The following is a 288358-nucleotide window of genomic DNA, read 5'->3' as shown; positions in this document are numbered from 1 at the left end:
GCAGCATCTGTGGAAAAGAGTATACAGTCGATATTACAGACCGAGACCCTTCATCAGGATTTCCGTAGAAAGCCTGGGTACATTTATCAAATAAAGACCGAGTAGTTGGGAGGCTATAATCAGATAAATTGCCCCAAAGCAGATCAGTGATTATTGGAGGGAGTGTGAACAGGGACATGTTTTCTATTCGGTCTATAGATATAATTACTCAATTCCCTGTGACCAGTATTCCTGGAATTTTCAAAACAATATGAAAAGTAATGTAACTGCTGCTTTAGATATCCGTATCTATTAGGTAATCTACTAGATGGAATTATTTATTGCTGGACTGAACCCGATCTCTGGCACTGATTCTGATTTATTTATCACATGTACATGGAAACATACAGTGAAGTATGGTGCAAACACGAGGAAATCTGCAGATGCTGGAAATTCAAACAACAACACACACAAAATGCTGGTAGAACACAGCAGGCTAGGCAGCATCTATAGGGAGAAGAACTGTCGACGTTTCGGGCCGAGACCCTTCGTCAGGACTCAGTGAAATATGGTGTTTGCATTTACAACCAACACACCTAAGAATGTGCTGGGGGATGCCCGTAAGTTCCAGCGCCAACATATATGCCCACAACGCTTGGCAGAACAACACAGAACACAACAATAAACAAAGCAACAACAGTAAACAAGCCCCTTTCCTTCCTTCCACCTATTTACACACACAGACAGTCCTCTGGGACAAGCCTCTGGGCACCTAGCCCCCAAGTTCCAGGCTTTGGTATTGTGAATCATCTCTACCAGTTAAGCCATTGTGCTACCCATTAAGAAACCTCAGATGCATTTCCACTGTTTCTAAATGCCTCTGTTCTTCAGAAATTTTTTGAGACAAGGAGTGAGAGTGTGGTCTTTCAGAAGAGAATCAATGCAATCTCGGAGCTGGACCTCAGTTTGTGTTACCCAACTATGCCGGGTATCATCTTCTGAAACGGGGCACAGCCATGAGGCCTCAATGATTTTGGGGACCATGTGGTAATAAAATATGAATGAGTCCATGGGGATCTTGCAGGAGGTGGCTGCAATTTACAGGCTGCATTGAGGACAATTTGGCACAGAATATAGGGAATTAGTGGACTGAGATATTGTTGCTGTAAATGGAAATGTGCCTCTCTCTCTCTGACAACAGGCAGAGATAGATAGGTTCTTGATTAGCCAGGGCATCAAAGGGTATGGTGTGAAGGCAGGGGAGTGGGGATGACTGGATGGCGGAGCAGACTCAAGGGGCCAAATGGACTACTTCTGCTCCTATAGACAATATAGACAATAGGTGCAGAAGTAGTACATTCGGCCCTTCGAGCCTGCACCGCCATTTTGAGATCATGGCTGATCATCTACCATCAATACCCAGTTCCTGCCTTGTCCCCATATCCCTTGATTCCCCTATCCATAAGATACCTATCTAGCTCCTTCTTGAAAGCATCCAGAGAATTGGCCTCCACTGCCTTCCGAGGCAGTGCATTCCAGACCCCCACAACTCTCTGGGAGAAGAAGTTTTTCCTTAACTCTGTCCTAAATGACCTACCCCTTATTCTCAAACCATGCCCTCTGGTACTGGACTCTCCCAGCATCTGGAACATATTTCCTGCCTCTATCTTGTCCAATCCCTTAATAATCTTATATGTTGCAATCAGATCCCCTCTCAATCTCCTTAATTCCAGCGTGTACAAGCCCTGTCTCTCTAACCTCTCTGCGTAAGACAATCCTGACATCCCAGGAATTAACCTTGTGAATCTACGCTGCACTTCCTCTACAGCCAGGATGTCCTTCCTTAACCCTGGAGACCAAAACTGTACACAATACTCCAGGTGTGGTCTCACCAGGGCTCTGTACAAATGCGAGAGGATTTCCTTGCTCTTGTACTCAATTCCCTTTGTAATAAAGGCCAACATTCCATTAGCCTTCTTCACTGCCTGCTGCACTTGCTCATTCACCTTCGGTGACTGATGAACAAGGACTCCTAGATCTCTTTGTATTTCTCCCTTACCTAACTTTACACCATTCAGATAATAATCTGCCTTCCTGTTCTTACTCCCAAAGTGGATAACCTCACACTTATTCACATTAAACGTCATCTGCCAAGTATCTGCCCACTCACCCAGCCTATCCAAGTCACCCTGAATTCTCCTAACATCCTCATCACATGTCACACTGCCACCCAGCTTAGTATCATCAGCAAACTTGCTGATGTTATTCTCAATGCCTTCATCTAAATCGTTGATGTAAATCGTAAACAGCTGTGGTCCCAATACTGAGCCCTGTGGCAGCCCACTAGTCACCACCTGCCATTCTGAGAAACACCCATTCACCGTTACCCTTTGCTTTCTATCTGCCAACCAGTTTTCTATCCATGTCAATGTCTTCCCCCCAATGCCATGAGCTTTGATTTTACCCACCAATCTCCTATGTGGGACCTTATCAAATGCCTTCTGAAAATCTAGGTACACTACATCCACTGGATTTCCCTTGTCTAACTTCCTGGTTACATCCTCGAAAAACTCCAATAGATTAGTCAAGCATGATTTACCCTTGGTAAATCCATGCTGGCTCGGCCCAATCCTATCACTGCTATCTAGATATGCCACTATTTCATCTTTAATAATGGACTCTAGCATCTTCCCCACTACTGATGTTAGGCTGACAGGTCGATAGTTCTCTGTTTTCTCCCTCCCTCCTTTCTTAAAAAGTAGGATAACATTAGCCATTCTCCAATCCTCAGGAACTGATCCTGAATCTAAGGAACATTGGAAAATGATTACCAATGCATCCGCAATTTCCAGGGCCACCTCCTTTAGTACCCTAGGGTGCAGGCCATCTGGACCTGGGGATTTGTCAGCCTTCAGTCCCATCAGTCTACTCATCACCATTTCCTTCCTAATGTCAATCTGTTTCATTTCCTCTGTTACCCTATGTCCTTGGCCCATCCATACATCTGGGAGATTGCTTGTGTCTTCCTTAGTGAAGACAGATCTAAAGTACTTATTAAATTCTTCTGCCATTTCTCTGTTTCCCATAACAATTTCACCCAATTCATTCTTCAAGGGCCCAACATTGTTCTTAACTATCTTCTTTCTCTTCACATACCTAAAAAAGCTTATGGTCTTGTGGTCTTATACAACAATAAACTAAATGATATATATACAAGGAGGCTTTTCACTGTACCTTGTTATTTGACAATAATAAACCAGTTAAAAATTTTCCCAGTTAGGAATATGGTGCCAATAAGTACTTCAATAATTACTAGACCAACACTCGAGTCCCAGACTACTGATCCTCAGTCAGGAGTTCAATCCCACCATGGAGATTTCAGGTTAAGTTAATTAAATTTAAGTAAATTTAAGTATGGAATTTAAGTATCTCCAGCAGTTGTCACTGTGACTGCTAGTAGGTTGTTGTATCCATCCATCACAAGGACCTCCACCATCGAGGCCATGCTCTCTTCTCACTGCTGTCATTGGGAAGTAGCTACAGGAGCCACAGGTCCCACACTACCAGTTTCAAGAACAGTTATTACCACTCAAGCATGTCTCCTGAACCAGAAGGGATAACTTCACTCACCTCAACAGTGAAATGATTCTATAACCCATGGTCTCCTCAACTCATGTTGTCACTGTTATTTCATTCTTCTTTTTCTATTTGCACAATTTGTCATTGCTCATGCATTAGTTGTTTGTCCATCTTTGTGTTTAGTTTTTCATTGATTCTTTTGTTTTTCTTTGTACCCACTGTGAATGCCTGCGAGAAAATGAATTTCAATATTGTATATGGTGACACCTATGTACACTGATAATATATTTACTTTGAATTTTGAATCCCACTTGGTTAAATGATGTACTTCAACAAAGTAAACCTACTGTCCCTACCCCACCCAGTTTAACCTGCTTGTGACTCCACATCATTGGTTTGTATAACCCTTGCTTGCCTTCTCAATTTAGGGGCATCTATAAATACCAACATTGCTACTGATGTCCACATTACGTGAACAAATAAATTAAATACCATCTTTCAGTGCGTGCCTCACTCCATTTTCCAAATTCTTGAGGAGCAAGTATTTGATTTGAAATGTATGATGAGTTGCCTACAAGGCATGATCAAATACAGACACATTCTGTAACTGTGCAGCCTTATCCGAACTCTGCCTCCATACTTGCTTCATCCGAACATAAATCTTCATTGTTTCATGACAGGAAATGAACTACGTTGAGACTAGAGCTCTGAATACAAAAGGTCTTCAGCAGAACAGGAAGGCATCCTGCAAGAATATGTATGAACTCAGGGTACATTCAGTTTATACAAGGCCATAAGACAAAGGAGCACTCTTAGTCCATTTGGCCCATTGCACATGCTCTGCCACTCCATCATGGCTAATATTATCCTTCTCAAGCCCATTCTCCTGTCTTTTCCCTGTAACCTTTGATGTCCTTACCAATCACAAAACTATCAACTTCCTCTTTAAATACATCCAATGACTTGGCCTCCACAGCCATCCGTGGCAATAAACTCCACAGAATTCTGGCTACAGGAATTTCTCCTCATAGAATTATACACTTTAAGAATACCAGGCAATTGAATACAATTGTTCTATTTATAATTACATAATGTAGTTCTATATTTTGGGTGTGGGCAAGTGATTCTAATCAATTACATATTTACAATGGGAGCAGATCTCAAATGTCAAGAGGCTAAAGTACCAGGACGTATCAGACATCAGCATGTCACACTGCAGTCAATGCTTAATCCCAAAATAAAATTGGCTTGCTGTATAAGTGAAAGTTATGTTGTGTTGAATTTAGCCAGTTCCATTGTTTTTAACTTGAAAGGCAAGTTTGTTGTTTTAATAATTTAGCACACACCGTCAAATCCTTCATGCACAGCCAGAGTCTCATTCTCAATGCTGTTCTCAAGATGGCAGCAATGATGACGGATCTGGGCCGTACCTTCCAAATATCTGGACCTGACTTGCACTACCTTACTTTCCCTTTTCTATTTTCTAATTATGATTTATAATTTAAATTTTTATTATATTTACTTTGATTTGTACTTCAGGGAGCGCGAAGCGCAGAAACAAATATCACTGTGATGATTGTACACTTTAGTATCAATTGTTTGGTGACAATAAAGTAAAGTAAATAAGTAAGTAAATCTGCCACCTCTTTGTGGAATATGTGCTCACTAACAAGCTTTGGAAAGGACTGTGATGTATCTTCTTGAGCTTCATTCTGAGCAGCTGCATAACAGAAGACTTCATGATCTTTGCACTATTTCCAGGGACACATACCAACAAACATCACCAAATTGGTGAAAGACACTTCCCCCCCACCCCCTTTTGGTCAGCACAAAACTTATTAGTCTTCCTGTATATTGCCAATTCTGTGGATGAAAACACCTTGTCAATGACAGAGATCACAGGAGAATGGCCAGACTGGTTCAAGCTGACAGGAGGGTGATAGTGATTCATATAACCACATGATACAACTGTGGTGTGCAGGAAAGCATCTCTGAATGTACAACATGTCAAACCTTGAAGTAGATGGGCTGCAACAGCAAAAGATGACAAACTTCCACTCACTAGCCACTTTATTATGTACATGAGGTAACTAATTCAGCGCACACTAAGTGTAGAATGCATTAACATGAATGTCACCACAGATGTTTTGTCATGAATCTATAGTTGACGCTATGAATGTAAAGAAAACCATGCCCTCTTTGCAATTCCTCTACATATATCGTCTTTATGAGTACCTTTCCAGTAGAAAAGACGTCGTCTGCTGTGCATCCTTCTTTTTGTTCAGTACGTACTGTATAGAGGTCAGATTAAATTTACATCAATGGCTCCCCAAACAAGTGAAAGATAAATGTCAGTCACTGTTACCACTCAGCTACCTGTTGAGTACGTTCTGTCCTAAAGTGACATGAACAGCAAGTGGCTCGGCATTATTCATCAAGAATTGCAACGCCTTGTGTTCATATGAAAGTTGAACTGTAAAAGTACTCCCAATCTTTCCTGTGAGCTCTTGCACAAAACCACTTGGGCTTATTTTAAATGCTTAGCTTCAAAAATTAATAGAAAGTAGTTGAATGTGTGGGGTGGGGTGGATGTTTAAGAGAATCAATTCATCAGATGTGGTCTTTGTAAGTAATATATTGAGCTAATGGTTCATAGAGTCAAAGACACTGTAGCGCAGAAAAGGGGACCTTCATCCCATCTGGTCCACGCCAAACTATTACTCTGCCCAGCCCCATAACCCTCCTAACCACGTACATTGCTTAGGTTCCCTAAGGTTGTTATAGACAGGGCTGGTAATGGGGACAAACTCTCGCTGCCTATTAAATCCTCCCAATGACGTGTGTCTCAAATAGCCTCTGACAACCAAGTCCAACTCCTAGCCTTAATGTGTGGCTTAGCTACTAAGCCCTGCAGAATCATTGCTACTGACAGAAGGGGCAAAGGTGGGTTGCTGGCACCTTAAAACCACTTGCTCTGGGCAGATGTTGCTCCTCAGCCGTAGTTGGCAGCTCATCTAGAAGAAGGAAAACTCAGCTGCCTTGCGCTATACCCACTCATGGGGAAGGCTTTGGGAGTAAGCCCCGAGGGATATATTCGGAGCTGGAGTCCCTAAGGTAGTCTGCACTGAGTTCAATGCTGACTGGCAACTCCTACGATGTTGCTAGTACAAAACTGTCTCTGCCATTCCTTTGGGTTCATCAGATGCGTGGACAGGGGGAGCTTGCTACATGGGCAACAACTTGCTCCCCATGCTATACTGCCCAGTCTTGCATATTTAGACGTTTAGGGCACAATATCGATGGACAACTCTGACCAACAGAGGCTTATCCAAATCTCTCTAAAATGCAATTGACCCCCACATCCATTACTTCTGCTGGCAACTTATTCTACACTTTCACCACCCTCAGAGTGAAGGTTCCCCTTAAATATTACACCTTTCTTCCTTAACCTATGAGGCCCAGGTTTAGTCTCACCCAAGCCTGCTTGATTACCTGATCTAGTTTTGTATACTTTTATCAAATCTCCCTTGATTCTCCTATTCTCCAGCAAACTAAAGACCAAACTAGATTACTGACCTAACTTGGTTACTGGGGTTCAACATGTTAACTTTATTGGGATGAACATTGGATGTTATGGATCCATTATTTGACCTGTACTTCTCTTAAGCAACCAATTTGGAATTATCCTATTATTCAGTAATACTGTATAGATATTTCTCAATATAGCTTCTCATTCACAGAGCAAGCAGGAAATAAGAAAACAGAAAATTAAAAATAACTGATTGACCATTAAGGGAAGACATGATAATAAATTTCTTCAGAAGGATGTGAAGGGCTGAAATTCTCTAAGCGGGGCTGTGGACTTGCAGGCTCCGAGTACATTCATGACCAGATCCATAGTTTCTGTACCCTGATTGACTAGAGAATAAGTTCTGGGTAATGGGATTGAGGGACAATTTCAGTGTTGGTTTTATTGATTCAGAAAACAGACTCTAGAAGCCAAAAAATTTCTGTTTTTTAGAATTATTTGCTCCAAGCATCTATGTTGTGTTTCTTCAAAGCAGTTATTTTCTTATTCCAATGAACATGTAAATATTGCATTTTTAAAGAACTGTTTCACATTTATATAAGACCATAAGGTATAGGAGCAGAATTAGGTCATTTGGCCCATCCAGCCTGCTCCACCATTTCATCATGGCTGGTCCAATTTTCCTCTCAGCCCCAAGCTCCTGCCTTCTCCCTGTATCCCTTCATGCCCTGGCTAATCAAGAACCCATCAACCTCAATATGAAGAGTTTTAATGACTAGTAAATGCCCACTTTGTGTTTTAATGCCAAGCTATATATCAGTGACCTGTAAATTGCAGGGTGACTCTGCAGAACTTAAGTAAAATGTCCCAAAATGCCTCTTTTTATATAGCACTACAGTTGCTATGGTCAGGATAACCAATAGAGCCAAAACAGGGGGATCTCCCAAGACAATGGAAGCCACTCTGAATCCACTGTTCTCAGGTTGGATCTGCTCTGTTGGAACACTGTATGACTGGGACAACCTAGAACAAGATAATGAGTTTATTTTTACCAGAAGTCTACTATTTAAGCGACAGCTTTTGCATATATAAGTAAGGAGTACATAAACTTTAGGTAGCTCATCCTGCACATCAGGTCTTGATGACTCCACTGGGATGGATCTACTACTTTAACCTGAGCCCTGAACAACTAGTTCAGTCTATTTTTGTTCATTTGTGGACAGGAGGTGCAGAGATTGGTTTTATGGCCAAAGTTGTGGATGAAACAAAGATTGGTAGGGGGCTGGTAGTGTTGGGGAAGCAGGGAGTCTGCAGAAGGACAACTTAAGAGAACGGGCAAAGAACTGACAGATAGAATATAATGTAGGGAAGAGTATAGTTATGCACTTTGGGAGCAGGAATAAAGACATATTTTCTAAATAGAGAGCACATCCAGATATCAGAGTGCAAGGGGATTTGGGACTCCTCATGCAGGATTCCCTAAAGGTCATCTTGCAGGATAAATTGGTAGTAGGAAAGGCAAATGCAATGTTAGCATTCATTTTAAGACTGGAATATAAAATCCAAATGTAATGTTGAGGCTTTTAAAAGGCATTGTTCAGACTGCACTTGGAGTATTTTCAGCAGTTTTGGGCCCATTATCTAAGGAAGGATGTGCTGGCACTGAATGGCCTAATTCTGCTCCTATATCTTATGGTCTTAAGTTCCCCACCTCAATACATTGAGATGGTTGGTGGAGACTGTACAAGTGGATGTCCTCTGTGGCTTCCACCCCATTCCTGTTACAGCCTGTTGAATAAACCATGATTTCTGCCAGGTTCAGCAAGATCAGAAGCTGAATATTAAAATGCTTAGCAGCAACCTCGTGCACTAACAATAGAAGTTTAAAAAGCAAACACGAGGAAATCTGCAGATGCTGGAAGTTCAAGCAACACACACAAAACGCTGGTGGAACACAGCAGGCCAGGCATCATCTATAGGGAGAAGCACTGTCAACGTTTCGGGCCGAGGCCCTTTGTCCTGACGAAGGGTCTCAGCCCGAAACGTCGACAGTGCTTCTCCCTATAGATGCTGCCTGGCCTGCTGTGTTCCACCAGCATTTAGTGTGTGTTAATAAAAGTTTAAATGTGGGGCTAATCTTAGAGGAGTTCCAGAAGAAGCATTCTACTGCACGAGATCTCATCTGGCATGCATTTGATGCAAAACTGCACAGGTCCTATTCACTTCAGGAAGCCTCTGGCCAGAATCACATGAAATTGAACCTGCATCCAGCAGTTCCAATGGCAGCTCATGAGAATGCAGAACGAGCTGCCAGCAGACGAGGTGGATGTGGGTTCGATTTCAACACTTGAGAGAAGTTTGATATGTGTTCATGAATGAGAGGGGTGTGGGAGCCTGTAGTTCAGGTACAGGCTGATAGGACTAGGCAGAATAATATCTTGGCACGGAATAGATGGGTGAAAGTGCCTGTTGCTGTGCTGTAGTGCTCTACGCCTCTGTGACTCCATTAATGCGCTGTCCTGTTTGCTTTCCTGCACCCATGCTGAACTCGTTGACTTCATTCACTTTGCCCCCAGGTTCCACCCTGCCCTCAAATTTACCCAGTCCACTTCCGATACACAAGAGATTCTCTGGATGCTGAAAACCCAGAGCAACACAAAAAAAATGCTGGAGGAACTCAGCAGATCAGGCAGTATCTGTGGAAATAGAGTACTTGGTGACACAGGACAAGAAAGTACAACGTCGGCACAGTTTCCTTCAGGGAAAATCCTGCCCGACGAACCTGTTGGAATTCTTTGAGAAGATTACATGTAGGATAGATAAAGGGGATGCAGTGGATGTTGTATATTTGGACTTTCAAAAGGCCTTTGACAAGGTGCCACACATGAGGCTGCTTAACAAGTTAAGAGCCCATGGTATTACAGGAAAGTTACTAACATGGTTAGAGCATTGGTTGATTGGTAGAAGGCAGAGAGTTGGAATAAAACGATCATTTTCTGGTTGGCTGCTAGTGACTAATGGTGTTCCGCAGGGGCTGATGTTGGGACCACTTCTTTTTATGCTGTATATAAATGATTTAGATGATGGAATAGATGGCTTTGATGCCAAATTTACAGATGATATGAAAATTGGTGGAGAGTCTGGTAGTGTTGAGGAAATAGGTAGGATGCAGAAGGACTTAGATTAGGAGAATCAGCAAGGAAGTGGAAAATGAAATACAATGTTGAAAAATGTATTATGTGTGGACTATTTTCTAAATGGGGAGTAAATCAAAAAATCTGAGAAGCAAAGGGACTTGGGATTCCTTGTGCAGAACACCCTAAAGATTAACTTGCAGGCCGAGTCAGTGGTGAGGAAGGCAAATGCCATGTTAGCATTCATTTCATGAGGTTTAGAATACAAGAGCAGGGATGTGATGCTGAGGCTTTATATGGCACTGGTGAGGCCTCACCTTGAATATTGTGAACAGTTTTGGGCCCCTCATCTTAGAAAAGATGTGCTGGGATTGGAGAGGATCCAAAGGAGTTTTACAAGGATGATTCCAGGAATGAAAGGGTTATCATACGAGGAACGTTTGATGGCTCTGGGTCTGTACTCTCTGGAATTCAGAAAGATGAGAGGGGATCTCATTGAAACCTTTAGAATGTTGAAAGGCCTAGACAGAGTAAATGTGAAAAGGATGTTTCCCATGGCGGGAGCACTCTAGAACAAGAGGGCACTGCTTCAAGATAGAGGGGTGCCCTTTCAAAACAGAGATGCGGGGAAATTTGTTGAATTTGTTGCCACATGCAGCTGTGGGGCCAGGTCATTGGGTGTAGTTAAGACAGAGATTGATAAGTTCTTGATTGGACATGGCATCAAAGGTTACGGGGAGAAGGCCGGAAACTGGGGCTGAGGAGGAGAAAAAGAAAAGGATCAGCCATAATTGAATGGCGGAGAAGACTCAATGGGCCAGAGGGCCTAATTCTGTTCCTATGTCTTATGGTGTTATGGTCTTATGGAAATGGATAGATGTTGCACAATCTGCTGAGTTCCTCCAGCATTTTGTGTGTGTTCCAGACCATGATATTCTTGATATCAGCCTACCTGTTGGAGTGACAGAGCTTTGGTTATCAATGGCTTTCAAGGCATCACTGATAACACTCTGTAAGTTGCCAGCAGGTGCATTTGATTCATTACTCATGAAAGGAAGGAATTTGACCACCACACTTGAAAGCCAATGACTGTGATATTAAAAGTGGTGTCTCTCAGTTTGATTTGCACTATTTGGACAACCTGAAATTATAAAAAGTATTAAATTCTTTCAAATAATTATGAATCAATTACTGGCTAAATTGTAAATCCTGACCTTGGGAGAAATTGGCTGTAGTCCTTAACCCTCACTCTTCACTGTTGAGCACACTAGCAGAATGGTGAAAGTTCCAGGTGTCAGGGTGTGAAGTGTGTGAAGTTACCATTACTAGGGAGAAGGTTCTTGGGAAACTGAAAGGACAAAAAGTAGATAAGTCACCTGGACCAGATGGTATACAATCCAGGATTCTGAAAGAGATGGCTGAAGAGATTGTGGAAGTATTAGTAATGATCTTTCAAGAATCGCTAGATTCTGGAAGACTGGAGAATTACAAATGTCACTCCGCTCTTCAAGGAGAGAAGCAGAAGAAAGGAAACTATAGGCCAGTTAGTCTGACCTCAGAGGCTGGGAAGATGTTGGAGTCCATTATTAAGGAGGAGGTCTCCTGGCAATTCTGCTCACCATATGTGTTTCACCTATCACTCCAGTTCAGGTTTTTACCTGGGCACCATGTTCCTGAATTCACCGTTTTGGTGTCTATAATTCCCTCCAAAAAAAAAAATCCATGTGAAATTTCCTAGGTTATCTTACAGAGAGCAAAATCAGAGCATGTGTAGCTGCCCGTCAACATCTGGAACACAAATTACCTGGAAGTCATCAATAGGGGCGAAATTCACCTCCACATAGTCCTAAACTGACGTGAAAGTCAAACCTAGTCCTGCCTTCACACGCTTGTCCTGGGGTAACGAGGCTTGCATCTGTGAAGCCAGCAATGCATTGGCGGGTGTAGGTGGCAGTCAACCTGATACACGTCCATTATCTGAACAACCCTAACTGGCTACTGCCTGTAATGATGAAAATAGGGGAGCGTTAGACAATGCAGTCAGTCTGAAATATGGATCCCCACTCAGAATCGCCTCGAGTTGTGATTGTGTAGAAGGTGGTTTCAATCAGAATGTATCCAGCAGGGAGGAACGCTTCTTAATTATCTTCTCCGCTGACCTTCCACCTGTGACCAGTAGGAAATTATTAATCCTGGATGATGCCTGATTTTAAAAGAGGAATGTGCACCAGGAACACTATCATACATCACCAAAGAATACTTTTCTGATACCTCTAGCCATGAGCTTTGAACCGTTTGCGAAGGTTGACTGGCCCATCTGGTGACAGGACTCCTTAGCCAAGTTTCAGAGTTAGGACTAGAGCTTTTCTTAATGTGGCATAAATAACTAGGAATCAGATTCAAACTAGGTTGTGCAAGAAATGGTTGAAATGCATTGTACTTTCTGGAGTAAGGTCAGAGAGAGGCTTCTTCCGGTATGACTCGAATCTGTCAAATGATTTCTAACACAAGAAAATCTGCAGATGCTGAAAATCCAGAGCAACACACACAAAACACTGGAGGAACTCAGCAGGCCAGGCAGCAATCATGGAAAAGAGTAAACAGTCAATATTTTGGACCTGATTAAAGGTGTCAGCCTGAAACATTGACTGATAAAAGATCTCGGCCCGAAACATCGACTGTTTACTATTTTCCATAGATGCTGCTTAGTCTGCTGAAATCCCCCACCATTTTGTGTTTGTTGCTTTGGATTTCTAATGCCTGCAAAATAATAAATGCATTTATTTATATTGTATTCATTGTTCTTTTAATATACTGTTGAAGCTAGGAATGTATCAATATTATGGTGGAGTAAAGGGAATTACTGAGGCATGAGATAGGAGTTGGCCAAAACTGATTGCAAAAGAACCCTGCAGGGATGACTGCAGAGCAGAAATGGTTGAAATTTCAGGAAGCTATTCAGAAAGCGCAGGATATATACATCCCAAAGAGGAGAAGTATTCTAAAAGCAAGATGACACACCGTGACTAACAAGAGAAGTCAAAGTCAATATAAAAGCCAAAGAGAGGGTATATAATAGAGCAAAAATTAATGGGAAGTTGGAAGATTGGAAAGCTTATAAAAACCAATACAAGGTAACTAAAAAAAAGTCATTAAGAAGGTAAAGGTGAAGTACAAAAATAAGCTAACCAATAAAGTTAAAGAGGATACCAAAAGTTTCTTCAGATATATAAAGTGTAAAAGAGAAGCAAGGGAGGATATCGGGCTACCTGGAAATTATGTTGGAGAGGTATTAATGGGGGTGAAGGGGCAACAAAATAGTGGACGGAGTCTTCACTATGGAAGACACTATCGGTATGGTGGAAGTTACAGATGTCAGGGGTCATGAAGTGCGTGAAGTTACCATAACTAGAGAGAAGGTTCTTGGGAAACTGAAAGGTCTGAAGGTGGATAAGTCACCTGGACCAGGTGCTATACAGCCCAGAATTCTGAAAGAGGAGGCTGAAGAGATTGTGGAAGCATTAGTAATAATCTTTCCAGAATCACTAGAATCTGGAATGGTTCCAAAAGACCAGAAAATTGCAAATGTCACTCCACTCTTCAAGAACGAAGAGAAGCAGTAGAAAAGAAACTATAGACCAGTTATCCTGGCCTCAGTGGGTGAGAAGATGTTGGAGTCGCTTATTAAGGATATGATCTCAGGGTACTTAGAGGCACATGATGAAATAGCCATAGTCAGCATGGATTCCTCAAGGAAAAATCTTGTCTGACAAATCTGTTGGAATTCTTTGAAGAAATAACAAGCAGGATAGACAAAGGAGAATCAGTTTGTGTTGTGTACTTGGATTTTCAAAAGGCCTTTGACAAGGTGCCACACATGAGGCTGCTTAACAAGCTATGGAGCTATGGAGTCTAAGTCTTTATGTATGTTTAAGGCAAAGGTTGATAGATTTTTGATTGGTCAGGGTATGAGGGGATGTTGGAGAAGGCAAGGGATTGGTGCTGAGAGGAAAATTGGATCAACCAGGTTGAAATGGCAGAGTAGATTTGATGGGCCAAATGGCCTAATTCTGCTCCTATATCTTTCAAAATGCACTGTTCAGGGGATCACTTTGATTCCATCATGTGACTTTTCCTTGAGATGGCAGCTATAATCAGTTTATAGATCGCAACATTCATGCTTGTTTTGTTCTCACTGAGTGACAGCAAAATGCTCTTTTAGATAGTTTGTACCACAGCGCTAACAGGTTAGATCAAGCTCCTTACACGTGGCATGCAATGTCAATGTACACCACTGAACTAACCATTAATGTAATCTGCACTGCTCCCACCCCTCAGAAAGAAATCACCCTCTTATATCATCCTCTTGGCTAATCAGACTCTCTTGTTTGCCAACAACAACACGCACAAAATGCTGGTAGAACACAGCAGGCCAGGCAGCATCTATAGGGAGAAGCGATGTCGATGTTTCGGGCCGAGACCCTTCGTCAGGACTAACCAAAAGGAAAGATAGTAAGAGATTTGAAAGTAGAGGGGGGAGGGGGAAATGCAAAATGATAGGAGTAGACCGGAGGAGGTGGGATGAAGCTAAGAGCTGGAAAGGTGATTGGCGAAAGTGATACAGAGCTGGAGAAGGGAAAGGATCATGGGACGGGAGGCCTCAGGAGAAAGAAAGGAACATTGACTTCTCTAACTTCCATTAATGCCCCTCCTCCCCTTCTTACCCCGTCCCTGACATACTTAGTTGTTTGCCTGTTCTCCATCTCCCTCTGGTGCTTCCCCCCCCCCCTTTCTTTCTCCTGAGGCCTCCCGTCCCATGATCCTTTCCCTTCTCCAGCTCTGTATCACTTTCACCAATCACCTTTCCAGCTCTTAGCTTCATCCCACCCCCTCCGGTCTACTCCTATCATTTCGCATTTCCCCCTCCCCCCTCTACTTTCAAATCCCTTACTATCTTTCCTTTCGGTTAGTCCTGACGAAGGGTCTTGGCCCGAAACGTCAACAGTGCTTCTCCCTATAGATGCTGCCTAGCCTGCTGTGTTCTACCAGCATTTTGTGTGTGTCATTGTTTGAATTTCCAGCATCTGCACATTTCCTTGTGCTTGCTCTTGTTTGCCAAGCTTTTCTGGCCATTATCATCAGTCATCTCATGTTCCTAAAACCTTCAGTCTTTGAGGACTGTGAATCAGCTATCTATGCTTCAAGCATCTGAAGATTTTCTCATACTGTATCTCTGTATCAAATTAACTTGGTTGCTCATCTTTATCCTTTTAAATATTTAAAATGCCATCCAATATTTTAAGAATTTGAAAAAATAGTTGGTTTGCTAACCTATTCTCTCAATTCACCAATATGGCTGGTGTTGTGAAATTTCTTGCTTAAAATAGGTGTGTTTTGAAGGGCAACAATACATTCTTGACGGCTGCTTAAAGATTTCACTATTGTTTCTTTGATGCCTGATGTATTGTCAGCCACTCCTTTTGATGGTGCAACATCAGAGTTTATAAACACACTCCCTTTCTCAACAGAGGTGATAATGATCCTCATTTTTCCTGTCTCATAAAACCTTGACATTTTCAGCAAGTCTTGTATTGCAATTGAAAAGAAAGTAACAGGAGTAAGAACAATAGAAATATGAATTAGTCGCAATTTTCAGACCCAATACCAAATACAATAATTTCTGATAACTTGCAATTTCAGTTTAATATAAACAGCCAGTTCAGAAATTACTCTCTCTCCCCGCCATTACAGACATTTACACCACACGCTACACCCGCAAAGCTAACAGCATTGTGAAGGACCCCACGCACCCTTCATACAAACTCTTTTCCCTCCTGCCATCTAGCAAAAGGTACTGAAGCATTCAGGCTCTCATGACCAGACTGCGCAACAGTTTCTTCCCCCAAGCCATCAGACTCCTCAATACCCAGAGCTTAGACTGACATTTACATCATTTATTATTATACTGTATTGAGATTTGTCCTCTACTGTGCCTATTGTCTTGTTAATTAATTATTGTACTGCCCTGCACTGTTTAGTGCACTTTATGTAGTCCTGTCTAGGTCTGTAGTCTAGTGCAGTTTTGTGTTGTTTCGTGTAGCACTAGGGTCCTGGAGAAATGTTGCTTCATTTTTACTGTGCACCGTACCAGCAGTTTATGGTTGAAATGACAATAAAAAGTGACTTGACTTGACTTGACTATCTGATATGAAGCTGGCAAAGTACAGGATTGGAAAATGCTGTCGAAGGTTGTAACCTCAGCCAGCTTCATCATGGACATTAGCCAACTCCCCCCCACTATCAAGGACGCCTTCAAAAGTGATGCTCGAGAAGTTGGCATCCATCATTAAGAACCCTCACCATCCAGGTAAATGCTCTCTTCTCATTTCTACCATCGAGGAGGGTGTAAAGAAGCCTGAAGACACACACACAATATTTTAGTAACAGCTTCTTGCCCTCTGCTCTCAGACTTCTGAACAGTACATGTACCCACAAACCAGTACCTCACTATTTTGCTCTCTTTTTTGCACCTCTTGCTTTTTCTTTGCATTTTTTATTGTAGCTTATATTTTTTATGTATTACACTGTACTGCTGCCACAAAACAACATATTTCATGACAAATGTCAGTGATAATAAATTTGAAGTTTCTGTTAAGGTGTGGCACTCAGACACAGCAGCCTCTCTGGCTCTGACCAAAGGAATAATGGTGTCCTTTAATGGTGCCATGTGCAGAAGTTCGCTGATGACACGGCCATAGTGGGGTGTGTCAGGAATGGACAGGAGGAGGAGTATAGGAAACTGATACAGGACTTTGTGATATGGTGCAACTCAAACTACCTGCGTCTCAATATCACCAAGACCAAGGAGATGGTGGTGGACTTTAGGAGATCTAGGCCTCATATGGAGCCAGTGATCATTAATGGAGAATGTGTGGAGCAGGTTAAGACCTACAAGTATCTGGGAGTACAGTTAGACGAGAAGCTTGACTGGACTGCCAACACAGATGCCTTGTGCAGGAAGGCACAGAGTCGAATGTACTTCCTAAGAAGGTTGGCGTCATTCAATGTCTGTAGTGAGATGCTGAAGATGTTCTATAGGTCAGTTGTGGAGAGCGCCCTCTTCTTTGTGGTGGCGTGTTGGGGAGGAAGCATTAAGAAGAGGGACGCCTCACGTCTTAATAAGCTGGTAAGGAAGGCGGGCTCTGTCGTGGGCAAAGTACTGGAGAGTTTAACATCGGTAGCTGAGCGAAGGGCGCTGAGTAGGCTACGGTCAATTATGGATAACTCTGAACATCCTCTACATAGCACCATCCAGAGACAGAGAAGCAGTTTCAGTGACAGGTTACTATCGATGCAATGCTCCTCAGACAGGATGAAGAGGTCAATACTCCCCAATGCCATTAGGCTTTACAATTCTACCGCCAGGACTTAAGAACTTTTTAAAAGCTATTATTAATGCTTTTTGAGATGGTGATTTAGATGCATATCATATTTTTTTTACTGAGTTAAGTATTGTATGTAATTAGTTTTGCTACAACAAGTGTATGGGACATTGGAAAAAAAGTTGAATTTCCCCCATGGGGATGAATAAAGTATCTATCTATCTATCTATCTATCTATCTTTATGTCTTTTTTTTACAATCACAAGACGCTGCTGCTTGTTAAGAACATCAGGTACTCTAGGTCTATCCAGTCAGCAAGTTACTTGATAGGGAGGAGCTCAACTTGGTGCAGACTGTGTTGCCACAGGGAAGCATTGGAGTTGGGGCTCAGAGGTGGTGCAGTCTAATGAAATGGAGGATGTGATTGTCTTGGATATTTTTCTTGTGATCGCAAGACCCTGCTGGATATTGGTAACGTAGACTTCTGCAAGTGCAGTTCACCAGTTCATTAGCGAGATCGGTGGTAGAGGAGCTGTGTGGCCTTGGTCAAAGCATGGATTAGGCACTACACAAGAATATAACGCAAAAGAGCAGAATTAGGCCATTCAGCCCATTGAGTCTGCTTCCCCCATTCCATCATGGCTGATCCCGGATCCCACTCAAACGCATACACCTGCTTTCTCATCATATCCCTTGATGTCCTGGCCAGTCAGGAAACTATCAATTTCCACTTTAAATATACCCATGTACTTGGCCTCCACTGCAGTCTGTGGCAGAGCATTCCACAGATTCACTACTCTCTGGCTAAAAGAATTCTCTTTATCTCTGTTCTAAAAGATCACCCCTTTATTTTGAGGCCATGCTCTTTAGTTCTGACACCCCCACAATAGGAAACATCCTTTCTACATCCACCCTATTTGGTCCTTTCAACATTCGGTAGGTTTCAATGAGATCTCCCCACATTCTTCTAAATTCTAGTGAGTATGGACCAAAAGCTGCCAAAAACCTCATATGTTGATTACTTCATTCCTGGAATCATCATTGTGAACCCCCTCTGGACTCTCTCCAATGTCAACACATCCTTTCTGAGATATGGGGCCCAAATCTGTTTACAATATTCCAAGTGCTGCTTAACCAGAGTCTTATTAAGCCTCAGCATTATTTCCTTGCTCTTATAATCAATTCCCCTTGAAATAAATGCCAACATTGTAGTTGCCATCTTTATCACAGACTCAACCTATAAATTAACCTTCTAGGAGCCTTGCATGAGGACTCCTAAGTCCCTCTGTGCCTCTGACGTTTGAACCTTCTCCCCATTTAGATAACAGTCCACACTATTGTTCCCTTCCCAACAGTATATTCCATCTGCCACTTTATTGCCCATCTTTCCAATTTATCTAAGTCCTTCTGCAAACCTATTACTTCCTCAATGCTATCTACTCCTCTACCTATCTTTGTATCATCCGCAAACTTTGCCACAAGGCCATCAAATGCATTATCCAAATCAATCACAAACGATGTGAAAAGTAGTAGTCCCAATACTGATCCCTGAGGAACACCATTAGTCACTGGCAGCCAACCAGGAAAGGCCCTCTTTATTACCTTTTGCTGCCTCCTGCCTGTCAGCCATTCCTCTATCCATGCCTGTATCCTCCCTGTAACACCATAGGATTTTATCTTGTTAATCAGCCTCATGTGTGTCACCTTATCAAACGCCGTCTTAAAATCCAAGTAAGTGACATCCACTGCCTCTCCTTTGTCCACCCTGCTTGTTACCACCTCAAAGAACAGATTTGTCAGACAAGAGTTCCCTATACAGAAGCCATGCTGACTTTCACCTTTTTTATCATTAGTCTCCAAGTACTTTGAAACTTCATCTTTAATAATAGACTGCAACACTTTCCCAACCACTGAGGTTAGGCTAACTGGCCTATAATTTCCTTTCTTATGCCTCCCTCCATTCTTAAAGTGTGGAATGATTTTTGCAATATTCCAGTCCTCCGGGACAATGCCAGAATCAAGTGATTCTTGAAAGATCATGACTAAAACATTTGTCATCTCTTCAGCCACCTTTCTCAGAACTCTGGGATGTAGAGCATCTGGTCCAGGGGACTTATCCACCTTAAGACCTTTGAGTTTGCCTAACACTTTCTCCTTTGTAATAACAATGACACTCACTCCTCCTTCCTGACATTCGTGAACATTTGACACACTGCTAGTTTGTTCTACAGTGAATACAGATGCAAAGTACCCATTAAGTTCATCTGCCATTTCTTTGTTCCAATTACTACCTCACCAGCAATATTTTTTAGTGGTCCAATATCAACTCTCACCTCCCTTTTACTCTTTATATAACTGAAAAACTTTTAGTATCCTGCTTTACATTATTGTCTAGTTTGCCCTCATATTTCATCTTTTCCCTTGCTGGATTTTGTAGGATTTTAATATCTTCCCAATCATCCAACTTCCAACTCTCATTTGCTACCTTAAATGCCTTTCCCTTGGCTTTTATGCAGTCATTATCTTCTCCTGTCGGCCATAGTTGCCCAGCTCTGCCATTTGAGAACAGCTTCTTCTGCGGGATATATCTACCCTGCGCCTTATGAACTATTCCCAGAAACTTCAGCCATCTCTGCTCTGCTGTCATCCCTGCCAGTATCCTCCTCCAATCCACCTGGCCAAGCTCCTCTCTCATGTCTCTGTAATTCCTTTTATTTTATTGTGATGCTGATACATGTGACCTATGGTTCTCTCTCAAACTGCAGGATGAATTTGATCATTATTATGATCACTGCCTCCTAAGAGTTCCTTTACATTAAGCTTCCTAATAAGTTCTGTGTTATTACACAACGCCCAATCTAAGATGGCCCTTCCCCAAGTAGGCTCAATCACAAGCTGCTCCAAAAAGCCGTCCTCTCGCCATTAAAGAAATTCCCTTTCTTGCAATCCAACACCAAGCTAATTTCCCCAATCCCCTTGCATATTGAAGTCCCCTATTACAATGATGACATCACCCTTATTGCATGCTTTCTCCAGTTCCCTTTGCAATCTCAACCCCACATCTTGGCTGCTATTTAGAGGCATATATGAGCTTCCCATGATGGGTTTTTCACCCTCGCGGTTTCTTAACTCCAGCCACAAAGTTTCAACATTCTCTGACCCTCTGTTAACTCTTTCTAAAGATGTAATTCCAACTCTACCAACACAGCCACTCCACTGCCTGTGTCTTCCTGCCTGTCCTTTCAATACAAAGTATATCCTTTGATGTTAAGCTCCCAACTATGGCCTTCGTACATTCACGATTCAGTGTTGCCCACAGCGTCATACTGACCAGTCTCTAATTGTACCACGAGTTTGTCCACTTTATTCCGAATGTTACATGCATTTAAATACAGCACTTTCAGTCCTGCTTTCTTTGTCCTTTTGCATTTTGCTTCTGTGATACAACTTAACTCTTTCCTCTGTCTGCATTTGTACCCAATCATCGGCTTGTCCTTCCTTACATTCATGTTACGTGCGTTATCTCATGCCACAGGGCCGCCTGTCGCAGCCACACAGGAGAGGAGACTGTGGAGGATGTGTGTGGCGTGGATCCAAGCTGGGGTGGGGCTGATCCCTCCTGTCGGTGGTGCCCTTCAGTGCTCGCTTGGTGAAAGAAGAATTGGATTGCGTGTGTTTTGGCTGCACCAACACATGATGATCAGACTGCTGCTTGCTTGTTGTTGTCGACAGCATCCCTTGCACCATCAATCTATAGGACATGATACTCAGGGACTTAAAGCTATACTACTCCATTCTCCCCTCCTACCCCTCTTCACAGTCCCCCACCCTGGTCTCATGACTACACCTCTCCCACACCTGAAACCACCGCAGTGGGCTTCACAGCTGAACAGGTGAGAAGACAGCTGAAACGTCTCCACCCAAGCAAGGCTGCAGGCTCGGTTGGTGTCAGCCCCCGGGTGCTCAAAGCCTGTGCCCCCCAGCTATGTGGAGTAACTTCACCATGTCTTCAACCTGAGACTGAGTCTCCAGAGGGTTCCTGTGCTGTGGAAGACGTGCTGCCTCGTTCCTGTACCGAAGACACCGCGCCCCAGTGGCTCCAATGACTACAGACCGGTGGCATTGACCTCCCACATCATGAAGACCCTGGAGAGACTTGTTCTAGAGCAGTTCCGGCCTATGGTTAGGCCACACTTAGACCCCCTCCAGTTCGCCTATCAGCCCCGACTAGGAGTTGAGGATGCCATCATCTACCTGCTGAACCGTGTCTATGCCCACCTGGACAAGCTGGCGAGCACTGTGAGGGTCATGTTTTTTGACTTCTCCAGTGCGTTCAGCACCATCCGCCCTGCTCTGCTGGGTGAGAAGCTGACAGTGATGCAGGTGGATGCTTCCCTGGTGTCATGGATTATTGATTACCTGACTGGCAGACCACAGTACGTGAGCTTGCAACACTGTGTGTCAGATAGAGTGGTCAGCAGCACTGGGGCTCCACAGGGGACTGTCCTGTCTCCCTTTCTCTTCACCCTCTACACCTCGGACTTCAACTACAACACAGAGTCTTGCCATCTTCAGAAGTTTTCTGATGACTCTGCCATAGTTGGATGCATCAGCAAGGGAGATGAGGCTGAGTACAGGGCTACGGTGGGAAACTTTGTCACATGGTGCGAGCAGAATCATCTGCAGCTTAATGTGAAAAAGACTAAGGAGCTGGTTGTGGACCTGAGGAGGGCTAAGGTACCGGTGACCCCTGTTTCCATCCAAGGGGTCAGTATGGACATGGTGGAGGATTACAAATACCTGGGGATACGAATTGACAATAAACTGGACTGGTCAAAGAATACTGAGGCTGTCTACAAGAAGGGTCAGAGCCGTCTCTACTTCCTGAGGGGACTGAGGTCCTTTAACATCTGCCAGACGATGCTGAGGATGTTCTACGAGTCTGTGGTGACCAGTGCTATCATGTTTGCTGTTGTGTGCTGGGGCAGCAGGCTAAGGGTAGCAGACACCAACAGAATCAACAAACTCATTCAACATCAACAAACCCAGTGATGCTGTGGGGGTGGAACTGGACTCTCTGACGGTGGTGTCTGAAAAGAGGATGCTGTCCAAGTTGCATGCCATCTTGGACAATGACTCCCATCCACTCAATAATGTACTGGTTAGGCACAGGAGTACATTCAGCCAGAGACTCATTCCACCGAGATATAACACTGAGCGACATAGGAAGTCATTCCTACCTGTGGCCATCAAACTTTACAACTCCTCCCTCAGAGTGTCAGACACCCTGAGCCAATAGGCTGGCCCTGAACTTATTTCCACTTGGCATGATTAACTTATTATTATTTAATTATTTATGGTTTTATATTGCTATATTTCTTCACTATTCTTGGTTGTTGCAGCTGTAATGAAACCCAATTTCCCTCGGGATCAATAAAGTATGTCTGTCTGTTTTTTAGTGTGACTGTATGTTCTCTGCTATCATAATTGGAAGGAAAAGCAAAGAGGTCCTGAAAAGAGAATTTAGAGAGCTAGGTAAAAGTCAAGAAGTTGGACCTCCTGGGTAGCAGTTTCTGGATCGCTACCTGTGCCACGCGCTGGTGAGGGTAGAAACAGGATGATTTGGCAAATTAATGTCTGGCTGAGAAGCTGGTGGAGGCAGAGCTTCAGGTTCTTGGATCATTGAGATCCCTCTGGGGGAGGGATGACCTGTTCAAAAGTGACGGGTTGCACCTGAATCCAACAGGGACCAATATTCTCACAGGCAGGTTTGTTTGAGCTTTTGGGGTTGAGTTTAAACTAACTTGGTAGCAGGGTGGGAACTGAAGTGAAGCAACTCAGGATAAGATGGATGCTTAAAAAAGCAGTTAGCATGCACTGTGACTATCAGGAAGGGCAGGCAGATGATAGGACATAATTGCGGCCAGCAGGGTGAGTATCAGTTTATTAGGTATGCAGAACCAAAAGGATAGCAAATACAATACTCAAAGTGTTATATTTCAGAGCGTGGCATATAAGAAATAAGGTGGATGATCTTGTTGCACTATTATCAGGTATGGTATTGTGGCCATCACTGAATTGTGGCTGAAGGAAGGTTGTAATTAGGAGCTGAATGTCCAAGGTTACATGTTGTATCAGAGCAATAGAAAGGTTAGCAGAGGGGTTGGTGTGGCTCTTCCGGTTAAGAATGACATCAAATCAGTAGAAAAATGTGACATAGGATCGAAAGATGTTGAACCTTGTGGGTTGAGTTACCAAACTGCAAGGGTAAAGGACCCTAATGGCAGTTATATACAGGCCTCCCAACAGTAGCTAGAATGTGGACCACAGATTTCATCAGGAAATAGAAAAGACGTGTCAAAAGGGCAAGGTTATGGCAGTTAGAAGTGGATCTCAAGAGAGTGAGTTTGTTGAATGCCTATGAGATGGATTTTTAGAGCAGTTTGTCTACCAAGGGATCAGCTATACTGGATGGGTGTTAAGTAATGAACCGGAGGTGATTAAGGAGCTTAAGGTGAAAGAGCCCTTAGGAGGCAGTGATTATAATATGATTTTAGTTCAACTTGAAATTTGATAGGAAGAAAATAAAGTCTGACGTAGCAGTATTTCAGTGGAATGGAAGGCAAAGGATAGCATTCTTTTCTAGAGGTCTAGAATTCAAGAGCAGAGATGTGACGCTGAGGCTTTATAAGGCACTGATGAGGCCTCATCTTGTGTACTGTGAGCAGTCCTAGGCTCCACATCTAGGAAAAGATGTGCTGGCATTGGGGAGGGCGTGGAGGAGGTTCACAAGAATGATTCTGGGAATGAAAGGGTTATCATACGAGGAATACTTGATGGTTCTGGGTCTGTACTCATTGTGGAGGCCAGGTCATTTTGTGTATTTAAAGCAGAGCTTGATAGGTTCTTGACTGGACACAACATTAAAGGTTACGGGGAGAAGGCCGGGGAGTGAGGCTGAAGATGAGAAAGAAGGAGCAGCCATGATTGAATGGTAGAGCAGACTCAATGGGCCAAATGGCCTAATTCTGCTCCTAGGTCTTATAGTCTAATTATATGCTCTATATGTGCTTTGTGCTGAGTGTGACTGTTAGACCTTGGCGACATAGGAACGCTGTGTCTTTTGGGTGTATTCATGTATGGTTAAATGACAATTCAACTTGAATTGTATTCTGATTCTGATTCTCTAAGATTATCTGTCTGAAATATTAATTCAGCTGTTTTCCTCTGGTCTGCTTGGTTTGCTTTCCTAAATTCTTCTTTTGGTTTCAGGTTTCAACAAAAGCTCTGATCTACATTTCACAGCTTTATCGTATCCATTTGCTTCTTTTCTCTCTCTATTCTTCTTTATTAATCTACTAACCAGATTAACAATGGGATCACCTGTGCAGTCCTGGGTCTATATATCAAAGATTCAATGACTGGTCTTTCCAGAGAGGCTGTTTGTGTTTCAGCACTTTCTGTTTTCAAGTAGGAGAAAGTTGACCGGATGGCCCCTCAAACATTTATTACCATCAATAGACATTCTGGTCTTGAGCTATTGCCCGTTTTCTTGTCTGTTCCCCATTAATATATGTCTCCCCATATGGACTAAAAGTCTGTGGGTCTCTACCTCGAATATGTTTGATAATGCAGTCTCAACAGCTGGCTGAGTTCAGAATCAACAAGGAATTCTTCCTTATCTCTGACTTAAATTTTACAAATCTATCTTTCTGACATTTTATGTCCCCACGTTCTGGATTCTTTGAACATAGAATAGCACAGCAGCATCTATGAAGAGGAATAAACAATCAAAGTTTTGGGCTGAAACCATTCATTAGAACTGCTGGTGAAGAGTCTTGGCCCAAAACGACAGTATATTCCTCTCTATAGGCATTAGCTGACCTGCTGAGTTCCATCAGTGTTTTGTATCTATTATTCTGGATTTCTGGCATCTACAGAATCTCTTGTGTTTTTACTATATTTTTTGAAGATGGTCCTGAATGACATGATCGAGCAACTGCATTCCATGCTGTTAAGGTAGCTGGTCCCCACTCACCTGGCAAAGTGCCACTCCAACAAGAAGCACATAATAATCTAGTGAAAGGTCATCTGCTTATTTCATCCTTCATCCATTATCCTAAACATTCTGTACTACCAATCTCAATTTCCCCTCCAAGTCATACACGGGTCATACATCAGTGTTTCTCTCTGAACACTACACCTATATCTCAAAACTTGCTTCCCAACAACACAGAAGAAAGTTGTTCACCAGAGAAATTTGAGAGGTTTGAGAGGGAGCCTCAACCTTAGCCAAGGCAAGAAACAATGGCCTCTCCCATGGCACCCAATTATCAAAAAGGAATTTAAAAAATGAAACACTCATCAGCAAGTGATTTTCATTTTAAAACTCACAAGAATGAAAAATAGGCATTTGAGTTACATAATCCAACACAAGTTAGAGTACGCTCTGACGCAGTCTCGACCTGCAACATTGACTATCGCTTTTGATGCCTGACCTGCTGAGTTTCACCAGCTATTTATCTTGTTCCAGGTCACGGTATCTGCAGTCTCTTACATAACTGGTTACGTTTGATTCTTTTTGTTCAACCTGCTTTTCCTTCACATGCAAGAATAATTTACATAATTGTTGAAATTCTTCACAAATTCTTCGTATTCCTGGTTGCTTTTTTTCTTAGAAGTTGGTGTGAACTGTACAGTTCTTTTGTAATTCTTGTTGTCATGTCCAGCACCTCAACAACTTTTCTAAAGTGAAATAAACTTTAACTGTAAATTTATCTTTCAGCTATAATATAATATAATATAATATAATATAATATAATATACCAAGAGCAAAGCAGATGCCTTCCACACCCAATTAGAATAGATTGAGGATGGGAATTGCATTGATAATGTTAAAACAAAAGGGAAGTACGTAATTCTCAGCCCAGCACCATTTTAAATGGCAAGCATTGTGTGCCATGAATTTATCGAGTCTAGCACCAGAGGGCTCAGAATAAAAAGAAATCCCTTTAGAACAGAGTATTTGGAGGATTTTAAGGATAAGGAGGATTTTATTTTAATCAGAGGGTGGTGAATTTGTGGAATTCATTGCCACAGATGATTGTGGAAGCCAAATCATTGGGTATATTTAAAGTGCATATTGATAGGTTCTTGATTAGCAAGGGCATCAAAGGTTACGGAGAGAAGGTAACTAAATGGGGTTGGGAGGGAACATGAATCAGCCATACTTGAATGGTAGAGCAGACTCAATAAGCCAAAAGGCTTAATTCTGCTGCTGTGTCTTATGGTCTTATGGTGAGATACGTACTTTATGAAAATGTTTCTTGCAGTACTCATAATGCAATATGTAGTAGATCCTTAAGAGATTTTAATTTAAAATCATACATCTGTATGAATGGCTGGTAATTGGATTGTAGATAGCTAAGGGAAGCAAAATAAATTAATGACGTTTAGGTTATCTCCAGAGCCCCAAAGGAAAGTTAAGATGAATTCCTTCCTTGGGCCACAATCCACCTCCCTTCTCAAACGAAATGACCTCCTTTGCAAGCACTTGGTGACTAAAGCCAAGCTCATTAGATCATTGGCTATATGCCACCTCAGATTTCATTCTGCCTACCAGCCATTTATTGATTGATATTAGTTTTAAGAAGGAATCCAACTTGCAGCGTGTTAAAGTGGGCTAGGGTTTGGCACCGGAGCTGTCACACAAGGCAATCCCTCTTTTCACCCTTCGTGTAGATGCCACAGCAGAGTATGTGGTTGTGACAAATGGTAATTGCTTCATTTTGCACTGATACCAAGTTAATACGGAGGAACTCCAGTGGCACTGCAAAGCAAACCTTATTAGCTTTCATTTTCGTCAATAGTTTTCTTTTAAAGGTATTATGATTTATTTCCAAATGCTTGCTGGGAGAAAGCAAAAGAGAAGAGTAATGTTATGGGTCTGATAGTATAACATATGTCCAGTTTCAGCATATAATGGTGAGAAATGGTGGAGCTTTCCATATCATCCAAACTGATGTTGTCTTTTGCACACTGGTTGAATGCCCTATTGGATGTTGTTATTCATTGATTCTAATATGGTTATTATTCTATTATGGATTTATCAAGTATGCCTAATAAATGTAAATGATGACATATATGTACTTTGATAATAAAAGTACTTGGAACTTTGATAAGTTGCATCATACACAACAGCTAAAACAATGGAGAGAGGAAGGAAGAAGGGGGGAAAGACCGGAAGAAGGGGGGAAGACCGGAAGTAGAGATGGGAAGAATGCAAGTAAATAAAGAAGATATTGGAAGGAAAGCAGTTAGGAATGAATGAACTTGAGAAGTAAAACAGGAAGGTAAGGAGTAAGATTTATCTTTTTTTTTGTGTGTCAAAGACATTTAATGCAAAAAAATATATGTTTGAAGGAACTCTCTATTGTTCCCGCAGGAATTGTAACTGCTAGGTTTACTACCAAAAGCATTGTAACGTTGTGCAAGAATTATATTTCCCTCTGCCTCTGCAGGTAGACTTGTTATCAATAGTGGAGTCTCATTCTGCATAGAATAACTACAGTGTTCACACAATGCACTTAATTCATCGTATGTGATGAACTTCAGAATGTATGGTAAGGTGCTACAAAAATTGAAGCTTATCTTCCATACGGTTACATCACAAAATATTAGGAAAGTTTCAAATATCATAAAAACAATGGCATTATTTTCACTATGCCTGTGAAAACATTCTTCTATGTTGCATATCAAATAGGGTATTCAGGAAAAAGAATAAATGCATAATCATCAAGTACTGCCATAACCTACTAACCCTGTTTAGTTCTTTTAGATCTTCCTCCTTTTTACCTGAAAGTGCCGACTCACTCTGGAAGATAGAACATAGAACGGTACAGCACAGTACAGGCTCTTCGGCCCAAGATGTTGTGCTGACCTTTTGTGACTGTCTCCAACTATTGTTGATGGATAATCACTGTGGTGCACTGATCTTACCTTCAATGGAAAGGTGTTATCACTCAGACCAATTCTTTTTTTGCTTAGTCTTAATACATTCAACAATGTTTTCCTGAAACAGAAGAGTACTCACTGACATTGTACTTTTAGATAGTTATTTCTTACCACTGAAAAAGTGGAGGTTTTCATCCCTCAAGCTATTCCAGGAAAAATGAGCATGCGGCACACAAAATGTTGGAGGAACTCAGCAGGTCAGGCGGCATCTGTGGAGAGGAATAAACAGTTGACATTTCAGGTGAGAAGGATCTTGGATGGAAAAATCAGCCATTTCCTCCTCCGTAGATGCTGCCAGAATTCTGTGTGTTGCTTTGGATTTCCAGCATCTGCAGGCCCTCTTGTGTTTGTAATCAGCATGTGTCTTGGCTTACACGTAGGCATCAAAGGGAAACGGTGTGTTGCTGGAGATGACATTCTTCAGTAATAAATAGCCTGCTCCGCTGGTTCTAGTATAGGTAGCAGCTGTTTTTCTCAATTCTCTGATTTGCAACCTCCCCCCTCCGCCAGCCAGAGTACTCTTACTCATAGCTCTACACAGATTCTCTGTCTCCTGTTTATCGTACAAACAGTAAATTCTTCATTTCACACCATTATAGTGTACATGGGTTTCATTTATGTTGCTGTCAGTCCAGGTGGCAGAGCTAACAGGGAAACACATTTTCGAAGGCAGATATTCGCAAACTACATTGATGTGGCCACTGAATGCATGTTCGTGGTCTTATGCTGCTGTAGTCCACCCACTTCAGGGTTTGACGTGCCACATGTTCAGAGATGTTCTTCTGTACACCGCTGTTGCAAAACATGGTTATTTTGAGTTATTGTCACACTGCTGTCGGCTCGCACCAGCCTGGTCATTCTCCTCCGACCTCTCTCGAAAACAAGGCGTTTTCGCCCACAGAGCTGCTGTTCACTGAATTTTTAAAATATTTTTCGCACCTTTCTCTGTAATCTCTCGAGACTATTATGCATGAAAACCCCAGGAGATCAGCAGATTCAGCAGTGATTAGAATGCCATGGACCTGATCCGAGACATCCCTGACCTCAGAACCTGGGAGCAACAACATTCGGGTGCTCCTATCGTGCCCACAGAATCTCATCTCTATTCCTTTAGCTATTGAATCTCCTATCACTACTGCACTTCTTTTCTCCCAAGACTCAGTGCCAGAGACCTTGTCGCTGTGGCTTCCCCTTGATAGAGCCACCTCCCACCCTAGGTATACTTATTATTGAGGAGAATGGCCACAGGGGTACTCTGCACTGACTGCCTGTTCCTTTCCTCTCTCCTGACAGTCACCCTGGGACCTACCACCTGCTATTTAGGGATGACTATCTCCCTGTAGCTCCCATCTGTCACCTCCTCATTCTTCCGTATGTGCCGAAGGTCATCGAGCTGCAGCTCCAGTTCCTTAACACGGCCTCTGAGGAATGGCAGCTCAGTGCATTTTGTGCATGTATGGTTAATCACGGAGATTAAATGGAGGTCTCCCAAATCTCACACTACTTATGTATGAACAGAAAGAAAAAAAACTCACTAGAAACTTGTAAACACGAGACAGCCGGCACTTGACCGAACCTACTCCAGAGAACCTACTCCCTCCCGATGAAGGGTTTCGGCCCAAAACATCGTCACTACCTCCTTCCATAGATGCTGTCTGGCCTGCTGAGTTCTGCCAGCATTTTGTGTTTTTTATTTATTTCCAGCATCTGCAGATTCACTTGTGTTGCCTACTCCAGAGATGGCGGTTTTGCTTACACTTCCTTTCTTTTCATTAGCCCCGTGCTGACTGCCGCCCACCAAAAGGTACCCGAGCTCTCTAAATCTAACACTGGGTCACCAACGGACGACCTCTAGCACTGGTGACTGGTCTGTCTGTATAACACCTGTGGCTGTACATATGTCAGTTCCAACAAAGGTTAAGTATTCATAAGTGCAGGTCTGCCACTAATGGTGTTCAGTATTCAAGTCAGAATAATACCAGGGCACAGTGCTTGTGGAGGCACGTCTGTTACTTTATAACTGAATATTGCTTGGGATGGAGGATAACCAGGAGAGATTTATTTATTCTTTTTGGAAAATAGGAGGCTGAGTTCATGGAAGGCTGTAAAACTGAGAGGCGTAGATAGAAGAGATTTGAGAGGCATATATAGAATAGAGAGTCTGAGTTTTTTTTCTGGTATATAAAATTATGATGGGTATAGATAGAGTGAATGCAAGCAGGCTTTTTCTACTGAGGCTAGGGGAGAAAAAAAACCAGAGGACATGGGTTAAAGGTGAAGGGGGAAAAGTTTAAAGGGAACATTAGTGAGGGGCTTCTTCACACAGAGAGTGGTGGGAGTGTGGAATGAGCTGCCAGATGAAGTTGTAAATGGGGGCTCACTTTTAACATTTAAGAAAAGCTTGGACAGGTACATGGATGAGAGGTGTATTAGGTCTTTATTCTTTGGAGCGTAGAAGGTTGAGGGGGGACTTGATAGAGGTATTTAAAATTATGAAGGAGATAGATAGAGTTGACGTGGATAGGCTTTTTCCATTGAGAGTAGGGGAGATTCAAACAAGAGGACATGAGTTGAGAGTTAGGGGGCAAAAGTTTAGGGGTAACACGAGGGGGAAATCCTTTACTTAGAGAGTGGTAGCTGTGTGGAATGAGCTTCCAGTAGAAGTGGTAGAGGCAGGTTCGGTATTGTCATTTAAAGTAAAATTGGATAGGTATATGGACAGGAAAGGAATGGAGGGTTATGGGCTGAGTGCAGGTCGGTGGGACTAGGTGAGAGTAAGTGTTCGGCACGGACTAGAAGGGCCAAAATGGCCTGTTTCCGTGCTGTAATTGTTATATGGATATGGGCCAGGTGCAGGTCAGTGGGACGAGGCAGAAAAATGGTTCGACACAGCCAAGAAGGGCCAAAAGGCCTGTTTCTGTGCTGTAATGTTCTATGGTTCTATGAGTTGCTGGGCAGCGTGGTGCATTGGGCCAGAAATGTCTCAAAACAAATAAATATAATTACAAGATTGATGTTTAATAGATATTTTGATAGGAAAGACATAGAAGGATATGAGCTTAATGTGAGCAAATAAAATTAGTGTAGATGGGCAGCATGATTGGCAAGGATGGTGGGGGCTGGAGGGCAGCTTCTGCGTGTATGATTCTACATTTCTATTATTTGATGAACTCCTGGGTACATCTCTGGTGATCAGGGCTGTCACTGTCAACAGGAGAAGAGTAGTAAATGTTTCAAGTCAGTTTTTTTTCATTACAGTTAGATAGATTTTTAGCTAGTAGAGGAATTAATGGTTATGGGGAAAAGTCAGGTAGATGGAGCTGAGTTTACGGACAGATCAGCCATGATCTTATTGAATGGCGGGGCAAGCTCGATGGGCCGGATGGCCTACTCCTGCTCCTATTTCTTATGTTCTCATTATATCTAGAAAATGCTGAACAGTGCAATGTTGGAAAGCATGAAAAAGGGAAAAACAAAGTAAAAGAAAAATGGAAGATAGAACAGTACCCCCCCCCCCCCCCACCACCACCACACACATGATCTTGGGCCTACCTATATAAACTTGCTCTGTGATCAATCTAACCCCTCAATCCTACATAGCCCATATCCCTCGATTTTTCTATCATCCATATGCCTACTTGCATCTGAAGTGTCCCTAATGCTTCAGCCTAACTTCCACTCCTTCTAGTGCATTCCACGTGCTTTCCATTCTCTTGTAAGAAAACTGATTCTGTCATCTCTTCTAAAGCTTTCTGCATTCTCCTTCAAAGGATGTCCTAAGGAGTCTCTGGCTGTCCACTCCACCTCTTATCATCTTGTGACTTCTATCAAGTCATCTCGTATCTTCCTTCAACCCAAAGAAAAAAGACCTGGATTGCTCAGCCTTTCCTCTTAAGACATTTTCTCTAATCCAGGTAGTATCTGGTAAATTTCCACAGCACTTTCTGTAAAACTTTCACATCCTTCCTATAATGAGGCAATCGGAACGGAACACAGAATTTCAAATGTGGTCTAATCAGAGTCTTATAGAGTGGCAACATTACCTCGTCACTCTTGAACTCATTCTCCTGACTAATGAAGGCCAATGCACCACACACCACCTTAACCACCTTATCAGCTTTGAGGGATCCTGGGATGTGGACCTCAAGACCCCTCTGTTCCTCCTAACTGCTAAGAATCTTATCACTAACCATTTACCCCTCCTTTAGGTTCGACCCTCCAAAGTGGATCACTTAGTACTTTTCCAGATTGATCTCCATCTTGTCAATGCCTGATTGTAACCTACATGAATCTTCCACACTAGTAACAACACCACCAACCTTCATGTTATCTGAAAACCTTCTAATGCACCCTTCCACATCCTCATCCAAAACATTTATAAGAATTACAGAGAGCAGAGGAATACCACTAGTCACTGACCTCAACGCACAACACACTCCGTATATTGCCACCCACTATTTCCAGTGGCTGACCAACTCCAAGTCCACCCTGACCCGTTTCCACGGATCCTCATTAGTTTCTGGATGAGCCTTCAATGGTAGACCTTGTGAAACGCATTACTAAGATCATGTACACCTCATCCACCACCCTACCTTCATCAATTTGTTTTGTCACTTCCTCACAATACTGTAGTCTATCAGGTTGATGACGCACAGCCTGCCTTGCTGACTGATCCTCATAGGGCTATGCTTCACCAAATGCTCATAAATCCTGTCCATAAGAATGTTCTCTATTAGTTTGCATATTACTGATGTAAGGCTCATTGGTCTATAATTCCCAGGATAATCCCTATTACCCTTTTTGAACAAAGATACACTTTCCATCCCCCAATCATCAGGTACTAGCCCTGTGGATTTTTCTGTGCCGATACATTTTAACTCTGGCCTCTTGTTACGTTCTACTCCGTTCCCCCATCCCCCAACCCATACGCATATCTTTTACATTCCACACATGACCACTGTTACATTCTACCCCGGCCACTGTTACATTCTACCCCGGCCACTGTTACATTCTACCCCCGGCCACTGTTACAACATCCTGGGCTCTGTTACTTTTCACCCCTTTTCCATTTACTTTTCCACATTGTGAACACTGAATGCAGTACACTCAATTTAAAAAAAAATATAAAAAAATCACTGCTTCACTTCTCTTGGATCCCTAATGATGGGCAAAGAAGGTGTTCCATCTCCTGAATATACAGTATACGGGAAACTGATTTACCTTGCATCTGGTCAACCCAGTAGGGCAATTTCCTAACACAACCACCTCACCTCCAAGCTTCTTGTTTCTCATGGGCTCATTCCAAGAAAAGATATAAGCATGTTAACAACTTTTTTTTTAAATAAAAAATATATTAGTAAAACACCAATGAGAAGGTGTGGACAACTTGAGCTTTGTGCTTTTTAATGTTCCTTGCTTTGTGTTTAATATTACATCTCCCAGGCAGGTCCCTGATCCCCCTTGGGGCATGATGGACAGAAAGATCCAGAGGATGGGTTGTTTTGGGCATCATATTATGCACTCTCTATTAATTGGCAAGCAAGACACTGATATACAGCTAGGAGTAAATAACCTAACGAGAGTCTCATTTACTGGCCAGATGTAGAAAATACAAACAAGTACACATGTTATGCTATGATTTCAATTGTTAAAATCAAGTAAATCAATATTAAAACATTTTTGCCATCTCTTTTTAGCATTCTGCATTATTTCTATGTAAATATTTTCCACTTATAACATTAACAGCGAGTACATAGAACATCGAAATCTACAGCACATTATAGGCCTTTTGGCTCACCACCTTGTGCTGACCATGTAACCTACTCTAAAAACTGCCTAGAATTTCCCTACCACATAGCTCTCTATTTTCCTAAGCTCCATGTACCTAACCAAGAGTCTCTTAAAAGACAGAATTGTATCTGTGCACCCACCACTCACTGTTTTGAGAGGGAGAAGCATAAATCACATGTATCAGTATCACAATAGAATGAAGAGAATTCCAGAAGCATGAGAGAGGAGCTTGCTCAGGTGGATTGGAGGAGGATACAGGCGGGGATGACGGCAGAGCAATAGTTCAGATGATGTAGGTAGATATGTCCCACAGAATAAGTTGTTCTCAAATGGCAGGGCTAGGCAACATGGCTGACAAGGGAAGTTAAGGACTGCATAAAAGTCAAGGAAAGGTCATATAACGTAGCAAAAGTGAATTGGAAGTTGGATGATTTAGAAGCTTTTAAATCCAACAAAAGGCAACTAAAAAAGCTATAAGGGAAAAGGGCAAACTAGCCCATAATATAAAGCAGGATATTAAAAGCCTTTTTCAGTTATATAAAGGGAGGTGAGAGTTGATATTGGACCACTGGAAAAATATGCTGGTGAGCTAGGAATGGGGACAAAGGAATGGCACATAAACTTAATGGGTACTTTGCATTAGTCCTCACTGTGGAAGACACTGACATTGTGCCTGAGGTCCATGAGTGTCAGGGAGCAGGAGTGAGTGCCATTGAAAAAGGAAAAGGTGCCAGTCAAACTGAATGGTCTTAAGGTGGATAAGTCACCTGGACCAGATGGACTACATCCCAGAGTCTTGAGAGAGGTTGCTGAAGAGATAACGGATGTATTGGTCATGATCTTTCAAGAATCACTTGATTCTGACATGGTCCCGGAGGACTGGAAGATTGCAATGTCACTCCACTCTTTAAGAAGGGAGGAAGGCAAAAGAAAGGAAATTATCAGACAGTTAGCCTATCCTCAGTAGATGGGAAATTGTTGGAGTCTATTATTAAAGATGAGGTTTCAGGGTACTTGGAGATTAATGATAAAATAAGTCAAAGTCAGCACGGTTTCTGTACAGGGAAATCTTGCCTGACAAATCTGTTAGAGTTCTTTGAGGAAATAACAAGCAGGGTGGACAAAGGAGAGGCAGTGGATGTCAATTACTTAGATTTTCAGAAGGCATTTTATAAGTTCCACACAGGTGGGTGCTTAACAAGATAAAATCCTATGGTATTACAGAAAATAAACTGGCATGGATAGAGGAGTGGCTGACAGGCAGGAGGCAGCAAGTGGGAATAAAGGTTTTCTGGTTGGCTGCCAGTGACTAGAGCTGTTCCTCAGTGGTTAGTATTGGGTCTGCTACATTTCACTTCATTTATCAATGATTTGGATGATGGAATTGATGGCTTTGTGGCAAAGTTTGTGGGTGATACAAAGATAGGTGGAGGGGTAGGTAGTGCTAAGGAAGCAATGTGATTGCAGCAAGATTTAGACAAATTGGAAGAATGGGAAAAAAGTGGCAAATGGAATACAGCATTGGGAAATGTATGATAATCCATTTTGATAAAAGGAACAATAGTACAGACTAAATAGGGAGAAAGTTCAAACATCAGAGGAGCGGAGGGATTTAGGAGTCCTTGCGCAAGACTCCCAGAAGGTTAATTTAAGGATTGAGACTGAGGTAAAGAAGGCACACACAATGTTGGCATTTATTTCAAGGGGAATAGAACATAAAAGCAAGGAGATTGTGGGAGGAGCCACAGGAGCAGTCAGCAGAGGGGCGTGTCCAGACAGGTATACATCGTTTACCACAGAGATAATGCTGAGACCACCAGTGAGTATAATGATAAGACACTAGTCAGGCAGCACTTGGAGTATTGTCAACAGTTTTGGGCCCCATATCTGAGAAAGGATGTGTTGTTGTTGGAGAGAGTCCAGAGGAGGTTCATGAAGATGAATCCAGGAAAGAAGGGGTTAACAAATGAGGAACATATAGCAGCTTGGGCCTGTTCTCACTGGAATTTAGAAGAATGTGTGGGGATTTCATTGAATCTGTGGAATGCTCTATCACAGTCTGCAGTGGAGGCCAAGTCTGTGGGTATATTTAAGGTGGGAAGTTGTTAGTTTCCTGATCGGTCAAGGCATCAAAGGTTATGGTGAGAAGACAGGCGTATGAGGTTGTGTGGGATCTGGCATCAGCCATGATGGAATGGCGGAGCTGACTTGATGGACAGGATGGCCTAATTCTGCTCCTATGTTTTGTGGTCTTATGGCTAAGAAGAATGCCACTAGACTGGTATTCAGAGTGGTTGTGGAAAGGAATGAATTATTGGTGATATATTCAGCAAAGACATTTAAAAATTATAAACAAAGCACTGAGCTCAGCTTCTCATTTTATTATTGATTGGTGAAAGGTTAAAGTAAAAAGCGAAGCTAAGGCTACGTCCACACTACACCTGATAAATCCGTAACCAAAGCTTTTTCTCTTCGTTTTAACCCTTCATCCACACTAAAATGGCGTTTTTGTCCTCCGAAACCGGAGCTTTTCAGAAACGCTTTCCAAAGCGTGTATTTTTGAAAACACCGGATTGGCCGGATCAGTGTGGACGGAGTAACTGGAGACTTCTGAAAACACTGTCAGATGGCAACGCTCTATTTCATTGTTTTCTTGAACGCAACCTAACAATTTCAGAACAGACAGCAACAAAACTGACGCCAGAAGAGTTAGAAATGTAGTCACCACATACTGTGACCCATAACTTACTGAATAAATAAGTATACTCACTTTGCCCTGTTTTCTGTCCTTGCTCGTATGAAGGTGGTTTACCTATTTATGCAAGTACTTCTCTGACAATAGATGTGTAACAGCCTAATGCAACATTGTATGGAAATACAAGAAAACACTGATGCAGGCATGTTTTATACATTTAACAAGGTGCTTTATTAATGCAACAGAGTCAATTTTTCAATGTTCATCGTCAGCAGGGTCAATCTGTCCGTGAACTCCCTGTCGGTTGCCTCCGTAAGCTCCAGTATTTGTTTTTTTGAACTTTTAAGTTCTCTTGTGCAACAACCAACAGCTGTCCGTTGTTTTAAGTTTTTCTAGTCTGTAACTACACAAACGCGCACTTTTACAGCGAGATTCGACACCAAACATGTCACTTGTTTTCATGCGGAGTAGGAGGAGATTCGCCAAAATCTCTGTTTCAATGTAGATAGAGATACTTTTAAAAACGCACAGTGTGGATGCCTATCGTTTTTTACGTGAAACTGGCATTTTCAAAATTATCCAGTCTAGTGTGGATGTAGCCTTAGACCTACTCTCTTGGGCTCCTATCTTTTTTCTACTGTCGAGTTGTAAATCACAACAATAGTGACAAGGTATTTTTATCAAAGGAGTCCAGGCTGACTACCTACCTGTTGAAACACGAGATCTTCGAGTTAAAAAAAAGTGCAGTGATAAACGGTTAAGTAAAAAATATAGTACAGCAAATGTCTCTTAGGAAGGGGAAGAGAGAAATGGTTGAGTTAAAAAAAGGCAGAAAATGGACAAATTCATGGGTTCATAAACAGTGAGTATCAGGTGATCATAATTATAAATCAATAAAAAAGCAGAAATGGCTGACTACATCAGAAAAATAGACGTGTTTGATTGCACAACAGATAACATGATATTGTATACTAAGCAGATTATGCAGTATTCTAAAAAAATGAATAGTCAATGAGAAACAAGTACCAATTTTGAGATGTGCATTGGATTTAAAGGCAAACAGTTTGCTTCAAAGCTTAACTGCTCCAACCTAACCAGCTAAGATTAGCTTTGCTGATATCATGGAAGTAATGCAGGAGTGGTTAGAACTGAAACTATTATTGATTGCAGAATACTTCAGGTTTCATAAGCAGAAGCAAAAGGAAGGGGGGGGGGTCTATTTCAGCTTACGTGGCTGAATTGAAGAAGTTGTCTGAACATTGTCAGTTTGGTAATGGCCTTAATGATGCACTGAGAAATCATTTAGTTTGTGGAATCTTACAAGAAATCATTCAAAATAGCTAAATGAAGCATAAGTTACATTTAAGCAGATGAAATAGCAGTATCAATGGAAACAGCAGACAGAGATGCAGTTTTGTGCAATCAAAAATGAAAGTGACCATGAACAAAATTGAGTTACCACTGTGGCAGAGGCTACACCTGTCCAATGCAGGTTTAAAAGTGAAACTTGCAGAAAATGTAACAAAGTAGAGCATATACAAAGCGCATGGCGGGCAGACAAAAATAAATGGACAGCACAGGGGATAGAAAAGGTGAAAAGGTCAAGTTGCAGTTTCAAAACAAGCACTAATCTGCATGTAGTCTGTGAGCCAGGGCCCCATATTTGGGCCACTGGTACCATCTGGGGGGAATAATTCTTATAGTGAGTTTTGGCAAGGAATACACCCCTCGTGCTAGAAAATATGTGATAGCATTGCAGTGGTGGTAGCATTTAGTGTGTTAGCCTCATACATGAATGGTCAACCCATTTGCAGAGAAGCAGGACCTCATTAGCATCTCTACGGCAAAGGCAGCCCCCAAGGACATTGCCTTCGACCTGACGAAGGCATATGAGATTGGTGAGCAATGCTATGCAACCTTCAGGGATGACAGACTAGAGGAAGACCCACCAGCAAAGAAAATCCATGACCCAATGAAAAGCAACAAGCTGAAAACATCCAGTTATACGTATAAGAAGAGAGAAGTGAAATCAAATGGGAGGGCAATCATCTTGAAAGCAGACAAGTCTTTGTTTGGACACATCAAAGTGATGGCACAGGGGTGCAGTCTATGTTTGGAGGATATCCTTTCTCATCCCCTTGAACCATTGCCCTGGGCCCTGTCCACACCAGAAGGATTGCTGAGAAAGACAAATAAAGCTACTTTAGCCACAACCTTGCAGAAAAACGTAGCAGTAGAAGAGCAACTCCCAGGAAACTCTGCTACAGTGGTCGATGTACTCTTGGTCCAAAGAGTGAAAGGTGATCAAGTTACTTTCAGAGATGTTGCCACAACAATTCTGGGTATGGCTCTGAGGGAAGGCAGGCAGAGTAGCAGAATAGATGTTGTGTTCGACACATACAAGGAGAACTCTATCAAGAACAGTGAAAGATCTCTATGGGGTGAAGAGACTGGTCATGAGTTGCAAGGTATCACAGGCACACAGATGGTGAGGCAGTGGAGGAGCTTTCTGACCAAAGTCAGTAACAAAAATAGTCTCATTAGCTTCATAGTCCATGAATGGAGGAAGGCGGAGTACAGAGCAAAGCTACAGGAGAAGATTCTGTAAGCAACTATGAATGACAAATGTTACATCTCAAGACAGTGAGGAGGTGTCAGCTGTTCAGTGTCAACGAGAAGAAGCAGATGGCTGCCTACTTCTCCATGCTGCCCAGAGAGGGATACCAATCTGTAATGATCTGCTCAGAAAACACAGATGTCTTTATCATGCCTTTAGCATTTTGTGACAAGATTGAAACCCCATTGTTCCAGAAGTGTGGCACTAGAACCCATACAAGGCTTGTAGACATCAGGAAGGTTGCTGCCACTGCTGGCATAGAGGTTTGTAGGGCTCTCATCGGGTTGCACGCATATACAGGATGTGAAACTGTAAGTGCTTTTACAGGCAAAGGGAAGACAAGTGCCCTAAAACTTCTGACCAGCAACAGGGAAACTCAGGACACATTCTTAGAGTTGGGTAAGAAATGGGACTTCTCCCCAGAACTGATGGACAAATTGGAGGCATTTACACGTCTCCTGTATGCCCCAAAAGCATCGACCACCAAGGTCAATGAACTCAGGTATCACCTTTTCTGTGCCAAAAAAAGGTGAAATTGAAAGTCATCAACTCACACCATGCAAGGACTGCTTAACAAAACATGCACAGCAAGCCAACTACCAGACTGGTATATGGAGAAGATGTTATCAACACTACTGGCTCACGGACTAATGCTGATGAAGAAAAATCTGATAATGATGAAAGTGACACAGGACTGAATAGACTTGAGGAGAGATCAGATCATAAAGGCAGCAATAGAAAGATTAATAAGATAATACTCTAGTGAACTAAACGCACCTTCCCAAGATCAAGATGCGCAAACAGGAAAGAAGAAAAGAAAGAGGAGGATGATATAAGAGCTATGGAAATGGAAGAGAAGAAACAAGGCCTAATTTCTCAAGAAATTAGCAAATTCAGGAATTCTCACAAGGAACTAGAAGAAAAAAAGGTGAGAAAAAGAAAGAGAAGAGATAGAGAGAGAGACTGTTGAAAAGGAGAATATGGATCCCTTCTGTGGAGAAGTCGGCATCTTGGACCTCCAGAAGTGGTCAACAGCAGGGGTGATTGATAAGTTCATGACCTAAGGTGGAAGGAGATGCATGCACGTGCAGTTCAGCTCTTTGAGTGATTATGTTTGAAGTTTGAAGTTAATAACTTATCTCCTTCTACCTTGTGTGATCGAGCTTGTGTTCACTTTCCTGAATTTTCTCAGAGACAGCAAAGCTCTAGATCTCTCAATCAATCTCCAAACTGTAAATCGCAAGCTCTAACCAGTTCCAGAAATACATTTGAGATGAAAAACAGATTTAAAAGAAGTGAAATAAGCAGCATCATGGGCTATCTGGGAGATGTCGACTGAGGGAGTGTTGTACTGTGGCGCCACCTCGACCGGATATCTACGTACTATATAATACAACTACTATGTGTACACAGGCTGTTGAAAATCTAGTCAAGAAGAAAAGAAAAGCTTACGAAAGGTTCAAAAAACTAGGTAATGATAGAGATCTGGAAAATTATAAGGCTAGCAGGAGGAGATTAAGAATGAAATTAGGAGAGCCAGAAGGAGCCATGAGAAGGCCTTGGTGAGCAGGGTTAAGGAAAACCCCAAGGCATTTACAAATATGTGAAGAATAAGAGGATAAGACATGGGAGAATAGGACCAATCAAATGTGACAGTGGAAAAGTGTGTATAGAACTGGAAGAGATAGCAGAGGTACTTAATGAATACTTTGCTTCAGTATTCACTACGGAAAAGGATCTTGTCGATTGTAGGGAAGACTGAAAAGCTGCATCAAGTTGGCTAAGTCACCGGAACTGGACGAGATATGCCCCAGGCTACTGTGGGAAGCAAGGGAGGAGATTGCTGAGCCTCTGGTGATGATCTTTGCATCATTAATGGGGATGGGAGAGGTTCGGGAGGATTGGAGGGTTGCAGATGTTTTTCCCTTATTCAAGAAAAGGAGTAGGGATAGCTCTGGAAATTATAGTCCTGTGAGTCTTACTTCAGCGGTTGGTAAATTGATGGAGAAGATCCTGAGAGACAGGATTTATGAACATTTGGAGAGGCATAATATGATTAGGTGTAGTCAGCATGGCTTTGTCAAGGGCAGGTCATGCCTTACGAGCTTGATTAAATTTACTGAGGATGTGAGTAAACACATTGATGAAGGAAGAGCAGTAGACATAGTGTATATGGATTTCAGCAAGGCATTTGATAAGGTATCCCATGAAAGGCTTATTGAGAAAGTAAGGAGGCATGGGATCCAAGGGGACATTGCTTTGTGGATTCAGAACTGGCTCATTCACAGAAGGCAAAGAGTGGTTGTAGACAGGTCATATTCTGCATGGAGGTCGGTGACCAGTGGTGTGCCTCAGGGATCTGTTCTGGGACCCCTTCTCTTCATGATTTTAATAAATGACATGGATGAGGAAGTGGATGGATGGGTTAGTAAATTTGCTGATAACACAAAGGTTTGGAGTGTTGTGGACAGTGTGGAGAGCTGTCAGATGTTACAGCAGAACATTGATAGGATGCAAAACTGGGCTGAGAAGCGGCTGATGGAGTTCAACCCAGATAAGTGTGAGGTGGTTCATTTTGTTAGGTGAAATATGATGGCAGAATATAGTATTAATGATAAGACTCTTGGCAGTGTGGAGGATCAGAGGGATCTTGGGGTCCATGTCCAGCAGACACTGGAAGTTGCTGCGCAAGTTGACTGTGTGGTTAAGAAGGCATACGGTGCATTGACCTTCATCAATTGAGGGATTGAGTTCAAAAGCCAAAACGTAATGTTACAGCTGTATAGGACCCTGGTTAGACCCCATTTGGAGTACTGTGCTCAGTTATGGTCACCTCACTACAGGAAGGATGTGGAAACTATAGAAAGGGTGCAGAGGAGATTTACAAAGGTGTTGCCTGGATTGGGGAGCATGCCTTACGAGAATAGGTTGAATGAACTTGGCCTTTTCTCCTTGGAGCGAAGGAGGATGAGAGGTGACCTGATAGAGGTGTACAAGATAATGAGAGGCATTGATCATGTCAATAGTCAGAGGCTTTTTCCTAGGGCTGAAACGGCTAACATGAGAGGGCTCAGTTTTAAGGTGCTTGGAAGTAGGTACAGAGGAGATGTCAGGGGTAAGTGCTTTACGCAGAGTAGTGAGTGTGTGGAATGGGCTGCAGGCGGCGGTGGTGGGGGCAGATACAATTGGGTCTTTTAAGAGCCTCCTGGATAGGTACATGGAGCTTTGAAAAATAGTGAGCTATGAGTAACCCTAGGTAATTTCTTACGTAAGTACATGTGCTATACGTTTTCTATGTTTCTATGTTTTTTTTTGTCAAGCCTTGATATCTTCTCTAACCCAGTTTACTCGATTTCTCCTCATATGGTAATCCCAGAAAACCTGAAACTAGTCCAGTGAATCCATTCTGCACTCCTTCTGCAATAATACATCCTTTCTTAGTGTAGAGGCAGGCTGGTGAGCATTCCAATGATCTAGATTCAATCTTAACCTCAATGTGGGGTCTATATATTTATTTATCATTTATTCTGAGACACAGTGCAGAAAGGCTCTTCTGGTCCTTTGAGTCGCACCGCCCCGCAACCTCTGACAACCCCAATTTAACCCTATCCTAGTCACGGGGACAATTTCACTGACCAGCTTCCTACTCAGTATGTGTTTGGACTGAGGAAATAAATAGGAGTGCTTGGAGAATGGCTACGCATTCCAGGGGGAGGATGTACATATACTACTTACAGAGGACACCTGGACTGAACCCTGACCTCCCGGTGCCCCGAATGTTGCACAGACTGTGGTGCAGATGTTCACCCTTTGAATGCATTGGTTTCTTCCAGGTGCTCTAGGCCTCTCTCTTATCCCAAAGGCATGCTCCTATGTCAATTGGCCATTGAGAATTACCCCTTGATTGGCACAAGAATAAAAAGGGGTTGTTAAACATGAGAGTGAGAGAATAGATTACAGGGAAATAACTAGAGAGGCTGGTGGGACTGCACTGAGGTCAAGCAAAGAACTGATGGGCTGATTAGACTCTCCTATGTTGGATCATTCCAAGATGACAATCACCTAGGATTACATTTCTTCCCCATTCTGATGTTTGGTCTGAACAACAACTAAACATCTTGACCATGTCTGCACACTTCCATGCATTGAGTTGCTGCCACATTATTGCCACATTAGCTGCATTAATGAACAGGTGTGCAGGTGTACCTAATAAAGTGGCCACTGAGTGTATATAGTATGCCCCCTTTTAACCCTGGCCATTTGTAACCATCCAAGGTAAAAAATACATCAGAGCTCTCTGTCAAACTCTTTATATTACTTCTGATTAATATTTCCAAACCCCTGGAGCAGAGGTTCAAAAACCCTTTTTATGCCATGGACTCCTCCCATTAACTGAGGGATCCATGGACTCCAGGTTGGGAACCTCAGCCCTAGAAGAAAATGCAGCCCAGAAAAAGATTCAAGACAGTTTATGAATCAATTTATTCGTAATTCTCAAATCTTTGTTTACACCCATCCAGTTGGAATAATTAAGTTATTTTGAATTCAGAAGGTGAATTTCTCAATGGTGTGTTTCCCTAAACCTGGAAGTGGGCATGTTAAAATGGCCACCATTAATGTTAATTCCCCACCTGTAGCTCCCAAACCATTGGGAGTAAAGTTTCTTCTGACTTCTTTCTTTTGATCTTTACAAATTAACTTCTCACGGATTTCATGGTTTACAAGAAGTATCTTTATTTATAGAATCATCCAATAGTTTAGAAAACACTTGATAAAATATGCAAAGTACAATTGACTTAACATTAGTAGATACACATTGTAAAAATATACGGGTATTTATATATTTATAGAAATTTTATAATATATCCATCCTTTTAACCTCAAACTTAATTAGCTCCTTTTATTTATATATAATCTTTATTTATATATATATATAATCTTTACTTTTATATAATTCTTTATTCTTTATAATTGTTGAACGTTGTCTTTTGTTGCATGCCATGCTCTGACCGACACGTTACAGCAACTTCCTAATACATGTAAACTTCTATGCTGGATAAAGTTGATCCTCCTTTCTCCTTAGTAGTTAAGTGTAAAGAGGGTTTCTTATTTTTCTTTGTTACTGTGTATGTAATCAAAATGGCTTCTTTGTTTTGTTAAAAGTAGGAATGCTTCTTTGTTGCGAGAGAGTGCTGGAAGCTTGTTTGGGTTAAAATTTACTGATAACGAGAATTATATTCCTTTGTAAACCAATTGGGATTAATGTTGTTTTTTCTTCTGAGTCTGTAAGCTATTGTTGGCGGGCTTTTGAGGAGATCGGCGCGAGGGCATGAGAGAGAGAGGACGTGATGCTGTAAACTGGGTGAGGAATGGACCCCAAGCAGGGGTCCAATGCCAGGAGGTACCCCGAGGAGAGGAGACGAAGATAGATGTGCTTGGTTGACCACTTCGGGTGGTCCTGAGCTGCGAGTCGAGGAGTTCGGAGGGGATCGAATGGTGGCCAGAAGACTTCAGTAATTGGGCTCTAATGGTTGTGCACGAAGTGGTTTGGACTTTGATAAGTTTGGTGCCTTTTCTTTATTTTTTTTCCTTTCATATATACTGTATCGTTATTAATCTCTTAGTTATAGTAACCTTTATAAAGTGTAATCATTTAATCGCATATGGTGTACTGTCTGTTTTTGGGTGAGGCGGGGACATCACACAGCATCCACACCAGCTGATTACCTGGTTTGGCGGGGCCGAAGGCTGCTCCCCCTAGACGAGAACGAGCTGAGCGAGCCTGAGGCGACCCAGGGGGTTACATAAGTTTACCAGACAATTTGGCACAGTAATTCAGCAATAATATATCTACAAGAGCAAGAGCTACTAACTGATGCCAAACAAATGAATTTGTACTTTTTTCTCACAGTTTGATAGTTCCACACTCTCCCTAGATACAGTAACCTTACCAACATGACATTCTAGCCCAGTCTCCATATATAGTCAGGGTTTGCCACCATAGAGGTCATTAATCAAGCCTCATCTTCCCCATTATCCGCTTAGTGGGATAAAACATGCCCAGATTTATGAAGTGATACTCATAATCATGCACAATAATCCTTTTGCAGATAAAATATTTGCTAAGTTGATCTTGCTAAATGATCTTTGGTGTGGTAAGATAAATAACCTTGTCGTCTTAGAGGAATTAACTAAATATTTGAGTAGCCAATTTGATGTACAATATTAGATGTTTCTATGTTATATTTCCTGATTACTTTCTTTCTATAGGTAATTACTAATACTACTGTCAATGCTATCAGAAAAGCTACACCCAGAAGTGCCCCCAGAACAATCACAGCCACTCTCCATCCAGGATTTTCTGTCTGAGGTTTGGACTGCACTGTGGGAACAGTCTGTGGTTGGATAGGAGCCTCAGTAATAGTGATTGTTGTACCTGAAACAGAAAAAAGATGCAACTGTTATTAAGAATGGTTGTCTATCATCCTGCCAAGAGTACATTATAGGTAGTTCCCCTTTCACTAATTTACTGCCAATATAACACGGAACCAGCAAGGTAAGATTGATTTGCTTTCTCTACATACAGATTCCAAATGTTTGCCAAATGATTTTGTTGGGATCTGCTCAACAGTGTGTGGAGGCAGTGTTAACACTATCCCCAAATACAATCTCAGATTACCCTTCAAACAAGAGAATATCTGCAGATGCTGGAAATCCAAGCAACACACACTAAATACTGGAGGAACTCAGCAGGCCAGGCAGCATCTAGGAAAAGTGTACTGTTGACGTTTCGGGCCAAACTCCAAAGGACTTTGAAGCGTTTCGGCCTGAAACATGGAGTGTACTCTTCCTAGATGCCACCTGGCCTGCTGGGTTCCTCCAGCATTTTATGTGTGTTGCTCAGATTAAATCTGTTTGAGTTATGAAGTAGAGATAAGCAACTGCAGATGCTCAAACCTGGAGCAACATACAATCTGCAAGGTGTCAACCTAAAATATTGACCATTCCCTTCCCCCACATATAGATACTGCTCATCCCACTGAGATCCCTCAGCAGATTGTTTATTTCTTGTCATTGAGTAAGAGCATAAGACGCTAATACATAGAAGGCCATTTGACGTATCAAGCCTGCTCTGCCATTTATTATCCCTCTCAACCCCATTCTCCTGCCTTCTTGTTGTAACCTTTGATGGATGCCCTTAGTAAACAAAAACCTATCAACCATCGCTTTATAAATACCCAAATGAATGCTCATAGTCACTGATGAATGCATCTGTGGGAGAAAATCCATTTTTAGCAGGAGTACAAAATAGGCAGCAATGGTTCCTATTAAATCAATATACATTACCATTCAAGATTTAAATAACAAATACGCAAGTCTAGAAAAGGAATTTTTTCTAACTGAAAAACACTATTTCATCTTGCAAGAAAAAAATAGGATAAGGTAAGGAATAAGATAAATTAAAAATCTAGTAATTGGGTAACAATTACAAACTCTGCACAAAGGGTGAAGTCATTGATTTGACGTTAACTAGGCTTCACTCTCCACAGATGTGACCAGATGTACCACTATCAACTTTCTGAATATTCCCGCATTTTCTGATTTTCATTCCAGATTTCCCATAGATTCCTGTGCTTTCCTCAAATGATTAAATGAGATTGTACATGGATTTTTAAATATTTAAGACAACAGAGAGCTAGAAAAGAAATGTGGTCTCATAGTCTTCACATGAGGGAGTATGCAGTGAAAGTTGACTTCAATTCCTTCAGGAGAGGGATATTGAACAGAAAGAAACAAACCTTTTGGCCCATAAGATCTGCACCATCTGTCAAGTACCAATTTATGCTAATCCTACACTAATTCCATTTTTCTATCCTCAAATTCCCATCAGCTCTCCCTAGATTTCACTACTCACCAGTTACAGTAGTGAATTAACCTACTAATCTGCATGTCTTTGGGATGGCAGAGAAAACCAGTGTAGTCAGAGCATGTGTGGGCATGGGGAGAATGTGCAAATTCCACACAAGCAGCATCAAAGATCAGGAACCCAGGTTATTGAATCTGTGAGGTAGTGGTAGTGGTAACTGTGCCAACCATCTCACATTTTGAAGTAATATGAGAAAGAGCTACGGTAGTAAATAGACAATTAACTGAACTAATAAAATCATGAGTAATATTTCAACACTTGCCTGTTATAGTGACAGAGCTGTTTTCATCAAGCTGTTTGACTGCATCACCAACAACGCTTTGCAATGTGGAGAAATCGGCAGTTGAGTTGCTGTTCAAAATGGCCAGAAAGTTTACCTGGACACTTCCACTTTGAAAGCCAATGATGGTGATATTAAAGCTATTGTCATCAAGCTTCATTCGTGTAGCTGGGACAACCTAAAACACAGCACAAATAATGTTATCTTTCTGTTCAAAATGCTTCATGATAACAGAAGTGCAGGAACTGGAGTAGGTCAATCAGCTCCCCAATCCCCGTGAATTCTCCATTTAATAAGTCCCTTAAGTTCTGGCAACAAACTTATAAATCTTTCCTGTCTTTTCAAATAATAATGTGGTTCAAAGGTATCACATAAAATGCCTTAACCTACAATAAAGGTCCATTTGGCTTGTTATGTATGTCCATGCCATCTCCCAGAGGAGTAATCCTATTATTCCAACTCCCCTTCATATATCCCTCTACCTGTGAAACTTGTTCTCTCACATATGCCTGTCAACTCCTCTTTGATTCACTTTTCCCTTGAACCTACTCTAAGGTAATTTAGTGTAGTCAGTTAACCTGAGTTATAGTGAGAGTGTCATGGTCCGGTCCATGAAGTCCGCATTCTGGTTCACGGTCCAGTTCGTGGACTCTGGATTCTGGGTCTTCCAGCTGTCCCTTGTTTCAATTGGGCTTAATCATAGGCACCTGATACTTGTCTTGGGGCTGGGAATATAAGTAGCCCTGGGTTCACGTGTGGGAGCTGGTTGGTCTTGTCAGTATCCTGTCCTTACCTCTGTTGGGTAAGCCAGGCTGTCTTTGCTGTTACCCTGAGGCTGGACTGTTCCCTTCCCTTCCCTTTCTTTCTGTAGCCCTTGGCTGAAGCCTCGCCTGTACATCTCGCCTGGAGTCTCACCTGCGTCCTTGCCTATTTGCGCCATTATGTTCTACCATTGGAGCAAGACCAGAGCCTTGCTGTGTCGAGATAAGGAACAGTCTTTCGTTGTTTGGAACTGTCTCTTTGTGTTCTCACCTTTGCTAGGTAGGTCTGGCCATTTGCCGCTACCTTGTGTTGGGAACTGCTTCGTCGTGTTCAGCTTTCTCTGTATGAGTCCTGGGCCTACGTCCTGTTCCCAAGGAGGGGCACTTGCACTGTGGTCTGCATTCCAGTCTCCCAAGTCTGAGTCTGAGCTTTATGTCCTCATCCAGCCCAGGATTCCCGCATTCTGCCCCCACTTCCAGTCCTGTTGCCTTGCCATGTCTTGTCCTCACCTAGATCCGGAGTCTGAGCCCAAGTCAAGACCCAGATTCCGGGTTCCTGTCCAGTCTCTGGCTCAGAGTCCTTGTCCAGGTTCCAAGTTCCTAGTTCTTCGTCCAAGTCCTGCTTTCCTAGTCTAGTCCTAGCCCAGGTCCCGCTATCCTAGTCTCATCCAGGGCCTGTGTTTTGCCAGTGTAGTTTCTTCCCCACTTCCCTTTCTTTCTTGACATACCTAGCCCTGCTCCTTGTACTTCAGTGTCTGTGTCTTGCATTTGGGTCCATTCCCAACGCCCACCTTATAACAGAGAGGTTGGACAGGCAAGGACTTTATTCCTTGGAACATAGACTGAGAAGTGGTTTTATAAAGGTCTTAAAATCATGATGGGTATAGAAAAGGTAAATGCAATCAATCTTTTTCCCAGGACTGAGGAATCAAGAACTCAAGGATGTAGGTTTAAAGTGAGAGGGGAAACATTTAATAGGAACTTGAGGGACAACATATTCAAGAAGAGAGGTAGAGATGTGGAATGAGCTGACAGAGGAAGTGCTTGAGGCAGATACAAGAACAGATTTGAAAAGACTGTTGATAGGTACATGGATTGGAAAGGCTTAGAAGGCTACAGGCTAAATGCTGGCAAATGAGACCAGCTTGGATGGGGTGTGGACCATGGAGTATATTGGTCGCCATTCACCATCTGTGCTGTATAACTCTATGAACTATGAACCCTGTGACTGGGATGCCAACTCAATGTGTCTACCAATGATGAATGCTTAAGAACAAAAGCAAGTGGAAGCTAATTTTGCTTACTGTGTTTATAAAATTGGCAGATAAAGTCCTGAATTCCTCACTTCCAGGATTTTTCAGATCATTGGTGAATTGTTTGGATCTCAGTGTTGCCTTCATTCTGAATGCTATTTTACCTGTTGAAACAATAACAAATTGTTAGCCAATTTCATGGTCTGTGCACTCACTCGAAACAGTGTTGGAGCCAGGCAGTCAAACAATGGAGATACTCCCCCAGGCTCACAGGACAGGAACAGTTCTGAAACATGTTAGATGTTACTGGGCTGAATTGTGTGGGTGTTCAGTCATTTCCACTCAGAGCTCCCAGACCTAGACAGACCCTGATAAGTCTGAGCTGGTGGTGACAATTCTGTTACTGTGTCACTGGACTCCAGAAAGAATCCACAAGACAGCTCCATCTTTCTGAGGTCCCTCAGTATAATGCTAGCTAATAAATCTCTCTTCTCCTATGTGTATCAGACCTGCATTGGACTGTAGTCCCCATTTATTTCAGTGGGGATTCATGATCTGGAAAAAATGGGGAAGATCGTTTCACTTTAATATTCATTTTGCTTTCTAAACATTTAACGTGCTTTTTATTGTTATTACATATTATTTACTTTGTTTTTAATTTGCTTAAGAGTATTTAATTATTTACAGGAATTTTCATAGTTATAATTGTCCAAATATCACATATTTAAATCTGAAAAAAAAATCTCATAGCACCATCTACATGCTTAGGGCTTGGTACAATGCTCCATTTGTGGCCTTGTTGTTGGAATCCAATGACTAATAGAATGTAGAGAAAAGGTCAGATTGAGAAAGAAGCACTGAGTAATGAAGCTAGCTGGTTCCACTGGAAAATCTACAATGGTCAGAAAGGATAAGATTCCTCCTGAGATTTCCTCCAGCAAGTACATCAGTCCTTTGGCTAAATTTATCAGTGAGATTTGCTGGAATTAATGAAAGGAAGGAAAAATGTACGTAGTGCTATGGGCAAAAAGGACACTGGGAACCCATCCAATCTGCCCTTTTGTGGTCAAGTCAACTTGTATTTATTGTCATGTGCACAAATACGGAGAGGTACAAGTACAATGAAAAACTTGCAGCTGTTAGATTCAGACTGCACACAGGCCATAAATTGTATATGGATTGTATATAAATTATACAAGACAGCAGAGGAAAAACCTTCAAAGCATGACGTTTATCCGCTCTAAGCCATAATTACTATTTTTAAAATGAGGTAATTGATTTCAGTCTAGGCTGTTTTAAGCTGATGAGGTAATTGCTTCTCCCTACAAACCTACCAGATTCACTAATGGACTTTTCTAAGGAACAACTGCATTCCATATGACAAGAGCCTAGAATAGAGTGAATTGATCATTAATAATCCCTGATTAGCATGTACTGTATGTTAGGTGTGAGACAGCCAAACTTTCACAGTTACTGTGTGATGCACCATCAATAACTCTCTGAGACATGAGGTGAGATATCGGCTTTTATTGACTGGAAGAAAGAACAAGCAGCAATTGACCACCATGCTACATCCGGAAGACTGAGGGCTGGGCTCAGGCCTCAATCGCCTTTATACCGGAGTCTGTGGGAGGAGCCACGGTCAGTGGGAGGAGTCACAGGAGCAGTCAGCGAGGGGGGGGGGGGGTGTCCAGACAGGTATATGTAGTTCACCACACTGTGTCAACTCCTAACGACACTCTGCTTAGTAGAACTAAATGAGATTTGTTCTGTTTGCTGTGAGTTGAATGCTACTGTGATTATGTAGTGTTCACATTCAGTGTTCAAACCAAGGAGGAAAGCTTAGAAGCAACATCACACAGATTACATCACAAAATTCTCAAGGACAGTAAGAATGGTTACCTTTGCAGTCATTGACTGTAGTCATCAAACAGGAAGACAAAGCACAGATATTTGTCATCTTGACAAAACATGTATTTGGATCTGTGGATACATAAGAAAATAATAGTGTAGTCAATACTGAGCAAGGATTTTAATTCAAAATCGCATTAAACAGAGTATTATAAGCTTTTGCTATCTAACGAATAGTCAGTATTCCAGAAGCAATGGGTGCAGAACATAATAGAATGGAGAAGCAGATACACCCACATCTCACATGCTGATTGGGCGTATCTACTGTGGTGACTAATTGCTGATCATATCCTACTTGACACAGCCTTAAGTGATGGAAAACTTCTGCTTTGCAAAATAAAATGGAATTGGTTGAGACAATGTTAAAAACTGGTAATAAAGGCAATTGTGTTTTTATTATTTTTTATCTGTTTATTGTGTATGTTTTCTGCTGCATCGAATCCAGAGTAAAAATTATTTTATTCTCCCTTACACTTGTGTACTGGAAATGACATTAAACAATTTTAATTACAGTCAGAGACAAGGCAGTCTGTAATGAGGAACAAGTGGCAGAACAGTTGAATTTATGTTTTAGTTTTGTCTACCATCTGACCAGCTGAATAATTCCAGGATTTTTTATTTGTAAAAGAACAGAAATGTTGAAAGAAGTCAGCCTCGGTGGAAATAGAAAATGGTGTGCATTTTAAGTCAGAGATCCTTCCTCAATGTTTGTTTTCTATTTAGGTTTCAGATTTCAAGCATCTAGCCTCTTTCTTTGCACTTTATTTTCATTTGGACCGGTTCTTCTTGTAAAGTTTAATGGCACTTGGCAGATCAGTATACAGTGCATGACCGCCACCTCCTGACCTGGAGTATTGAGCAAAGAAATAGGATGTATACCCATTTTAATTCCTGTCCCCCCCCCCAAAATCCCCAAAATATACCCAAATAATACCAAAAAGTCTGATGTTTTTCAAAAAGCCAAATATGGATTTACAGTACATATACATTACTGTGGCAGTGATGACCTAACAAAGTTTCCATGTTAAACTGTAATCTCAATTTAGCAATTAGATGACTCTTTTGCACCTCTTAGGAACTGCATTCAAACAATATATACTGCACTGTTTCTTGACAAGTGCACTCCCTACAATATCAATTCTGAAAAAGGAAATATTCAACCTAGTATGTCCAGTACATAAACGTGTAAGAATAACTTCTTCCCTCCTTTTATACCCATCTCCCAGTAGAGTTCCTATCGTCCTCTAAATGCCATCCTTTCTTTTCCTTATCCCAACTATGTTGCCACGTAATCAAATAGATTTTTTAATTATGTCTTTCACGTCCGCTTTATGCAAAGGCACCACTACATTAGCATCCTTGATTTTAAATGATTACTTGGCTAGAGTGTCTGCAGCCTCATTTCCTTTAACTCCATCATGGGCAGGAACCCATAAGAAATAGATATAGAAGCCTCGACACTGCAACCTCAACAAATGTTGTCCAATCTCAAGAAGAATATCTGGCCTACAATTTGAAGTATCTGTTTTAGTAGATCTCAAAACTGAGAATGGAACAGAGCACAGAAGTACATAATCAGGCCGTAGTACTTCGACCCATTTCAAGGCTAAATGATAGCAACCATTTTGGAAGTGAATACTTATAATTTATCAGATAATTTTTTTCATACTAGTCACCTGAAACTTTGGAACATAAACAGAGACACCTGAACAACCTGTCACAGGATATTTTCAACCATCTGTGTAGATATGTAAGATCTATAGTTGGTATCTGCTTCACACATATTGCTAAACTTCCTGTGCCTCTGATATACAATCATTCTTCATCTTGATCTTTTCTTGAAGGCTTAACTCAACCACAGGCAAAGGGAGAAACCATGGAGAATCAAAAGAAAAGGGTACTCTGGGACCATATTCCACATTAAACAACCCCCAAGATCTTGTGCTCATTCATTTCCCATCCACAGAATCTGAAGACCTTACAAATCCCAACACTCTACTAATGTTGCCAATATTGGATGCCCAACTTTATGTCCTCTTACATTAACGCAATAAACCATTACAATCTGTAACCTGCGTCGGTGTAAAGGCAATGCAACCATTTCTACCAGCAATGCCAAAATTCGAGATGAGTTAATAGCACGACAACATAGTCTCAATGTTTGAGCTTGAACTTCACCTAGGTGTCTTAAGACCACTGGTGAGGCTGACCCATACATCTATAATCAAAGACAGATCTGATTAAAGCGATATCCATTTGTTTAAGTGACTTCCTACCCACACCCCAATCACAGCCAACTAAGCAGCTGAAAGTATTAAGCGTTTTTTTTACACTTTTCTAGAATTTTATTCCATCTTAACCTTCTGTCCGTCTACATGCCTAAAACTTTCACCACTGACTCTTGTTTAAGAGATGTACCACATAACTTGAGATCAATTATGGGTGTAGTTTTCATTTTAAAAAACAAATAACTTGAGTTTTTGCAACAGAAAATTTGCAAGACCAACATCCCATTCCTCTGCTTCGTTAACAGCAGCCTGCATTTTCCAAAGGTATATAATTTATATTCCTGCCTCTCTTCCAAACTGTACCATCATCAGCATATAACTTAAATGTCTGAGCCAACATTTAAGAAAATATCATTAATCATCATGTTAAAAAGGAGTGGGCTGCCTCCACTTCCCAGTGAAGTCCCATTCTCTATCCCATACTCCTCAGAGAATGCTGTTCCCACCCTAACTTGTATCTTCCTATCGCATAAAAAATCTTGAATTCAATTGAAAATTCCACCGCCTATTCCCATCTTTTCAAGTTTTAGCTGCAATCCATGTGTTCATGACATATCAGAAGATTTCTTTACTTCAAAGAAAACTGCTACCACTGACTGATTCTTTGTTAACTTGAGCCTTACAAATATCAGATTTCAAACATAACACCAAGTCCATGGCCATTCCACCTTTATGAAATCCATATTTGCATACAGCTAATTTTCCTCTACTCTCCACAAAATAAGAAAGCTTTGCTATAACCATTTGTATCACTATCTTATAAGCCTGTGACATTAGCAAAATAGGCCTACAAGTGGAAGGATCCAATTGATTTTACCAGGTTTCAATAAAAGGATAACAAACAGTAATTTCCAGGAAAGAACAAGTCACCCTTCGACTCATATTGTATTAAAAAGATTTCAAAACTGACATAAGTTTTGAATCTGATAACCATGTAAACATACTATAACAAATATCATCTTTCCCAGGTGATGTCTGACCAGTGCTATTGATAGCCCTTTTATGTTCAGATAATGTAAATTGAACATCCAGACAGGAACTGGAACATTCTTTATTTTCAGCAAACTGTTTCTCTATAAGATCTCTCTTTTTTACTTAAAGTGGCTGAACTTTTAACTGGTTAAAGGGATTAGAGGTTGAACTTGAACTAGTTAAAGGAAGTTAGAGATTTTCATGTTGGGGCCACTCTGAGCTGAAATTAATCCAGTGGTGTTTAGGACCCAGAGGATGCTGGTGAGTGTGGGAAATGCATTACATGACTGACAATCAATCTGAAATACACAGGGAGTATAAACACGAGATTCTGCAGATGCTGTAAATTCAAAGCGACACACACACACACACAATACTGGAGAACCTTAAAAGGTCAGGTAGCATCTACGAACATGAATAAACAATCAGTGTTTCAGACCAAGATCCTCAACACCTCATATTCCTTCTAGGTAGCCTCCAACTTGATAGCATGAATAACAATTTCTCCAACTTTCAGTAATTTTTCCCCCCACCTTTCCATCTTGTTGAAGGGTCTTGGCCAGTCCATCATCTATTTCAAGTTCAAGTTTAATTAACATTCAACCATACATGAATACGGCCAAATGAAACGTCACTCTGAGGCCAAAGTGCAAAACACAGTACCAACAGTCACACACAGCACAAGGCACATAAAGGACAGCAAGAACATATAATAAGCACATATAAGATAGCAAGCACATAATAAGATATCACTAAAACACCGTCACACAAAATATAGTCCAAGGAAGTTGCAGCAGTCAGCAGTTTAGCACAAATACAGCTTGCCTTCCAAATGCAACAGATTCTGCAGATGCTGGAAATCTAAGGCAAAACACACAAAATGTTGCAGGAGCTTATCAAGTCAGGCAGTATCTATTGAAATAAATAAACATTCAACACTTTGGGCCAAGACTTTTCCTCAGGACTGAAAAGGAAGGGGAAAGACACCAGAATAAAAACGTGGGGGAGGGGAGTGGAAGGAGGCTAGCTAGAAGGTGATAGGTGAAGTCAGGTGAGTTGGAAAGATGACGAGCTGGAGAAGAGAAGGAAGGAGGAGGATTTGGGGGCCCTGAATGCAGGTGAGGGAGGAAGCGAATGGGCAGGTGTAGTACTTAGGCTGCTGGAAGTAATAAGTGCCGGAAGGGATATTAGAGGGGATTAGTGGGAAACTTGTCTTCTGCCAAGCAAACACTGGAGGCAGCACAAACTGCAGCTTGAACTGCACCTCTAACACCTCTCTCCTGGACAGCTGTATACAGGAAACACTGTGGCTCAAGGCCTGGTCCTCCCTGCAACTGAGGCCGCACAGCTCCCCTGTCATCCGCAATAAATCAGTGAATCAGACTTGCAGTGTTCCACTTTAACAAAATCCAAACTGGATGTTGCGATCACAAGAAAAGTGGCTAAAATGATCACTCGCTGCTAGACTGCACACCGCTTTCATGACCTGCATTACTCTGTTTTTAATGCCCAGCAGTTTCTTGCAATCATAAAAAAATACATTTTAAAAAGACAGTACCACCTTTGATTGAGCCTGTAAAAGCTGCTGCAATCAAGCATGCCACCATCTTATCAGAATTATTTCATTTCCATAGATGCTGCCTGACCTTTTGAGTTCTTCCAGCATTTTGTGTGTGTTACAGCAAGTAGTGAGCCCTCTCCCTAAAGGTGGGAGTGGGAGACTATAAGGCCATAAGATATAGGAGCAGAAGTAGGCCATTCAGCCCATCAAATCCTCTCCGCCATTCAATCATGGTCTGATCCAATTCTTCCAGTCATCCCCAGTCCCCTGCTTTCACCCCGTAGCCTTTGACACGTGGCTAATCAAGAATCTATCTATCTCTGCCATAAATGCACCCAATGACTTGGCCTCCATAGCTGCTCGTGGCAACAAATTCCACAGATTTACCATCCTCTGACTAAAGTAATTTCTCCGCATCTCTGTTTTATATGGATATCCTTCAATCCTGAAGTCGTGCCCTCTTTCCTACACTCCTCTACCATGGGAAATAACTTTGCCATATCTTATCTGTTCAGGCCTTTTAGCATTCAGAACGTTTCTATGAGATCCCACCCTCCCCCATTCTCCTGAACTCCAGGGAATACAGCCCAAGAGCTGCCAGACATTCCTCATACGTAACCCTTTCATTCCTGTGTTACGTACCCGTGACACGTGACAGTGGCGTACTTGTCACGTGACAGGTGTTGAAGCTATACTGGACTTGAGGTAATGGTCTTGTGATGGTGGAGTGACGTCATTTTCCCGCCAGTAGAGGTCATGTGACAGGTTTTTTTTACAGGGTATCAAAGGAGGACCCCTCCCTGTGAGGAGGGGCAGTTCGTGGCTGGATTTGCAATGTTGACTTCATGCCACTGCGTGATTTAATGTTATGACGCAGTTTAGTTGAAAGATGGAGTTTTATTTAATGCCTAAAGTTTAAAAGGTCATTGCCAGCAGTTTCTTTATAATACTGCTAGTTAAAAATCAGTGGAGAGCGAAGATTGGAGTTCGGGAGTTAAAAGATCGAGAAAAATCGATTTCGACGGTGAAACAGGTTTGACCTTGTTTGATCCTCATTCGGAAGGAATTCGTTAACTGTGCTCGTGTTAATCCCTGTGAATAGCAGAAAGGATTGAGTACAGTGTTGTAAATGAAAGGTCAGTGCCTTTAAGCCGTTTCATTTTCCATCTTTGTAAATTCTCCGTGGGATAAGTATAGTTCGACTGGGAATCGCAGCAACACGACGTGAAAGAGAATTTAAATCATCTTAAAAAGTCTCTCCCTTAAATGGACTGTAAACATTTTGAACTTTTGCAATACTACTTTGAAGAACTGTTTTTGCAACATCGCTTTAAAAACTGTTTAAGCATCATTGCTTTAAGAACTGTTTAAGCTGCCGCACAGCAGCTGACTTCCGGTTACGTGAGTGGTTTGTTTACTTTTGGGGGTTTGTTCTTCAGTGTTTAATAAATGTTTTATTTGTTATAAAAACCCCTGCCTCACTCATATATTTATTGTTGCTGAATCCGTAACACCTGGAATCATTCTCGTGAATCTTCTCTGAACACTCTCCAATGTCAGTAGAGATTTATAAAATAAAGAGCCCAAAACTGCACAAAGTACTCTATGTGGCCTCATGAGTGCCTTATAGAACCTCAAAATCATGTTCCTGCTCTTATATTCTATACCTCTAGAAATGAATGCCAACATTGTATTCATCTTCTGCACCACCGACTCAACCTGGAGGTTAACCTTTAGAATATCCTGCACAAGGACTCCCAAGTCCCTTTGCGTCTCTGCATTTTCAGTTCTCTCCCCATCTAAATAATAGTCTGTCCATTGATTTCTTCCAACAAAGTGCATGACAATACACTTTCCAACATTGTGCTTCATTTGCCACTTCTTAGCCCATTCCCCTAAACTATCTAAGTGTAACTCTTGCATCGGCTAGTGACTTAATATAGGGAGGGATGATAGCCCTGCTCCCGGCCCAGCCAAACTTAAGGAACCTCTTCTGGGTGGATGCTGCGTGATGTGTCCCGTTACAAATCAGTACCACGAAATAACAAACAGTACACAATATGCGATTAAACGATTGAGCTTCATAATTCTGAATTTGACTATATGGTTAGTAAAGAAAACAGAAAAGAAAAAGGGCCCATTCTTATGAAGGAAGTCTATTGCGCAAGGTTGGAGCTCACTGATAACCATCAACCTCCTCCAATCATCACTGACCTTCGGACCCTCGCTCCAGGTCCACTCGGTCCAGCAGACTACCAACTCTCTCTATTCACATCTTCTCTCCTCATCTGCACCTGGCAGAAGACCGTGAATTCCCAGCTCCCAGACACACAAGAAAGAACAACATCCTGCTTATTGGCTAACATGCCTCATTATTTCTAGTCATAATCCAAACATTTCTGCTACAGAGAGACCATTACCTCAGCAGTGGAACATTACAGAGAAGCCATTACATTAGCAGTGAAACCTTACAACGGGTTACATAAGTCTCTCAGCAGGCTCTGTTTCCTCAACACTACCCACTCCTCCACCTATCTTTGTATCATCAGCAAATCTGGCCACAAATCCATTAATCCCATAGTCTAAATCATTGACATACATCATGAAAAGCAGCAGTCCCAACACTGACCCCTGTGGAACTCCACTGGTAACTGACAGCCAGCCAGAATAGGATCCCTTTATTCCGAATCTCTGTTTTCTGCCCATTAGCCAATGCTCCACCCATGCTAGTAACCTCCATCTAATTCCATGGGCTCTTATCTTGCTAAGCAGCCTCATGTACAGCATCTTTCAAAGGCCTTCTGAAAATCCAAGTATACCACATCTACTGCATCTCCTTTGTCTACCCTGCTTGTAATTTCCTCAAAGAATTTAAGTGGGTTTGTCAGACAGGATTTTCCTTCAGGAAACCACACTGGCTTTGGCCTATCTTGTCATGTGCCTCCAGCTACTCCATAATTTCATCCCTACTGTACAGTCGATTCCAACAACTTCCCAACCACTGATGTCAGGCTAACAGGTCTATAGTTTCCTTTCTGCTGCCTCCCACCCTTCTTAAATAGCAGAGTAACATTTGCAATTTTCCAGTCATCTGGTACAATGCCAGAATCTATCGATTCTTGAGAGATCATTGTAAATGCTTCCACAATCTCTCCAGCTACTTCCTTCAGAACCTGAGGGTGCATTCCATCAGGGCTAGATTTATCCACCCTCAGACCATTAAGCTTCCTGAGCACCTTCTCAGTAGTACTTTTCACTGTACATACTTCACTTCCCTGACACTCTTGAATGTCCGGTATACTGCAGATGTCTTCCACTGTGAAGACTGATGCAAAATATGCATTTAGATCCTCTGCCATCTCTGTGTCTGTCATTACAATATCTCCAGCATCATTTTGTATTGGTCCTATATCTACCCTCAACTCTCTTTTACCCTTTATATACAAAAAAATTAGTATCTTCTTTGATATTAGTTGCCAGCTTCCTTTCATAATTCAACTTTTCCTTCCAAATGATCTTCTTAGTTTCCTTCTGCAAGTTTTTAAAAGCTTCCCAATCCTCTATCTTCCCACTAGGTTTGGCTTCCTTGTATGCCCTCTCTTTTGCTTTTACTTTTACTTTGGGAGACAAGATGTAAAACAAGCTGTTGAGAATCTGTGGAATTTCTTAAATGAGGTGGAGACCTTGCAACCCAAATGCCACATCCCATTGTAACCCTGACAAATTTTCACTCCATTCCATATTGAGAAAACCTTACTGTCCTCTCAATTCATTTAGATATTCCGGCTCTTTACCTGTGCACTGTGTCCCAGGGTTTGCTGGATTGGTGTCTATAATTTGCTGGAAACAGCTGCATGAGAAATTGCCTGGGGTGTTCGTACAGAGAGCAAGATCGGAGCATGTGTTGTTGCCCGTCTGACACTCGTCCACATCTGGAATGAGAATCCGATTAAACCGATTACCAGAGGCTAAATTTACTTTCACGCAGCACTAAAGTGATGTTAAACTGCGACACGGTCCTACCTTCACATATTCGTCCTGGAGTATTAGTGCTTGTATCCATGAAACCAGCATTGCATTGGCACGTGTAGGAGGCATTTAATCTGATACACGTTCCATTACCTGAACAGTCATTCAGACCCGGCTGGCAGTTGTCCTGCTCTGTAACGGCAAGAGAAGAGGAGTGTTAGACAATTGAGCCAACTAGAAACACCACTTCTGGTGATTTTAAAATGGCATATTAGTTTTAACAAGGTCTGAACAAGTTATATTTCTGGGTCAAGGATGATTTGCTTCCATGAAGATCTGTGGGTTTCGAGGTAGCTACTGATTTCTAAGGAGAATTAGTAGATTCTGTTGCAGGAATGTCTGAGCAATACGGTATGGGTGACACAGTCAGCTGGATCTATAATCCAGGTTCATTCCTGACCTCAGAGCTCTCAAGAGTTTGTGTATTTTCTCTGTGGCTGTATGGGTTCCCCAAAACCACCCACACCCCTGTGTTCAAGTTTCCTCCTGCTTTGTAAAGATTTACAGTTGGCAGTTCTTCTGGAACAATTTATCAAAAGCAGTAGGACCAAAGATTGGCTTCTTTGCCCATCAAGTCTGTTCCACCATTCATCATGGCCAGTTGATAGGTTACTTGGCCACTGTAACTTGCCCCAGAATAGTCAGATGGAAAGTTGATGTGCATATTGTAAGAATTAGGTTATATGGAAATAATGAGACTATAGTTGTAATATGAGAGGGAGCTCAAAATTGATGGGGTGAATGATCTCCAGTGCCATTGGGAGATATAAAGGTGACAGGGAAAGTGAACTTTGAATGGGTTCTTTGCACTTGGTCTCTGTGGGTTCCCATCAGAAAGCCTCAAAGTACTCAGTGCCTTTCCTGATGCCTCTTGCGTGCCTTGGATCAGGAATTCCCACAAATTGATGAAAATGTTCATAATTCTGAGGAAAGCTGAAAACATCCTAGGATCTTTGTATAGAGTGCTTGTGCCAGATGTCTATTGTCAGAAATGTGGAAAATGTACCTCTCCATTGGAATGGTTGGGTGTGATTGGATTTTCTGTGCTGAGGATCTTAGTCTCATCAAGGGCATTGTCACTGGTTTATTTATCTTGCCATTGGATATGGATGAAATTATGGAGGCAGTGTTAATGGGGCTTCTCTGGTGATTAAACATAGCCATAATAGCTTGCCTGTGCTTACAAAACATACAAGAGGACAGATATCGTTGCTGCTCTGTGGACTAGAAGCTTAGTGATTGTTTTGAGGACTTTGAACTGTCTTTTCTACAGACAGACAAAGGCTGATTGGTGCACTGGATTCTGGAAGGATGCAGCTTGACCAAGCTCTTAACATGGAGCTTGATGTCAGAGACAGTGTTGTGGGGCAGGAGCCAGATGGAAGAAAATCTTTGTCCTCCAGATGCTGGGCATGAGGCATGTTCTCTCAAGCACTTTGAAGACGGAATCAACAATTGTTTAGAGCTCATCTTCTAGCTATGCATATATGCCAGCATGCATGGCCTGTCTATGGTAACTTGATGACAGGGGTTGGAATGGTCTGGTGTCAGGACTGAAGGTGACAATAGGTTTAACAGTTTTGCATGAGTCCTGTAGATTTAGTTCACTCCTGTGGAATGCATTTTACAGCTGGTAAGTACTGCAATGAGGATGATTGAGGAAAGGGTTCCAATGCAAATTGGAGTCAAAGAGCACTGATCTTGCATTTCCAGAATGTAGAAAATATCAGAACTGATTCTTCTCTCACAATACCAGAACATTTCCACCTCTCTTATCTTATGGGTCAAGATGAAGAGTAAATCAGCCATGATAGATTGGCAGCACAAACTCCATGGGCTGATAAGCTAATTATGCTCCTATATCTCGTGGTCTTATGGCCTCTTTTTTTGCAACAATTCAGCTAACTTAAGAGCAGGAGTGAGTCTTTAGGTCCTTCAAATGTAACCAATAATTTGTCTCACTCTAATCCTCTCTTTTTCTTTCTACTCTTTAGTATCCTTACATCAAAAACAAAAACTAGATACTTTTAAAAATCTAAAGGTTGAACAAGTTAGGTCTCTATTCATTGGAGCGTAGAAGGTTGAGGGGGGATTTGATCGAGGTATTTAAAATGTTGAGAAGGATAGATAGAGTTGACGTGAATAGGCTGTTTCCATTGAGAGTAGGGGAGATTCAAATGAGAGGACATGATTTGAGAGTTAGGGGGCAAAAGTTTAAGGGAAACACGAGGGGGTATTTCTTTACTCAGAGAGTGATAGCTGTGTGGAATGAGCTTCCTGTAGAAGTAGTAGAGGCCAGTTCAGTTGTGTCATTTAAGGTAAAATTGGATAGGTATATGGACAGGAAAGGAGTGGAGGGTTATGGGCTGAGTGCGGGTAGGTGGGACTAGGTGAGATTAAGAGTTCGGCACGGACTAGGAGGGCCGGAATGGCCTGTTTCCGTGCTGTGATTGTTATATGGTTATATGGTTAAACAGTTTGTATTTTCTTCTATGGTTCTCTTTGATTTTGTGAAGAGTACTCTTCATGAATTAAAAATGTGCTCAAATATTTCAGTTCTTTCCTTAAGATACAGTGCAGGCTCTTCGGACCACAATATTGTGCCAATGCTTTAACCAACTCCAAGATCAATCTAACACTTGCCTCCCACATGGTCCTCCATTTTTCTTTCATCCATATGAGAGTGTCTTAATGTATCTGCCTTTACCACCATCCCTGGCAACTCATTTTGCATATCTACCACTCTCAGTATAAAATGCTTATCTTTTACTTTACCCCTATACTTTCCCCCAAACACCTTAAAGTTATGTCCCTTTGTATTATCCATGTTTGCCCTGGAAAAAGGTCTCTGGCTCTCAGTTCTATTTTGCCTCTTATCATCTTGTACACCTTTATCAAGTCACCCCCTCTTCCTTCTCAACAAAGAGAAAAGCTTTAGCTCACTCACACTATCCTCAAAAGACATACTTTTTAATCTGGGTAGAATCCTAGTAAATCTGCACCATTTCTAAAGTTTCAACATCTTTCCTGTAATGAGGTGACCAGAACTGAACACCACACTCAAGTATGGTCTAGCAGAGTTTTATAGATTGGCAACATTACCTCTCAGCTCTTGACCTCAGTCGTTCAACTAATGAAGGCCAACACACCATACGCCTTCTTAAACACCTTATTAACTTGCATGGCTACTTTGAAGGATCTATAAACATCATCCCCAAGATTTCTCTCTTCCTTTACACCAGGGATTCCCAACCTGCAGTCCATGGACCCCTTGATTAATGATAGGAGCCTATAGCATAAAAAAGGCTGGGGACCCCTGCTTTACACTGTTAAGAAGCCTGCCATTAGCCCTGTATTCTGCCTTCACACTTTTGCAGATTGAACTCCATCTGCCACTTCTCAGCCCAGCTCTGCAGCCTGTCTGTGTCCTAATGTAACCTACAACAACTTTTTACACTATCAACAACACAATCAACCTTCATATGAACTACAAAATGTCTTCTATCTATTCAGATTTAGTATGGTCTAAATGGGGAATCTTGTTCAAATGTAAAGGTGAAAGTAAAAGTAAATGCACAGGTAAAGGAGGACGAGAGAGAGAGAGAGGGAGGGAGGGAGGGAGAGAGAGAGAGAGGAATGAACTTGGGAAAGATGTTCAATAAAACTAAGAATGTTGATAAACTTTAACTATGTTAAGAACTGTGGTCAAATGTAAAGAAGGCGAACACTGTTAGGGCAAGACTCTAAACAGTGTTGATGAGCAATCAAATCTCAGGGTCCAAGTTGATAGCTCCCTGGAAGTGGCTACACAGATTGGTAGGGTGGTTAAGAAGGGACAGTGTATGGCCTGCTTGTCTTTATTAGCTGAGGCATTGAGTTCAAAAGTCAGGAAGCTCTGTTACAGATCTATAAAACTCTGGTTAGTCTGCGCCTGGAGTATTGCATACAGTCCTGTTCACCCCATTATAGGAAGGATGTTATGGTTTTGGAGAGGGTGCAGAAGAGGTTCACCAGGATATTGTCTGGTTAGAGGACACATGCTATGATGAAAGGTTGGATAAATGTGCTTTCTTTTCTCTGGAGTGGTGGAGGCTGAGAGGAGAGCTTTATAAGATAATGAGAGACATAGATAGAGTAGAAAGACAGTATATTTCTCAAGGATTGAAATGTCTAACACCAGAGGCATGCATTTAAGGTGGTGATGGTGGCAGGGGTGGGGTGTAATTTCAAAGGAGATGTAAGGGTCAAGTTTTTTTACACAGGGAGCAGTGGGTGCCTGGAATACACTGCCTGGGTGGTACTAGAGGCAGATACATTACGGACTTTTAACAGAATTTTAGATAGGCACATGAATATGAGGAAAATGGAAGGCACAAGAGATTAGTTAAGTTAGCCATTTGACTTCTAATTCAATTGGTTTGGCACAATATTGTGGGCTGAACAGCACAACATTCTTGTGCTGCACGGTTGTATGTTCTATGTTCTAACTTGAGGAGAACAAAAGCCTACAAAATGAACTTATTAACTAGCAACATGTTATGCTTTTTGCTTACACCCCTTATCAAAATACTACTACAGAGACAAACAAGAGAAAATCTGCAGATGCTGGAAATCCAAGCAACACACATAAAATGCTGGAGGAACTCAGCAAGCTAAGCAGCATCTATGGAAAAGAATACAGTCAACTTTTCAGGCTGAGACCTTTCATAGAGTCCAGATGAAGGACCTTGGCTCAAAACATGCACTGTGTATTTCCCTTTATAGATGCTGCCTGACTTGGTGAGGTCCTCCAGCATTTTGTGCACTTTGCTCAAGATGTCCAGCATCCACAGAATCTCCTCTGGTGCAGAGAGCATGGTAAATAGGGCATTAAGCAATGTCCATCAGATTTAGGGGCAGTGTAATAGTATGACACTATTGCAATTAATGGTGTTTATTGATGGGGAGAAGAGAGAACAAAATGGACAGAAGACTAAATTCAGTAGAATGAATAGGTAATATTGTGGGTTTTGTGTATACTGTTTCCTAACATTTTATATACCATTGCTTTGCTTCCAAAGACCTTACCTGTTATAGTTGTGTTTGCAAGATCAATGATAAACTCTTCACTTGTCTCTAAAGATTGAGAAAATGAATTTTTTACTTCAGGCAAAGTGATATCCTCTTCTGTTGTATACACAATTTTAAAATCTACTTTGACACTTCCCGGTAAAATGCTGTTAATGACGATTCTCATTTTTCCATCATTCAGTAACGTTCTGATTTTTGGGTCTAGTCTTCTTTTCAACTGAAAGAAACAAAAATAATCTGTTATTAGCATCAGTTTGGATTTTCTTCCCAGTTTTAATTATTTATCTAATTGCTCCACCATGAATTATTCAAAGAAGACCAGACCAGAAGGAACTGCTTCAAATATCTGTGTCTCAGGAAGGCAGGGCCCATCACCCAGGACATGCCCTCTTCCCATTGCTACCATCAGAGAAGAGGTACAGGAGCCTGAATACACTCCTCAACATTTTAAGAACAGCTTCTTCCAGCAATTTAGCAACTGCTACCACAAAACAACAAATTTCACAACATATTAAACCTGATTCTAATTCTGATTCATAGGTCTTGGCATCCAAACTGTTGGAAGAAAAAAAAGCCAACTTTTCTTAGTACACCAGATATCATCATTCTCTTTCCTGCAACATTTTTTCAAATATACATTACAAACATGGGACTGAGAGCAGGCTTTTTAGTCCTCCTCAAGTTGGATAAAGCTAGAACTGGAGGACAAAGGTTTAGGATGAAAGGTGAAATAGTTAAGGGAAAATCTGATGGGATCTTTTTTCATTCACACAGTGGTATAAGTGTGGAACAAACTTCAAGTTCAAAGTAAATTCATTATCAAAGTACGTATATGTCACATACCACATACCACATACCACATACCACATACCACATACAGTCCTACGATTCATTGTCTGGTGGGCATACTCAATAAATCCATAGAAATAATAACCATTGCAGAAACAATGAAAGACCACACCAACTTGGCTGTTCAACCAGTGTGCAAAAAAAGACAGCTAACTCTGCAAATACAAAATGAAAGAAATAATGATAATAAATAAATATTGAGAATGTGAAGTCTAGAGTCCTTGAAAGTGTGTTGACAGGTTGTGGGAACATTGCAATGATGGGGCAAGAGAAGTCAAGTGAGGTTATTGCCTTTGGTTCAAGAGCTTGGTGGTTGAGGGGTAATGATGGTTCCTGAACCTGGAGGTGTGAGTCCTGAGGCTCTTGTACTTCTTCCTGATGGCAGCAGTGAGAAGAGAGCATGTCCTGGATGCTAGGGGTCTCAGACGATGAATGCTGCTTTCCTGCGACAACCTTCCATGTAGATGTGCTCAATGGTGGGAGAGGCTGTGAGTAGGAGTCATGACATGGGCTTGGTTATGAAGTTTAGGTAGGTACATGTATGACAGGAGTATGGAGGGCTATGGTCCCAGTGCAGGTAGATGGGAGTAAGTTGCACAGACTAGACAAGCTGAAAGGCCTGTTTCTGTGCTGTAGTGCTCTTTGACTCTATACCATAGCAACCAATAAATGCCTGTTTCTAACCACATTGCATGATTTGAATTATCAAACCCCTGACATCCATACTACCTCCCTCTATAGGGGCTGGTTGGGGTTGTTTAAACGCATGGATTCAAATTCAGAATATGTTTGTCTCTTGTTGATCAAACTTTACTTCATACGTTCCAAAGCCAAAGGCAAATGATAGGCGGAAACTTACGTCTTGAATGAAACTTTCTATGAATTCTTCATACTCGCGACTCTTCTTGTCTTCAAATGCTGGTATGAAATCCCTGTTTCTAATTCTTGTAATTGCGTTCAAAGTTCTGGAAGCTTCAAAGCATAAAAAAAACAACAACAAATATTTATTGATTAAAGCTAGAATTAACTCCGCCATGGACAGTCCCAAGCCCTGCTGTGAAAGGAGGAGGGCTGGGCATAGAGCTAGGAACCCCAACCCTTCACCTAGATAGAAAGTGGAAGCTCCAGAGCCAATCAACTTTTGACCCAGGACAGATGACTCTGTTGTTTGTGCCCTATGCCCCAATAGGGGTGATGGATTAAATAGAAAAAGTGTATGTTTTACCAACATTCGTTACCATATGATGTTAACAACTCTGGAATTCAATAGGCATCCCTTGGATCAGGAAAAAAAAAGTGGAAAAGCCAAGGTGAGAATTTGTGGCAGGAACATGGTTTATGTGGGAAGAATAAAGGGGACACTGAAATGCTAACCCCTATTCTGAGTACAAGATGTTGCTGTTTTCATGTGATGTAACTCCTATTAAAACCTTTGCAACAGAGAAGGTCCAGAGGACTTCTGCAGGAATAGTCCCAGAAATGGAGTGGTCTAAGTATGAGGAGTGTCTGTACTCACTGGAGTTTAGGAGAATGAAGGGGGATCTCTTGAAACCCGTCAAATATTGGAAGGCCTAGAAAGCGTGGACATTGAAAGGATGATTCCTATTGTGGGACAGTCTGGGACCAAATGGCACAGCCTCAAAGGAGAGGAACATCCCTTTAAAGCAGAGATGAGGAGGAATTTCTTTAGGAACTGGGTGGTGAATCTGTGGAATTCATTGCCACAGATGGCTGTAGAGGCCAACTCATAAGGTATATTTAAAGAAGAGGTTGATAGGTTCTTGATTAGTAAGGATGTCAAAAGTTATGGGGAGAAGACAGGAGAATGGGGTTGAGGGGACTAATAAATCAGCCATGATGGAATGGTGGAGCGGACTCCATGTGTGAATGGCGTAATTCTCTTACTATGTCTGATGGTCTTATGGAATGGAATGAGTGTTTCTCCCAAAGTTAACCTCATATGTTCAATGGTGGTGCACCATAGGTTTGGTGTTGGGATTTTGAATGGATGGAACATTTGTCCCCACCAGCCCAACAAAATTCAGAAGAGAATTCTCTGTAGGATCAGATAATGTTTCTCTGTATCTAAAATGTGCCTAACCACAAATAACATTTTCTTTATTCGGTTTGACTCCTGACAGTGTTAGAAATAGTTAATCATAGTGTTCTCTCTCAAATGGTTCCACTGGGTTTTTATATCAGTAAGAATTATCTGCTGTATGGCCAGTATTTCTGTCCTGACATGACTACCATTTTGAGACCCTTCCCTTAACCTAAAATAAAAGATAGGAAAAGCGGGAAGCATTCGGCAGATCAGGCAGCATCTGTGAAAAGTGAAGTAGAGTTACCGTTTAAGATCAAAGACATTTCGTGTTCCTTATGGATCTACCTTAGTCCACTGGAAATATCTATCAGGTTTGGTTTTTCAAGTACTTTCTCTCAAGACTTACGTGTTATGATTATTTGCTGGATGGTGCCTTGCTGATTGCATGTTTCCACTGATACTACGACTCGATATTTGACACCGGCTGTTAGTTCTCTGAATACCGCCTTTCTCTTATTTGTCACAAGTTGGTTCTTTTCAACCTCATTAATGAAGAGTATGACCTTATAACGGACCTCGGTATTTAACGATGTGTCCCAGGAAATTGAAATTTCTTCACTTTTTATCCTTATCAAATTTATACGAATGAATTTCATGGGCACTGAAAATGAGAAACAATTTTTAATAGTGACTAACTGATAACTTTATCATTCAAAGGCAAACATTTCACCAATTGAATAACATCCATGAGAAATACTTAAAATGTTTGACTTCACAGTACATTTGTCTGTATTTGCAATAGAAAAGTGTGTAAAACTTATATGTTGCTCACTAGCAGATTGTGTGAACAGAATAAGCAAAATAATAGCATTATATTGTCTTGATTAAGGTAGAAACTATGCTCAAGCCAACATGAGAACTTCAGGAACAACAACTGACGTGCCCATTAGAGACACACAGCATGGAAACAGACTCAACTTGTCCATACTGACTAAATTATATTTGACTGATTTCCCTCCAAATATAAAAGCAAGGATGTAACGCTTAGACTTTATAGGCATTGGTTAGACCACATTTAGATTATTGTGAGCAGCTTTGGGCCCCTTATCTAAGAATGGCATTGGAGAAAGGTCCAGAGGAGGTTTATGAGAATGATCCCAAAAATGAAAGTGTTGATGTATGAGGAGTGTTTAATGGCTCCAGCCTGTATTTGTTAAAGTTCAGAAGTATGAGGGATCTCATTAAAACCTATCAGATATAGAAAAGCCTAGATAGAGTGGATAATAGGAGGGATGTTTCTCCTAGTAGGGGAGTCAAGAACAGCGGTCAAAGCCTCAGAATAAAGAATGTCCATTTAGAACAGAGATGAGGAGAAATTTCTTTAACAAGAGGGTGATGAATCTATGGAATTTATTGCCAGAGACGGCTGCAGAGGCTAGGTCATTGAACATATTTAAAATAGATGTTGATAGATTCTTGATTAATAAGGGTGTCAAAAGTTATCAGGAGGAGGCACAAGAATGGGATTAAGAGAGATAATAAATAATAGATAATAATAAATGAGAGAGATCACCATAATGGAATGGTGGAACAGACTCAGTGGACCAAACGGCATAATTCAGTTCCTATGTCTTATGGTCTGTGGTCTAAACTTTCCCTATCCATGTAACTATCTAAATGTCTTTTAAAACTTTGCCTAGTGTAAACTGCACTTCAGTATAACACTTCATCTGAAGGATGTCGCTTGTAACTAAAGCAGATTGCAAATAAAGGAAATTGAGTGAAGTTGTGAATTTATGTACAAATCCTGGAGTGAGAGCATAAACTCACAATCTTATTCCATTGTCAAGGGAGTTGTACTCCCAATAATTTGAAAGATTAAAGAATGTTTTATTGAAGTTCTTGAGACAGTAAGGCAAAGTTACATGGATAAACCAGCATTATTTCCAATCTTTAGACTCTTGATAACCAGCGGGCATAGTCTCAAAATCAACAACATGCCTTCCGGGACTGTAGTTAGGAAACTGGAAACCTGTGGAGCCAAGGCAGATGGGGGAGATCTTAAAAGACTTTTTTGCATCTATATTTACTCAGGACACAGACACAGTGTCTATAGAAGAGACGCAAAGCGGCATCAACTTCATGGGCACTATACTGATTACAGAGGAGGACGTGTTTGCTGTCCTGAGACAAATTAGGGTGAATAAATTCCCAGGGCCTGACAAACTGTTCCCTCAGACCCTGTGGGACGCAAGAGCAGAAATTGCTGTGGCCCTAGCAGAAATGTTTAAATCATTCTTAGCAACAGGAGAGGTACAAGGGGATTGGAAAATATTCAATGTTGTTCCAGTATTTCAGAAAGGCTCTAAACACAAACCAAGAAATTATAGGCTGATGAGTCTGATATCAATTGTGGAAAAGTTATTGGAAGGTAAACTAAGCGATTGGATATATAAGTATTTGGCTTTGTGTATGGTAGATCACGTCTAACCAATCTTCTAGAGTTTTTTGAGGAAGTTAACAGGAAAGTGAATGAAGGTAAGGCAGTGGATGGTGTCTACATGTACTTAAGCAAGGTATTTGACAAGGGCCCACATGGGAAGATGGTCACGAAGGTTCAGTCTTCAGCATTCAAGATGAAGTAGTAAATTGGTTTAGACATTGGCTTTGTGGGAGGAGCCAGAGAATGGTACTGAAGTAGATGGTTACCTCTCTGAATGGAGGCCTGTAACTAGTGAAGTGCCTCAGGGCTAGATGCTGGATCTGTTGTTGTTTGTTATCCATACCAATGATCTGGATGATAATGTGGTTAACTGGATCAGCAGACTTATAGATGACACCAAGATTGGGGATGTAGTGGACAGCGAGAAAGACTATCATGGTTTACCTATCAATCTGGATCAGCTGGAAAAATGAGCTGAAAAATGGCAGATGGAATTTAATGCAGACAAGATTGACTATAGTAGGACTGACGACAGAGAGACTTGAACAATGAATGATAGGGTACTGAGGAGTGTGGTAGGGCAAAGAGATCTGGGAACACAGGTATTAATTCATCGAAAAGTGGCATCACAGGCAAAACATGTTATTAAGAAAGCTTTGGCATATTGGCCTTCATAAATAAAAGTATTGAGTACTGAAGATGGGATGTTTATTCTGAAGTTGTATAAGACATTGTTGATGCCTAATTTGGAGTATTGTGTTCAGATTTGGTCACCTACATACAGTAAAGTAGTAACTAAGGTTGAAAGAGTACTGAGAAGATTTACCAGGATGTTGTTGGGTCTGTAGGACCTGTGTTATAAGGGATGCTTGAATAGGTTAGGACTTTATGGAAACATAGAAAACCTGCAGCACAATACAGGCCCTTCAGCCCACAAAGCTGTGCCAAACATGACCTTACCTTAGAAATTACCTGGGATTACCCATAGCCCTCTACTTTTCTAAGCTACATGTACCTATCCAGGAGTCTCTTAAAAGACCCTATCATATCCGCCTCAACCACCATTACCAGCAGCCCATTCCACGCACTTACCTCTCTCTGAATAAGAAAATTACCCCTGACATCTCCTCTGTACCTACTTCCAAGCACTTTAAAACTGTGCCCTCTCATGATAGCCATTTCAGTCCTGGGAAAAAGCCTCTGACTATCCACACAATCAATGCCTCTCATCATCTTATACACCTCTATCAGGTCACCTCTCATCCTCCATTGCTCCAAGGAGAAAAGGTCAAGCTGACTCAATCTATTCTCATAAGACTGTGATGAAATCCATATACACTAACTCTACTGCTCTATCTTCATCAATGTGTTAAGTCACATCCTCAAAAAATTCAAAGCCATGCTGACTATTCCTAATCATATTATGCCTCTCCAAATGTTCATAAATCCTGCCCCTCAGGATCTTCTCCATCAATGTACCAACCACTGAAGTAAGACTCACTGGTCTAGAAATTCCTGGGCTATCTGTACTCCCTTTCTTGAATAAGGGAACAACATCCGCAACTCTCCAATCCTCCGGAACCTCTCCCGTCCCCATTGATGTTGCAAAGATCATCGCCAGAGGTTTAGCAATCTCCTCCCTCACTTCCCACAGTAGCCTGGGGTACATTTTGTCCGATCCTGGCAACTTATCCAACTTGATGCTTTCCAAAAGCTCCAGCACATCCTCTTCCTTAATATCTACATGCTCTAGCTTTTCAGTCCACTGTAAGTCATCCCTACAATTACCAAGATCCTTTTCTGTAATGTATACTGAAGCAAAGTATTCATAAAGTACCTCTACTATTTCCTTCGGTTCTATACACACTTTTCCACTGTCACATTTGATTGGTCCTATTCTCTCACGTCTTATCCTCTTGCTCTTCACATACTTGTAGAATGCCTTGGGGTTTTTCTTAATCCTGTCTGCCAAGGCCTTCTCAAGGCCCCTTCTGGCTCTCCTAATTTCATTCTTAAGCTCCTTCCTGCTAACCTTATAATCTTCTAGATCTCTATCATTACCTAGTTTTTTGAACCTTTTGCAAGTTCTTCTTTTCTTCTTGACTAGATTTACAACAGCCTTTGTACACCACGGTTCACATTCTTCTGTATGTTCCCTGAGAACATCTGTTCCCAATTTATGCTTCCAAGTTCCTGCCTGATAGCCTCATATTTCCCCTTACTCCAATTAAATGTTTTCCTAACTTGTCTGTTTCGTATCCCGCTCCAAAGCTATGGTAAAGGGGATAGAATTGTGATCCCTATCTCCAAAATGCTCTCCCACTGAGAGATCTGACACCTGACCAGTTTCATTTCCCAATACCAGATCAAGTACAGCTGATAGGCTAATCTACATAGTGTGTCAAGAAGCCTTCCTGAACACACCTAACAAACTTCACCCCATCTAAACCCCTTGCTCTAGGGAGAGGCCAAACAATATTTAGGAAATTAAAATCTCCCACCACAGCAACCCTATGCCTTAGAAAGTAGAAGACTGAGAGAAGATATAATCATGTTATAGAAAATTATGAGAGGCATGTTCGGCACAACTTTGTGGGCCGAAGGGCCTGTATTGTGCTGTAGGTTTTCTATGTTTCTATGTTTATATAGATGGGGTAAATACAAACAGGCTTTTTACACTGAGTTTGGGAGTTACTACAACCAGAGGTCATGGGTTAAAGGCCAGAGGTGAAAAATTTAAGGGGAACATGAGGGGGATCTTCTCACTCAGTAGATGTGAGAGAGTGGAAGGAGCTGCCAACACAAGTGGTGCATGCAACCTCAATTTCAACATTTATGTGAAGTTTGTAGAGGTATATTTGGTGGTAGGGATATGGAGGACTATGGTCCCAGTGCAGGTCGATAGGAGTAGGCAGTTTAAATGATTTTGGAATGGACTAGATGGGATGAAGCATCCATTTCTGGGCTGAACATTTCTTTGACTCTCTGCTTCTATCAATATTTCCACGATGTTAAGTAAAAATGTAGAACTCCCTTTCATAAGTGGAATTTAATGTCAGTTCTCAATGAAGGTAAGTTAATGAAGGCATCAAACTAAAAGCTCATGTGTAGAAAGTCACCAAGAGTAGTGGGAAACTGGAAGACTGGGAAAACTTTAAAAAGCAACAAAGAACCACTAAGCAAGCAATAAAGAAAGGGAAGCTAGATTATGAAAAAAAACTGGCACAAAATATAAAAACAGATAGTAATTTTTTTATAATTATATAAAGCAGAAAAGGGTGGCTAAAGTGAGCACAGGTGCCTTGGAGGAGGGGAAAGGGGAATTGATATTGGGTAATGAAGAAATGGCCCAGGTTTTGAATGAGTATTGTGTGTCGGTCTTCACAGTGGAGGACATGTCTAACATGCCGAAGAGAGATGTTATGGATGCGATGGGTGGTGAGGACCTTGATACAATAGTTATCACTAAAGAGGTAGTGCTGAGCAAACTTGTGGGCCTGAAGATAAACAAGTCCCCTGTTCCTATGGAATGCATCCCAGAGTACTGAAAGAAATGGCAGAGGTTATAGTAGAGGCTTTGGTAATAATTTACCAGAATTCTCTGGACTCTGGGCAGGTCCCAACAGATTGGAAGATGGTGATTATCATGCCACTGTTCAAAAAAAGATGTAGGTGAAAGGCAGGTAACTATAGGGCAGTTAGTTTAACATCTGCAGTTGGGAAAATGCTTGAAGCTATCATTAAAGAAAAATTAGCGAGGCATCTGGAAAGAATTGGATCCCTCAGGCAGACGTAGCATGAATTCAGCAAAGGCAGGTCTTGTTTGACAAGCTTACTGGAATTCTTTGAGGATATAACCAGCACAGTGGATAGAGGGAAACAAATTGATATTTTTTACCTGGATTTCCAGAAGGCATTTGATAAAGTGCCACATAAAAGACATTCATAAGATAAGGACGCATAGAGTTGGGTTGATATATTAGCATGGCTAGAGAATTGGTTAACCAATAGAAAGCAGAGATTTGGGATACATGGGTGTTTCTCTGGTTGGCAATCAGTGGTGAGTGGTGTGCTGCTACAGGGGTCAGGTCTGTGCTCACAACTGTTGATGATATACATTAATGATCTGGAAGAAGGGACCGAATGTAGTGTATCTAAGTTTACTGATGACACTAAATTGAGTGGAAAAGCAAACTGTGCAGAGGATACAGAGAGTCTGCATAGAGATATAGATAGGTTAATAGGCAAGGGTCTGGCAGATGGAGTACAATGTTGGTATATGTGAGGTCATCCGCATTGGAAGGAAAAATGAAAGATCAGATTATTATGTAAATGGTAAAAAATTGCATCATGCTGTTGTGCAGAGGGACTTGGGAGTGCTTGTGCATGAATCACAAAATGTTGGTTTGCAGGTGCAGCAGGCCGTCAAGAAGGTAAGTGGAATGTTGGCCTTCATTGCTAGAGGGATTAAATTTAAGAGCAGGGAAGTTATGCTGCAACTGTATAGGGTACTAATGAGGCTGCACCTGGAATACTATGTCTAATTCTGGTCTCCTTACTCAAAGAAAGATATCCTGGCTTTGGAGGCAGTGCAGAAGAGGTTCACCAGGTTGAATCCAGAGAAGAGGGGGTTAGAAGAGGAGAGATTGAGTTCCCTGGGACTGTTCTCGCTAGAATTCAGAAGAATGAGAGAAGATCTTATAGAAGCATATAAAATTATGAAAGGAGTAGGTAAGATAGAGGCAGGAAAGTTGTTTCCATTGGTAGGTGAGCCTAGAACTAGGGGATATAGCCTCAAGATTCTGGGAAGTAGATTTAAGATGGAGGTGAGGAGCAACTGCTTTTCCCAGAAAGCGGCAAAGCTGTGGAATTCTCTGCCCAAAGAAACAGTGGAGGCTACATCAGTAAATATATTTAAGACAAGGTTAGATAGATTTTCACACAGTAGGGGAATTAAGGGTTATGGGGAAAAGGCAGATAGGTGGAGATGAGTCTATGGTCAGATCAGTCATGACCTTATTGAAAGGTGGAGCAGGCTCGATGGACCAGATGGCCTACTCCTGCTCCTTTTTCTTATGTTCTTAGGTCAAAGTAAATTTTAAACATGAATGATGCATTTTGTTAACCAAAATAATCAAGGCGAAATGAAGCTAAATTATTTATAGATGACCTCACTGAATACCTAAACAGACTTAGAAGATGAAGATAAGAATAGATGCTCCTCTTCTTAAACAGTACTGCTTAAAATTCACAGTCGCAGTGTCACTGGTTTGTAAAATGGTACCAAAGACTACTTGGAACATAAAGTCGTCAACCCAGTGGAATTGAAGTCCATCAATGTTTCTAACACAAATGTCACAATCGTGAAGGAAGCGTGTAAAGGGGGTGCATATCTAGTCATGGAACAGTCAAAAGCCTTGACAAAATTGAAGTTATTTTTCATATGCTAAATGAAGCCATACGTAAAACACAGAAGGTTCAATTGTTCTTGGTAGGAGTTTATAATCACATTGCTACATTATAATGTTGGAGTGGAACTGTTGACGTTCATGTCAATACTGGAAGATAGGTACTTGGATGGAAAAAGTGTAATTATCATAATTTGGGATTAGATTTCTGTTCTATAGGACTAAATATGCATCCTGATCCTGTTTTAAACAAAAGACTAGCATTTCATAAGACATTTAATGTGAAGGTTGATAGGTTTTTGATTAGCACGAGTGTCAAATGTTAAAGGGAGAAGGCAGGAGAACAGGGACAAGAGGGAAAATAAATGAGCCATTATAGAATGGTGGAACAGACCTGATGGGCTGAATGGCCTAATCCTGATCCTATGTTTAATTATCTTGTTACTCCCAACAATAGACACTCACTCACATGCAATAGCTTGTCAACCCACACAGTATTAGCCAGATTAGCTCCACGTGTGATTTTAAAACTACCTTGGATCCAAAAGCAAACTGCATTTCAAGCATTCCTCTAAAACGTACTCATAAAATACTAACACCTCTTTGACTTCAGGCAACACAATGTCAAAGCAAGTATGAAGTAAAAGTAAAACAGCCAATAGCACTAATCAGAAATAAAGATTTCAGACTTCCAGCAATGAATGAGATTCCAGGATGGTATGTTGGCTCCTGGGTACCAAGGTCAAGGATGTCTCAAAGGAATTGTAGAACATTCTCAAGAAGGAAGGTGAACAACCAGAGATTGTGGAACACATTGGTACCAATGACATAGGTAGACAAAATGATGAGGTCCTGCAGAGGAAACATGGTCTGTCAGGCAGAAGAATGAAAAGCACTTAAAGTCCTATTGGGAAATGAGGTAGGTCAAGTGTTCAAAGTGTAAAGTAAATTTATTAACGAAGTACATATATGCCACCATATACTACTTAGAGATGCGTTTGGGAGTTGCAGGCCTGAGAGCCTAACGAAGCAGCAGGGCCCAAGTCTAAGAGCGAGGAATGGTAAGTGGGAGGTTTTGAGAAGTGAGACAGGGAGAGTTCAGGGCCAAATCTTCCTGTTAGAGTGAAAGGCAAGGCTATCAGATATAGGGAACCCTGACTGACAAGTGGCATTGTGGACGTGGTCATGAAAAAAGAAGAGATGTATGTCACCTATAGTCAGTTGAGATCTAGCTAATCTGTTAAGGAGCAAAGGGATGTAGAGGGACGCACAAGGGAAATCAGGAAGGATAAAAAAAGAGGACATGAGATTGCTTTGGTGGTTAAGCTGAAGAAGAATTCAAAGTGATCCTGTAACTATTCTAAGAGCAAAAAGATGAATAGGGACAGTATACCCCTTAGATGACCCTTAAGGATCAATGTAGTTATCCATGGGTGCAGACAGGGGACAATGTCTAAAATTAATATTTCTCATCTTTATTTATCACAGAGAGGGCCATGAAAGCTAGGGAATTCAGGGAAGAACAGGAATGTCCACAAACATATCCACATTACAGCAATAAAGGGAATCTAAGGGGCAACATTTTCATATAGAGGATTGTGACGACTGGAAGGAGCTGTACAGGTGGGTACAGCATTTCAAAGACATCTAGATAGGTAGAAGGATAGAGAGATGTGGTCTAACACAGGTAAGTAAGACCAGGTCTGTAAGGCAACTTTGTTGGTATGGACAAGTGGAGCTAAAGGACACTTTCAATCTTGTATAGCTCTGGCTCAGTAAATTTAACACAGGAAATGTTGATGAATTATCTGCAAGTCAAGAAGCACCCATGAAAAGTGAAGCAGTCAACACTTAAGATAGGAGAACCTTCTTTATTTGTCTCATGTTCATTGAAGAATACAGTGATATGTGTCATTTGAGTAAATGACCAACACAGTCCCAGGACTGTTCTTGAGGTCAGTCTGAAAGTGGCACCACAATCCCAGCACCAACATAGCCTGCCCACAACTCATTAACCCTAACCGTACGCATCTGGAATGTCAAAAGATTGCGGAGCACCTGGAGGTAACTCATGTGGTCACAGGGAGAATGTACAAATTCCTCACAGATAGTGGCAGAAATCAAACCATGACTGGTGATCGCTGGTGCTGTAAAGTGATTGTGCTAACCAGTATGATAGAGGGAAATAAAAATTGTCTTCAAGAGCAAAGAAGGTAGTGAAAGGATTGTGTTGGAACAAAGGGGATACCTCTGACATGGTGAGTCAAAATTACTTAATGGATGCAATTACCAGTACAGTAAGCATCTCAGTATAATGGGCATTAAATGGCAAGGTTATGGTATGACACAGCAGAATGAGGAGAATAAGAGAAAGTGAGATACAGTATAAAGATGGAAAAAAGTGGGAAAATTCAGCAGGTCAAGTGGCAGTGTGGATCGAGAAGCAGTCAATATTGTACATCAGGGATCCTTCATCAGACCCAGGAAACAGAGAGAGAAAAACAGTGAAATTGGGCAGACCCAGAACGTCTTGTGTCTCGCTTTCTTTAGATGCTATCTGACCTGGCTACATTTTACCAGCATTTTTTTTGTTTTTATTTTAGTCTAAATGAATATGCACATTTTTAATTATCTTCTTTGATATCATATCAGGATTGCTTCGAGACATTTCAATTATTTGTTTTATATATAAAAATTAAGTTGCTTACCACAGAATGCATCAGTGGTTGTCCTGGTGTTGAGAATGGTGCTTGTTCTGGTCGTCAGAGTCTTTTCTGTTAGTAAAGGGGTTGTGGTTTTAGTGGTGGTAATGGTGGTAGTAGTTGCTGTGGTTATTGAAGTTACTCTGGTACCTGCACCTGGTGCAGTAGTTATGGTAGTTGTGGTTGGTCTGGATTTCGGGGTTTGTGAGGGTGCTTCAGTAGTTGTAACCGATGAGGTTATGCTGGTAATCCTGGATGTGATTGGCCTGGTGACTGACATAACTGTTGTTTTTGGTGACGTGAATGTACTTGGTACTGCATTTGCTGTGGTAGTAACTATTAATACGGTTGGTCTTTTTGATGTAGATGATAAGGTTGGTGTGACATTTGCCACCATTGAGGTGGTCTCCAAAGTTGCTTCTGTCGATGTGGTCTCTGCAGTTGAGGAGGTCTCTGGTGGTGTAGCTGTTAAGAGCTTCTCTACTGTTGTGTCTGTTGAGACAGTCTTTGACACTGACGTTGCTGAAGAGGTCTCCACAGTTGTGGCTGTTGAGGCCATCACTGTTGTTGTGGCTTTTGAAGCCATCTCCCCTGTTGTGCCTGTTGAGGTGTTCTTTGATGTTGTGGCTGTTGATGCTGTTGACGTCTCTAAAGTTGTGGCAGTTGAAACAGTCTCAGCTGTTGAGCCTGTTGAGACCGTTTCTGCTATTGGGCCTGTTGAGACAGTCTCTCCTGTTGTGCGTAGGAATGCAGTCTCAGCTGCTGTACCTGTTGAGACAGGCTCAGAAGTTGGAGCTGCTGTTGAAATTGTTGCCTGTGCAGTTGTGCCTGTTGAGACAGTCTCTCCTGTTGTGCGTAGGAATGCAGTCTCAGCTGCTGTACCTGTTGAGACAGGCTCAGAAGTTGGAGCTGCTGTTGAAATTGTTGCCTGTGCAGTTGTGCCTGTTGAGACAATTTCTGCTGTAGTGCCGATTGAGGCAGTCTCAGCTCTTGAGGCTGCAGATGCCATTGATGTGATCTCTGCACTTACTTCCGTTGATACAGTCTTAGCTGTTGTATTCATTGAAATAGACTCTGTTGTTGTACCTGTTGAGAGAGTCTCTGCTGTTGTGCCTGTGGATGCACTCTCTGGTCTTGTGCCTGTTGAGGCAGTTTCAGTTGTTGTGCCTGTTGAGGCAGTTTCTGCTGTTGTGCCTGTTGAGACAGTCTCAGAAGATATGGCTGCTGATGCCATTGATACAGTCTCAGCTGTTGTTCTCATTGAAATAGTCTCAACTGTTCTGCCTGTTAAGTCATTCTCTGCTGTTGTGCCTGTTAACACAGTCTCTGCTCTTGTACCTGTTGAAACAGCCTCGGTTTTTGTGCTTGTTGAAGCACTTTCACCTGTTGTGAAAGCTGTGGTAGTCTCTGCTGTTGTGGATGTTGAAGCCACCTCCGCTGTTCTGCCTGTTGAGACAGACTCTACTGTTGTAACTGTTGAGGCTGCTGATGCAATTGGTGTGGTCTCCACAGTTGCTTCTGTCGATTCAGTCTCAGCTGTTGTACCTGTTGAGACCGCCTCAGCTATTGTGCCTGTAGAGGGTGTCTCTGTTGTTGTACCTGTTAAGACAGTCTCAGCTGTTGTACCTGTTGAGGCTGTCTCTTCTGTTGATACAGTCTCGGCTCTTGTGTTTATTAAACTGGTCTCTTCTATTGTACCTGTAGAGAAAGTCTCACTTGTTGTACTTGTTGATACAGTCTCAGCTGTTGTACCTGTTGATACAGTCTCAGCTGTTGTGCCTGTGGATGTAATCTCTCCTGTTGTGCCTCCTGAGACAGTCTCAGCTGTTATGACTGTTGATACTCTCTCAGCAGTTGTTCCTGTTGTGACCGTCACATCTGTTGTGCCTCTTGCTACAGTCCCAGCTGTTGTACTTGTTGAGACCGTCTCAGCTGTTGTGCCTGTGGATGTAGTCTCTCCTGTTCTACCTGTTGAGACATTATCAGCTGTTCTACCTGTAGAGACAGCTTCAGATGTTGTTGCTGGTGATGCCATTGATGTGGTCTCCACATTTGCTTCTGTTGATACAGTCTCAGCTGTTGTACCTGTTGAAAATGTCTCTGCTGTTGTGCCTGTGGATGTAGTCTCTGCCATTGTGCCTGTTGAGACAGTCTCAGTGGTTGTACCTGTAGAGACCGTTTCAGCTGTTGTGTCTGTGGATGTAGTCTCTCCAGTTCTACCTGTTGAGATAGTCTCAGCTGTTGTACTTGTAGAGGCAGCTTCAGACGTTGTTGCTGGTGCTGCCATTGATGTGGTCTCCACAGTTGCTTCTGTTGATACAGTCTCAGCTGTTGTACCTGTTGAGACAGTCTCTGCTGTTGTGCCTGTAGAGGCAGCTTCAGATGTTGTTGCTGGTGATACCATTGATGTGGTCTCCACAGTTACTTCGGTTGATACAGTCTCAGCTGTTGTACCTGTTGAAAATGTCTCAGCTGTTGTGCCTGTGGATGTAGCCTCTTCCGTTGTGCCTGTTGAGATAGTTTCAGCTGTTGCGCCTGTTGAAGCAGTCTCAGTTGTTGTTCCTGTTGAGATAGTTTCAGCTGTTGTACCTGTTGCAAATGTCTCTGCTGTTGTGCCTGTTGAAGCAGTCTCTGCCGCTGTGACAGTTGAGGCAGTCTCAGTTGTACCTGTTGATACAGCCTCTGCTGTGGTGCTCATTGAACTAGTTTCTGTTGTTGTGCCTGTTGATACTGTCTGAGCTGTTGTGCCTGTTGAGACAGTCTCAGTTGTTGTACCTATGGATGCAGTCTCTTTTGTACCTGTTGAGATAGTCTCTGCAGTTGTGCCTGTTGATACAGTCTCAGCTGTTGTCCTTGTTGAGACAGTCTCTGCTGTTGTGCCTGTTGAGGCAGCTACAGATGTTGTAGCTGGTGATGCCATTGATGTGGTATCCACAGTTGCTTCTGTTGATACAGTCTCAGTTGTTGTACCTGTGGATACAGTCTCTCCTGTTGTGCCTACTGAGACAGTCTCAGCAGTTGTACCTGCTGTGACCACCTCAGCTGTTGTGCCTGTTGAAGCAGTCTCAGTTGTTGCTCCTGTTGAGACCGCCTCTGCTGTTGTGCCTGCTGAAGCAGTCTCAGTTGTTGTTCCTGTTGAGACCGTCTCAGCGGTTGTACCTGTAGAGACCGTTGCAGCTGTTCTGCCTGTGGATGTAGTCTCTCCTATTCTACCTGTTGAGATAGTCTCAGCTGTTGTACCTGTTGTGACCGCCACAGCTGTTGTGCCTGTTGAAGCAGTCTCAGCGGTTGTACCTGCAGAGACCGTTTCAGCTGTTGTGCCTGTGGATGTAGACTCTTCTGTTCTACCTGTTGAGATAGTCTCAGATGTTGTAACTGTAGAAGCAGCTTCAGATGTTGTTGATGGTGATGCCATTGATGTGGTCTCCACAGTTATTTCTATTGATACAGTCTCAGCTGTTGTACCTGTTGAAAATGTCTCTGCTGTTGTGCCTGTGGATGTAGTCTCTTCCATTGTGCCTGTTGAGATAGTTTCAGCTGTTGTGGCTGTTGAAGGAGTCTCTGCCGCTGTGACAGTTGAGGCAGTCTCAGTTGTTGTTCCTGTTGAGACCGTCTCTGCTGTTGTGCCTGTGGATGTAGTCTCTGCCATTGTGCCTGTTGAGACAGTCTCAGCGGTTGTACCTGTAGAGACCGTTTCAGCTGTTGTGCCTGTGGATGTAGTCTCTCCTGTTCTACCTGTTGAGATAGTCTCAGCTATTCTACCTGTTGAGGCAGCTTCAGATGTTGTTGCTGGTGATGCCATTGATGTGGTCTGCACAGTTGCTTCTGTTGATACAGTCTCAGCTGTTGTACCTGTTGAGACTGTCTCTGCTGTTGTGCCTGTTGAAGCAGTCTCAGTTGTTGTTCCTGTTGAGACCGTCTCTGCTGTTGTGCCTGTGGATGTAGTCTCTGCCATTGTGCCTGTTGAGACAGTCTCAGCGGTTGTACCTGTAGAGACTGTTGCAGCTGTTGTGCCTGTGGATGAAGTCTCTCCTGTTCTACCAGTTGAGATAGTCTCAGCTGTTGTACCTGTAGAGACAGCTTCAGATGTTGTTGCTGGTGATGTCATTGATGTGGTCTCCACAGATGCTGCTGTTGATACAGTCTCAGCTGTTGTACCTGTTGAAAATGTCTCTGCTGTTGTGCCTGTGGATGTAGTCTCTTCCATTGTGCCTGTTGAGATAGTTTCAGCTGTTGTGGCTGTTGAAGCAGTCTCTGCTGCTGTGACAGTTGAGGCAGTCTCAGTTGTACCTGTTGATACAGCCTCTGCTGTTGTGCTCATTGAAATAGTTTCTGTTGTTGTGCCTGTTGATACTGTCTGAGCTGTAGTGCCTGTTGAGACAGTCTCAGCTGTTGTGCCTGAGGATACAGTCTCTTTTGTACCTGTTGAGATAGTCTCTGCTGTTGTGCCTGTTGATACAGTCTCAGCTGTTGTGCCTGTTGAGGCAGCTACAGATGTTGTAGTTGGTGATGCCATTGATGTGGTATCCACAGTTGCTTCTGTTGATACAGACTCAGCTGTTGTACCTGTGGATGCAGTCTCTCCTGTTGTACCTGTTGTGAGCGCCTCAGCTGTTGTGCCTGTTGAAGCAGTCTCAGTTGTTGATCCTGTTGAGACCGTCTCTGCCATTGTTTCTGTTGAGACAGTCTCAGCTGTTGTACCTGTGGATGTAGTCTCTTCCGTTGTGCCTGTTGAGATAGTTTCAGCTGTTGTGGCTGTTGAAGGAGTCTCTGCTGCTGTGCCTGTTGAAGCAGTCTCAGTTGTTGTTCCAGTTGAGACCGTCTCTGCTGTTGTGCCTGTGGATGTAGTCTCTGCCATTGTGCCTGTAGAGATAGTCTCAGCTGTTGTACCTGTTGTGACCGCCTCAGCTGTTGTGCCTGTTGAAGCAGTCTCAGCGGTTGTACCTGTAGAGACCGTTTCAGCTTTTGTGCCTGTGGATGTAGTCTCTCCTGTTCTACCTGTTGAGATAGTCTCAGTGGTTGTACCTGTAGAGACCATTTCAGCTGTTGTGCCTGTGGATGTAGTCTCTTCTGTTCTACCTGTTGAGATAGTCTCAGATGCTGTAACTGTAGAGGCAGCTTCAGATGTTGTTGCTGGTGATGCCATTGACGTGGTCTCCACAGTTACTTCTGTTGATACAGTCTCAGCTGTTGTACCTGTTGAGACCGCCTCAGCTGTTGTGCCTGTTGAAGCAGTCTCAGCTGTTGTGTCTGTGGATGTAGTCTCTCCAGTTCTACCTGTTGAGATAGTCTCAGATGTTGTAACTGTAGAGGCAGCTTCAGATGTTGTTGCTGGTGATGCCATTGACGTGGTCTCCACAGTTATTTCTATTGATACAGTCTCAGCTGTTGTACCTGTTGAAAATGTCTCTGCAGTTGTGCCTGTGGATGTAGTCTCTTCCGTTGTGCCTGTTGAGATAGTTTCAGCTGTTGTGGCTGTTGAAGGAGTCTCTACCGCTGTGACAGTTGAGGCAGACTCAGTTGTTGTTCCTGTTGAGACAGTTTCATCTGTTGTGCCTGTGGATACAGTCTCTTTTGTTGTGCCTGCTGAGACAGTTTCAGCAGTTGTACCTGTTGTGACCACCTCAGCTGTTGTGCCTGTTGAAGCAGTCTCAGTTGTTGTTCCTGTTGAGACCGTCTCTGCTGTTGTGCCTGTGGAAGTAGTCTCTGCCATTGTGCCTGTTGTGACAGACGCAGCTGTTGTACCTGTAGAGGCAGCTTCAGACGTTGTTGCTGGTGATGCCATTGATGTGGTCTCCACATTTGCTTCTGTTGATACAGTCTCACCTGTTGTACCTGTTGAGGCTGTCTCTGCTGTTGTGCCTGTTGAGGCAGCTACAGATGTTGTAGTTGGTGATGCCATTGATGTGGTATCCACAGTTGCTTCTGTTGATACAGACTCAGCTGTTGTACCTGTGGATGCAGTCTCTCCTGTTGTACCTGTTGTGAGCGCCTCAGCTGTTGTGCCTGTTGAAGCAGTCTCAGTTGTTGATCCTGTTGAGACCGTCTCTGCCATTGTTTCTGTTGAGACAGTCTCAGCTGTTGTACCTGTGGATGTAGTCTCTTCCGTTGTGCCTGTTGAGATAGTTTCAGCTGTTGTGGCTGTTGAAGGAGTCTCTGCTGCTGTGCCTGTTGAAGCAGTCTCAGTTGTTGTTCCTGTTGAGACCGTCTCTGCTGTTGTGCCTGTGGATGTAGTCTCTGCCATTGTGCCTGTAGAGATAGTCTCAGCTGTTGTACCTGTTGTGACCGCCTCAGCTGTTGTGCCTGTTGAAGCAGTCTCAGCGGTTGTACCTGTAGAGACCGTTTCAGCTTTTGTGCCTGTGGATGTAGTCTCTCCTGTTCTACCTGTTGAGATAGTCTCAGTGGTTGTACCTGTAGAGACCGTTTCAGCTGTTGTGCCTGTGGATGTAGTCTCTTCTGTTCTACCTGTTGAGATAGTCTCAGATGCTGTAACTGTAGAGGCAGCTTCAGATGTTGTTGCTGGTGATGCCATTGACGTGGTCTCCACAGTTACTTCTGTTGATACAGTCTCAGCTGTTGTACCTGTTGAGACCGCCTCAGCTGTTGTGCCTGTTGAAGCAGTCTCAGCTGTTGTACCTGTTGAGACAGTCTCAGCTGTTGTACCTGTTGAAAATGTCTCTGCAGTTGTGCCTGTGGATGTAGTCTCTTCCGTTGTGCCTGTTGAGATAGTTTCAGCTGTTGTGGCTGTTGAAGGAGTCTCTACCGCTGTGACAGTTGAGGCAGACTCAGTTGTTGTTCCTGTTGAGACAGTCTCATCTGTTGTGCCTGTGGATACAGTCTCTTTTGTTGTGCCTGCTGAGACAGTTTCAGCAGTTGTACCTGTTGTGACCACCTCAGCTGTTGTGCCTGTTGAAGCAGTCTCAGTTGTTGTTCCTGTTGAGACCGTCTCTGCTGTTGTGCCTGTGGAAGTAGTCTCTGCCATTGTGCCTGTTGTGACAGACGCAGCTGTTGTACCTGTAGAGGCAGCTTCAGACGTTGTTGCTGGTGATGCCATTGATGTGGTCTCCACATTTGCTTCTGTTGATACAGTCTCACCTGTTGTACCTGTTGATGCAGTCTCTGCTATTGTGCCTGTTGAAGCAATCTCAGTTGTTGTTCCTGTTGAGACCGTCTCAGCTGTTGTGCCTGTGGATGTAGTCTCTGCCGTTGTGCCTGTTGAGACAGTCTCAGCAGTAGTAACTGTAGAGGCAGCTTCAGATGTTGTTGCTGGTGATGCCATTGATGTGGTCTCCACAGTTACTTCTGTTGATACAGTCTCAGCTGTTGTACCTGTTGAAAAAGTCTCTGCTGTTGTGCCTGTGGATGTAGTCTCTGCCATTGTGCCTGTTGAAGCAGTCTCAGTTGTTGTTCCTGTTGATACTGTCTGAGCTGCTGTGCCTGTTGAGACAGTCTCATCTGTTGTGCCTGTGGATACAGTCTCTTTTGTTGTGCCTGCTGAGACAGTTTCAGCAGTTGTACCTGTTGTGATCACCTCAGCTGTTGTGCCTGTTGAAGCAGTCTCAGTTGTTGTTCCTGTTGAGACCGTCTCTGCTGTTGTGCCTGTGGAAGTAGTCTCTGCCATTGTGCCTGTTGTGACAGACGCAGCTGTTGTACCTGTAGAGGCAGCTTCAGACGTTGTTGCTGGTGATGCCATTGATGTGGTCTCCACATTTGCTTCTGTTGATACAGTCTCACCTGTTGTACCTGTTGAGGCTGACTCTGCTATTGTACCTGTTGAAGCAGTCTCAGTTGTTGTTCCTGTTGAGACCGTCTCAGCTGTTGTGCCTGTGGATGTAGTCTCTGCCGTTGTGCCTGTTGAGACAGTCTCAGCAGTAGTACCTGTAGAGGCAGCTTCAGATGTTGTTGCTGGTGATGCCATTGATGTGGTCTCCACAGTTACTTCTGTTGATACAGTCTCAGCTGTTGTACCTGTTGAAAAAGTCTCTGCTGTTGTGCCTGTGGATGTAGTCTCTGCCATTGTGCCTGTTGAAGCAGTCTCAGTTGTTGTTCCTGTTGATACTCTCTGAGCTGTTGTGCCTGTTGATACAGTCTCAGCTGTTGTACCTGTGGATGCAGTCTCTCCTGTTGTGCCTGCTGAGACCGTCTCAGCAGTTGTACCTGTTGTGACCACCTCAGCTGTTGTACCTGTTGAAAATGTCTCTGCTGTTGTGCCTGTGGATGTAGTCTCTTCCGTTGTGCCTGTTGAGATAGTTTCAGCTGTTGTGGCTGTTGAAGCAGTCTCTGCCATTGTGACAGTTGACGCAGTCTCATCTGTTGTGCCTGTGGATACAGTCTCTTTTGTTGTGCTTGCTGAGACAGTCTCAGCAGTTCTACCTGTTGTGACCACCTCAGCTGTTGTGCCTGTTGAAGCAGTCTCAGTTTTTGTTTCTGTTGAGACCGTCTCTGCTGTTGTGCCTGTGGATGTGGTCTCTGCCATTGTGCCTGTTGTGACAGACGCAGCTGTTGTACCTGTAGAGGCAGCTTCAGACGTTGTTGCTGGTGATGCCATTGATGTGGTCTCCACATTTGCTTCTGTTGATACAGTCTCACCTGTTGTACCTGTTGAGGCTGTCTCTGCTATTGTGCCTGTTGAAGCAGTCTCAGTTGTTGTTCCTGTTGAGACCGTCTCAGCTGTTGTGCCTGTGGATGTAGTCTCTGCCGTTGTGCCTGTTGAGATAGTCTCAGCTGTTGTACCTGTGGATGCAGTCTCTCCTGTTGTGCCTGCTGAGACAGTCTCAGCAGTTGTACCTGTTGTGACCACCTCAGCTGTTGTGCCTGTTGAAGCAGTCTCAGCTGTTGTACCTGTTGAAAATGTCTCTGCTGTTGTGCCTGTGGATGTAGTCTCTTCCGTTGTGCCTGTTGAGATAGTTTCAGCTGTTGTGGCTGTTGAAGCAGTCTCTGCCATTGTGACAGTTGAGGCAGTCTCATCTGTTGTGCCTGTGGATGCAGTCTCTCCTGTTGTGCTTGCTGAGACAGTCTCAGCAGTTCTACCTGTTGTGACCACCTCAGCTGTTGTGCCTGTTGAAGCAGTCTCAGTTTTTGTTTCTGTTGAGACCGTCTCTGCCATTGTGCCTGATGTGACAGACTCAGCTGTTGTACCTGTAGAGGCAGCTTCAGACGTTGTTGCTGGTGATGCCATTGATGTGGTCTCCACAGTTGCTTCTGTTGATACAGTCTCAGCTGTTGTACCTGTGGATGCAGTCTCTCCTGTTGTGCCTGCTGAGACAGTCTCAGCAGTTGTACCTGTTGTGACCGCCTCAGCTGTTGTGCCTGTTGAAGCAGTCTCAGTTGTTGTTCCTGTTGAGACCGTCTCTGCTGTTGTGCCTGTGGATGTAGTTTCTGCCGTTGTGCCTGTTGAGACAGACTCAGCTGTTGTACCTGTAGAGGCAGCTTCAGACGTTGTTCCTGGTGATGCCATTGATGTGGTCTCCACAGTTGCTTCTGTTGATACAGTCTCAGCTGTTGTACCTGTTGAGACTGTCTCTGCCACTGTGCCTGTTGAAACAGTCTCAGTGGTTGTACCTGTAGATGCAGCTTCAGATGTTGTTGCTGGTGATGCCATTGATGTGGTCTCTAATGTTGCTTCGGTTGATACGGTATCAGCTGTTGTACCTGTTGAAGATGTCTCTTCTGTTGTGCCTGTGGATGTAGTCTCTTCCGTTGTGCCAGTTGAGACAGTTTCAACTGTTGTGGCTGTTGAAGCAGTCTCTGCCGCTGTGACTGTTGAGGCAGTCTCAGTTGTACCTGTTGATACAGCCTCTGCTGTGGTGCTCATTGAACTAGTCTCTGCTGTTACGCCTGTGGATATTGTCTTAGCTGTTGTACCTGTTGTAGCAGTCTCTGCTGTTGTGCTCATTAAACTGGTCTCTTCTGTTGTACCTGTAGAGAAAGTCTCAGCTGTTGTACCTGTAGATGCAGTCTCTCCTGTTGTGCCTGCTGAGACCGTCTCAGCAGTTGTACCTGTTGTGACCGCCTCAGCTGTTGTGCCTGTTGAAGCAGTCTCTGCCATTGTGCCTGTTGAGACAGACTCAGCTGTTGTACCTGTAGAGGCAGCTTCAGACGTTGTTCCTGGTGATGCCATTGATGTGGTCTCCACAGTTGCTTCTGTTGATACAGTCTCAGCTGTTGTACCTGTTGAGACTGTCTCAGCTGTTGTACCTGTAGAGGCAGCTTCAGATGTTGTTGCTGGTGATACCATTGATGTGGTCTCCACAGTTACTTCGGTTGATACAGTCTCAGCTGTTGTACCTGTTGAAGATGTCTCTTCTGTTGTGCCTGTGGATGTAGTCTCTTCCGTTGTGCCAGTTGAGACAGTTTCAACTGTTGTGGCTGTTGAAGCAGTCTCTGCTGCTGTGACAGTTGAGCCCATCTCTGCTGTTGTGCCTGTGGATGTAGTGTCGGCCATTGTACCTGTTGAGACTGTCTCTGCTGTTGTACCTGTAGAGGCAGCTTCAGATGTTGTTGCTGGTGATATCATTGATGTGGTCTCCACAGTTGCTTCTGTTGATACAGTCTCAGCTGTTGTACCTGTTGAGACTGTCTCTGCTGTTGTGCCTGTTGATGCAGTCTCTCCTGTTGTGCCTGCTGAGACCGTCTCAGCAGTTGTACCTGTTGTGACCACCTCAGCTGTTGTGCCTGTTGAAGCAGTCTCAGTTGTTCCTGTTGAGACCGTCTCTGCTGCTGTGCCTGTGGATGTAGCCTCTGCCATTGTGCCTGTTGAGACAGACTCAGCTGTTGTACCTGTAGAGGCAGCTTCAGATGTTGTTGCTGGTGATGCCATTGATGTGGTCTCCACAGTTGCTTCTGTTGATACAGTCTCAGCTGTTGTACCTGTTGAGACTGTCTCTGATGTTGTGCCTGTGGATGTAGTCTCTTCCGTTGTGCCTGTTGAGATAGTTTCAGCTGTTGTGGCTGTTGAAGCAGTCTCAGTTGTTGTTCCTGTTGAGCCCATCTCTGCTGTTGTGCCTGTGGATGTAGTGTCTGCCATTGTACCTGTTGAGTTAGTTTCACCTGTTGTACCTGTAGAGGCAGCTTCAGACGTTGTTGCTGGTGATGCCATTGATGTGGTCTCCACAGTTGCTTCTGTTGATACAGTCTCAGCTGTTGTACTTGTGGATGCAGTCTCTCCTGTTGTGCCTGCTGAGACAGTCTCAGCAGTTGTACCTGTTGTGACCGCCTCAGCTGTTGTGCCTGTTGAAGCAGTCTCAGTTGTTGTTCCTGTTGAGACTGTCTCTGCTGTTGTGCCTGTGGATGTAGTCTCTGCCGTTGTGCCTGTTGAGACAGACTCAGCTGTTGTACCTGTAGAGACAGCTTCAGACGTTGTTCCTGGTGATGCCATTGATGTGGTCTCCACAGTTGCTTCTGTTGATACAGTCTCAGCTGTTGTACCTGTTGAGACAGTCTCAGTGGTTGTACCTGTAGAGGCAGCTTCAGATGTTGTTGCTGGTGATGCCATTGATGTGGTCTCTAATGTTGCTTCGGTTGATACAGTCTCAGCTGTTGTACCTGTTGAAGATGTCTCTTCTGTTGTGCCTGTGGATGTAGTCTCTTCCGTTGTGCCAGTTGAGACAGTTTCAACTGTTGTGGCTGTTGAAGCAGTCTCTGCCGCTGTGACTGTTGAGGCAGTCTCAGTTGTACCTGTTGATACAGCCTCTGCTGTGGTGCTCATTGAACTAGTCTCTGCTGTTGCGCCTGTGGATATTGTCTTAGCTGTTGTACCTGTTGTAGCAGTCTCTGCTGTTGTGCTCATTAAACTGGTCTCTTCTGTTGTACCTGTAGAGAAAGTCTCAGTTGTTGTACCCGTTGATACAGTCTCAGCTGTTGTACCTGTAGATGCAGTCTCTCCTGTTGTGCCTGCTGAGACCGTCTCAGCAGTTGTACCTGTTGTGACCGCCTCAGCTGTTGTGCCTGTTGAAGCAGTCTCAGTTGTTGTTCCTGTTGAGACCGTCTCTGCTGCTGTGCCTGTGGATGTAGTCTCTGCCATTGTGCCTGTTGAGACAGACTCAGCTGTTGTACCTGTAGAGGCAGCTTCAGACGTTGTTCCTGGTGATGCCATTGATGTGGTCTCCACAGTTGCTTCTGTTGATACAGTCTCAGCTGTTGTACCTGTTGAGACTGTCTCTGCTGTTGTGCCTGTAGAGGCAGCTTCAGATGTTGTTGCTGGTGATACCATTGATGTGGTCTCCACAGTTACTTCGGTTGAAACAGTCTCAGCTGTTGTACCTGTTGAAAATGTCTCTGCTGTTGTGCCTGTGGATGTAGTCTCTTCCGTTGTGCCTGTTGAGATAGTTTCAGCTGTTGTGGCTGTTGAAGCAGTCTCAGTTGTTGTTCCTGTTGAGCCCATCTCTGCGGTTGTGCCTGTGGATGTAGTGTCGGCCATTGTACCTGTTGAGACAGACTCAGCTGTTGTACCTGTAGAGGCAGCTTCAGATGTTGTTGCTGGTGATGTCATTGATGTGGTCTCCACAGTTGCTTCTGTTGATACAGTCTCAGCTGTTGTACCTGTTGAAAATGTCTCTGCTGTTGTGCCTGTGGATGTAGTCTCTTCCGTTGTGCCAGTTGAGACAGTTTCAACTGTTGTGGCTGTTGAAGCAGTCTCTGCCGCTGTGACTGTTGAGGCAGTCTCAGTTGTACCTGTTGATACAGCCTCTGCTGTGGTGCTCATTGAACTAGTCTCTGCTGTTGCGCCTGTGGATATTGTCTTAGCTGTTGTACCTGTTGTAGCAGTCTCTGCTGTTGTGCTCATTAAACTGGTCTCTTCTGTTGTACCTGTAGAGAAAGTCTCAGTTGTTGTACCCGTTGATACAGTCTCAGCTGTTGTACCTGTAGATGCAGTCTCTCCTGTTGTGCCTGCTGAGACCGTCTCAGCAGTTGTACCTGTTGTGACCGCCTCAGCTGTTGTGCCTGTTGAAGCAGTCTCAGTTGTTGTTCCTGTTGAGACCGTCTCTGCTGCTGTGCCTGTGGATGTAGTCTCTGCCATTGTGCCTGTTGAGACAGACTCAGCTGTTGTACCTGTAGAGGCAGCTTCAGACGTTGTTCCTGGTGATGCCATTGATGTGGTCTCCACAGTTGCTTCTGTTGATACAGTCTCAGCTGTTGTACCTGTTGAGACTGTCTCTGCTGTTGTGCCTGTAGAGGCAGCTTCAGATGTTGTTGCTGGTGATACCATTGATGTGGTCTCCACAGTTACTTCGGTTGAAACAGTCTCAGCTGTTGTACCTGTTGAAAATGTCTCTGCTGTTGTGCCTGTGGATGTAGTCTCTTCCGTTGTGCCTGTTGAGATAGTTTCAGCTGTTGTGGCTGTTGAAGCAGTCTCAGTTGTTGTTCCTGTTGAGCCCATCTCTGCGGTTGTGCCTGTGGATGTAGTGTCGGCCATTGTACCTGTTGAGACAGACTCAGCTGTTGTACCTGTAGAGGCAGCTTCAGATGTTGTTGCTGGTGATGTCATTGATGTGGTCTCCACAGTTGCTTCTGTTGATACAGTCTCAGCTGTTGTACCTGTTGAGACTGTCTCTGCTGTTGTGCCTGTTGATGCAGTCTCTCCTGTTGTGCCTGCTGAGACCGTCTCAGCAGTTGTACCTGTTGTGACCACCTCAGCTGTTGTGCCTGTTGAAGCAGTCTCATTTGTTGTTCCTGTTGAGACCGTCTCTGCTGCTGTGCCTGTTGATGTAGTGTCGGCCATTGTACCTGTTGAGACAGACTCAGCTGTTGTACCTGTAGAGGCAGCTTCAGATGTTGTTGCTGGTGATGCCATTGATGTGGTCTCCACAGTTGCTTCTGTTGATACAGTCTCAGCTGTTGTACCTGTTGAGACTGTCTCTGCTGTTGTGCCTGTAGAGGCAGCTTCAGATGTTGTTGCTGGTGATGCCATTGATGTGGTCTCCACAGTTGCTTCTGTTGATACAGTCTCAGCTGTTGTACCTGTAGAGACTGTCTCTGCTGTTGTGCCTGTTGAGGCTGCTACAGATGTTGTTGCTGGTGATGCCATTGATGTGGTCTCCACAGTTGCTTCGGTTGATACAGTCTCAGCTGTTGTACCTGTTGAAAATGTCTCTGCTGTTGTGCCTGTGGATGTAGTCTCTTCCGTTGTGCCTGTTGAGATAGTTTCAGTTGTTGTGGCTGTTGAAGCAGTCTCAGTTGTTGTTCCTGTTGAGCCCATCTCTGCTGTTGTGCCTGTGGATGTAGTGTCGGCCATTGTACCTGTTGAGACTGTCTCTGCTGTTGTACCTGTAGAGGCAGCTTCAGATGTTGTTGCTGGTGATGCCATTGATGTGGTCTCCACAGTTGCTTCCGTTGATACAGTCTCAGCTGTTGTACCTGTTGAAAATGTCTCTGCTGTTGTGCCTGTGGATGTAGTCTCTTCCGTTGTGCCTGTTGAGATAGTTTCAGCTGTTGTGGCTGTTGAAGCAGTCTCAGTTGTTGTTCCTGTTGAGCCCATCTCTGCTGTTGTGCCTGTGGATGTAGTGTCGGCCATTGTACCTGTTGAGACTGTCTCAGCTGTTGTACCTGTAGAGGCAGCTTCAGATGTTGTTGCTGGTGATACCATTGATGTGGTCTCCACAGTTGCTTCCGTTGATACAGTCTCAGCTGTTGTACCTGTTGAAAATGTCTCTGCTGTTGTGCCTGTGGATGTAGTCTCTTCCGTTGTGCCTGTTGAGATAGTTTCAGCTGTTGTGGCTGTTGAAGCAGTCTCAGTTGTTGTTCCTGTTGAGCCCATCTCTGCTGTTGTGCCTGTGGATGTAGTGTCTGCCATTGTGCCTGTTGAGACAGACTCAGCTGTTGTACCTGTAGAGGCAGCTTCAGATGTTGTTGCTGGTGATGCCATTGATGTGGTCTCCACAGTTGCTTCTGTTGATACAGTCTCAGCTGTTGTACCTGTTGAGACTGTCTCTGCTGTTGTGCCTGTAGAGGCAGCTTCAGATGTTGTTGCTGGTGATACCATTGATGTGGTCTCCACAGTTACTTCGGTTGATACAGTCTCAGCTGTTGTACCTGTTGAAAATGTCTCTGCTGTTGTGCCTGTGGATGTAGTCTCTTCCGTTGTGCCTGTTGAGATAGTTTCAGCTGTTGTGGCTGTTGAAGCAGTCTCAGTTGTTGTTCCTGTTGAGCCCATCTCTGCGGTTGTCCCTGTGGATGTAGTGTCGGCCATTGTACCTGTTGAGACAGACTCAGCTGTTGTACCTGTAGAGGCAGCTTCAGATGTTGTTGCTGGTGATGCCATTGATGTGGTCTCCACAGTTGCTTCTGTTGATACAGTCTCAGCTGTTGTACCTGTTGAGACTGTCTCTGCTGTTGTGCCTGTTGAGGCTGCTACAGATGTTGTTGCTGGTGATACCATTAATGTGGTCTCCACAGTTGCTTCTGTTGATACAGTCTCAGCTGTTGTACCTGTTGAGACAGTCTCTGCTGTTGTGCCTGTTGAGGCTGCTTCAGATGTTGTTGCTGGTGATACCATTGATGTGGTCTCCACAGTTGCTTCTGTTGATACAGTCTCAGCTGTTGTACCTGTTGAGACTGTCTCTGCTGTTGTGCCTGTAGAGGCAGCTTCAGATGTTGTTGCTGGTGATACCATTGATGTGGTCTCCACAGTTACTTCTGTTGATACAGTCTCAGCTGTTGTACCTGTTGAAAATGTCTCTGCTGTTGTGCCTGTGGATGTAGTCTCTTCCGTTGTGCCTGTTGAGATAGTTTCTGCTGTTGTGGCTGTTGAAGCAGTCTCAGTTGTTGTTCCTGTTGAGCCCATCTCTGCTGTTGTGCCTGTGGATGTAGTGTCGGCCATTGTGCCTGTTGAGACAGACTCAGCTGTTGTACCTGTAGAGGCTGCTACAGATGTTGTTGCTGGTGATGCCATTGATGTGGTCTCCACAGTTGCTTCTGTTGATACAGTCTCAGCTGTTGTACCTGTTGAGACTGTCTCTGCTGTTGTGCCTGTAGAGGCAGCTTCAGATGTTGTTGCTGGTGATGTCATTGATGTGGTCTCCACAGTTACTTCGGTTGATACAGTCTCAGCTGTTGTACCTGTTGAAAATGTCTCTGCTGTTGTGCCTGTAGAGGCAGCTTCAGATGTTGTTGCTGGTGATACCATTGATGTGGTCTCCACAGTTACTTCGGTTGATACAGTCTCAGCTGTTGTACCTGTTGAAAATGTCTCTGCTGTTGTGCCTGTGGATGTAGTCTCTTCCGTTGTGCCTGTTGAGATAGTTTCAGTTGTTGTGGCTGTTGAAGCAGTCTCAGTTGTTGTTCCTGTTGAGCCCATCTCTGCTGTTGTGCCTGTGGATGTAGTGTCGGCCATTGTACCTGTTGAGACTGTCTCTGCTGTTGTACCTGTAGAGGCAGCTTCAGATGTTGTTGCTGGTGATACCATTGATGTCGTCTCCACAGTTACTTCGGTTGATACAGTCTCAGCTGTTGTACCTGTTGAAAATGTCTCTGCTGTTGTGCCTGTGGATGTAGTCTCTTCCGTTGTGCCTGTTGAGATAGTTTCAGCTGTTGTGGCTGTTGAAGCAGTCTCAGTTGTTGTTCCTGTTGAGCCCATCTCTGCTGTTGTGCCTGTGGATGTAGTGTCGGCCATTGTACCTGTTGAGACAGACTCAGCTGTTGTACCTGTAGAGGCAGCTTCAGATGTTGTTGCTGGTGATGCCATTGATGTGGTCTCCACAGTTACTTCGGTTGATACAGTCTCAGCTGTTGTACCTGTGGATGTAGTCTCTTCCGTTGTGCCTGTTGAGATAGTTTCAGCTGTTGTGGCTGTTGAGGCAGTCTCAGTTGTTGTTCCTGTTGAGCCCATCTCTGCTGTTGTGCCTGTGGATGTAGTGTCTGCCGTTGTACCTGTTGAGAGAGACTCAGCTGTTGTACCTGTAGAGGCAGCTTCAGATGTTGTTGCTGGTGATGCCATTGATGTGGTCTCCACAGTTGCTTCTGTTGATACAGTCTCAGCTGTTGTACCTGTTGAGACTGTCTCTGCTGTTGTGCCTGTTGAGACTGCTACAGATGTTGTTGCTGGTGATGCCATTGATGTGGTCTCCACAGTTGCTTCTGTTGATACAGTCTCCACTGTTGTACCTGTTGAGACTGTCTCTGCTGTTGTGCCTGTAGAGGCAGCTTCAGATGTTGTTGCTGGTGATACCATTGATGTGGTCTCCACAGTTACTTCGGTTGATACAGTCTCAGCTGTTGTACCTGTTGAAAATGTCTCTGCTGTTGTGCCTGTGGATGTAGTCTCTTCCGTTGTGCCTGTTGAGATAGTTTCAGCTGTTGTGGCTGTTGAAGCAGTCTCAGTTGTTGTTCCTGTTGAGCCCATCTCTGCTGTTGTGCCTGTGGATGTAGTGTCTGCCATTGTACCTGTTGAGACAGACTCAGCTGTTGTACCTGTAGAGGCAGCTTCAGATGTTGTTGCTGGTGATGCCATTGATGTGGTCTCCACAGTTGCTTCTGTTGATACAGACTCAGCTGTTGTACCTGTTGAGACTGTCTCTGCTGTTGTGCCTGTTGAGGCTGCTACAGATGTTGTTGCTGGTGATACCATTAATGTGGTCTCCACAGTTGCTTCTGTTGATACAGTCTCAGCTGTTGTACCTGTTGAGACTGTCTCTGCTGTTGTGCCTGTAGAGGCAGCTTCAGATGTTGTTGCTGGTGATGTCATTGATGTGGTCTCCACAGTTGCTTCTGTTGATACAGTCTCTGCCGTTGTGCCTGTTGAGACTGTCTCTGCTGTTGAACCTGTAGAGGCAGCTTCAGATGTTGTTGCTGGTGATACCATTGATGTGGTCTCCACAGTTACTTCGGTTGATACAGTCTCAGCTGTTGTACCTGTTGAGCCCATCTCTGCTGTTGTGCCTGTGGATGTAGTGTCTGCCATTGTACCTGTTGAGACTGTCTCTGCTGTTGTGCCTGTTGAGGCTGCTTCAGATGTTGTTGCTGGTGATACCATTGATGTGGTCTCCACAGTTGCTTCTGTTGATACAGTCTCAGCTCTTGTACCTGTTGAGACTGTCTCTGCTGTTGTACCTGTAGAGGCAGCTTCAGATGTTGTTGCTGGTGATACCATTGATGTCGTCTCCACAGTTACTTCGGTTGATACAGTCTCAGCTGTTGTACCTGTTGAAAATGTCTCTGCTGTTGTGCCTGTGGATGTAGTCTCTTTCGTTGTGCCTGTTGAGATAGTTTCAGCTGTTGTGGCTGTTGAAGCAGTCTCAGTTGTTTTTCCTGTTGAGCCCATCTCTGCGGTTGTGCCTGTGGATGTAGTGTCTGCCATTGTACCTGTTGAGACAGACTCAGCTGTTGTACCTGTAGAGGCAGCTTCAGATGTTGTTGCTGGTGATGCCATTGATGTGGTCTCCACAGTTGCTTCTGTTGATACAGTCTCAGCTGTTGTACCTGTTGAGACTGTCTCTGATGTTGTGCCTGTTGAGGCTGCTACGGATGTTGTTGCTGGTGATGCCATTGATGTGGTCTCCACAGTTGCTTCTGTTGATACAGTCTCAGCTGTTGTACCTGTTGAGACTGTCTCTGATGTTGTGCCTGTAGAGGCAGCTTCAGATGTTGTTGCTGGTGATACCATTGATGTGGTCTCCACAGTTACTTCGGTTGATACAGTCTCAGCTGTTGTACCTGTTGAAAATGTCTCTGCTGTTGTGCCTGTGGATGTAGTCTCTTCCGTTGTGCCTGTTGAGATAGTTTCAGCTGTTGTGGCTGTTGAAGCAGTCTCAGTTGTTGTTCCTGTTGAGCCCATCTCTGCTGTTGTGCCTGTGGATGTAGTGTCTGCCATTGTACCTGTTGAGACAGACTCAGCTGTTGTACCTGTAGAGGCAGCTTCAGATGTTGTTGCTGGTGATACCATTGATGTGGTCTCCACAGTTACTTCGGTTGATACAGTCTCAGCTGTTGTACCTGTTGAAAATGTCTCTGCTGTTGTGCCTGTGGATGTAGTCTCTTCCGTTGTGCCTGTTGAGATAGTTTCAGTTGTTGTGGCTGTTGAAGCAGTCTCAGTTGTTGTTCCTGTTGAGCCCATCTCTGCTGTTGTGCCTGTGGATGTAGTGTCGGCCATTGTACCTGTTGAGACTGTCTCTGCTGTTGTACCTGTAGAGGCAGCTTCAGATGTTGTTGCTGGTGATACCATTGATGTCGTCTCCACAGTTACTTCGGTTGATACAGTCTCAGCTGTTGTACCTGTTGAAAATGTCTCTGCTGTTGTGCCTGTGGATGTAGTCTCTTCCGTTGTGCCTGTTGAGATAGTTTCAGCTGTTGTGGCTGTTGAAGCAGTCTCAGTTGTTGTTCCTGTTGAGCCCATCTCTGCTGTTGTGCCTGTGGATGTAGTGTCGGCCATTGTACCTGTTGAGACAGACTCAGCTGTTGTACCTGTAGAGGCAGCTTCAGATGTTGTTGCTGGTGATGCCATTGATGTGGTCTCCACAGTTACTTCGGTTGATACAGTCTCAGCTGTTGTACCTGTGGATGTAGTCTCTTCCGTTGTGCCTGTTGAGATAGTTTCAGCTGTTGTGGCTGTTGAGGCAGTCTCAGTTGTTGTTCCTGTTGAGCCCATCTCTGCTGTTGTGCCTGTGGATGTAGTGTCTGCCGTTGTACCTGTTGAGAGAGACTCAGCTGTTGTACCTGTAGAGGCAGCTTCAGATGTTGTTGCTGGTGATGCCATTGATGTGGTCTCCACAGTTGCTTCTGTTGATACAGTCTCAGCTGTTGTACCTGTTGAGACTGTCTCTGCTGTTGTGCCTGTTGAGACTGCTACAGATGTTGTTGCTGGTGATGCCATTGATGTGGTCTCCAGAGTTGCTTCTGTTGATACAGTCTCCACTGTTGTACCTGTTGAGACTGTCTCTGCTGTTGTGCCTGTAGAGGCAGCTTCAGATGTTGTTGCTGGTGATACCATTGATGTGGTCTCCACAGTTACTTCGGTTGATACAGTCTCAGCTGTTGTACCTGTTGAAAATGTCTCTGCTGTTGTGCCTGTGGATGTAGTCTCTTCCGTTGTGCCTGTTGAGATAGTTTCAGCTGTTGTGGCTGTTGAAGCAGTCTCAGTTGTTGTTCCTGTTGAGCCCATCTCTGCTGTTGTGCCTGTGGATGTAGTGTCTGCCATTGTACCTGTTGAGACAGACTCAGCTGTTGTACCTGTAGAGGCAGCTTCAGATGTTGTTGCTGGTGATGCCATTGATGTGGTCTCCACAGTTGCTTCTGTTGATACAGTCTCAGCTGTTGTACCTGTTGAGACTGTCTCTGCTGTTGTGCCTGTTGAGGCTGCTACAGATGTTGTTGCTGGTGATACCATTAATGTGGTCTCCACAGTTGCTTCTGTTGATACAGTCTCAGCTGTTGTACCTGTTGAGACTGTCTCTGCTGTTGTGCCTGTAGAGGCAGCTTCAGATGTTGTTGCTGGTGATGTCATTGATGTGGTCTCCACAGTTGCTTCTGTTGATACAGTCTCTGCCGTTGTGCCTGTTGAGACTGTCTCTGCTGTTGAACCTGTAGAGGCAGCTTCAGATGTTGTTGCTGGTGATACCATTGATGTGGTCTCCACAGTTACTTCGGTTGATACAGTCTCAGCTGTTGTACCTGTTGAGCCCATCTCTGCTGTTGTGCCAGTGGATGTAGTGTCTGCCATTGTACCTGTTGAGACTGTCTCTGCTGTTGTGCCTGTTGAGGCTGCTTCAGATGTTGTTGCTGGTGATACCATTGATGTGGTCTCCACAGTTGCTTCTGTTGATACAGTCTCAGCTGTTGTACCTGTTGAGACTGTCTCTGCTGTTGTACCTGTAGAGGCAGCTTCAGATGTTGTTGCTGGTGATACCATTAATGTCGTCTCCACAGTTACTTCGGTTGATACAGTCTCAGCTGTTGTACCTGTTGAAAATGTCTCTGCTGTTGTGCCTGTGGATGTAGTCTCTTTCGTTGTGCCTGTTGAGATAGTTTCAGCTGTTGTGGCTGTTGAAGCAGTCTCAGTTGTTTTTCCTGTTGAGCCCATCTCTGCGGTTGTGCCTGTGGATGTAGTGTCTGCCATTGTACCTGTTGAGACAGACTCAGCTGTTGTACCTGTAGAGGCAGCTTCAGATGTTGTTGCTGGTGATACCATTGATGTGGTCTCCACAGTTGCTTCTGTTGATACAGTCTCAGCTGTTGTACCTGTTGAGACTGTCTCTGATGTTGTGCCTGTTGAGGCTGCTACGGATGTTGTTGCTGGTGATGCCATTGATGTGGTCTCCACAGTTGCTTCTGTTGATACAGTCTCAGCTGTTGTACCTGTTGAGACTGTCTCTGATGTTGTGCCTGTAGAGGCAGCTTCAGATGTTGTTGCTGGTGATACCATTGATGTGGTCTCCACAGTTACTTCGGTTGATACAGTCTCAGCTGTTGTACCTGTTGAAAATGTCTCTGCTGTTGTGCCTGTGGATGTAGTCTCTTCCGTTGTGCCTGTTGAGATAGTTTCAGCTGTTGTGGCTGTTGAAGCAGTCTCAGTTGTTGTTCCTGTTGAGCCCATCTCTGCTGTTGTGCCTGTGGATGTAGTGTCTGCCATTGTACCTGTTGAGACAGACTCAGCTGTTGTACCTGTAGAGGCAGCTTCAGATGTTGTTGCTGGTGATACCATTGATGTGGTCTCCACAGTTGCTTCTGTTGATACAGTCTCAGCTGTTGTACCTGTTGAGACTGTCTCTGCTGTTGTGCCTGTTGAGGCTGCTACAGATGTTGTTGCTGGTGATGCCATTGATGTGGTCTCCACAGTTGCTTCTGTTGATACAGTCTCAGCTGTTGTACCTGTTGAGACTGTCTCTGCTGTTGTGCCTGTAGAGGCAGCTTCAGATGTTGTTGCTGGTGATACCATTGATGTGGTCTCCACAGTTACTTTGGTTGATACAGTCTCAGCTGTTGTACCTGTTGAAAATGTCTCTGCTGTTGTGCCTGTGGATGTAGTCTCTTCCGTTGTGCCTTTTGAGATAGTTTCAGCTGTTGTGGCTGTTGAAGCAGTCTCAGTTGTTGTTCCTGTTGAGCCCATCTCTGCTGTTGTGCCTGTGGATGTAGTGTCTGCCATTGTACCTGTTGAGACAGACTCAGCTATTGTACCTGTAGAGGCAGCTTCAGATGTTGTTGCTGGTGATGCCATTGATGTGGTCTCCACAGTTGCTTCTGTTGATACAGTCTCAGCTGTTGTACCTGTTGAGACTGTCTCTGCTGTTGTGCCTGTAGAGGCAGCTTCAGATGTTGTTGCTGGTGATGCCATTGATGTGGTCTCCACAGTTACTTCGGTTGATACAGTCTCAGCTGTTGTACCTGTTGAGACTGTCTCTGCTGTTGTGCGTGTTGAGGCTGCTACAGATGTTGTTGCTGGTGATGCCATTGATGTGGTCTCCACAGTTACTTCGGTTGATACAGTCTCAGCTGTTGTACCTGTTGAGCCCATCTCTGCTGTTGTGCCTGTGGATGTAGTGTCTGCCATTGTACCTGTTGAGACTGTCTCTGCTGTTGTGCCTGTTGAGGCTGCTTCAGATGTTGTTGCTGGTGATGCCATTGATGTGGTCTCAACAGTTGCTTCTGTTGATACAGTCTCAGCTGTTGTACCTGTTGAGACTGTCTCTGCTGTTGTGCCTGTAGAGGCAGCTTCAGATGTTGTTGCTGGTGATACCATTGATGTGGTCTCCACAGTTACTTCTGTTGATACAGTCTCAGCTGTTGTACCTGTTGAAAGTGTCTCTGCTGTTGTGCCTGTGGATGTAGTCTCTTCCGTTGTGCCTGTTGAGATAGTTTCAGCTGTTGTGGCTGTTGAAGCAGTCTCAGTTGTTGATCCTGTTGAGCCCATCTCTGCTGTTGTGCCTGTGGATGTAGTGTCGGCCATTGTGCCTGTTGAGACAGACTCAGCTGTTGTACCTGTAGAGGCTGCTACAGATGTTGTTGCTGGTGATGCCATTGATGTGGTCTCCACAGTTGCTTCTGTTGATACAGTCTCAGCTGTTGTACCTGTTGAGACTGTCTCTGCTGTTGTGCCTGTAGAGGCAGCTTCAGATGTTGTTGCTGGTGATGTCATTGATGTGGTCTCCACAGTTACTTCGGTTGATACAGTCTCAGCTGTTGTACCTGTTGAAAATGTCTCTGCTGTTGTGCCTGTGGATGTAGTCTCTTCCGTTGTGCCTGTTGAGATAGTTTCAGTTGTTGTGGCTGTTGAAGCAGTCTCAGTTGTTGTTCCTGTTGAGCCCATCTCTGCTGTTGTGCCTGTGGATGTAGTGTCGGCCATTGTGCCTGTTGAGACAGACTCAGCTGTTGTACCTGTAGAGGCTGCTACAGATGTTGTTGCTGGTGATGCCATTGATGTGGTCTCCACAGTTGCTTCTGTTGATACAGTCTCAGCTGTTGTACCTGTTGAGACTGTCTCTGATGTTGTGCCTGTTGAGGCTGCTACGGATGTTGTTGCTGGTGATGCCATTGATGTGGTCTCCACAGTTGCTTCTGTTGATACAGTCTCAGCTGTTGTACCTGTTGAGACTGTCTCTGATGTTGTGCCTGTAGAGGCAGCTTCAGATGTTGTTGCTGGTGATACCATTGATGTGGTCTCCACAGTTACTTCGGTTGATACAGTCTCAGCTGTTGTACCTGTTGAAAATGTCTCTGCTGTTGTGCCTGTGGATGTAGTCTCTTCCGTTGTGCCTGTTGAGATAGTTTCAGTTGTTGTGGCTGTTGAAGCAGTCTCAGTTGTTGTTCCTGTTGAGCCCATCTCTGCTGTTGTGCCTGTGGATGTAGTGTCTGCCATTGTACCTGTTGAGACAGACTCAGCTGTTGTACCTGTAGAGGCAGCTTCAGATGTTGTTGCTGGTGATGCCATTGATGTGGTCTCCACAGTTACTTCGGTTGATACAGTCTCAGCTGTTGTACCTGTTGAAAATGTCTCTGCTGTTGTGCCTGTGGATGTAGTCTCTTCCGTTGTGCCTGTTGAGATAGTTTCAGCTGTTGTGGCTGTTGAAGCAGTCTCAGTTGTTGTTCCTGTTGAGCCCATCTCTGCTGTTGTGCCTGTGGATGTAGTCTCTTCCGTTGTGCCTGTTGAGATAGTTTCAGTTGTTGTGGCTGTTGAAGCAGTCTCAGTTGTTGTTCCTGTTGAGCCCATCTCTGCTGTTGTGCCTGTGGATGTAGTGTCGGCCATTGTGCCTGTTGAGACAGACTCAGCTGTTGTACCTGTAGAGGCTGCTACAGATGTTGTTGCTGGTGATGCCATTGATGTGGTCTCCACAGTTGCTTCTGTTGATACAGTCTCAGCTGTTGTACCTGTTGAGACTGTCTCTGATGTTGTGCCTGTAGAGGCAGCTTCAGATGTTGTTGCTGGTGATGTCATTGATGTGGTCTCCACAGTTACTTCGGTTGATACAGTCTCAGCTGTTGTACCTGTTGAAAATGTCTCTGCTGTTGTGCCTGTAGAGGCAGCTTCAGATGTTGTTGCTGGTGATACCATTGATGTGGTCTCCACAGTTACTTCGGTTGATACATTCTCAGCTGTTGTACCTGTTGAAAATGTCTCTGCTGTTGTGCCTGTGGATGTAGTCTCTTCCGTTGTGCCTGTTGAGATAGTTTCAGTTGTTGTGGCTGTTGAAGCAGTCTCAGTTGTTGTTCCTGTTGAGCCCATCTCTGCTGTTGTGCCTGTGGATGTAGTGTCGGCCATTGTGCCTGTTGAGACAGACTCAGCTGTTGTACCTGTAGAGGCTGCTACAGATGTTGTTGCTGGTGATGCCATTGATGTGGTCTCCACAGTTGCTTCTGTTGATACAGTCTCAGCTGTTGTACCTGTTGAGACTGTCTCTGATGTTGTGCCTGTTGAGGCTGCTACGGATGTTGTTGCTGGTGATGCCATTGATGTGGTCTCCACAGTTGCTTCTGTTGATACAGTCTCAGCTGTTGTACCTGTTGAGACTGTCTCTGATGTTGTGCCTGTAGAGGCAGCTTCAGATGTTGTTGCTGGTGATACCATTGATGTGGTCTCCACAGTTACTTCGGTTGATACAGTCTCAGCTGTTGTACCTGTTGAAAATGTCTCTGCTGTTGTGCCTGTGGATGTAGTCTCTTCCGTTGTGCCTGTTGAGATAGTTTCAGTTGTTGTGGCTGTTGAAGCAGTCTCAGTTGTTGTTCCTGTTGAGCCCATCTCTGCTGTTGTGCCTGTGGATGTAGTGTCTGCCATTGTACCTGTTGAGACAGACTCAGCTGTTGTACCTGTAGAGGCAGCTTCAGATGTTGTTGCTGGTGATGCCATTGATGTGGTCTCCACAGTTACTTCGGTTGATACAGTCTCAGCTGTTGTACCTGTTGAAAATGTCTCTGCTGTTGTGCCTGTGGATGTAGTCTCTTCCGTTGTGCCTGTTGAGATAGTTTCAGCTGTTGTGGCTGTTGAAGCAGTCTCAGTTGTTGTTCCTGTTGAGCCCATCTCTGCTGTTGTGCCTGTGGATGTAGTCTCTTCCGTTGTGCCTGTTGAGATAGTTTCAGTTGTTGTGGCTGTTGAAGCAGTCTCAGTTGTTGTTCCTGTTGAGCCCATCTCTGCTGTTGTGCCTGTGGATGTAGTGTCGGCCATTGTGCCTGTTGAGACAGACTCAGCTGTTGTACCTGTAGAGGCTGCTACAGATGTTGTTGCTGGTGATGCCATTGATGTGGTCTCCACAGTTGCTTCTGTTGATACAGTCTCAGCTGTTGTACCTGTTGAGACTGTCTCTGATGTTGTGCCTGTTGAGGCTGCTACGGATGTTGTTGCTGGTGATGCCATTGATGTGGTCTCCACAGTTGCTTCTGTTGATACAGTCTCAGCTGTTGTACCTGTTGAGACTGTCTCTGCTGTTGTGCCTGTAGAGGCAGCTTCAGATGTTGTTGCTGGTGATACCATTGATGTGGTCTCCACAGTTACTTCGGTTGATACAGTCTCAGCTGTTGTACCTGTTGAAAATGTCTCTGCTGTTGTGCCTGTGGATGTAGTCTCTTCCGTTGTGCCTGTTGAGATAGTTTCAGTTGTTGTGGCTGTTGAAGCAGTCTCAGTTGTTGTTCCTGTTGAGCCCATCTCTGCTGTTGTGCCTGTGGATGTAGTGTCTGCCATTGTACCTGTTGAGACAGACTCAGCTGTTGTACCTGTAGAGGCAGCTTCAGATGTTGTTGCTGGTGATGCCATTGATGTGGTCTCCACAGTTACTTCGGTTGATACATTCTCAGCTGTTGTACCTGTTGAAAATGTCTCTGCTGTTGTGCCTGTGGATGTAGTCTCTTCTGTTGTGCCTGTTGAGATAGTTTCAGCTGTTGTGGCTGTTGAAGCAGTCTCAGTTGTTGTTCCTGTTGAGCCCATCTCTGCTGTTGTGCCTGTGGATGTAGTGTCTGCCATTGTACCTGTTGAGACAGACTCAGCTGTTGTACCTGTAGAGGCAGCTTCAGATGTTGTTGCTGGTGATGCCATTGATGTGGTCTCCACAGTTGCTTCTGTTGATACAGTCTCAGCTGTTGTACCTGTTGAGACTGTCTCTGATGTTGTACCTGTAGAGGCAGCTTCAGATGTTGTTGCTGGTGATGCCATTGATGTGGTCTCCACAGTTACTTCGGTTGATACAGTCTCAGCTGTTGTACCTGTTGAAAATGTCTCTGCTGTTGTGCCTGTGGATGTAGTCTCTTCCGTTGTGCCTGTTGAGATAGTTTCAGCTGTTGTGGCTGTTGAAGCAGTCTCTGCTGCTGTGACAGTTGAGGCAGTCTCAGTTGTACCTGTTGATGCAGCCTCTGCTGTGGTGCTCATTGAACTAGTCTCTGCTTTTGTTCCTGTGGATGTAGTTTCTCCTGTTCTTCCCGTTGGGACAGTCTCAGCTGTTGTGCCTGTTGAGACAGTCTCAGGTGCTGTAACTGTAGAGGCTGTCTCTGCTGTTGTGACTGTTGAGGGAGTCTCAGTTGTTGTACCTGTTGATACTGTCTGAGCAGCTGTACCTGTTGAGACCATCTCATCTGTTGTACCTGTTGAAGTTGTCTCTGCTGTTGTGCCTATTGAGGCAGTCTCAGCTTTTGTACCTGTGGATGTAGTTTCTCCTGTTGTATCTGTTGAGACAGTCTCAGCTGTTGTACTTGTAGAGACCATCTCAGCTATTGTGCCTGTTGTTCCACCTGTAGAGGCAGCTTCAGATGTTGTTGCTGGTGATGCCATTGATGTGGTCTCCACAGTTGCTTCTGTTGATACAGTCTCAGCTGTTGTATCTGTTGAGACAGCCTCAGCTGTTCTACCTGTAGAGGCTATCTCTACTGTTGTGACTGTTGAGGCAGTCTTAGTTGTTGTACCTGTTGATGCAGTTTCTGCTGCTGTGCTCCCTGAGCTAGTCACTGCTGTTGTGCCTGTTGATACAGACTCAGCTGTTGTACTTGTAGAGACAGTCTCAGCTGTTGGACCTGTGGATGTAGTCACTGCTGTTGAGACCATTTCAGCTGTTGTACCTGTTGAGACAGTCTCAGCTGTTGTGCCTGTGGATGTAGTCTCTTCTGTTGTGACTGTTGAGATAGTCTCAGCTGTTGTACCTGTAGGGGCAGCTTCAGATGTTGTTGCTGGTGATGCCATTGATGTGGTCTCCACAGTTGCTTCCGTTGATACAGTCTCAGCTGTTGTACCTGTGAAGACCATCTCTGATGTGGTGGCTGTTGTGTTTGTTGAGTATTCTGTTGCATTTTCTGTGTGATTCGTTGTAACAACAGTTTTAGCATCTGTCAAGAGAGAAGCGGTGTAAATAATTCAGATCCATTTCCATCCCCATGATCTCCACCCTGAAAAGTTGAATTCATCTTCAATCTCCAGACACTGACTGTGCCCCTTAGTGTTTCCAGCAATTTGTTTTAATTTCACAGTTTAATATTTGCTGTATCTTTGTTTCTCAAGTATGATATCTCTTCCTCCCACGTTCCTAACCTATTGATATGCCTGCTCATTCCTTTGGGTCATCGTTCACTGTTGTACCTTGTACTTATCATTCAGAACTACATGGCAAAGAGAATGAATGTCGTCATTGTGTTTGAGCATGCTAAATTATATGAAATCAGTGAAAAAACTTACTTGCCTGAGCATCATAGACACATTGTATCATTCACATAGAACTTTAGATCCTGGCGAACAAGATTAAGGAACTGGAGCTGGAGCTGGATGCACTCAGGACCATCTGTGAAGCTAAAAACCTCACAGATAAAACTTTAACTGAGGTGGTCACATCCAGGATGCAGGCTTCAGATTGTAGGTGGGTGGCCACCAGGAGAATTAAAGGAGGTAAGCTGTCAGTGCAGAGTTCCCCTGTAGCCATTCAGCACAACGAAAATACCCCTTTCAATACTGCTGGGGGGGAGTGGGGTGTGACCTGTCTGGACACAGCAGCAGCGGCCTGGCCAGTGCCACTGTGGCCACCTCTGAGGCTCAACAAGGAAGGGAAAGTCAGGCAGAGCAATAGTGACAGGACCATAAGGACCACAAGGTATAGGGACAGAATTAGGCCATTTGGCCCATTGAGACTGCTCTGCCATTTCTTCGTGGCTGATCAAATTTTCCTCTCACCCCCAATCTTCTGCCTTCTCACTGTATCCCTCCTTGCCCTAACCAATCAAGAATCTATCAACCTCTGTCTTAAATATACATAAAGACTTGGACTCCACAGCTGCCTGTGGCAAAGAATTCGGCTGATTAACCACTCTCTGGCTAAAAGAAAATCCTCCTCATCTCTGTTCTAACAGGACACCCCTCTATTCTGAGGCTGTGTCCTTTAGTCTAGACAATTCCAAAAGAGGAAGCATCCTCTCCACATTCATGCAATTAAGGGCTTTCACCATTTGATAGGTTTCAATTAGGTCACCCCTCATTCTTCTGAATTCTAGTAAATACAAGCCCAGAGCCGTCAAATGCTCTTTGTATGTGAAGCCATTCAATCTGAAATTATTTTTGTGAACCTCCTTTGAACCCTCTCCAGTTTCAGCACATCCTTTCTAAGATAAGGATGTTATCTTATCTTAGATAACATGTGATGAGGATGTTAGGAGAATTCAGGGTGACTTGGATAGGCTGGGTGAGTGGGCAGATACTTGGCAGATGACGTTTAATGTGAATAAGTGTGAGGTTATCCACTTTGGGAGTAAGAACAGGAAGGCAGATTATTATCTGAACGGTGTAGAGTTAGGTAAGGGAGAAATACAAAGAGATCTAGGAGTCCTTGTTCATCAGTCACTGAAGGTGAATGAGCAAGTGCAGCAGGCAGTGAAGAAGGCTAATGGAATGTTGGCCTTTATTACAAAGGAAATTGAGTACAAGAGCAAGGAAATCCTCTTGCATTTGTACAGAGCCCTGGTGAGACCACACCTGGAGTATTGTGTACAGTTTTGGTCTCCAGGGTTAAGGAAGGACATCCTGGCTGTAGAGGAAGTGCAGCGTAGATTCACAAGGTTAATTCCTGGGATGTCAGGACTGTCTTACGCAGAGAGATTAGAGAGACTGGGCTTGTACACGCTGGAATTAAGGAGATTGAGAGGGGATCTGATTGAAACATGTAAGATTATTAAGGGATTGGACAAGATAGAGGCAGGAAATATGTTCCAGATGCTGAGAGAGTCCAGTACCAGAGGGCATGGTTTGAGAATAAGGGGTAGGTCATTTAGGACAGAGTTAAGGAAAAACTTCTTCTCCCAGAGAGTTGTAGGGGTCTGGAATGCACTGCCTTGGAAGGCAGTGGAGGCCAATTCTCTGGATGCTTTCAAGAAAGAGCTAGATAGGTAACTTATGGATAGGGGAATCAAGGGATATGAGGACAAGGCAGGAACCGGGTATTGATAGTAGATGATCAGCCATGATCTCAAAATGACGGTGCAGGCTCAAAGGGCCGAATGGTCTACTTCTGCACCTATTGTCTATTGTCTATTGTCTATAAGGGGCACAAAACTGTTCCCAATACTCCAAGTGAGGCCTCACTAGTGTTTGATAAAGTCTCAACATTAACCCTTGCTTTTATATTAGAGTCCTCTTAAAATGAATGTTTGGATTGCATTTGCCTTCCTTACCACAGTCTCAACCTGCAAATTAACCTTTCAAGAATTCTGCGCAAGGACTTCCAAGTCCCTTTGCAACTCAGCTTTTTGAATTTTCTCTCGGTTTAGAAAATAGTCAACCCTTTCATTTCTTCTACCAAAATGCATGACCATACACTTCCCAACAACCGTATTAGACCATAATACCATAAGATATAGGAGCAGATTTATGCCATTTGGCCCCTCAGGTCTGCTCCACCATTTCATCATGGCTGATCCATTTTCCCTCTCAGCACCAATCTCCTGCCTTCCCACCATATCCCTTCATGCCTTGACCAATCAAGATTAGTTTTGAGCTTATCATCAAAGAGTATACTATGTATCAAAAGGACAGGCAGGAAAGCATAGTAGATGGTGGTAAGAAATGTTAAAAGAATTAGATAGGGTGCATGTGAAGAGGATGTTTCTTATGGTGGGGGTATCCAGAACTAGAGGGCACAGCCTCAAAATTGAGGGCCGACCCTTTAGAACAGTGGTAAGGAAGAATTCTTTTACCCACAGAGTGGTAAATCTATGGAATGCTCTGCCACAGACTGCGGTGGAGGCCAAGACCGTGCATATACTTAAGGCAGAAGTTGATAGTTTCCTGATCGGTCAGGGCATCAAAGGATGTGGCAAGAAGGCAAGTGTATGGGGTTGAATGGGATCCGGGATGAGCCATGATGGAATGGTGGAGCAGTTTTGATGGGCTGAATGGCCTAATTCTGCTCCTATTTCTTATGGTCTTATGATCTTACATCTTTAGAAAGCAGTGATATCAATTCAGAGAATGATGAATCTTTGTGGGTGAAGTTAAGAAACTACAAAGGTGAAAAAAATTATGGGAATAATATGTAGGCCTCCAAATAGTAGCTGAGATCTGGGGTTGAGATTGCAAAGGGAGCTGGAAAAGGCTTGTAATAAGGGTAATAATTGGCAACATCAATATGCAAGGAGATTGGGAAAATCGGTTGGTGTTGGATTGCTAGAGAGGAGATTTGTTGAATACCTATGTGATGGCTTTTTAGAGCAACTTGTGCTTGAGCCTACTCAGGTAAAGGCTTTATTAGATTGGGTGTTGTGTAATAACCCAGATATTATTAGGGAGTTTAACATAAAGGAACCCTTGGGAGGCAGTGATCATAATATGATTGAATTCATAATGCAGATTGAGAGGGCGAAGCATAAGTCAATTGTATCAGTATCACAATGGGATAAAGGGAGTTACAGAGGCATGAGAGAGGAGCTTGCCTATGTGGATTGGGGGAGGACAATGGTGGGAATGACAGCAGAGCAGAAATGTCTGAAGTTTCTGGGAATAGTTCATAAGGCGCAGGGTAGATACGTCCCACAGAAGAAGTTGTTGTTAAATGGCAGGGATAGGCAACTATGGTTAACAAGGAAAGTTAAGGACGGTACAAAAGCAAAGGAAAGGGCATATAAGGTAGCAAAAGTGAATTCATTTGAAAGACACTAGTAGTGTGCCAGATGTCTGTGAGTGCCTGGGATCAGGAGTGACTGTCAAAGGAAAAAGTGCAAGACATGCTCAAAGGTCTTAAATTGGTTAAGTCACCTGGACCAGATGGACTATACCTAGAGTTCTGAAGAGAAAACTAATGCATTGGTCATGATCTTTCAAGAATCACTTGATTCTGGCATGGTCCTGGAGGACTGGAAAATTGCAAATGTCACTCCACTCTTTAAGAAGGGAGGAAGGCAAATGAAAGAAAATTATAGGCCAGTTAGCCTAACATCACTGGTTGAGAAATTGTTGGAGTCTATTACTAAGGATGAGGTTTTCCATTACTTGGAAATCAATGGTAAAATAAATCAAAGTCAGCGTGGTTTCTGTAAAGGGAAATCTTGCCTGATTTCTGCGAGTTCTTCGAGGAAGGTACCAACAGGGTGGACAAAGGAGAGGCAGTGAATGTCATTTACTTGGATTTTCAAAAGGCGCCACATATGAGGCTGCTTAACAAGATAAAATTCTGTGGCATGACAGGAAAGATACTGGCATGAATAGAGAAATGCCTGACAGGCAGGAGGCAGCGGGTAGGAATAAAAGGGGCTGGTTAATAAAAGGAATAAAAGGAAACTGGTTGGCTGCCAGTGACTAGTGGTGTTCCATAGGGGTCAGTATTAGGACAGCTATTTTTCACACTGTTTGTCAATGATTTAGATAATGGGATTGAGGGCTTTGTAGCAAAGTTTGCGAATGATAAGATAGATGGAGGGATAGGTAGTGCTGAGGAAGCAATACGATTGCAGCCGGACTTCAAAAAATTGGAAGAATGGACAAAAAAGTGGCAGATGAAATACATTGTTGGGAAATGTATGACAATGCTTTTTGGTAAAAAAAAACAATAGTGTAGCTTTTATCTAAATGGGGAGAAAACTCAAATATCAGAGGAGCAGACAGACTTAAGAGTCCTCGTGCAAGACACCCAGAAGGTTAATTTACAGGCTGAGTCTGTGGTAAAGAAGGCAAATGCAATGTTAGCATTTATTTCAAATGGAATATAATATAAAAGCAAAGAGAAAATGCTGAGGCTTTATAAAACACTAGTCAGGCCACACTTAGAGTTTTGTCAACAGTATTAGGCCTCATATCTCAGAAAGGGTATGTCCAGAAGAGTCCAGAAGAGGTTCACAAGGATGATTTGGGAATGAAGGGATCAACATATGAAGAGCATCTGGCAGCTTTGGGCCTGTACTCACTGGAATTTAGAAGACTGAGGGAGGATCTCATTGACAGTTACCGAACGTTGAAAGGACTAGATGGGTGAATATGGAGAGGATGTTTCCTATGGTGGAGGTATCCAGAAATAGAGGGAACAGCCTCAAAATTAAGGGGCAATCTTTTAGAACAGAGGTAAGGAGGCATTTTTTTAGCCAGGGAGTAGTGAATCTGTGGAATGCATATCCTTTCTAAAATAAGATGCCCAAAACTGCTAACAATACTCACCAGTGCTTTGCAAAGTCTCAACATTACATCTTTGATTTTATATTCAAGTCCCCTTGAAGTGAATGCTAACATCATATTTACATTCCTCACCACAGGCTCAACCTGCAAATTAGCCTGTAAGGAATCCTGCACAAGGACTCCCAAATCCCTTTGCATCTCAGATTTTAATACTTTCTCTCCATTTAGAAAATAGTCAACACTTCCATCTCTTCTATGAAAGTGCATGACCATACACTTCCCAACACTGCATTTTGCCACTTCTTTGCCAATCTTCTGTAGCCTCAAAACACCCTGGCCCCATACTGTACCTGTCTTCCTATCATCTGCAAACTTTGCAACAAAGCCATCAATTCCATCATCCAAATCATTGGTGTATAATGTAAAACAGAATTGGTCCCATCACAGACCCCTGTGAAACACCACTAAATCACTGGCAGTCAACCAGAAAAGGCTCTCTTTATTCTCATTCTTTGCCTCCTGCCAACTAGCTAATGCTTTATCCATTCTAGAATCTTTCCAAGTACCTCAAAACCAGGTCCTTAACAATCAACTCCAATATCTTCCCAACCACTGAGGTCAGACCTACTGGCCTTCCTTTCTTCTACCTCTCTCCCTTCTTGAAGAGTGGAGTGACATTTGCAATCTTCCAGTCTTCTGGAACCATTCCAGGATCTAGTGATTCTTGAAAGATCATTACTAATGCCTCCATGATCTCTTCAGCCACTCCTTTCAGAACCCTGGGATGTACACCATCTCGTCCAGGTGATTTATTTACTCTCAGATCTTTCGGCTTCCCAAGACCCATCTCTCTAGTTGCAGTAACTTCACATATTTCATGACCCCGACCCTTGGAACTCCACCATACTGTTCGTGTATTCCACAGTGAAGACTGATGCAAAATACTTCTTCAGTTCATCCGCCTTGTGCTTATCCCGTTAGTACCTCTCCAGCATCATTTTTCAGCTGTCCAATATCCACTGTCACCCATCTCTTACACTCTACATACCTGAAGAAACTTTTGGTATCCTCTTTAATATCATTGGCTAACTTACTTTCATATTTTATCTTCACCTTCTTAATGACTTTTTAAGTTGCCTTCTGTCGGCATTTCAAAGCTTCACAATTCTATAACTTCCAACTAATTTTTTTTTTCTGTATTACAGTATATGCCCTCTCTTTGGCTTTTATGTTAGCTTTGATTTGCCTTGTTAGCCATGGTTGTGTCATCTTGTCATCTTGCCTTTAGAATAGTTATTCCTTTTGGGATATATATATCCTGTGCCTTCCGAATTGCTTCTAGAAATTCCAGCCATTGTTGTTCTGCCAACATTCCTGCCAGTGTTCTTTTTCATTTAATTCTGGTCATCTCCTCTCTCATGCATCTGTAATTCCCTTGTCTCTACTATAATATTAATACATCTTACTTTAGCTTCTCCTTCTCAAATTTCGATCATATTATGATCACTTGCCCTCATGAATATTTTTACCTTAAGCTCTCTAATCAATTACGTTTCCTTGCACAATACCCAATCCACAATAACCAATCCACAATAACTGATCCCCTAGTGGGATCAACCACAGGCTGCTCGATAAAGCCATCTCATAGACATTCTAGAAATTCCCCTTCTTTGAATCTTGCACCAACCTAATATCCCCAATCTACCTTGAAATTTCCCCATGACTTTTGTAACATTGCCCTTTTGGCAAGCATTTTTTGTCTCCATTGCAACTTGGAGACGACATCCTTACTACTATTTGGGGGTCTGTATATAACTCTCATTGGGATGTTTTTACCCTTGCAGTTCCTTAGCTCTTTCTAAAACAATTCAACACCGTCTGACCCTATGTCACCTCGTTCTAATGATTTGATTTCATTTTTTGCCAACAGACCCACACCACCCCTTCTGCCTTCCCTCCTATCCTCATGAATATTAAGCTCCCAGCTATAATCGTCTTTTAGCTATGATTCAGTATGGCAAATCATCCTTGCCAATCTGTAACTTTGCTACAAGTTCAGCAACCTTATTCCATATAATGCGCACATTTAGATGTAACACCTTAAGTCCTGCATTCACCCTTTGTGATTATGTCCACTTTTACAATGCATGTCATCCTGTTGACTGTAATTTTACCCTATTATCAACCTGTCCTTGCTCGGAGTCTAACTACACGTTGCCTCTGTTTGTGACCCAACTACCTCATCTTCAGCACTATCATTTCAGTTCCCACCCCCCTGCCAAATCAGTTTAAATCCACCCAAGCAACTCTAGCCAACCTACCAGCAAGGATATTGGACCCCCTCGGGTTCAGGTGTAACCCATCCCTTTTGTATAGGTCACACCTTCTCCAGGAGAGGTTACTACCCTAGAAGTCCTATTCCTCAGCTTTCTACCTAGCTCCCTAAAATCTCTCTTCAGGACCTCCTCACCTTGTTTACCTATGTCATTGGCGCCAGTACATGTCAAGACTTTTGGCTGCTTACCCTTACCGTTGAGGATGCCATGGACACAATCCAAGACATCCCTGATCCTGGCATCAGGGAGGCAACATATCATCGGGATGTCTCTATCACACACAAAGAACCTCACATCTGTTCCACTAACTATGGAATCGCCTATCAGCACACCACTGCAGTCCTCTTCACCATCTTCTGAACCACAGCACCAGACTCAGTACCACAGCCCTGGTCACTGTGGCTTCCCCCAGTAGGTCATCCCCCTCAATAGTTATAATTGAGGGGAATGGCCACAGGTGTACTTTGAACTGGCTGTGCATTTCCCCTCCTCATAACATTCACCCAGCAACCTGTCTCCTGTAATCTAAGGTTATCGAGTTGCAGATCCATTTCCTTAATACATTAAACACAAAGTACACTGCAGATGCTGTGGTCAAATCAAGACGTACAAAAAAAGGATGAACTCAGCAGGTCGGGCAGCATCCGTTGAAAGAAGCAGTCAACGTTTTGGGTCAAAACCCTGCGTCAGGACTAAAGAAGGAGGGGGCAGGGGCCCTATTACATACATTGTGTCATGACCTGTAACTCAGTACACCCGGTGCAGATGTGTTTATCTGGGAGAACGGAGGTCTCCCAGACTTCGTACGTCCCACATACAATACAAAACACTGCCCCTGGAAACCTTCTCACTAGACAATGCACTAATAAATGAGGAACGAACAACTAAGAACAGAGAGAGAGTAACTTACAAGACAATCGACCTCACCCATGCCTGATGAGCCAAAGCCACTCTAAAGACTGGCACACACCAAATGAACGGCCACTCAAAGAACTCTCCATCTGCCATTTCTTTGCCCATTCTCCTAATCTGTCTTTCTGTATCCTCTCTACTTTCTCAAAACTACCTGCACTCCACTTACCTTCGTATCATCTGCAAGCTTTGCAACAAAGCCATCAATTCCATCATCCAAACCATTGATATATAACATAAAAACAATCGGTCCCAACACAGACTCCTGTGAAACACCACTAATCACCAACAGCCATCCAGAAGAGTCTCCCTTTCTTCCCACTCTTTGCCTCCTGCCAATCAGCCATTGCCTTATCCATGCTAGAATCTTTCCTATTGTAAAACGCTGTAAGGTTTCACTGCTAATGTAATGGCCTCTCTGTGATGTTTTACTGCTAAGGATAAGGTCATGGTTTCTCTGTAGCAGCAATGTTTGGGTTGTGACTAGAGATAACAAGGTACATTGGCCAATGAGCGGGATGTTGTTCTTTCCTGTGTGTCTGGGAGAGGGATTTCACAGTCTTTTGTTGGGGAGCAATGAAGAGAGAGAACGTGAATGGAGAGAGTTGGTGGACCGCCAAGTAGAGTGGGCTTGGACATCCTCTCTATGTCCACTCTATCTATTCCTTTCAATATTCGATAGGCTTCATAATTATACTATCTCTTCAATGGAAATTCTCTGGGAGGAAGTGAGGAAAGTTATTTTCAAAGTATATATACTATATGCAACCATGGCTGCCTGCAAGGAGACAGTTCTCGGGGCTGTATATAGTACATTGATTTGGATAATCAATGTACTTTGAACTTTGAGGAAGTTTGGGATAGTTAGCCGGCATGGCAGTCCCCAATTCCTGGTAAGGACTAGTTATGGTTTATCGGACACTTCCAGCTACTGTATGGGGGATCTGATCTTTCTGCTACCACATCAGGACAAGGTAAGTTCTGTGTTTGATGAGTTTGGCCTGCAGGATATTCTAGCTTGGGTGGGCCCAATGTCATTTAGCACACAAATATACTTAGAATAATTGAAGCAGTACTATTCTTAAATATCCAGTAGGTTGTGAATGTAGTCAGCGAGTCCAGAGGACAAGGCCTGAAACTCTAAGCGTGTCCAGAAGCTGGAGGCCTGATGTTTGTGATTCTGAGCATCCAAGGCCAAGGACTCCAGAGGTGTCCTGTCCTGGGGTGGGAGGTCTGTCTGTGTGTGTAAGTAAGTGAGAAAGGGGATTGTTTTGTTGTTGTGCTACCCTGCTGAACATTATGAGCATGCTATGTTGGTGCCAGAATGTATAGCAAGACTTGCAAGCAGCCCCCGCACCCCCCTGTATGTTCTTAGGTGTGTTGGTTGATAACACAAATGGCATATTTCAATGTATGTTTTGATGTAAATGTAATAAATGAATAAATCTGAATTGAAATGGGAACTTAACGCAGTGAAGGAGTGGTGGCAGTTTACGAAGACGAGGAATTGCAGCTGAAGATTTTGTTGCTTTGCTAAACAGTATTGTTAAAGAAGAAGAATATATCATGTAAAGAGACTGCAAATGCATGGGGCAGCAAGGTACTTTGAAACATCTTGAGGACATGAAAGCTCCTATGTAAATGGAAATTCATAAAAACGAGATTCTGCAGATGCTGGAATCCAGAGCAACACACACTAATTTATTTTGAACTTTAATCTTTGAAGGATGTATTGAGGCCTAGGATTAGAAGCATATTGAGTTTTGAGGGGATGATATTATTGAATGCTGAGCTAGAGTCAATGAAGAACATCCAGATGTGTGCATCTTTGCTGTCCAGATGTTCCAGAATTGAATGAAAAGCCAATGAAATGGCATCTCCTGTTGACCTCTACCAATGTGCTGGTAGGCACAATGGAGCAGACCCATGTCACTTCCCAGGCAGAAGTTAATATGTTTTAACACCAACCTCTCAAAGCATTTCATCACAATGGATGTAAGTGCTACTGGATGACTGTCAATGAAGCAGGTTACTATGTTCTTCTTAAGCACCGGTATATTGAAGCAGGTGGGTACCGAGTGAGATGTTAATGATTCAGGGAACACTCCAACCAATTGATCAGCACAGGTCTTTAGTCCTCAGCCAAATACCCCATTTGGGCTGGGTGCTTTCTGTGGGTTCACCTTCGAGAAGGATGCTCTCACGTCAGCCTCAGAGACTGAAATCACAGGATCAGCTGGCTGTGGGAGTTCATGAAAGTGCCTCCATATTTTGTGGGTCAAAGCAAGAATCGAAGGCAGAGCTGCAGCACTGTGTGTGAGTGACATGGATGTATTTTGTTTGTTTGCTACAATTGGAAATGGAGTTCCATATCAGCCTAGTAATATAGGACTCTGTCTTCCAGAGGCTGCAGTCATGAAGCATATTGAGATAGTTACCGAGTTCTTGTGAAAGGCCATCTATTTGGCAAAAAACACAACAAAATAGGATAGTAATATTGATCATTTGCCCAGTCCTCAAGACTGCACCATCATTCAATATAAACATGGTTGATCTACCACAGACCTCAACTCTTTTTCTCTGCCTGTCCACTCAGCCTTCAATTCCACAATCAATGGACTCACCTTCATCTCATGGTCTCGATATTGCTTATTATTATTATTATTTCCTTCTTGTTGTGTTTGCAGTCTGTTGTCCTTTGCACACTGGTTGAACTCCCAAGCTAGTGCGGTCTTTCACTGATTCCATTATGGTTATTATTCTATTATGGATATAATGAGTATGTCCACAAGACAATGAGTCTCAGAGTTGTATATGGTGACAAGTATGTACCCTGATGATAAACTTACTTTGAACTTTGAACATAAATGTGCAGAAAATACAGGGATGTGGACAACACATGATCAATACATGGAAAGTAATTCAGAAGGCAGAAGAGATACACATCCCAAAGAAGAAGTATTCTAAAGGAAAGATGATACAAACGTGGCTAAAAAGAGAAGTCAAAGCCAACATAAAAGCCATAAAGAGGACACATAATAAAGCAAAGATTAGTCAGAAGTTGGAGGGTTGGGAAGCTTTTAAAAACCAACAGAAGGCAACTAAAAAAGTCATTAAGAAGGTACAGAGGGAATACAAAAGTAAGCAAGCCAATAATATTAAAGATTAGTGGTTTCTTTAGATACATAGGTTTTAGAAACCAAAGGTTTCTTTAGATACATAAAGTGTAAAAGAGAGGCAAGAGTGAATATTGGGCCACTGGAACATGATGCAGCAGAGGTAGTAATGGGGGATAATGAATTAGCAGATGAACTGAATAAGTATTTTGCATCAGACTTCACTGTGGAAGATGCTAGCAATATGGTGGAAGTTGCAGGTGTCAGGAGTCATGAACTGAGTGAAGTTATCATAAGGTTCTTGGGAAACTGAAAGGTCTGAAGGTAGATAAGAAACCTGGACGAGATGGTGTACACCCCAGGGTTCTGAAAGAGGTGGCTGAAGAGATTGTGAAGGCATTAGTAATGATCTTTCAGGAATCACTAGATTCTGGAATGGTTCCAAAGGACTGGAAAATTGCAAATGTCACTCCACTTTTCAAGAAGGGAAATAGGCAGAAGAAAGGAATCTACAGGCCAGTTAGTCTGACCTCAGTGGTTGAGAAGATATTGGAGTCAATATTAAGGATAAGGTCCCAGAGTACTTGGAGGCACATGATAAAATAGGACATAGTCAGCATGGTTTCCTCAAGGAAAAGTCCTGCTTGAAAAATCTGTTGGAATTCTTTGAAGAAATAACATGCAGGAGAGACAAAGGAGAATCTGCTGATGTTATGTACTTGGATTTTCAGAAGGCTTTTGGCAAGGTGCCACACATGAGGCTGCTTAACAAGCTATGAGCCCATGGCATTACAGGAAAGATTCTAGCATGGATAAAGTAGTGGTTCATTGGCAGGAGGCGAAGAATGGGAATACTTTTCTAGTTGGCTGCCGGTGACCTAGTGGTGTTCCACAGGGCTCTGTATTGGAACTGATTCTTTTTACGTTATGTGTGAATGATTTGGATGATGGAATTGATGTCTTTGTTGCAAAGTCTGCAGACGATATAAAGATAGGTGAAGGGGCGGGTAGTTTTGAGGAAGTAGAGACCCCATAGAAGGATTTAGACCGATTAGGAGAATGGGCAAAGAAATGGCAGATGGCATACAGTGTTAGGAAGTATATGGTCCTGCACTTTGGTTGAAGAAATGAAAGGGTTGACTATTTTCTAAATGGAGAGAAAATACAAAAAAACTGAGGCACAAAGGGTCCTGGAAGTCCTGGGCAGGATCCCCTGAAGGTTAATTTGCAGGTTGAGTCTGTGGTGAGGAAGTTAAATGCAATTCATTTCAAGGGGACAAGAACATAAAAGCAAGGATGTAATGTTGAACCATTATAAAGCACTAGTGATGCCTTACTTGGAGTTTTGTGAGCAGGTTTGGGCTTCTAATCTTAGAAAGAATTACTGAAACTGGAGAGAGTTCAAAGGGGGTTCAAAAAATGATTCCAGGATTGAATGGCTTATATGAAGAGCGTTTGATGGCTCTGGGCCTGCATTCACAAGAATTCAGAAAAATGAGGAATGATCTAATTGAAAGGAAGGTTTCTTGACACAATATGTACAAACGTAGATAAGCCCACAAGAGGAGAGACTGTACTTGATCTGGCATTGGGAAATGAGCCTGGTCAGGTGTAACAGGTCTCTCATTTTGGAGATAGTGACCACAATTCTATTTCCTTTACCATAGCATTGGAGAAGGATAGGAACAGCCAAGTTAGGGAAACATTTAATTGGAGTAAGGGGAAATATGACGCTGTCAGGCAGGAACTTGAAAGCATAAATTGGAAACAGATGTTCTCAGGGAAACATACAGAAGAAATGTGGCAAATGTTCAGGGGTTATTTTCGTGGGGTTCCAATGAGACATGGAAAACGTGGTAGGGTACAAGATCCATGGTGTACAAAGGTTGCAGTAAATCTAGTCAAGAAGAAAAGAAAATCTTACGAAAGGTTCAGAGAGAAAGCTAATGCTAGAGATCTAGAAGATTATAAGGCTAACAGGAAGGAGCTTAAGAAGGAAATTAGCAGAGCCAGAAGGGGCCATGAGAAGGCATTGGCAGACAAGATTAAGGAAAACTCCAATGCATTCTTCAAGCATATGAAGAGCAAGAGGATAAGACGTGAAAGAATAGGACCAATCGAGTATGACAGTGGAAAAGTGTGTATGTAACTGGAGGAAACAGCGGAGGTACTTAATGAATACTTCACCTCAGTATTCACTATGGAAAAGGATCTTGGTGATTATAGGGATGACTTGCAGTGGACTGAAAAGCTTGAGAATGTAGATATTAAGGAAGAGGATTTTCTGGAGCTTTTGGAAAGCATCAAGTTGGATAAGTCACCAGGACCGGACGGAATGTACCCCAGGCTACTGTGGGAAGCGAGGGAGGAGATTGCTGAGCCTCTGACAAAGATCTTTGCATCATCAATGAGGACGGGAGAGGTTTGGGAGGATTGGAAGGTTACAGATGTTGTTCTCGTATTCAAGAAAGGGAGTAGGGATAGCTCAGGAAATTATAGGCCAGTGAGTCTTACTTCAGTGGTAAATTAATGAAGAAGATCCTGAGAGGCAGGATTTATGAACATTTGGAGAAGCATAATATGATTAGGAATAGTCACCGTGGCTTTGTCAAAGGTAGGTTGTGCCTTACGAACCTGATTGAATGTTTTGAGGATGTGACTAAACACATTGATGAAGGTAGAGCAGAAGATGTAGTGTATATGGATTTCAGCAAGGCATTTGATAAGGTACCTCATGCAAGGCTTATTGAGAAAGTCAGGAGGCATGGGATCCAAGGGGACATTGCTTTGTGGATCCAAAACTGGCTTGCCCACAGAAGGCAAAGAGTGGTTGTAGACGGGTCATATTCGGCATGGAGGTCAGTGACCAGTGGTGTGCCTCAGGAATCTGTTCTGGAACCCCTACTCTTTGTGATTTTTATAAATGGCCTGGATGAGGAAGTGAAGGGATGGGTTAGTAAATTTGCTGATAACACAAAGGTTGGGGGTTTTGTGGATAGTGGATATCAGAGGTTACAGCGGGACATTGATTGGATGCAAAACTGGGCTGAGAAATGGCAGATGGAGTTCAACCCAGATAAGTGTGAGGTGGTTCATTTTGGTAGGTCAAATATGATAGTAGAGTATAGTATTAATGGTAAGACTCGTGGCAGTGTTGAGGATTGGGAGATCTTGCAGTTTGAGTCCATAGGACACTCAAAGCTGCTGTGCAGGTTGACTCTGTGGTTAAGAAGGCATACAGTGCATTGGCCTTCATCAATCATTGAATTGAGTTTAGGGGCCGAGAGGTAATCTTGCAGCTATATAGGACTCTAGTAGACCCCACTTGGAGTACTGTGCTCAGTTCTGGTTGCCTCACTACAGGAAGGACGTGGAAACCATAGAAGGGGTGCAGAGGAGATTTACAAGGATGTTGCCTGGATGTGAAGCATGCCTTATGAGGATAGGTTGAGTGAACTTGGCCTTTTTTCCTTGGAGTGACGGAGGATGAGAGGTGACCTGATAGAGGTAAACCAGATAAAGAGAGGCATTGATCATGTGGATAGTCAGAGGCTTTTCCCCAGGGCTGAAATGGCTAGCACAAGAGGGCATAGTTTTAACGTGCTTGGAAGTAGGTACAGAGGAGATGTCAGGGGTAAGTTTTTTTACGTAGAGAGTGGTGAGTGCATGGAATGGGCTGCCGGCAGCGGTGGTGGAGGCAGATATGATAGGGTCTTTTAAGAGACTTCTGGATAGCTACATGGAGCTTAGAAAAATAGAGGGCTATGGGTAAAGCCTAGGTAGTTCTAAGGTAAGGACATGTTCGGCACAGCTTTGTGGGCCGAAGGGTCTGTATTGTGCTGTATGTTTTCTATGTTTCTATGTTGCTATATTTCTATGAAACCTCTCGAATTATGAAAGGCCTTGACAGAGTGGATGTGGAAAGGATATTTCCTATGGTGGGCATGTATAAGACCAGAGAACACAGCCTCAGAGTAGAGAAACATCCTTTTAGAATGGAGATGAGGAGGGGAATGAATCTGTGGAATTCTTTGCCACAGGCAGCTGTGGAGGCCAAGTCTTTATGTATATTTAAGGCAGAGGCTGATAGATTCCTGATCAGTCAGGGCATGAAAGGATACAGGGAGAAGGCAGGAGATTGGGGCTGAGAGGAAAATTGGATCAGCCATGATGAAATGGTGGAACAGACTGGATGAACCAAATGGCCTAATTCTGCTCCTATATCTCATGGTCTAAATCAGTGGTTCCCAACGTGGGGCATACGCCCCACAGGGGGTAATTTGATTTTTAAGGGGGGCAATTCGAGAATGAGTTATTAACAGTGAATTTTTTCTAGTAAGTCTGTGCGAGTATGAGTGTGTGTGCGAGTGAATACATATGTGTATATACAGTATGCATACATAAAAATACTTGTGTGTATGTACATGTGTAATTGCGTATGTACTGTATATATAGTGTATCACCATCATTACAACCATCAAATGGCTTTCATAATTAAATTAATGAATTGACTGATGTAGGAAGGAACGAATGAACAAGTCCAAACGCGTAAGAAACTCGTATGAGGTCGCGCCAATGCTGCTTTTTGCAGTAGCTTTCGGTTCTTGGTGGTGTGAAGGTGTGTACATTGCGTCATCTCTTTTAAACGGTGTATCTGTCTTTGTGTGCTGTAGAAACGAATCGGCATTGTTTTATTTATTTATTATTATTATTATTTTAATATCACTTAATGTTCTTTTTTTTTACAATTTCTTAGTAATTTCTTCCTCAGAACTTTAACAGTCCTTTGGTTCTTTTATTTTTCTCTTTCATGAATGCCATGTTCTTTGGAAGCTTGTTTAAACCAAGTTAATGGTCTTTTAGGCTTCCTCTAGGTGAATAGGAGTTCACTTTTTGAATAATAAGAATTATATATCACCACAGGGGGCATCAGGATTTTAGAGGTGATTAGGTGGGGCATGGCCAAAAAAAGGTTGGGAACCACTGGTCTAAATGAAGATGAATTTCCTTCGTTATACAGTTCAATCGTTTTTCACATCGTTGCTGACATCTGCAAAAGAATAATTAATTGCTCTGCTTTTGTCTGTTTAATTCCTGAAACCAGGATTTAGTTGTTTATTTTATTTAGTTAGTGATACAGCACGGGGTAGGCCCTTCTGGCCATTCAAGTCATGCCAGCCCAGCAAACCCGTAAAACCCAATTCATCCTACCCTAATAACAGGACAGTGCACAATGACTGTGGCACTCATTACAGTCAAGAAGTGACCTTTTGCCAAGGGCCATGGGGACTGTGCACTGTGTAATGTCATCCCAAGCTCTTGCTGCTTGTACTTGCATGGTATGTTTGCAGTTTCTTTTATAGGATTGTTTTGTCTCTATGAAAAATCAAAACTCAAAATAGGGTTTGATTTTGATCGTTTAATGGAGAGATTCGAACTTTGTCCCTGAAAACTTCAGTATTGTCGGTGATTCATGTCAGACATTCTGACGTATCCAGTTACGTAATCGGTTGAATCTAGCCAGAGTTTCCAGTTCCTACAGGGTGTACCCAGTTATACTTTTACCTTATGAGTACAAAACAAGATTTAGTTGTTAATGAAGAGTGGAAATTCTCAACATTTTTGCTATGTGATGTTCTATACAGTTTTGTTGACTTTGTTCTCCATTGGATCAAGTACAAAAACGTTCTGCACAGAACACTGCCTACAGCACCCCAGAGGAACTCAGCATAGAAAGGTAAGTTTCAAGGTGTACCCTGTGGAGACAAAGAGGTGCTTATAAAAGGAATTCCAGAATCTGAAGGCCAACCAACACTGGAGGGCAAAGGGCGTGACATTTATTACAGTATGTGTCTAACATTCAAGGAATCCTGAGTTCTTGTTGGACTCTTGAGGGAAAGAGGGGACTATGGATAGTTTTAAACCTGAAGGAAGCCTCTGTGGTTTCATTAAGTTCACAAATGACAGCTTAATGGAAAAGAGGAATTTGGGAAAAGAGCTAAAAAAGAATTACAGGTTTTTAAAAATGGAGTCATCCTCAGCATTGAATGGTGGAAGGAAAACTATTGGAAATGGTCCAGCTAAAAGTATTCAGGAGAAGACAGCAGCTTAATATATCCGAACGCCCTGGGATTGCTTAAGGTTTTGGTTCAGGTACAGGTATGCCTGTCACAATGGTAAATGGAAATGTTAATGAGATCCCGAAGTAGAAACTCATCCACTGTCCTGTGACCAACATGCAATATGGTACTTTCAGAGTTCTACAGTTGTTTCAATAGAAGTGAATTTCCAAGTTGGACTACAAGATATGCACTGTCATGGGCAAACCAAGTTTGAATCGGGGTCCAGAATTGACCCTATGAACTGTGCTGCTACTAAGAGAGAGGGAGGGGAAAGGTGTCTAGCGCAAATGAGAGAGAGAGAGAGAGAGAGAGAAGATTAATATTATGGTTTCTTCTGACAGCTTGTTTACCTTTTCCCCAAGGACACTTTGCCTGCTTGTTAAGGTTCCTGCAGAAAGAGCAGGGTAGAGCCTGTTGATAGACAGCCTGTGTCCAGCATGTGGAGATAAAAAGCAGGTCCACTGGGACACAGACAGACACACCACGAGATATGCAGTGTGGGCACTGAATGAGCTTTGTGCACACACATGAAGATGGGGTTTTCGGCGAATCGATTCAGGGAAATCGATCAGGGGCTCACAGTGTGAAAAGGTGCGACCGGTGGGGAAATATTTGTGTGTCCACCCTTACCTGGGTGATAGTTCCACCACTGAAGTACGTGATATGGTCATAATCGGTGACCACAACAGGACTTCGGAAGACAATGGGAAGATCGACGGCATCACCTCTCTCTCTCTCTCCAACGTTACTCAAATAACTACCTCGAACTGAACTGAACTCTTCACCATCGTAAGACTCTATCCATTTACCCCTAGGTTTGAAAGAGCCTGGTTTTGGTTCCTATTTCCACACTTCTGTATATATATATATATATATATCTATATATTATTGCTAACCTGTCTGATATATTTGCATTTATATTACTGTATTGCTAATATAACACTATTAGCAATACAGTTACTAATAAACACTATTAGTTTATAGCAATGCCAGACTCCAAAGTGTTTTCAATTTCTGCTGGTTCTTTAACCCAGTCACGGGGTGCGTGACAGTACACTGTCAGTTTCAGCATATGTCCAATATATGGAACTGAGGATCAATTTCCTCCTTTACATTTCAATCGTATTTCACAAAGCTGGCATCTGTGGAAGAATAACTAATTGGTCTATCTTCATTTGTTTAATTCCTGAAACCAGGATTTTATTTATTTAATGAGTAGTGTGACGTAGGCCCTTCTGGCCCTTTGAGACACTCCACTCTTGCAACCCCCCAAAAAAACCTGATTAACCCTAACCCAATTATGGGACAATTCACAATTAACCTATCCAGTATGTCTTTGTTCTGTGGTAGGAAACTGGAGAAAACCCACACATTCCATGGGGAGGACATAAAGAGGCTGTCTACAGAATGGCAGCAGAATTGAACTCCGAACTCCGTAACGCCCTGAGCTCTAATAGCATCGTGCTAACCACTGTACCACCGTGCCAGGATACCCAAACCAAGTCAGTGTTACAATTGGATCCTATTACATCAGGTGTGTTCATTTCTGGCACAAGTAAAAAGGGATAGTTATCTAAAATGTTTGACTTCAGTATGGAGCCCCGAGGGCTGCAAGATGCCATGAACTCAAAGTTGAAATAAAATGTAATCTCAAAGTACATTTATGTCAGTATATATATCCATGTGATTCATTTTCTTGTGCACATTCACAGCAAACATGAAGAAACAGAATAGAATCAATGACACAAGAAGACAGACAAACAACCAATGTGCAAAAGACAACAAATGCAAACAGAAAAAAAGTAAAACAATAATAATAAATAAATAAGCTATAAGTACTGAGAACATGAGAGGAAAAGTCCTTGAAAGTGAATTCATAGATTATGGAAAGAGTTCAGTGAGTGAAGTTAGGCACTCTGGTTCAAACATCTGATGGTTGAGGGGTAATAACTGAAGATTTCTGTGTAATACCTAATTACTGAACCTGGTGGTGTGGGTCCTAAGGCCTCTGTACTTTTTACTGCTGGGCATGGTGGCAGCAAGAAGAGAAAATGGCCTGGATGGTGGTGTGGGGGGGGGGGCAGTATCCTTGTACAGTATTCTGCAGCGACGTTGATCCATGGAGATATACTCAATGGTGGGGAGGGCTTTACCCATGATGGACTGAGCTGTATCTATTACTTTCTGTAGGCTTTTCCATTCCAGGGCATTGGTGTTTTCATATTAGCCTGTGATGCAGCCAGTCAATATACTCTCCACTGCACATCTATAGAAGTTTGTCAAAGTGTTAGGTGACATGGCAAATCTTTGCAAACTTCTAAGGAAGTAGAGGCACTGCAATGCTTTCTTTGTAATGACACTTATGTGGCGGATCCAGGACAGATCCTGTGAAACGACAGCACTGAGGAATATAAAATTGCAGATCCTCTCCACCTCTGATTCCCCAATGACGACTGGCTTTTGGACCTCTAGTTTTCTGCTTCATCAGTCAATAATCATCTCCTTGGTCTTTCTGACATTGAGTGAGAGGAAGTTGGTGTGGCACCGCTCTTCCAGATTTTCAGTCTCTCTCCAATATGCTGATTCATCGCCACCTTTCATTTGACCAATGACAGTGCTGTCATCATCAAACTGAAATATGGCATTGGAGCTGTGCTTAGCCTCACAGTCATAAGTGCAAAGCGAGCAGAGCAGGGGGCTAAGCACACAGCCTTGTGGGGCACCTGTGCTGATGGAGATTGTGGAGGAGATGTTGTTGCCAATCCAAACTGACTGAGGTCTGCAAGTGAGGAAATCCAGGATCCAGGTGCACGAGGAGGTATTGAAGACTATGTCTTGGAGCTTATTTATTAGTTTTGTCATCAGCCAAAGTGGTTAATCTATTTCTCTCACCATAGGTCCTGCCTGACCCACTGGGTATTTCCAGCATTTTCTGTTTTATGTAAACTACGACTACAGGCGTGCATTGATATCTGAAGAGTATATTAAAATAATGTGGTTTTAAAGAACTATAAGGGAATAGTAGTTGGCTAACATGAAATAGTTGCCAGTCCAATATCAACTTTTCATGTCATATTGAGTAGGAATCTTTTAAGTAATCGACAGGTAGGTACGGCATTACAAGATGCCACTTTCCTTCCTGGACCTCAAACTAACATCAGAATCATTCAAGGAAGTTGAAGTTGAAATTACATTCACAGAACTCCTTCTCCACTTCCATAGTAATTCTACTTTGCCTTTCAAAGGATATCTGTTATTGGTTGTTATAAAGACATCCAAAAACAAGAGTCCAAGTAAAATTTAAAAAGTTCCCCAAAAGGAACAGACATATTAGAAAAATGTTTAATTGGAGCAAGGGGAATTATGAGGCTATCAGGCAGGAAATCGGAGGCTTAAATTGGAAACGAATGTTCTGAGGGAAAAATACGGAAGAAATATCGCAAATATTCAGGGGATATTTGTGTGGAGCTCTGCATAGGTACATTCCAATGAGACAGGGTACAGGAACCATGGTGTACAAAGGCTCTAATAAATCTAACCAAGAGAAAAGGAAAGCTTACAAGAGAGCTAGGTAGTGTTAGAGGTCTAGAAGATTATATGGCTACTAGGAAGGAGCTTAAGAAGAAAATTAGGAAAGCCAGAAGGGACCATGAGAAGGCCTTGGCAGGCAGAATTAAGGAAAACCCCAAGGTGTTCTACAAGTAAGTGAAGAGCAAGAGGATAAGATGTGAAAGAATAGGACCTATCAAGTGTGACAGTGGGAAAGTGTGTATGGAACAGGAGGAAATAGCAGAGGTACTTAATGAATACTTTACTTCAGTATTCACCATGGAAAAGGATCTTAGCGATTGTAGTGATGACTTGCAGCAGACTGAAAAGCTTGAGCATGTAGATGTTAAGAAAGAGGATGTGCCAGAGCTTTTGGAAAGCATCAAGTTGGATAAGTCGCCGGGACTGGACGAAATGTACCCCAGGCTACTGTGGGAGGCGAGGGAGGAGATTGCTGAGCCTCTGGCAATGATCTTTGCATCATCAGTGGGGACAGGAGAGGTTCCCGAGGATTGGAGAGTTGCGGATGTTGTTCCGTTATTCAAGAAAGGGAGCCCAGGAAATTATAGCCCAGTGAGTCTTAACCTCAGTGGTTGGTAAGTTGATGGAGAAGATCCTGAGAGGCAGGATTTATGAACATTTGGAGAGGTATAATATGATTAGGAATAATCAGCATGGCTTTGTCAAGGGCAGGTCGTGCCTTACGAGCCTGATAGAATTTTTTCAGGATGTGACTAAACACATTGATGAAGGAAGAGCAGTAGATGTAGTGTATATGGAATTCAGCAAGGCATTTGACAGAAGGCAAAGAGTGGTTGTAGACGGGTCATATTCTGCATGGAGGTCAGTCACCAGTGGAGTGCCTCAGGGATCTGTTCTGGGACCCTTACTCTTTGCGATTTTTATAAATGACCTGGATGAGGAAATGGAGGGATGGGTTAGTAAGTTTGCTGATTCACAAAGGTCAGAGGTGTTGTGGATAGTGTGGAGGGCTGTCAGAGGTTACAGCAGGACATTGATAGGATGCAAAACTGGTTTAAGGTGCTGGGGAGTAGGTACAGAGGAGATGTCAGGGGTATGTTTTTTACTCAGAGAGTGGTGAGTACATGGAATGGGCTGCCGGCAACGGTGTTGGAGGCGGATATGATAGGGTCTTTTAAGAGGCTTTTAGACAGGTACATGGAGCTTAGTAAAATAGAGCACTATAGGTAAGCCTAGTAATTTCTAAGGTAGGGACGTGTTCGCCACAACTTTGTGGGCCAAAGGGCCTGTATTGTGCTGTAGGTTTTCTGTTTCTAAAAAAGATCTTTTTCAGAGGAATTATTTACATGTCAGAAAGTAAGATACAGACCTTTCCAGATGCTAACATTCCTTTCCAATGGCAAAGATGCTTACTAGCATTAAGCACTATACAAAGTTATCTACCACATTGATACCACTAAAAAAAATGTATAATTTTACATTGTCAAAGAACAAATATTTGCATAATCTTCCTTCTAAATAAAGAGTGTGTTACTCAACAGAGATTAAATAAAATAACAATTCTTAAGTCAAAATGGTAGGGTGGAAGAAGAACGTGAAAAAGGCAGTTCATTTACACTCAGAAAATAAATTCTAGTACTAACATCACTAGGTAGGTAAATTCTAGTATAAATGTCACTGAGCATGTGGTGTAAGTGTTGACATAAAGTGGAAAAAAAAGTCCTAAAAGCAAATGTTGATTTTGGAGAGCACAGGATGTCCATCAACTCATCAAATGCCAAGGACTGTGCAGCTTCTTCAGTCCTATAAACTCCATCTATCTCCCAAACAGCCACCTCCTCAGCTTACTCAGAGCCAAGAATATAGATGAACTCATATGGGATAGAAGGGCAGTCAATGAAGACCTTTTCAAGCGTTATGTCCTTTATCCTGTTTCAATGGCCCATCAAGACGATAAAAGTGTAGGGAGATGACAAAAAGTGAAGTTATTAAGGCTAAGAGGGGCTATGCAAAATCATTAGCTTTCAGAATTTCAATGTGTTGAACATTTGGTGGCCATTTTATTAGGTACCTCCTGTACCTAATCCACTTCTGATTTTGAAGTGTTGTGCATTTAGAGATGCTTTTCTGTACACCATTGATGTAACAAATGGTTATTTGACTTCATGTAAACCTCCTGTCAGTTTGAACTGGTCTGGCCATTCTCCTCTGAACCCTCTCATTAATATGGCATTTCTGCCACAGAACTGCATCTCACTGGATTTTTTTAAATGTTTTTCCCACCATTCTCTGTAAACTCCAGAGACTGATGTATGTGAAAGTCCCAGGAGGTCAATAGTTTCTGAGATACACAAACCGCCCCATCTGGTACCAACAATCGTTCCACGGTCAAGTCATTTACATCACATTTCTTCCTGATCCTGATAATTAGTCTGAAAAACAAATGAACCTCATAAAAGCTTTTATGCATTGAGTTGCTGCCAGTAGGACTGGATGATTAGATATGTGCATTAATGAGCAAGTTCACCGGTGTACCTAATAAAGTGACCACTGCATGTAAGACAAAAAAATATAACTAGAGAATACATGGGGCTCAGTAGAAATTACAAGAGCAATCTGTGCATGGAGCCAGAAGGTATAGGTGAGGTCCTAAATGAATACATGTCATCATTATTTACAAAGAAAATGGACTTTGTGGTTGGAGAATTGAATGAAGGGGTATGTGAAAGTCCAAGACAGGTCTACATTAATAAAAAGGATTTACTTAAGATCTTCATGGGCTTCAAGGTGGATAAATCTCCAGGACAGGGTGGGATTGTATCAAAGGTTGCTACAGGAGTCAAGGGGAGAGATTGATGGGGCTCTGGCTGAGATTTTTAAATCTTTGCTGGGCACAGGTGACTGAAGAATGACAAATATGGTTCCTCTTTCTGACAGCAGCAGGGAAAACCCTGGTAATTACAGTATATACCTATGAGCCAAATATAGGAAGGAATTTACTGGAAAAAAATTCTGAGTCAGAGGTTAATGATCACTTGGAAAGGCAGTGTTAATTAAAGATGGCCTATATGACTTTGTCAAGAAAAGATCCTGTCTGACCAATTTGAATGAATCCTTTTGAAGCGATAACAAATTGTATCAATGAGAACTGTGTAGTAGACAAGATTTACATGGACTTAAGTGCAATCTTTTGACAAGGGCCTATGTGGGAGACTTGTTAAAAAGGTCAGGGCAAACTGTTTATCTGAATTCAAATTTGACTTGATAACAGGAGACAGAAGGTAAAAGTAGAGGACATTTAAAACTAGTAACGTCCCACAAGGATCAATACCAGGACCCTTGCTGTTTGTAGTATATGTGAGTGGCTCTAATGAGAATCTTGGAAGCTTGATCAGTAAGTTTGCAGATGACATGAAGGTTGACAGAGTCGCTGATAGAGCAGAAGGTAATCTTATGCTGTAGGAAAGAATTTGATGTGTTGGTGAAATGGGCAAGTAAAATAGAAGATTGAATTTAATCCAGACAACTATGAGGTGATGCATTTCAGGGGTACTAATGAAGCATGGGCATTCACCATGAGTGGGAGAGTCTTATGGAGAACTGAACAACAGAATGATTTTAGTATACAAATCCACTGATTCTTAAAGGTGGCAGCACAGGTAGATAATGTGGTTAGGAAAGCATATGAAATACCAACCTTCATTGGTCAGGACATTGGATAAGTAAAATAACTTTATAAAGCCTTTGACCAGACCTCAGCTGGAATCCTGCATGCAGTTCTGAACACCACTCTATATGAGAGATGTGATGGTGCTGGAGAGATTCAGAGCAAATTCACCCAGGATGTTGCCTAGCACGGGGCAGTTTAGTTATGAGGAGAGAATGGAGAAGCTAACTCCAGAGTTGAGAGGGGACATGCTTAAGGTATATAAAATTTCGCCATTCTAGATGTAGATAAAGTTATATGGCATAGAGTAAGGGGGAAGAGAATTGAATGGGATATAAGGGGTCCTTCATCACCCAGACAGTGCTGGGTTGAAGCTGAGTTTTTGACAGCATTTAACATGTGTCTGGATGACTACTTGAATCCCTTAGGCAGAGAAAGCAATGAACTTAGCTCCTGGAGAGGAGATTAGTACAGGAAAGGTGCCCAGTGGTCTGAGTTAATATTGGGCCAAACAGCCTGTTTCCTTGTTGTATGACTATAGATTCCATTAATCTACATTCAGTGACCACGTTATTAGGTATAGGAGTAGAACCCCATGTAGTCTCCTGCTGCTGTACCCCATCCACTTCAAGATTCAATGTGTTGTGCACAGTCTTCTGCACACCACTGTTGAAGCACGTGGTTATTTGAGTTACTGTCACATTCCTGTCAGCTTGAACAAATCTGGCCATTTTCCTCTGACCTCTCTCATTAACAAGGCATTTCTGCCCTCAGAACGGCCACTCACTGGATGTCTTTTGCTTTATCACACTATTCTCTGTAAATTTGAGAGACTGTTGTGTGTGAAAATCCCAGGAGATTAGCAATTTCTCAGATATTGAAATCACCCAGTTGGGCATCAACAACCGTTCCATTGAAAAAGTCAATTAAATCACATTTCCTCTCCAATCTGATGTCTGAATAACAACTGAACCACTTGACCGTGGCTGCATGCTTTTCTGCATTGACTGCCTGATTAGATAGTTGCATTAATGAGCAGGAGTACAGGTGTACCTAATAAAATCTAAGACTAAGAGAATACTGGCTCTGCTCAATTCTATTATTCTTTTAAAGTGTTTTGTTATTAAATCTTTCACTGTAGATTCTGTCTTTTCCCAACCAATGATAAGAGCTTTGCATGTTGGCAGTTATGTTTTCGGATCCCCTGCTTTCTTAAATGCTGAGGTCATGTTTGCCAATTTCATGAATAATTCCAATATCTGTAATTTTGAAGGTGATGGACAGAGCATCAATAATCTGTACATCCATCTCTTTCAAAACTCTGGGATGTAAGTCATTGAAAACTTTTCAATTCTAATACTATATCTTAACTAATAATTTCTTCATTTAGTTCCTTATTCTCACCAGACCCTTGTTTTCTGACATTTCTGGCAGCTTTTTGTGATTTCTTCTCTTAAGTTAGACACAAATTATTATTTAATTATGCTGCCAATATGTTACTTCTCCAATATAAATTCTCCCATTTCTGTCTGTATGCCTGACACCTGCTTATTTTATTCCACCGATCTTTATCTACATGAATTCTAGTTCCTAAAGGATTGATTACAGTACATACCTCTGAATCATGAGGTATACATTTGAATATTAGTCAATTAAAATAAAATATTTGAAAATTGAACATTAATTTAATTGCTGAGTTTGATATAGAAGCCGGTCATAGATTTCTGGCCTTTTCTCCTTGGAGCGACGGAAGATGAGAGGTGACCTGATAGAGGCGTATAAGATAATGAGAGGCATTGATCGTGTGCATAGTCAGAGGCTTTTTCCCGGGGATGAAGTAGCTAGCATGAGAGGGCATAGTTTTAAGATGCTTGGAAGTAGGTACAGAGGGGATGTCAGGATAAGTTTTTTACGCAGAGAGTGGTGTGTGCGTGGAATGGGCTTTTAAGAGACTCCTGGATGGGTACATGGAGCTTAGAAAAATAGAAGGCTATGGGTAACCCTAGGTAATTTCTCAAGTAAGTACATGTTCAGCACAGCATTGTGAGCCTGTATTGAGCTGTAGGTTTTCTATGTTTCTATTTAGCGTGAATCTGCAGCAGTGAATACCTCTCAAATATTACCGTTTTCAATAACATACTATAATTCTATCAGAATCACTTCAGCTGTCAGTAAAAATTTCTGAATATGCAGACTCACATGCTTTATGAAACAAAAGAAAAAAAACTCTTCCATGTAGATTAGATCTATTATGCCCTTCTGGTTCAGTATTCACAGTGGAGAACTTTGACGCATGAGGGTTTGTTCATCTATTAGCCAGAGCATCAGACCCACCATTTATTAACCACTACATTTTCACTTATGGGCACCAAATGCATAATTCAACAATCCATTGACTGTCCCACACAATTCCCGACACAAATCTTCAGTCCCTCCACCTGGAAAATCTTGTACCTTTGCATTCTCATTGGAAGTTTCTTAGGTGGCCTGATGATGTGGACAGTAAAGATATCACCACCGTATTACTCAGCTTCTTTGCCCTCCCCCCACCTGCCATCACCCATTGGGCCCCCTCCCCTCCGCTGTTTCGATCTATCCACCATTCTTGCCTCATCACATTGCATAATCTGCAGCCCTACATTGCGTCCACAGTCACCTCCCAGCTTCTGCCTCCCCTCTCCTTCTCCTACTTCTATCTCCTCATCAGCCCCTCACCTATCTCTTGCTAAGTCCTATTGTACCCTTCCCCCTCATCTTTTTAAACTGGCTGTCTCCCCATTACATTCTCAGACTTGTTGAAGGGTCACGACCCTCTACAAATGTTGCCTAAATAGCCAAGTTCCCTCCAACAAGTTTTTTTTGCTTCATCTTTGTGTCTCCCCATCACTTGCCAGTTCCTCTCTTCTCCACCTCTTTATCCCCACTTTACACTTTCAGTCCTGATGTAAAGTTTTAACCTAAAATTTGAGTATCTTTTTACCACCACAGATGTTGCTCAACCCTCTGAATGCTTTAAGGGGTATATTTTATTTTGTTCTGTATCCCCTGTGCGTAAGTTTATTTTTTACAGAGCGATGAGTGCTTGGAATGCCACGGCTGGTGGTGGAGACAGATATGATGAAGGAGTTTAAGAAGCTCTTAAATAAGCATATAAATACACAGAGAATGGAGGCACATGTACAATGTGCTAACAGAAGGGATTAAGCATTGTTATCTTAATTGGTGCTCATCTAAACTAATCCCATTGAACTAGGTGGTAGGTCCAATTCAAGTCAAGTCAAATTCAAGTTTGTTGTCATATCAACCACAAATACACATGTAGACAATCAAACAAAATAATGTTCTTCCAGACCAAGGTGCACAACACAGTACATATAACTCACACACACATTAAGTAATACTAACATAAATCAATTAATAAATAATAAGGTGCATTTACATCATAAGTTAAGAGGTAAGCAGTATATCACTACTGGCTGTCCATATGTGGCGAGACACGGCTAGTGCCAGGGAGTTCAGTAGTCACAGAGCCTGGAGGAAGAAGCTCTTTCCTATCCTAATAGTGCTTGTCCTAATGTTACTGTACCTTCTGCCTGATGGTAGGGGATCAAAGAGATTGTTGGATGAATGGGAGGGATCATTGACAATGCTAAAGACCCTGTGTATCCAGTGCTCCTGATAAACATCTCCGATAGGTGGAAAAGAGACCTTGTTGATCCTGTAAGCAATCTGCACAATTCTTTGTGGGGTCTTGCGGTCAGGTGCAATTGGGGAGATGCCTATCCCTCTAAATTTTTCCCATCCATGTACCTGTACAAGTGCATTTTAAATGCTGTTTTTGACCTTGCCTCAGCTCTTTCCACATAGACCACTCTGGGAGAAATCATTGCCCCTCAGGCCCTTTTAACTCAATCCCCTCTCCGCTAAAATCTAATTAGAATGTTTATTGTCAGTTGAAACATTTATTCATTTAAAATATGTTTAAAATATTTTAAAAATGTTTAAAAAATATTTAAAATATTTACAACATAATTATTGTTGGTCCAATATACCAGTAAGTGTACGGCCACAGGCAGCCAGTTCATCAAATGCCAAGCAGTTCCACTGGTTTGGCCACTTCCTGGCCTAAGTAGGTAAGTGCCAGTGGTTGTAACGGCAAGTGCTGGTAGAAGGGTTGAATCTTCCAATATTTAGGAGCATCAACTATATCTGCACTTGTGCATAGGTGCCCTCAAAAGCTGCCACACCTTCAAAGAGCACCTTTGGTTAACATCACAAACTTGGATATACCTTTCAAAGTTCGAAGTAAATTTATTATCAAAGTATGATGCTTGACTGATTTAAGGTATGGGCCTGATAGAAGCTGCAGGGCCTGGATCTGTGAGTGAGGAACAACCCATTGATTGGCCGATTTAATTGCTGGTCCAGTTTTAAAAGGTCAGGGTGTCGAGGCCGGCGGAGAAGGATGGGCCAGCATTCAGCTTGCTGCTCACAAGGTTTACTTGTCTCTGCGTTGAACTGAGGCTGTGGCCTGCAATTAAAGGGCTCCTAGCCCAGCTGAGACTGGCTTTGTGGCTGTTCATGCAGTTATAGAATCATACAGTATGGAAACCAATCCATTTGCCCACCTTGTCCATTTTGATCATCAAGTACCCATTAACACTAAACCTGGTTTCCAGTGTTTGCTCCATAGCCTTCTATGCCTTGGTGATTTAAGAGTATGTCTAGATTCAAAATTCAACATTATTTATCATATATACAGGACGGTGCTAAAGTCTTGGGCACATGTATACAGCTAGGGTGTCCAGACTTTTAACAGTACTCTATTTGTCAACATGGAGCAGAGAGCAAGTTTGTAGAACTGGCAGAGCGAAGGATGTTGGGAATGCTGAGGGTGGAGTGCCGTGGGAGGGGCATGGGACAGGTGGCAGGGCAGGTGGGGGTAGTGCAGGTTCAGACATTTCCAGCCATGAGACACCAGGCAAGGTTATTTGATTCCAAACATGATCATTACAGAATATCTCTCTGGTAGTTCCCGCTCCCTCCCCTCTCCCTTCCCCTTTTCCCAACTATGATTTCCCTCTCCCTGCCCCCTTCGCACTCTCAGTCCACAATAGAGACTCATATCAAAACCAGATTTATCATCACTCACATAAGTCATGAAATGTATTCTTTTTTTTGCGGTAGCAGTACAGTGCAATATATAAAATTACTGCAGTACTGTGCAAAAATCATATCATCCTAACTATATATACAGATAAGACTTTTCATAGTACTGTACATAAAAACATACAGTGAAATGTGTCATTTGTGTGAATAACCAACACACCTGAAGGGTGCTGGAGGCTGCCTGCAAGTTCCACCACACATTCCTGCACCAACATAGCATGCCCACAATGCTCTGCAGAACATGGACCACAACAAGTAACAAAACAACAACAGCAAAACGAGCCCCATTCCTCCCTCCCACCCACACACTTCTAACCCCTGGACAGTCCTTCTTCTTCCGACTCCAGCCTCCAGCAGATTCAGACTCTGACTCAGTCTTGCAGACATTGGACCGACTTTCCCGGCAGACTTGCACAGATTCAGAGACCCAGGACTCTGGCCAATGGACTTCCGATTCAGTCCTTGGGCCTCTGATCCACAAGGACCGACTGATCACTAAACACTAGGCCTCAAACTCCAGAATCATCGCTAACAGACACTTAACACAAGGCCTTGAATTACAGTTTCACCAACTCGCAAACCCAGGGTTATCAGAGGTCTTGCCTCTCTGCTCATACAGAACTTCAAGTCCAAAACTTTCCACGGCTCACTGACCCTTTGCTGTTTACTCCCTTATTGAGTCCTGCACATATTTCAGAACTCTGCAACTTTATCTATGTCACCTTTCCCCTTCTGCCTAAATGCAGAATTCTGTCATTTATCTGACTATTCCTCACCGTTTGTCATATTTAGAAGTAAAAACAACTAGTGGAATTTACTCTGTATTCTATAAAAGCAGAATAATAAACTGCCTGGAGCTTTGATGTGCCGGGTGAATCATGTCAACATCCTCCTGACTGCAAAACATTGGGCCACTTTCAGCACGTCCCATTCTTAAGTATTTATTTTAAATCAAGCAGACTCTTCTACTGCAGTAACATCAGCCTCGTCAAATGCTTTCTTAAAATATAGATGGATAACACCTAAAGCTTTCACTTCATTAACTTTGTAAAAATTTAAAAGAATTAGCTTAGTGAAACTTAATATGCTTTTTCCAAAGCTATGCTGGATGGCCACAGTTAAATCAAACTCTTGAGTGCCTGTTACTTTTTCCAGTGAGGTCTCCTCTCAGTTTAATAAAATCGAGAGTGTATACTCCCATTCTGGTCAGTCTCCCCTCTGTTAGCAAAGCTGCCATTCCTAGAGCACAGATAGTGAATCTTTGCTACACCCTGCTTTTTGGAAAATGGGATGAGTGTCGAATAAGTTTAAATGGGTGATTGATGTACCATTAGTGCATTCTTTCGCCATGACTCCATGACACCAGTGCTCCATTGCCCAATACAATTGAACTAAGAATCCCTTACTCTTTATACCAATTCTCTTATAATGAATGCTAACCTAACAGTTACCTTCCTGTTCTCCTGTTACATCAACTCACTTTCAGTGATGTGTGCACAAGGGCAGCCAACTTCCTCTGAACATTAATACAATACAATACAATTAATGACAACACAATATTCAGTTTCTGTTTTGTGCGTCAAAATAGATGACCTCACATTTTTCCACATTATAATGCATATCCTCTCACAAGCCACTCTACATGCCATCATTACTCATAATCCCACCTTATTCTGTATCAATAGGAAAATTAGAAACTTGACATTTTGCCTTTTAATCATTCACATAGATTGTGAAAAACTGGAGTCTACACGCTCACCACATGATATAACACTAATCACAGACTGCAAATCTGAAGGGGCTCTGTTTATTCCCATTCTTTGCTTTCTATTCAATAATCAATATTCCATCCATATTGACACATTCCCTCCAATTCCACATTGTCCAAAATGTTTACCAACATCCTGTGTGGAACTATATCAAAATCCTCCAAGAATCTACACTTGCTGCTTCGTCTTTATCTATTCTACTAAACATATCCCCAAAAACATTTCAGTAGATTTAACAACATGTTTTTCCTTTCTTAAATTCACACTGATTCTGTTCAGTTCCATTATAGTTAATTCGGCAAACATTTAAACTATTAATATTCCTTACTGGTTCAAGAATTTATATTCCCACAATATGACTGTATCCTGCCAGGATATAAAAAGAGATTCTGAATAGGACATAAACAAAATAAAACTTACAGAAAACTGCAGAAGTTAACATGATCCATTGTGGTATCGTGCATCCCATTGTGAAAAAGGGTGACTTCAGATTGTGATTTTTCTTGCTATCTGAATGCCCAGAGCATCAGGCTTTCTTTGAAAGTCTCTGAGAGACTTTTGTGTCTGTGTTGAGAGCTCTGATGGTGTTCTAATGCAGGTTGGGAGGAAGTGACTGCATATGTCATTGTCAAAGGTGCAAAACCAGTTTTCATCTTCTTGTGGATTAGTTATAATTTAAATATGTGCTTAAGAGCTGTCCTTTCAGGTTTTTTTCCCTTCTGCATCAATGAATGCACAAATAATAAGCTGAACATTCATTGCAAACATATCCTTTGTAATAAATCTAAGTACGACTGCATTAGTACAATTGCTGGGGTTATCATTCCAATATATTGTGCTTGAAGTGGAGGTTGGTAGGTTCCTGATTAGTAAAGTCAACAAAAGTTAGGAGGAGAAGGCAGGATAATGGACTTGAGAGGGATAAAAAATCAGCCATGGTGGAATGGCAAGGCAGACTTCATGGGCTGTATGGCCCAATTCTGCTCCTATGTCTTATGGTCTATGGTCAAAGTAAAGCTGATGTACAGATAGTGAACTGAGAATGGTGATAATTATCACCACAATTTCTAAGTCTTTCATGGCAATTCAAAGTACACCACTTCATGCATCAACTGGAGGAAGAGCTGATATATTTCTTTTGAATGAGCCCCTGGTGAAAAGAAGTCATCTTCAGCCTGGAGCATGGCCACCAGCACCTCCAGGTTGAGACTTTCCTCATTGCCTCTGAGACCCCAGGTTCCCCTTCCCCAACTACCACTCCCTAACCCCATGTCTCTCAGGTTCCACCATTACTTCTTGTGTCCTCTGAGCCTCTATCTTCCTCCTGCCCCACCTTCCCTGAACATCCTAACCCTATCCCTTCCTCTGATGCCTCCAAATCACGCCCCTTCAGTCCCAGCTGTACTCCCTACTGTGTCTTCACCATTCCCAATGACCTTCCCCACTGACGTGGAGTGTTGTGTCCTCAGCAAGGGTCTTACCTTTGTCTCCTTTCACCCTCACCTCAGTGACTGCCACAGTACCGAGCTCTTCTTCCATCACCTCTGCCTCCAAGCCCACTTCTTTGGCAAGAATACACCACCCCAGACTGATGACCACTTGACCCATCTCCAACCTCCTCCTCTTCTTGGACATCCCACTCTGGTTCTCTGCCTGTCCTGGATCTTTACATCTCTAATTACCGATGAGACATCACCAGCACTCCTCACTGCTCCTCAAGCCTACCCCTTGAAGAGGACTTCTCTCTGGACCATCAGAAAACTGACTTCAACATCATCTCTGACCTCATCAGTTCTGGAGAACTCCCATCCAGTGCCACCAAACTCATGGTTCCCTTACCCCACACTGCTCTCTTCTACCTCCTAAACAATATCCACAAACTTGACTGTCCAGGTAAGCCCATTGTCTCTGCCTGCTCCTGCCATTCCATCCCCTTTGGTTCAGTCCCTTCCCACCTACATCTGCGACACTTCTCATGGTCTTGATCTCCTAACTTTCAATTCCCTAGCCCTGACCGCCTCATTATTATCATGGGTGTCCAGTCCCTATACACTTCTATACACCATCAAGAAGGCCATAAAACTCTCTGCTTCTTTCTCAATAAAAAAAGCAGTTCCCTTCTACCGCCAGCCTCCTCCATCTGGCAAAACTAGTCCTCACCTTCAACAATTTCTCCTTCAGCTCCTCCCACGTTCTGCAGACTCAAGAGGTGGTGATGGGAGCTCACATGGGCCCCAGATATGTCTGCCTTTTCATTGGCTATGTAGAGCAGTCCATATCCCAAGTCTTCCCCAGTAATTCTCCCCAACTCTTCCCCCACTGCACTGGTGCTGATAAAAAGAAAAGATTAGCCTATTTGTTACCTGCACATTAAAAAGTGCAGTGAAATGAGTCCGAGGGTATGCTGGGAGCAGTCCCCATGCTTGAAACACCAACATAACATGCCTAGAACTTACTAACCCTAACCAGTACACCTTTGGAAGGTGGAAGGAAACCAGAGCACCCAGAGGAAACCCACACAATCACAGGGAGAACATATCATCTCCTTATAGGCAGCGGTGGGAATTGAACCCCAATTACAGGCACTGTAAAGCAGCATGCTAATGATGCTTTTCTCCATTGAGTCAAGATAATGTCCAGATTTTTCAATCTGCTGCACAGTGCACCATTTTAGGCTCCTAAAGTCTGCACAATAATAGGAAAAACAGCCAGAAATTCTGCCAGCCAATGCTCATGAATAGTCATAAAAATTGGCTCAAACCTAGTTCTGCAGTCATACTACATGAAAACTCATCCATGACAATAATGTTGCCCCCGACTTAGTCCATGGACCTCTAACCTCCTCTTATCCATTAACATATCTAAATACCTTTTAACTATTGCAAATGTGCCTGCCTCAACATTTAAAGGTCAGCTCCTTCCAAAATTGGGTGGCACTGGTTTTGTTTCTTATGAAACAGGCGACGGGTGGGGGAGAGAATTGTATACGTTCCTTTTACATAAACAACTGCAGTTTAAAATGTCAACTCTATACCAGCTGTCAAGAGCAAATAGAGTTGAGGCAATCAATATTGGTTATGCTAGCAAAGTCCCATTGCATAACTGTATAAAAGTAGAGAAATGTCTCATACACTCAGTGGCCACTTTATTAGATACACCAGCACGCCTGCTCATTAAAGCGAACATCTGAGGGGAGGGAACATGAGGGGAAACTTCTTCACTCGGAGGTTCATGAGAGTGTAGAATGAGCTGCCAACACAAGTGGTGCATGCAAGCTCAATTTCAAAGTTCAACAGAAGTTTGGATAGGTACATGTGTGGAAGGGGTATGAAGGACTATGGTCCCAGTGCAGGTCAATAGGAGTAGGCAGTTTAAATGGTTCAGCACAGACTTGATGGGCTGAAGGGCCAATATCTGTGCTGTATTTTTCTATGACTCTGTTTAATCAGCCAATCATGTGACAGCAACTCAATGCATAAAAGCATACAAACGTGATCAAGCGGTTGAGTTGTCATTCATACCAACCATCAGAATGGGGAAGAAATATGATTTAGGTGACTTTGACCATAGAATGATTGTTGATGCCAGTCAGGGTGGTTTGATTATCTCAGAAACTACTAATCTTCTGGGGTTCCCATGCATAACAGTCTCTAAACCTTACGGAGAATGGTGCGAGAAACAACACCCATCCAGTGATTGGCAGTTCGATGGAAAAGTATCTTGTTAGTGAGCTGAAGAGGATGCATCATAGACATATAGAATTCCAAGATTGATACCTGGATCAAGTATTAAATTATAAATATACAAACCTAGGTTGTATTCACTGAAAAGTAAGGGCAATTGGGATGAAATTTTAAAGATATTGAGGAGTATAAAGAGAGAATCTACTTGTTCTGGCTAGACTTCAGCCTGAACTTTAAACTAGGATTTCTTGGGGTAAGGTGATGAAATTCTTCTGCAAGTAAGTGTGTTGATCTCCAACAACAGCTAATATTTCATTAGTTGAGTTAAAATCTGAAATTCAAAGATTTTTATCAATCAAAGGTATTTAGAGATGGACATATACAAAATTAAGATGGCCATGAGCAGAGTGATTAGAAATAGAGAACTGTATGTGCTGGAAATCTGAAATAAAAAGAAACTATTCAGCATGTCAGGCAGCATTTATGGCGAGTAAACATAGAGCACTACAGGAGAAGGCTCTTTGCCCTACGCTGCCTGTGCCAAACACAATGTTGATTTAAACTAAATAACTTCTGCTTGCACATGATGCATATCCCTCCATTCTCTGTATATTCATGCATCCCCCTAAAACTGTACTATCATATCTGCTTACCTCACCACTCCCGGCACTCTCAGTGACTCTGTAGATTGATTGAGTGAAATCGCGGCAAATAATGTTTAAAGTGCAAATGAGCAAGGTTGTACTCTTTGCGGAAGAAGCTGGTTGCCTAAGTGGAAGGAGACTGCAAATCAGTGAAGTATTGAGAAATTTAGGTGCTATTGTGTATGAATCACAGAGGGATGCAACAGGTCATTAAGAAATCAAATGGCAAAGGATACGGCTTAGTAATAAGGAAGCTTTAATATTAAAAAAAAACATGTTGGTGAGGTCACAGCTGTAGTACTGTACAATTTAAATTTGATTAACAAAGGATATTGTAACATTGGTGTTAGTTCAAAAGGGATTTCCCCAAGGTTAATTACCTGGAATATGAAACCAAACTGATTGAGTTAATATGTTTTGGAATTTACACTCAGTAGCCACTTTATTAGATGCCCCCTTACCTAATAAAGTGGTCACTGAGTGGATGTTCGTGGTCTTCTGCTACTGTTGTGCGTTCAGCGGCGCTCTTCTGCACATCACTGTTGTAATGCATAGTTATTTCAGTTACTGCCACCTTCCTGTCAGCTTGAACCGACTGGTCTGACCATTCTCCTTTGACCTTTCTCGTTAACAAGGCATTTTCACCCACAGAACTGCTCATCACTGACTGCTGTTGTTTTTGTTTCTTGCACCGTTCACTGCGAACTCTAGAGGATATTCTGAGCAAAAATCCCAGGATTTGCTGAGATACTCAAACCACCCTGTCTGGCACCAACCATCATTCCATGGTCAAAAATCACTTAGATCACATTTCTTCCCCATTCTGATGTTTGGGTCTGAACAACTGAACATCTGGACCACTTTACACGCTTTCATGCTTTGAGTTGGTGCCACATAATTGGCTGATTAGATAATTGCATTAACGAGCAGGTGTGTAGGTGTACCTAATAAAGTTGCCACTGAGTGTAGAAATAATCGCAAAAAAGTACACTAGGTTCTGAGGGGGCATTCTGGGTTGACATTGAAATATCTTGACTAGTGGAAGAGTCTCCAAAAACAGGATATTATTTCCAAATAAGCAGTCAATAGTTTACAACCAGGGTGCATAGAAAATTCTTCTCATGGAGAAGCTTTGGATCTCTTTGCCCCAGAGAATTGTGAAGGACAGCTCATTGAAAGAATTTGAAATAGAAGTAAGGTATATTTTTGAACAACCAGGGGTATGAGGGCTGTGGAGAACTGGCACAGTGGAGAAATTGAAGCCTGGGGCAGATCAATCAAGATCCTACTGACAAACAAATAAAACAACAGATGCCAAATCTAATTCAAGTTCAAGTTTAATTATCATTCAACCGTACAAGAATATAGCCAAGTGAAACAGCTTTCCTTTGGAGCCAATAGAGCCAAGGTCTGGATGGCAAAATCTGGGCCCCCGGACGGCATGGTCTAGGCCCGGAGCCTTTCGCTGCTGCCGGGTCCCAGTGTGAGGAATGATTCACTATTCAGACAATTTAAACACCAGCCCAGATTGGAGGTAAGAGTCATTTCGCTCACTCTTCACGAACCTCACTCCTCTCTCCAGGGTGCCAGAGCCTTTTGCTTTTCTGTTGTTTGATCAATGTAAATGCAGGCTCAAATAGACTGAAAAGACAGGGTGTTATGATCCAGGGCGAGAGCCGATTTCCCTCGTTCTCCATGACGTTCACTCCTCTCCCCATGTTGCTGGGACTATAAAGGATGCCCTGGCTGCTGTGCTCCATGGCGCTAGTGTGATGGACAGGTAAGCAAGGCTTTGGGCCTATTCCAGCTGCTCTGGGGTTCAAATCTGAGGATTCAGTTTTGGTTCAGAATATTGCTATTTGCTTCAATTGTTCGCATGATTTGTGTTTTCTTTGTTCTTTCTCTTGCACATTGGGTGTTGATCTTTTATTTTTTTTCTTTAATTAGGTTCTTACCGGTTTCTTGCTTTTTGGCTACCTGTGAGCAAACAAATTTCAAGGTTGTATTATTTATATATTCTTTAATAATAAATGTACTTGAATCTTGAAACTATTGCCACAAGCCAACAGTCCCACTTTGCTGCTATGTTGTTCAATCACTGATTTGCACTCCATTTTCCCAACATTTACAGTCCCATTTGCAAACTACGTGCATTACTAATGGAGATGAATCAAAAAATGTATGGAAAATACTTTTATAAACTTCTGTCACCTGGACAAATTTTGAATACCATCCTATTATAGAAATCCCCTTTTGATTGTCTCTACCCATCAGCAATTAGAATGCACTTGTTTTAAACTTTTCTAATTCGGATATGTTAACCCTATCTCTCTTCAGTGATTTTCCCTGACATGCTAAGTATCACCAACATTTCCTGCTTTTACTGCAATCTGCAGTTTTCTTTTTACATTTCAATTAAAATGCCTTTATATTAGCTTAACCCTCATGCTGGCTGGCAGCAATTCAGGGCTAAATGCATTTCCTTATGCTCATAAAAACATCTCTTCTTATCCGCATGCTTTAAGAGAAAGTGGGAAATTTGTTTTGCAATTGCCCCTCACACAGAAACTTCATTCAGCTAAACCAAAGCGTAAATCTATGACATATTTTCCTCCCTCTTACACATTCCGTAACTGTTGGGATTTTGTTTGCATAGGAAACCTACAGTACAATACAGGCCCTTCGGCCCACAAAGTTGTGCCGAACATGTCCCTACCTTAGAAATTACTAGGCTTACCTATAGCCCTCTATTTTACTAAGCTCCATATACCTATCTAAGAGTCTCTTAAAAGACCCTATTGTATCTGCCTCCACCACCGTTGATGGCAGCCCATTCCACACACTCACCACTCTCTGAGTAAAAAACTTACCCCTGACATCTCCCCTGTACCTGCTCCCCAGCACCATAAACCTGTGTCCTCTTATGGCAACCCCCATTTCAGCCCTGGGGAAAAACCCTCTGACTATCCACACGATCAATGCCTCTCATCATCTTATACACCTTAACATTCTCTTGCACACCATAACATAAAGAAACTCATAATATTCATAAATACGATATTCTGCAGATGCTGGAAATCTTGAATAGCACACACAAAATACTGGAGGATAAAGTCATAAAGAAATAAAAGATGGAATATGAAGGTAAGTTAGCCAATAATATTAAAGAGGATACCAAAAGTTTCTTCAGATACATGAAGTGTGAAAGAGAGATGGGAGTGGATATCAGAACACAGATAATGACGCTGGAGAGGGGAGTAATGGGGACAAGAAAGTAGCGAATAAACTAATTGAGTATTTTGCATCAGTCTTCACCGTGTAAGACAATAGCAGCAATTTGGAAGTTCTAAAGTTTAAGGGGCTGATGTGTGTGAAGTTGCCATTCCCTAGGGAGAAGGTTTTAGTAACATAGAAACATGGAAAATCTACACCACAAAACAGGCCCTTTGGCACACCAACCTGTGTCGAACATGTCCCTACCTTAGAACTACCTAGGCTTTGCCCATAGCCCTCTATTTTTCTAAGCTCCACGTAGTCGTCCAGGAGTCTCTTAAAAGACCCTGTTGCTTCTGCCTCCACCACTGCTGTCGGCAGCCCATTCCACACACTCACCACTCTCTGCATAACAAAACTTACCCCTGACATCTCCTCTGTACCTACTTACAAGCACCTTAAAACTATGCCCTCTCGTGCTAGCCATTTCAGCCCTGGGGAAAAGCCTCTGACTATCCACATGATCAATGCTTCTCATTATCTTGTACACCTCTATCAGGTCACCTCTCATCCTCCGTCACTCCAAGGAGAAAAGTCCGAGTTCACTCAACCTATTCTCATAAGGCATGCTCCCCAATCCAGGCAACATCCTTGCAGATCTCCTCTGTACCCTTTCTATTGCTTCCACAACCTTCCTGTAGTGAAGCGACCAAAATTGAGCACAGTACACCAAGTGGGGTCTGACCATGGTCCTATATAGCTGCAACATTACCTCTCGGCTCTTAAACTTAATCCCACAATTGATGAAGGCCAATACACCGTACGCCTTCTTAACCACAGAGTCAACCTGCGCAGCAGCTTTGAGTGTCCTATGGACTCGGACCCCAAAATCCCTCTGATCCTCCACACTGCCAAGAGTCTTACCATTTGGGAAACTGAAAAGTCTGAAGGTAGATAAATCAATTGGATCAGATGATATTCACCCCGAGATTCTGAACGACGTGGCCAAAGAATATGGAGGAATTAGTAATGAGCTTTCAAGAATCAGTTGATTCTGGCATGGTTCTGCAATATTGCAAATGTCACTCCACTCTTTAAGAAGGGAGAAAGGCAGAGGATAAGAAATTATTGGCCCATTAGTCTGAGCTCAGTGGTTGGGGAGATGTTGGAGTTGATTATTAAGGATGAGGTTTCTGGATGCTTGCAAACACATTAAAAATGGGCCAGAGTCAGCATGGTTTACTCAAGGGAAAATCTTGCCAAACAAATTTGTTGGAATTCTTTGAAGAAATAAAAAGCAGGATAGACAAAGTAGAATTAATAGCTGTTCTTTACTTAGATTTTCAAAAGCCTTTGACAAGGTGCCACACATGAGTCTGCTGAACAAGCTATGAACCCATGGTATTGCAAGAAAGATACCAACATGGATATTGCAGTGTCCAGTTGGTAGAAGGCAAAGAGTGGGAACAAAGGGAACCTTTTCTGGTTGGTTGCCGGTGATTAGTGGTTGTCCACAGTGATCTGTGTTGGGATTGCTTGTTTTTACATTTTATGTCAATGACTTCGATGGAAGAATTGATGGCTTTGTGGTGAGGTTTGCAGATGATACAAAGATACATGGAGAGCAGGTAGTTTTGAGGAAGTAGAGAGGCTACAAAAGTACTTAGACGGATTAGGAAAATGGACAAATAAATGGCAGATGGAATGCAGTATCAGGAAGAACGTGGTCCTGTACTTTGGCAAATGAACATTCTTGCCTATGCCTGTACCTCAGGTTTTACCAGCTTGTGCTGAGAAAAACAGTAAAGATAACAACAATAAATAAGTGATCAATATCAAGAAGATGACACAAAGAGTCCTTGAAAGACAGTCAATAGGTTGTGGGAACAGTTCAGTGCTGGGGCAAGTGAAGCCGTGTGATGTTATCCCCTATGGTTCAACAGCCTGATGGTTGAGGTTAGCTGATCCTGAACCTGGTGGTGTGGGTCATTGTTAGGACATGCTGCTGATTGCCACACTCCAGGCTGCTGAAGTATGTGCTGAAGGATGCATTGAAACCTGTAGCAGTGAGAAGAAAGCATGGCCTGGAAGGTGGGGGCCAATGATGATGGATGCTGCTTTCCTGCAACAGTGCTGTATGTAGATGTGCTCAGTGGTGGGGAGGGCTTTATATGTGATAGACTGGACCATATCCAGTACTTTTTGTTGGATTTTCATTACAATCACAATGGTGTTTCCATATCAGCCAATGATGCAACCAAGCAATATACTCTCCACCACACATCTATAGAAGTTTGTCAAAGTTTTAGATAACATGTCAAACCTTCGCAAACTTCTAAGAAAGTAGAGGTGCTGTCGTGCTTTCTTCGTAATGGCACTTATAGTACGTGGTGGAACCTAGGTCAGATCTTCTGAAATGATAACACAGAGGAACTTGAAGTTGGTGACCCTCTCCACCACTGATCTCTCAATGAGCCAATGAGAACTAGCTCATGGAGTTCTAGTTTTCTCTGCCTGAATTCAATAATCTCCTTGGTCTTGTTGACATTGAGAGAGAGGTTGTACTTGTGACAGCACTCAGTCAGAGTTACAATCTCCCTCCTGTATGCAGGGAGCTAAGCACACAGCTTTGAGGTGCACCTGCACTGATGGAGTTTATTAAGCAGGTATTGCTGCCAATTCAAACTGACTGGGGTCTGCAAGTGAGGAAATAAAGGATCCAGTTGCACAAGGAGGTATTGAGGCCTAGGACTTGAAGTTTATTGATTAGTTTTGAGCGATGAACGCCAAGCTGTAGTTAATAAAGGGCTTCCTGATGTATGCACCTTCGCTAACCAGATGTTCCAGGATGGAGTGAAGAGCCAATGAAGTGGCATTTGCTGATGACCTGTTGTGACAGTTGGCAAATTAGAGTGGATCCAGGTCATTTCTCATGTAGGGGTTGATATGTTTCATTAACAATCTCTCAAAGCACTTCATCACAGAGGATATAATAACCATAAGCCTTGATTTGCACTTCACTTTCCCACCATCTACAGTCCCATTGACAAACTACGTGCATTTCTATAACATCTTTAATGTAGCAAAACTTCCCAAATGTTGCACTGGAGTGTCAATCAGATGAAAATTAACAGTAAGTTCTATAAAGGCATTTTAAGACAGATGCAAAAAAAAACCTTGATAAATGATGAAGATTTTTAATGGAGGCATAGCAAAAAATGTATGGAAAGTACTTTTATAAACTTTTGTCACCTGGACAATTTTTGAATACTACCTTATTACAGAAATCCCCTTTCTGTTGTCTCCATCCATCTGCAATTTAGAATGCATTTTTAAGAAACTTTTCTAATTCTGATATGTTAACCCTATCTCTCTTTACTGATTTTCCTTGACATGCTAACATTTCCTTTTACTTCAGTTGTCTGCAATATGCAGTTTTCTTTTTGCATTTCAATTAAAATGCTTTCATATTAGCTTAACCCTCATGCTGGCTGGCAGCAAGCTTGAACGGAATACATTTCCTAATGCTCATAAAAACATCTCTTCTTAGCCGCATGCTTTAGGTGAAACCGGGAAATTTATTTTGGTTTAGCCCCTCACCTTGACTCTCAACCTTGAAATTCATTCAGCTGAATCAAAGCATAAATCTATGACATATTTTCCTCCCTCTTACATATTCCATAAGTGTTGAGACTTTGTTTGAATGTCCTTACATTGACCTTCTCTTGCACACCATAACATGAAGAAACTCATAATGTTCATCGACACGAGATTTTGCAGATGCTGGAAATGTTGAACAGCACACACAAAATACTGGAGGATCTCACCAAGTCAAGCTGCATCTATGGAGGGGAATAAACAATCAACATTTCAGGCCAAGACCCTTCATCGGGACTGGAAAGGAGTGGGACAGAAGCCACAATGAGGATGAGGAGTGCCAACTGGCAGCTGGTAGTGTTACGAACCCCGTAACTGGGTTACTTACCAGCAAAGATAGAGACGTCCGTTGGAGTCTGGTGATGCTATTTTTAATGGTATTTATTAATAAAAATACACAAAAACAATATCAATGCAAATATACAGATAATATACGTCATCAATACTGAACCTAAAAGTGCGGGTATAATAATAATCAATAAGAAATAAGCTCTGTCGTTGTCTGGGGATAATGAATTGTCCGATGGAAATATAAAGTTCGCTGCAGTTCACACAGGCTGCCGTCGTTTGTTTGTCGCTGTGTTGCAATTGTTGGAGAGAGAGAGAGATAGAAGAATGGGAACAGTTACCGCTATGGGATTTGCCAATCTTCCTTTATGATTTCGATCCATCGGTGTCTCGTTGGTGTGGCCGTTCAAGTGTGACCTCTCCTTTTCGCTCAACCATTCTTCCGTGATGAGCCTGCCACCCAGGCAAGGGAGGACGCACGCGAGCTCCCACCGGCTTTCGCTATAAAACGCTGTCACTGGATTTCTAGCGTTTCTCCTGGTGCGTCTGAGGGGTGTTCCCCAGACCCGTCGTTTATCCTCACTCACGGAGTCTCAGATGTCAATCAAGTTGGGATGATGCAATCCCTCAACCAGACCACTCTGGTTGTCCCCTGAGGGGTTTCAATGAATAGTACAGTACTCAATACACAATTCCTTCTCCAAGAGACAATAGCAGTACTCAGTGGTTCCGTTCCACTTTTGTTAGGAGGCATTCCCCTTACCTTGTGTATTCTGCGTTGTCTATGGCAACTGCCTTTGCTGTGATCCTGCGTCTCGCTCTCTCATTATTGACATGCTGTGTATCTCTCTCATTTCCTGGGTCTCAGACCCGAAATAATAGCGATCTTGCAATTCTCAAAAAGGAGGGGGGGGGCGACTTTGTACCCTTCGGCCCCTCAGAGTTGCTCCACATTCGTAACAGTAGGTAAGACTAGGTCAGGAGGATGAACAGAGCTTAAAGAAAAGGAAACCAGTGATCATAATACAATAGAATTCACCCTGCAATTTGAAAAGGAGAAACTAAAGTCAGATGTATCAGTATTACAATAGAGTAAAGAGAATTACAGAGGCAGGAGAGAGGAGCTGACCAAAACTGATTAGAAAATAGCACCGGCAGGGATGACGGCAGAGCAGCAATGGCTGAAATTTCTGGATGCAATATGGAAGGCACAGGATATATACAACCCAAAGAGGAAGAAGTATTTTAAAGGCAAGATGACATAATCGTGGCTAACAAGAGAAGTCAAAGCCAAGATAAAAGCCAAAGAAAGGGCACTCATTAAAGCAAAATTGGTGGGAACTCAGGGGTTTGGGAAGCTTTTAAACAGAATGCAACTAAAAAAGTCATAAAGAAATAAAAGATGGAATACGAAGGTAAGTTAGCCAATAATATTAAAGAGGATACTAAAAGTTTCTTCAGATACATAAAGTGTGAAAGAGAGTTGGAAGTGGATATCAGAACACAGGTAATGATGCTGGAGAGGGGAGTAATGGGGACAAGGAAATAACAAGTCAACTAATTGAGTATTTTGCATCAGTCCTCACCGTGCAAGATACCAGCAGAATGCCAGAAGATCAAAAGTGAAAGGGACAGAAGTGTATTGTGCCAACCATGTAACCTACTCTGGAAACTGCCCAGAATTTCCCTAGTCCATAGCACTCTATTTTACTAAGCTCCATGTACCTATCTAAGAGTCCCTTAAAAGATCCTATTGTATCTGTGTCTACCACCACTGCTGGCAGTGCATTCCACACACCCACCACTCTATGTAAAAACACTTACCTCTGACATCCTCTTTGTGCCTACTTCCAAACACATTAAAACTATGCCCCCTAATGTTAGCTATTTCAGCCGGTGGAAAAAGCCTCTGGCTATCCGCACAATCAATGCTTCTCATTGTCTTATACACCTCTATCATGTCACCTATATTATAAGATATTATAAGATATTAAAGCACAAACTAACGGAGATGGGAGTAGACTCTTACATGGTGGATTGGATAGTGGACTACTTGACAGATAGACCTCAGTATGTGCGGTTGGGAGACTGTAGGTCTGACACAGTGGTCAGCAGCACAGGAGCGCCACAGGGAACCGTACTCTCTCCGGTCCTGTTCACCCTGTACACATCTGACTTCCAATATAACTCGGAGTCCTGCCATGTGCAGAAGTTCGCTGATGACACGGCCATAGTGGGGTGTGTCAGGAATGGACAGGAGGAGGAGTATAGGAAACTGATACAGGACTTTGTGATATGGTGCAACTCAAACTACCTGCGTCTCAATGTCACCAAGACCAAGGAGATGGTGGTGGACTTTAGGAGACCTAGGACTCACATGGAGCCAGTGATCATTAATGGAGTGTGTGTGGAACAGGTTAAGACCTACAAGTATCTGGGAGTACAGTTGGACGAGAAGCTAGACTGGACTGCCAACACAGATGCCTTGTGCAGGAAGGCACAGAGTCGACTGTACTTCCTTAGAAGGTTGGCGTCATTCAATGTCTGCAGTGAGATGCTGAAGATGTTCTATAGGTCAGTTGTTGAGAGCGCCCTCTTCTTTGTGGTGGCGTGTTGGGGAGGAAGCATTAAGAAGAAGGACGCCTCACGTCTTAATAAGCTGATAAGGAAGGCGGGCTCTGTCGTGGGCAAAGTACTGGAGAGTTTAACATCGGTAGCTGAGCGAAGGGCGCTGAGTAGGCTACGGTCAATTATGGAAAACCCTGAACATCCTCTACATAGCACCATCCAGAGACAGAGAAGCAGTTTCAGCGACAGGTTACTGTCGATGCAATGCTCCTCAGACAGGATGAAGAGGTCAATACTCCCCAATGCCATTAGGCTTTACAATTCAACTGCCAGGACTTAAGAACTTTTTAAAGCTATTATTAATGCTTTTTGAGCTAGTGATTTAGATGCATATCATATTATTACTGAGTTAAGTATTGTATTGTATGTAATGAGTTTTTGCTACAACAAGTGTACGGGACATTGGAAAAAATGCTGAATTTCCCCATGGGGATGAATAAAGTATCTATCTATCTATCTATCTATCTACCTCTCATCCTCCTTCGCTCCAAGGAGAAAAGGCCAAGTTCACTCAACTTATTCTCAAAAGGCATGCTCTCCAATCCAGGAAACATCGTTGTAAATCTTCTCTGTACTCTCTCTATAGTATCCATATCTTTCCTATAGTGAGGTGAGCAGAACTGAACACAGTACTCCATGTGGTTCTAACTAGAATCTTATATAACTTTAACATTACCTCAAGGCTTGAACTCAGTCCCATGGTTGATGAAGGCCATCATACCATACACCTTCTTAACAACACTGTCAACCTGCACAGCAGGTTTCAGTGTCCTTATGGACACAGACTCCAAGATTTTGGTCATCCTTCAACATTGCCAGGAGTCTTATATTCTGTCTTCAAATTTGACCTACCAAATGAACCATTTCACATTAATCTGGGTTGAATTCCTTCTGCCACTTCTCAACCCAGCTCTGCATCCTGTCCATGTCCCGCTGTAACCTCCGACAACTCTCCAGGCCATCCACTACACCCCTAAATTTTGTGTCATCAGCAAACTTACTAACCCACCCTTCTACTTCATCATCCATTTATAAAAATCACAAAGAGGAAAGGTCCCAGGACAGATCCCTGCAGAACGCTGCTAGTCACCATCCTCCATGCAGAAGATGGTGCTGAAAGGGAAAATGGATCAGCCATGATGAAACGGCAAAGCAGAACCGATGGGCCAAATGGCCTTATTCTGCTCCTATATCTTGTGGTCTTATGAAGTTTGGCGGGATAGATGAAAGAAGTAGAGGATTGAATGAGAAGAAATCTAATAGGAGAAGACAATGGATCATGGAAGAAAGGGAGAGAGGAGAGTAACCAGGAGGTGGTTGATGAGATTGAAGATACCCAGAGAGAATATGAGGTATTGCTCTTCTAACCTGAGTGTGACCTCATCATGGGAGTAGAGAAGGCCATGGACAGACATGTCAGAATTTCTCCCACCCCTCCCTTCTTTTCTGGTTTTCCAGGTTCATCGCAACTTCTCTGCAACGTGGCACAGACAACAGCATTACTGTGTTAATCACAGAATTATTTTCCTTTGTAATGTACTTGCAACAGCCTTTCAAGATTCACTTGATTCAGGCATGGTCCCGGAGGACTGGAAAATTGCAAATGTCACTCCACTCTTTAGCAAGGGAGGAAGACAAAAGAGAGGAAATTATAGGCCAGTTAGCCTAACCTCAGTGGTTGGGAAAGTGTTGGATTCTATTATTAAGGATGAGGTATCAGAGTATTTTGAGACTAATGATAAAATAAGTCAGCATGGCTTCTGTAAAGGGAAATCTTGCCTGACAAATCTATTAGAGTTCTTTGACAAAGTAACAAACAGGGTGGACAAAGGAGAGACAGTGGATGTCATTTACTTGGATTTTCAGAAGGCGTTTGATAAGGTGCTTCACATGATGTTGCTTAACAAGATAAAGTCCTATGGTGTTACAGGAAATATACTGGCATGGACAGAGGAATGGCTGACAGGCAGGTGGCAGTGAGTGGAAATAAAGGGGGCCTTTTCTGGTTGCTGCCAGTGACTAGTGATGTTTCTCAGGGGTCAGTACTGGGTCTGCTATTTTTCACATTGTTTGTCAATGATTTAGATATGGAAGTGATAGCTTTGTGGCAAAGTTTGTCGGATGACACAAAGACAGGTGGAGGGATAGGTAGTGCTGAGGAAGCAATGTGATTGCTGCAGGAACTGGAAGAATGGGCAAAAAAGTGGCAGATGGAATACAGTTTTGGGAAATGTATGATAATACATTTTGTTAAAAGAAACAATAGTGAGGACTATTATCTAAATGCGGAGAAAATTCAAATATCTGTAAATGGACTTAGGAGTCCTCGTGGAAGACACCCAGAAGATTAAGGACATTGGTGTTTCCATACCAAACCATGACGCAACCAGGCAATATACACACCACCACACATCTGTAGAAGTTTGTCAAAGTTTTAGATAACATGTCAAATCTTTGCAAACTGCTAAGAAAGTAGAGGTGCTGCTGTGCTTTCTTTGTACTGACACTTACAGTACAGGACCCAGGACAGATCTTCTGAAATGATAACACTGAGGAATTTAAAGTTGCCGACCCTCTCCACCCTGATCTCTCAATGAGCCAAATGAGGACTGGCTCATAGACCCCTGGTTTCCTCATCCTGAAGTCAATAATCTCCTTGGTCTTGTTGATATTGAGAGAGGTTGTTGTTGTGACAACACTCAGCCAGATTTTCAATCTCCCTCCTATATTGGAGGAAGAGCTTAGGAGAGTCAATGACATCTAACAATGACTCCTTTGCTTGCAATCTTCAGAAATAGCTCTAGTTCTATCTTTACTATCTATTTTTCCCTTTCAAGGTTCTTTTGGAGACCCTGAGTTACACACTGACTTCAGTTCTTTGCGGGAATGGGACCCACTCTCGGGGTTTTACGACTGGACATTATTCCACATGCCAAGGATATGGCCTAAGAGCTTAGCTTGCCTTCGGAGTTCCAAGATCACATGGCTCTGGAGACGGGTGGATCGAAGGTCGGCGTCCCAGAAAGAGGCCAGTGTGTCATGGGAGTCACAAGATCTATGGCCGTGTGCCCAGAGACCTGAGATCTTTGGGCACAGAACTCGGAAAAAGGGACACAATGGACTTTTAACATCGTAAACCAGTGAGTTGTTTGTTATGTCTCTCCACTCACTATGAAACAGTGACACCTCTTTCTCCCTTATTAGGGAGAGAGAGAGGCTGTAGTATGTCGAATACTGGGTGAACGAGTAGTCTTTGGGGTACTGCGAGTCTGGGTCTGTACTGTTGCTTTGCTACACGCTTGAGTGTTCATTGGTGCGTGTCGATGCTCTTTTTTTGCTAGCGGGGGGAGGGGGGGATCGTTGCTTGCTGCCACTTACGTCTGAGAGGGAGGGGAGCTGATCAGGACTTTTAACTGTCATTCATTCTTTGGGGGAACTCCTCTGTTTTCGTGGATGGTTGCGAAGAGAAAGCATTTCAGGATGTATATTGTATACATTTCTGTGATATTAAGTGTACTTTTGAAACCTATATACTGATTCATCACCATCTTTGACTCAGACAATGATAATGGTATCGTAGGCAAACTTAAATATGGCATTGGAGCTGTGCTTAACCTCACTGTCATAAATATAAAACAAGTAGGGCAGGGGGCTAAGTACACAGCCTTGAGGTGCACCTGTGCTGAGGAAGTTTGTCTGGGAGGTATTGTTGCCAATTCAAACTGTCTGGGGTCTGTAAGTGAGGAAACAGATGATCCAATTGCACAGGAATTATTGAGGCCTAGGATGTGAAGTTTATTGATTAGTTTTGAGGGGATGAATGCCAAGCTGTAGTTAATAAAGGGCATCACCTTCACTGTCCAGATGATCCAGGATTGAGTGAAGAGCCAATGATATGGTATCTGCAATTGACCAGTTGTGATGGTAGGCAGATTGGAGTGGATCCAAGGCACTTCTCACGTAGGAGTTGATATGTGTCATCATCAATCTCTCAAAACACATCATCACAGAGGATGTAATTACTGTGTATAAGTAAATTTAATCTTAATGATCATCAGGGGAAGCTCCTACTGTAGTGGAGGACAGCTAGTCATCATCTCTTTGCAGACTGGAGAAAGCTCAGAGAGTGTAGGGAGAGATGCATGGCCGCTTAGCTCAGTTCATTCCAGGCACCTATGTATCAGAGCTCAGGATTACACACCAAAACAGACATCAGTTGTGGCTGGAAGATCACCAACTCCTGTGAAAGTTGGCTTTTCACCTGTTGCTTTTCCAAGGCAGTGAGATGTCTGTTTGGGAATGCTGCTGATTGGCACACTCCAGGCTGTGGAAGTACGTGCTGAAGAATGCACTGAAACACGGTGTAGCCAAGGCTGAGGCTCTGTGAGGAAGGCCCACAGTCCACTACAGGACATGGATGAGGAAACCCCTGAAATTTTGAAAGGGTAATTCGCTGCCTGGGCCATAAGAGTGGCAATGGTTTTATTTTTGCCAAGTTTATTCTACTGAATGTAATGACCATGTATGTAAAAGTTGTACACTGACATTTCTTTGTATGTGCTGGATTTCTGAAATTAAACAAGCACCTCCTATACAACGGGATGATCACCCTATGGATTAATGGCAGGAAGATCCATCAGTACATTTGTCATTAGCAACTCTGAATGAGGGGTTGCATAACACGTTGAAACTTGAAATGGATGGGTTACAGCAGCAGAAGGCCACAGTCATATGCAGCACATACAGTCACAATCAAGCACAGACACCCACGTTTTCGTTGTCCTGGAGCCACGTTTCTGCAAGAACAAGTATGCAGCAGTTCCTCATCTAGTGCTGGGTCAGCCACAGACATGGGCAATCCAGCTTGACTTCCAGGGAGAGAGCACCAATGAACAGAGAGCCGGCCTGCAGAGACCAGCCCAGAGCCCAGCATGGGAGGATTTCAGAAGTAAGCTTTTTACACTGAGTGGTACACTAGTTGTGTGGAATACTCAGCCAGGAGTGATGGTAGAGCCAGATACCTGAGAAGCATTTAAGAAACTCTTAGACAGGATGATAGAAAATGGAGGGCTATGTAGGAGGGAAGGGTTAGATTCATCTTGGAGTAGGTTAGAAAGTTGGCACAAATCATGGGCTGACGAGCCTGCACTGTACCGCAATGCTCCATGTTTTACATCCTGAGTTAGTTTCTTCTTCAACCCTTCATGCTTTCCTCCAATTACCCTCATATTCACCATTTCAACCCTGCATATTTGTACAAAATCTGAAAACACGGTTGGAGGAACACAGGGGATTCTGCATATGCTGTAAATCCAGAGTAACACATGCACCACCCAGAACATGCCCTTTTCTCACTGTTACCATCAGGAAGGAGGTACAGAAGCCTGAAGGCACACACTCAGTGATTCAGAAACAGCTTCTTCCCCTCTGCCGTCTGATTTCTGAATGGGCGTTGCACCATTGAAGACTACTTCACTGTTTTTATTTCCGTTTTTCTTTGCTACCTATCTCAATTTAACAATTTAATATACTTATTGTAATTCAGTTTTTTTCTGTATTGACTCGTACTGCAGCTGCAAAGCTAACAAATTTCCTGGCATATGCCGGCGATATTAAACCTGATTCTGATTCTGACAAAATACTGGAGAAACTCAGCAGGTCAGGCAGCATCTATGGAGGGGAATAAATAGTCAACGTTTCTGGCCGAGACGCTTCATCAGTGCTTATGAAGAGTCTCGGCCCAAATCATCCACTGTCTATTTCTTTCTGAGGAAGTTTATAAACAAGATGCAGGAACAGGAAATGTAAAGCCTGTGCAGTGAATTATGCATTTTGGGTGTGTTCGGACTGCTGTTGAAAAAGATCATTTACACTGGACAATGACACAAAAGGTAAAATAGGTTCACTTCAGGTTCCTCCAGCATTTTGTGTCTGTTGCTCACTTCAGGTAAAACTGCCTAAACCACAGAAGATGCAAAAGGAACAGTTCTGAGCCTGGTGAATTATATAGTGACAGTATATCACCAGGGAGCAAGTAGATGGGACTCGGAGTCACTCCTCCCAGGGAGTCATATACAAATATTGGAAACAAATACACCTGTTAATGTAGTTGAGCATATTTACCTTCTGAACTGCTTGGAAATGTGAGAATGCTCTGAGCTTAAGCATTAAAGCTTTAATTCATTGAGGAAACATGTTCATTAATTTTGAAGTTCTGGCATTTTCTTAACAAAAATCCTATTATTTACTGAGTCTGGGCCTTCAAAAATGATAATGAACAGACAGGAATGGAAACTTTCCTGTTTCAAGGAATGCAAATGTATGTTGTTGAAAAAGTATTGGTTTCCAAAATGTAAATAACTGAAGATCTCTGGCAAGTGCAGGTTGGGACATATGCTACAAATGTTGGGTTACTGGGTCTCAGCAGTAGGCATTTTTCAATCTGTTTTTCCTGAAAATTTGTTGGTTTAAAATGGAATAAAATGACATTTTTCAACAAAGGGAGTTGTGAAATAATAGTTAAGTATCATTGGGCGATTATCTGAAATAGTTGATTCTATATTGAATCCTGAGGGTAACTTTATGCCTGAGGAAAAGGTGGTTCCGCAACCTTAGATTGAGTACATTTGAAAAAAGTGAGAGGCCCTGACAGCTGAGAATGGGAGCAGGATGGAAAGTTAAAGTGATAGGCAACTGAAAACTCTATGTTACACTTCTTCTGAATGCAAGACCCTGTTGGGTATTGGTGATACAAAATACTGTGTCTGCTTCATTAGTTCATTGGTGAGCTGGATGGCGTCGTTTTGTGGGTCAGGCCCTCGTGCTGCAGTGTCACCCGTTGGATCCACCCAGGCCAGAGAGAGAACAGGCATAATGGGTGCGCTGGATTTCGTGCTGGGCTGTGGGCTGGCCCCTGAAGGCCGGCTCTCCCCTCATTGGTGCTCTCTCCCTGGAAGTCAAGCTGGATTGCCCATGTCTGTGGCTGACCCAGCGCAAGATGAGGAACTGCTGCGTGCTTGTTCTTGCAGAAACGTGGCTCCAGGGCAACTTCTGATGCACCATGTAACCTTGTGACTGTTGGTGCTGCATATGACTGTGGCCTTCTGCTGCTGTAACCCATCCATTTCAAGTTTCGACATGTTATGCATTCAGAAAAGATCTTCTGCACACCACTGTTGTAACACACATTGTGTTACTTTCACCTTCCTGCAGCTTGAACCCATATGGCCATTCTCCTCTGACCTCTCCCATTAACAAGGCATTTTTATCCACAGAACTGTTGCTCGCCAGATTTTTTTTCACTCTATATTCTGCAAAATCTGGAGACAGTTGTGTGTCTGGAGAGAGTTTGCTGATGACATCATAGTTGTGGGCAGTATCAAAAGGGGTGCTGAATCAGCATACAGGAGGGAGATTGAAAACTTGGCTGAGTGGTGTAATAACAACAACCTCTCACTCAATGTCAATAAGACCAAGGAACTGATTGTAAGCTTCAGGAGAGGGAAACCAGAGATTCATGAGCCAGTAATCATCAGAGGATCAGATGTGGAGAAGGTCAGCAACTTTAAATTCCTGAGTGTCACTGTCTCAGAGGACCTGCCTTGAACTCATCGTATAAATATTAGTGCAAAGAAAGCACCACAGTGCCTTTACTTCCTCAGGAGTCTGCAGAGGTTTGGCATGTCAAATGCTCCAAACGCTGATACATCTTGTTTTTAAGAATTCTCTCCAAATGCTTGCCACCTCTGATGTAAGACTCAGTGCTGTATAATTCCCAGGATTATCCCTACTACCTTTCTTGAATAAAGGAATAAGTTCAAGTTTAATTGCTATTCAACCATACACATGTAACAGCAGTCCTCTGAGTCCAAGATGCAAAACACGGTACATATAATCACTCATTGCACATATAGTTACGATAGCTCATACAATCACAAAAGAAGAAACAATAATAAACAGCTTCTTAACCTTCGTAACACAGAGTTGTACACACACACACACACACACACACACACACACACACACACACACACACACACACACACACACACACACACACACACACACACACACACACACACACACACACACACACACACACACACACACACACACACACACACACACACACCATTTTTAATCATCCAGAAAGATTTTCTCATTGTATGAACTCACCTGTTTCTCAAGGAAAAAATCTTCCAGCCTTACTTACTAGTGGTTTAAACATGGCTCCAAACTGCCAAGGTGACTGATTGACTTTTAAATTACTCAAGAGTATGCAGGGAAATACCTAAACTTCCACAGGTTATACAAGCATTCAGCTTTTATTCAAAGAATATTTTATTTTATTTTTACACAGTAGGCTATAATGATCCGGAATGCTTTGAGACAAAGATGGTCGCAGTTTCAACAATAGTTTACAAAAGAGATTTGGATAAATACCTGAAAAGAGATTGTACGCAGGGCTGTGGGGCAAATGGCTTCTTTGTATGCAGTAATGTTTAATGGCCCATCCGCCACGGTGCTGTGGAATCACCCCGAATGAGGGCTGAGCAGACTGGGAGCAGGAGCACACCACATGCAAGGACAGACTTGGAGCTGGCGGGGAAGGGTTCCTAGAGTTCTGGTTGAGAGAATTGGCTGTGTGATATAGACTGAACTGGTGGAAATCGGTGGCGTCCAGCGGTTGTTTGGTAGCTGTTGTCACTGGGCTCAGGACTTGTTCATAAGGCTAGGAGATGTATTCTTTCCTTACAAGTTATCTGGAACAAGTGTTACCTGAAATCCAGCCAACACAGCCATAAAAGAGAAAGAGACACTTATGTTTCTATAGGCACAAACTGCTGGTGGAACACAGCAGGCCAGGCAGCATCTATAGGGAGAAGCGCTGTCGACGTTTCAGGCCGAGACCCTTCGTCAAGACTCGCCTTCGTTTCAGCCCGAAACGTCGACAGCGCCTCTCCCTATAGATGCTGCCTGGCCTGCCGTGTTCCACCAGCATTTTGTGTGTGTTGTTGTTTGAATTTCCAGCATCTGCAGATTTCCTCGTGTATGTTTCTATAGGATTTGTCAAAATACTAGGATGCTTTTGAGTACTCTTGTCACTGTTGTACATACAGATAGCATAGTGAGGTGATTAATTTTGCAACATGAAATGGAGTTAAATGTTGGTCAAGATATTGGTTAGAGCAGAGATCGGAAAGCTTGGTCAAAGACTTTAAATGAGTCGAGGTGGACAGAGATCCACAAGTTTATTGAGATAAAATGATAGGCCATGTAGTATTGAATGATGGAGCAGGCTCAGAAATACTTAGTACCACTATTGTTCTATGCTGATGAGGGACTTACACAATTTAGAACTTAGTAACTTAGTATTGTGGGGCTCATGGTGAGGGTGTGTGTATCCCTAAGTTGGCTACACAAGCCCCCACTGAAATTATGAGGAAATTAGAAGCCTTTAGGGGTGCTCGTGACACATATTCATTGAGATACAGTGAGGAATAGGCTCTTCCAGCCCATCAGGCCACACTGCCCATCAAAAAAGTGGCCAGTGAAGAAGTGGGCCAGTGATGGAGTGGAGATTTGAGGCTTTGACTCAAAAGATTCTGGCAGTTTTGGCAGTTGGACTGTGCAATCAAGTCAATCAAGATTTGAATAGCTCAGCAGAAAGCCGTTGATTAGACAATCAAGATTTAAATAGCTCAGATTCAGCAGAAAACAGCTGATTGGGCAATTGAGGTCAGGTGACCAAGCAGTTTGAAAAGCTCAAACAAATAGATAGAGGGTCACCTCAAGTGGAGCGGCCTGTGGAAAACGGCCAGTGAGTGAGTGGGCCAGTGAAGGGGTGGAGATTTGAGGCTTTGACTCGAGAGGCTTCGACGAGAAGAAGCGGCGGACGAGCTTGTTCCCAGTTAGTCTTTACAATGCCTCCCGAGACGGTAATGTGCCTCTCCTGTGAGATGTGGCAGTCTTGGGGGAACTCTCCTCTCCCGCAGAGTCACATCTGCCAGAAGTCCTTGTGGCTGGGTGATCTGGAAGACCGTGTGAGGAATCTGGAGCAGCAGCTGGATGACCTTCGACTCATAAGGGAGAATGAGGGAGTCATAGATGAGAGCTACAGGGAGGTAGTCACACCTAGGCTGCCGGAAGCACGTCGTTGGGTGACAGTCCGAGGGGGGAAAGCGAAGGAGAGTAGACAGGTAGTGCAGAGCACCCCTGTAGACATTCCCCCGAATAATAAGTTTACCGTCCTGGATGCTGTTGGCGAGGACGACCGACCTGGTGTGAGCCACGGTGGCAGGGCCTCTGGCACTGAGTCTGACCCTGTGGTGCAGAAGGATGGGACGGAGAAGAGGAGAGCTGTCGTCATTGGAGACTCTATAGTCAGGGGAGCAGACAGGAGATTTTGTGGATGTGAGAAGGACACCTGCATGGTTTGTTGCCTCCCGGGTGCCAGGGTCTGGGATGTCTCTGACCGGGTGCATGACATCCTGGTACGAGAGGGAAAGCAACCAGAAGTCGTGATACATGTTGGGACCAATGACATAGGCAGGAAGAGGGATGAGGTCCTGAAGTGTGAGTTTCGGGAACTAGGCAGAAGGCTGAAGAACAGGACCTCAAGGGTGGCGTTCTCAGGATTGCTGCCAGTGCTACATGATAGTGATGGTAAGAATTGGAGGAGATGGCAGTTGAATGCGTGGCTGAGGAGTTGGTGCAGGGGGCAGGGTTTTAGATTTTTGGACCATTGGGATCTCTTCTGGGGAAGGTGGGACCTGTACAGATTGGATGGGTTGCACCTGAACTCAAGGGGGAGCAATATCCTTGCTGGTAGGTTTGCTAGCATGGTTCGGGAGGGTTTAAACTAATTTGCAAGGGGGATGGGACCCGGAGCAATAGAGCAGTGAAAGAAGTGCATGGAGTAAAGCCAGATCTAACATATAGAGAGGCTTTGAGGAAAGAGCAGCAGAATAAAGGGTATAAAGGTAGTAAGGTAGAAGGGCTAAAGTGTGTATATTTCAATGCAAGAAGCATCAGGAACAAAGGTGATGAACTGAGAGCTTGGATACATACATGGAATTATGATGTAGTGGCCATTACGGAGACTTGGCTGGCACCAGGGCAGGAATGGATTCTCAATATTCCTGGATTTCAGAGCTTTAAAAGGGATAGAGAGGGGGGGAAGGGGAGGAGGGGTGGCATTACTGGTCAGGGATACTATTACAGCTACAGAAAGGGTGGGTAATGTAGCAGGATCCTCTTTTGAGTCAGTATGGGTGGAAGTCAGGAACAGGAAGGGAGCAGTTACTCTACTGGGGGTATTCTATAAACCCCTGGTAGCAGCAGAGATACCGAGGAGTAGATTGGGAGGCAGATTTTGGAAAGGTGCAAAAATAACAGGGTTGTTATCATAGGTGACTTTAACTTCCCTAATATTGATTGGCACTTGATTAGTTCCAAGGGTTTAGATGGGGCAGAATTTGTTAAGTGTGTCCAGGATGGATTCCTGTCACAGTATGTTGACAGGACGACTAGGGGGAATGCCATACTAGGTCTAGTATTAGGTAACAAACCGGGTCAGGTCGCAAATCTATCAGTGGATGAGCATCTGGGGGACAGTGATCACCGCTCCCTGACCTTTAGCATTATCATGGAAAAGGATAGAATCAGAGAGGACAGGAACATTTTTAATTGGGGAAGGGCAAATTATGAGGCTATAAGGCTAGAACTTGCGGGTGTGAATTGGGATGATGTTTTTGCAGGGAAATGTACTATGGACATGTGGTCGATGTTTAGGGATATCTTGCAGGATGTTAGGGATAAATTTGTCCCGCTGAGGAAGATAAAGAATGGTAGGGTGAAGGAACCATGGGTGACAAGTGAAGTGGAAAGTCTAGTCAGGTGGAAGAAGGCAGCATACATGAGGTTTAGGAAGCAAGGATCAGATGGGGCTATTGAGGAATATAGGGTAGCAAGAAAGGAGCTTAAGAAGGGGCTGAGAAGAGCAAGGGGTCATGAGAAGACCTTGGCGAGTAGGGTAAAGGAAAACCCCAAGGCATTCTTCAATTATGTGAAGAACAAAAGGCTGACAGGAGTAAAGGTAGGACTGATTAGAGATAAAAGTGGGAAGATGTGCCTGGAGGCTGTGGAAGTGAGTGAGGTCCTCAATGAATACTTCTCTTCAGTATTCACCAATGAGAAGGAACTTGATGATGGTGAGGACAATATGAGTGAGGTTGATGTTCTGGAGCATGTTGATATTAAGGGAGCGGAGATGTTGGAGTTGTTAAAATACATTAGGACGGATAAGTCCCTGGGGCCTGACGGAATATTCCCCAGGCTGCTCCACGAGGCAAGGGAAGAGATTGCTGAGCCTCTGGCTAGGATCTTTATGTCCTCCTTGTCCACAGGAATGGTACCGGAGGATTGGAGGAAGGTGAATGTTGTCCCCTTGTTCAAAAAAGGTAGTAGGGATAGTCCAGGTAATTATAGACCAGTGAGCCTTACATCTATGGTGGGAAAGCTGTTGGAAAAGATTCTTAGAGATAGGATCTATGGGCATTTAGAGAATCATGGTCTGATCAGGGATAGTCAGCATGGCTTTGTGAAGGGCAGATCGTGCCTAACAAGCCTGATAGAGTTCTTTAAGGAGGTGACCAGGCATATAGATGAGGGTAGTGCAGTGGATGTGATCTACATGGATTTTAGTAAGGCATTTGACAAGGTTCCACATGGTAGGCTTATTCAGAAAGTCAGAAGGCATGGGATCCTGGGAAGTTTGGCCAGGTGGATTCAGAATTGGCTTGCCTGCAGAAGGCAGAGGGTTGTGGTGGAGGGAGTACATTCAGACTGGAGGGTTGTGACTAGTGATGTCCCACAAGGATCTGTTCTGGGACCTCTACTTTTCGTGATTTTTATTAATGACCTGGATGTGGGGGTAGAAGGGTGGGTTGGCAAGTTTGCAGATGACACAAAGGTTGGTGCTGTTGTAGATAGTGTAGATGATTGTCAAAGATTGCAGAGAGACATTGATAGGATGCAGAAGTGGGCTGAGCAGTGGCAAATGGAGTTCAACCCGGAGAAGTGTGAGGTGGTACACTTTGGAAGGACAAACTCCAAGGCAGAGTACAAAGTAAATGGCAGGATACTTGGTAGTGTGGAGGAGCAGAGGGATCTGGGGTTACATGTCCACAGATCCCTGAAAGTTGCCTCACAGGTAGATAGGGTAGTTAAGAAAGCTTATGGGGTGTTAGCTTTCATAAGTCGAGGGATAGCGTTTAAGAGACGCGATGTAATGATGCAGCTCTATAAAACTCTAGTTAGGCCACACTTGGAGTACTGTGTCCAGTTCTGGTCACCTCAGTATAGGAAGGATGTGGCAGCATTGGAAAGGGTACAGAGGAGATTTACCAGGAAGCTGCCTGGTTTAGAGAGTATAGATTATGATCAGAGATTAAGGGAGCTAGGGCTTTACTCTTTGGAGAGAAGGAGGATGAGAGGAGACATGATAGAGGTGTACAAGATATTAAGAGGAATAGACAGAGTGGACAGCCAGCGCCTCTTCCCCAGGGCACCACTGCTCAGTACAAGAGGACATGGCTTTAAGTTAAGGGGAGGGAAGTTCAAGGGGGATATTGGAGGAAGGTTTTTCACTCAGAGAGTGGTTGGTGCATGGAATGCACTGCCTGAGAGTGGTGGAGGCAGACACACTAGTGTTGTTTAAGAGACTACTAGACAAGTAAATGGAGGAATTTATGGTGGGGGATTATATGTGAGGCAGGGTTTGAGGGTCAGCACAACATTGTGGGCTGAAAGGCCTGTAATGTGCTGTACTATTCTATGTTCTATGTTCTAATCCTCCAATTTAATCCTAGTCTAATGACCAATTAACCTCCAACTGGTACATCGTTGGATTGTGGGAGGAAACCAGGGCACCGGGAGGAAATCCACATGGTCACACGGAGAATATGCAAACTGCTCACCGGCAGCATCAGCGATTGAACCCAGCTCACCTGTACTGCAAAGTGTTGTCCTAACTTCTACACTACTGTGCCACCCCATCACCTTTAAATGAACAGGAATTAATCTAGAGAATAATATTTCCAGGGATAAGGGATTGTAATGTCTGAGTGACCATTGCAAAAGGACATTTGATACACTTTTTTATGGCATCAGTAACAACAGGGTAGGGATTAATGTTACCTGGAGGGAGGAAGAATTCTTCCAGTGGGGTAGCCTCCTGATGCAGGGAATTGCTGTTGCTTATTTTAAGGGAGATGCACCAATGAATGGATTTAGAAGTTCAGCTTATTTTACAATGAGTTGAAGGGGGGTGAAGGTACGACTGCCAATGGTGAAGCAAGGAAAATAAGTCGGCGCTGTACACAAGGCCAGGATTGCAGGAGTACAGTAAAGAAATCCAATAAAACAGTAGTGACGGGGAGAGGGAAGGTTTGTCTGAATCCCTTCGACCAAAACCACACGGAAAGAGGAGGATAACTGATAGGGTTTTCTACGACAGTCCTGGTCATGGTGTCCTTCCCGCGTCATCCTGGTTACTGTTCCTACTTCATCAGTAGTTGTCGAAAGGCTGGTAGTCCGGGCCAGTGGGCTGAGCAGAGAGGCTGCGGCCCCACCGGGTGTACACAGTCATCAGAACCGCAGATATCACCACAAGCGTCAGGCAGAGGAGAATTCCGAGGCCCACCACTGCTTTCAGTGCCATGATATTTTCATCCAATTCCACCACGGGTCTACCTTCTGTTAGAAGATAAAAGCACAGATATTTTCAGCAGTTCAATAACACGAATATCACTATGGACGAGAAAACTGTCCTTGAAGTAATAATGCATTCACTGGTGCTACAGCAATGTATGTATTAATAGCACAAGACTGGTGAAATGCTGGCTTTATTCGTGTTTGAGTGATTTTGGGGTTTAGCTCATTTAGCAGATAACTTTGGCCACCAGTCTTCACATCTGAACGTGGACTGTAGATTTGATTTTTAATGCAGCTCTGAACAATAGGTTCACAGACCAGGCAGACCAGGAAACAGGCATTTCACTGATCATCTGCATATGTATGAGTCCAATCAACACTCCATTGCATGGAATCGACACTTGGTTTGCGTGTGATAGTGGGAAGATTTTAAATAAGTATTTGTTTGAATGTCTTGAATTTTCTTTGATCTTTAGCACATAAAACATGTGTAGTGCTGGGCACAGACAGACCTTTCCACCAAAATGATGCCTGCCGTACCTTGTTTTGTCAAATGCTTCATTTCTACCAGTACTGTTCTCTGGTGACTTCATTCACACAACAATCCCAATAAAATGTTTTTCCTCCTTTTCCACATATAACAGCAATAAACCAATTCCAAAGGAAGCTCCTGCAGTTCCAGTCCAAACGCATTATTGCTGTGTCATGTCTGCATATTGTTTGACAGCAGCTCTTGCACATCAAGCCTGATATAATTGAATGGAGTTAGATGGAATCCTGCTGAAGAAATACGTACTCCCTCAACTACGCCAAACAATGTACGTCTCAGTTTCTGACTGGCATTGGTGGCAGATGCCTTGGACTATTTTAGCAGCATTAAGTGTCTAAGTTGATCTGACAGCAAAGGTCATCGTTGTCCCCCACTGTGTCCTGCCTTTGACTGGAATGTTTGCTTTGGGCAAAACAGCTCCTGACTCTTGGGAATCCACCGTCACTTACCATTGCTATATCTGCGATGCAGGGGCCCGAGTGACACAGTCCTCTTTGCAACAACGTCAGCATCCTTGATCAAATGAGAGCCGGTGCATGACTGGTTAAAAAAGACAAACAAAAAACTAATGAGAAGCAGCTCAGCTCCATTTGGGGAGTTTACCTCTGTCCAGGACAGGTGGCATATTCCCTCCCCCACAGATGTACCATGGCCAAAGTATCTACAAATACACTTCAGCCATTTGCCATGACAGCTCCTCCCAGACTCATAATCCTATCCACATTAGCATAGCACTAATACAGTGCCAGCAACACAGATTAAATCCTGTCGCTGTCTATAAGGAGATTTTACATTCTCCCCACGACCGCCAGCAACACAGATTAAATCCTGCCGCTGTCTATAAGGAGATTTTACATTCTCCCCAGGACCGCATGTGTTTCGATTTCCTCCCACATTCCAAAGACGTGCAGGTTAGGTTTAGTGAGTTGTGGGGCATGTTATGTTGGTGACAGAAGTGTAGTTGATATTTGCTGGCTGCCCAGCACAATTCTTGCCGATTGGATTTGAGACAAATGATGCACTTCACTGTATATTTCCAAGTACATTCAACAAATAAAGCTAATCTTTAAAAAGATTAGATAGATAAATAAATACATTGATAAAAATAAATGCAAACATACATAAATAAATGAACAAACAATCAGGCACAAGGACAAGAACAGCAGGTATCTACGGCCTTACCTGTGGTTTCTCCCAAAGCCCCCTACCACCCTGACTGGAAATATATAATGAAAAGGGTAGATGGGTGGGATTAGTGTGTTTCTTCAGAGCCTCGGGAGGTTTGTTGGACAGACTGCCCTGCAAAATTCTTTGACAATGATCGGCATCCATTTCACTAGTTTAACGCTTCACATTTCAACTTAGGTGCAAGAAGAAAAATAATGCACTGCAGCAATGCCCCAAGCTGGCTTCAACAGCACCTCTAAACCTGCAGCTTTTCCCAATTGCAAGCATTTCTGGGGTCTGGAGCTGGACATGATGAGGAGAATCCAACACTTTCCTTGAAGAATATGAGTGAAAAGGTATGAATTTAAAAGTGCAAGCTGCCTGCCAAGTCAAATTTATTGTCATGTGTACAACTACATGTACGCACAGGAGCAGTGAAATACTTTCCTGCTGCAGCAGTACAGCGACCGAGCATTAAAAGCAAAACATTCAGAAAAGAAACACAAATTAAACAAGAACTGTACAAGAAAGAACACAACTTGAACCAAAGATTGTTCCTTGAAGTACAAATTGTTGCTATACTTGTGTAGTGATAAGGTTGTGCAGGTTGGTTCAAGAATCAAATGGCTGAAGGGAATTAATCGGTCTTGAAACATGGTGGTGTGGGATCTCAGACTTCTGTACCTCTAGACTGAATGCTGCTGCAATAAGACAGCATGACTAAGATGTTGGGGGATAGAAACTTTAGAGGTTGCTGTTTTGAGGCAGTGCCTCATGTAGATACTTTCAATGGTGGAGAGGGATTGGGCTGCGAGGGACTGGGTTGAGTCCACTACTCTCTACAGTTTCTTATGCTCCTATGTATTCAAATTGCCATTCCCGATCATGATGCAACCAGTCAGGATTCTTCCAACATTCATCTGTAGAAGTTTGTTAGAACGTCCAGTGACATGTCAAATCTCAATTTTCATCTTTGTCCCTCATTTGGGAGACTAGCAATGTTAGTCCCAGACTGCTTAAATAATCTAAATTGAATTCTATGAATGCAGTGGGATTTAAATTCATATCTTTAGTTTCTTTAGTCCAGACCTCTGAATTAAACGTCCATGTATTTAACTGCTCTGCTGCCACTCCCAAGTATGAAGATTTTCACGTGGAGATGAACTCGCTTTTGGATAGTAACTTTTATATCCAAAAGCACTTCAGAGCCATTGACTTACTTTTGAAATCTGACCACATTTATACAGCTGCCAATTTACACCCAAGGCCCCTCGAGTAATGAGTGCATTACAGTCTAGAAAATTAGCTGCTCAGGGAAAGATTTGTACAGGATCACTATGAGGAATGACAGCAACCACTTTGTTATTGGTTCTCTGAAACAAATTCAGTACCACCCAAGACTCAAATGGGCCAAAATTGTCCAAATGACAGGTATGGTTTCAAAACAATCAAGGCCCAGTCTACAATAGCAACTGAGCAGAAAACATCAACTAATTGTGGTCTAACTTGGAGGCAAGATTGTGTATATCGTTCAAATGCAAGTAAAAGGCAATTTGACATTTTCGGAACGTGATCCCATGCAAAGAAATGGCCCAAGGAAACAAAGAACTAGACTTACCGGCCGGCAAATAGATCCATTTGCTTCCAAGCAGACATGAGTATGGCAGTGTATATAGACAAAAGGCATGCTAATGAACGAAAATACTTTCAGAGTAAAATTTGCACTAGTGGAGTTTCCGTTTTCAGACATTTTTATCTGTGATCCTGGAACTGGGCATCTGAAATAGGAAAAGGCAAGAGAATGTATTCAGAATTAAGCAATTAAAATTTATTAAATAAGACTCAGTGCTGGGCCTGGACTTCAGCTATTTAGCAAATTCATAAGTTCTACAATGGTGAAGAGGAGGAATTACATCTTGTTATTGAAGAATAGATCACCTTGACATACAGGGATAAGAAAAGTCTTATCTACACCACCTGGTATATGCCTAGTGGACTGATTACTGTGGCCATAAAATGAACCTATTTGCCCTCATTGCATGGAAGGAAAATAATAGTTATTCCGTCCCATCAACATTATACTGATGATGTTCCCTGAACAGACGACCTGGATGGATGATTTAGTCAAAAAAGGGATCTGACATAGTTTAAGTCTTCCCTCAAAGGAGAAATATTGGCAGTTCTCTCTCTCTGTCTTGCGTACACACACACACACACACACACACACACACACACACAGACACACACACACGCTCTCACACACACACACACAGACACACACACACACACACACACCAAAATGCCCAACAGTCCAGCTGTCCAGCTGTCCATCTGAACAATGTTGCAAGGACTACCTTCAAGCTAGAAGAAGATGACTAAATCAGAACACAATAAATAAATTATATTTCAGTACATGAGTTCAAACCTTGATTTAATAGATAAAAGATAATCTTTGGTTTAATGTGGTCTTTCACGTTAATATATAAAACAAGCTACCTGGCATAATTTGAGCATTTCCCATCTCCTGTCCCAAACCTCAGCCAATATCATCCAATAATATCCATCTCTCTCCATCCTCTATACGCTTTTTGGCATCTGTCTCTTACCCGTTTTTGATAATACTGTGCAAAGAGTCGCTAGTTGCGTTGTTGCTTAGTGTAGCCCAGCACTCCGCAAGGACCAACTTGGCTCTGTTGTCCGATGTATCAATCGAAATTTGTATGGACACTTCATCATCAGGATCTAGAAGAGGGTTCTCCAATAATGTTTGGTTTCCATTGAAGGTTTCAATGCTGGCTGTGTAGTTTCCAGTTCCTTCCAGGCTTATGCTATTTCTCCTTGAAGCAGAAAGTAAATTGTTAGGAGTCTACAAGGGAATTTGAACTTTTAAAAAAGTGTTCGGGTTCTAAATTAATGTATGAAGTCAGCTATATTTCAAAAGGACCACCAGTTGAAGAGGGTAAAGTCAAATTGATGCAAATCAAACTTGGCCTTAATTCAGGAGCATTTTCTTCAAATGCCTTCAGTGACATTCTTACAATAATAAATAGATGGAACTAAATACAAAAAGGTGGAAATTCAACCTGATTGGATATTGCTAAACATGGAGTTTATGAAAGTCTGCTTTGAAATTTGAAGTCCATTGAACAAATACCATTGATATTACATTGAGCCATAGAGTCAGAGAACTTGAGAACATGGAGAACAGACACTTCAACCCAACTCATCCATGCCAAATAAGTTGTCCAACTGAGAGAGCACCAATTACAGTACCTGTATTTGGTCTATAGCATGTTCTATCCATGTACCTATCTAATTGTCTTTTGAACATTGTAAGTGCTTACTAGAGATGATAAGGTTCTACTTTCTCTGTTTTGAGGATCTTTTGCAGCTACTTATTGACTGCAGCTTTGCCTGCAATGCCATAATTCCAAGCAAACTCGATTCCCAACCACCAAACCTGACACTCAACAACTCCTTTGAAACTAGATCCTTAATTTCCCGACCAATAGATCATAATATATAAGGATTAGTAGCAACACCTCCACTACGATTATCCTCTACACTTATGCCCCACAAGACTATGTCCTCTGCTCTACTACCTGTACACTTACATTAAAAATCCAAAATAAAAACAAAGTTCTAGAAACACTCAAGAAGTCAGGCATAATTTGTGTAAAGAAAAACATAGTGTTAATAGCTTCTGTTTGTGATTTCCGATTTTACTCTACAGGTAGTGCATGACCTATTGAGTATTTCTACCACTTTGTTTCAATTAGGAAGACGGCGTCATTATGGACCAAGTGCAAATAACTAGGAGTAGTATCGATCACACTGCTACAATGACAGGCATGTGCTATAATGAGAGATTGGACAAAGCTGGGTTGTTCCCTCTGGAGCAGCAGGGGCTAAGGGGAGACCTGATAGAAGTTTGCCAGATTATGAGAGGCATAGAAAGAGGAGATAGACAATATATTTGTCCCAGCATAGTAACACCTAATACAGGTTGAATACCTCTTATCCGAAATGCTTAGGGTTGGAAGTGTTTCCAATTTCAGATTTTGGAATATATAATGAGAATAGATTGGGATCACCATCATTTCCAACTCTGAATTTATGTGCTACCTGTCTTACACTTGTTCATCACACATATGTACTGATTCAGCTGTTTGGTGTGTTAGATTTTCATGGCGACTACCTTGGCAAACTCATCAATGAATCTCCCGGCTGCTTTTTGATCAGCAGACCCATTATCACCACCGATCTGTGCCTTTTCCTAAATTTCTGCAATCAGCCTGCTGAATATTCACCATTACTTTCAGTTTTCAGTTTCTTGTGATAGATCTTCGCTTGTTTTATGATCAGCATGTGTTCATTCTGATGTTGATGAATCCATTCTTTTAATTCATGATTCAGATTGTCATTTTTTGTTTTATGGAGTGATTTTCTATTTCTGATTAACTTCTGTTCATTACATATGTGAGCGCTTCGAAGAATTTCATATTTCAGAGGTTTTCGGATTTTGAAATTTCGGCTAAGGTGTACTCAACCTGTACCAAAGGATATGTACTCACGGAGAGAGGCAGTAAGATCAAAGAGATGTAAGGAGTAAGTTTTTTTTAAACACAGAGTGGTGGATGCCTTGAAATCATTCCCTGGGGTGCAGATAACGGCAGATACATTCATGAATTTTCAGAGACCTTCAGATAGTCACATTAATGTGAGGGAAATGGAAGGGTATTTACATTGTTATTAGTTTAGCTGATATTTGACTACTAATTTATTGAATTGAATTGACGATACTTCTAACATCCTTCACATACATGAAGAATATAATCTTTACGTTATATCTCTGTCTAAATGTGCAATGTGCACATCATAGTAATTTATAATAAATAGAATTGTCAATTTACTATAGAGTACATTCAGATCAGCATGAGTTAATCAGTCTGATGGCCTGGTGGAAGAAGCTGTCCTGGAGCCTGTTGATCCTGGCTTTTATGCTGTGGTACTGTTTCCCGGATGCTAGCAACTGGAATAGATTGTGGTTGGGGTGACTCGGGTCCCCAATGATTGTGGTTGTGGTGACTTGGGTCTCCAATGATCCTACAGGCCCTTTATACACGCCTGTCCTTGTGAATGTCCTGAATCATGGGAAGTTAGCAACTACAGATGCACTGGGCTGTCTGCACCACTCTCTGCAGAGGCCTGCGATGAAGGGACGATTAAGGATTTAATTGGTTCAGCAGAACATTGTGGAGTGAAGGACCTGTCCTTGTGCTGTACTGTTCTATCTTGTCAGTATGGGTAAGGTAGGTTAAAGAACCTGCTTCCGAGTTTTGTGACTCTGCAGGCCTAAAACTCTCTATCTTAGCAGCCAGTTATTTAATTCTAATGGGTAAAGCAGCAAGATCAAAACTGGAGACTACTTTAACAAAACAGCCGAGATGGGGGTTTTGCTGAAAAGTAAACTCAGTTGGAATAAGTAGCCTACGTCATTCACAAATGTCCTGGCATGCTGTAATGTCTTCTTCTGTGTGTCCAACTAGTTTGGATTAGATGGGATGCCAGGGCAGAAAATACTGTAAGTTACAAACTGTGTGCCAAGTCAAATTTTGGATTACTGTGGCTCTTGACACCGTAAGTGAAAGATTCAGTCATAAGGATGGGATGCAACTAATGGCATGGAGTCATAGAACACTACTGCACTGATACAGGCCCTTTAGCCCATCTAGTCTGTGATGAACTATTACTCTGCCTAGTCCCAACAACCTGCACCCAAACCACCACACCTCTTTCATCCATCTACCTATCCAAATTTCTCTTTAATATTGAAATTAAATTTGCTAGCAGTTCATTCCACATTCTTACCACTCTCTAAGTGATTACTTTAAATGAAGTTTGTGCAATTCAGCATTTCCGACATGACTTATTAAGATGTTAAGCAATCTAATGGACTTGTCACAATGGCTCTGGGGATTTTCTAGATAATCCCAACTCTCAAAGAAAAAAAAATATTGAACGAATACAGCTACCCCTGGAAATACTCAGCAGGTCAGATCACACCTATGAAACAAAGTCAGCATCTCAGGAGGGGAGCCTTTTGACAGATTTGGAAAGCAGACAAAAGAAGCTTGTTGAGCTCCAAGGAAGGAGGACGTCTCTGACTGGATGAAAACATGTTAACCATGGAGATAAACTATAAACAGTTACCTGATCAACAAGTGAGAGATAACAGAGATTGGGAACACACGCAAAGGAATGTGGGAGTTGCAAAATGTAGAGCAGGAGAAAAAGCCCAGCAGGTCAAGAACTAAATTTCATTTTCTATCTGAACACGCAGCAACCTCTTCACTCCATTTTGAATTGTAAAACTTCAGGTATTTGACTTTTTCAGTCTGAATCTGTAATATTAACTGACTTTTTTCACCCCCCCCCCCCACCACACTTTTTCCATTTGTTTTCTTTCTGGGAGAGGAAGACATGCCAGGCCTAACCTGGTGATCTACATTTCACAGCTCCATTCTGTTATCTGGGTGCCAATTCTCTGAGTGTTGCAGTTCTCTCACCCCCAAGTAATCTGTTTACAGTTCATCCCCATGGTCATCCCAGTTTCACACTATAAGAGACATCATGCCCTATCAGAGGCCGTGGGCTGGATGGTGGGGGTTAGGGCTCAGTCTTCCTGGTCCCAGAAAGTGGTGGATTCAGCCCAGTCCATCACAGACAAAACCCTCACCACCAGTGAGTACACTTACATGTATATTTACAGTGATTGAACGGCGCTTTGACCAATCAGCTAGTAAGGATGCTGTGTTAGTCCAGCCTACCAGTGATGTGGCTGAAGTCACACTGCCTGATAGGATAGGGACACCTGGAGAGGTGGGACCATGGCCAGGCCATATCTTTAGAGAAGGGGGGAATGCTGCTGAGGGTGAAGACTTCAAAGACCAGTTCTGCGAAGTTGAGGAAAGGAGTTGTCTGAGGTGAAAGGTCTAGTGGACCCTGCAGCTGTTGAGTTAAGTTCTGAGCTGGTTTTGGCTTTTACATCACTGTCTGATCAATGCCAAGGTGTACCTGTGGAGAGCCACAGTTATCATAGGCTGAGAGTGTTCTCTGGAGTCAAGCTCACACCCAATGGGGAAGAAGAATATGAGGCTTGGGATGAGCAGATATCTCAGCTACTGGATAAATAGAGTGCTCAGATAATATGAAAAAACAGATAGTGGTAGAGAGTTTACAGGGTCTGGTGGCTGATACAGTGAGGTTCCTGAAGGTAGAAAGTTCGTTAGCCATGTCATTGACACAAACAATGCATTTCCCTTTATGTTTCAAAGTACTGTACATGTGACAAATATAAAATCTTTATTAATTGGAGACATGACAGTTTTTACCTGCCAGCATGTACTCATCCCCTCCCCCTTCCTTTTTATTCTGGCTTCTGATCTCTCTCCTTCTGGTCTTGATGAAGGGTCTCAGCCCAAAACGTTAACTGTTTCTCCCCTCCTTAGACACTGCCTCACCTGCTGAGTTCCTCCAGCATTTGTGTGTGATGAATAATATTAAGGCAATTTATGACGTGTCATCGTCTTTTCATTTAAGCCTCATGGAATTAAAGCCAATAAGCAAACCTAAATTTAACACGAGTCCCTCAAATCAGATTGAAACGGGACACCTTACCCATTTGGAGCATAGCCATCAGGAAGCAAGAGGCTGTTGTCAAATGTGCAATTTACAGGGACCGCAAGATTATCACCAGCAGAGACTGTACTTGAGGAAACAATGTTCTGTAGTGTCGTTTTCACCACTGTGTGAGTGTCATTCTGGAATAAGTGAACACAGCAATCAAACAGTTGCGCAGAAATTAAAGAACGTCACTTCATTTAACACATTTGCGGAAATTAAATGTCATAAGGCATTTAATGGGGGAATTGTCACAGGGAATTTGATACCAATTTTTATAAGTGGAACGGATGTTCAACAGTTCAATCAAAAGGACATAATATAATCTGAAGAAGCAGGGAATTTTAGGGAATGGATTCTGGCACGTAGATTCTAAAGATCTGCAGCATGGACATTGGTGGTGGAACTAGGAACGTGCTAAATACCAGAATTATAGAAATCACAGGTTTTATAGGCATTTTTAGGATGATAGGAGTCTATTAGCTGAACCGCTTGAAGAACAGAACAAAGATAAGGAACTTGTTGAATGTCACACACATCCCAAGCCAGCAACAATGCAATCCTACGCTTAGTCCCACAGATAAAGAGGGTGCTGTAGTAGTCTGGTGGACTGACTTCTACCTTACTGAGGCCCATCAACAACCGACAGACATTTCCTCCTACTTACCCCTCGAACAGGACCCACTAAGGAGCAGCAGGGCATTGTCTCCTACACCATCACTGACCTTATTAGCTCTGGGGATCTCCCATCCACTGCCACCAACCTCATAGTTCCTGCACTCCACACCTCCAGTTTCTACCTCGTACCCAAGATCCACAAACCTGTTTGCCCAGATAGACCCATTCTTTCAGGTTTTTCCTACCCCACTGAACTCATATCTGCAGACCTCAGCTCCGTTTTATACCCCCGGTTCAGACCGTTCCTACCTACATCCATGACATTTCACACGCTCTGGATATTTACAATGATCTCAGGTTCCCTAGCCACCATCATCTTATTTTCACAATTGATGTCCAGTCCCTATACACCTCCATCTCCCACCAGGAAGGCCTCAAAGCTCTCCATTTCTTTCTGGACACCCGACCCAAACAGTTCCCCTCTACCATCTGCCTAGCTGAACTTGTCCTCACTCTTAATAATTTCTCCTTTGTCTCCTCCCACTTCCTGCAAATGAAAATTGTAGCCATGAGCACTCACATGGATCCCAGCTATGCCTGCCTGTGTGTCGGCGATGTGGAACAGTCTATGTTCCAAGCCTCCATTTTCCCTACATAGACAACTCCATTGGTGCTGCTTCCTGCACCCATGCAGAGCTCGTCAACTTCACCAACTTTGCCTCCAACTTACACCCTGCCCTCAAATTTACCTTGTCCACTTCCAACCCTCCCCTTTTTCGATCTCACTATCTCTCTCTCTGGAGACAGCTTATCCACTGATGTCTGTTATAAACCCATGGACTCTCATAGCTACCTGGACTATACCTCTTCCCACCCTGTTACTCGTAAAAACGTCATCTCCTTCTCTCAATTTCGCTGTCTCCGCCAAATCTGCTCTCAGGATGAGGCTTTTCATTTTAGAACAAAGGCGATATCTTCCTTTGTCATAGAAAGGGGCTTCCTTTCCTCTATCATCAAGACTGCCCTCAACCACATCTCTTCCATTTCATGCACATCTGCTCTTATCCCATCCTCCTGCTACCCTACCAGGGATAGGACTCCTCTTGTCCACACCTACTATCCCACCAGCTTCTGCATCCAGCACATATTTTTCCACAACTTCCACCATCTCCAACGGGGTCTCACCACCAAGCACATCTTTCCCTCCTCCCCATTTTCTGCTTTCTGCAGGGATCGTTCCCTACGCGACTCCCTTATCCATTCGTCCCTCCCCACTGTTCTCCCTCCTGGCACTTCTCTTTGCAAGCAGAATAAGTGCTACACCTGCCCCTACACCTCCACCCGCACTACCATTCAGGGCCCTAAATAGTCCTTCCAAATGAGGTGACACTTTATCTGTGAGTCAGTTGGGGTCATGTACAGTGTCCAGTGCTCCCGGTGTGGCCTCCTGTATATTGGAGATACCCGACATAGATTCGGAGATCATTTTGCCGAGCACCTACAATCCGTCCGCCACAAAAAACAGGATCTCCCAACGGCCACCCATTTTAATTCCACTTTCCATACCCATTCTGATATGTCAATTCATGGCCTCCTCTACTGTCACGATGAGGCCACACTCAGGTTGGAGGAGCAACATCTTATATTCCGTTTGGGTAGCCTCCAACCTGTTAATATCAATTTCTCAAACTTCTGGTAATGGCCCCCCTGCCCCTTTCCTTCACCATTCCACTTCCCTTTTCCCTCTCGCATCTTATCTTCTTGCCTGCCCATTACCTCCCTCTGGTGCTACTCCCCTCTTTTCTCTTTTCCATGGCCTTCTGTTCTCTCCTATCAGACTCCCCCCTTCTCCAGAGCCCTGTATCTCTTTCACTAATCAACTTCCCACCTCTTTACTTCATCCTTCCCCCTCTAGGTTTCACCTATCACCTTGTATTTCTCACTCCCCGCCCCCAACTTTTAAATCTACTCCTCATCTTTTTTTCTCCAGTCCTTCTGAAGGCTCTCGGCCCAAAATGTCGACTGTATGTTTTTTCCTTAGATGCTGCCTAGCCTGCTGAGTTCCTCCAGCATTTTGTTTGTGTGGCTTGGATTTCCAGCATCTGCAGATTTTCTCTTGTTTGTGATTTGACTACTCTAGTCTTATTCTCTCCCATTGTTTCATCCGTTCTGAATGAAGGTTTTTAGTTCTGCCCATTTCTGAATCCGTGGAAAATTAACATTAGCAGCTGTCAAAGAGAAGTTGAACCTTTAAAGAGCAAACATGAGGAAATCTGCAGATGCTGGAAATTCAAACAACACACACAAAATGCTGGTGGAACACAGCAGGCCAGGCAGCATCCTGACAAAGGGTCTCGGCCCAAAACATCGACAGTGCTTCTCCTTATAGATGCTGCCTGGCCTGCTGTGTTCCACCAGCATTTTGAGTGTGTTGTTTGAACCTTTAAATCTCCTTTTGGTACCTTGACCAGTGAGTACTAGACTAATGATGCCTTCTGTTCAAGTTGAGGTTGTAAGCCTGATTATGAATTTTAGATCATAATCAAGGATCAACTTTATCCACTAGATGCATTCTCGTGTTAGGAATTGTTACAGTATGTTGACGTGACATGCAACAAAAATAACAGTATTCAACAATTATAAATAATAAAGAATCATATCAAAATAATTATGCATAAAATAGTCAATAAAGTTTGAGTTTAAAGGACAGATATGGAATAAAGTATGCATAAATAAATAAACACCAGCATGTGTTTAAAATGTAAACAGCATTATAAAAAGTGGCTTAAAGTGTCTACAGTACAGTATAGTCACAAGGGTAATAGATAGAGTAGAGCGGGGTGGGGGGGGAGTGCCTAACTAAAATGGTTGATCAGATTTTTAAGCTGCCATTAAGTTTTTGTTTTAATAGCGCTCTAATGCTTTCCAGAAGGGAATTTTTGGATAAGGCAGTCTGCATGGTGCGTAGTGTCCACAATGATTTTTCTCGCCTGCTTCTTTGTCCTGGTCATATACAAGTCCTGCAATGATGGTAGACTGCAGACAAAGTCCTTTTCTAACAACCTAAGTTTCCATGTATTGTGAGTGGTTGCTGGACCAGAGTAGACAGTAATGGCTGATGTGAGGATGTTCAGTAGGATGGCAGAAAAATATTTATCAGTGTTGAGATTACTTTGTGAAACTGGGAGTGACTACTAGACTTCTGTGCATACTCAGGTTAACGTCAAATTCCCAAGCTGCTCCTGTGAATCGTTCATTGCAATGTCAACATTATCAGACATGATATAAATTATCGATTAAACCTGCAGCTAAATTCTTTGAAGATCTTGTTTGTAATTCCATAAAGATCCAAATGACTATTTAAGTGTTCTAAACCATAAGTACTGCTTAGAAAACTTTATACCCTAAACAAAATGTACTTTACTGCATGTTCTTTGTAATTTCAGAAAATGGAATATTCCAAAATAGAGGGAATTATGTCTTAAATGTTTGCTTTTGATACTTCATTTTCTATTTAGATCGAATGTACGTTTTATCTGTAGTTAATACTCTATCAAAAGATTTTGAAAGTAAGTTTAAAACTACTTGTCCTTCCTATTGTCCATCTGAGAATTCTTCACTGTGGTTTGATACTTGTAGAGTGGGATGTCACAACAGTCAAGCATTTTCTTGAATTTTGATAATTCTAACAGGCATTTCAGAAAGGGGAAATTCTCAATTTGATATCTTAGGGCCAGGAGGTTTTCTAGGCAGTATTTATGGCTTAAAAATGATTCAATATTTAGACCATAAGACGAAGGAGCAGAATTAGGCCATTTGGCCCATTGAGTCTGCTCCACCATTCAATCATGCCTGATCCTTTTGTTTTACTTACTTGGATCTCAGGTCATCAATAATAAAATTTTCAGTTACAGAGATAAATAGACCTTATCAAAAGACTTTCATCAAGAACCACCAGCAAGGGATATTACTTTACCACTTAAATCAGTTCCTTAGCTCTTGTTGACACATAAGGTCTGATTTTCAGCAAATACCAAGGGAAAACTGTCTTTAGCACTTACATTTGAGATTTGAGTTCCACACTCAGTCCATCCGACCTTCAGGGCAACATGGGTCAAGTTTCCAAAGCTCCCATTGCAGTGTGTGTTGCCCAGGTAGAGTGACGAGACCGGTATGTGCCTTGCTTCCAAAAATGATCGCTCCATTGTGACAGAGATCTCATGGAGGTTACAGTTTACCAGGATTGATTCAGCAGCTGCTACAGTAGTGACGGGGCTGGCCACCATGGGTTCTAGGTTGAACGTTGGAAGGAGACATAGAAAATTAAAGATACTTATCAGAAGTATTTACACAGATATCATGCCAGCTTCAGGGCTGGTTATATTGTATGGAAATAGGTTGGCGATGTAAATATTTATATAAATAATTTGGATAATGATGAGTTTGCAAATGACACCAGTATCAGATGTGTAGTGAACACTGAAGCTTGTCTAGGGTTTCTACTACAAAGGAGGGCAAGGGCCTGGCAGACAACTGCAAAGTGATATATTTTGGGATTGTGGACTTTGGGAAGGATAAGACGAAGAAACACATACCAATCCTCATAGAGGGGTCAGAAGTGGAGAGACTAAGTAGTTTCAAGTTCCTGGGTGTCAATATCTCTGAAGATTTAACCTGGTCCTAACATATCATTGTAGTTATAAAGGCGAGACAGCAGCTATACATTAGGAGTTTGAAGAGATTAGGCTTGTCAACAAATACACTCAAAAACTTCTATGGAGAGCATTCTGACAGGCTACATCACTGTCTGGTATGGAGGGGCTACTGCACAGGAGCGAAAGAAGCTGCAAAGGGTTGTAAATCTAGTCAGCTCCATCTTGGGCACTAGCCTACAAAGTACCCAGGACATCTTCAGGGAGCGGTGTCTCAGAAAGGCAGCATCTATTATTAAGGACTCCCAGCACCCAGGACATGCCCTTTTCTCACTGTTACCATCAGGTAGGAGGTACAGAAGCCTAAAGGCACACACTCAGTGATTCAGGAACAGCTTCTTCCCCTCTGCCATCCGATTCCTAAATGCACATTGAATCCTTGGACACAACCTCCCTTTTTTTTTTAATATACAGTGTTTCTGTTTTTTGCACTTTTTCAAAAATCTATTCAATATACATCTACTGTAATTGATTTACCTGTTTATTTATCTTTTTTTTTCTCTTCCATATTATGGATTGCATTGAACCGCTGCTGCTAAATTAACAAATTTCACATCACATGCCGGTGATAATAAACCTGATTCTGATTCTGAAGTTAAAAGGACCTGGTACAAGACAGATGCAGGGAATTTTAGAGAAAAATTTCCAGAGTGCAGACTGTAGAGGTCTGCAGCATGAGACCAGTGGTGGGACTAGGAATGAGTTAAATATCAGAATTATAAAAATCACAGGTTTTATAAGACATTTTTAAGATGGTAGGAGCCTATTGGGTGAACTGCTCGTGGGCCAGAACAATGATTTCCCACACAATTCAAGCCAGCAGCAAAGTGCTTCGAAGCTGTTTCATTCTCTCCCATTGTCTCACCTGGGCACAGTGAATAGCAGGGCCCTGGGAGTTTCGCACAAAGAGGCCTTGGAGGTCAAGTACGTTGTTCCTTGTAAATAGGGGTGATGAATAAGGTGGGCAGCATGCTTGCCTTCATTGGCCGAGGCACTGGCATCGATCCCAAGTTTGGATGCTGTTGTTGTGGAGTTTGCCTGTTCTCGCTGTGACCACACAGATTTCCCCACACATTCCAGCATTTTTGCTAGTACATTAATTAAACGTTGGAAATTAGCCTTAATGTTTAGGTGCGTAATGGATCCCATTAGAAATCCATCTGGGTCAATAACTTCCACCAAGGGAGGAAGGAAGTTATTAAGAATAACTTGCAGGTAAATTAATGGTATGGATTGCTCTGAACTAACCTATTAAACTTGATTGGATGAAATATATATCCTTATTCCAGAGACAAGTGTTAGTGGCATTGGAAAGGTCTATATAAATTGGACATATTTTAACAACCATGATCCTAGGATATCTAAACCACAGAGATTATCTAGTATTTAAAAGACAACCCTAAAGGTGCTGCAGATGAGTTCAAAGATGGACCATATTGTAACACAAAAGTATCAAAAAGGATCATCTCAAATTAGAGAGAACCTGATCATTTGCGCTTGATATTTCATGATATTAACATCACTAACCAATGTCCTGAAGGTTACCATTCATCAAAAACTCGATTGCACCATCCACCTTAATACTGTGACTGTGAGAACAGGACAAAGGCAGGGTGTTCGATACTGACTGACTCACCTCCTGACATCCTATAGCATTTACATGAGCCAGAAGTCAGGAGCCAGACTGAATAACCTCCAAATGCCAGGATGTGTGCAGGCCAATAACACTCGAGAATCTTGCCGCCATCCAAGGCAAAGTAGCTTGCCTGATCGCCACCCTGTGCCACCCACCCCCGCCCCAGCACCCTAGGCATTTCCGTACTCGTTCCCTTCACAGTCAACACATCACAGTCACCCTGCACTGATTTTGGTCACCCAAACTGCCCATAACACCATAAGACATAGAAGCAGAGTTAGGCTATTTGGCCCATCAAATCCGCTCCATCATTTCATCCTGGCTGAACTATTTCCCTCTCAGCCCCAATCTCCCTGCACCACCTTCCAAATGGTGACTTCTATCCCCAAAAGCTATGGCAGCTGCATTGGGAAGCACTGCTAATGGTAGTTTCCTCCCTACTCTGTTCCATGGTATGGCTTAGAAATCATAGAATATTACAAGCTGGAAACAGGCCCTTCGGACAACCACAACATCTTCTCTGCTAGTTCCAGCTGACCCTTTCATTCCATTATACTCCAAGCACCTCTCTTCCAACTACCTATCCAAATGCCTCTTAAATGTTGCAAAAGTACCCACCTTGACCTCTTCCAGGTACACACCATCCTCTGCGCAAAGAATTCATCTCTCATGTCTCCTTTACATCTCTACCCTCTTCTCTTGTATCTGCGTCCTAGAGAGATGGGCTTCAAAACTCTGGGGGAGAAGATGATGACCATCCAACTTATCCATACTCTACGTGGTTTCATAAACTTCATTGAGATCACCCTTCATTCTCCTGTGCTCCGGAGAATGAAGATCCAGTGTGGCCAAGTTCTCCCTATAACTCAGGCCCTCTAATCCAGGCCACATCCTCATAAATCTATTCTGCATCCTCTCCAGTTGACAGTGTCTTTTCTAAACCAGAGAGACCTAAACTCAAAACAATACTCCAAATGTGGCCTCACCAATGATTTACAACTGCTATCCTTTCATGAACTAAAGCCTTGTAACTTCCTGTGTAAAAGCACTGTGGGTGCAGCTCCCCACCCATTTCTTTCAGGGACATTCAGGGATGGAAAATAAAAGCTGTTCTTGCCAATGATGCTCAAGTGCTGAAAAGAATATTGATCTTTAAAATAAAACACAAGGCAGAAACTGATGAACAATTTCCCCTCTCACAGCTGAGTAGTCAACTTCAGTTGAAAGTGGTGATCAATAACAGGGAAATTAAAATAAAACCATCTGTTTTAATAAACTTCTTTGAGGTCTCCCCTTGTTCCCCTATGCTCCAGGGAATGAAGATAGATTATGGCCAACCTCTCTCAATAAATCAGGCCCTCTAATCCAGGGAACTTCCCGTAAATGCATCAGATGGACTTCCTGAAAGTTATTAAACCTTATGGATATTCTATGCCAGTATTTGAGCTTCATGGATGCCATTTCCAATACAAGCATTTAATTGCTGATTTAATTAATCACTAGGGGAAAGCGTAGCACCTGCTCAGCTCCCAACCCCCCAATCAGGTTCACGTGAAGACATGGGAGCAGGTGCAGGATGGTTGTATGAGCTGCTGGTGCACATCACAAGTCCTGGTAATGTGACCACTGATGCCAGGTAGACAGTCTCTGAAGAGGTTTGATAATGGCTGGGGTCACCAGTCTTGTAAAGTACTGCCCAGATGAAGGCAATGGCAAATCACTTCTACAGAAAAAATTGCCAAGTACAATCACAGTCATGATCATCTACATGACATGACATGGCATAGCACTTGATGATGATGGTGATGGTAATGACTTAATCACATAAATTATGCATCAACCATCATGGGGGATGTGGGATGTTGTTACATCAATGGACTTCTGTGTACTGGTCAAAGTGTAGTCTGCCTGCAATTATAAACAAAATGAAATGGCCATTTAGACATTAGAGAATCTCACTGTTTCTGGATTAAAAGATTTACCTCCACAGATTCTACCAGGGTGAGCAGGATTGGCATCCACAAAACCATCAGAGCAACTACAAGTGTAGGACCCCTCTGTGTTGATACACTTGGCATTGAATGAACAGTCGTTGTCTTCCAGTGAGGCACATTCATTGTAATCTATGATAAAAAGAAGGCAAAAGGAAAATGGTTACCAGTCGTGGTCTTACACCTATAAAGTTATAGAAATGAATCTCTAGTCACAAGAATGGTGCAAATATGGTGGAATTACATAGATTGTACTGAAATCAAGCTTAATCTGAGGGAAATTCATACCTCTGTGGATAGATCCTTAAATTGACCTCTCCGTTCCCTATTGGGGGAGCAAAATGATTTCTAAATCATTTCCAGGTCTCCTTCTTCAAAGAACAGGTTTTCCCTTCCTCCACCATTGATGCTACTCTCACCTGCATCTCCTCCACTTCCAAGACTTCTGCACTGACCCTATCTTCTAGCTGCCTTAACAGTGATAGAGTTCTCTTGTCCTTACCTACCATCCCATGAGCCTCCACATCCAACACATCATTCTCCACAACTTCCATCTTCTCCATACACATCATTAATCTCCCCACTCTCCACTTTCCACAAAGCTCGCTCACTCCATGATTCCCTTGTCCATTTATCCCTACCAGCACTTCCCAGCAAGCAGCCAAGGTATTACACTGCCCACTCACCCCCATTCAGAGCCCCAGAGAGTCCTTTCAGGTGAGGCACCATTTCACCTGCAAACCTGCTGAAGTTGTCTATTGTGTCCAATGTTTGCAACATGGCCTCCTCTACAGGTAAGATCCATTGTAAATTGGGTGGTTGCTTTGTCAAGCACCTCCGCTACAGCCACCAAAAGTGGAACTTCTCAGAGACCCAACATTTAATTAGGTTTCCCATTGCTGTTCCACATGGGCAGTCAATCGCCTCCTGTGTGTCACAATGTGGCCACTCTCAGTTTTGAGGATCAGCACCTCCATCTGTTAGCCACCTAGTAGCATTTCTCCTTCCAGTAATAAAAATCCTTCCCCCTTCCCTGTTTTTCTATTCCCCAGTCTGGCCTCTTACCTCTTCGCTACCAGCATATCATCTTCTCTTTATGCCCCTTTCTCCTATGATCCACTCTCCTCTCCTCTCAGATTCCTTCAACTTTAACCCTTTTTTTAACCTTTCCCACCCACCAGGCTTCACCTTCTAGCTCTCCTTCTTCCCCTCCCCCCACCTTCTTATTCTGGCATCTTTCCCCATCCTTCCCAGTCCTAAAGAAGGATCTTGGCCTGAGACATCAAAAGTTTGTTCATTTCCATGGACCTTGCCTGACCTGCTAATCTCTTCCAGCATTTTATGTATGTCATTTCAAATCCTAGGCCAAAATGCCTTCAAAGAAGCACTTCAGCTGTCTAGATTCTCACAGAGGGAACGGTTTTCATTCCTGGAAAACCAAAAAAAAAGTGGATAGATAGTGGCAAAAAGTGGGAATAAAGGGATCCTTTTCTGGTTGGTTGCTGGTGATTAGTGGTGTTCCACAGGGGTCTGTGTTGTGACTGATTCCTTTTATGTTAAATGTTGATGATTTAGATTATGGAATTGATGGCTTTGTTGAAAAGTTGCAGAAGATAGGAAGATAGGTGAAGGAACAGATAGGTTTGAAGAAGTAGAGGGACTACAGAAGGACTTAGACAGATTAGGAGAATAGGCAATGAAATGTCTGATACAATACAGTGTTGGGAAGTGTATGGTTATGCACTGTGGCAGAAGAAATAAAAGGATTAACTAGTTTCTAAATAGTTCAAAAAACTGAGGTGCAAACGGCCTTGGGAGTCCTTGTGTAGGATTCCCTAAAGGCTAATTTGCAGGTTGAGCCTGTAGTGAAGAAGGCAAATGCAATGTTAGCATTCATTTCAAGAGGACTAGAATATAAAAGCAAGGATGTAATGTTAAGACTTTATAAAGCACTGGTGTATTGTGAATGGTTTTGGGCCCCTTATCGTAGAAAAATGTGCTGAAGCTGGAAAAGGTTCAAAGAAGTTGCACAAAAGTGATTCCAGAATTGAATGTCTTGTCATTTGAAGAGCATTTGATGGCTCTAGGCCTGTCTTCGCTAGAATTCAGAAGAATGAGGGGTGAGCCCATTGAAACCTTACGAACTGTGAAAGTCCTTGATAGAGTGGATGTGCAGAAAATGAGTCTTATGGTAGGAGAGCCTAAGACCAGAGATCACAACCTCAGAGTAGAGAGACGCCCTTTTAGAACGGAGATGAGGGGGAACTTCTTTAGCTAGAGTGGTGAATCCGTGGAATTCTTTGCCACAGGCAACTGTGCAGGTCAAGTCTCTATGTATATTTACAGCAGAGGTTAATAGATTCTTGATTGATTGGGACATGAAGGGATACAGGGAGAAGGCAGTAGACTGGGGCTGAGGCGAATTTTGGATCAACCATGATGAAATGGCGCAGCAGACTCAATGGACCAAATGGCCTAATTCTGCTCCTATATTTTATGGTCTTATGGTACGTAATTTCTTCATTAGTTGGGAGATTAAGTTCAAGAGACATGATGGAGTGCTACAGCTCTCTATAACCCTGGATAGACCACACTTGGAGTGTTATGTTCAGTTACAGTCATCTCATTATAACTTTAAAGAGGATGCAGAGGAGATTCACTAGGACACTGCCTGGAACAGAGAGCTTGCCTTACGAGGATAGGCTGAGGGAGCTAGGGCCTTTCTCTTTGGAGCGAAGGAAGATGAGAGGTAACTTGACAGAGGCGTATAAGTTGATAAGAGGCATAGATAGAATGGATAGGCAGTGACTTTATCCCAGAGCAGACATTTCTATACAAGATGGCATAAAGTATAGGTGAGGGATGTTAGAGGTATTTTTTTTTTTTTTACACAGGGAGTGGTCGGTCCATGGAATGTGCTGCCAGGAATAGTGGTGGAGGCAGATACATTACAACATTTAAGAGAACCTTACATAGATAAAAGAAAAGTAGAGTGCTGTTTGGGAGGGAACAGTTAGTACTTAGTTGATTGCAACATCCTGAGGGATGTCCTAATGTCACAACATAAAATGTAAAAAAAAACAACAGAATGTTCTTTCCTTTCTGTTGCAGTGAATGCTGTGGAGGCAAGCTGAATCTTGCTTTGAGCATTCCAGATAAACAAAACAAAATCCAGCATTTGATTGGTCCATCATAAAAATGACTCACCTACAATAATAAAAATTGCTTCACGTAACAGGAGATGAATTAATGAAGGTACAAATGGAATGGAGAGGTAGTGATTCAGTTCTAGGCACAAGTAATTGATACCATACATGCATCAGGTTAAGATTCTGTGTCCCAGTTTGGCACCTGATGCTCTCTGTTTAATGAAATGTTATCTCACCGTAGGTGTTGTCTGACACACGGAGTATTTTCTGTTTTCTTTCTAATTTCCAACATTTGCTATTTTCTGCTTTTCAATTACCTGAAATCCCTGTGCCGTCAGGGTCAAAAATAAAATCCGTGTCATCCTCTAACGAAGCCACAAGTTCCGAGACAATTTTGGAAATATTTGCTGCCAGCCCTTCATCAAGGACCACTTGAAACTCCACATTCACACTTCCTTCTTGAAGAGATTTAATCACAATCTTCAATTTTTCGGAAGTTAAAAGGTTGGCAGTGTATTTGGGTAAAGATTTCAAGATCTGCAATCATAAATAAAATACTTTTATCACAAAATCAATATTTTCTGCACTCCTAGAAGTATAGAATGTGGCCAATACAAATTCAAGTTCAAGTTTAATTGACATACACAAATACCCACAAATACAGTCAAATGAAACAGTGTAACCCTGAGGCCAAGGTACAAAACTCAATACCTACAGTCACACACAGCACTAAGCACATACTGTACAGTATAGCACATACAAGATACAAATAAAATACAGTCAGACAAAAATATATAGTCCAAGACCCTATGAATGCTGCAAAAATCTGAAGTGAAACACAATACAGCTTGTTGTCTGCTGAGCGAGCTTTGTTGGGCAGCACTGACTCCTGCTTGGATGCTGCCACACCACCTCCAGTGGACTGCTCTGACTCCAGTGCCTCTTTCCTGGCTGTAAATAGGTGCCACTGTGGCTCGAGGCCTAGTTCTTGCTACGACCGACGCCACACACCTCCCCTGCCATCTGCCCCAGCTGTCCGCCAATACATCAGTGAATCGCACTTGTAGCATTCCACCTTAACAATGCCCAGCAGGACCTTGCAATCACAAGAAAAGCAACTCATGGGATGGTTCTTAATGTCCAGTAGGGTCTTGCAATTATAGAAAATACATTTTAAAAAGGCAGTAACTCCTTTAGCTGACCCCGTAGAAGCCATTGTGTCTGAGCTCACCACCATGTTACTGGAATCCCAATGAGACTGTGCTAAATTGTTTGACTTATCATCTTCGCTTTTTGGTCTGCATTTATTATTCAACCAATTGATTATCTCATCATTACAACCTTGTGAGAGCTTGCTAAATACAGATTGCCAATCCTACTTATTCAGTACATGTAATTAACTTTCTTGAAGAACACCTTTGATGTGATTGGACTTCATTCTCTGTAAAGCCCTTCGAGAAGTCCTGAGGCTATCGGTCCAACCTCTTCCATCACTGCAACTGGGAATAGAGCTGTTCTTGTTCAGTCTGTTATCTGAGGCTACATCCACACTAGACCGGATAATTTTGAAAACGCCAGTTTTGTGGAAAAATGATAGGCGTCCACACTATGCGTTTTTGAAAATATCTCTATCCACACTGAAACGGAGATTTCGGCGAATCTCCTCCTCCTGCGCATGTGCAGGACACATCTACCAAAAACAGGCGACATGTTTGGTGTCGAATCTCGCCGTAAAGGTGCGCGTTTGTGTAGTTACAGACTAGAAAAACTTAAAACTGTTTTAACTGTTGGCTCTCGCGCAGGAGAACTTAAAGCTAAAAAAAACAAATACTGGAGCGTACAGAGGCAACCGACAGGGAGTTCACGGATTGTATGACCCAGCTGACGATGAACATTGAAAAACTGACTAACTCTGTTGCATTAATAAAGCCCCTTGTTAAATGTATAAAACATGTCTGCATCAGTGTTATCTTGTATTTCCATACAATGTTACATTAGGCTGTTACACATCTATTGTCAGAGAAGTACTTGCATAAATAGGTAAATCACCTTCATACGAGCAAGGACAGAAAACGGCAAAGTGAGTACAGTATACTTATTTATTCAGTAAATTATGGGTCAAAGTATTTGCTGAGTACATTTCTAACTCTCCTGGCTTCAGTCTCGTTGCCGCCTGTTCTGAAATTGTTAGGTTGCGTTCAAGAAAACAATGAAATAGTTTTCACGCTGCCGTCTGACAGCATTTTCAGAAGTCTCCGGTTACACTGTCCACACTGATCTGCCCGAGCAGCGTTTTCAAAAATACCCACCCTGGAAAGCATTTCTGAAAAGCTCTGGTTTTGGGGGACAAAAACGCCATTTTAGTGTAGACGGAGGGTAAAAACGAAGAGAAAAAGCTTCGGTTACGGATTTATCCGGCGTAGTGTGGATGTAGCCTGAAATAGTCTTTGCCAGTGAGACCCAGCATGACAGTGAATGGATTCAAGTTCAAATTTATTGTCTTTCAACCGTATACAGATATAGCACCAAATGAAACAATATTCCTCTGGACCAAGATGAACAACACAGTATATATAACACATAAAGTAAAATCACCACAAATAAATCAACAAATAATAAAATATATTCCTGGAGACTGACATTTAGCATAAGGTCCATTTATGGCACTTCATATGAAATGAGACCTAGGTGGGGGCAGGGAGTTCAGTAGTCTTACGGCCTGGGGAAGAGGCTGTTTTCTACTCTAACAGTCTTTGCCCTAATGCTACAGTACCTCCTGTCAAAGAGACTGTGGGGCGAACTAGAGGGATCCTTCATGATGCTAAGGGCCCTGCATATGCGGTACTCCTGATAAATAACTCAGATGGGTGGTGCCCAATTTCAACTCATACCAATACAATCTGTTCACCCTGTATCCTCTGTTCAACCTTCTACAGAGAGTGCTAATTGATATCAAGCTACCTGTAACAGATGCTTCATCTCACTAATTATCCTTCTTTTGAAGTTAAACCTATAGAGTATTCAGAATATGGAAAAAAAAGAAAATTCTTGTTTCATACAGAATCCTTCATAACTTCAAAATGATAAAGTACAAGTACAACAATTGCAGTACTATTGCAATGAGGTAAATTAATTATGGTCTCAAAAAGACTAGAAATCCAATAAGTGATCATAATAGTTTCAGTGATTTTGCTTGAGGAATAAATTGGAAAATCCACATTGCATTTAATTCAGAAAGTGCCAAGAGATCGTTTAGATCGACAAGAGAGGAAGGAACAAGGCATCAGTCTGAGCCCAACTACAGAAACCTTTGGCCTGTCACAACTGCAGCGAACATTCATCCACATTAATCCCACTTTCCTTTCCTCTTGCAGCCCCATTAACTTCACCCCACTCCCAGTCTTCTGCCACCCACCTTCACCAGAGAGAATTTGCAGTAATCAAACAGCACATCTTTAGGAAGTGGGAGGAAAATAGATCTCCAGGGTTGTGGTCATAGAGAGAACATGCAAACTCCACACAGACAGTAAAAAGCAAATCCAGTACCAGCAGACAACACTGCTGCAAATTGTCAGCATACCTGTGCAATGAATTGCTCCGTAAAGGCCTTGAACTGGTCACTGCTGCTGTTTCTCAATCCTTCGTTGAATAGTAAGTTTATTATTTTTGCTCTTCCTTCCAAGACATGTGCAGCTGTCATTTGGTACAAAAGTCAGTAAGTGCAGGCTCTCAGTTTACACTGGTTAGTTAAATAGAACTTTCAGTACGGTGAAGAGTGAGGGAATGGACTTGGGGAACACAAAGAAGTTAAAGGGAATAAGAGGATCCTCAAAAGCACTCCCATAGGTTCAGAATCAGAATCAGGCTCATTATCACTGTCTTACTGTACACGATGTGAAATGTGGTGTTTTGTGGCAGCAATACAGAGCAAAGACATAAAATTACTGTAACTTACAGAATAAATACATAGTGCAAATGAAATGGAATAACAGGGTAGCGTTCATGGAGCATACAGAAATCTAGTGGTGAGGGGAAGAAGCTGTTTCTGAATCATTTAGTCTGAGTTATCAGGCTTCTGTGCCTCCTCCCTGATGGTAGAATGAGGAGAGGGTCCTTAATGATGGATAGAGCCTTCTTGAGGCACCTCCTCCTGAAGATGTCCTCGATGGTAGGGAGGGTTGTGTCTGTGTTGGAAGTGCCTGCGTCTACAACATTGTGCAGCCTCATGCAGTCCTGTGCATCGCAGGTTCCTTACCAGGCTCTGATCCCACCAGTCGGAATGCCTGCCACAGAACATCTATAGAAATTTGCAGGTATTTTTGCTGTCATACCAAATCTCCTCAAACTTGTAATAAAGTAGAGCCACTGGTATGACTTTGGTATGTCTAGGTGGTGGTATGACTGTATCATTATGTTGTGTCCTGGACAGATTCTTGGGGATGTTGACAACCAGAAACTTAAATCTGTTCATCCTTTCTATCACATCAGGATAGGTAGATGAGGTCATTCAGAAAGAAAATAACTGGGCTAAGATCAGGGAAGATCACATGGAACTGTGTGGCACTAATTCAGCCAGTTAGAGAGAGAGAAACTTGTGCATGTCTGATCTCAACAGTACAAAAAGCGATGCGATAGAACTAGAGAGAACACAATGAAGAAAGATGCAAGCAAAGATTTACTCGATTCTGGTTTCCTTTTTTAGAGCAGAAAAGGCTGAGGGGGAAATTAATTGAGATATAATATATCTAATTATGAGAAGTTCAGATTGCATCAATGAAAATTACTTATTTCTCCAAGGGAAGTGGAGAAGTTTTGAGGAAACAGGGAGGCTGCGCAAGGGCTTAGTCAGATTAGAAGAATGGGTAAAGAAGTGGCAGATGGAATACTGTGTCAGAAAGAGTATGGTCATGCACTTTGGTAAAAGGATTAAAAGCATAGAGTATTTCCTAAATGGGAGAAAATTCAAAAATCTGACATGCAAAAGGACTTGGGAGTCCTCGTACAGGATACCCTAAAGGTTAATTTGCAGGTTGAGGTGGTGGTAAGAAAAGTAAGTGCAATGTTAGCATTCATTTTGAGAGGACTAGAATATAAAAGCAAGGATGTAATGTCGAGGCTTCATATTGTACTGGTGAGGGCTCACTTGGAGTATTGTGAGCAGTTTTGGGCCCCTTATCTAAGAAAGGATGCACTGACATTGGAGACGGTTCACAGGAGGTTCTCAAGAAAAGAAAGACTTATGAGGAGCATTTGATGACTCTGAGCCTGTTGTTGTTGTCCCTTTTCACATCTGATGGCGCATCAGATGGCATTATTTTGCCATTTCCTTAGCATTTGCCTTGCACAGATAGTAAGTGTGCAAGGAGCCAGCTGGATTCGAACCTGGGACCATTACCTGGCCTCTAAGTCCAGTGCTGATGCCACTACACCACCAGCCAGCCGATCTGAGCTGTACCCAATTCAATTTAGAAAAATGAGGGGAGATGGATTCCATTGAAACCTATCCAATGTTGAAAGGCCTTGATCGAGTGGATGTGAAGAGGATGAAGAGGATGTTTCCTATGGTGGGGGTGTCTACGACCAGAGAGCACAGTCTCAGAATAGAGAGATGTCCATCTATAATGAGATGAGGAGGGATGTCTTTAGGTAGAGGGTAGTGAATCTGTGGAATTTGCTGCCACAGGTGGCTGTAAAGACCAGGTCACTGGGTGTACTTAAGTTGAGGTTGATAGGTTCTTAGATTAGTCAATGTGAGAAAGGGTACAGGGTGAAAGCAAAAGAATGGGGTTGAGAGGGCAATGGATCAGGCATGAAGAAATGGTGGAGCAAACTCAATGGGCCGAATGGCCTAATTCTGCTGCAGTTTTATGGTCTTAAGAATGGAAGTTAGCGACAATTGGATTTAGATTTACAGTGATTGAGGGAAGGGATTTATGGAGAAATAATGGAGAGATATCCAAAGGACCTTTGAAACAACAATCTCCTGCAATAACTTGGCATCCTGATGTAGGGTTCTGACCTGAAAGGTCAACAGTTCCTTTCCTCCCACAGATACTACTCAACCCATTGAGTCCTTCCAGCAGATTCCAGCATTTGCAGTCTCATGTCTCCAAAGTATCATTGGAGTCTGTACGAAAGAGTGGTGAAGAGGGAAGCCACCATATTTGAAATCTACCCATCACTGATTCTCAATATGACTTTGCCTGTAGAGCAGCAGGTTGAGTGTCTCAATGGGTTTCTCGAACTGTGATGGCCACAATGCGCCAAATTGCCTCTTTCTGTGGCACAAATTTCTATATGATTAAATCTGCCAAGGTGTGGAAACCGAAGTGTTCTGATCAAATGGAGTTAAAACTTTTGGTTTAATTGACTGGAACGAAGTCAGCCTATAGTGAGATTGAACAAAAGCAAAGCTATTTGTGAACCAAAGGACTGTTTCCAAACCTACACAATTTCTCCCAAGTATGAAGGAACTAGAATTGAAAATTTAAAAAATGCAGACATTGGGTTGTATCTCTGGCAAACAAAAGAATAAAGATCTGGAATAGCAAACCACCCTCACTGGACGAGTCTTCTGCTCTTACCTTAAGTATCAGAACACAATCAGAAAAGATATTTAAGGAATTGGAAGGACAAGGAAATAATAACCGAGAAAACAATTCTATAGGAACATAACACTTTATACCTGTTTTGATTTCTTGTACTTTGGCTTTGCCCTCTGTCCCACAGAGCCAAGAGACAACCCTCACAGTGTACAGCATCCCTGCCTCCAAGTCTGACACAGTCCAGCTTTGTTCCTTGGTTTTTGCTTCAACCAGTAGCTGCTCATCCTTCCACAGTTGTACAAGAAACTCTTGATCGATTGCAGCATCGGCTTCCCAAATGACCTTCAGACTGTTGCTCGTGACATTAAGAACAATGACGCTTTTGATCAATGAAGGAACTAGAGGAAAAGTGGTAAGTGCTTTATTATTATCACAGGTTCTGAGATACAGTAAAAAGCTTTAGTTTGGATGTCTTCCAGACAGATCACTCTATGCATACAAGTACATTGAGTTAGTACAAAATGAATCATAACCCATCAATCATGCAGTGAATCAGCTGGACCTCCTATGTGCAGAGGACTCTCTCTCTCTCTCTCTTTAGGGTGCAGACTTTAGAATGAGCATGTTTCTCCATCTTGGTGTGCCCAATTCATCACTCCTGCATTGTATGTTGACCAGTTTGTACTGTTACTAATATAACACAATAAAAACATGTAATCATACTATTCTGTTGTTGTTCTTGCTCCACACAAAAGGGGAAAGAAAGCAGAATGCAGAACATAGTTTTACAGTAACAGAAAAAGTGAAGTGCAGGTAGACAAAGTACATGGGCCATGGATGACAAGGTAGTCTAGGAGATCAAAAGTTCTTTATTATCAGACAAAGAGGCAGGCTCAGGACTCAGGATAGAAATATCCTTGAGCCTGGTGGTTTGTGTTCTCAAGCTTTTGTGGCTTCTGCCGATAGGAGAGGGGAGAAGAGTGAATGACCGAGATGGGAGGGGTCTTTGATTGTGATGGCATCTTTCTCGAGGCAGTGGGAAGGAGAGAAGACTGGCTTGTGTGACGGCAGAGCATGTCTACTGAAGTTAAAATTTAAATTTGAAGATTTTTTAAAAATTCTCTAATAATTTATCTTAAGTTACAGCACCATGAAGCATATTCAAATCTAAGTAATGCAAAAGAGCTGAGCTTACCACAAGTTGTAGGTCTTTGTGTGGAAGGTGAAGTAAATGTTTGCACAGTGCTGGACATGAACATATCCAAGTCATCAGATAAGGACATTCCTGTCACAGTCTTGGTTGGACTAAGAGCTGAAAAACCAGGATGGTGATTAGTTCTGCAACTCTTACATACAATTAGAGTCATAGAGGATGGATAGAACATGTCACCCAGGTACCTAATTTGTGCTCCCCCCCAAAAAGATCCTTTACTTCCAATGAAAGGAAGGTCAGCAAGCCCAAAGAGAACATCAAAATCAGCCTGAAGAAATTCAACTTTACATCTAAAATCGGGGGAGACATTGCACTCAATAGATACACCGGGAGAAAATCCATTCAAGAGGGAGCAGCACCAAATGAGAACTTCCACTGTGCCTCAGAGAATAAGCAGCTGTTGTGTAACCAAAAGACCCAATTACTTACTACAGCCACCACGTACCCTTGCCTACACTGCCCCAGAATACCCCAGGTTGGTCTCTACAGCCACCTAAGGACCCCACAATGGACAATCCCTGAGGAGAACATCATACTTGACTTGAATGATCGCACTATTACTACCCCACAGAGAAAGACCCTTCAGCCCAGCTGGTCCCCAGTTCTAACTAGACTAGTCCAAATTAACTAGCTCCACGCATATACCGTTTGGAAGCTTTCACCTGATCTGCTATCTATTGGCCTCTAGTAAAATGGTGGCACTATGGTTAAGTAACTGTACTAATGTTCCAAAGACTCAGTCAAATCCACCATGGCAACTGTGGAATGTAAATTTCATTAGTGATCTGGTACTTATAAAAACAAATTAATCACAGAAATGAAAACCAAACACTGCAGGTGCTGGGGGTTTGAAGAAGAAGTACTGAAAACACGAAGCAGGTCTGGCAGCATCTATGGAAGGTGAAACGCAGTTAATGTATCAGGTCAAAAAACTGCCTCGAATTGTCTTCTGCCCAACATTCTGCAGCATTGACATTCCTTTGCTTTATATTTTCTCTCCAACTATCCACACCACATTACAAGTTCAATCCTTTGCTTGTGGAGCTTTTAATTTCCCTCCATTGATCCATCAACCAAATTGCCTCTAAAGATTATCCCTGAGCACAGTGAGATCAAGACAAGAGCAGCCCTGAGCACAGTAGTTCAGAGATGCTCACTTTATCCCACGTCACCTCCTCTCTGCAGCTTAAAACTAACTTGTTTTCTCACTTCTCCGGTCCAGGTTTAGAACATTAACTCAGTATTTCTCCCCCAGACATGCTGCCTGAACATTTTCAGAACTGCATTTTGCTCATTTCAAAATGATGACCATTGAATCAATTAGATTTCTTCTCTGGTCTGTATGTGGTTTGAGACAAAATATTGTTGATGGTCTCATACCCTCTGACCTAATAGACCATTCAGTTTAGCAGTGGCCATTAGGTTGAATCAGAAGGACCACCTGGTATTGACCTTGGCACTTGTAAAACTCCTCTTCAAAAACATCAGCAAACGGGTATCAAATCCATATTCACCACACCACCTTCATCAATGTGCTTTGACACATCCTCAAAGAATTCATTCAGGATCATGAGGCATGACCTGCCCCTCACAAATCTACGCTAATCAGACTATACTCTTCCAAATACTCATAAATCCTGTCTCTAAGAATCCTCCCCAAGAATTTACCCACCCCTAAAATATGACTCTCTGGTTTATAATTTCCAGGGTTATCCCTACTCCCTCTCTTGAACAAAGGACTAACATTTGCCACCCTCCAATCATTTGGTACTGCTCCTATGGCCAACAAGAATGCAAAGCTATGGCACAATAATCTCTTCCCTCATTTTATGTAGCAATACGGGGTATATCCCATCAGGCCCTGGGGACATATCTATCTTAATGTTATAAATGTTCCAGTATATCCTCTTTCTTAGCATCCACATGTCCAAGCATATCAGCCTGTTTTACGCTGACCTCATGATCTCACAGATGAACAATGAAGCAAAGCATTCATTGAGGACCTCCCCTACCTCCTCTGAATCCTGGCAGATGCTTCCTTCATTATTGCTGATCAGTCCTACACTCACTCTGGCCGCCCTCCAGTTCTTCACATACATGTGGAACATCTAGTGGTTTTTCCTTAATCCTACTCACCAAGGCCTTCTCATGCCTACTAGCCCTTCAAAATCCATTCTTCAGCTCCTTCCTGGCTACACTGTAACTCTCTAGAGCCCTACCTGATCCTTGCTTCTGAAACAGTAAGTAAGATTTTTTTCTTCCTCTTGACTAGATGTCCCACATCTCTTGTCGACCATGGTTCCTTCACCGTACCATCCTTTCCCATCCTCAGTGGGACAAAGCTATCCAGAACTGCCAGAAAGTGTTCCCTAAACAACCTTCGCATTGTCCATTTTCCTGAGGATAACTATTCCCAATTTATGCTCCCCAATTCTTACCTAATCCTATTATGGTTCACTTCCCTTAATTAAATGCTTTTCCATACCATCTGCTCCTATCTCTCCCCAAGGCTACATGTGAAATGACTTTACTTTCCTTACCAAAGGGCTACAGCTGTTCTAGATGTCAACTCAGTTCTTCTATAAAGCAGTAGGGAATAGGAAACAAACACTAAACATGCCAGCAATACTCAAGTCATTAAGAAAATTAATAAAAATATATTTTAAAAAGTCCATGGCCAACCTGTGCTGCCAATGTGAGCTCCCCTGCTTAATGATACGTATCAAGTTTAAAACCAATATTTTTAAATGCTGAGCAAGCACTCTGACACTGTTAGTTATCAATAAGAACAGCCTCACTTTGTCACCTATGACACAAAGCTGCTCAGCATTGAACTGACCAAGCCCTGAAGATCTGGGTCAGTAATGAAGGGTGACTGTGACACCATTGCAGATAATCAAACAATCAATGTCTTGGGTCTCAAAACTTGACTGTTTGCAAGTTACATTTGTTTTAATGAGGTTGATTCATATCCAGCTTCTGAGATGGCCTAGCCAAGCAGTTTTGTTCGAAGGTGATTACTGCTGGCCTTAGGTGAATGATTAAAATGAATCACAATCCAGTGTCATTACCTGTTCTCACATTCATCTCTGCAGTAATGCTCTCTTGCTCACACACTCTGGACACCACAGTTACGATGTACTCAGTCCCAGGCTCTAGTCCTGATGCAGTCCACTCCAGTTTCTGTGTCTCTGTCTCACGCACAATGATATTACCCTTCCACACCTGCACCACATACGTCTGCTCTTCACTTGTGTCCGTTGTCCAAGTGACTTGAAAGCCACCACTGGTGATGCTGGATACAGCCAAGTTGGTGACCGCAGATGGAGCTGCAAATTGAAGAACTGGTTAACGTAGTGCCTTATTGGAACAACATTTATTCCCCATTCCTGACTGTTAGGATGCAATAAGACCATAAGACATGGAACCCATAGAGTCTTATCTACCATTCCATCATGGCTGATTAATATCCATCTCAATCCCATTCTCCTGCCTTCTCTGCATAACCTTTGATGCCTTGACTAATCAAGAACCCATCAACCTCCACTTTAAATATACCCAATGGTTTGGCCTCCACAGATGTCTGTGGCAATGAATTCCACAGATTCACCACTCTCTGGTTAAAAAAATTCCTCTATGTCTCTGTTCTTTAGGATGCCCTTCTATGCTGAGTCTGTGCCTTCTGGTGCTAGACTCCACCACTCAAGGAAGCAGCCACTTCACATCCACTCCGTCCCAGCGTTTCATTATTGAATAGGTTTCAATGAGATCCCCTCATCCCCCACCCATTCTCCTTAACCCAAGTACAGGCACAGAGCCATCAAATGGTCTCATACATTAACCCTGGGATCATCCTCATGAACCTCCTCTGGACCCACTCCAATGCCAGCACATCCTTTCTAAGATAAGGGGCCTAGAACTGCTCACAGCACTCCAAGCAACACACACACAAAATACAGGAAGAACTAAGCAAGCCAGGCAACATCTATAGAAATGAATAAAGAGTCGATGTTTTGGGTCGAGACCCTTCATCAGGACTGGAGAAAAAAGATGAGAAGACAAAGTAGGAAGGTGGGGGAGGGGAGAAAGAAATACCAGGTAGTAGGTGACGTGTTGGAATGGGAAAGGGAAGTGGAATTAAAATGGATGTCTGCTGGGAGATCCCGCTTGTTCTGGCGAACGGGGCATAGGTGCTCAAGAAATGGTCTTCCAATCTACGTCAGGTCTCACTGATATACAGGAGGCCACACCGGGAGCACCAGACACAATGTATGACCCCCCAACAGACTCACAGGTGAAGTGTCACCTCAACTGAAAGGACTGTTTGGGGCCCTGAATGATAGTGAGGAAGGAGGTGTAGGGGCAGGTGTAGAACTTGTCCCACTTGAAAGAGTAAGTGTCAGAAGGGAGATCAGCGGGGAGGGACGAATGGACAAGAGTGTCGCATAGGGAGCGATGCCCGTACAAATGTTTTTAGGTAGCCTCTTGTTCTCACCCACCACCCCACTAGCCTACATATCCAACTCCATTAAGTTCTGCCATCTCCAACAGGATCCAACCTCCAAGCACATCTTTCCATCCCCCCCCCCCCCACCGACTTTCCACTTTCCACAACCATCACTCCCTACACAATTCCCTTGTCCACTCATTCCTCCCCACTGATCTTCCTCCTGCCACTTATCCTTGCAAGCACAACAAGTGCTTCACCTGCCCCTACACCTCCTCCCTCATCACCATTCAGGGTCCCAAACAGTCCTTCCAGGTGAGACGACACTTAACCTGTGAATCTGCCAGGGTCATATACTGTATCCAGTGCTCCTGGTGTGGCCTCATGGTCAGTCCATGGCCTCCCCTACTGCCACAATGAGGCCACACTCAAGTTGGAGGAGCAACACCTTATTTTCTGTCTGGGTTCCCTCCAACTTGATGTCATGAACATCAGTTTCTTGAACTTCCGGTAAAGGCTCCTGCCTTCACCATTCCCCATTCCCATATCCCTCCCTCATCTTATCTCCTCACCTGACCGTCATCTCCCTCTGGTGCTCCTCCCCCTTCCCTTCCTTCCATGGCCTTCTGCCCTCTCCTAGCAGAGTCCCCCTTTTCCAACCCTTTATCTCTTTCACCCATTGACTTGCCAGCTCTTTATTTCACCCCACCCCCTCCCAGTTCCACCTGTCACCAGCCATTTTGTATTTCTTCCTCCCCTCCGTCCAGCTTCTTACGCTGATCTTATCTGTTTTCTCCAGCCCTGACAAAGGATCTCGGCCTGAAGCATCCACTGTACTCTTTTCCATAGATGCTGCCTGGCCTGCTGAGTTCCTCCAGCAGTTTGTGTGTGTTGCTTGGATTTCCAGCATCTGCAGATTTTCTCTTGTTCACAATACTCCAAGTGCAGTCTGGCCAATGCTGTATAAAACCTCAGCATTACCTCCTTGCCCTCTTGAAATGAATTGTGTTTGCCTTCCTTAGCGCCCACTCGACCTGCAAGTTACCCTTTAGGGAATTCTGCACAAGGACTCCCAAGACCCTTTGCAGTAGTGAAGTGAGTTAGTTTCCTTAATTTGTTTACGAGAAGGCCAGATAATGTGTGACAATGGGGACACGGTCCTTTAAATATCGATAAAGCATTCCTATTGAAGTCAAAGAAATGCCAGTAGAGGTCCCACGCAAACGGCATTGACAGATGCAGAAATTTAATCCAATGGTGATGAGTAATTAAATTTATCTCAGATCATAGAAAGACTTAAGCTTTCTAAGAGCAACAAATGACTGATAGCAACCTTGAGATAAAAAGCCACAACCTGCATAGCAACATTTTGGTATCGCATAGAAAGTTGTTCGCTCTGGAATGCACTGCCAGTGGAAGCAGCTGCATTTGCCAGTACTCAAAGGGAGGCTGGATAAATACTCAAAAAGAAAATTAAAAATAACAAGTCTATGGGGAGAGGGCAGGAGAGTGGGTTTCATTAATTGCTCTTGCTTAGAACCAAAACTCAAATTGGGTTTGCCAAATGGCCTCTTTGCATGCTGTAACTTTCCTGTGATACCTGTGAATTATGCAGGTTTCTTAAGATTGTCATGACCGTGGGTGTTAATGGGGATAAACTCCCACTACCTATTAAATACTCCCAATGGCGTGCATCTCAAATAGCCTCTGACAACCAAGTCCAGTTTCTGGCCTTCATGTGTGGCTTAGTACTAAGCCTGGTGGAACAGTTTCTACTGACGGGAGATGGGACAAAGGTGGGTTACTGGTGCCTTAAAACCTGTCACTTCGGGCAGATGGGGCTCCTGAGCCGAGCCTGGTAGCTCAACTAGGAGAAAGAAAACTCTGATCTCAAACCTCCACTGCCTTCCGGCTATACCCACACATGGGGAAGGCTTCAAGAGTAAACCCCAAGGAAAAGTCCAGAGCTGGAGTCCCTAAAGCAATCCTACATTGAATTCATTGGGTGACTAGCCTGTGCCTACAACACTGCTGGTGCCAAACTGTATTGGCCTCTGCCATTTCTTTGCACTCATCATCAGCATGGAGAGGGGGAGGCTGTTGTATGGGCAACATCTTGCTCTCCGTATTGTACTGCCCTGGCTTGTGTATCTAGACAGCTAGGATGCAACGTCCATGGTTGACCTCTTCCAACGGAGGCCTCAAAAAAATGTGAATTATGCATGCAGGGAATTCCTAAAGCTGCCTCCAGGCAGTCACAGCAAATACTGTGCAGGAAACTTCACGAACATTACCACTGCAAATACCAACGTAAACACAAGAGATGCCGCAGATACTAGAAAACCAGAGCAACACACACAAAATGCTGGAGGAACTCAGCAGGTCAGAAGGCATCTGTGGAGAGGAAAATACAGTTGATATTTCAGGTTGTGACCCTTCATGACCTCCTGAGTTCCTCCAGCATTTTGTGTGTGCTATTCTGCAGCAACAATTATTATTATCAAAACTAGCAAATGTTACCACATCAGCACACACTCAGAATGCTGGAGAAATTCAGCAGGCCAGGCAGTACAGTGCAGTTGATGTTTCGGGCTGAGACCATTCAGCAGGGCTGTTATCACATGACATCTTGAAGTTACTCTGTTTACATCTCAAAATCTAATAACACGGAAACACACACACACTCCAGCACACTGTTACACACTCAAAGAGAATCCATGCATCAGTGAAATTGATATGAAGAGACATACAGCATAAAGGCATGTCCGGATATGGAAAGTCCGCTGCAAATCCCGGCCTATTCAAATAGACAGTCATTGAAGAGACAAAATCCACGGAAGACCGTTTTGATCTGACGTTTGTGGTTTCTGCTGAGCAAAAACATGAAGAATTACCATTCATTCCAAGGCAGGTAAGGGCAGACAAGGAGATTGGAATCAACCACCTTAATATTTATTGGGCTTGCACCCAATTCTTGACCACGACATATTTATGAGCATTCACACTCTTACCACCAGGCTACTTCAAGGGTTGTGCAAAAATACGCAAGTCCCATAAGTATGTACGAAAACCTTCATTTTAGCCGTTCTATTATGTTATGCATAACTACGAATTTTACCCACCCCAGCCTGAACATAATTGCTCAAAATGTAAAACAATCAACTACAGCTGAAGTGAGAAGAAGCAGGCCGGTGCAGATTAGATTGCCCTCTCACTGACTTTGTGGACATTTGGGCATTGTGTTTTGTGGGCAGCCAGTTCAAAGATCCATTTTGTTATCAAGGTATGCATGTAGAATACAACTCTCAGATCCGTCTTCTCTAGCTAGCCATGCAATGCATAAAAACTATGACTTTCCTCTTTGGAGTGAAGGAAGATGAGTGGTGACTTGATAAAGGTGTACATTATGATAAGAGGCACAGACCAAGTGGATAGACAAAGATTGTTCCCCCCCCCCCCCCCAGGAGGGAAATAACTAATATAAGGGAGCAAAATTTGAGGGAAATTTTGAGGAAAGGTGGGGGTCTTGTTAGAGGCAAGGTTTTTTTTAAAGAGTGTGGTGGGTGCATGGAACATACTGCAAGGGTTGATGCAGATACATTAGGGACAGTTAAGAAGCACATGGTCTCTGTAGGATGAAAGGGTCAGCTTGATCTTGGAGAACGTTATAAGGCTGGCACAACATCGTGGACCGAAGGGTCTGTACTGTGCTGTAATAGAAACATGGAAACATAGAAAACTTACAGCACGGTACAGGCCCTTCGGCCCACAAAGTTGTGCCGAACATGTCCCTACCTCAGAAATTACTAGACTTACCTATAGCCCTCTATTTTACTAAGCTCCATGTACCTATCAAAAAGTTTCTTAAAGGACCCTATCATATCCGCCTCTACCACCATTGCTGGCAGCCCATTCCATGCACTCACCACTCTCTGAGTAAAAAATTTACCCCTGACATCTCCTCTGTACCTACTCCTCAGCACCTTAAACCTGTGTCCTCTTGTGGCAACCATTTTAGCCCTGGGAAAAAGCCTCTGACTATCCACACGATCAATGTTTCTCATCATCTTATACACCTCATCCTCCTTCGCTCCAAGGAGAAAAGGCCGAGTTCACTCAACCTATTCGCATAAGGCATGCTCCCCAGTCCAGGCAACATCCTTGTAAATCTCCTCTGCACCCTTTCTATGGCTTCCACATCCTTCCTGTAGTGAGGAAACCAGATATTCTAAGTTCTAAGTTCTATGTTCAAAGACTTTGCATGTTTGTGCAGCTGTTTTGCTCCTTGCACCTTGTGATTTGTTTGTTTCAGATGAGAAGTGCTAGTGTAGGGAGAAGGGAGGTTTTGTATGAGCTAGGCAGTACAATAGAAATGTTAGCACAAAAATCCATGATGCTAAAAGAGGTGCTCAACCTATTTGTGGGCCGGCTGCTTAAAAATGAAATTTAAAGTAATCCCACTCCCTAGTTCTTGGTGCATAACACTGCAAATTATAATGCACCAAATACTCACACTTGTGTTTTTTTAAAATCACAAGAAAGTCTGCAGATTCCAAAGCAACACAGAATGTTGGAGGAACTCAGCAAGTCAGGCAGCATCTATGGAAATAAATAAACAGTCTGCCCAACTTACTGAGTTCCTCTAGCATTTTGTGTGTGTTGCTTTTTTTAAAAATGTTGTAAGAGCTTCTCCCAGCACTTTTTTCAGGCATCTTTTCCCATTGCTATAGTTCTCTCATCCTCGAATTATAGCTCCTCAAATAATCAGAAAGATACACTTTAAAAAGGTGGTAAGAGTTCCTTCCATCGCCACCCTTTCAGGCAAACTTTTCAAGTTATCTCATCATGACAGCATTCTCATAATGTACAATCTCCGCTCTTGTGCTATCAAAACAACAAATGGTTGCTTAGTTAAACACCTTGTCAACATGACTCAGCCCCGCAATAACTCACCACATGCTCATAAGCAGAAATTGCGAATTAGCATATTGAAGGCTTTGACAATGGGATTGCCAATTTGAGATTAACAGCAAATTATGGTGAACTAAATTCCATTTAGTGTCAATACCTGTTTTAACGTTCAGTTCAGAGGCAGTGCCATCTTGCTCACAAGACCTCGAGGCAATGCTCACAGTGTATTCAGTTCCAGGTTCCAGCTCTGATATTGTTAAACCCAGCTCCAGAGTTTCTATTTCCTTCACAACACCATCATCCTTTAACAACTGGACAATAAATATCTGCTCTTCGTAGTTGTCTGTTGTCCAGGTAATGTGAAAGCTCTTCGTGGTGACATTGAAAACTGTCAAGTTTATAATGGGCGATGGAGTAGCTGAAAAGATAAATGGAAAGTTATTCCATGACATTAACGAGTACCTGCCTGTCGGGAACAGAATGCATTTGAAAGGACACTATGAAAGTATCTGATGCCTGTAACTTTCCCTTAGAGAACAGGCGGATAATTGCATCTCAAGTTATCGTAACTACACTAATTGACAGCTTGTCAAAAATTACACTGTGGAGAATACCAAAAAATATTAGTTTGCAACAATAAATCAGCAAGTATAAATGAACTCCTTATGTAGGGTGACTAATATTGGAGTAGCTAGATCTGACTAAAGGAAGGTTGGCATGTGGTATAGTAGTATTGTGAACATAATGAGCAAATGATATACAGGAGCTACAGGGAGATAGTCACTCCTAAATTGCAGGAGGCTTGTAGTTGGGTGACTGTCAGGAAAGGGAAATAGGATAAGAAACCAGTGCAGAGTACCCCTGTGCCATTCCCCTCAAGAACAGGTATACAGCTTGGGATATTGTTCCGGGGGGTGGGGGTGAACTGACCTACCAGGGGAAAGCCACACCAATCAGTTCTCTGGTACTGCATCTGGTTCTGTGGCTCAGAAGAGCAGGGGGAAGAAGAGGAATAGGGGATTCACTATTTCAGGGAGCAGACAGGAGATTCTGTGGATGTGAAAGGGACACCCAAGTGGTATGTTGTCTCCCAGATTCCAGGAACAGAGATGTGTCAGATCTGGTCCACAGCATTCTAAACAGGGAGGGTGAGCAGCCAAAGGTCATGGTACATATTGATTCCCTTTGACATGGGCAGGAAAAGCTGTGAGGTTCCTGACACAGAATGCCAGGATTTAGGTAGAAAGCTGAAAAGCAGCACCTTAAGGGTTGTAATCTCCTGAATTGCTGCCCGTGCCATGCACCAGTGAGGTAAGAATAGGATGATTTGGAAGATGAATGTGTGGCTGAGGAATCGATTGAGGGTGCAGGGAAAGAAGACCAGTGCCTCTGCTTCCTCAGAAGGTTAAGTTAATTCTGCATCTCCCCATTGATCCTCAACAATTTGCTAAGGTTTACCGGATTTCCCAAAGAAGAAATGTAACATATATATGCACATACACACACACACACACACACAGATGGATAGAGAGAGAGAGAGATTCAATTTCAAGTTGTCATTCAATTGTGCACATGTATACAGCTAAATGAAACAATATTCTTCTGGAGCCAAGGTGAAAAACACAATACATATATCCCATATAGCCTATAAAATAATATTATACAATAATATTAACAGAAAATAATTCTGTAGATGCACAGATTAACATATTGACATAATGTACAGATACAACATATAGTTAAGTATAGTTTTATACATATGTTATATATAGTATGTATGTGTGTAGAAACATATATTGTATAATTAAGTTTTACACACACACACACACACACACACACACACACACACACACACACACACACACACACACACACACACACACACACACACACACACACACACACACACACACACACACACACACACACACACACACACTCCGGTTGTCCATCAGAATCCGATGACGATGTCCACTCCTTTAACGGTGAGATCTTTGATGACTATACAGTCCTATCTTGGACCCACAAGCTCTATTGCAGGTGGGACATGTATATGTGGTAGTGGTGGTGGTAGTGATGGCAACCATGGCTGCATCTCTCTTGGCTCTCTTCTGCTGTCTTCTGGTTGTTCTTTCCATCTCCAGAATATGAACCCCCATCCCTACACAGCTGTCGCCAAATGCTACAGTCAGCAGCAACATCCTCCAACCTTCCAGGTCCTCGGGTCTGATCTTGCACTTCCTTAAAGCATTCTTCATCTGATCCTTATAGCACTTCCTCAGCCCTCCAGCTGAGCGTCAACCATGATGTAGCTGGCCATATAACACTCTGCAGGGTAGCCGACATGGGGGCATTCTTATCACGTACCCCAGTCACTGCAGCTGATGCTGGGTGATCATGGCCTCAATACTTCTGCAGTTGGTCTTTACAAGTATTTCAGTGTGAGGCACCCGCTCACGCCAGGTAATTCCCAGGATGTGCTGATATCAACCTGAAATTATTAACCTGCTCAGTTGAGGAAAAACACCAGAGACACGAAATTACCTCTGAAACGGTTTTTATTCAGAGAGGAGTTTGCAGCCCCACGCACTTCGGGCGTAAGGTAGCCAACTCCCAATTTGTCGGTTTACAAAGGTCAGGCTTACACCCAAAAGCAGGGTACTACATTCGCAAATATGGTTACCGGTTCAAATTCATCGATTGATTGGCTATTGCATAGCTAAGCACGCAAAATACTCAGAATAAGCATAGACGCAAGCAAAACACTCGAAATAGGTATATCGCTCAGATACTTTGCTGAACACATTGTCTTATGGTCGCAAGGTTCCTCTTCTTTGTGGTTGCCACATCTATTTTAGTTACTTGTTCCCTGTCCTCCTACACTTCCCCAATGATGTATCCTCTCCCTGGTCCTGTCTACATATTTTGCTCACTTACCCCTCGTCCACCCCTTCTACACGTACCCCTTACCCTCTTCACATTCTCATTCCCTCCTGTGATCATGAAATGATCACTCTGGAGGCAGCTTATGTGGTGGCTGTAGGTTACCCAAGCTTCACAGCCATAAAGGAGGGTGGTGACACAGACCGATTGGTATACAGCAACCTTTGTGGAGGGACGAAGGCTCCTGTTCTGAAAGACTCTAGGCCGAAGTCTCCCAAAGGCAGCTGATGCCTGTTTAATGCGGCTCTGGATGTCGTTGTCAATGCCGCTATCCTCAGAGAGAATGCTCCCCAGATATTTGAAAGATGGCACTGCCGACAGCTTTTCATCACCAACAGTGAAGGAAGGTAGGGTGGGTGGGACACTGGTACTCCATTGGCAAACCACTTCTGTCTTGGTGGTATTGACAGTCAGCCCCATCCTGCTGTGCGCTCTCACCGCCACAGCAAGGACAGTCTGAAGACCTCCGGAGTCTGGGCCACAAGAGCACGGTCATCTGCATACTGCAGCTCCAGGACCCGTTCTCTATGGAGTTTGGTGGTTGCGTGGAGCCTCCTGATATTAAAGAGGTTGCCATCTAATCTGACATCCACTGCCACACCGCTGCTGTCCTCAATCTCATTGTGGAGAAGCTTGGTAACACACGAGAGGAAGATATTAAAAAGCACTGGTGCTAGCACACACCCCTGCCTCACCCCTGTGTGTACAAGGAAGGGCTCGGACTCTTGTCCTCCTATGGTCACCCGAGCAGTCATCCCATCATGGAACTGGCGGAGGATGTTAACAAATTTATTGGGACAGCCAAACCTGAGGAGGACATCCTGTAAGAGCTCACTTTGCACAGTGTTGAATACATACACACACACATCCATCTTCAAATTTATGCAGTACAATCTTATTCCTTGATTTAATTATGTCAAGCATTCAACTCTCCAGCATTTGATTGATTGGGAGAAACCTGTTGGATTTGGGTTAGCACGCAAGTCCTTTATTTTTATACCAGAGTGTTATGATAGTTTTGTGGAAGGCAGATTGTTGACTGAGGGCAGGTTAAGTTCTGGGAGTGGTGGCTAAATAATCAATCAATGAGCACATAGAGAGCAAATTTCTGTGGAAGGATAAACAGATTTCTTGTGAACTTCAATGACTTCAGATTACACTGATGTTTTTATATTCAATATCACTGCACCACCCCAAAGGTAAGGCAAATTAAGAAACTGGATTTTTACTGAAGATCTCTGAAGTAAAAATAACTCTGACCTTTAAAAAATCAATTCTCCACATTTCCACATTTCTGTTGAACACAGTCATTTTCAAAGTTTGAGCCAGGTACACCCCTGAGATTCATTTACTTTGTGCATACTCAATAGATCCACAATACAATGATAAACATAATGGAATCTATGAGACACTGCACCAACTTGGGCATTCAACCAATGTGCAAAAGACAACAAACTGTGCAAATACAAATGGAAAGAAAAAAATAATAAATACATATCGAGAACATGAGATGAAGCATCCTTAAAAATAAGTTGTGAGCATCCACTGTCAGGAACAATTGGTATGGAAGCTCCGGCGAGGATTATGGACGAGAACTCCCTATGTAAATAGAATGGACGGCATTTGATCATCACGTGTTTAAGGTTGGGGGAACACAAGTTTGACAAAACTACCACATCGGAGCACCACCGAGAGTTTATCACGAAACACATATTTCCATCTTTTGCCATAACTAAATCAGCAGTTCGGTCTATCCTGTGCATTGGGAAGCCTTCAGGTCTGATTGCCACATCTGCTGCGCTGGGAGTAAGCCATGTCTCAGTCAAATATAAAACACAATGATCCCTGAATACAGCAAGCTTGCCCTCAGGTGCTCCAATTCTGTGCTGCAGAGACTGCACATTTGTTAGCAAGACGCTGGGCAGAGGGGGTCATATTCCTCTGTGTTTCAACCTGGCTTAGAGTACCCCCCACCACCCAGTCTTGCTTCTGGTCATGGCGATGAACTTTCGTCCACTTGAAGGTGCTGTACCCACTTGCTCGAGAGTTAAGTCTGCCGAGTCCTTCAGAAGATTGTGAAATCTGTAGTTCATTAAGTTGATTTAAAAGTCCATAGTTTAAAGGGAAATTACATGCTGCAGATTATAGTGAGAGTAATTCAAAAGAGGTATGTTTAGAAGTATTGTATGTACCCTGTAGAATGTCACCTTGATTCATGTGAAAAGTAAAGGAAAATACAGGTTGGTATTTGAGGTGATAGTGTTAAATACAGCTCTGACTAGAACTTGGATGTAAAAAGTGCATTACTGAGAGACTGGAGCAAAAACAGAAGGTGCAGAAAACACACACTATCTGTGAAAATTGAAGCAACTCAGGCTAATCACGGACTCTCAGAAGCAGAAACTGGATTGTGTCCACCTTTGCCATGTTATATTTACTGCATGCTAATGTCGAATTAGATCTCCTGCACACAAAAAATTACAGAATTGAATAAAATCCACTATGAAATTATTAGGATGGCTTACACCTACAGTTAAGCATTAAAGTGGAGGAACTCAGTCAGGCAGCTTCTATGGAGGGAAGTGAACAATTGGTGTTGTGGGTCAAGACCCTTCACAAAAAAAAGGATATAGGAGTAAATGGAGTTCAGAGCCAGATATTGCAGCCAGTAGCACCAGAGGTGACAGGCTCAAAACTAAACTGCAGTTAACGAAGAGATAAAAGGGAGAACAGAAAGTTCAAAGAAAATTTATTATCAAAGTACACATATGTCATCATATACAAACCTAAGATTCATTTTCTTGGGGGCATTCACAGCAAAGAAACTAATAATAATAATAATAATAATAATAATAAGTAATAAACATTGAGAACATGAAATGAAGAGACTTCAGAAGTGAGTCCATAGGCTGTGGGAACAGTTCAGAATTTGGGTGAGTGCAGTTCTGTTCAACAGCCTGATGACTGAGCAGTAATAACTGGCGGTGTGAGTCCTGAGTCTCCTGTACCTTCCTCCTCTTGACAGCAGCAAGAAGAGAGCATGGCCTGGATGGTGGGAGACCTAGATGATGGGTGCTGCTTTCCTGCAACAGTATAGATACGCTCAATGGTGGGGAGGGTTTTACTCATGATAGACTGGGCCATATCCACTACTTTTTGCAGGCTTTTCCATACGAGGGCATTGGTGTTTCCATACCAAGCCATGATGCGACTGGTCAATATACTCTTCACATGCATCTATAGCAGTTTGTCAGAGATTTAGATGAGATGCCAAATCTTCGCGGACTTCTAAAGAAGCAGAGGGACTGCCACGCTCTCTTTGCAATGGCACGTATGTGCTGGACTTCGGACAGGTCCTCTGAAATAATAACACCAAGGAATTTAAAGTTGCTGACCCTCGCCAACCCTAAACCCCCCCAGTGAGGACTGGCTCATGAACCCTTGGTTTCCTCTTCCTGAATTCAATAATCATCTCCTTGGTCTTGCTGAGTGAGAGGTTGCTGTTGTGACACCACTCAGCCAGATTTTCAATCTCCCTCCTATATGCTGAGTCGTCACCACCTTGGATTCGGCCAACAATAGTGGTGTTGTAAGAAAAACTAAAGATGGCGTGGGAGCTGTGCTTAACCTCACAGTCACAACTACAAAGCGATCAGAACAGGAGCTAAGCACACCACTTTGTGGTGCACCTCAGCTGATGGAGTTTGTGGAGGAAATGTTAATGCCAATCCGAACTGACTGGTGTTTGCAGGTTAAGACAACTAGAGATGTTTACCCTGAAGATATTCATAATAATTTATGCCCAAAGATCATCCAAGGGACAAATGCATCAGAAGAAAACTGAGGCAAAAAGAAACCTGAAGTGCAATAACAGAAACTTTCAATGTAGGTCCACCTTGTGGCTGCAGCTCCAGCATCAATAGCAAACGTTTACAGCAGACTTCTTCCAGTGTCTTTATTAGCATCACAATCATCTTGACTCAGAGTTTACAAAACACAGATTGTGCTCAGGAAGCCCATTTAAGCTATACCACTGATCCGGTATCTGAAACAATTTTTACAGCACGTTGAAGTTATTTGGAGACACAAGAGGCTGTAGATGATTCCAGAATGAAGGGGGAAGAAGCTGCAGGGGGATCTCAGCTGGTCAAACAGCACCCATGGAGACAAAATTTCAGGTCAGTCCTGACGCAGGTTCTCAACCCGAAAAGTCAAGCATTCCTTTACCTTCACAAAAGTCCCTTGACCCACTGGGTTCTTCTGAGTTTGTCTTTTTTCCCACTCTGAAATTATTCAGTTACAACGAATTATCTGAATCCCAATAACTTCCAATGCTCTTGTTCTCAGGTGAACTGGATTGCTGAGAATACCCATTACGATACCTTATAACACATTGTATTGTTAATGTCTGCTGTTCCATTAAGCCTCCCATCAATATCCAAACGTTATCTTGACTACAGTGTCAATATAAGAAAATACTTAAGTATTGTCAGAATAGAAAGTGTTTAACACTTACAGCATGGGGGATCTTCTGCATATGCAAAGCCCAGGGGGAATCCAGAGGTGTTTGGATAGATAGTCATTGTAGATACAACAGAAGTACTAGTCTGTTGTGAACTAGATGTGTAGCTGAGAGCATCCAAGATGGCCTCTGTCAATGAAAATAAATAGGTACATATGAGTTACACACTCTAGCCTAATAGAGGTTTACCATCAAGCACTTTCATTAGCGACATATGATTTACTAAAATTAGCATATAGCATTCTGGCACTAATATGAATTTCATCCCAAAGATAAAACTCCAGGTCTCTAAAGATAATTATTCTTGATTGTTGATTTACATTCACTAGTCCATTTGGTACACTAGCCCTCAGATAAAGCAACCTCAGTAAGTCTTCCACTTCATTTCCTCACCACCCCAGCTTCTCTGAAGTACCTCCACTGTGGAAGGCATGTAATCCCATGGAATACATAAGGAAGACTGACATACCTCAGCTGCCATCTCCAATGAATATTTCATCCACATCCATGCATCTCAAACCCATGCCATCTTAATCAAGTTTCAAAGCACATTTATTATCAAAGAATGTATAAATTATAGACCTTGAAATTTGTCTGCTTACAGGCAGCTACAAAGCAAGTAACTCAAAACACCCACTTTTAAAAAAGAACAAAAACCACTGCGCAGAGAAAGAGAGAGAAAAAACACATCTTGCAAACAATAGAAGCATTCCGAACCAGACTGAGTCCAGATCCACTCCCAGAGCAGTAGGCCCACGCCAAGACTCAGTCCCCAGTGGGGCAGTAACACACAGTAGCTGGATCAGTTCACAACTCAATGACGCAGAGGAGGAATGCACATTTGCAGGAGAGCAAGTGAAATCAGCCCAACCTTCACCTCCGATCCCGACACTCAGGCTTCCCGTCTACCTGGGCCAACATTTAAACTGTCCACTCACCAAGTAGTGCCACATTCAAGGACCTGGATCCAGGCATCCCAATACACCTGGGTCGCCCCGGCCAAAGCCGCTCTCGATCTCACCAAATCTGCTCAGCGCTTGGAGCGATCCAACTTCACATCCAGATTAGGTTGAGGGGTATCAACTCCTCTCCAAATCACTCACTCTACCTCCAGCAGCGATACAAACTCCATCTTCATCCTCAAACACGTTGCATCTCGCAATGCCCCATCGTGGCTCATCCCCTGAAACAGCTTCACCTCCAACTGCCTCCTCACTGTCTACAGCAACAGTTCACCACAATACACTTTATCAAAGATGTTATAGTAATGGTTTTAGTTGAATCTCTTGCCTTTTGATTTACCAGTAAACTGTCACACATCTTCCGTAGCCCCATTTTAAACCAAAAGCACGTGGGAGACTTCTTCCAGTTCGTCTCCTCTTCTCGTGTCTCTTTTTTTGTTTTCAAGGTGGCTGGGGTCCTGTCAGAGTCCATGATCTACACCTGCGCTCAAACAACGTTCTTCACAGGCAGTGGGTTCTCACTCTCGGAACTTGCCAAACAGCCTGGTGTTTCGGTATCTCGAGGAAGAGCCTGGAAGCCATGTGCCTTTGGAGAGCGTTCCCGTGGACGACCCAATCCCTCACCAATGTCACCAAACAAAGCGTCACAGGAGACTGAAACATCGAGACAGCGGGCACAGCTGTTGGAGGCCTCTGCCTCGAGTGACCCCTCTCTCTCTCTCTCTCTCTCTCTCTCTCTCTCTCTCTCTCTCTCGATGGTGAGAGTGTCTGCTGGTTCTCGAGTCGGGGGAGCTTGAATAAGTGATGCTGCAAATCTGTAACATTGAAACAGCGAGCTGTTGGTCTCCCCTCTCGCTGCAGCAGGAGTGATGTCTCTCTCTCCTTTGTTAGTGAGAAAGAGAGAGGGCTGTCAAAGTGTTGGGATGGACAACAGTATTTGACAGACTCTAGACCGCGATCTTTGGGGGCTTTACTATCGCTTGCATGGTGGTTGGTGGGGGGGGGGGATTTAATTGATGCTATTTCTGCTGCTTGTGTGTGAGAGGGGAGAGGGCTTTGAGGCTGTAATGATTTCTCTCATACATTATTTGGGCTTTTTGTTCTGTTTTGTGGATGTCTGTGAAGAGTAAGGATTTCAGGTTGTGTGCTGTATACATTCTCTGGCATTACATTGAACCATTAAGTTCCATATTTAAAGTTTTAAATACCTGTATCAAGCTCATCCCACAATTTCCTTTATCCAATGAAGAGCAATTCGGCTCCTTCAGTCTCCCATCACAACTACACTACACTACAATTTTCACTCTGATCTGAATTTTCTCCAGCACAAGGTCCATTTAAAAGTACAGAGCTCAAGTTGATATATATGTCATAACTTAAATCCGTGAAGATTTTTCCCTTGTTGGGTTATTTCTTTTAATGTTTTAAAATGACTATAATGCTCCTCAAACAAATACCAGGGGAAAATCATTATGGAGGTTTTCCGTTAAAGGGGACATGTGTCCGTCCATGGGAATCCCAGTAAGGAATCCCGAATCCGGACAGTTGAGCCTGTATCCCAGTATGGTGAATTTCCAATTGAATTAAGCTTCTCCATTGAAAAATACTGCTCCAAGATTCCATTCTCTTCGGTAAGGGTGCAATGTTCTAATTTCATGTAATATTTCTTTTGAAAATGGATATACACTGCATGATTATGGGAGTGAGCGACCAGAAAATGCTGATGGTTATTAAACATACAGTGCGCAGCAATTCCCCGTCGCTGGTGGGCTGTCGGACTGCAGAGGACTTGGCAGATCGGGCTTATTGCGCACACCATTGCCTGCTACAGACCTCCATAGGAAGAGATGCGCAAAAGAAACAAAAAGGGGGGTGAAGTTCTGGAATCCGGGAACAATTTAGGCTGGTTCTCCCCTCGTTCTTACTGAAAATAAACTGGACTACCCGCGCCCGAGACTGAACCGGTGAGAGAAAGTCATCTGTGCGCTCGTTATCACAGAATCACGGCTTCGTGAACCCACCCGAGACGCTGCCAGCCGGAGGGTTTCGGGGCTAACCGGAATCCAGGGCCGCGATGCTGCTTTTTGATCGGGAGATGTGACTGCTGTCAGGGAAGCAAGAACTGTGTTTTCCTGCTCCATCAGGAAGGCAAAATGGCAGCATTCTCGGAGCATTTACAGCCACTTCTGTGATACCAGAGACACGAGGCGCTTGTGGCCCTGGCTAGAGTCAACCCCGGCAAAGCTGCAGAGCCAAGTAATGTACCAGGGCCGGTTCTGAAAGACTGCACAGCCCAGCAGAGGTGCTGACAGATATATTCAATGTTTCTCTGGGACAATCCATTGTCGCCTTGGTTTAAAAGGCAGCAATCATCATTCCAATGCCAAAGAAGGCGACAGTGACCTGTCTAAATGACTATTGTCAGCTGGCATTAACAACAACCATTATGAAATGCTTTGAGCCGCCGTTCATGGAGCATATTAAAGCCTTTGTCCCAGCTACACTGGACCCTTCCCAGTGTCCTTATGGCTCAGATCCATCCACAGAAGATGCAATAGCCCCTGCCCTCCACTCTGTCCTGTCCCACCTGGAAAATGGGGTCTCATACGCCAGACTGATGTTTCAGTTCAGCATACAAGACCATCGTACCCCAGAAAATGATGGGGAAACTGTCCTCACTGGGTCTCAACACCTTCCACTGCATTTGGATACTTGACTTCTTAACAGTAAGGGCACAGTCAGCCCCAACACCAACCACTGTGGAACAGCACAAGTCACCAGTAGTCAACCAGAAAAGACTCCCTTTATTCCCACTCTTTCCCTCCTGCCAATTGGCCAATATTCTATCCATGCTAGTATCTTTCCTGCAATGCCATAGGCCTTTATTGTGCTAAGCAGCCTCATGTGCAGCACCTTGTCAAAGACCTTCTGAAAATCCAAGTTACTGTACACACCATCCACTGCTCCTCCTTTATGTATCCTGCTTGTTATTTCTTCAAAGAGTTCCAACAGATTTATCAGACAAGATTTACCTTCAAGGAAACAATGCTGACTTTGCCCTATTTTATATGTGCCTCCAAGTACCCTGAGACCTCATACTTAACAATCAACTCCAACATCTTCCCAACCACTGAGTCAGTCTAACAGTCTAACTTCTTGAAGAGTAGAACGACATTTACAATTTTGCAGTCCCCAAAAACTGTGCCAGAATATAGTGATTCTTGAAAGATCATTACTAATGCCTCCACGTGGCTCTTGAAATTAATCCCTGACTAATGAAGGTCATCACAACAAATGTCTTCTTAACCACCCTATCAACTTGCACTGTAACTTTTAATGTGGGCTCCAGTATCCCTCTGTATCTCCACACTGCTGAGAATCCTGCCATCAACCCTGTACGCTGCTTCCAAGTTCAACCTTCCGAAGGAAATCGCTTCACACTTTTCCAGATTGAACTTCATCTGCTACTTTTCAGCCCAGCTCTGTATCTTACAAACGTCGTGTTGTAACCTATGATGTCCTTCTACCCAATTCACATCACCACCAACCTTTGTGTCATCTGCAAATTTACTAACCCAACCCACTCTTCCACTCCCCCATCCAAGTCATTTATCAAAATCACAAAGGGCAGGGGTCCCTGTGGATCGTCACTGGTCACCGACCTCCATGTTGAATACTAATATATTCTTTGTGACGGGGTCCAGAAGTGACCCTAGTTTCTGACGGGGTCCAGAATTGACCCTATGAACTGTGCTGCTATTAAGAGAGAGAGGGAGGTGTCCAACGCAGAGACCCTGTTATTTAAAGAGAGAGAGAGGGAGAGAGAGACAGAGACTGCTCGAAAGATTGATGTTATGGTTTCTCTACAAGCTTGTTTACCTATCCACAAGGACACTTGCCTGCTCGTAAAGTTCCTGCAGAGAGAGGAGAGCGGAGCAAGTTGATGGACAGCTGGTGTCCAACATGTGGAGATAAAAACCAGGTCCGCTCATGCACGGAGAGACACACAGTTTCGGACACTGAACGAGCTTTGTTGCACCCACAAGAAGGTGGGGTTTTTGGAGGATCGATTCGGGGAAATCAATCAGTTGCTCTCACAGTGTGAACAGGTGTGACCGGTGGGGAATTATTTGTGTGTCCACCCTTGCCTGGGTGATAACTCCACCACTGAAGAACGGTCATATGTATCACGGCTATAGTCGGTGACCACAACGGGACTTCGGGAGATAACAGGAAGATCGACGGCATCAGCTCACTTCTCTCTCTCTCTCTAACATTACTCAAATAACTACCTCGAACTGAACTGACCTCTCTTCATCATCGTAAGACTCTATTCATTCACCCCTAGGTTTGAAAGAACCTAGTTTTGTTCCTATTTCCACACTTATGTACATACATATCATTGCTAACCTGTTTGATATATCTGCATTTATAGTACTGTATTGCATAGTTACTAATAAACACTATTAGTTTATAGCAATACCAGACTCCAGAGTGTTTTCCATTTCTGCTGGTTCTTTAACCCGGTCACAGGGTACGTGACATCTTCCTAGAGTGTGGCACCAGAAAGGTACATTTTGCTCCAGGAGTGGTTTAACCAGATTTTGTATGGCTGTAATATTATTCCCACCCACCCTGTACTCAGTAGACATTTCCCAGTTCTTTTGCTTCTACCTGTTTTTACAGTCACTTCTGTGGCAGCACTCTCCTCTTCGCAGGCTCGGGAAGCTACGCTTACAGTGTACTCGGTCTCAGGCTCCAAACCCAACACTGTCCATTCCAAATCCATAGTCTCCATTTTCTTGACAATGCTCTCATTCTTCAACACCTGAATATGAAATGTCTGATCTTCGTAAGTGTCTGTTGTCCATGTCAGGTGGAAACTGCCAGTGGTCACATTGGAAACAGTTAAGTTTATCACCGGTGTAGGATCTATTGGAAACATGTTATTTTTTTTAAAAAGTCAATAGCAAACAATTGCATATTTATCCAAGTGAGAACTCCAAGACACTTATACACGACATGGATTCAATCAAGCATTCATACCATGGCATTACTGGTTTATATTAGTATTCATATAAAATTACTTTATCTATTTTTTTCTGGCATGCATTACAATTGTGCAAGAGGGTTATTAAACAAAAGGAAAGAGGTTACTGAAAATTCACAAAGGGCAAGAATAAGATAAAGAAAACTTTTTGCAGTTTAAAAGGTTGCAATGATGTGGATTCCAATGTCATAACTGAGAAAGAATGAAGTTCTCTGCTTAAAACAGAAGGTATTTCACAGATTTGATTTTCTCATGATATGGTTCATATATCAGATTAGGTGAATAGACTAATCAAATGGAGAAAGGGAGGAAGGGATGTAAGTGACCAGTAACGTTCCAGCCAGTTTAACAGAATAAATTTACAGAAACTTTTATTGAGACCGCTACATAAGAGAATGCTTGACCAACGTTTAAATAAATAAAGTCATTAGCTCTTGCTCTTGTCGACCCCTGAAACCCAGATTCTAATGAAAATCCAGTTAGCAGCTGTACTTTGCAGCCACCAACAATTGCTTGTGCTGGGAGATTTGGGGCAAAGTTTTACAACTTGAGAAAAGGACTAAGAGAGTAGCTTATATTTACTGATATAGTTCAAAATTTAAAGGGGCAAGTGTCAGTACATACTTCATATGAATGGACTTTAGGATGAATATTGCCATTGATACCCTTGTACTGCTTTGAATGGGCTTGAAGTTTGGTGTGCATTAGATTTTTTGGGGAGTTCCCTTCATTAATTGTTGCAACTTTGGTGACATTTCTGGAGAAATGTTTTTTGTATGTGCGGTGGAAAATCAAGAGAAGCCCAAGTAAATTAAACTGTCAGTTATTTCAGCCACTGTGTGACCAGGTACTGACTTTCATAAAAATTCTACTACACAGAATTTGGACATTTGCCATATCCTAAACAGTCTTTTCAAAAAAGCACAATCCAGTTAGTTCTGTCCGTCCCCCAAAACCCCACAAAATTACTTTCCTTTCTTGATATTGCGTCCAAGTCCCTGTTGTCATATTAACAAATCGGCTTTTGATATCTTTTTCAGGGAATGCACCCCACAGGACAGATATAGTACACGAGCACAGTAAATATACGGAGACATAAGAGACAACAAATACTGGGAACTGGAGCTAAAAGCAAGCTGATGGAGGAACTCATTGGGTAAAAGTACAACTATTACATACAGCATGGAGGAACGTCCGAATAGGGAAAGCCAGGTGAGAACGTAGAGTTGTTCAGATAGACGGCTACTGTAGAAATAACTCCAATGCTGGAATGAATTGAACTCTCTATAGAAGCTGGTCCATTAACGATGGTACCTGTTTGGAAATAACAAATACTGTAATCTAATGGTAACAAATAATGAAAGCCTACTCAACTCCGGACTTAAGCATTCCAACATATTCCGAGCCACAGTTTTGTTTTACTCTCTTGAAACCAAGTCATCCAAACCTCTTCAGTCTTTGTATTACTTTAAACATTCATTACTCCTGTACTTGCTAACCTGAAGTATGTGGACTCACAGTTATGGAAAATCTCAAATTAAAACACCCAGCGCTCTCATTTCTTCCAATCTCTTGTCACCATCAGAAATATCACCTCTTTGAATGGAATTGCTTTCAGATAGCATGTCCCAAGTTCTAGAACAGTCTTCCCAAAAGGCATCTTTTTACTTCTCCTTTCTCCTTCTAGTCAATCCTAATACTTTCTCTTTGCCCAAGCCTACAGTAATTTCCCTAATGTGACCTGGAAGCTATTGATGATACCATCACGAGGCATGAAGAAACGTTTTGCTACGTTAAAATTTTTTTTGAAATAAATGGAAGTTGTTGAGATTATGGAGGAGCTATATATATTCAAATGGTTCAGTGTAATATCAGAGAATGTATACAGTATACAATCTGAAATTCTTGATCTTCACAGACATCCAGGAAACTCCATAGAATGAATGATAGAAACATCCGAACACCGAAGCCCCTCACCATCACGTATGCAGGGGCCTGTTTACTTATACATGGTAGTAGGAGATTTAAGCCCTTCTAGTTTATGCTAGTTTACCCATTCCCCCACTAATTTTCCCATATTCTAATTAACACCTCAGATTCTACCACTCACCTACACGCGAGGGTCAATGGACAGTGAACAATCAGTCTACAAGCCTGTGACAGCATGATAGCATCCATTAAGAAGGTCACCATCACCATCTGGAACATGCCCGCTTTTCATTACTGCAATCAGGGACGAGGTGCAGGAGCCTGAAGACCCATACTCAACATTTCAGGAACAGCTTCTTTCCTCCGCCACCAGATTTCTGTACGGCCCAGGAACTCATGAAAACTAACTCGCTATTCCTCATTTGCATGGTTTATTTATTGTTGTAACTTATTGTAATTTGTCATGCCTGCATTGTACTGCTACCACAAACCAAACTTCACAACTTTCTGCATGTCAATGGCAATCAACCTGAACTGATTTTTGAGATGTGGGAGGGATATGTAGTGGTCACAGTTAGAAGGTGCAGATTCCCACTGGGGCTGCAGCAGGAATCTGGTTTGAACCTTTCTCACTAGAGCTGTGTGCTTGGATAATCTATAAAGAAACTGGATTGTGACTTAAAATAACTTCGGCTGAAAATACTTCAAATGTATTTAACCTTTAGCATATCTACAAAGTTAAACTGTTCTCAAGGGCAATTAAATACTGTTCACACCCTTGAGTGAGTACAGAAGTCTGTTACCCAGATGGAAAATGGAGATCTTACAATTTTGACTACAAAAGGCAGTTTTAAAATCTAAATAAAATTCAATGGAAGTGAAAGCAATTGTTATTTATCTGATTATACACTTAGTGGCCACTTTATTAGGCACACCTGTACACCTGCTGTTAATGCAAATACTTAATGAACCAATCATGTAGCAGCAACTCTGCATAGAAGCATGCAGACATGGTCAAGAGGTTCAGTTGTTGCTCAGACCAAACATCAGAATGGGGGAAGAAATGTGATCTAAGTGACTTTGACCACAGAATGATTGTTAGTGCCAGACCGGGTGGTTTGAGTACCTCAGAGCTGACTTGGATGTGAGAGTTGAACCTGGATCTCTCGAGCTATGAATGAGGCTGCACCACTAAACACTGACCATTGTACCACTACCCCCTGACATACACCCAACTGGGCTGTCGTGATCTTTGTCCAATATCTCATTTATAAGCACAACTTCCGTGGTCTTGCTCTGAAGGTTCAGCCAAAATTCTGGCAGCACTGTAGCATAGTGGTTAGCACAATGCGTCACAGTACAGAAAATGTGGTTTAGAATGTTTACAGTGCAGTGACAGAAGTATAGATAGAGGAATGTGAGATTGTTTGGAATCAGGTTGATCAGTTTAACAACCTGGGGGAAGAAATTTTCAAAGTGGCATGATGTTTTTGCTTTAATAGCCCTCTAGCACCTTCCAGAATGGAGCTTTAGGAAAAGGCATTTTGCAGGGTGGGAGGTGTCCACAATGATGTTTCCTGCCCATTTCTTTGTCCTGGGTGGCAGACTGCAGCCAATGACCTTCTCTGCTGACCTGAGAGTTTGCTGTAGTTTTCATATATTGGGAGAGGATGCTGTATCAGATTGTGTTACATTTCCACAGAGCTCCATTACAACTACCCAGAAACACTTTCCAGCCATTGTACTTTTACCTGTTTTCACTCTGAGCTTCGTGGCAGTGCTGTCTTCTTCATGGGCTCTGCACACAATGCTCAAGGTGTACTCAGTCTCCGGCTCCAGCCCTGACACGCTCCACTCCATTTCCGAGGTCTCTGCCTTGCTCACAATGCTGTCATTTCTCAGGAGTTGCACAATAAATGTCTGCCCGTAGGAGACCTCCGTCGCCCAAGTCGCCAGAAGACTGGTGCCAGTGACCTCAGAGACAGTCAGATTACTTACTGGAGAAGGGGCTGTCAGGGAGACAAATTAGAGAATGGCCGTCAGTATAACCCAGCTAAATGATCAATAAGACCATAAGATACAGAAGCAGATCTCAGCCCATCACACCTGATTTATCAAACCCCTCAACCAAATCCTCCTGCCTTTTCCTCATAACCTTTGACCCATTTACTAATCAGAACCTATCAACCACCCAATGACTTGTGATCCACAGCCGTCTGTGGCAATGTATTCCACAGATCCACCACCCTCTGCCTTAAGAAATTCCTCCTCATCTCTGTTCTAAAGGGACAGAGATATCTTTGCATTCTGAGTCTGTGCCTTCTGGTCCTAGGCTCCCCCGCTATAGGAATGCAAGGCTTCCATATCCTCCATTTTAATAATTGCCATTGGGAGCTTATATTTACAAAAACATACCTGGGAAAGTATGAAGCTTAATGGGAGTAAGATTCCCTCAAGCAGATATGACAAGAAGCAAAAATGCCTCCCAACCTCGCCTTAAAAAATGGAATTTAATTACTTCCCAATTCACACACAATAAGGAATATCCAGCACCCTGTAGGTGCTCAGATTATTAGTGGTTTTACCTGTAATTACTTTCAGCTCATTGGGTGTGCTTTCTTGTCCACAGCCTCTGGACACGACACTAATGATGTACTCAGTGCTGGGTTCCAGTCCCGAAGTGCTCCATTCCATTTCTTGTGTCTCAGTCTCATTCACTACGTTCTTGCCTTTTAACACCTGAACAATATATACCTGCTCCTTAGCAGTATCTGTGCTCCAGGTCCCTTGAAAGCCTCTGCTGGTAACATTGGAAATGGTCAAATTGACAGCTGGGTAAGGACCTGTTCAAAAATGTGTTAATGCATTAGTACATGACCAAAGCAAACCCGCAAAATTATCCCAGATAAAAAATATGACACACTTCACTGTATGGTTCAATATATAAATGATAAATGAATCTTGAGTCTTGTAGGAAGGTAATTTATTATGAAAAAATACAGATATTATTATAAGGAATATTAGTAGTTTCAAGTGACCATTGGAGAAATAGTTTTAAATTGTGGTATGAATCTGTGGCTGAAGCCATCAAGAACTGGAAAACTCCCCATTTCTGTGGCATTTTATGGTTTGCGAGCCTTCAGTACTGCTTACACACTGTCCTCAGTTGGTCCGATGCTTTTCGGTGCAGGAGAACTCCCATGAAAACTAGTCTGTCTATTTTGAGCTGACATTTCTCCGGGTTCAGTGTCAGTCCACACTCTGGGAGACACTCTATGACAGCATGCAGTCTCTTATCCTGCAGTTTTTAGTCATGTTCATGTACAATCACATATCTGAGATGGTCTCAGCTCCTTCAATTCCAGCTAAGGCATTTGCTATCTCATCTGGTACTGCTCACTGGCTGATGACATCCCAACTATCAGATTCTTGTACCTGTACACCACATGATGCACAGCAAATGTGGTTATCTCTCTAGATTCTGGAGTTAGTTCTAGCTGGTGATAGCTGCAATCCAAGTTAGTTTGCTGAACACCACAGCTCCGTTCATCCCGTTCATCTACAGATGGAATGGGATGTCTCTTCCTCACAATTGCTTCTCATGTCTCGGCACATTCTGATGTCCTTGTCAGGTTTTGGTAAAATGACTACCAGGTTAACCCAAGGAGTTAGGCCTTAATAATGTCCATTTTCATTAGCTGTTCATTTTTTTTTTCTCAAAAGCCTCCCTTAAGTTGCATCTGAGTGGCTGGGCCACAGGTTTTACTTTTGGATCAACGTACAAACCGATCTGCTTAGTGTTCAGCTTTCCTACCCTGTCAGACACTCACGGGTACAGCAGCTTGAGTGACTCTTTAACGTTTGTCACTACTGACACATTTTCTCCAATCTTTAACACACCCAATTTTGTAGCTGTCTCTCTACCTCGGAGTGGTTCACCATTGCCTTTTATCACGATGAACTCCTCCTGGTCTGTCCTGTTTCCAGTACTTATTTCACATTCAAACACCCCTTCATCCTCCGGTGATGTGCTGGATGAATATGGGTACAGCTTTCTCTTCTGCTTAGGAATATATGAATGGCACTTTATCTTCTCTGACAAGCTTTTCCCGCACATTTTCACACAGTAAATTACTTCGGGCTCCTGAATCTACTAATATCCTAGGTTCACACCCCCTACACAAAAATTTTCAGATGACTCTGTTTCATTAACAACAAATGCAAAGTCTTTCTGTTCATCCTCAATATTGTTCATTTTTTGAAACTTTAATCCTTTTGTCCAGCACATTTTTGCAAAGTAGTCCTTTTTGGTAACACATACAACACGCTAGAGGAACTCAGCAGGTCGGGCAGCATCCGTGGAAACGAGCAGTCAACGTTTCAGGCTGAGACCCTTCAGTGCATTTTCTGCATGTCTGTCTACAAGCTGTGCACTTTGAGTCTCTGCCCAGGTGATCTGTGCTTCCACATCTGTAGCAACTCCTTTCATTTGTATTGGTAGACTTTCTTTTTCCCTCTGTCTTTTTGCCGTGTGTTGTGTTCTCAGTGTGAAACATGGCACGCGGTCTCTGACCGGCTCCCTTGGAGTGCCAAGGCTGACAATTGTTCCTCTACTTTTTCACATTGTGCCACTATTTCCAGTGTGAGGGCAAGCATTAGACCCTGCATATTCTCCAGTGCTTTTCTCCGCACATAGACTGAGTTACATTTTCCCACCATGGCATTCCTGATTTGGTTGACTGTCTCCAATTGAAAATTACAGTCTTTGGCCGCCTGCCGAAGACAAGTAGAGAACTGTAGAACCAGCTCATCTTGTTTTTGGGCAGCTGATGAAAATACTGCTGGGCAAATGTAGTGTTGACCAGGGGAACAAAGTAAGCATTCAGCACATCCACCGCTGCCATGTAGTCTGTGACTTGTCCCGTGTTTGGTAGTGTTGAGAATATATCCTGCACATCTGGTCCCGCAAGGTGCAACAATATTGTCTTTGTTTTGTAGTATCTGTTGCATTATCATTCATTACCATTGGCATAAAGTTCAAATGAGTTGAGCCACCATGTCTATCTCAGACCTAGTGCAGCTGGCTTCATAAAACATTGGAAGTATTGAATCCCAGATTTCTCCATTCTCATCAACTAACGTTAAACCTACTTTCAAAATCCCATTCGATTAGATAGATAGATAGATAGATAGATACTTTATTCATCCCCATGGGGAAATTCAACATTTTTTCCAATGTCCCATACACTTGTTGTAGCAAAACTAATTACATACAATACTTAACTCAGTAAAAGTATGATATGCATCTAAATCACTCTCTCAAAAAGCATTAATAATAGCTTTTAAAAAGTTCTTAAGTAGTTTACTTAAATACATTAAGTACAATTAACCCCGGCACTTTAACATATCTTACTCCTGGTGGTTGAATTGTAAAGCCTAATAGCATTGGGGAGTATTGACCTCTTCATCCTGTCTGAGGAGCATTGCATCGATAGCAACATATATCATGTGACTCAACGTTTTGTGCTCTGAATGTGTCTTTATTTCTCATTCCCTCTTTCATGCTCCCACACATCACATATTGTTCTGCCCCAGACTGGTGACAACATTACCATACTTGACAAGTGTCAAACTACATGAACTGACCTTACCACTTCAATACATCACAATCGATAGGAAAGACAACCACCAGTAGTATTGCTAGTGTTCACATTTGTTCTGTTTTCATTTAAATACATAATAGGTAATTAGTAGTTTCTCTTTCTTATAACTTCTTAACTATTTCCATGAAACTTCGACTAATTGGGGCAGCCACTTAATTGGGCCAAAAGGTACTAGTCATGATGTGTCCTATTTAACCAGAATCCACTGTGCATGTATATATTATGTGTGTGTATATATGTATATTTCTTACTGTAATTTATAGTATTCTTTATTATGTAATACACTATACTGCTGCCACTGAACAACAAATTTCACAACTTATCTCAGTAATAGGAAACTTGATTCTGATCTGCCTTTTCCACCTTCCCCGGTACGTTGCATGGCCCTTGAAGACTCTGTTACATAAATGCAGGTCTCTTTCTTTTGCATGAGAAATGAAGCAAGTTTGAGTGACAGGGAGCATGTGGTGTAATGCAGACCAACAATGCTCCCAACCCACGCAGTGAGCCAACAGTGAAAGACTTACAGCCAAGGCACGTAGAAGTGCTTTGAGTAACAGGACAGAAACGTCTCCAGGCCATTCTTGCACTGGAGTGGACCCATCTTCCTGGCTGATCCAGTGAGAGGAAGAGCAGAGTTTCTTCCCCAAGGATGCAGAGATCAGCGACAAGATGAGGATAGAGTTGCTGTTCGAGGGCAGGTGGTGGTAAGCAAGCTTTTTGATTGATGAAGACCATGGAGCGGCTGATAATACAGAATCTGAGGCCACAAACCAGGCACGCCCGGGATCCGCTTCAGTTTGCGTATAAGGAGAAGGTGGGAGTGGAGGATGCTATCACGTATTTGCTGCACAAATCACTCTCTCACCTAGATGGGGTCAGTTGTGCTGTGAGGATTACATTCCTTGACTTCTCTAGTGCCTTTAACACCATCCAGCCCAAGATCTTAAAGCACAAACTAACGGAGATGGGAGTAGACTCTCACATGGTGGATTGGATAGTGGAATACTTGACAGATAGACCTCAGTATGTGCGGTTGGGAGACTGTAGGTCTGACACAGTGGTCAGCAGCACAGGAGCGCCACAGGGAACCGTACTCTCTCCGGTCCTGTTCACCCTGTACACATCTGACTTCCAATATAACTCGGAGTCCTGCCATGTGCAGAAGTTCGCTGATGACACGGCCATAGTGGGGTGTGTCAGGAATGGACAGGAGGAGGAGTATAGGAAACTGATACAGGACTTTGTGATATGGTGCAACTCAAACTACCTGCGTCTCAATGTCACCAAGACCAAGGAGATGGTGGTGGACTTTAGGAGATCTAGGCCTCATATGGAGCCAGTGATCATTAATGGAGAATGTGTGGAGCAGGTTAAGACCTACAAGTATCTGGGAGTACAGTTGGACGAGAAGCTAGACTGGACTGCCAACACAGATGCCTTGTGCAGGAAGGCACAGAGTCGACTGTACTTCCTTAGAAGGTTGGCGTCATTCAATCTCTGCAGTGAGATGCTGAAGATGTTCTATAGGTCAGTTGTTGAGAGCGCCCTCTTCTTTGTGGTGGCGTGTTGGGGAGGAAGCATTAAGAAGAAGGACGCCTCACATCTTAATAAGCTGATAAGGAAGGCGGGCTCTGTCGTGGGCAAAGTACTGGAGAGTTTAACATCGGTAGCTGAGCGAAGGGCGCTGAGTAGGCTACGGTCAATTATGGAAAACCCTGAACATCCTCTACATAGCACCATCCAGAGACAGAGAAGCAGTTTCAGCGACAGGTTACTGTCGATGCAATGCTCCTCAGACAGGATGAAGAGGTCAATACTCCCCAATGCCATTAGGCTTTACAATTCAACTGCCAGGACTTAAGAACTTTTTTTTAAAGCTATTATTAATGCTTTTTGAGTTAGTGATTTAGATGCATATCATATTATTACTGAGTTAAGTATTGTATGTAATGAGTTTTTGCTACAACAAGTGTATGGGACATTGGAAAAAATGTTGAATTTCCCCATGGGGATGAATAAAGTATCTATCTATCTATCTATCTATCTATCTATCTAGAGGATTCCCAAAGAACTGCTAGAAAGGGAGTTGCTGGATATTTGAATTGAATTGAATTGACTTTCTTTCTTCCAACCTTCAAATACATGAGGAGCAAAAATCTTTACCTTACATCTCTGTCTAAATGTGCAATGTGCAATTTATAGTAATTTGTAATAAATAATACGTACAAAGGACAGTCAATGTAGCATAGAAGTACAATTGTATCAGCGTGAATTAATCAGTCTGATGGCCTGGTGGAAGAAGCCTGTTGGTCCTGGCTTTTATGCCGCGGTACCGTTTCCTGGATGGTAGCAGCTGGAACAGTTTGTGGTTGGGCTAACTCAGGTGTGCGCTTGCTACCATTCTCTTCAACATTTTGGAAGGTACAGGTCATTGGTTCTTCTGCTTGGGGCTCACTTCTACCCACACAATAGAATGCAGCATTCTACACTGCCTCCCTCCAGCATCCCAATTTACACCGTGAGACCTTTCAATTATGTTCAGTAACCAGCCGTAATCCTTTCTCCAGGCAACACGAGTGAATCTGCAGATGCTGGAAATAAATAAAAACACAAAATGCTAGCAGAACTCAGGAGGCCAGACAGCATCTAAGGGAGGAGGTAGTGACGATGTTTCGGGCTGAAACCTCATGCCTGCACCACGTTCAACATTTGTAGTGAGACTCCTCCACTTTCATGGACTGCGCAGCCCCACACCTCATTGTATCTGCCATTTTGCTTTGACTCTTTGGCATGGTTTTAAACTTACCTTTGTCAAAGCAGTTTGAAAACAATGAGTATTTCTCTGACAATACACTCAAACCATGATTGCAACCTTCAAATCTTTGCCGAAGAGCTAACTGTTGACAGCAAACAGTATCAATAAAACAATAGAGTACGTAGACACAATGAGGATCACATACCACAGTGAGGAGTTTCTGAATACGGAAAACTGGCTGGAAATTCAAGGCCATTCACATAGGTGACCATTGCAGAGGGAAATACAGTAGAAGATTGTTCCTCAGCACTTGTAGGAGTTAGCACAGTGGTAGTACTTTCTGCCAGAAAGAGAAGTAATTTTTGTGTTTAGAATGTGGCTATCGCACATCCATCATTGTGCCAGGAGGACAACGGTGGATTTTATTTTGAACTGCAGATGGCAGCAGTTTAATACCTTGATGTGCAAATATAGACATATAAATACAATGGCCTATTAATATACACTCAGTGGCCACTTTATCATGTACACCTGCTTGTTAATGCAAATATTTAACTCAATGCATAAAAGTGTGCAAACATGGTCAAAAGGTTTAGTTGTTGTGCAGACTAAACAGCAGAATGTGATGTAAGAGACTTAGTCTGTGGAGGTTGGTGCCAAAGGGGTGGTTTAAGAATCTCAGACGCTGCTGACTCCTGAGTTTACAGAGATTGGTCGGGAAAACAAAAATATTCAGTTACTGGCATTTCTGTGGGCAAAAATGCCATGTTAAGGAGAGAGTTCAGAGTAGAATGGCCAGATTGGTTCAAACTGACAAGAAGGTGACAGTAACTCAGATAAACACATTTTACAACTATGGTGTGCAGATGACCGTCTCTGAACACACAGGTCAAACTTTGAAGTGGATGGGCTACAGCAGCAGAAGACGATAATCTCTGTGGCCACTTTATTAGGTACAGGAAGTAACTCCTAATCTCATGTTTAAGAGTAACTTGTGTTTGCAAATCATAATGTGGCCAGTGTGTGTCTATACATCATTTCACTGTAGTCATGATTGATCAGTCTATTAGGAAAATAAAACATCTGAAGTTTCGGACCCCATCATTATCAGATTAACCAACTGAACATTTGAAGACACTTGGATACATCTGTTTCATATTTAATCTGTGTACTGATTGTTGACTAAAGTTAATCTCTGTGAGCAAGTGTAGTTGAGTGTCTCTATCAGGGTGGCTTCACAGCTTCCAGTCTAACCAGCCCTCGGTCTTGGCGCATGGGTAATGAAATAGTCACCTATGTTCATTCCAGCAGAATTGAAAAAAAACAAATATGGACTGTTTAATGACAGGAAGATGGGTTTCAGTCTGTAGGACACAATAACTAAGGAACAGGAATCCCAAATCCAAAGGCCAAAACTTGGTTTCTTGGGCTCTATTCATAAAGGTTGAAGGAAGAGAAATTGTGGGTGTCCTAGAAGTGAGCCTTGATCAGTTCCTTCCTATTGCAAACAAATGTAATTGCGTGCCCTGGTCTACTTTTAAAATGGTTCAAATCTGAGAAATACCTTCACAGAATCGACCAGGCCAGGCTGGGTCCATATCTCTGTAACTTGCGCTGCAGATACACGTATAGGATCCCACATTGTTCTTGCACATTGCATGAGGCGAGCAGTCATTGTAAATAGGAGAGGTGCATTCATTAACATCTGAAGAGACAGAAATGTGTTAGCAATGTAATACAATAATTCAAGATTGTTAATATAATAAAATCAAAAATCAGAACTCCTCTTTCTGTGCTATGACTGCAACACTAATTAGGCATGTGGTAGAATTGTATGTTGACTTTCGTGGGCAAGTGTCAGGCTTTATTGGAAGTTCACTGTTTATATTCATATTCATCTGAACCATCTTCTGCAACCAAACACCAGCACAGGACAAGCTCTCAGGCAAAAAATCGCGTGGCTGAGGGATTGGAGCAGGGGGCAGGGATTCAGATTTCTGGATCATTGTGACCTGTACGAAAAGGACGGGTTACACTTGAATGCAATGGGGAGCAAAATCCTGGTGGGGAGGTTTGCTAAGGCTATTGGGGAGAGTTTAAACTAGAATTGCTGGGGGGTGAGAACCGAACTGAAGTGACAGAAGAAGGGGAGGTTGGCTCACAAATAGAGAAAGCTTGGAGACAGTGCAAAAGGGAGGATAGGCAGCTGATAGAGAAGGGACATGCTCAGACAGATGGTTTGAGATGTGTCTATTTTAATGCAAGGAGTATTATGAATAAAGTGGATGAGCTTTGAGTGTTGATCAGCACTTGGAGCTATGATGTTGTGGCCATTACAGAGACTTGGATGGTGAAGGGGCAGGAATGGCTACTTCAAGTGCCAGGCTTTAGATGTTTCAGAAAGGATAGGGAGGGAGGCAAAAGAGGTAGGGGCTTGGCACTGTTGATCAGAGACAGTGTCACAGCTGCAGAAAAGGGGGAAGTCATGGCAGGGTTGTCTACGGAATCTCTGTGGGTGTAAGTTAGGAATAGGAAGGGGTCAATAACTCTACTGGGTGTTTTTTATAGACTGCCCAATAGTAACAGGGACATTGAAAAGCAGATTGGGAGACAGATTCTAGAAAGATGTAATAATAATAACAGGGTTGTTGTGGTGGGGGATTTTAATTTCCCAAATATTGATTGGCATCTCCCTAGAGTGAGGGGTTTAGATGGGGTAGAGTTTGTTAGGTGTGTTCAGGAAGGTTTCTTGACACATATGTAGATAAACCTACAAGAGGAGCAGCTGTACTTGATCTAGTATTGGGAAATGAACCTGGTCAGGTCCCAGTTCTCTCAGTGGGAGAGCATTTTGGAGATAGTGATCCCAATTCTATCTCCTTTAGAATAGCACGGGAGAGAGATAGGAACAGACAAGTTATTGATACGTTTAATTGAAGAAAGGAGAAACATGAGGCTATCAGGCAAGAACTTGGAAGCATAAATTAGATACAGATATTCTCAGGGAAATATACAGAAGAAATGTGGCAAATGTTCAGGGGATATTTGCTTGGGGTTTTGAGTAGGTACGTTCCAATGAGACATGGAAAGAATGGTAGGGTACAAGATCCGTGGTGCACAAAGGCTGTTGTCGCAAATCTAGTCAAGAAGAAAAGAAGAGCTTATGAAAGGTTCAAAAAACTAGGTAATGATAAGAATCTAGAAGATTATAAGGCTAGCAGGAAGGAGCTTAAAAATGAGATTAGGAGAGACAGATGGGGCCATGAGAAGGCCTTGGCGGATGGGATTAAGGAAAACCCCAAAGCATTCTACAAGTATGTGAAGACCAAGAGAATAAGACATGAGAGAATAGGACCAATCAACTGTGACAGTGGAAAAGTATGTATGGAACCGGAGGAAATAACGGAGGTACTTTATGAATACTTTGCTTCAGTATTCACTATGGAAAAGGATCTTGGCAATTGTAGTGATGACTTGCAGCAGACTGAAAAGCTTCAGCATGCAGATGTTAAGAAAGAAGAGGTGCTGGAGCTTTTGGAAAGCATCAAGTTGGATAAGTCACCAGGACCACTCAGGATGTACCCCAGGCTACTGTGGGAAGTGAGGGAGGAGATTGCTGAGCCTCTGGCAATGACTTTGCATCATCAGTGAGGATGGGAGAGGTTCCAGAGGATTGGAGGGTTGCAGATGTTGTTCCCTTATTCAAGAAAGGGAGTAGGGATAGCTCAGGAAATTATAGGCCAGTGAGTCTTACTTCAGTGGTTGGTAAGTTGATGGAGAAGATCCTGAGAGGCAGGATTTATGAACATTTGGAGAGGCATAATATGATTAGGAATAGTCAGCATGGCTTTGTCAAAGGCAGGTTGTGCCTTACAAGCCTGATTGAATTTTTTGAGGATGTGACTAAACACATTGATGAAGGTAGAGCCGTAGATGTAGTGTATATGGATTTTAGCAAGGCATTTGATGAAGTACCCCATGCAAGGCTTTTTGAGAAGGTAAGGAGGCATGGGATCCAAGGGGACATTGCTCTGTGGATCCAGAACTAGCTTGCCCACAGAAGGCAAAGAGCAGTTGTAGATGGATCATATTCTGCATGGAGGCCAGTGACCAGTGGTGTGCCTCAGGGATCTGTTCTGGAACCCCTACTCTTTGTGATTTTTATAAATGACCTGGATGAGGAAGTGGAGGGATGGGTTATTAAATTTGCTGATGACACAAATGTCGGGGGTGTTGTGGATAGTGTGGAGGGCTGTCAGAGGTTACAACAGGACATTGATAGGATGCAAAACTGGGCTGAGAAGTGGCAGATGGAGTTTAACCCAGATAAATGTGAGGTGGTTCATTTTGGTAGGTCAAATATGATGGAAGAATATAGCACTAATGGTAAGTCTCTTGGCAATGTGCAGGAACAGAGGGATCTTGGGGTCCGAGTCCATTGGACACTCAAAGCTACTATGCAGGTTGACTCTGTGGTTAAGAAGGCATACAGTACATTGGCCTTCATCAATCTTGGGATTGGTTTAAGAGCCAAGAGGTAATGTTGTAGCTATATAGGACCCTGGTCAGAACCCACTTGGAATACTGTGCTCAGTTCTGGTCACCTCACTATAGGAAGGATGTGGAAACCATAGAAAAGGTGTAGAGGAGATTTACAAGGATGTTGCCTGGATTGTGGAGCATGCCTTATGAGACTAGGTTGAGTGAACTCGGCCTTTTCTCCTTGGAGCGATGGAGGATGAGAGGTGACCTGATAGAGGTGTTCAAAACAATGAGAGGCATTCATCATGTGGATAGTCAGAGGCTTTACCCCAGGGCTGAAATGGCTAGCATGAGAGGCCATAGTTTTAAGGTGCTTGGAAGTACTTACAGAGGGGATGTCAGGGGTATTTTTGTTTACACAGAGAGCATGAGTGTGTGGAATGGGCTGCCAGCAGCAGTGGTGGAGGTGGAAACGATAGGGTCTTTTAAGAGACTCCTGGATGGCTACATGCAGCTTGGAAAAATAGAGGGCTATGAGTAAAGCCTAGGTAGTTCTAAGGTAGGGACATGTTTGGCACAGCTTTGTGGGCTGAAGGGCCTATATTGTGCTGTAGGTTTTCTATGTTTCTATGTTCTAAGATTGACTTTCATTTTCTCTGAGAGAAAAGAAGGTGGCGGCACAATATGGAAATTCAAGTGAAAGCTGGGCTCAATCTGAAAGAAAATAGAAAATGCCAGAAATGCCCATCATATGAGGCAGAAAAAGAACAAATATAGTTAATGCTTTAAATAGAAATACATTTATTCATTAAATAATTAGCACTATACAGATGGGAATTACGTTGACAATCTTGACCTCACCCAATGAAAGCTATTCCTTTGTCCTCTTCATCATCCCCACCCACACACACGCACTTTCTCTGCGTTTTGCTCCCAGCTTGTTTACTCACTTTCCCAGTTACAATGAACAGTCTCTGATCCATAGCAATAATTCTGTTTTTCTTTCTACTGATGTTGCCCAACCTGTTTGCATCAGGTTCTGCCTTCCTTTCAGACAATTCGGTTCTATCTTTATGAATTGAAACTTCAGGCATGGTGCACGTAAAATGCGGCATTGCATTGAAAGACAAGGCTACAATCCCCTGCCTTCCATCTTACAAATGCACCCAAGACAGATGAACAATATGAGATTTTGCAAATTAGGTAATTGAAGGAAAATGCTTTAAATCTAAATTTTGGTTTTTAAAATGCAGCACTTTGCAATCGCTTTAAGGTTTTCTAGGCTACCCACATGAGCTACAACTGAGAGAGCAGATACCCCAACCCATGCCCAGGGTTACTGAAAAATCAAGGAAACATCACAGTAAGAGCAATTGGTTCAGTGACTGTCATATTTGGACTAAGAGCTCAAGAGGCCAAGGTTACCAAGTCTGCATCCATGTTCAGCATACTTTCAAGAGATCAGTAACAGCAAGGCATTCCAAGCCATTCTGCACATACATGAAAAGCAAAGGGATAAGTAGGGAGAGGGTAGGGCCACTCAAGGATAAAATGGGGAACATGTTCTTGGAGGCAGGGGATGTGGGAGAGGTCATATATCATGGGTTCCCAACCTGAGGTCAATGGACCCCTCAGTTAATGGTAAGGGCCCATAGCATAAAAAAGGTTGGGAACCCCTGCCTAAATGAATACCGTGTGACACTATTTACCACAGAGAAGCATGGAGTGGAATGTGTTAATATGTTAGGGCATCTTAAACTAAAAGAAGAGGTAATGTTGTGTCTCTTGAAGAATACTAGCCCCCAGGGCCTGATGGGATATAGCCTAGGTTATTGACTGACTCAAGTGATGAGATAGCTGGGGACCAAGACCTTAACCCTAACCATAAGTGAGGTCTCCAAGGACTGGAGTGTGGTCAGTGTTGTTCCTTTGTTCAGGAAGGGATAGTTGTGGTAATTATAGACTGGTGTGCCTCATGCCAATGGCAGTTGTTGGAAAGGATTCATAGGGATACAATTTATGAATATTTGAAAGTCCACAACATAATTATGGAGAGTCAACATGGACAGGTCATGTCTTACTTACTTGATTAATTTTTTTGATGAGGTGATAAATACAATTGAAGATAGGGCTGTGGATGATACTATGTGAATTATATTAAGGCATTTGACAGGGTCCATCATGGTAGGTGTCCAGTTGATGAAAATGTATGGGATCCACGATGAGTTGGCCATTTGGATTCAGAATTTACTTGCCCACAGAAGACAGAGGATAGTGGCTGATGGGAGTTATTCTTGCTGGAGATCTGTGATTAGTGGTGCTCCACGGTTATCCATAACAGGATCACTACTGTTTGCGGTAATTTATAAGTGACTTGGATGAAAATATGGATGGGTAGGTTCATAAACTCACAGACAACATGAAGATTGGCAGCATTGTGGAGATTGCAAAAATTGCCAAAGGTACAATGGGATATACTGTAGATCATTACAGCAGAAAAAATGTTTAATTTGCCAAGCATGATGTGTTGCACTTTGGCAGATCAAATCTAAGGGGATAGTACACAATTAATGGCAGGACCCTGATAGGATGTGAAAGAAGAATATGGCATATTTGCCATAATTACACGTGGTTTTAAGTTCCAGGATCAGGCAATTATGTTGCCGTTTTATAAGACTCTTGTTAGCTGGTTGAATACTGTGTTTAGTTCTGGTCTGCCCATTATAGGAAGGATGTGAAGGCTTTGGTGAGGGTTCAGAAGAGGTTTACCAAGCTGCATCCTAGATTAGAGGGAGTGGTTGGACAAACTTGAGTTGCTTTCTGTGGAGTGGCAGTGACTGATGGGAGACAGGATAGAAGTTTATACTGTAAGACCATGAGCAGCATAGAGAGATAGCCGGTATCTTTTTTCCATGGTCAAAATGTCTAATACTATGGTACATGCATTAAAGCTGAGAGGAATAAATTCAATGATCTGTTTTTGATGAAAGTACAACAGAGGCATTTAGGAGGATTTTAGAAAGCAAAATGAATGTGTATAGAATAGGGGAATTGGACATTGTGTAGACCACAGGGATTAGTTTAGTTAGGCATTTAAATACTAGTTAACAAAACAACATGGACTGAAGGACCTGTTCCTACACTGCACAGTACTATATTCTATGTACCATTGCTTATTTTAATAGGCATACATCAGTCTCGAGAAACCATGGATTTACGCCTTGGAAAGTTTCCAGGGCGCAGGCTGTATGGGAGACTGGCAGTTGCCCATGCTGCAAGTCTCCCCTCTCCACGCCACCGATATTGTCCAAGGGAAGGGCAAGGGCCGATACAGCTTGGCACCGGTGTCGTCGCAGAGCAATGTGTGGTTAAGTGCCTTGCTCAATGACACTGCCTTAGCTGAGGCTCGAACTAGCGACCTTCAGATCACTAGACCAATGCCTTAACCACTTGGCCACGCGCCAACACACATTATAATATAATATTTTAATATTACATTATAAAAATGCCGTTTACCTCCAAGGAGCTTGGGCTTCAAGTTCAATTATGTGAGAATGGACTTCACCCACCTGAAATGGAGGTGTTATTGTGATTGAATTCAAAGACAGAGCTGTTGTAAAGAGAGGAGATCAAAGCAGCGGATGCATTCCAAATATTCAGCTGAATTCCTGGATCAATAACAATTTCAAAGTTCACCACAATACTCCCATTGCTGAGAGACTTGACACGGGCCAGAATTTTCCTACTTTTGTACCATTGACGAATTGTTGGCGGAAGGGATCGTTCAATCTGAAATGAAAAGAAGGTTATAAAATCTTTCATGGCTAGTCACTACTTCATTGTACGGAGTTGACTGGCATTTCAGCATGCCGTTCCCATTGATACACAGGTTAGAGAAGGTACTTTAATATTCGAGGTAACTCTGAGTTTCAAATAGTTCAACTTGCATTGTGGATTCAGTTAGTCAGTGATTTTCAGGATACCATCATGAAAACTATTAAAGGTTTTGTGAAATCCTAACTAACATCCCTTATAGTTCATGGAAGGAACCTTCTCCAGTTTTCAATGTGACTCTGGTCATTACTCAGAATTGAATATAAATACTGAATTTCTACCGTCACCCACATCTCAACAAACCAGATCTCTTTTTATGCTTTTATTTACAAGGTGTGGTTTTCATGTTTAATTTCCCCCTGAACTGTGCAGATTGCTGTGAGTCAAGCAAACGTGAGTGGGCCTAGTCACAAATAATCAAAAAACCTCTTCACTTCAGTGAATGCGTGTCAGAGTAGCCTAACATTTTACACTGCCAACTGTAAAGCCAGGGTTCAATTCCCATTGCCGTCTGTAAAGGATTTGTACATTCTCTGTGTGATAGGTTTCTGTGTTAGTTTTCTTCAGGTGCTTTAGTTAACTCCCACATTCTGAAGACGTGCCGGTTAGGGTCAGTGAGTTGTAGGGATGCTACATTGGCGCCAGAAACACGGTGACACTTGCAGGCTGCCCAGCACAATCCACGCTGATTGGATTTGATGCAAGCGACACATTTCACTGTATGTATTGATGTACACATGACAAATAAAGCTAATCTTTAGATAAACAATCAATTTCGTTAAATTGTGTAATGAAAAGAAACAAAATATGTGGCAGCTTTAACGTTTCTTCCACGATGAAAGAAGAGGGTCGAGAAGACAGGATATTAATTCTGAACGCTGCTGGGCAAATTTGAAGAAAAAAAACATTAATGCTGCAATTTAACTCAAATCTCTAGATTATAATTCCAGTATTGCATGATTTTTCACTCTCATGCACATATCAGCCAACAGAAAAGGAATTCAGACTCATTTTCACAATATTAACATGTTTTTTTCTTCCTGAAATCCAGAGTGACTTAAGACACATTTCCCTCAGTTGAAGGATCAGTGAACCCCACCACAATCCACAACTCCATCCACTCCCACAAAGCATTATAGCTCATATCGAGCTATCTTACCTCTTGATGCCACAGCTGTAGGAACGTCCTAAACTGGCCGCTGCTGGTGTTGCTGAGAGCTTCGCTGAAATTGTGGTTCTGGATTCTCACCTGGCCATTCAATAACAGTGCAGCTGCAAAGCATTGAAAAAGGGCAGACCTGTCACAATTACTTCCAGCATCAAATACCATTTACTTTGTCCATGATTGACCAGTAGTCCCCTCCATCTTGGAACCAGGGTTTTCTACTTTTAATCCCACCTGAATTATCTGGATAATCCTGTTTTATCTCAAGTTAAACAGTTGTGAGAAGTCCCAATTGATAAACATGGATTAAAAGATGATTCCTGATGCTAACAGGAGAGTTTGGAGCCATCTCTGGTCACTCAGTGAGTTGTACTGAGCTGTTAGCCAATCAGTCAGAGTCCCACTCCATCAGCCAATGAGCTGCACCATGTCATTCAATGCGCTGCCTTACATCAACCTGCCCTGTTGTCAGCAGTGGGCTTTGCTATAATCCAAAGATTTGCACATTGTACTTGTACATTGTACATCCTGAGCAGCTGCATCACTGCCTGGTTCGGAAATTGCACCATCTCGGATCGCAAGACCCTGCAGTGGATAGTGAGGTCAGCTGAGAAGATCATCAGGGTCTCTCTTCCCGCCATCATGGACATTTACACTACACGCTGCATCCGCAAAGGAAACAGCATTATGAAGGGCCCTATGCACCCCTCTTACAATCTCTTCTCCCTCCTGCCATCTGGGAAAAGGCACCAAACCATTCAGGCTCTCACGACCAGACTATGTAACAGTTTCTTCCCCCAAGCTTTCAGACTCCTCAATACCCAACGCATGGACTGACACCTTACTGCCCTATTGTCCTGTTAATTATTTATTGTAATGCCTGCACTGTTTTGTGCACGTTATGCAGTCCTGGATAGGTCTGTAGTCTAGTGTAGTTGTTGTGTTTTTTTTTCTCTGTGTTGTTTTTTGACGTAGTTCAGCCTAGTTTTTGTACAGTGTCATGTAACACCATGGTCCTGAAAAACATTGTCTCATTTTTACTATGCACTGTACCAGCAGTTATGGTTGAAATGACAATAAAAGTGACTTGACTTTACTTTACTTCTGTCAGCCGGGAACTGCGTCACCAAGCTGCAGTGTGTCAAGCACATTAGGCCATAAGATCATGAGACATATGAGGAGAATTAGGGCATTTGACCCATCGAGTGTGCGCCACCATTCCGTCATGGCTGAAGTTCCACCAGGCAAAAAGTTGGAGGGGCTTGTGGTAAACAAAAATTTGCATCAGAGAATGCAAGAGAAGCAATGTTTATATTCAGCGTCAATTCAAGGTCTCACAAGCAACCGCAACAAACCAAATTCAGCATTACCGACTATACTAAAATTTACCTAGCAGTCAATTCAGCCAGTACTGGTCAAAATAGGACGAATGGAAATCCAGATAAGTGGTACCACAACAACCTCTTACTCAGTCTCAGCAAAACCAAAGGAGGAGAAAGATAGAAGTCCATGAGCCAGCCCTCTTTAGAGGATTGGACGTGGAGAGGGTCAGCAACTTCTAATTCATTCGCATTTACAGGTCAGAGGCTATGTCCTGGGATCAGCACATAAGTGTCATCATAAATAAGACACTTTCTTACTGTAGAAGTTTGTGTAAATTCGGCTTGTCACCAAAAACTTCGACAAATTTCTATAGAAGCACAATGGAGAGTATCCTGACTAGTTGCATCGCCGCCTGATATGGAAACGGCAATGCCCAGAATGAAACAGGCTACAGAAAGTGCTGAATACAACTCATTCCACCACAGCTGAAGCTCCTCCCCACCAATGAGTACATTTATTTGGACTGCTGCAACAAGAAAGCAACATCTTCTTCCTTGAGTTTTTACAGCAGTTGGGAAGCAACGTCATCATCAAAGACCCTCCCCATCCAGGTCCTGCTTTCTTCTCATTGTTACCGCTGGGAACAAGGTCCCACACCTTCAGGTTCATGAACACTTATTAACCTAAACCATGATTCTCCTGAACTGGCATGGATAACTTCAATCACCATCACTCTGATCTGATTCTATGACTTTCAAACTCACTTTAAAGGACTCTTTACAACTCAAGTTCTCAGTATTATTTTTATTTTTATTTGATAGATAGATAGATAGATAGATAGATACTTTATTCATCCCCATGGGGAAATTCAACTTTTTTTTCCAATGTCCCATACACTTGTTGTAGCAAAACTAATTACATACAATACTTAACTCAGTAAAAAATATGATATGCATCTAAATCACTATCTCAAAAAGCATTAATAATAGCTTTTAAAAAGTTCTTAAGTCCTGGCGGTAGAATTGTAAAGCCTAATGGCATTGGAGAGTATTGACCTCTTCATCCTGTCTGAGGAGCATTGTATCGATAGTAACCTGTCGCTGAAACTGCTTCTCTGTCTCTGGATGGTGCTATATAGAGGATGTTCAGAGTTATCCATAATTGACCGTAGCCTACTCAGCGCCCTTCGCTCAGCTACCAATGTTAAACTCTCCAGTACTTTGCCCACGACAGAGCCCGCCTTCCCGCACAGTTTGTGCAGATGTACAGATGTATCACTGAGAGTATTCTAACTGGCTGCATCACTGTTTGGCACGGGGGGGAGGCGGGGGGTGGGGGGGGGTCTACCGCACAGGATCGAAATAAGCTGCAGGAAATTGTAAACATAGTCAGCTCCATCATGAGCACTAGCCTTTGTAGTATCCAGGACATCTTCAAAGAGCAATGCTTTAAAAAAAGCAACATCCATCATTAACAATCCATATTACCCATGAGAATGCCCTCTTCTCATTGTTACCATCAGGAAGGAGGTACAGAAGCCTGAAAGCACTATGGTAAACTATGTATACCCGTCTGGACACGCCCCTCTGCTGACTGCTCCTGTGGCTCCTCCCACAGACCCCTGTATAAAGGCGATTGGGGTACTGCTCCTCCCTCACTCTTCGAGATGTCGTACTCCCTTTTGCTGCTAATAAAAGCCTATCATTCACTTCCAGTCTCCTAGAGTTATTGATGGTGCATCAAGCAAATACTCAACAATTTAGGAACAGCTTCTTCCCCTCTGCCATCCAATTTCTGAATGGACTCTGAACCCATGAACACTATCTCACTACTTTTTAAAAATTTTTTATTTTTGCACTATTTATTTAATATATGTGCTTACTGTAAATCACTCTTTTCTCTATTATTTTGTTTTGCATTATACCGCCGCCACAAAGTTAGAAAATTGCATGACATATGCCTATGATATTAAACCTGATTCTGATTCTGATTTTTCTGCACATAGTTTATTTTGGCCAGTCTTTATTTATATAAAGTTTTAATTTGTGCTTTTTAAATGTATGAAGCTTTGCTCCGGATGGATTCAGTCGTTGTCCTATTATAGTTGTTAATCAAACTGGCCTGTATTTGTATCATTATATCAAAGGTATCACACTTGAAATCATTCAATTCTCTGGCACTTCTGCAGTCAGGAACAACTGAAAAGAAACATTCAGAACCTCTATAATCCCTTTCCTTACTTCTTCCAACAGCCTGATTTGTATTTCTTCTGGACCTGGTAATTAATCCATTTTCAAAGTTGTGGAGTATCCTTATCCCTAACACTTCTATTACTAGAGGCATATATTGTACATCTTCATACTTCCTCTCCTCTCATTAAAAGCAAGGTAACATCCCCAGCAAGGTGCACTGTGGGAATGTAATTGTAGATAAATAGGGCAAAATCAGCCCCAGTCGTTTACAGCAGTGCAGCCTTTAGGTCTGAATGAGATGGGGCTAACGACTTAGCTCCATTCTGCCTGCCGAGGGTGGTATGAATACCTTCAGCCAATTCTAATTGTGATACACTGAAACTTTTTGGAAAGTTGTATGTGAAGGCGTTTGATGAGGACAAGAATAGCCCTCTGAGGACACTCTCCAGGATAAAATGTTCTACTTGATACACTACAGAACCGCCATCACTTGAGGTGATGCATCAGAGGTTGCTTGAGTCATAGACAAAACTCAGTCTTTTACAGATAGGAGGGCACCAGAGAAAGAACATCTGGAAGCCTGCAAATAATTGTAGTGACCAAGCCTATAAATGTCTCCCAGACAGTATGCTTACCTGTTTTTACTTTAATCTCTTTGGTAAAGCTGTTTCCACAAGATTGCCAGTAGATTTCCACGGTGTACAAGACCGCAGGCTCCAAACCCATCACTGTCCAATTCATTTCTTGTGTCTCTGTTTCGACCACCATGCTGTCCGCCCTCAGCACCCGCACTGTGACTGTTCGGTTCTTGCTAGTATCTCGTGCCCAAATGACTGTGAAGCTGACGCCGGTGACATTGACGATCGTCAGGTTTGTAACTGGATCAGGAGCTGTTGAGAACATGGCTGGTTAGCACGGCAAGAACACAACTGTGTTCCACTCGCCTTTACTGCATACGACTATCATAAGACATAGGATCAGAATTAGGCCATTTGGCCATCAAATCTGTTCCATCATTCCATCATGGCTGATTACCATGGGATCGCTACACTGCTTAGACATAACTCAAGATGAATGAAGTATAAGAGACAATTACTAAGCACATGAAGGTAGAGGTGTGTGTTGGGAGCAGTCAGCACCTATTTCTATAAACTTTATAAAACTTACAAAAGAAATCCTAGGGTACTAAAGGAGGTGGCCCTGGAAATTGCGGATGCATTGGTAATCATTTTCCAATGTTCCTTGGATTCAGGATCAGTTCCTGAGGATTGGAGAATGGCTAATGTTATCCCACTTTTTAAGAAAGGAGGGAGGGAGAAAACAGAGAACTATTGTCCTGTCAGCCTAACATCAGTAGTGGGGAAGATGCTAGAGTCCATTATTAAAGATGAAATAGTGGCATATCTAGATAGCAGTGATAGGATTGGGCCGAGCCAGCATGGATTTACCAAGGGCAAATCATGCTTGACTAATCTATTGGAGTTTTTCGAGGATGTAACCAGGAAGTTAGACAAGGGAGATCCAGTGGATGTAGTGTACCTCGATTTTCAGAAGGCATTTGATAAGGTCCCACATAGGAGATTGGTGGGTAAAATCAGAGCTCATGGCATTGGGGGGAAGATATTGACATGGATAGAAAACTGGTTGGCAGATAGAAAGCAAAGGGTAGCGGTGAATGGGTGTTTCTCGGAATGGCAGGTGGTGACTAGTGGGGTGCCACAAGGCTCGGTATTGGGACCACAGCTGTTTACGATTTACATAAACGATTTAGATGAAGGCATTGAGAATAACATCAGCAAGTTTGCTGATGATACTAAGCTGGGTGGCAGTGTGACATGTGATGAGGATGTTAGGAGAATTCAGGGTGACTTGGATAGGCTGAGTGAGTGGGCAGATACTTGGCAGATGACGTTTAATGTGAATAAGTGTGAGGTTATCCACTTTGGGAGTAAGAACAGGAAGGCAGATTATTATCTGAACGGTGTAGAGTTAGGTAAGGGAGAAATACAAAGAGATCTAGGAGTATTTGTTCATCAGTCACCGAAGGTGAATGAGCAAGTGCAGCAGGCAGTGAAGAAGACTAATGGAATGTTGGCCTTTATTACAAAGGGAATTGAGTACAAGAGCAAGGAAATCCTCTTGCATTTGTACAGAGCCCTGGTGAGACCACACCTGGAGTATTGTGTACAGTTTTGGTCTCCAGGGTTAAGGAAGGACATCCTGGCTATAGAGGAAGTGCAGCGTAGATTCACGAGGTTAATTCCTGGGATGTCCGGACTGTCTTACACAGAGAGGTTAGAGAGACTGGGCTTGTACACACTGGAATTAAGGAGATTGAGAGGGGATCTGATTGCAACATATAAGATTATTAAGGGATTGGACAAGATAGAGGCAGGAAATATGTTCCAGATGCTGGGAGAGTCCAGTACCAGAGGGCATGGTTTGAGAATAAGGGGTAGGTCATTTAGGACAGAGTTAAGGAAAAACTTCTTCTCCCAGAGAGTTGTGGGGGTCTGGAATGCACTGCCTAGGAAGGCAGTGGAGGCCAATTCTCTGGATGCTTTCAAGAAGGAGCTAGATAGGTATCTTATGGATAGGAGAATCAAGGGATATGGGGACAAGGCAGGAACCAGGTATTGATAGTAGATGATCAGCCATGATCTCAGAATGGCGGTGCAGGCTCGAAGGGCCGAATGGTCTGCTTCTGCACCTATTGTCTATTGTCTATTGCCTAAATAGTAGATAATGGAGACAATAACAAGTAGAAATGGCTGCTTTAGGTTTTTAGAACTTTACCATAGATGTTTATATGCGCCTTAAATTTAGTAAAATGCTACCAGAGTACGTCTAACTTTGTTTGACCAAGTCAAATCAAAAGATATTGAATGAGCAAAGTGATAGATCATAAGGAATGAAGGAGAGCTGAGATGTTTAGGGGATATACCAAATTATGAGGGATATCGATAGGGCAAATACAAGCACACTCTTTCTACCGAGGTTGGGTGAGACTGGGACTAATGGTCATAGGTTAAGGGTGAAAGGTTGAGAAATATTAAAGGGGATCTGAGGGGGAATCTTCTTCACTCAGCGGCTGGTGCAAGTGTAGAACTACAGAGAGTATAGCGTGCCAGTGGAATTGGTAGACTTGAGTTCAATTGCAACATTTAAGAAAAGTTTGGATAAACGAAGAATAGGAGGAGTATGGTGGACTGGGGTCCAGGTGCTGGTCAATGGGACCAATGGGACTAGGCAGAATAACAGTTTGGCACAAACTAGGTAAGTCAAAAGGCTTGTTTTTGTGCTGCAATGCTCTATGGCTCTGACTTTAAGAGAATAATTGAAGAGTTTAAAATCTGAGAAGCTGCAGAAATGATGTATCATTTGAAATGAAGGGGCCAGGACCGAAGGAACACAGAAATTTCAGAGGACGGGTAAGATTTTCACTGCAACTGTGCATACATATACTTGTGCATATGACAATAAGCTCAGCTTTGATGTTGGACAGCTAGAAAAGGTTACCTGGACAGAAAGGTGCAGAGCGTGTGCCAAAATTCATGATAACCTTCAAAAAATTTCACTCATGTAGTAGCACAAACAAGAGAAAATCTGTAGTTGCTGAAAATCCAAGCAACACACAAAAAATGTTGGAGGACCTCAGCAGGCCAAAACATCAACTCTTTAGCTAGATGCTGCTTGGCCTGCTGAGTTCCTCCAGCATTTTGTGTGTGTTACACTCATGTGTCATGATAATTTTGAGTAGAGATTATCATTGACTAACAAATTAGTGACAACAATTATGGGGTTTTATAAGGATAAAGGTTGAGTCTACTGCTTATTTACATGTATTGGTTGCTTTACTATTATGTAATAAAAGTATAACAGAGATAGATTGACATAAATGAAGCATTTTAGAAAACCTGTTCAGAAATTAATATTGATATTTTAAAAGGACATTTGAAAAATAATGTCATTTCTAAATAGTGTTGTTATTGTAACCATTCACTGTCCAATTACTGATGTGTGCACCAGGTCTGCAAAGATTTCAAATGAATCATCTAATGTCACGTGTTCCTGCAACCACCTAGCTGGCGCCAGGTCAGGGTGAGATGTTTTCTGCTCTTGTGTTGTAGTAAAATTATTCACTCCTTCATTTGGTAGTAAAGATAATCCTTAAGTATCCCCTCATTATGGGTGGAGTTAAAAGAACTGAGCACTTGCCAGCAACATTTTTGCACATGCCATTTTGGATATGCTTGTCAAAGGTTTGTCACCCTGCCCTGGGTAGTGGGTAAAAAGGACATGGGGCAACTTTTGATCCTTGCATAGTTTTACGCTAGCTCAGATTTGTAAAGGACACACATACCCATGGGAGAAACGTGACGTATTTCAATAAAATAAAGTTACTCGGCAGAATGAAAATAGACTTCCGAGGACAAGTCCAAACCTACAGACTTCATTGCAGGCACAGCTACTGACTGGAGCAGCAACTGCAGCAAAAATGCACTCGTTTCCATGGTGCTTGTTAAGTTACCATGTAAGAAGCAATAACAAAGATCTTTTCGGAGACACTCAAGAAAATTTTAAGGCTAGCATCAGACATAGTTATGCGGTGACCTAACAAAATTTATTTATTTATTGAAATATAGTGCAGAATGTGTCCTTCCAGCCCTTTGAGCTGCACTGCCCAGCAATCCCCAAATTAACCCTAGCCTAATCACAGGACAATTCACAATGACCTATCAACCTACCGACCAGTACGTCTCTGGACACTGGGAGGAAACCGGTGAAAACTCATGCTGTCTTGGAGGGAACATATAAACTTCGTACAGGCAGTGGCCGGAATTGAACCCAGGTCGGTGGTACTGCGTTATGCTAACCACTATGCTATCGTGCTGCCCCAAATAGTGGTGATCATGCCTAGAGGTCAGTCGGATAATAATGGGAAAGCACAATTTAGTAGTAATCTTTAAAAAAAAAAATTCCAAGTAAGCTTAGAAATGTGGAGTTCTTCACCTCAAGTATTGGCTCAAGAAAATAAGAAGAAGCTAGAGAGTATCTTAAACATGTTGAAGTTTGGATGAAGCACAAATTCAATTAATATGAAGAAGAAGTTACTGCAATTTGACAAGCTGTGTGACATGGTTTCACACTGAAGCTTTCAATTACTCTGATTTACTATGAAGACATCATATTATGATCAACGGCAACACGAGTGAATCTGCAGATGCTGGAAATAAATAAAAACACAAAATGCTGGCAGAACTCAGCAGGCCAGACAGCATCTATGGGAGGAGGTAGTGACGACGTTTCGGGCCGAAACCCTTCATCAGGAGTGAAGTAACATGGGATGGTCGAAGGGGGATAAGAAGTGGGGGGAGGGAGGAAGTAGAGAGCTGGGAAGTGATAGGCTGAAGGGAAATGGGCTAGGGGGAAGGTGGAGAATTATGGGAAATAAAAGAGAAAGAAAGTTAGGGCTGGGGGGAGATTAAAGTGAGGGGGGGAAAAGAGAGAGAAAGAGAACCAGACTAAAATTATAGATAGGGATGGGGTAAGGGGGCAGGGGTATCAACGGAGGTCTGTGAGTTGAATGTTCATGCCAGCAGGTAGGAGGCTACCTAGGAGGGAGATAAGGTATTGCTCCATCAAACTGCATGTGGCCTCATCTTGACGGTAGAGGAGGCCATGGACAGACATATCGGAATGGGAGTGGTCTGTGGAATTGAAGTGTGTGGCCACAGGGAGATCCCGCCTCTGCTGGAGGACTGAGCACCGATCAATGTTGGGCGTGGAACAGCAGCAGAAGTTTAGCATTGCTCGCTCTATTCAGAGAAAATATCCTATTCCGGTAAAGCAGTACCAAAAGTGAAGGCATTTATAGTGGTGACGCAAGAGTAACTTTCTTACTTTTAATTATCTAACCTAAGGCACTGGATAAATCTATACCTCTCAGCAATTATGCAGAAGTTACAGTGTGGATGATTACAGCATTTGAACAGGATGGATCAGTTCATGTCAGTCATCATGAATCAATAAATGCCAGTCATTGAACAACAGAGGCATGCACTGCAGATAGTTCTGCTAACTCACAGATTCAATAACTCAGATTCATACCTGGCCTCTGGCAATGTCTGGGAGGAGCTGCAAGTTCACGCATGTGTGCATGAATTTCCTTGGGCTGCTGCAATCTCCTCCCACGTTACCAAAAGGTTGTGAATTGTTTGGTAACTGCAAATTGTCCCTTTAGTGCAGAATAATTGCGAAACCCGGGGGAGATGGGGGGGGAGGGGTAATGAGGTAAATTGGTTTACGTGGATGGAGTTAATCTTCCAAGAGGATCAAACCTTGTCGTAGGGTTTAGAGGCTAGCGTGCCTCAATTGACCCGGAGATCTATGCTGGCTGGAGTCAGGACTTTATGCTTTGGCTCGTGGTAGGGTCACCCATGCCAAACAGGTACAAGGGTTGAAGCCAGACAAATAGCAGTTCACCAGTCCTCCAGGTTCGAGAGTTCAGCTCAGGACTAGAAGCCCTGACTGGTAAAACAAAATTGTTGGGGAGACAGCAATGAAGAATCTGAGTGCGACGGAATTCCTGAGTCTCTACCCAGGACTTGTGTGACTGACAGTAGAGAAAACTGAGAGGAAGCTACTGACATGGTGAAGGAAGCCCTGACCACTGCCAGAGATGAAGGACCTTCATTGCTGCCCCAAACACCAGCAGCGTAATGGGCAGGAAGTAGTAGTAGGAGGGTGGAGTTAACAGGAATGTGGACACGATAAAATGGGCAACAAAAGGATTAACGTAAAAATGGATAGTCGATGGCAAGAGCCTTTTTCCATTCTGTCTCTCCCCATGACTCAGGACTCCATGAGGAATTGGATAGACTGGTAGCCTTGAGTAATGATACATGAGGAGCTCTCGCAGTGGTGTTTCCCATATCAAGTCACGACCTGCCACTGACACCAGAGATGTGATACAGTAGGTTAGTGCTATCAATCATGTTAGATGGATGAACCCTGAGAGGCATTACAGATAAGTGACAATATAGAGAAAGAACCAAATTAACAAAGTGTGGCTCATTGTGTTCAGATGCTCAATGCAGCTGGAAAATTAAGAGCAGTGGACTGAAACATGGACTGCCATTCCTTCCAAGGGCCACTCTGCCAGACTTAGAATTGTGAGTGTGCTTTGAAACAAATATGGGAAAACTCTTGAGGGAAGAGAAGTACATACAACACGATGGAGATTCAGTCGATGGGGTGTTAGGTGTTGATCTTTCTGGATCCATTACGATCGGAGCTGCAGTACTTGACGTGGATTCAGGAATCAGAACTGCCGTGGTCACTTCTGCAAAAATAACAGGGTTTTGTGAAAGTTTAATATTTATATTTGCTGTGAAATGATGAAAAACAGCATCCAACATATCATTAAAAAAATTAGCAGAGACTACAGAGCCAGGATCAGTTTAATCCAGCCCAGTTCTGAGCCCATAAAGTACAGGAGCAGAGTCAGGCCATTTGGCCCATCGAGTCTGATTTAGATAGATACTTGATTGATCTTAAAGGAAAGTACAATGTCACAGTAGCATTACAAGTGCACAGATATAAATATTAGAAGAGAAGTAGAAAGAATAAAAAAAAGTTACCTCAAACAGTCTAACAGGAGGGGATCATCACTTCCCCTGGCTATAGGTTGACTCATTACAGAGCCTAATGGCCAAGGGTAAGAATGACCTCATACAGCACTCTTTGGAGCAGCGCAGTTGTCTTAGTCTATTACTGAAAGTGCTCCTCTGTTCACTCAAGGCGGCATGCAGAGGGTGAGAGACATTGTCCAGAATTGCCAGGATTTTCCATAGCATCCTTTGTTCTACCACAGCCTCTAGTATGTCCAATTTGACTATAACAGAGCCAGCCTTTCTAACAAGTTTATTGAGCCTGCTGACATCACCCGTGTTGATACCATTGCCCCAGCACACCACTGCAAAGAAGATTGTACTGGTGACAACAGACTTGTAGAACATGGTAGAACTGGTAACATTTAATATCCCTCTCAACTTATTTTCCTGCCCTCTCCCCATAATCTTTGATAACCTTACTAATGAAGAACCTATCAACCTCTGCCTTAAATATACCCAATCACTTGACCTCCAAGGTTATGAATTCCACAGATTCATCACCCTCTGGCTAAAGAAATTTCTCCTCATCTCAGTTCTATAGGGGCGTCCTTCTATTCTGAGACTGTGCCCTCTGGTCCGAGACTGTCACTATTGGAAAAGTCCTCTGTACATCCACTCTATCTACGTCTTTCAATATTTGATAGATTTCAATGAAATCCCCCTCATTCTTCTAAACTCCAGTGATTACAGGCTCAGAGCCATCAAACGCTCCTCATACGTTAACCCTTTGGGTCAATGGGTTGTAGATCCCCATACTCCAAGGCAACATTCTACTGTAGGACCAAAGTGATGACTGTGCAGAGCTTCCCAGTATATATCCTCTCCTCCAATAAAGACCACCTAATCTCATTTCTGAAACTCACCCATCTCTACCCCGCTCCTGTTCGTCTGCTGCTAAATCTCTCACCAATGACTTTGTTAATTCACTGTTCTCTCAGCTCACCTCCCACTTTCTAACGTCCTTTCATCTGAATTAATTTAAAACCAACTTCTTCAAGAGCACCCAGCATGTTGACAAACTCTGGCCATTGGCCTAGCTGCCAATTAATGTTTAAATTCATCTTCAGGATATCAACTGCCATTCCACTCCCACTCCTTAATCAAACTATAAATCACCACTGCTCCCCAACAGCCTGAACTCCTCCAGTCCTACATCACCTCTGAGATCTCAACACTAATTTTCTGGTCTCTTGTGATGCCTCATTTTAAACCTTTCTCCATTGTGGCCATGTCTTCAGCTGCCTTGAATCTAACCCCTGGAATTCCCTCTATCTCTTGGATCAACTTTCTAACGTCTCCACATCTGGCTCAGAAACATATTATTCAATAAGAAAGTAAATCTGTTGCTAGATTCTAGACAATTTTTGGAGATTAAGTCCAATTTTTTGATGTTTCAGATTCTATGCTAGCCAGACTCTAGGGAATTTAAGACCCCATTAATTTATCAACAAAATTCTGCAGGAACTCAGTAGGTTAGGTAGCAATTAATTCATTATCTGAAGGGTCTTGGTCTGAAACGCTGATTGTTTATTTCCCTCCATCGATGCTGCCTGACTTGCTGAGTTCCTCCAGCATTTCATGTGTGTTGTTCAAGATTTCCAGCACCTTCAGAATTGCTTGTGACTTCATTAATTTTATATTTGATAGCAAGTAATCTATTTTGCTATTTGTGACCTGTTTGGTGGAAGCCCTGAATATTTCCTCCTGACTTTTACAGAGTTCAATAGCTGCAGTGTGCGTCATCATAGAAATCCACAGCAAAGACTAAGGCCATTCAGCCCATTATTTCCATGTACTGCAATTTCTCAGTTTTCATCAGCCTTGGTCTGTGCTATCTGGAAGGACAAGAGGTGAAGTTGCATGGGAACAATATTACCGGCAGATTCTTCTACAAGACACATTATCCTGACTTTGGAACATATTCGGATTCCTTCATTGTCAGTGGGGCAGAGAGAAGTGTGTTTCCCCTTACACTCTGTGAGGGTTTCATGAAGATAGCTCAACGCCACCTTCTCTACCCAATAAGGAGTAGGCAATAAAGTTGTCTATGCCATTATTACTCAAATCAGAGGTACGATTAAAAAAATCCTTAACACACTCTGACCTTGGTTAGACATAAAGGAGAAACATTTTCACTCCGCAATTAACTGGAGGTACCATTACCTCTACAGTCTCTGCCTTGTCCAGAAGGATTTCTGTCAGTGAAGCCACTCTGACATTTGCAGTTGTGAGACCCATCTGTGTTTGAACAGGTGGCCCTTAGAGAACAGGAATTCAACTCCTCGTGTTCACATTCATTGATATCTGCAGAGAGATTATGAAACATAGAACATAGATAGATAGATAGATAGATAGATAGATAGATAGATAGATAGATAGATAGATAGATAGATACTTTATTCATCCCCATGGGGAAATTCAACTTTTTTCCAATGTCCCATACACTTGTTGTAGCAAAACTAATTACATACAATACTAACTCAGTAAAAAAATATGATATGCATCTAAATCACTATCTCAAAAAGCATTAATAATAGCTTTTAAAAAGTTCTTAAGTCCTGGCGGTAGAATTGTAAAGCCTAATGGCATTGGGGAGTATTGACCTCTTCATCCTGTCTGAGGAGCATTGCATCGATAGTAACCTGTCGCTGAAACTGCTTCTCTGTCTCTGGATGGTGCTATGTAGAGGATGTTCAGAGTTTTCCATAATTGACCATTACATTACAGCACAGCACGGGATCACTGGCCCATGATGCTGTGCATTATGTTAGGACTATGTTAAACCAATGCAAGAAATTAGTACATAAAAGACCAAAACTTTTTTTAAAAAAAGGTGGTTTCATGTCTCACTGCTTTTATTGCAACTGAAATGCTCATTCCAGTCAGAGAAGTTAACAATAGAAATACCCACAGTTGATAGAACAAGATTTCCTCTGCCAATTGTCATTCTTGTTCAGGCATTGGTTTCTTACCTACATCACCTTTCCATGTACAGGACAGAGAGGATCTAGAGCTGTCATATCTAAAAAGCTCAGGAGACTGGGAATGAAATAGAAGTTCTAAACATAGAATGAGGCATTACTGAAAAAAAAGCAATAGAAAGCACTGAAGATAATCAGCAGGTCAGTCAGCATCTGTGGTGAGAAAAACAGAAGTAATATTTCAATGTTTTGATGATCCTTTATCGGGGAACCAAACGATTTTGTACAAGGAGCTCAATGTACAAGGAGCCCAAGTGGACCCAAATGGACAAGTGGTATGGACCAGCAGTGACCTAACTGAAAGCAGACAAAACATCAGCGAATGTAAACTATACCACTTATTTATTTACTAAAGCATCGCAGAAGGTAATTCAGCCCATCATATCCATGGCAGCTCCCAGAATTACAACCCAGAATATTAACTTCAAGTGATAGTTGCATTTTAATGTTTTTCTGTAGCACTACAGTTTTATTCTATCTCACATGCCCATCATTTTCCTTTTTATAGCTTTACGATTTACCTACATAAAGGGTAATTTACATTCGCCAATCAACCTGTCAGTATGGCTTTGGTATATTGGAGAAAACTCAATGGAAACAGGAAGAAGATGCAGGCAGCAGACACCATGCTCAGGGAAGAACACAGGCATCTCTACATCCTCAGAAATCTAAGGAAATTTGTCATGTCCTCATTGATCCTCAACAACTTTATAAGTGCCAACAAAGAAGTGTTTTACCTAGCTACATCACTGTGATTACTCTGCTCAGGACCACCAGAAACTGCAGAGAGTTCTGGACACAGCTCAATCCATCACTAACATCAACTCCATAGACTGTGCCTTTTCCTCTTGAGAAAGCAATCATCACATCAAAGATCCCGCCTACTCCAGACATTCTCTCTTCTTCCTTCTGCCGTCGGGAAGAAAACACCAAAGCTGGAAACGCGCAGCACAAAGCTCAAGGACAGCTTCTATCACACTGCTAGAAGACTCTTTTTGTAGGATAAAGATGAACTCTTGGCCTCACAGAGATCCACGACCATCACTTATTGTCTGCTTGTGTTGCATTTTCTCTCAAGCTGTAACTGGAACCCCACATCATGCAATCTGTTACTGCTCCTCCTTTTGCAATACCTTGATGTACTCATATTTTGGAATGATCTATATCGAAGGCATTCAAATCAGGTTTTCCCTCTGTATCTCTGCACATATGACAGTAATAGATCGATCTACCATTCACCAGCTACATGGATCACTGTGTCTATGAGGTAATCAGATATTTGTGTAAGATTGTGTAACGCTGAGGCTTTACAATGCATTTGTCAAACTGCACGTGGAACATGCTGAGCAGTTTTGGGATCGTTATCTAAAAAAGGGTGTGAGAGAATAAGGGTTTGTGGAGACGCTGCTAAGAAGTGGATAAGATACATTCTAGATTTAAGATTCAACATTCAAGTTTGTTTATTGTCATTCTTCAGTACATGATTGTAAAGGAGAATGAAATGACTGTTAATCTGGACCCAATGCAGCATAGGAAAAACATAATAAGCATGAAGAACACAATAAAAACACAAATATAAATACAAAACCAATTGTCTACAGTTATGTACCGAACCAAGTACTTCACCATTGAGGTAGACCTGGCTCATCACTATCGTTAGAACATCCTCCAATCCTGAAAGCCTTTTAGATCACAAGAGTTTTCTATTTATGGCTTCTTCTACATCCTCTTATTCTATTTTGCCATCATTCGCATCTAAAATCTTAGCTTTGGAATCCTGTCCTTAAAACCTTGTTAAAACATAATTTTAACCAATCATTTTGTTACCTGCCTATATAATTCTTTCTCTTGCTCTGTTGTTGTTTTGTTGAATGACACATCTGAAAATTACCTTTTGCAAATGTTTCTTCAAAAAATGAAGAATTGTGATCAAAATTTGGCTATGCTGCAGTTTTTCTCTTTCCTTACTTTTGGAAACAGCCTCAGAATAAAGGGATATCTCTCCAGAATAGAGGATGAAGGTCAGAGGGTGATGAATGCGTGGAATTCATCGACAGAGAGGTCAGTGTATTTAACACAGAGATTGATGTGTTCTTGATTGATATGTTGGTTATGGGTTTCGGGGAAAATGTGGGAGAATAGGGTTAATAGAACATAGAACAATACAGCACGGTACAGGCCCTTCGGCCCACAATGCTGTGCCGACCCTTAAACCCTGCCTCCCATATAACTCACCACCTTAAGTTCCTCCATATATCGTTTGCAAGAAAATCAATCAGTAATGACTGAATGGCAGAGCAGACTCATTGGGCTCTATGGTTTCACAACAGTTAAGATTTTTTTTAAAAATACATAAAAAATAGGAGCAGGAGTTAAGCATTCAGCCCTTTGATCTTGCTGACATTCCGTATGATCTTTGTTAATCATCCAGTTTTCTGTATTTTTCTCTATCCCCCTTGATTCCTCTAGCCCAAGAACAATATCTAACACCTTGTTCAACATACCTACTGATACCTCCTTAACTATACACTGTGATCGCTTTATTAGGTACCTCCTGTACCTAATAAAGTGGCCACCGAGTGTATACTTGCAGTCTCCTGCTGCTGTAGCTCATCCACTTCAAGCTTTGACATGTTGTGCCTTCAGAGATGATCTTCTGCACACCATTGTTGCAACATGCAGTTACTGTCACCTTCCTGTCAACTTGAACCAAACTGGTTATTCTCCTCTGACCTCTCCCGTTAACAAGGTGTTTTTGCCCACAGAACTGCAGCTCACTGTATGTTTTTTTTTTGCTTTTCACACCATTCTCTATAAACTCTAGAGACTGGTGTGAATGAAAGCACTGGGAGATCAGCAGTTTCTAAGTTTTGGTCTCGGCCCAAAATGTCAACTGCTTACTCTTTTCCATAGATGCTGTCTGGCCTGCTGAGTTCCTCCAGTATTTTGCTTTGCATGGCCATTGTCTGCAGGTTTTCTTGTGTTTGTGATTTCATGGTCAAATTTGTTATGCCTTGTAATTCTAAAGATTAATTGAAGAAAAACAAGGTAGCCAGGGTTTTCATTCATGGGGCGCTCACATCTTCCACCTCCATCTGTAGGTAGGCTTTAGCTAAGTCCACTTTGCTGAAGTATTTTCCTCCAGAAAGGTTTGCAAAGATATCCTCCATCCTGCGCAGTGGGTGTTGATCTACTTTCAGTACTGGATTGATGGTGATCTTAAAATCACCGTAGACCCAGGAAGATCCATTCTTCTTGGCTATGAGGACCACTGGTATTGCCCATGGCCTCCACTTAACCTTGGAAACAATTCTTTTAGCCTCCATGTGATCTAGCTCACTGGCTACTTTATCACAGATGGTATAAGGAACCAGGCGGGCTTTGTAAAACTTGGGTGTAGCATTTTCATTTAATAGTATTTTACCTTTGAAATGTCAGTTTTCTAATGCCATCCTTGAACACTGCTTTGGCATCATCCAGTACATTCCTTAATTCACTTTAAGTTGACTCTATTGCAAGGGATATATCATGCAAATGGTGGATAGATCTCCAAACAAGTTGTAGTTGTCTCGGCCAGTTAAGACCCCACAATGCTGGTCCTGTTTTTATCACATACAAGCCCAATGTGGCTTGTTGGTTGTTGTATTGCACAGTTATGAATATCATTCCCATAGGAATTATCTTTTCTCTGGTATAAGGTGGTATAAGCTCTTAGTTGGATATCGGCAGACTTGTGTTCAATATCTTTGAAATGCCATTCAATCTCATGTTAGGAAAAGACTGAAACAACCAAGCCAGCGTCAAATTCCATTTTCATTACTTTGCCATTCATTTCTAGTGTAAGCTTGTCTATTGTTAGTTTTTACATCGTAAACGTCAAGGCTACCCAGCCACGTGTCATTCTCATTATTATCATCTTTTTCAACACCATGCAAATTAATGCTCTTTTTGAAACGACAGCTTTACTTTTTATCTTATTCCCTTCCCTTTACGGTCCATTTATTTTTGTCTCTCTGGCATGCTCTTTGTACGTGTCCTACTTTGATGCACTTACTGCAAGTTTCTCCCTTAAATCTGCTTTGGCCTGATGTGTGTGAGCCCCTGCCACAACAGTAACAAAATTTGTTTGGCCCAGCAGGTTTCTATAACTCAGTCGTGTCTATGGCTGCTGTTTCCATTGAAACAGCAATTTCAATTGCACTTTTAAATGTGAGGTGTGCTTCAGTTAAAAGCCATTTTTGAATGCTTTCTTGTAAGATTCCACAATCTAACAATCTCTCAGTTCCTCATTGAGTCCATCACTGAACTGACAATGCTCAGACAATTCCTTCAATTCAGCCACATTAGCTGAAACTCCCCTTCATTTTGATTCCACTTAAGAAACATAAGCATTTGCAATCAACAATAGTTTTGGTTCTAAATGTTCACTGCTTTGGCATCATCCAGTACATTTCTTAATTCACTTTAAGTTGCCCCTTTTGCAGGGGATGTGGCATGCCAATAGTGGATGAATCTCCAAACAAGTTAATTTCAAGAACACCAAAGCTCATTTCAGCTGGTTTGGTTGAAGTACAGCCGGCCCTCCTTATCCGCGAGTTCCGCATGCGCGAATTCAACCAACCGTGAATCGAGAAAACCCGGAAGTGCTCTTCCAGCACTTGTTGTTCGAGCATGTACGGACTTCTTTTTCTTGTCATTATTCCCTAAACAATGCAATATAATAACTATTTTACATAGCATTTACATTGTATTAGGTATTATAAGTAATCTAGGGATGATTTAAAGTACACGGGAGGATGTGCGTGGGTTACCATGCATCGGGATCAAAAAAAAATCAGAAGTTCTCTTACTAAGTAAGTCAGAACAGCTACATCCAGTATTATTTAGCTTCAGTTAGTTAAACGTTTGTCTTAGTATATAGTATATATTTTACCTTTCTATGCATATAAAACACGTAAGAATGTATGTTTCAGCACCGGGCTCAGGAACAGAAGTTCCCTAGTTCGATCCAGTGACAGATCACTCCCGAGTGCACTCTCCATCAGTGCCTGGTTGATGTGGAGGATCAAAAACCCAAAACCCCAAAACCCAATAATTAAACCACTGCGTTGCTTAGTAATAATTGTAGCTTTCATGGGGGCAGGGCCTTTCTCACTTTATCCTTTAAAATTGTTCCGACCGTTGACCGACTGTAGCCTAACGCTTTTCCAATGACCGATGGCATTTCACTTCTTTCCGATCGTTTTATTATTTCCACTTTGTTTTCAATCGTGATCGTGATTACTTTCGTGAACAGAAACACTGCGCATTCAGAGCTCTGGTGCCAGGTCCTAATGTCCACTGCACTGAGACAGGTTAAATAAGGTCTGGGGTTCCGCCGGGTCCTAATGTCCACCGCACTGAGACAGGTTAAATAAGGTCTGGGGTTCCGCTGGGTCCTAAGATCCACCGCATTGAGACAGGTTGAATAAGGGACTTGAGCATCCACGTGTTTTGGTATCCGCGAGGGCTCCCGGAACCAATCCCTCGCAGATAAGGAGGGCCGCCTGTACTCAAACTGCTATATAAGTTGTATGCTTTCCCCCATGACACTCAGTAACACTGGCACTCACTTTTCTTTGCCTATTTCATTTGCTTCAAGATACTGCTCAATTCACTCAGTATACAGCATCCAACTATCTGTTGTGCAATCAAATGCGTCTTTCTGATATAGCCAACCACTTCTGCTTTATTTATTTATTATTATTATTCCCCCCAGTGCTCCTGTTTATGAACCCATTAATTTCATCCATTTTCTGCCATTTTTCTTAACTCAGCCATCTCTCTCCCCTCCTGAAGAGACACATGCTGCACTTATATTTTAACTCAAATGTCTTTCTTCTCTTCCGAAGTAATAAAAAATGCTGCAATTCAACAGGTGGGTAGTCATCTCTGTTCCACTTTAAAACTATCTCATTGCCACTGTTAGGTTTTGTAACTCCAGAAATTAATCAAAAGAAAAACAATGGAGTTGGGGATGTGTACGTATTTAGTTTCTTTTCTTTAGTGAGGTGTTCACATATAGCGTGGTGGTGAAATGACATATGCCATTCACATACTTCTTACATATAACCTGTAATGTAATATGTAAACAAAGAAAGCTTAATCAAACAATATATTTACAATATCACTCAAATATTACTGAAATATTAAATACACAACAACATTCAGTTCGATGATATTTCTTCCCCACTCTGATGTTTGCTCTGAGGAACAACTGAAGTTGCTGACATTGTCTGCATGCTTTCAGGCATTGAGTTGCATGTGTTGGCTGGTTAGATATTTGCATTAATGAGCAGGTGTTCAGATGTACCTAATAAAGTGGCCACTGAGTGTATATACTGTGGTGGAGAATTCCACAGGTTCCCCTTCACCTTTTTTTAGGAGAAGTAATTTCTCCTCATCTGTCTTAAATGTTTTACCCTTTATCTTCAGACTGTGGACCCTCATCTTGGACCCCTTGCCATCTGGAACATCCTTTCTGCATCTACTTTGTCCAGTCCCATTAGAACTTTGTGCACTTCCTCTAAGTTCTAGCAAAGATAAATTTAATCATCTCATCACCCATCCATCACCCCATTCCAAGAATCAGTATGCACTGTATTTCCTCCAAAGCAAGACTAACCCCCTCAATAGCAAGCACTACATAAAACTGTCAATGTACTGCATGTCAACATAAATGTATAGAAATTTACCTTTGGTTTCCAAGTGACAAAGTTCATCAATGTTTATCAAAACCTTCTGTAACTCTTTAGACACATTCCCCAATGTTGCCGGAGGTCTGGTGCCCAGTAGGAGCTTTGACAGGATCTTGCTCCCTCCATCTGGCTGGGTGTGGAGGTGATAGATTGAACAGTTCATGGAATGCAGAGCACCGGTCACCTGTAATAAATGCAGATGTGTCAGCAGTAGCTCTAACTCATTAAGGACTTGAAGGGATTCACTACGTCACCATAAACCATTACCAAAATCATCAGATGTATGGTGGAGAGCATCCTGACTGGTTGTTTCACTGCTGGGTACCGAGGCTCCAATATGCAACATTGTAAGAGGCTGCAGAGGGTTGCAGACTCAGCCAACACCATTAAGGGTAAAACCCTATCCTGTCATCAAGAACACCTTCAAGAGGCGCTGCCTCGAGAAGGAGGATCTTTCACTATGGATCTTCATCTGGGACATGCCCTCTTCTCCTTGCTACTATCGGGTAGGGGATATAGGAGCCAGAAGACCCGCACTCAACAATTCAGAAACAGCTTCTTCCCGTCAATCACCATGAACCCTATGTCACTGTAGCTTTATTTTTGTACTGTTAATTTATCTTCGTAATTTATACTCTTTGCTCCGAGCTGCTGCCGCAAAACAACAGATGATGTGTTTTATAAGTCAGTGATATTAAATCTGATTCTGAGAGAATAGCTGCTTTAACACCACTTCATGCTTACTGTCTCTACTATATTGAAGGACAATTGATGAATTCAGGCAATACCTTACATAGTTTGAATTTTCCTTTAGCATTCAGCCACAACCATGTGTTAGTAATAGGTCTCACCCACTGATCTATATGATATGAATTTGGTAATGCCCTCCCCTCGATTGAGCACATCTACTGTCGCAGGAAAGCAGCATCCATCTTCAGGGACTCCCACCACCTTGGTCCTGCTTTCTTCTCACTGCTGTCATCAGGAAGAAGGCACAGAAGCCTCAGGACTCATGCTAGCAATGTTCAGGAACAGTTATTACCCTGCAAATTTCAGGCTCTTGAATCAGTGGGGATAACTTCATTCAACTTCATTTGCACCATCACTGAACTTTTCCCACAACCTATGGACTCACTTTCAAGGACTCGTCATCTCACGTTCACGATATATATCGCTAATTTTCCCCTCTTTTGTATTTGTACAGTTTGTTGTCTTTTGCACATTGGTTGTTTGTCCACACATATTGGGTGTGGTCTTTCATTGATTCGATTATGGTTCTTGGATTTACTGAGAATGCCCATGAGAAAACGAATCTCAGAGTTGTACATGGTGACATATATGTACTTTGCTAATTGTGTGCTTTGAACTTGACACTTTGAAGTTGATAAAAAAAAATACAGCTCTGTCTGAAATTAGGAATGTCAATTCTAGCACAGTGTTACACAGGTTCAGTTCTGTGAAGCTCTCACGCCTGCTACAAGGGTAGCTAATGCCGTTGCTTCACAGTTTTTTGTGAAATTTAAAAACCATGATGAAGCAATTCCTAAAACCATGGAGCATTGCATTTTTGAGTTTTCACATGGTTACATAGGGAATTGTTCTGCAATCCTGCCCCCTGCCATCGGATTTCAGACTTTATTCATTTGATTCCAAGAATAGAGATCGGCAGGAAAGCTTCGGTGCTTTTTACTTATTTTAGTTATTCCTTAGTATTCCAACAATTTCAATAAATTTGATTTGTTTCCATTTTAAATGCTACAATTTTAATTAATTCCAGCAACGCAATAGTTTTAAAATTCTATTAAAGTGGGGAAAGAGCATCACAGATCACGATGGATATTCTGGCTCTAGAGATGTAGTGTACAACCTCTGAGACCTACTTGTTACTATGGCCACACTTTCTCTCGCAGTAACCCACTGGTGATGTCTTTCAGCAGACTGACCTGTCAATCACTTCGATGAACTTTCACAAACTGCAAACCGAAAAGCAGAAAGCTCCAATTTTCAAAGAACATTGTGTGAGATAAAGAGATAGAAACTGAAATAGAAGATACCCTTCCTAAAATAACATAAATATCTTAATTATTTAAAAATAGGCAAATCATCGGGGAAATAAAATATATACATCTTTTAAGGCCAGAGAGTATATTTTGGAGTTTTCAGACATCAATGCGCTGCTAATATCTAACAATGCTATGTTACCTGAGATTTTACAATTTAGTGCATAAAAATTAAAGTTCAATTCAATTATTTGAAAGGATTTTCATCAACAAACCTTCAGCACTGTGAAAAATTAAGTTATCACTGACAGTAGCTTGTGGATTTCCAGTTCAAGTTCAAGTCAAATTGTCATTCAACCATACACATGTATGCAGTAAATTAAGCATCGTTCCTTAAAACCAGTTTTGTTGTTAATTACACTTGAGTTTACTCTTGAATTTTTCGGAACATTTTGTCTAAGTGTTGGAAGTTACTCTATCATTAACACTAAAATCAGGACTAATAGTTTTTGTTCTTTTAGTAGGTATACCTCAGATGCCAAGGTTTCTTAGCCTAAATTGTTTGTTTTGTGGAAAGTAGAGATATATATGTGGGAATTGAAATGTATTAAGATATACAATATATATATGCAGTACTAGTCTTAGGCACATATAGCTAGGGTGTGTTTGTCAACATAGAGCAGGGAGCAAGTTTGTAAATCTGGCAGGGGGAAAGGATGCTGGGAAATGCTGAGGGTAGAGCGCCGCAAGATGGGCGTACAGAGAAGGAATGCCGAGATGAGGGGTGGCGTAGGAGCAGACGCACCCAGCCCTGAGGCACCAGGCAAGTTCACTTGCTTCCAAACAATTGGGTTTTTTTTTTATCATTACAAAATGTCTTTCTCTAGCTTCCCACTCCCTCCCCTCTCCCTTCCTCTTTCTCCAACAAGGATTCCCCACTCCCTGCCCCCTTCTCACTCGCTGTCCACAATGCAGACGCATATCAGAATCAGGTTTATCAATTAATTAATTGTGTTAAAATAGTGATTAATAGAGAATTAACATACCACTGAATGCAAAAATCTCAGATGATTCATCAGATCCCACTCAACCTGCTCGAAGTCCTGTTTCACTTCAATCAACAAATTGAAGTATCCTTCATCCACTGTAATGAGACAAAGCAAGAAACGTCATAAGCTGCACACAGTCAGTGAACCAGCAACAATCAGGTAAAGAATGTCAAGTGACAGAGCAAAACCACTACTTCATGAACTTTATTTTGATGTTTAACCCTTTGTTTACATGTTGTTTTAGTTTTCCTTTTGCCTTGCTATAAATAGTATATTCTGTAAGAATTATGTTGTAGAATATTATTGTGCAAGTGTGTGTGTGTGTGTGTGTGTGTGGTGTGAATCTGCAAAGTTCAAAGTAAATTTCATGATAAACGTATTATCAAAGTATGAAAATGTCAGTATACATTACCCCGCAGGCATTTACAGCAGAAACAAAGAAACACAACAGCATCTATTAAAAACTGCAAACAACAAAGACAGACAAACAATGTGCAAGTGATGACAAACCATACAAATATAAAATAGAAAGACTAATAATTATAATAAATAAGTAATATGCCATATTGAGAACGTGAGTTGTAGAGTCCTTAAAGTGAGTCTTTAGGTTGTGGAATCACTGTTGAGGTGAGTGAAGTTAACCACTCTGATTCAGGACCTTGATGGTATCTGCTAATCTTTGTATCTGCTAATTTGTTTGAACCTGGGGAAAGTTGCGTTAAAAATTCTGGGAAGTTAAGAGGATCTGAACATGCGCAGCACCTATTCACAAAAACTGCTATTCCACATCAGTTTTAAGCCACTAGGAGATTTGTGCTGAGCAATTTGTCATTGGATCAATTCAGAAGACTGCAGGATGGGGCCTCATTGCTGCTGAAATTTACATCTGTGTAATTGTAGTCATGAGTATTTTCTTATGTTATAGGATTTTACTGAAGTGTAAAACAATTTCTTAGGAAAACCTGTGAGCTAATGTCCATTCATAGAATGAGTTAATCTCTGCTGGCTATGGATTTAGAGCAATACGGCCTGACATCTGCAGATCATCTGCATGTTTCTAAGATCTAACCCTATTTAGCCAAAATCCCACTGGGTTACTGCATTCACCATGAATGCTGCTATGTATTAGATCACTGGAAATTAATCCTGTCCCGTGGACTGGGGATGTCTTGGGTATGATCATCAATGAGCTAAACTCAGCCTGGATGGTAGCATGCAGTCCATAAATAAACCAAGGATGGGAGAAATCAGCATGGCCCTGATCACCGGTCAGAATGGCTCCTTTAGAGATAAGCAAGATTATAGTCCTACAACAAGGAAAGAAAACATTCATCCCAATTTGCTTGTTTCAGTTCTGTGTAGGATCTGTCAAATTAATTCTCCTCCTGCTATCCCTTTGCTCAGGCCAAGCAATGTGTTTCCTTTTCAAGCACACTTACAATTCCATTTTAGCTGTTGCTGTTTAACATAGCTTAATGTCCTTAGTCAATGCGTTCCAGTGTGTTTGCAGGTTCTCTGAGAGTAGATAGGAATTACATTGTTTTTGTCCTGATGTTATATGATTGTTGCTCAGAATTTGAATCCAGAGAGGAAAGGAAGTCCTGAACTGGTGACAGGTTTGAAGGGTTCCATATTATTAAAATATTATAAGCATTGCCTTTATATTATGTGTGTATGGAACTTCAAGTTGAATTTATCATCATGTGCACAAGGATGATTAGATATGGGTACAATGAAACATTTGCTTGCAGCAGCATCCCAGGCATGGAGGTACGGACAACAACTCAGAATATAAATTAAACAAGAATAATTGAAGATTGACAGGAAAAAAAAATATACAAAGCAAGACCAGAGTGCAAAAAGGAAGCCATAATTGGAGACAAGTCCATGGTAGTGCAAGGGGTGTTCCATTACGACGTAGTGTTGGGGTTGTGTACGTTTGGCATCACATGGCCCTGTCACTGGAACAGTTCCCCTGGCAAGCTGACAGTGTTGAGATTGACCTCTTCTGGATATACAGGAAGCTAAAGCGTAATCATAGTTCACCAGCCTCCCTCAGTCCCTCCTCCCTGAGCCTCTGAACCACAAGCTTCGGAGCCAGAACATCAGCCTGTCAATGGAAATCAAGAATGAGGCACAAACTTTTTGATTACCGCTGTTCTGTTGGATATTCATTATTAGGAAATAAGAGTGGTTTGTAACAAACTGACTGACTGTAACCAGTTCACTCTAACGAAGAACCTGCTTCCTGGTCGGTCTTTATACTGAAAAATGGTTCAAGCTGGACAGATAAGGAAGCCTCACTGATAACAGCTTGTGAGGCAGCGAGGACAGTCTTGACTTATGCTGCAATGACATCTCAGGCTTATAGACATAGAAACTACAAAAGTACTGAACAGAACTAGATGTATACTGCAAATCACTCAAAATCAGCTGAGCATTTCCATACATACAGGTGATTATACAAACATATACACAAACGACACATTTCCCTGCAAGTTTTGATGCACACGTAATGAATAAGTGAATCTGAACCCGAATATAAGCAAACATAAAGAGAGTTAAATTGTAATAAAAATAAAGATTTAGACCAGGGTTTTCAAATCTGGACTCCACAGACCCCTTGGCTAATGGCAAGGGTCAATGGCATAAAAAGGTTGGGACCCCTGATTTAGACCCTAATCCAACAGGTGTCAGGGTGCATGAGATTCAGAAGTTCCCAATTATGTCACAACTAAAGAAAGACCAAGTTGAAAAGCTCAGTTAAAGCAGCCAAGTCTTTCCAAAAACATTGGCTTATTATGTTCAACAAGAAAGCATACACCAGCACTACAGGGATATTTTCGCATTGTATGAACAACACCATATGTTTAGACACCACCCCCTGGTACCAACAGAATGAATAATGAAAATAATTTGCCAAGATGTTTAAATAAAGAGGGCATTCTCCATGGGTGTTACATGGAACCTTACTGTGTTTACTGCATTCTCAATTCCCTCTGACGACTGAGTGACTAAGTCACGGGGCAGATTCCACTGAGACGGTGTCTGATCTCAGTTAATTAGCAGAGCTGACTGTCTTTGTGAATAATTAGTTCAGTTGACTGGTGCAACATTTTCTTGTGATACAAAGTGCAATGAAATGCACTCCATACAGATTTAAAGACTGGCCCAGGATTTAAAGGCTTGTGTTTTTTTATGAAACCATTGTTGCCAAACATTTTTTACCCGGCGAAGAAGGCCCAAGCAGCATTCTTCATGGCTGTGGCATCTATTCACAGAACATAATAGTGGAAAGCTGATAAATTTGAAATGGATAATTGCCTTCATTATTTCATTTAAATGCATGAGATGCTCATCATCTTTTTACCATGCACTTCAAGGCACCGTAAATACGTCAACACAACGAGCAGGTTCGAGCCAGCAGCACTTTATCAGCTTTTTGTCAGCACTGTCAAAAACTCACTTCCACTCACTTGCTCTTTTTCCTACAAATTTTATCCAGTTCCATTTGGCAGATACTATTGAGAACAACTCCAAGTCACACCTTGCTGTAAACCACTCTCCCGTCTTTCCAATGGCCCCATTGCCAATTACACTGAATACTGTACAATCACATAGAAGATTCACACTCCTGAAATATCATAAAACAGTTTCGGAGAACACCCCACCTGAAGATGATTGGGGAGAATAGAGGTGGCACAGTAGCATATGCATCTCTTTATTGATTGATTTATATGCAGCACAGAATAAGCCCTAAAAGCCCTTTGAGCCACACCACCCAGCAACCCCCTGCTCTTTAATCCTAGCCTAATCACAGGTCAATTTACAATGACCAACTAAACTACCAACCAGAGCATCTTTGGACTGTGGGAGGAAACTGAAGCACCCGGAGGAAACCCACAGGGTCACAGGGAGAACACACAAACTCCCTACAGGCAACGGTGGGAATTGAACCCGGCTCGCCTGTACTGTTGTGCTAACCACTATGCTGCTCTGCCACCCATGGCACAGGAGTGTAGTGGTTAGCGTAATGCTAACTGGTAACCCAGTAACTGGGTTCAATTCTTACTGCTGTCTGTAAGGAGCTTGTATGTTCTCCCAGTGAATGTGTGGGTTTCCTCCCACATTCCAAAAATGTATGGGTTAGGGTTAGTAAGTTGTGGGCATGTTATGTTAGCACTGGGAGCTTGGCGACTCTTGTGGACTGCCCCAGCACATTCTCGGGGTGTGTTGATCGTTGATGCAAACAACATGCTTCACTGCATGTTTTGATATTCATGGGACAAATAAATCTAATCTTTTAAATCTTATATCGTCAAGATCATTTGCGATAACGTGGAGAAAAAGCAGAATGAATGAGAGAGGAACAATGCAATGAATGTATCCATGTCATACCTGCTGGAATTGGTGAGACGCACACGGATTCTCCGTTGATGACGCAGCATTTCTGCAGCCCTGGACAGTCAGTGTCCCATCTACAAGTGTGGTTCCCTGTAGTGTTCTGTTTGGTGGGGCATGTTCCCGGATGTGAAGCAAACTCCTCAGTCGCATTTGGAGCTGGGGAAATGAAACAGGCAGTCATCATTAATTTAAGTCCTTCAGGCCTAAGATTACACTATGTAACTTTTACAGCATAAACACAAGGTCCACACATGATAAATTTTGACATCCACAAGATGAAAGAGGTTGTTAAGCCATTAATTTCAAATAGATTAATGCCTTAAATAAAATAATGAAATAAAGAATTTTGTCCAAATGTATGAGGTTCTCCTAATTTAATTCAATTTAAATGCCAACCCTGATAGACTGGAAAGGCAGGGTGTTGGGACCAAAGGCCAGAGCCAGGCCGATTTCTCCATGATCTTGAGGTTGTTGGACTGCCCCGGCTGCTGTGCTTTGCGTCTGCAAGTTTTGCATAGACTTGTATAAGACTTGCTAATATAATCAACTGAGACCAAGGCTTTGGGCCTACTCGGGGTTGCTCTGAGGATTTGGATCTTAGGACTCAATTTTGTTTGCAATTGGGTTATTTCAGGTTTCTTGCTTCGTGGCTGGCTGTAAGCAGAAAAATCTCTATATTCCAAAGTTTCATGGGGAAGCATAACCCAAATTGACACCTTCTTGAATTCTCTAGAATTACCCACTTTAAGCGAAGAACAAAATAGAACGATGACTGCTGACATAACTGAAGTTGAATTAAAAGCTGCAATTAGTAGGCTTAAATTAAGCAAGTCACCAGGATCAGATGGGTATACGGCAGAGTAGTACAAAGAATTTAAAAATGAGTTAATTCCTATTTTACTCCCCACACTGAACTGGGCTCTAAAAAAGGCACAAATGCCACCCAGTTGGAAGGAAGCAATAATCTCAGCTATACCGAAAGAAGGCAAGGATAAAATAGAATGCGGGTCACTTAGACCGATATCCATTCTTAATGTAGATTATAGATTATTTACCTCCATCATGGCCAAACGATTAGAAGAGTTTCTACCCATACTGATACATAACGATCAGACAGGTTTTATACGACAACACCAGACACAAGACAATATATGAAGGACACTTCACATTTTGGATCATATACAAAAAAATAAAATCGAAGCAACAGTGATTAGCATGGACGCTGAAGAAGCATTTGATTCGGTTAATTGGAATTTTCTTTACAGAGTTTTACATAGATTTGGTTTCCAAGACACAATTATTAAAACTATACAGACTATATGACAATCCTACTGCTAGAATTAAAATCAATGGATATTTATCAAATAGTCTTACCCTAGAAAGGGGCACGAGACAGGGGTTGTGCATGGTCACCACTACTCTTCACGTTATATCTGGAACCATTAGCTCAATACATCAGACAAAATGGAGATATCAGGGGAATTACTATTAAAGGGGTAGAGCATAAATTGGCTTGTTATGCGGGTGACATTTTGATCTATCTAGGGCAACCAACATACTCTTTACCTAAATTGATGCAATCCTTTGAACAATATGGTCAATTATCAGGATACAAGATCAACATAGATAAAACCCAATTACTTTCATATTACTATAGCCCACCAAGAGAAATTGAAAGTCGATACCCCTGGGCATGGCACACAGAGTCTTTCAAATATTTGGTCATCATTATGCTAAAAGATTTGGCAAAATTATCAGAATGTAATTATCAGCCTTTATATAAAAAAAATTAAGGAAGATGTAACAAGAATGAACCTGATTCCTTTTTTCAGTCTCAGTTCAAGGATTGAGTCTATTAAAATGAATATACTGCCCAGACTGTTATATCTCTTTCAGACCCTACCAATAGAGATTAATCAAAATCAATTCAATGAATGGAACAAGATGCTATCAAGATATATTTGGCAGGGTAAAAGGCCTAGAGTTCATCTCAAAACTTTGCAAATTAGCAAAGGAAAAGGGGGGGATGGGGCCTACCTGCTCTTAGAGATTATTATTTTGCAGCACAGTTGAGAGCTGTGATATGTTGGTGCAACCCATCATATGATGCTCAATGGAAAAACATTGAAGAGCGGGTACTTCCCATCCCCATACAAGTAATTTTGGCTGATAACAACCTGCAAAGGTACATAAATACTATTGATAACCCATGGGTGAAATTGACTCTTAAAATATGGAAAACTACTATGAAAGAATATAATCTAGAGGGAGATATTGCAATTCTTAAATGGTGTGCATATGACTCGGATTTTACATCAAATAAATTGGATGCTAGATTTAAGGACTGGACAGCTAAAGGAATAACAGTTCTTTGCAACATAATGAAAGAAGGAACACTGTTCAGTTTTGAAATGCTTAAAGAGAAACAATTATTAGAAAAACAAGATTTTTATCGGTATTTACAGATGCGACAATATGTTAATAAATCGCTTAAAAATGTAACCAAGGCAAATACATGCTTGATAAAGCTCTTTAGAAAAGCATATAATTCAGACAATGGTAGTAGAATCATTTCAAGCATGTATAAGGGGTTGTCAAATCTTAAAACACATTTGACATCATACATTAAAACAAAATGGGAGAAGGAAGGAGGGATAATTATATCTGAGGAAGAATGGACAACAATATGGAGATATCAATGGAAGTGTACCAGTTCACAGAAATGGAGGGAGTTTGGATGGAAAAACTTGATAAGATATTTTATTACACCCTCTCAGAAATCCCATTATGATAGTAACCTCCCTGTTTGCTGGAGAAATTGTGGAAATCAAAATGCAAATCATTATCATATTTTTTGGGACTGCCCTGTTATCAAAAACTATTGGAGGGGGATACACAATGCCCTACAAGACATCTTTAAATGTGAAATACCCTTAGAGAGTAAGACCATATATTTTGGATATATACCTCAAGAATGGTTGAAAAGAGATAAATATTTAATGAATATACTGTTGGTGGCTGGTAAAAAGACTCTTACTAGGAAATGGTTATCACAGGAGAGCCCAACTTTAAATACATGGATGGAAATTACAATGGACATTTACAAAATGGAGAAGATAACAGCATCTGTTAATCATAAGCTGGAACAATTTGATTCATACTGGAAAAAATAGTTTAACTACATAATGCCTCATAGGCCTGATTTTATTCTCACAAATCAATGAATCTGTTGTTAAAAAAAAAGATGACTCCCTACTTGTACATAATTCTTTCCTTTTGCTTGTTTTTTCTTTCCACTCTTTTCTATAAGTGTATACCCCAGATAAATACTTCGTGGAGATTTGTGATATATATGATTATATGATATATATGTACAATGTCTGAATTACATCTTATGGAAATGTTTGTTTGATGAACTTCAATAAAAAAATAAATTACAAAAAAAAAGAAAAATCTCAAGGTTTAATACTTTAAACATTAATGTACTTGAATCAAATATCTTGATTTTAGTTATCATAGATCAGAAGATAATGATCTGTGAAGCAATACTTCAAGGAGTACTACATCATATCTCAAGCACTTGCAAAGTCTTGCACATACTTGACATTAAATGTTTTTAGTCATTTCAACAATTCAATACTAATATTATTATTAAATGGTATGGAGTAGATCTTAGGAAAGAAGTGTGGTGAATGGGTAATATAGCAGCTGAAGCACATTGCATGTTTCCTTAGAGTCAAAGAGCCATACAGCATGGCAACAGGTCCTTTGGTCCAAAGTCCAGGCTAAACAAGATGTCTATCTAAACAGGTCCTAAAGGATTGTGTTTGGCCCACATCCCTCTAAACCTTTCCTATCCGTATACAGTGGATTCAGGTTAATTGGGCCATCGATTAATCGGGCAGTGACTTATGTGGGCCAACTTTTAAAGAACAAAAAAGAAATTGAGAAAGTAGCTGGGATTCCCTTCATTTACTTGGGACAATCTGCTGTTTAAGTGGGGCAGGATGTTTCAGTTATGTGCACTTGTGTGGCCGTTGGACACTACACTGTGCTTAGAGCAAAAATTGCGTCAGTTACATGTGCTTGCGTTACATTATCAATTTGGGCCCACAAACACTGATTCAAAGAGCAATGACTTTGATAATTGGTGTCTTTTTAAAATTTTGACTTTAAAAATTTTGGGGATCGTTGCCACAAAAAGATTTGACACTAGCCAAAAAAAATTAACCTACTGGAGCAAATTAAAAGCCATCCGCCTAACACCACTTATTGTCAGCTTGCAGAAATAACTGGAGTGCTGAAATCTACAATTTCATGCCTGGTACCTCAGCAAGATAAGTAGTGGGAAGAACAAACAGGGGCAAAAACAAATTCTGAAGGTCAGGATCCAGATGTTGAAAAGGTCCTGAATCAATGGATTTCCACTGTAACCGTACAAGGTTAATGGACTAGTGTTAAGAAAAATAAGTCAGAGGAGCTCGCTAAGAAGCTGGGTCATGAAGATCTTAAAGCAACAGATGGCTGATTGTCTAGTTGGAAATGTAGGCACCACATCAAATTCAAGAAAGGACACAGTGAGAAAGATAGTGCGGATGCAGTAAGTGCAGAAACATGGAAATCTACAAAGCTCCCTGATTTGCTTCAAAAATTTTGTGCAGATGATATCTACAGTGCTGATGAAATGAACCTTTTTTTTATCATGCCATGCCATATGGTTCCCTTTGCTACAAACACATAACGCTAAGAAAGCAATGAATTGCATAACTGTGTCGTGTTGTTCAAATATATCAGGAATTGATAAAAAGAAGTTGTTGGTTATTTGGAAAAGCACTAAACCTCGATACTTTAAGGGGCTAAGCGTGGATAGTTTACCAGCTGAGTACTAAGCCAGTAAACACTCGATGAATTCCTTCGTCGGTAACCATTACAAGCTAATACACAGCTTTGTAGTATATTGGTAGTGTTGTAATTTGCTTTGTATTCATCTAAACACATAATTTGTTACTCAATTAAATAGTAGCTTGTCTTTCTTGTACCTCTAACTAGTTCCATGAAACTTTGGATAACTGGGCAACTGCTTCATTGGGTCGATGTGTCCCAATTAACCAGAATCCACCGTGTCTATATCTGGTTCTATACATTATATTAGGACTGAATACAGTGCAGAGGTATGATGCCTCACACATTGTTACCCTACCAAGAGAGGGATAATATACAGTGAAGCTCTGTACTCAGCAGCAAGAGAGATCATGGACTGTTTTGTACCTCAGGAAATCCTCCTCCTCTGGGGATCCTCCCACAAAAGCAGTGCACACTCTGAGAGGCAAGTGGGCTGCACACAGCAGATCCTGAGGTGAACATCACAACTGCCTTTGGCAGACAATGGCTTCTTAAGACTTCTTAAATATTTCTGATCCTTAGATATGTTTAAACTGATTTACATAATGAAGAAAAATTAAAATCAGCTTAAAAGAAAAAACATAAATTAAATTTCAAAACTGCATTTTAATTGTCTCTCCTTTTGAGACGATGAGGGTCAAAGCTAGATTGCTTTCTCTCTGATTATATGTATTCTGTGGCTATCAATGAGACCAATGTGGTATTAGTAAATGCTAGTATAGAAGGGGCTGAATGGATGTGTGGATAGTTTGTGAAGTGGTGTGCTATCTCTGTCATTTACTCAAGGCTTTGGTGTGTTCTTAATTGCCATCCCAAATGTTTCTTCACCATTTTCAGGGAAAACAGACCAAGGATTAGTCAGGAAACATAGAGGGGGCTTGACCCAAATGCAGAGCTGTTGCAATGAGCAGCTGGAAGGAAGTGGACCCAAATGCAGGACACAGGCACGGAGACTCGACATGGAGACGGACTTGGACATGAAGCCTGGACTGGGACTCGGAGCCTGAAACTGGAACACGGAGACAAAAACACCAAACAAAGACAGATGATTCAATCTTGGCTCGGAGGAGCGGCAAACAGCCAGCAATCCTCAGCTAGACACAAAGAGACAGAATTCCCAACTCGGAGTAGCGCCAAACAGCTGGACCTACTCAGCTGGGAACGAGATGACAGAAACCAAACAATGACAGTCCATTTGTGTCTAGACACGGAGAAGATGGCCCTTTATTCTTGGCGGCTTGGAGTGGCGGCAATTGGCCAGCAAATCTCAGCCGTAAATGAAAACAACAGAATTCGCATCTTAACGTAGAGTAGCAGCAAAACTGCTGGCAACTCAGCTGGTCACGAAAACGACTTCGCAACTAGAGTCCATGATTCTCGGCAGTCCCAGGACGAGCATAGCCACACTGGCTATGGTGACAGACCAGCCCCGAATAGATGTAAGCCGGTGTTTTTATCCTGCCGGGCCGGATGACAATCAGATACCTTAATCAAGGAGCCAGGTAAAACACAGGGAAAAGGCAATTAATAGAATTAAGGAGTCAATGGACTGGACTGCGACAAGAGCAGCAGGGACTATTCCACAGTGAACAATTAATAATAAACTGCAAAATAGCAAGCCATGAGAGAACAGACTCCTAACAGGACAAGGCAACAAAGGCTAACTGAAGGCTAGGAGCAACTGATAGAGGCTGCCTGGTTTGTATGAGTGAAGAAAGATTGTGGATGAGAGCTGGGTTTAAATAGGCTGCAGGTGATGAGTTGGAAATGAGTGGCAGGTGACTCTTATTACCTGGGTCACGACTGGGCTGTGCCTACCTGTGCACACCTGACAGGATTCCTAGCAGACGGGGGATGTTGGGACTTTTCCAGGAGGATCTGAGAATATTCTTTCTTCTGCCCACCAGGAGATCTCTTCCCATTGCAAAACTTCGCTCCTCTTTTGGAGTGTGACATTAGGCATATTGACGATATGTCTAGCCTGACATTAGTGAATGAGTGGCGACTAGTTTTGCAACATTGAGAATATTGGCCTGGGAGAGGACATTGACATTGGTTTGTTAATCTTCCAGCAGGTTTGGAGGATTTTGCTGTGACGACACTGATGCTTTGAGGTGCCTACTCTCAGTAGTCCCAGAATTAGAAGCACATAGAAAGGCCTGAGTCACTGCTGTTCAGTAAGCCATGTGTTTTATACAGGGTTAGAATAGGAATTTAGCCTCTACAAATGTGTGGCGCTGAAAGCACTGGCAGCATCACTCAACATTCGATTGTGTTCATCAGCCAGGCTTCCAGTAGTGGAAATTTAGGACCTATCCACAGACCTGCTTCATGAAGAAGATGATACTAATATGGAACAAGCCGCCAGCAGAAGCGGTAGATGTGGCTTCAGTTGAGAGATGTTTGGAGAGGTATGGAGATGAGAGAGATTTGGAAAGTTATGGTCCAGATGCAGATAGATGGGACCAAGCAGAAGATCAGGTTTGCATGGACCAGATGGACTGAAGGGCCTGTTTCTGTACTGTAGTAATCTCACCCTGTGGCCTCCCCAATGGCCCTCTGACAGCCTGCAGAACTAGAAGGTTCACTCACTGCTTCCAAATGTCTCTTGTGATCAGAAGAACTTAGAAACTATTGACAAAAATTAATTACAAGTAGTTCTGCTATAATGCATCATTCCATAATGCAGATTGACCAGAATGCAATTGGTGGATTATGGGACACTATCTGCATTACATGGGGCACACTGGTTATAGCGAAATTACAGTTTGAAACCTTGTCCACATCTGTCTAAATCATTCCTATTCATGTATCTATTCAAATATCCTGTAAACATTTTGATTGTACCCAACTCTATTACTCCTTCTGACAGCTTGTTCCATACGCCAAGCACCATCTGTATGTAAAATTTGCTCTTCAGATCCCCACTCACCTTGAACCAATGGCTTCAAGTTTTAAACTTGGTAATTTGGCATTCTGTTTCCCATGTTTGTCATTCAGTGTATTAACCGGAAAAATGTTTACACTTGATGAAATAAGTGGATTTTCCAAGTGCAATACTAGTTATCTATCCTTCTGAGTGTTTGCCACAGAAACCTTTGCCTCTGTGTGGTCAGAAGAAGAAAGGAATGATCATATAACATCTAATTCAGAACAGGTATGAAGTTACTGTTCACCTTATCCATGGCCCTCGCAATTCTATAAACTTCGATAAGTTCATCTATCAGCCTTTCACCCCAAGCTAGACTCTCCCAGCCTGTCTAATCCCTCCTTATAACACAAGCTCTCCATCTGGGCAACATCCTTGTGAATCGCTTCGGTTCTCTAGCTTATTCACTTCCTTCTGTTAGCATGCCGATTAGAATTGCATGTGGTACTGCAAATGTGGTCTCACCAATGTTCTGTAACATTATGTCCTATGCTCAATGCCACGGCCAGTGAAGACAAACATGCCAAATATCTTCTTCACCACCCTAACTGTGCTGCCACTTTCAGGGAACTAAGTCCATAATGTTTCTCTGTTCCACAGCACTCCCTCAGGAACCTATTTGCTCACTATTAGAGTCCTGCACTGATTTAACCTCCAAAAATGCATCACGTTACACTTGTCTAAGTTACATTCCATCTGGCAATCTCCCACCCACTTTCCAAACTGATCAATATCCTATAGATATCATTAGACAACGTTCTTCACTGCCCACTATGCCATCAATACCAGTGCCACCAGCAATGAGACCAGGGGTCACATAGGAAGAAAATACTATTTACAGGTTCCCTTCAAAGACAGGTGATTCCAGTAATGGGATTCATCAAACACTGAAGATCCACACTCAATGTCACTGTGGAAATAACTTCAACACAAATAGCTCAATAAAATAACTCAACTCCACCACAATGTCATGATTAACAAAGCCTTACGTTAAATATTGGCCCTGTCTGTGACATCCACAGCTAAAGAAAACGTGAAAGAAACAGCTGAAGGAATTGTGCAACACAAGCAAAATGCTGGAGCAATTCAGTGAGACAGGCAGCATCTATAATGGGAATTAACAGTCGATGTTTCAGGCAGAGACTCTTCATCAGGAATGAAGCCATTGGATAGGATCCTTACAGGTAGCATACATATTAAGAGTTTTACCTCATCTCTGTAAACTTGAGACAATGTCCCTGAGATACACTACATTACGTTACATAAATAGACAGCACTTATTTAGTTCCTTTTTACTTACGTAGCACACAATAATGCCCCTGTTGCTCAAATCCCTGGCAGCAGCCAATCCGAGTTTCAGTTGTTTCCACAATGGTGGTACGATACAATGTTTTAAAGATCTGTTTCGGGCAAACCTTCAATGGCTGCGTGCCGCCACAGGATTCATGTGTGGTGAATGATTTTACATAGGACACAGTCTTGGACACATTCTGCTTCACTGAGTACGGACACAGGTTGTATGAGGATTGAGAAAGTCCATTGTCTGGAAGAGAAAACAGAAACCAAGGAGGGTGAAGACTTTCATCAGATATCAGTGAATGGAACATCTTTCAAAAACATAAAGTTTCTAATTGAATGCAAGATTCAAGATTGTTTACTGTCATTCTTCAGTATGCCAGTGTAAAGGAGAAAAAAATGATGGTACTCCAGTTGAAATGCAGCATGAATAAACCCAAGAAGCATAATGAACACAATAAATCCTATAAAATCCTATAAAACACAATGCACAAGTAACTGGTTGTGTGTAGGCATTTATACATTGGGTTATTCTCCTTCCCAGTGAAGCAGAGAATTACTTTCATTTCTTCCAAATTAGTGCATTTGCATCAGGACTCTTTGGACGAACCCAGTGCAGAGTGAGTGAGCACTTTGCAGCAACCCATGAGATCCTGCAGATGCTGGAAATCCTGAGCGATACTCAGGAGGACAGGTGTCCCTCCCTCTCCCCTACGCTTTTCCTTCTGGCTTCTGCCCTTTTCCTTTCCAGTCCTGATGATGGGTCTCAGCCCAAAATGTCAACTGTTCCTTCCCCTCCTGTGATGTAAGGTGGGGACACACTAGAGAAACATATCCTCTGACCTGCTGAGTTCCTCCAGTACTTGTGAGCACTTTCACCTCTCTGGCAACTTCCTGTCATAAGTCCCAACTCCTTAAAATGTAATATCCTGGCAATGGAGGCAGACCAGTAGAGTTTCGTTCAACTAATCCCTTGTATGAGGAGGTTGTTTAATCATGATTGGTTAACAGAGATGCACCTGTATCTTTTTGGAGCTTAGAAGAAAATGGAGTGATCTTATTGAAACATAACAAGTCCCTAAATATTTCTCCCAGTGGGAGAGCCTTGAAGCAGGAGACGTCATTACAAGATAATACGTTGGTTATTTAATACTAGGGTACACTGGAATGTCTATCAGAGAATGGCAAATCTTTGGAATTTTTCCCACAGAGAGTTCTAAAGACTGGCTCAGTAGAAGTTCTTAAAGAGGAGGTGGAAAAATTTTGACAGTTTAGGAAAATGAGGGCTATATGGTACTGGAAAAGGAGATGAGTTGAGACCTGGGACAGATCATCTAAGATTAAACTGTATGACAGGGCCACCTTGAGGGGTCCGATGGCCCACTTCTGCTTTTAGTTTCTCCTGTATTATTGTGTTATTTGTCAGCAGTCTTTCTCTACTTCTTGCTACACTTTTCAGATTCAGATTGAGATTCAGATTTACTTATCACGTGTACATTGAAACGTGCAGTGAAATGCATTGTCTGTGTTAACAGCCAGCACACCTGAAGATGTGCTGAGAACAGTCCACTAGCATCGACACACATTCTGGCACCAACGTAGCATTTTTTATGTGATGAACCATCAAACCACTTCCATTTTTGCCAGGTTTCTTCTGACATTTTGGTCACTTGATGTTGAGAAAGATCTTGCAAAAAAAGCTGTGAACATACATTAAATTCATTAAATATATGGATGCATTTGCATTTACATTGATATAAATTATAACAGTCCCATGGGAAGATCACTTGGAAGAGGCCTTTGAAAGGAAGCTCTCCAAGTACGCAGGACTGGTCAGCAACTGCCAGCAGGCTGGATGGAGAGCGAGGTGTCTCCCAGTGGAAGTTGGTTGCAGGGGATTCGCAGCCCGTTCCTTAGCCAGAGCCTTCAGCAATTTGGGCATCGAGGGAGAGAGGAAGAGGAGAGCCATCCACAGTACCACCGATGCGGCAGAGAGGGCCTCGAGGTGGCTGTAGCTCAAGAGAGGGGAGCCATGGAGTCATATGTAGCTAGCCACCTGGACACAAGCTGGGGTCTGATCAGCCCCGGCTGGGTCACCTGGAGGAGGGTGTATGATGTTGAAAGACCCGAAACACCCGATGATTCCAGGAACATCACTGACGATGTGTCCAGAAGCATCAGTAGATGTATGCACACAGATTATATGATAGCCCAGTACCCACAAAATCAGTTGTCCTCAGACAAGAGATTATCATTTCCACGATGAAAAAGTGTGAAAAAATCATTTAAAATGTATAATATATTGTTTTTACATAGCTCAGTCTAGTGTTTGTACTGTGTCATGAAACACCATGGTCCTGAAAAAACGTTCTCATTTTTATTATGTACTGTACTAGCAGATATGATCAAAATGACAATAAAAAGTGTCTTGACTTGAATATATATGTCAGATGAAAGAGTAGAGTAAAAAATCTCTTTAAAACTAAAAGCAGTGAATTTTCAACAATATTTACTCTTATTTAGTGGTTGCTCAAAATGTGTCCCAAGTTTTTGTCAACACTGTCAATAAAAAAAAGCAATAAAATCAGGCAACCACGTGGTCAACTATATTCCTGAGGACCCCTTTCCACCCTCCATATCTGCTAAATGCAACAAGGTCAAACAAGCTCCTGTAAGTTTGCTATTTTTTCAATAATTTTTACATATTTATTGATGTTGCTACTGTCACAACCATGATGTGTCAACACTGTTTCTTTTGTATGGAAAGAATTATTTTAAATTATGACATAAATTCATGCATTTTAAGTAGAGGCCAGAGGCAGCTAGCAACAGAGGGAAAACAAGATGGCTCCTGTATACAATTCATGTATGTCGTGTAAAAAAAGTGTGGTTTTGTCACCACCGTCAGACATCATCACAGTCAGGTTTTCTGTCTGACGACAGTGACGCATAAATTGATGGTGTTGATAATAACATCCAAATCATCCTCAATGGAGGCTTCAATATATTTTATGATCACAATAAATAGTAATATGGCTTGTAATATTTCATTAACCTCTTTATCTATAATATACATAATTCCCCCTTTATTTCTTCCACACACAGGCCTACAATATTTCCTTACTATATGTATTCCCAATGACTAAAACCATAAATAAATTTAGTTGCATTATTATTTTATAAAATTTTTCCAAATTAAACATAATTAAATTCATAGTAATTTTGCACAATTTCATAGTAATTCCATTGAATTCTGACCTTCCATTTATGTACTTTAGGAAGCTATGGCTAGGCAGCAGCTTTCAGTGGAGGAGCAAAGGTGAAGAAACAGGGAATACCAGAAAAAGCAGAGAGAGAAAATATATAGTGAGCCAGAGTTAAAGGAGGAATACCTGAGAAAGGAAAAGCAAAGATGGAAGAAGAGAGTAGAAGATGGGAAGATAAAAACTACCAGTGATTTGAATGAAAGGGAAAAGAGGAGTAAGAGGAAGGTGTGGAAGCATAGACAGTAAGAGTTAAGAGCGCATAAGAGAAAGCTGATGGAGGAAATGGAGCAGGGACCCGAGTGGTCCTGACAGGACTACAACAGATATATCTGCTGGTGTCATTAATTGTGGAGATTGGCTTGCAGTCATTTATGTCCAAAATTGGTGGTTAGCAAAGGCTGTGACTGTGGATGTTGATCATCAAGATGATCAAGTGGAGTTTTTCCACCCTCATGGGCCCAACACGCTCTTCCATCCAAAACCAGGTGGAAAAGATTTGTGCTTCGTACCAGTTGAAGATATTCTGGTCAAACTGATGGAGCAATCATCACCGGGTCGTGCAAGCAGGACAAGGGAGATCTACCACCTGTCTGCTGAGGTCATGGACTTCATAGAGGAGGAGCATATTAATCGTCTACCTCCTGATAAAGCTGACTGAACGTTTTCGAAGATTTTCAAGCCCAGAAATGGGTGGAATTTTTTTTAGTTCCTGGTGTGTTTTCTGATGTTTATGCTTAAACATTGCAGTTGTACTGTAGTTTTTATTTTGCTGTTTACCGTTGTTGTTAATATTTACAGAAGGATAAAATGTACATGACAAATTGTTATTTGTTGTACCAAATTGTTAAATAAAGTTGTTAAGCAAGGAAGCATTGACTTGAGTGGTGTAAAGGTTGGAATTGTTTGTTGTAATTAGGTCTCAGTCACCACCGTCAGATGGAACTTCCTTTGTTTTAAATTAATATGCTTACAATCTGTTCCTTCAGAACAGTTGATTTATTAAAGTAATTGTCTCTTTAAAATAAAAAATGTTTTTTATGTCCAAATTTATTATTTTGTATATTTAATGCTAACAATAAAAGTTGCATGATGTAAGAGTTTTTAAAGGAGTACACGTGAAATAGTACAAAAAAATGAACAAAAGTGAATATTCAACATTTATCAGGATATATGTGTACCTATGGTATAGACACGATGATTTAAAAGCTCTAAATCTATATAAGACTAAATAAATAGGAATAATTAGCTTTTTATTATGTTAACAAAAACTAAGTAATGACAGGAAAAACACATTTTATGAAAAAATTACAAAATCAGGAGATTGCACTGAAATATTGCTTGATTGCTGAGACCTTGTTCTTAGATTTCTTAACATTTAAAATCTTTTCTTTTCAAAACTAAAATCTGTTTTATTCAAGTTCTCAAGAATCAGTGATATATGGAACCATTATGGATTTTACAGAAGGCAGTGATCAGATGAATTCAAATTCTAATTTACCTCCACCATTCCTGTGAGAGAGAAAAAGTCATATCATCAGTGAAGATGTGCTTGAACTCTCCTGAGATGTGTCTGAAATGATTGTCGAACAGCTTACTGAAAGACAGTTTAATGATTATAACTTTCTGCTTCCCCAAGTCCCCTACTCCTCAGAGGTGGAGAAAGAGAAAGTTGATACAGGGAGCTGAATCTTCAGGGACCCAAGCTGTACCGATATGGGTATCAAGGACTTTATTCATCCTAATTACATAAGCAACTCAAGGTTAAATATGCCGTTCAGTTCATTAACATTTGCATTGGTAGATCTCAAATACTTTGATGTAATTGCAGAACATGTTAGCTGCTTATTAATGGAAAGTCCTTGCCAGCATTACATTGGAGATCCAGTTCTGAAGCAAGCTCTCAGTTAAGACAGGTATTCCTGACACACAAGGGAAATTAGAAGCAAGAGCTCCTACTTGAGGAGCTGATGGCTTGAATGCTCAAAATGTGCAACCACACCCACCTGCGCAAAAGCTGAACTTATATTTTCATATACAGTATTCCCTAATGATGGTCTTACATGTACCAGTGTAAGTTTTGCCTCCAGAAGATGGGAAAGTGTCTTTTTTTAATTTTCCCTCACACTCCCAAGTATCAGCTGATCAGTCAAATTCCCAATCAAAGTGAATGCCAGTGATCACATTGGCAATTTAAAATCCATCGGCTCCAAAAGCTTCATGCATCCTTAACATCTCATTACGTTTTAATTCCATTGCCACTGTCTACCCTTCACCATGAGAATTGCCAATGGTGTTGGAATTGAAGTCGGGGAAAAGCAATTGTCTTCTGCCAAAAAACACAAGAGATTCTACAGATGCTGGAAATCCAGAGGCGCACACGCACAAAATGCTGGAGGGGCTCAGCAGGTCAAGCAGCATCAATGGAGAGGAAGCAACAGTCAACGTTTTGGGCCAAGACCCTTCATTAGGACTGGTTGAAGGGTCCTGTTGAAAGGTCGAGGATCCAAATGGCAACTGTTAATTGTTTTCCCTATGTGCTGTCTAACCTGCATAATTCCTCCAGCATTTTGTGTGTGTTGCCTCCAAGCAAAGCACTTTAAAAGACAAGATTTTGCATCATTTACAAATGTGTGAAAATAACACTGGATCTACTTACAGCTATAAAATTCAGCCTCCTGTCCCAAAGCTGCTGTTACAAATAGAGCCAAGGTCACAGTTAATATCCTATCCATTACATGTACTGCAATATTCCAAAATATTCCACAGTTCCTCAGACTGCCCAGGTTTCTGTTTGGTGTCACACTGTCGTGGAAGGAGATCGCAGACCTTTTCTGCTTCTTTTCTTGTTTTCTTGGGCTGCTCCTCTCTCTGCTCTTACTGACATCCAAGGATGAACTGCGAGTCGCTCACCTGGGAGGCTTCCACCTGCGCTCTCTCTCATTACTCACTGATTTGCCTTTTTCCCTTCCTGCTCTGATACACACACAGGCTCCTCCCACTGCCTCCCATATCTCCAAAAGCATTGTATGTTCCAGTCATTGCCACCAACATTTTTTGGTCCTCAGTTAAAGCTGTGCATGGCTGGAATTTCCCCTCTGAGGGACTTCTAGTACAGGAAAATTAACTGTAACTTTGCACATTAAATAAATTCAATATAGTAAATTAAGCAGTGCACTTAGCACGTTGGATTTGTCCCAGATTTCCTTGTAGCCTCCTGCAATTTGAGCAGTGGTTGGACAGACACTTCATCAAATCCTGGATGGCACAATTAGCTTTGAAATGAAACAGGTGGCACAGTGACACTGTTAGTAGATCTGAGCTCACTCCTGACCTTGTATGCTGTCTGTGTGGAGTTTCTACATTCTCCCTGTGACCACATGGGTCTGGTTTCCTCCTTCATGCAGAAGATTTGCAGGTCTGTAGATTAATTTCATAAATTGACCTTAATGTGGTAGAACTTGACGGGAGTTGACGGAAATAAAAATACGAGATTAATGTAAGATTAGTGTTAATGGTTGGAATGGATTTATGGGCTGAACGGCCTTTTTTCATGTTATATCCCTCTATGACAATGAAGTAACATGCTGTAAAAATGAACTTAAAATTACACACTGTAGTTCTTTACACAGAGAGTGTTGATAGATTTTTTATTACACGGAGAGTGGGAAGTGCATGGAATGGACTGCCAGGGGTGGTGGGAGAGGTTGCATGTTAGGAACATACAAGAGATTCAGATGTGCCTATGGATGAAAGGAAAATGGAGGATTATGGGCTGTGTAGGAGGGAAGGGATAGGTTGATCTTGGAGTAGGTTAAAAGGTCAACACAACATTGTGGCCATAGAGTCTGGTACTCTGCTGTATTGTTCTGTGTTTTATGTTCTTTTGGCTATATTGAAACATGCTGAAGATTCCTCCCAATCTCAGCAGAATGGGTATAAGCTCAAGGAAGTGTCATCCCCATGGCAGTTTACTTCTTCCAGCCTTAAAAAATGAAGTATAGTTCAATCAATCCTGATCCTATTAAATGCTGGAACAAGCGTGAGTCTCAATTGATCTCTTCCTGCTTCTGACATGTCTCTTCGTATAATCAGCCATCATTATTTTACCCCAGGTTCAGGAAACTACTCTTGCAGTCGTCACTTCTTAATGAAATGTTTATTTGTGAAGTAGTTTTCAAAGCTCAAAATTCAAAGTAAATTTATTATCAAAGCACGTATATGCCAGCATATACTACCACAAGATTAATTTTCATGCAGGCATTCACAATAGAATAAATACAATAGAAACAATGAAAAGCTACACAAAAAGCTGTGCAAATACAAAAAAAAATAAATATAATCTCCACATCCACTCTCTCTGGATATTTGATAAGTTTCAATGCAATCTCCCCTCATTCCTCTCAGCTCCAGCAAGTACAGGCCCAGGGCCGTCAAACACTCCTTTTCACTCCCAGAATCATTCTCGTAAACCTCCTCTGGACCATCTTCAAAGCCAGCAGATCCATTTCAAATATATTCATTTCATTTCACATATAATCTTACCCCTGAAAAATATAAACTTACATTTTGGTTTAATTCTTTTAAGCAATATCATTCTACACTCCCTGAAAAGGATATTACACAGTCAGGAAGTCAGATTTGGCTTTGCTTTGTTCGCAGCCCTGAAGCCTTGTATTCAACGTCAGTAAGACCAAGGAATTGATTCTTCTTCTTCGGCCGTCCATCGAATTCGATGTTGACTGAGGCCCGGGCAAAGTTGAATGGAAGACCGGCAGTTGCCCATGCTGCAAGTCTCCCCTCTCCACGCCACCGATGTTGTCCAAGGGAAGGGCACTAGGCCGATACAGCTTGGCACCGGTGTTGTCACAGAGCAATGTGTGGTTAAGTGCCTTGCTCAATGACACTGCCTTAGCTGAGGCTCGAACTAGCGACCTTCAAATCACTAGACCAACGCCTTAGTCGCTTGGCCACACGCTAACACAAGGACTTGTTTGTTGATCTCAGGAAGGGTAAATCAGGAGAACAGAGAGCAGTTCTCATTAAGAGCTCAGCATGGGAAAGAGTGAGCAGATTCAACTTTCTGGGTGTCAATATCTCAGAAGTTCTATCCTAGGCCCAACAGATTGATTCGATTACAAAGAAGGTACAGTCAGTGCTATATTTCATTAGGAGTTTGAGGAGATTTGGTATATCATCAAAACGTCTAGCAAATTTCTACAGATGTACCATGGAGAACATTCTGACTGGTTGCATCACCATATGCCAATGCACAGGATCAAAAAAAAGCTTCAGGGGGTTGTAAACTCAGCCAGCTCCATCATAGGCACTAGTCTCCCCATGGTCAAGGTCATCTTCAAAAGGCAATGCCACCCATCATGAAGGACCTTCACCATGCAGGACATGACCTCTTCTCACTACTACTGTCAGCGAGGAGGTGCAGAAGTCTGAAGACATACAGTCAACATCTTGGGAACAGCTTTTTCCCCTTCCCTATCAGATTCCTGAATGGTCCATGAACTCATAAACAGCATTTTGTTCTTTTTACTCAATTTATTATTTATTTTATGCATGTCACTGTACAGATTTCACCACATATATCAGAGCTAATAAACCTGATTCTGATTCTGATCTCCAATCGCCCTTGAGGTGATGGGGCCACTCCTGTCCTTCTGGTGACAAAACATCTCAGTGCTGTCAGCTCAGCATCTCAAGGGGATCAATCCAACAACAAAGGATGGGTCACAGAAAGGTACAGCACAGAATCAGGCCCTTTGGCCCAACAAGTCCATACTGGCCTTTGTATCTGAGTGTGCAATTAAGGACACTCTAAATTCTGAAAAATGAAATTTCTTGAAACTCTGCTTTGTTTATGTTATGACCTTTAGTTTAGGCTCTGGAATGAAGACATTGATCAACCTTTAAGATAACTTTTATATTTTAAGGTGTAGTTGCAGTTTTCACAGATGAGTGTCATTACCATCACATCATCAAAATACTGAATTTAATTTAAAATGAAATGACAAAATACTTCAAAGTCAATTCTGCAAATAAAACCATCCCTTTTAATAAATTTGTTTTAACTCATTTTAGTACATTCAGAATATATTTTTGACACAAATTTTCTTGTGTGTCAATTATTTCCTTGGCTAAACAACAAAATGCTGTTTATTAACTTGACCATTGGAAGTTTACCCTCTTTGACAGAATGTTGATTTTGGCATCAAAGCACTTGACTCCCCCAAATGAGTTCAGACCAATATTACTAACCAAAACTTTATTTCCCATCAAAATATGCACTGTGATGGTAATGACAAAATACTTTTGATATTGACAAACAATGGTTTTAGTTTAAAGTTAATTCTGACAAAACATCTGTCCAACTAGAAGAAACACAGTTAAAAACACACCCTTTCAGTCAATACTACTTATCAAAATTCCATAAGAGATCATAATTTTTAAGGCAGGCAGCTATAGAACTTCTTTTAAAACATCCACGTGACACATGAACAGAGGCAGCCCAGCTGAACTAGGCATTGTCTAGTCTTGTGAAAAAAACAATAATGCTTACTGAACATCTACCCAACCCTCCCCAAATCTAGAATAAGCAGCAATTCAAATTTCAAACAGATGGTAGAGATCATTGTTTTGCAACTGTCCATAAAAGAGAACACTTTTTTAATGCTGACAAAACATTTACTCAACCCTCTACACACTTCTTTTAACAGTAAGACTTATGAAATATTCACAGAAATCTCAACAACTCTGAAAAAAGCAACATTTGAAATTTAAAGCAGTTTCTTATAGTCTCCATTAATCCATAGGCGAAGCCTCAGAAGGAAGAAGTCAGTTCTGTTTTAGTTGCTGGCCTACTGGAGATTCTGACAGGGTATATACCCTGCTATAAAACTTTCTACTGCCTGACTTTTCTCATCAGCAGCCCTTTTGTTTCTTTGATTAACTCCACTGTCATCTCTTCAGTCTCTGCTTGGTAATTGATCTTAAACTTTACTGTCTCCCTACTTTTTTTGTTTGTATGTCTTTCTCTTTCAAGGTACCGCTGCTATTTCACTGGGTCTTCTTTAATTGTGTCTCTGTATTTTCTTTGATCGAACTGCTGATGATTTTGGAGCCATCTTGAGAAACTCACTGCCAGTTGTATGATGGTAATGACATTTCTCACGTTTTAAAGAAAAAGTTGGCTCACACTTTATAACTCAATTGGATAGCTAGCTTGTAAATAGGCAGTTGTTTGAAAAAACTTGATTGGTCTCTAAAATGTGTTGCATATCGGTAAAGACAGAAGTGTTGAGGACAGCAGTTCTTTGTCATAAAAAATTGTACAAATTGTACAAAAAATAATCCACATGATTTTGACATGTTCTTTGAAAATTCTTGTGAGAAAATGCAAACTAAAAGTTTCATGAATTTCACAAAATTACAGTCTGGGTAGGGTACAACCCCAAAATAATGAAATTCTGACACATTCAGGTTTTTAAATCACTTAACAATTAAGAAAATATTATTTGTAAAGCATACTGAAAAAAAGTTTAGAGTTATTATTACCTAATGTTTAAAACTACAGTACGTGTTTTTGTAAAAATTATTCTTTTCTTGAAAATCTACCCTAGGGACAGAAACTTTACCCTAATTAAAGAATCATCCATGTATCTACATTGAACACAATTACCCACTTTCGACTCTTAGCTTTCTTTGCCTTGGAGATTCAAATGCTAGTTTAGATGCTTCACAAATGTTGTAAGAGTATCTGCTTCCTCAGACAGCAAGTTCCAGATTCCAACCACTTTCTGTGTGAAAAATACCCCTCAACAACAATATATTCCCATGTTAATGTAGTGTGTGTCTTGGACAGGACCTTAGGTTGTTATGCATCTATTGACCTAATCCGACTCAGCAGCAGAGATGGCAGGTCCAAGAGTGATTGTTAAAGATTATTTTTATCCCAACCTTTGATCCAAATATTTTTAGAATTGATGATGTCACAGTCTCTCCACATCAGCACTCAATCAACC

The 288358-nt window shown here is 42.4% G+C and overlaps 2 protein-coding genes across 2 annotated transcripts; both read right to left on the bottom strand.

Moving 5' to 3' along the window:
• Nucleotides 1–44439: 44439 nt before the first annotated feature.
• On the bottom strand, nt 44440–80269 carry LOC140727558 (uncharacterized). Its single transcript, XM_073045038.1, has 10 exons — nt 79223–80269; nt 69070–69324; nt 67479–67591; nt 65768–65987; nt 60695–60832; nt 60466–60603; nt 51842–51922; nt 49991–50103; nt 47908–48103; nt 44440–46154 (listed from the first exon to the last, which is right to left on the bottom strand). The coding sequence occupies exons 1-10, from the start codon at nt 80223–80225 to the stop codon at nt 45910–45912; spliced, it is 2502 nt and encodes an 833-aa protein (XP_072901139.1). The 5' UTR covers nt 80226–80269; the 3' UTR covers nt 44440–45909.
• Nucleotides 80270–166466: 86197 nt separating this feature from the next.
• On the bottom strand, nt 166467–283066 carry umodl1 (uromodulin-like 1). The gene is made up of 28 exons (XM_073047626.1): nt 282985–283066; nt 277067–277309; nt 267930–268091; nt 263529–263626; nt 260480–260666; nt 252928–253068; nt 250320–250433; nt 243724–243978; nt 239568–239680; nt 238144–238363; nt 231657–231797; nt 230298–230432; nt 224257–224514; nt 223423–223680; nt 219367–219624; nt 206423–206683; nt 199979–200236; nt 196890–197006; nt 195835–196092; nt 192730–192842; nt 189467–189686; nt 185992–186132; nt 181723–181952; nt 177041–177183; nt 171967–172197; nt 170979–171138; nt 168643–168733; nt 166467–167685 (listed from the first exon to the last, which is right to left on the bottom strand). Exons 1-28 carry the CDS (start codon nt 283058–283060, stop codon nt 167498–167500), a joined length of 5070 nt encoding a protein of 1689 aa, XP_072903727.1. The 5' UTR covers nt 283061–283066; the 3' UTR covers nt 166467–167497.
• Nucleotides 283067–288358: the final 5292 nt, after the last annotated feature.

This window comes from Hemitrygon akajei, chromosome 5, assembly GCF_048418815.1.
Source record: "Hemitrygon akajei chromosome 5, sHemAka1.3, whole genome shotgun sequence".
NCBI lineage: Eukaryota > Metazoa > Chordata > Chondrichthyes > Myliobatiformes > Dasyatidae > Hemitrygon > Hemitrygon akajei.
This window is presented reverse-complemented; position numbering and strand designations above follow the sequence as displayed.

Coding starts and splice junctions, on each gene's coding strand:
- LOC140727558 (XM_073045038.1), bottom strand. CDS start 80,225: ATGGCATCTGCAGCCTCAAGAGCTGAGACTGCCTCAATCGGCACTACA. Junction 65,988..67,478: donor TAGAAAGTTTCATTCAAGAC/GTAAGTTTCCGC, acceptor TGTTTCTTTCAG/TTGAAAAGAAGACTAGACCC. Junction 51,923..60,465: donor CCCTGGGACACAGTGCACAG/GTAAAGAGCCGG, acceptor ATGTATCCACAG/ATCCAAATACATGTTTTGTC.
- umodl1 (XM_073047626.1), bottom strand. CDS start 283,060: ATGGATAGGATATTAACTGTGACCTTGGCTCTATTTGTAACAGCAGCT. Junction 186,133..189,466: donor TGACGGCACAGGGATTTCAG/GTAATTGAAAAG, acceptor TTTTTATCATAG/ATTACAATGAATGTGCCTCA. Junction 167,686..168,642: donor GCATCGCAGATATAGCAATG/GTAAGTGACGGT, acceptor ATCTTCTAACAG/AAGGTAGACCCGTGGTGGAA.